Here is a 255,791-nt window from a genome sequence, read left to right as displayed (position 1 = left end):
GCTCATTTGTTTGGTTTCTGTCCCAAATCAAAACATAGCAAGAGCATCATCTCAATGAAATTGTCATCTCTTTGTGAAATATTTAATTTTTATATCCTGGCATGATGTGTAGGAATAAATTCTGAATGATATCCCAAAGCTGGAAGAGTGGGATAGGCACATTCTTGAACTACAGAGCACTGTGGCTTCACTGCTCTGTCTGGTACATATCTGATGTCTGGCATGTGGTGGATTAAAAGGATTAGCCAGTCAGGAATGGGGTACTTGGTACATTGTTCTCCTTTCAGCCATTCAAGTTGTGTTACATCTTGGAGGGAACTAAAATAGGAACATAGAGTGCAGATCCAAAGTACAGCTGAGTTCTTGCTCTCATCTGTGGCATCCCAGAAGGAATGTCAGATTCAGGTTGTCAAATATGTGGTCCCTGGCTACTTGGCTCCCTGTGCATGAAGCTGACTTGTACAATTTAGCAATCACCTACCTATAAACTCATCATGGGTAAGATCAGGGCTAAAAATTCCATGAAGGAATTTTAAAGACACACTTAATGAACCAGTTTTTTAATTTTATTTTTCCATCAGTCATCTAGGACAGTGGCGCCTAAACTGTGGATACCCAGATATTGTTCAGCTACAGCTCCCAGAATATCTTACCACTGAACATATTGGTTGGACACTGGACACTGAAGTCCAATAAAATATGGGGAAGAATGCCAAGTTCTGAACTGGTGCTCTAGGGCAGTGCTTCTCAAACTATCTGAAGTGGCTATTTGCTGCATTTTTCTTTCTTTCTTGGAAATTCACCAGAGGCCAATGGCACATGGACCAGCACAGGTCCATGGACTACCATTTTGAGTGGCATGACTCTATGGCATTCCACTCTCAAAGTTGTTCCAATGTATACTACTGTTTTTGTTATAACTCAGCTGCAACTTGCAAACAGACAGGGATTTGGATACAAACTGGAAAGGGTAAAAATTCAATAGCCTGTATAAAGATGTGGATCCATAATGTGGACCCCAAGGTGGATTCACAATGATCAAGAGTAGGGGTAGGCAACCTTTTTGACCCGGGGGCCGGGTTGCTGTCCCTCAGACAACTTGGGGGGGCCGAAGCCAAAAAAATCACTAATTTTTTTTTTTAAAATTAAATAAATAAATAAACCGGGACAAATGTAGGGCAAAAATTTAAAATGGAGGACACCTTTGTAATAAAAAAAATGGAGGACACGCAAAAAAAATCTGCTGATTTTTAAAAAATGTTAGTATAAATGCATGTTTCTGAGGCTTCTATAGACAATTGCCCCCCTTGCCCCCACTTGCTCCTCCTTGCCCCCCTTGCCTGCCGCTTGCCCCACGCCAGAGGCCCCGTGCACCTGCGCCGGAGGCCAGAGGCCCCGGTGGCAATCTGCGGCATTTTTCTTAGACTTGTACCAAGTACACACACCTTTATGTTCTTCTTTTTCCCTTTGAGAGTTCTTGTGGTGTTGGCAGCAAGTCAGTAAATCCTTAACTGAACGCACACTGGAGTCATAACTTCCCAGATGGGTCTTGGGGAAGCCATTTTTTCTTCACCTCATCTCTCCAGCTGCAAAAGGGCACCAGTAAAGTTTGGAGCACATTGATTTTACCTGGTAGAGAGTATACCTCACCTGAATACAACAGACTACCATTACACAAGCTGCATTAGAAACAACAACACAGTAGTCTAATTATATTCAAGGTTTTGGTTTGTTTGTTTTGAATAATACTTGACTAGTAAATAGCCTCCTCTGCCTGACATCAGCTTTAAAAACAGTGCCTTACCTCCCCGCTTGCTCTCAAGGCTTGGAATTAATTTCAGAGATGAGCCATACATTTGAGTGACACCACAATACTTTAAGATGCTTTAAGACAGATGCAGGATGATCCATCCCTAGTTTAAGACGGAGAGTAAGCATGTGACTTCATAAATGTCTTCTCAATGACAAATTTGTTTTCCAAATTTAAGACATGGATGGAACCTTTCTCAGATATCCATTATCTTTGGTTCCATAGTTTTCCTTCAGATGGATCAGGATACCTGACCTCCAAAGTGAGGTGTCAGAAATCTAAGGAAGGATGAAAACCTTTCTGAAAATGTAAGCAACCTCCCACTTCTGAGGAATTCAGTTCTGCCTCTTGCTGAGCTGTAACTCAATACATTACTAGTGGTGGGCATCATATGAAAGAGATGTGGCTGAGTGCCCCATATCCCTGAACACTTCAAATAATATGGGCATCTCTTAGATGGTACCCAATGCTATGGAAATCCCATCCTATAATGAGACCTCTGTAAAGCCATCTCAATAGTTATAAATACTAGAGTTTGTCTGAATGAAAGGTTAAATAGGTGGCAGAATCATGGATGTGCATGTGAGTACCACTTTTGTTCTCATTCTCTTGCACTCAGTGAAGTTGAACTGTAGTAAGTTCAGGACAGAGAAAAGAGTGAACATCTTCATCACTACAACTTTCACGTTTCCTTAATTTCTGTCTGCCTTTTTAGAATCCTTAGACTGTAAATTCAGAGGAAAAAGCAAAAGAAGGAGAATAAAAGATGGAGTAAATAATGTTTACTGCTAACCTCTTAAAGTAAGCTGCCTGGGGTTTCATATTGGAGGAATGGTGGATATAAATTTTTTAAAATTGAATCAAATTGAATTAAAAGAACAAATAAACACACGTCTGTTTTTTGTAGAAGAGCAATCCTAAATATTGATGGAGGGGCTATTAGATTTTATGGACTTGTACTTTTGGTGGTAGAACTTTCACTCCAGGGATGGAGAAGGTCCATCATCATTTGTTTTATTGCACCAACTGAAAGTTGCCACTCTTGACTGCAGTGATGGTTTGGGGGGGGGGGTACAGCAAAGATGGAGGGAGGAATCTAGTATGACTGGCAAGGGATCATGGAGAGGCTTTGCCTCTCCACTTTGTTTCCTTTAAACTCTTAAAGAAGGACAAACATGAGTGCCAATCCTAGACCTGATGTGCTTAGTTTTCTTTCCATTTCTTTCTTCTATTTTAGACTCTTCAACTCACCTATCATATCATAAAAATTCATTATCTGCCTCTTGTAACATTTTTCAAAGAAGATATAGAAGGAGATGAAATTGGAGGCACTGCTGTTTCTGCCAGCCCCACTGTTCTTATGCTCTGATCCATCTTATTATTTCATTTTTATCAGATCAAAGTGGGTATTTTTAAAAGTACATTTGCCTCATGGAGCTCACGGGGGATCTGTTCCAGAGCCCCCCCCCCCCGTGAATTCAAAAATTCATGTATATTCAAGCTTCATAGGCTTCAATGGGGTGCATGCTCATTGAAGTTAATGGTGGTCGCCCCTCCACGGATTTTCAAGTCTGCAGATCTCAAGTCCGCAGACTTGGACAGGAGACTGTAGTTTATTGGGTAACTGGCTGCAAAGGCCAAGAAAGTAATTTGCTACCATTGATTTTACTAGAGAGGAGGAGGGTGTAAAGAAGTGCATGACTTAAAACTTGAAAAATTTATGTTAGGAATACCTCTCAGCGTGCCCTTTAAAAGCTATTGTAAAAATAACAAGAATATGTTATTCCTAAATAGGGATGGAAATAATATTTAAGCATATTTATAGAATGGTAGAAAACTTTTTTTTTTTTTTTTAATGTTGACAAATCCTGATGAGAAGAACCTGGCTGACAAGAATTTCTGCGGTTTGGGATTTATTCTGCGCAAAATTCACACATTGTTGTTTCTGCACAGAAAACAGCATTTTCTATGCAGGAAGCAGCATTTCTTCATGGGGAAAATGATATTTATACACAGGAATATTACTTCCTGCACAGAAAATTCTGTTTTCTGCATTTAAAAAGGTCACAATCGGGGGTTTATTTTATGCAAAATTCACACATGGTTGATTTGGCCATGAAACCCACTGGGTGATGTTGGGCAAGTCACACTCTCTCAGCCTCAGGGGAAGGCATTGGCAAACCTCCTCTAAACAACTATTGACAAGACAATAACTTGATAAGTCTGCCTTAGGGTCATTATAAGTTAGAAATGGCATGAAGGAAGACAACAAGAACAATGCCCGTTCCCCCCCCCCCAATCAATAATGTTTTATAAAGTCAATTAAAATATCTGAATTCTTTTTAATAAGTTGTAAGCTGTCTTGAGTCTCATCACTGGGAAAAAGTGGGACATAAATAAATAAAATCATCATCATCACCATCAGCCTGGTAAATTAAATATGTAATAGTGTACAGCAAAATTTAATTAATAAATATCTGTCCAGTATAGATAGTAGGGTCTACTCTCCTGGTATCTGAATGCAGTGTATTCAGGTTTCCATATTATTTGCAAGGACATTGCTTCTACAGGTTTCACCATAATTCCACTGTATCTCTCAGTGAGGCAATAATGTTAAGTGAGGCATTCTATAAAACTCAGTTGAAGATCTGATCCTATGGGATATATTCTATAACTCTTGCTCAGCCATAATTCCTGTTCCTCATATAATATTGATGTGACCAGGAGTAAACAGCTGAATAAGGCTGTGTGGTTTATTGCTAAAGTATCTGACAGAGTAACATGATAGATCAAGGCTTCACTCTAATCCTCCTGTTGTAAATAATGTGCTTGCTTTGTTCTTTTGCAGCTTGGAAAAGTAAAACTTAACTTTTCTTGTTGCCCTGCTATCTTTACTGCATTATGTCTAAGAGAATTTTGGCTACAATCTCTTTCGCACTCTCTTTCTCACATAAGCCAATGTGGTATAGTGGTTTGAGTCCAGGAGAAATTGGTTAGAAAGTTTGCTTGTCCATAGAAACCTACTGGATGACCTCAGGCAAGCCACACTCTCTCAGCCTCAGAGAGTGGCAAAGGCAAAAAAAAAAAAAAAAAAACCACCTTCTGAACAAATCTTGTGACTGTCTTCCCTTCGGTTTAATTGGAATACATCCAGCTATCCTATGTAGAAACACAGTCCTGTACAGTGAGAGTTTAGCAGCTGCCCGACTTTGCTCAACTCAAACTGGGGAAGTGCTCCATTTCGCTTCTTCATAAGTATTGGATGGGCAGCAAGGAAGCCTGCAAATGACTCCATCTTTTTTTAATAGTAGAAAACAGACGGGGCCAGGTGCAGAACTTCCCTGTCTGTGGAAAAGTCAGCATCATCAGCACTTGGCTAGCGACTGGCTATTTGCCATCTCATGCATAGCAGCAGTAGACTCCATGCTCGCTTTGTGCTGTGGCATGCAGAAAGTGACCTCTGAGCCACACGTAAGAGGCCCTTGCATTTAATTACAAAGAAAGCTTATCTTCAAGGCCAATAATAAATCTTTGCTGTTTTGAACTATAGTTCCCACACCCCAGCCAGCAGCCCCCTTAACAATGCTGGCTGGAGGATTCTGGGAAGTATAGTTTAAAAGGGTAACCTTCCCAAGCTCTAGCCTTGAACCTCTCCACATTTTCAGATACTGAGAAACATTTTAAAACATAGTAATATTATGGATTATTTGGGGCACTGATATTAGGAGGAAGATTAAGTGATGCTATTCGGAAAATCTCCAGTCTAAAATTATTACAGGTTGAATTTCCCTTATCTGGAATTCTAAAATCCAAACTGCTGCCAAAAACAAAACAAAAACGCCAAAAAACAAAACTTGTTTCATGGGTGTCTGAGACAGTGCCACCTTTACTCTCATGAACAAAATTATTAAAAATATTAGATAAAATTACCTTCAGGCTATTCAGTATAAGAAATATCAATAAATTTTTGTGTTTAGCCTTGGGTCCCATCTCCCTATGTATGTATATGCAAAATACAGCTATTCCAAAATCCAACACACATAGACCCTCAAAAACAAAAAACAAAAACAAAATCCCAAGCACTTGTAGTCCCAAGCACTTCAGATAATGTAGACTCAATCTGTATTCGGTTCCATTAGCAGCATGGTATCCAGCAGTCCATATTTCTCTTTGCTTTTTTTAAAAAATTAAATTTTGCTATATTACAACATAAAGTTACAAACAAACAACTATCTGTATCTTCATAAACAGTTCACGATTTATGATAGTTCAGTTTTCAAAAATAAATAAACAAGTATACTTCCCATGTATAACATTCATCTTGTGCTTTTATTACTGCCCTGTATACTGTTTCCTTATAAATTTAATATTTCTAGATAACTCCTGTATATTTGTCTCTTTATTAATTTACACCTCCCTATCCTTTTCATAGTTAGGTAATACTTGTTTATAAATTTATATTGCTGCCTATGTTATTTTATATCTCTTTCCAGCATTTACCACAAAAAATCTTTAATGCCTCCCATTCCTTTTCGATTTTTTCCTCATCCTTTCCATGAATAATGTTTGTTAGCCTATCCATTTCCATCATGTCATAAAGTTTTAATAACCACTCATCGGTCGATGGAATCTCATTTGATTTCCAATACTGTGCCAGAAGCAACCTTCCAGCTGTTGTCATATAGAGAATTTTGCACCAATGAAGGCCTTCAATTTTCTTTGGGATTTTATTTGTCATATTTAAAAGATAGAGTTCAGGAATTTTTTCAAGGCTTATACCAAGGATTTTAGATATTAATAGGTGGATTTGATTCCACCTATTAATAACTTTTCTTTATTATTTCTTTATCCTTGGGTATGCCCACCAAACATGTAACCAGGTTCCTTTTGCTTTCAAACATTTCCAGTACTGATTACTCTTTCCTTTATGGATTGTGGCAATCTTTGCTAGAGTCAGATGCCACCGGAATTCCATTTTTTTGACGTGTTCATGGAGATTTTGAAAAGCTGTAAACTTTAATGATTTTTCCCTGGCATTCTGCCAGCTTTCCAGATCAATTGTTCTGCCAAAATCTCTAGCCCATTGAATCATGGAGTCCTTTACAACTTCCCATTCCACCTTTCTTTGTAACAAAATTTTATATAATTTAGATGTTAATTTCTTTTTTCCTTTTAGAAGTATATTATCCAATTCCGTATTCTCCGAGAATGTTTCTCTTTGCTTTTTGCAGGCTGAATCTAATTTGTGCAACACTGTAAAGAATGTGAGAATTTTACAATCCAAATTGGTGTAATAAATATTCCCGATCCAGTTTTAGCCACTTACAGCAATATTCACATCAAAACACGTGTACTGTTGCTTCCTACTAGTTAGGTTCATGTCACAATGGATGCATGTGCAGTTTCAGAAGCCTTGGCTCTCTTGATAAATCTGGAGGAAATTCTATAACAGTACCAGAATACGGTAAAGTCAGATGCATAGGTAATCTTGGTTCTTACTGCATTTTTATCTCACTTGCCCACTAAAATATTGCACCGAAGGCAGCTAAGTTTTTAAAATATCACAAAATAGTGAACTAAGTACTACTCTTACAAGGGAAAGTTCCGATTTATTCACTTATTTTGCAATGATTTCATTTATTTTGCAGAGAGTTCAAACATAATCATTACTCAATCCTTGTTTTTTGCATTCTTCCCACCCAATGGATCAAAATGGCTACCTGATTTTTTTTTCATCTTTTAGGTGAAAGGATTCATACCTTCAAACTGTTCTACAGCATCATCTACTCAGCTCATTTGTCAAGCCACTTACTTCTCAGTCCGCTTACATTTGAGTCAAGTGCTGAATAGTGCTTCTAGCAAACAAATGGGCTTACAAGGCTTTCAAGCATGGGGACAAAGACAATATTTGTCCCATTTTGATCAAATACAAGTCCTATTTAATTGTGAATACATTGGGCCCTATAGAAAACACTTTTGAGAAACTGGTCTCTGCATGGCATAACCAGTAAACAAACAGCAAGCAGACTCTAAAATGTTAATCCAATAACATCAAAAATCCACCAAATGGTGATACCTTTATTGAGCCTACCAAAATGCACAATATACATGTTGCAAGTTTTCAAAGCTCCGAAAGATGTTAAAAACCAAACAGGAGGGGGAAAATGAAGAAGTTAGTCATAGGCCTGCATTATTTTTTCTTAGTTCAGATGATATGGAGGGGTATCTCTTGTAGGCTGGCACCTCCTCCTTCTATAGCAACTGAGAGATTCTCAAAGTCCAGGAAATTTAACATTCATTTGCAACACAAAAAGAACTTCCTTTGCAATCCAATATTTCTCCAACTTTTGTGAGCCCACAGACCCCTTTATTAGGCAGAGGACGCTGAATTTCTCAAGAAGCCTTCATGCGTTTGCATCAGGAAAACTAGATGGTCTTAAGGTAAATCTCATTTTAGGGGGGGAAATGTTTTACCTTTGTGGGAGGAAGAAACCTCAAATAGTAAGGTCCCAGTTCACTGGCTTTCTTTAGGAGTCCCGTTGCTGCTATAATGTGGTATCTTGGTTAAGCACAAGACTAACCACTTACACTGAATGAATGTAGAAGCATTATTCAAAGTACAGCTGCTAGGGAAAGTGTTTGAAGTCTGGGTGATTATTTTAGTAATATTTTTTATTTATAATTGATTTTCTTTAAAGCTAGAAAAAACATAGCTGAGCTGAAAAGAAAATATGGGAAAAGAGGGTGTAAATATTTCTTGTTTCAAGTGCAGAAGGCAAATGTCACATTTACTCTTGTTGCCTCCGTCATCTTCAACTGGATTCTTCCCAGTTGTGAAGAATCCCAAAAGGGTTGTAAAGGATTTCCTCACTGTTTATGCAGTGATCATATATGGCTGTTACATCACATATCATATTTATTTGTATCCCGCTCTTTTCCCAGACCTGGGATTCAGAGCAACTCACAACATTAAAAGAGACAGTATTTCTAAGAACAGCTGTTGCTTATTAGGCACCACAAATGTTTATAACAACCGTTTAGTGAGTAAGTGATAATTATGTTCTTATAAAGTACTGTCAGTCTTCCCATATCCATAGGAGTTCCCAGTGTAACACTTTCACATGACAGAAAGGTGTCCATATCTTTATAACAGCACTAATAGAATTAGGATTAAATAGCTGTTAGGATTCACTGAATGATATGCAATAGGATGCTATCCCTATTATTTCCTAGTGATTTTATTTTACAAAACAGTGGCCTGTTACAGACAGCCAAAATAAAGCTGCTTCGAGTCACAGTGGAGGTATGGTGTTTCAATGATGCATGCATCCTAAGAGTCCAGAGGTCACACCAAAGCCACACTCCAGCCCTAAAGATTGGAACGTGGCTTTGGTGTGGCTTCTGGACTCTTAAGACGTATGCATCATTGAAACACCATACCTCCACTGTGATTCAAAGCAGCTTTATTTTGGCTGTCTGTAACAGGCCAGTATTTCCACCTAATATCAGAAGTCCAGCCATATAGTGGTAAACACCGGCACAACAACTCCCTTGATATATTGCAGCACGATGGTGCCTACTTTGATAGAAATTAGATTTGTTTTTAATTTCTTGAAGGTTGTGTTGACTTCCATCTCCTCCAGGTTGTTTTGTTTTGTTTTAAGAGAGGGCGTGTATGTTTGTGTAATCATTTTGTTTTCAGCCCAGGGACTATGAGTGAACCCAGAATTCTAAACAAAATGTTTTCATTATAAAGAATACAACAGCTGAGGAAGATAGAAGACCACAGCCAGGCTTGAATCTACTGTGACCTTCCTCTCTCCCCTTTTGTTCATATGCCTTGAACCTTTTTTTGTTTTGTTTGTTTGTTTGCTAGAGAATTATCTGTAAAGCAATAATACCAACTAGGGTTACCAGAGTGCAAACTGGAGAGTGTTTGTCTACTTTTGATGGCTATGTAGGAAAGAGAATTTCAGCCAATATTGTTTGTTCTTTGGTTGTGTCACAAGCAACAGGGGCTAAAATCCTTACCTCTTCACAACCATTAAAGGTACAAGAGGCCTCTCCAGTTTTCAATCTAGCATCCCTAGACTACCAACAGAGTATTGGGACAGAGAAAAATGTCAAAGAAAGCCATGTAACGTTGTTGTTATTGCAGAGCTACTTTTCTCCATCATCTGTTGTGTGCATGCGACAAAGATTTCCAGCCATTGACCAACTATTATGCACAGTCTCATATTTGGGCTATTTCTAAACACAATTAGGTATCTTTGAATGAAATTTGTCTAGCATGAAGCCATCCCTCCAATTTTATTAAGGGAAAAAATAAAATTTCCAGCTATATGGCAGGTCACCAAAGAAGGACCAACATTCAAAGACAAAGCATCTCCTGGTTTGCCATTGTGTATAAAAGCCCCAGACAATGCTGTTTACAGGGAGCAAAAGAACCATGGGCTGTTTTCACAGGACTGAGCATAATATTTAATTTTCTTTAAAACAGTCTGCAGATTTTGTAAAACATTATAGTGAATTGAATACCACTGTAGCTCCGCCTTCTCCCATACTCTGTTATACAATCAAATGATTATTATTTATAGCAAGTGTCACTCACTGTGCAAGCCCAGACAGCTGCTGTAACTGTTCACACAAAAGGTTTCCATATCCAAGCGCTTAACTGCATCATCAACAAGCCACCTGCTGTAATGCCCATTACGCAGCATATTAGTTTTATCTCGTGAGCTCATCCCACATTTACTAGGAAGTGTGACCTCTGTTTTGATCTCAATATAAAAAGGTCCCGAATACCACAACATCTAAAGTCTTATTCTAACTGGCAAAGTATATCCTTTGTTGTTGTTGTTGTTGTTGTTAAATGCCTTCAAGTTGATACCAACTCATGGTGACCTTGTGGATGAGACAATTCCAAGCCTCCCTGTCCTCCACCGTTCTGCTTAGGTCCTGTAAAGTCATACTCGTGATCTCTTTAATAGGATCCATCCAACTCGCATGTGGTTTTCCTCCCTTTCTACATCCTGCCACCATTCCTAGCATTATTGTCTTTTCCACCGAGACATACTTCCCATGATGTGGCCAAAGTACAACAACCTCAACTTTATCATCTTGGCTTCCAGAGAGATTTCAGGCTTGGTCTGTTCTAAGATCCATTTGTGCGGCTTTTTGGATGTCCACAGTATCCTCAGCACTATTCTCCAGAACTACATATCAAATGAATTTATTTTCTTCTTATCTGCTTTCTTAACTGTCCAGCAATCAAATCTATACAAACTAATAGCAAATACAATGGCTTGGACGATTCTAAGGCTAGTGCTCAGTTGTGTATCTTTATTCTTTAGAATTTTTTCTCATTCTTTCATAGCTGCCCTCCCCATTCCTAGTCTTTTGATTTCCTGACTGCTGTCTCTGTTCTGATCAATGTTTTATCCAAGGTATAGGCACTCTTTTACTATTTTGATTTCCTCATTGTCATTGAATTTGTGTAGCTCCTCCATGGTCATTATTTTTGTTTTTATCAGTAAGCCTGCCTTTTCACTTTCTTCTTGATTGTCCTTAGTAGCTGTTCCAGGTCTTTTCTGCTAGTAGTATGTTGCCGTCTATTTTAGATTGTTGATATTTCTTCCTCATATTTTCACTCCTCCTTCTTTTGTCTCCAAGCCTGCTCTTTCTACAATATTTTCTGCATACAACTGGAAGCAAGTGTGAAAGGATGCAGCTTTTGCCAAGTGGGAACTACTCCGTTTCTCCATATTCTGTTCTAACTGTAGCTTCTTGTTAAAGCCACACAAAATGAGCACACTCATCCTACTACAGCTAAAACTGGTGATAACAAAAACCCCATTAGAAGCCAAATAATTTATTTCCAACAGGATGTACTCAACTAGCTGGACTGGTGCTGCTACTTTAACCTTTGACTCCTATGATGTCATTAGCTTTGGATCATAAAGAAATTGAAACATTTCCAATAAGTTCCCTTTAGAAATACCATCTTACAAAAACTGACAGTGAATCATCAGTCTCATTTGAATTTGTAAACAAGATATGTAAATTTGGCTTGGCAGTCAGCTCAATGTGGTTTGGACCTATATCAAGTGTTTGTTTAGGTTCTTTTGTTTTTAATGTTAAATATTTATAACATCCACTTTTAAAATCATTCAATCATAACAGTTACACAATCCTACAATATATACCCTGCCCTAATAGCATAAAAAACATGACATATAAAATACACATCGATTTCCTACCTAACAGTTCTTGGTTGTACTTGTGATTGGCTGTCTCTTCTTTTTTATTTTTATGTTCTTCTACAATTACTTATATTTTCTTCTTCTATCCTCTATTTGTAATCTCAATCGGTTTTATAAAACACTCCTAACACAAATAGTTAATCTGGGCGGGATACAAACCGCCATATAGTACGTATAGGATACGTACTAGGGTTAGGAAGGGGCGGTGCTTCCGCACCCCCCTAACCCTAGTACGTATCCTATACGTACAAGATGGCGGCGCCCCTTCTACATGGGCGCCTCCATCTTTACGTACTGGACGCATAGCGTCCAGACGTGTCGCGGCGCCTATGACATCGCGAGTCCGCGCCAGGCGCCTCGCGACGTCATAGAGGCGCCGCAAAAAGAAGCTCCGAAATGGAGCTTCTTTTTTGCTCCGCGCGGAAGCCGTGCGGTTTGGCTGCTGCAGCTCCCGCGCGGAGCAAACGGCGGCGGCGGGGAAGCGCCGCACAGCGGCGGTTTGTATCCCGCCCTGGAAACCCTGCGACTGCTAGATTTCCCCCCACCTTTCAGTCAAGTATTTTGTCAAAATGTTCCAATCCTTTTTAAAATTTCCAATGATCCTTCTTTCATCAGAAAGAATAAGTGAATTAGAGGACATAAATGTCTAAAACTTCTGAGTTTTGAGCATATGGTTAGATGAAATTGGGAGCTGCATCATACAGATTTAAACTGTTGGTCCATCTAATCTAGTACTATCATCCCAGCCAGCAGCAGGGCCCAGTTTTGTTTTGTTTTTGTCCTATTTAATCTCACTCACTGGATATGCCAGTACAAAAAATTAGACTCATGTTTGAAGTTTTATTCTTTTACAATTTCTCCTCTTTCTAATTTCAGTTTCCTAAACACATGATTAATGCAGCTTCAGAACTAAATACATCCAATTGTGGGTTTTTGAAAGTGATTACAAGGCATGTAAAAAAAAATCCCTTTGAGACATGTTCAGTCAGACAGTTATTTCCACTGTAGGCTGACTACCTTTACCAGATCAGCAAACTAATTTTGAAGTAGTATCTGCAACTTCAACCATTCCTCAAGAGTCAGCATCAGGTGTATGATCCTTACTCAAGACTGCTGACACAGTTATTTCTTCTTGTATGATTTATTCCCAAATACATTTTATCAAGTTTTATACATCGAAGGCGGGTTATAGACCGCCCATTTGGAGCGGGCTGCACCCGCCCCTTTCCTTGCTGTATCGGGGCCTCAATATGCAGAGCGGCAGCCACTGAGGCCCTGATCCGCGGCTTTTCAGGCTACGGAGAAGCGGCAAAACGCTTCAAGCCCCAAGGACACCCCGTGGCGGCGGGGAGGGGAAGAAAGGGGCCACTTGGCCCCTTTCTCCCTTGCTTCGCTGGGCGCAGCCGTCTGAAAGCTGCGCCTAGCGAAGCAAAGCGGCGCCGCAAACCAGGAAGGAGCTCCGAAACGGAGCTCCTTCCTGGTTCGTGCAAAGGGCGCCCTAGGCGCCCTGGTGTGGAGCGAGGACGTCACGTCTGCGCCGCCCTGTGTAGAGGTGGCACGGCCGTGATGTCCTCATGACGGCGGCCGTCTGGAACAGCCGCCGTCATTTTTTACGCACAGAACATGTATTAGGGTTAGGGAGGTGCGGAACCCGCCGAAATAATTTGCCATTTTTGTCTTACTCCTTATTATTGCTTTATTTCACCCTTTCCCAAACTGATAAATTCTAGAAAATCTTTACAGCAAGCATATGCTACTATGGCCTGCAAAAGTGATCACATTATGTTCTATGGCTACTTAACACATTTTTGTAGTCTTGAGTGTGTCAAGTCTTCAGAATAGGACCAGTGTGTGCTACATTTGATTTGTATCACATATTGTAAACAACAATTTTATAGAATAAACAGAACAGAACACTGCCCTTAGTATCTTTGTAATAATCTGTTTATTTACAAATGTACAGATTGAATAAGCATTACATAGGCACAGAAGCAAAGTGCAGGCAGGGCTAGTAAAAAAAAAATTAATGCTAAAGTCATTTCCTCCACCAGCCAACATATAAAAACTGCTCATTTTCACTTTCAGATATATTTTCTCGAACAGTTTTAGGTCCATACCATTCTATAAGTTGACATGAACCAAGGTATATGCCAAGGGTGTTTTAGGAAAAACAACAACCTATAAATATTATCATTAAGTAAATACCTATGATTCACCTCAATGACATGCCCTATAGAAGGTTGTACAACACTATCCTCTCACTCTGCAGTCCAGCACTGAAAACTACCTGTTGCTTATACTTCATCTTATTATACACAACTACACTTAGAGAGCAGTGCACTTTTCCTTGCACCTGAGTGTGTGTGCATGAAGCTCCTCTTCATCCATTAGTTCTATGGGCACTCGTTTTACCAAGTAAACTTTGCCTGTAGAGCTAGAGTGACACCTAAAGTCCTCCAGCCACACTTCTAGGGAAGGGTAGTAACAAGGCAGTTTTAAATTAATGCACATAACGTAGTTTTTCTGAACAAAGGCTACTTTGGACAAAAATACACACATAGCATGAGAAGGTTTCTGCTTCCAATGCAACTACAAATGACTGATCAGTAACTTCACAGCCTTGTCCCCAAACAGGAGTGAATAAATGAAGGTTCTGTGTTAAATTTCCTCCCTAATCCCACCAAGAGAGTCAGTTTGATAAGCAGGAGGTAGGTTATCTCCCCACTGTTGCCTCATTCCAATCTGAAGTACCTAAAGCTGTGAAAAAAATATTTTTCAGTTGTCAAGAGTTGAGGGTCATCCAGCAAATCTAATTTAGGTACCACTTCTGTATTTCTAAGTGTTTTGTTTCTCTGAAGCTCTTGAAACCCTTTCTCTGATTACTTATATTGTTCTCACACCGCTCAACATATTTCCTTTAACATGTCCACCCACAAATTGCAAAGGGGAGCTAGTGCTAACATTGATCCTAGCTAAATGGCCAAGAAGCAATACTTCTAGTATGATGGGGGTTGGCAACTGAGGGTTCTCAACTCCCATCTGGCTGTGCTTGCTAGGAATGATGGGAATTGTAATTTAAAAACATCTGGAGGACCACATGTTGCCCATTTCAGTAATAGGAGAATCAGTTGTCAAACCCTTTTAAAAAGAGGTTCAATGCAGAGCAAAATCTGATCTTGTTCAGGATCTCTGTCATTACTCTCACAAAGACATGGCATTTGTTAAAGTATAGAGTGTTTAAATTTTGAAATATGATATATTGCAAAAGTATATGCATTTTAATTATGTCTTGTGTAGTTTTATTCTGTTCTGCCAAGAAACATGGTTTTCAACATATTTTCAAGAAAGTATTTATTTTAGTACACCAGCAAAAATTTTAAAAAATCTTACCCACAGAACCACATAGCTAGGTGTAAGCAACTTTAGACTTGGTCTGCTCCACCCCACCGTCAGTCTTGTTCATGCTATGGCAGACTGTTTATTAAATTAAGGGGAGTTTCAAGAAGAGTTGAGATACCACACTGGGAAAGAGGTAAATTGTTCACAGATAAGTACAATTTTTGTTGGGACCACATATGGCCTTCACATTCAACTAATTCTTTGTATTCCAGCTTATAAACGTAATTGCTCCTCTTATTCTCAAACACTGATACACCAGTTTATTGGCACCACTGATACCGTGCATGCATTTGATAAATTACTTTCAAAAATATTTATAGGGGATGCAATAGAAACTAACCTCCCTATAGTGCTACAATCCCAGTTTGCTCATCCATCAGATTCCAAGTTGACAACTGTTAAATGCATTCTAATTTCAAGGGATTTTGATCCAATTACCATCATTTTTTAGCTTAAGACCAAGTTGTACTTAATGATCTTTTAAAAACTTAGCAACTTAGATTTTCCTCTTTATTGGGTACAAATTATAGACTTGCTTCTGAATATCCAGAAAGATGGATGGTAAGCAGTGTTATTTCATAGTGTCCTGTTTTCAAAAGAATCACAACCCTGTTAACACAAGCTGCATTGTAATATACTACAGCAACTTTTCAAATTACTGCCCACTTACAACATCTGCTACACAAAGGTAAGGAAACATAATAGATTCATATATTTCAAAGCCTGAATTTTTTTAGAATTTTACCCACCCCTATTGCACTTACAGTTCATGTGGACTGAAAAGTCTTTCCACAAACCAGAGAACCAATGTGTGAGCATCATACAGTGAGTTCAGACTTCTGTTTCTTTGGGATATAACCCACCCCAAATAATAGAGCAAACTACTGACATACCAGAGAATTTCAGAAGCAGTTTGCTACAGTGATCTGTTACTGATGGGGTTATTTAAATTTTAATCTTTTACCTCCTATAAAGAAACAAATGGATTTGATCCATATGAAATTAGCAGAACTTGAGTCCAACTCAAAACCACATTAATTTCAGTGGAACTGTATCAAACCAGCTTAGCCTGGATCCCACAATTCTGAACATTTTTGTTGATCATGAATATACATCCTGACTCAAGTTTCTAATTAGTATGCTTTTGCAAGATATTGTGTGTGTGTGTGTGTGTGTGCGCGCGCGATTTATTGTCTTTAAAATTACATTCTACCATATTGTTAAAATGAGAATGTCTGGGTATAAATACAGGAGGCAGAACATTTTTTCTAGCTATATTGCGTGTTTTAGATTTTTACTCTACTGACACAATTAAAATGTTAGCTTTTAAAGATGTATATCTGTTAGTACTATTTCTCACAGTCCATTTCAATGGACTTATTCTCTCCCTTATCTTGTCCCTACACACTCCCAAATTTTGTCAACACACAAATGAACTGGAGGCACGGGTTGGGCTGGGGGGGGGGGGGGACAGGGGAAGGCAATTGTTCTCCTAATGGAAGCTGTTTTATTAATCGACAGATAGCACTGGATACAGCCCACGTTTAACAGGAGTAAAGCAGATACTGCAATATCGCTCTTTGCAGATCTCAGTGTCTGGAGTACTGGCAAAGTCAGTGATATTTACTGCTTCCCTGTACAGATGTTAATGGACTTTAGCATGACATATAAATATACAAAATGTAGAGAACACATATAGGAAAATTTTTGTACATCTGGAACACATCTAAGTTTCAATACTGGAAAGTCAATACCTGTGCCACTGATTTTCTTTTTTGATTTGCTGAAATAAAGTCAATGTTTTCAACTCGAGTCAGACTGGAATAATAAAATGTAAAAGTTAAATTCCTCCCCTTTCTTTTTCATCCCACACATTATTTATTAAACAGTCACAAGTAATTTCACTTTAAAATTAAAGTCAGCTGAAGTATTTTAACTCCACCTCAGAGGAAGCATTGGGAAGCCATGTTCTAACTTTTAATTGTTTTCTTTCCATAGGAGGAGGCTTTAGTGTGCTTAGTAGCAAAGGAAGTAAACTTCAGTTTTGGTTTTATAAATACACATGAGCCATTAATTCACAGCTGTCAAGATAAGGAAACATCCAGCACTTTTGTGCAATGTCTGTGTAGAGTAAGAATCATCTGATCTTTAGTCTTGACATCATCCATTCAAGTCCTTGGCACAATCTGTAAAATAAATATTTAAATTAAGAAAATATAATTTTATTACCTATATTACATGTGCAACACTTCAACTCTTGTGCATTCAAATATCACCTCAACAGCTCCTTTACATAAATCACAATCCCTTAGTCTCGGATCCTTTAAGTAAAGTATGAAGAAAATACTGAACTACCTGCAAGGCTTATGGAAATAAAAGCACAACACAGAAGATACATAATGACACATCTGGTTCTCTGCAGCAAGTAAAAAGTAAACAGGGAAGCTTTAGAATCTGAAGAGGTTTTTTTAAAATTAATTCCATGGATATGCAAAAAAGAATTAGCACATGTATGCCAAGCAACCCACATAAAATGTGTTCTGAGGGCTAGTACAGGTTAAGCCTCCCTTATCTAAAATGATTGGGAACAGAAGCATTTTGATTTCAGATTTTTCCAGATTTTGGAATATTTGAATATACATATCTTGCAGATGAGACCCATGTCTAAACATGAAATTCATGTTTCATATATACCATTATACACTCAGTCAGAAAGTAATTTTATACATAATATTTTTAATAATTTTGTGCATGTAATCATGTTTGCATACACTAAACCATCAGAAAGCAAAGGTGTCATTATCTTAGCCATGTGAACAATTTTGGATTGTGGAGTATTCTGGATTTCAGAATTCTGGATAAGGGGCACTCAGCCTTTTTTCCCCAGATCTGTCTGCAATGTAACTTTATAATTATGTTAATTAAAAGATATGGAACCTCAAAATGGCAGATCCAGGAGCAGAATTTCAATTATACTACTAGAATCCCATAGCCAGCAGGACAAACTTTGGAATTAGAGTATCTACGAATCAAGAGTTACTTACCCTTCTCCAGTAAGAGCACAGCAAGCTTGGATGTGCCACTGGTGATCTTTAACTGAAGTTAGCTTCAGAAACTGAGAAATTTCAGCTACTGTCATGCAGTCTTTAACATCCTGTTTGTTAGCAAAAATGAGCAAACCAGCTTTCTTCAAGTCCTAAAGAATTAAAAATGGGAAATATATGCCATGGTCTGGCTTGTCTTCCTGTTATGAGACAAATGTATTTAATTTTTTGCTTTGCTTTATAATTCTAAGGATCGAGGGCAAATACGGTACTTAAAACAATTTAAAATTTTGTTAAGCACCTCTATTATGTAAGCTGAACATTGTAAAGCAGTGATGAGGATGGTATGATCCCCTGAAGCTGAACTGCTATGTTTTTTAACTAAAGCTTAACAGCTACAATTTTGCAAGCTATACAATAAAATTCTACAGTTACATTAGTTTCACAAACAACTGAATGATAGAGAATCTTTTGAGAATTTAAAAATCTTTCTAGGACCTTCAGAGAAGACATTCAGCAATCTCAAAGGCATTTATAAAATTTAAAATTCACAATCCAGAAAGAATTATTGCACAACAACAGAAATTGAAAACACACAGAACGTTATCTTCAAAGCAAAGATAACATTTTTTGAAACTTGGCTAACAATTCCCAACAAATACTCACCTCGTGTGCTAACATTTTATAAAGTTCTTCTTTAGTTACGGAAATTCTCTCTCTGTCTGTGCTATCCACAACAACTATCACAAACTAGAGGAAAAAGAATAACTATTAAATGATATATGGTCACATATCATGGAGAAAACACAGAGACTGGGAAATTTCCTTCAGGAAAGCTTCATTTTAAACACTGTTGGGTTGGCATCATTTCACAGTGTTAAATGTATTATATTACTAAATCAAAGTGAAAACTTTTCTAGTTACAGATATATCGACCACTAACAGCAGCGGCAGTGGTGGTATGGGTTGTCAGAAGGCAAAATCTTGCCCTAGTTCGTTATATATATATATGAAGCTGTACTACAATTCCCAGGATTCCCTAGCACTGAACCAGGGCAGTTAAAGCAGGTTTGAACTGGATTATTTCTGCAGGGTGTTCGTGTATGGCCCGGAGTTAGATAATCCTATCCTGGACAGGACTGCTATAGGGAAAGGTATGTAGCCTGAAGGTGTTCACCTGTCTCACTAGAGGCTTGAATAGTCTATGGTCATTGAGCAGCAAGCCAATTTTGCCAAAGGTAGTACAGGTTGAGTATCCCTTATTCAAAATGCTTCAGACCAGAAATGATTTGGATTTAGGAATATTTGCAGAACATTGGCCCGTTACAAACAGGCCTAAAAGTGCGCGCTCTGTGCGTGTTAGGGTTAGAAAGGGGCGTCCTTTCTGGACGCCCCCAACCCTAGCATGCACGGAGCGCACACAAAATGGCGGCGGCCGTTCCACACAGCTGCCGCCATTACGATTGTCATGCCACGCCAGGGCGCATAGTACGCCCCTTCCCCGGCCACAAAAGGAGCTCCGAAACGGAGCTCCTTTTGCCGTTTGCGTCACTGGGCGCAGCCTTCAAACGGCTGCGCCCAGCGATGCAGAGGAGAAAGGGGCCAAGTGGCCCCTTTCTCCTCCTCCCCGCCGCCGCGGGGTGTCCTTGGGGCTTGAAGCCCCAAGGACACCCCTTTCCAGGCTGCGGGGAAGGGGCCTTTTGCCGCTTCCCACAGCCTGGAAAGCAGCAGATTGGGGCCTCAGTGGCTGCCGCTCTAGCCACTGAGGTCCCGAACCGGCGGGGAAAGGGGCGGGTGCAGGCCGCCGCTTTTCGGCGGTCTGTAACCTTCCATAATGAGATATCTTGGAGATGGGTCCGAAGTCTAAACATGACATTTATTTGTTTCATATAAACCTTATACACACAGCCTGTAGGTATTTTATACATATTTTAAATGATTTTGCAAAAGAACCATCAGAAAGCAGAGATACTACCTCAGCCACCATGTGGACAATTTTGTATTTTGGAATTCTGGATAAGGGATATTCAACCTGTAATGATTTCATTTATGAAAAAAAGGCACCTGTCACTGTAAAACAAAACACAGCAGTGTAACATGCAACACAAAGTGGCAATTTGGCTAACATGGCTTCTAAATCTCCTGTAATAATCTGATACTTCACTAAGGGCATTAGACCACCAACAAAAACTCTTTCAGTTCTACTGATTTCAATCAGAAGGTTAAGAATGTGCTTCAAAATGCTTTAGTTAGATCATACCACTCTCATATGAGATCACCTATAACAACACTGTGTTGTTTTCTTCAAGATATCGGGCAACAGAAAACAAATTCTTACTTCTGTGTTTGTATAGTATGTATTCCATGAAGACCGAAGAGATTCTTGTCCTCCAATATCCCACATAAGAAAACGTGTATTATTTACTACAATTTCCTCTACATTGCTTCCTATAGTTGGGGAGGTATGAACGACTTCATTCATAGAACTGCAAAAGAAAAACCATAAGGATAATGCATTTCTGTCTCCCTCACCATTTACTGCAAGTATTAATTATAATCAACTATCTGGAAGCTGACAAAATAATCTGTTAACAATTTGTACCTAAAGTATTATTTTTAACAGTACAGTACAAAATATGACCTAGTGTATTCCTTCATACAAACACAACACTCCACCACAATTTGCTTTTACTATACACAAATGCTGGTATGTACCAGCTATATCTGGAAGTGTTAAGGCAGGAGTGGGAATCCCACAGTCCATCCATATCTGGGCTGGTTTTCTATGTGCAATGCTATCTACTACTACTTACTATCTGAAACATGGACCAGAAGAGAGCTGAACCACACAGCTCTGCTAATCACAAATTTAGGCTCTGATTAACACTAATACTACCAATCTCTGAAAGGATGTAAAGCTTACAGAAAATAAATTGCTTATGTTCACTAGTAATAATGGTATGGGATACCTGAATGGTAACATCTAATAATAGTAGACATATCAATATGTTCCCTTTGATTAAAAAAAGACTATATACTATGTGGCTAGTGGATTTAAATAGGAAGGAAAGAGGTTGCATAGTGTAGTAATAGCTAGGCTTGTATCATGGGCGTCAAGGAATTTTAAGCAGGCTTCGTTACATTTCTATTCAGCTTATGTACAGAACTTCATTCAGTGTCCAGATCTATTGGATATACCCCTATATAAGTCTAGAAGCTGACTGTGTATACAATAATTAAAGCCCAAGTTCTTAAAAGAAGACAGTAGCCATAATTTTAAAAAAACATGAAAAAACTGTGTACAATACTGTTCTCATCTGCCAATCATCTGGAAGCAATTTAAAAAAAACATAACAAAGTAAAGTCGAAGGCTTTCATGGCCGGCATCCATAGTTTTTTTGGGGTTTTCAGGCTATGTGGCCATGCTCTAGCAGATTTTCTTTCTGACATTTCGCCAGCATCTGTGGCTGGCTCTGAAGATGCCAGCCACAGATGCTGGCGAAACGTCAGAAAGAAACTCTGCTAGAGCATGGCCACATAGCCTGAAAAACTCACAAAAAACTAAACATAACAAACATCTAAAGGACACAGGTATGTAACAATATATTTTAATAGTAAAGGAACACAGTAGAGTATCTATACATTACTTTCTCTCCACCCCCCCATACTAGAATTTGGGGCATGTAATAGAGTTGATGGACAATAGCTGGAAAACATGACAAGGACATTATTAACAACAAGATGTAGTGATAATTTAGCATCAATCCTTTTTAAAATATTGATTAGAAACATGTTTTGAGAAAGAGACTATCAACAGCTAAGGGAAAATCCAGAGCTTGGGGGAATTCTAGAACTTGTAGACCAATAACTTTTCCAAGCTCTGGTAAATCCCATGCATCAAGGTCTATACTACTGAGTACCATCTGCTCATAGGACTGCCAGCATCTTCATGGCCTTCTGACAACACGCTGTAAGTATCCAAATATCCTCTAATTTATCAATCCAGCTATAGTTCAATACAACATTAGGTGCCAGCATGAGCAGACATGGTTGCGATGGCATACACAGCTCTGGAATAAGTCGTGTGAATGACACATGTACACCCAGGCATGTGGAAAGGTGTGAGGATGGAACAGCTTGCTAGAAAGAGCACCCCACCTACACACACACGCTCTTACTCTGCTTTTTGGCCAGAAGACGAAAGTCAAAAGATGAGTTCTGCCAGATCAAACAAGACTGGAATTCCCCTTTCGTCTCTTGTGCACTCCTATACACCCATTTCCTGGCTTCTTCAGGGCGAAAAGGAGTGGCTTTGACCACAATCACTCTGGGACTGCAGTGACCAGACAGCATGCTCCTGAAGCAACCTGTAGCTGTTGTCCCAAACAGGCCATCAGCAGGAGTGGATTAAATCTGCTCCTTTTGCCAACAGCTTCAGGCTGGAGTGGCTTTCGACCGCATTGGGGGCACGTGTCGTGTAAAGACCATGCTCCTGAAGCAGCCAAAAGCCGCTCTATTTGGTCCGTCCATTTTTGTCCTGAGGACTTCAGCTTTTGTCTAGGTGTTGTAAAGTCCATGAAGCATCATCGATCAAAATCAACGCCCTCTCACCTCCCAAATATCAAAACAAATTCTTTACTCCTCAGGTTCTGTTGAGGGGCAATCAAGCTTTTGTTTCCCACAGAAGGATGTAAATAGTACCCCAAAAAGTAACCTTTATGCCGCAGTCCCCCCTCCCACCCATGTATGGTGACTTTTGCCTTAAGGCCTCAGTCCGAGTCCTTTTGTTCCATTTTCCATCTGCCTCACAAAACCTGCATTCTCAAGCCTCACACCTTGAGTTGTCATACTTCCTGGCTTTTCATGGACCCTTTTCTTCAAGAGGTGGCTATTGCCTCATCCAGCCCTAAAACTCAGCTATCCCCTTTCACTTTTCTGTTTCAGTTAGCTGTGTATGTTCAGTATTTGAATTGATTTTCTTTGTGTGTGTGCTCTTTTATATTTCTTCTAATCATACCTAGGATCTCTATCAGTTACTAACTGTATATCTGGTGCTTAGTTCCTGCATGCATTGCCCCCTTTCACAAAGCCAAGCTAGATAGACCCCAAATTAATTAAAGGTAAATTGCTGCTGCCAGTGGAAGCTCTACAAGCCCCACACATTTAGGATAACACGTGAGCACTGCTGTGAGAAATAGAACAAGGTTCATGTAGTTAACTCTGATCCAGAAAAGCGATCCTAGGGCCCTGTTCACACTAGTGTACACTTACAATTGATAAAGAATGGTTGTTTTTCCTGCATTATCAAGTCCAACAATGATCACTTTGTGCTCTGGGGAGAAAAAAGAGGGCAAAGAAGGATTAAATAAACACTTGATCACATCACTTATTCTATGCATCATCATAAAGAAATAAGTCTATGCATAATAGTTTTAATTATTTTTGTTTTTACATTGTTTTTAACACACCTGTAGATACAGAAGAACGAAAAGGCAGAATATCAATACTTTTAAGTGTCATCTTATTTTACAGCAGGAGGTGACAATCTACACCCAAGGGCTGAATGCACTCTCATCTCCCCACATCTACCATGACAAAGGTGTGGGAAGGCTCTTTAAGATAAAGTGTTCGGAGCATGCACTCTGTTTTAAATGGCATTAAAACTTTCTATGAACCCTGTTTTAAAGGGGGAAAGTATGTGTATGGGGTGGTAGTTGCCACTGTAGTACCCAAATCAGGTATCCAGTGCCACAAAGTGAAGCCTTCCATGGGTTCAGGTAAGGAGCCAGACAGCCTTCTCCATTCCTTGAAAATGTCTACCCTGCTTTATAATTATCCCCCTGCTCTTTTCCAACTAATTTATTAATCATACAGAATAAACATTCAGCTTCCTCTCAAAGGTTTAAGTCAAAGAGGTTTTTTTTACACACACTAGAAGTACTTCCATCAGATAGGACTGGGTTCCTCAAAAAGGGAAACAAAAAGAAGTCTACCGAGTAAGCATCACATGAGGAAAGTGCTTCACCTCTCCCCCATCTGGTATTTAGAGCTGTTAAATGTAAATCATCCACTTCAGAAAGAGAATGGCATCTTTTCACATTATATCATTATTTGGTCTGATGTCACTTTGGATAAGCTATAAAACTAAAAATTTAGTAAATTCTAAAAATGCTCACCAAGTTTGAGATGGGCGTCCCATTGACAAAGCATCAAGATAAAAAGTGAAGCACAAATGGGATTTAAGCATTTTTGTGAGTTTAGCAGCAAAGTGCACAGAATCAGGACCATCACTTCTTTCCTGTCTTCTGGTTGTAAATAACCAAATTCTTCAGGTAAACAAAGGCAATAATAAATTTTAAAGAAACAACTGGGCAAATAAGCTAACCAGTCTATTACGATGAATTTCACATGGATGACTATCTGCCAGATGAACAAAAGTTGTGTGTAAGTGCGTTCAGGACAGTAAACTTCTGGCTGTTCCCTTGAAGCCAACACTGAAGGAGTCAGAGAAGTTTGTGGATGTGACAGTAGTGTCCCAGTTTTAAAAGGACAATTCCTCTGCAATCACAGAGAATGAAGATTGCATGGAAGATAACTCTGAGAAAGAGAGGAATTGTGGAACCTATCCTCAGATACCAAAAAAAAATAAAAAAAAAAATCCTCTGGTTGTTATGGTGGGAAGTCCCAGTGGAATCATTAGAAACACAGACAGTGGATTTGCAGTGGCATGGCAAATTACCTGTCTGGCATGAAAGTTGCAGATAGCATGCTTCATCTAGAATCTAGATAGTCTTGTGTTGGGGTAGAATTAATATTTATGTTGCTTGAATAACATTAGGAAATGCAGGTGTAAGGTCTTGGAATCCAAAATTAGTTTGCTAGGTTGGCAGTTCAAAACAGCATTATCTTACTTGCCAACATTATTTCACAAATTCTACACATAGAGACAGGTAGATATGCAACGTTTATGCATGAGATGAAGGTATAGAAGAAGGGCATGTTAGGCACTGCAGAGTATTTTGGGACAAGCTGAACCTGTACAAAAGCAATGGGCTTCTTCTATCGCACTTGAATGAGAATGGTACGAAACTGCTAGTACTTAACATTAAAAAATTTTTAACTCAACAATGGGGAGACATGAAAGGCACACTGAGAAGCATCTACTCTGAGTTAAATTACACCGGCTGTTTTCAACCTTTGGGTCATGACCCCTTCGGGAATCAAACCACGGAGGTCACCTAAGACCATCAGAAAACACATATTTCTGTTAAAGGGTCATGGCATTAGGAAGGTTGAGAACCACTTAGTTACACAGTTAGAGTAAAGGTGATAATGCTCCCAACTGCAAAAACAGGGATGGGATGGACATAGGCCATGTAAAATGGAAACAAGTGATTATGATATCCAGTCAAACAAGTTTACAGGCCATAATGAAAAATATACATGTTGGAGTGATCAAGAGCTAGATATTTATCACTACCCTACAAAACCATATCTTTCAACAGCTGGTCACAGAACCAGCCAGAAGAGAGGAAAGGCAACCTTGAATTTAATTGATTCTGTCCACTGAAAACAGTGGTTGTAGTACAGATTTACTTTATATATAAGTGGAAAATTGACAAGAGTGACAAACAGTCACATTTGACTTCAAAAGAGAAAATGTGTCTGAAGAGAGATAACTGGTAAAATGAACGTTAAAAAGAAAATACAAGAGGCTCACATTTGAGAGTTATTCAAAACCATAACAACAGAAACTCATACCAAATCCATGAGGTTACCAGCATCAAAAAGTTATTAAAGAAAATCCTCCATAAAATACAAGTCTTGCCTAAACAAGGCCGGGGGGGGGGGGGGGGGCTTCCACAAAATAGATGAAACAGACAGTAAGACATAGAAACATTATTTTGAAGCGAGTATTTCTAGTAACACCAAGGTTATTAGAAATAACATTTAACAAATACCCATACATTATATGAGGGAAACTAGGGCAGGGAGCTACTAAGACCTCTGGATAACAATGGATTTAAACAAGTACAAAATGAGGTGAGATAAGAAAATATGGGCATATGAAGAGAAGCTCGATGAATTCTCTCCATAAGTCTTGTATGGTAAATTCTCATGGCTTTTTGTGAAATAATTTTGAAGAACTAAGGCAAACAGTGACAAGAAGAGATAAAGTTCTGTAGTTTACTAGTAAACTGAAAACAAACAAACCAACTAATCTAGATGGTGTCTTTGAATTCTTAAAGAACCTCATCTGAGAGTTCTTTAAAAAAAACATGTGATCTTCCTAAGAAAAATATGTAACATGCCCCTCAAATCAGTTCATGTACCAGAAGAACAAAAAAGAGTGCTCAATTGTAACATCGATTTTTTTTAAGGGAGGGGATCCAGCAAATTATATGCTGGTTGTTGCAGATATATTAAACCGGTGGAAATGATTAAAGATTTGGATGAACTTCAATGAGGATTAGAAAAAGTAATGGAAAATAAGACCAGAACTGCTACCTCTAATGCCAGAGGCATTGTACCCATTGCTGAAGAACATGAGGACAAGTTGTTATTACCCTCAAGTCTTACTTGGGGGCTTCCCTTAGGCGTTTGATTAGAAACTGTGAGAAGTGTATGACTGTCCAACCTAGTTATTTCGTCTGATCCAGTATATCCCTTTTTATATTCTTAGCAAAGACAGAAATGTTCTTACCAGCAACAAAACATAACTTCTTTAGAAGCACATAATTTGTTGGCTATGTGTTTTGATTCTGTAACAGGAATTCATGATTGGTCTCTACAAAATGAGCTGCAAAAGGTGTCCAGCTCACATGTTCTCTCTTCCCACTTTTTAAAGGCCATTAAAATAGACTGCCTTCCCGAGGCTGAGACATGTGGCTTTGCCAAGGTCACTCAATGTGTTTCATGGCCAAGCCATGAATCGAACCCTGGTCTCCAGAGTCATAGTCCAACAATCAAACCACTACGCCACCCTGGTTCTCAGGTGGCTCATACTTCCTCATGAGATCTGAACGTAAAGAATTATCATTTGTTAGGTTACTTAGTCTGGATCAAACCATGATTTCAAACCGTGGCCTGTGATCTCTGACAATGAATTCATGAGGAAGTGTGTTCACCTGAAAGCTTCAAATTTCTTTTTTAATTGTCTTCAAGAAGAGAGAAGGGAGAACATGTGAGCTGGAGAAGTGTTGCAGTTCAAGCTGTAGAGACCATTCATGAATTCCTATTACAAAATCAAAATACATAGCCAACCAACTATTCAATTCAAACAATAGCATGCTGTATAACTATCCTTCAGATAGTAAATACACAAATGTATATACTACGAATATTTATACAACAGGGGTCCTTTGTTACAACAAGCTTCCCCATCTGTATTAAATGTCTTTCTACACAATTTCTTTGTGGAGGGTTCAGTCAGTACTTCCAGTCACTTTAGCTAATGTAACATCCCTACAGCCTATTAAGACTTGAATGGATTCTGCCACAGATGAAGTGGCAAACAGGCACTGCAATTCACTGATAATGAATGTAAATCTGCAAAATCTTGCAAAATGAAACGATGTCTTTTTGTGGAGATATTACCTTCTGAATTTCTAGTTATGGGCTAGATATCAAGTCAGGAGTGGCACCTGCATACAAAGACTAATTTAAAATGTGGCACGTAATATTTTATGACCCTGGCTTCTTTCTTGTAGCACTGGATTTCTTACACTATGTTACTCTGGAATGGGCTGATTGAATTTAAATTCTACTTCAAATGTGGGGGTTTTTGTACCCTTCTGTATACTTTCACACTTGGATAACAACCTTTATGACAGTTCCAGGAATTAGGCCTGTTAAATTACTGGATGAGGGTGAAGAAAACTGCAATTTCATTCAGACAAGACAGAGGTGCTCTTGATACACCAAGAGGCAAATAATGGAATAAAGTACCAGCCTTTATTGGACGGGGTTACACTCCCCCTGAGCACATAAGTTTACAGCTCTGGTGTATTCCTGAAGCCAAGTCCCTCAGACTGGAGGCCCATGTTTCAATGCTGGCCAATAATGTGTTGTACAGTTAAAACTAATGTGTCAATTAATGGAGATTTTGGACACATGCTTTGATTACCTCTCATTTGGATTATGTGGCTTGAGCATTGGTATGACTCTGGAGAGCAGGGTTCGACCCCCCCCCCCCCCCCCCGTTTGGCCTTGAAAACCCACTGGGTGACCTTGGGCAAATCACAGCCTAAGAGGATGGCAATGGCAAACCCATTCTGAAGAAACTTGCCAAGAAAAGCTTATGATAGGGTCACCTTAGGGTTGCCATAAATACACACACACAACACTCTATGTGGGGTTGCCTTTGGAAACTTCAGTGGATTCACAATGTTGATTAGAGACCAGGTCTATTTACAGGGAACATGCAACTTCCTGGTTGTAACTGCTTCACTAGCTACAGATTCATTTCCGAGTTCAATCCAAAGTGGACATTATAACCTATAAAGCCATACACATCATGGGTCCAAATTACCTGAAAGATCCTATTTCCCTATGTGAGTCTGCCCAATTTTCAAGATCCCTGAGGAAGGACTTTCTCTTGGTTCCATCACTGCCACAGGTACATCTGGTGAGGACATGAAAGGAGCTTCTTGGTAACTGCTCCCAGGATGCGGAACCCCGTCCCATATGAGGCTTAATCTGGATCCCTGTCTGGTCTCCTTCCACTGGAGACCTCCAAAGACCTCCTTAGTTAGGTAGGCTTTTGGCCATTAACTGGTTGTTGCAGAAGTGTCCTGCGATGGTGCATTTGTGTGCTGTACTTTTATTTTAATTGCAACATTTTAAATACTTCAAAAATTGTAAATTATTGATATTATTAACAAGATAGTTTATTTACTTGCTTAAATTTTTCTATTATAATTGTTTTTCAGCTGTCACTTATTTTAATCTATGTTGTGACCTGCCTTAGATCCCATGTTGGAATAAAACGAAAAGGAAGAAAATAAGGGGGGGGGGGGGACGACTAAGCAGGAGTTGGTAATAGCTCAATATCTCCAACAGAAGAGCTTAAGTAATATAACACAGCTCTGTATACAGAAGGGGGCCAGCCACCAGTACTGGTTATCTGGCACAAACTTGGTCATATTAAATTGACTGGAATAGAGCAGGGATGGCTGGAGACTAGCTAGCTAAGCTAGCTAGAATAGCTACATCCAAGAATCATGGATTGGCCAAGAATTACCTTATGCCTCAGATAGCAATTTCACAAGTTCCAGAGAGGTTTGATTCAACCCGAGAACGATTTTTTAAACTTTTAGTTTATTAAGAATTTAACAATTAAATAAATTGTTAAGTTCACTTTTTATCCTGTCAACAGCACAGTAAATGTGTATGAGTATAAAACATGCACAGAACAACTATCGTGTTATATTAAAATACAACTGTGCTATCACCTTGCCTACAGAAAATGTACCACAGCCCAATGGGACAGTAGCTACATTTCTTTCAAATTATCAGTTATTTCCAGAAGGAATGAAATAATAGCTCAGTTTCTGATTTAGTGTGCTTTACCAGCAAGCCCTAATATAAGCCTGAGAATGTTTTTGGGATGGGACATGCATGGGAAGTCATGGGAATCCTGTTTGGGTCTTATGTCTTCACAAGTGGACTTATGTCTGTAGGAATTAGAACTGTGCAGATATGTAGCGTCTTATCCAATAGATGGCTATTGTTATGTTACTGCATAGCAGAGCCAGCAAATTGTCCGATATGCATCACCAATGTGCACCTTTCCACTTTTAAAATACTGGTGCTCCCAATGTACATAACATCTACTTTTAAAATACCAGCAATGTACATCAGTGCCTGATGAATCAGGCACTCCTGCCAGTGTCCTGTTATGCATCTTTGCAGTTCAGTAAAGGGATTTCTTAGTGACTCTGCTACATAGCTATATATGTAAAGTTATGTAATGTAACAGATCATATAGGATTCTGGTAGTCATTTTAAAAAAAATAAAAACAGTAATGCAAAAAAGTCAACATGACTGTTAAACAAGAAATGTGTTTACTATAACAAGAAGCTAGCTACCCAAATATGACTTACTCTTTTGAAGTTGATCTTAATTACCCTCCAGTAGATCTCGACTCATGGCTGCCCTGTGGATGAGACATTTCCAAGTCTCCCTATCCTCCACTACTTTCCTTAATTGTTGCAGGTTCATACTTGTAGCCTCCTTAATAGAGTCCATCTATCGAGCATGTGGTCTTCCTTTCTCTTTCCTTCCACCTTTCCTACCATTATGGTCTTTTCTAATGAGCCGTGTCTTCTCGTGATGTGGCCAAAGTATGACAGTCTCAGTTTAGTCACCTTGGCTTCCAGGGAGCTCTCAGGCCTAATCTGTTCTAGGACCCATTTGTTTGTCTTTTTGGCTGTCCACAGTATCCTCAATACTCTTCTCCAGTACCATAGTTCAAATGAATTTATTTTCTTTTTATCCATTTTCTTAATTGTCCAAGTCTTGCATCCATACATGGCAATGGGGAATACAATTGCCTGTACAATTCTGACTTTCGTGCTTAGTTGTATGTCTTTGCTCTTGAGGACCTTTTCTAGTTCTTAAAGTAAAATTATTTTAACAGTGGCTCATTGGGATACTGAATGCCTGATGACCAGAATTTGTTCACTATGTGTCTGAGTCACAATAGATTCAACTGACCTCCTACAGCCTCAGTACAAGATGTTTTGCTGTCTATGCACTAGTCTACAGACATAAAATGAACTTGTATCTGCTCATCCTCTCCACACAGTCAATGATAGCTTAGATCCAGTTACATATTTTCTATTATTGATGAAGCAGAAACAAGAGAGTTAGCTCTTTAGCTTCCAAGACTGGTTTCACGTGACATTTGCTCAAATAGTGGAACTCAAACTCTTAAAGAGCTAAGTATGACAAGCCTTTTTCTGAGAACATTAAGCATGAAACACAGGGCTGAAAAAACACCAGTAGAAACCTCAGCAGCTCCTGCCACTAAAAGATTCAACTACCTTGGAGAGTGGTGGAGTTGCCTTCTTTGGAGGTCTTTAAACAGAGACTGGATGGCCACCTGTCAGGGATGCTTTGATTATGAGTTCCTGTATGGCAGAGGTTGGACTCGATGGTCCTTGTGGTCTCTTCCAACTCTATGATTCTATTATTCTATACCTGAGACCCCTCTTGCCCAATCCTGCAGATTACTGATCTTGTCAAAAAATTTCCATATACTCTGCAGGTATCTTTAATCAGATTCTGAAAAGACATTCTAGGCTTGACAAGTTCTGAAGCTAGGACAGATTACTACAAGACCACACAATCAATGCAAGAAAAAGGCATGCTATTTGGCTTTTTAAAAAAATCAAAATGCTCACTTCTCATTTCTAAGCAATACTGAGGCTATGAGTTCATACGTTAACTACCATACTATACACTTATGTCCAACCTAATCAGTCCCATTTATCTCTCACTAGTAGGACACAGGCCCTCAGTTGATCATTTGGTTTGCCCTCTTTCAAATTCACAAAATCCCCGAGGTGCAGGGACAAGAACGGTATGGCATTTTCCCACTGTAGTTGTTCTACCGATTTGCACAGAGGCATTATAAAACTGAATTTTACTTTCAATTTCTTTTCCAGTTATGCCCAGCATGGAGTTTTTCTTCACAGTGGCACTTTGGGTCAGTGTTCTAATCATGCTATCCAACACAACCACAGTCACTACCTCCTCAGATCCTATGAGCACACACATGAAGTTGGGATTTTATTTATTTCATTTTGCTCCAGTATGTATGACTTTATGCTTGCTTACTGTACTGCATTTGACATTTGAACACACGTTCTGCCAGTCTGGAGAGATTGTTTTGGAGCTCTTTGTAATCCACTTCTGTTTGAACTATCCAAAGTAATTAGGGTGTTGTTAACAACCTTGCCAATACACTGACCACCCTAAACTGCACATCATTTACACAATACACTGATTCCAATACAGAGTCAAGGAGGACACCACTCCATTTATCTCCATGTTTTTTATGCTCTGCTCCCTGTACTTTAACCAATTTCACCAAACACGTATACTATTACTGCTAGGTCTAACCAGGAATTTTGGGTGAGTGACTTTGTTTACTTGAACATTCAAATCAACTTTGACAGTGTCTACTTGGCTACTTCTACAGCTTAGTGATACTTTTCACTTTCAATAGCTCTGGATACTTCCTGCCCAGGGCTACAACACTACATTACTACTTGACAGCCAAAATAATAAAGATGATGAAGCATCACGTTAAGACAATACATTACAAGCATTCAACACATCCTTTATCATACTCTCTGTATGATTAAGCCAATACTATCTCCAATCACCTAGTGAGTTCAGAGTACAGCAGGCACATGCTCAATGACATAGTCACCCTTGGCAGAAATTATCTTCCCTGCTTTACCCATACAGTTGGGACCTCCTTATCCATGGATTCCTTATCCACAGAGTCAAGCATCCACAGCTTAAAAATATTAAAAAAAAACATGAATTCCAAAAATCAACCCTTAATTTTGCCATTTTATATGAGGGACACTATTTTACTTCCATCATATGGGTGGGTTTTTAGGTAATAAGGCTTTTATGATATTAATCGTTAGTTGGTATTTTAATGTATTTTAATGTTTTAATGTTGTAAGCTGCCTCGACCCAATTAGAGAGGTGGGATATAAATAAATTTATTATTATTATTATTATTATTTTAAAGGAACTTGGGCATCCATGGATTTTGGTATCACAGGGGATACCTAGCAGATAATAAGGGCCCAGTGTCCTCCTACCTCTTTCTCTTTTACAGTCAGAACCCAAAGAATGAATGAAATTTTCCCAGTGTTCAAAGTGCCTTAAACAACAAAGTGCTCCCACCCATGCATGCACCAACCCCCCACACATCCAGCCCTGCTGAGCCTGATCTCAAAACTGTATGGCATTCCCTTGGGTCACAACCCCTTATTCCCACAGAATCCCATCCCTTTATTTCTTTGGAAACAGACCAAGAATTTGCACTGAAGGCAGGAGAAGAAGAGACCACTGACCTCAGCTAGTAGCTCAGTAGCTGCACTGCAGAATCAGTGCAGTTTGACACCTCTTTAACTGCCATGGTTCAATGTGATGGAATTCTGTGGTTTGTAGTTTTGTGAGATAACTCTGCTAGAGACCTCTGGTGCCGCAACAAACTACAAATCCCAGGATTCCACAATGCTGTATTTTACCTTAAGACCACCTAAAGTTTTCCTGATCCAAAACCATGAAGGCTTCTTGAGAAATTCAGTGTCCTCTGCCTAACAAAAGGGCCTGTGGCCTCACAAAGGATAGAGACAGGCTGGATTTCAAAGCAAGTATCCTTTTTTGTTGCAAATGGTTGTTAAACTTCTTGGGCTTTGAGAATCTCCCAGTTGCTACATGGCCAGAAGGAGAAGGTGACAGCCTGCAAGAGATATCCCTCCATACCATCTGAACTAAGGAGGAAAAAAACCTGTGAAATGCAGGCCTAAAACTAACATCTTTAATTTTTTCCCTCCTGTATGGTTTTTAACACCTTGCCTGATGATGAAGCCAGTGGAGCTTGGAAGGTTTGCAACATGCATACTGTGCAACATGTATATTGGTCAATAAAGGTTATCACTGTTTGGTGGATTTCTGATGTTATTTGATTCCCAATGCTATAGTAGATTTTCTCAAAATAAACACAGGTGCTGCAGTCTCCCTGGCCTCATTTTTCAACTCCAAGAGGTAAGCCCAATAATAACAATAACTCCTAAAAAGAGGCTAGGTATGTCCTGGCAGGGCCACTGAGTCCCACTTTGGGAGAAAGGTGGCATATAAATCCCCCAAATAAATAAACAAATACATAAAATAAAACAAAACTGAGGGCAGGGCAGTCTGCCTCCTGCTGCAATCTGGATCTCCCTAGTCAAAGCATCGCAAGAGCTACCACAGTGTGCAAATGAATCGCTGTGTATGAAGCCCTAAGGCTGCCCCTGCACTGCAGAATCAATGCAGTTTTTATGTGCCATGGCTCAATGCTACGGGATTCTGGGAACTGTAGTTTTGTGAGGTGTTCAGCCTTCTCTGGCAGAGAGCTCTGGTGCCACAACAGACTACAGCTCCCAGGATCCCACAGCATTGAATCAGGCCAGCTAAAGTGGCGTTTTGATGCTGTAGCAGTTTTACTTCCTTTTTTTAAAGTTGCACTGTGTTTTTAGACTGCCAGCCACTTTGAATCCCAATTTTGGAGGAAAAGCAGAGTGCGATATAAATACAGTTAATTCTGCAGTGTGGGTGCAGCCCCAGAACCAAGGGCAAAGCCACAAGGCTGGCTTATAATACTGGGACTAACAGGAGGGCAGTCTGAATTAATAACCAACAGACAGACAGTCCTTGAGGGAGATACTCCTCCCCTACTTCGAGATGACTTGAACCATACCTGGCGTATCCTGCAATACATAGAGCCTTCCTCAAAAGATGGGGAAGGCGGTCTCCATCCAGGGTGGCCAGGTATATCCAGAGGCACCTGGTAAAGGAGGACATCCCAGGGAAAATGTAGGCCGCCTGGCAACGTAGGGGTGCTAAAAACACTCATATGTAAATCTATGCTCAAAATTATTATTCTTTAGCCTATTTATAATACCCCTGTCTTCAGCCGCAAAGGCTGTCTGAGCAGCTTACAAACTCTGGGCTGGAGGTAGGAATAAGGAGTAAGAAAATACACCCGTTACTCCTGTGATTGCCTTGTAGATGCAGACACCTTCCTTACCATTACATTGCAAGTCTGGGGGAGGGCTGGGAGGCAAAGGAGACCCTTGCACCCGCCAGCCTGGCTCTTCCCCGGGGAAAGGCGCAATGGGGCTAGTGGCATGAAGACAACATGTCTTACTCCACCGTCGGACAAGGAGCGAGCCCCAAAATGGATCACCACCAGGGTCATAGGATCACAGAAGATTCCCCAGCCCTGCTACAAAATGGAGGAGCCTTTGGGGGGCTCCTCCTGGGCAGAAGGCAGGGCAGGTCCTGCAAAGGGAGTCTCCATAGGCACTATTATATCTGCTAGATATGTTTCCTTGGCTGCTGCTGCTGCTCCTCCTCACCCTGGTGGTTAAAGAGCCGCCATATCCGGGTGAAGAGGATTCCCATGCTCCCGGGCGGCGGAAGCTCCGGCTCCGGCTCCTGCCCGGCAGCCCCACCACCACCGCCGTCGCCGTCGCCGCCGCGCTCCTCCTCGTCTTCCCCGCTCTTCCGCCCGGGCTTAGCCCAGGCGGTGTAGGCCCCGAGCCTCCGTGGTAGTAGTAGCGATGACGGCGGTCGCCCTCGGCAACGGCCCCGCCGCGCCCCCCGACTCCGGCCGATTCCTCCTCCTCCTCCTCCTCCTCGCGGACATCGCCCTCGAAGCAACTTCTCTCTCTCTCTCTCTATGGGTTTGTTTTTTAAAATAGGCCTCTTCCTCTCACGCTTCGCTTTTGTGGAAATTGGACCCTTCGAGGACACCGTCCGGACAGGTCAGCGAAGCCTCCGCCGCCACCGCAGCCATTTTCATGCGGTGCGCGCGCCTCCCTCTCCTCCTCCCCCGCCTCTCCGCAGTTTCGCCAACTCGAGTCTCGAGCCCTCTCCTTCCCACTGAGGAAGAGCAGGTGCAACGCTGGCACGGAGGGCGGGGCCTCCCGCGTCATTAGCATAACCCTCCCCCTCCGCCCTCACGAGCTCAGCTCGCGCACGTGACTCAGCCTGGCGTTTTGATTGGATGGAAAGTGTTCCTGGGTAGAAATTTATGATGAGACCGCCTTTCTAGTAGTGGCTGAGGCTCCCTTGCCTGGGAGATGTGTGACTATGTCTATACACACGTTTACACACACACACACACACACACACACACACACACACACACACACACACACACACAGCATGGTTATCAACTCCATATATATATATATATATATATATATATATATATATATCCTTCATGTTTATATACTCTAAGTGTTATATACACACACACACACACATATATATATATATATATATATACAGTACATGCATTTCATACGCGCGCGCGCGCACTTGACGTTTTGAGTCGGGTCTCATGATCTCCGAGCTATTTCCACATGCAAATGCGCACAGCCTCCAACCGCCCTGTGCCCTCATACACATACCCTGGAGGTAATTTTATAAACAATGTTTATTCACAGCTTTGCGCATGAAGCGAGGTGTGTGCTCACCGAAGTATCAGAAAACAAAGACGCCACTAACTCAGCCACTTTTGGGTTTTGGAATATTTTGGGTTCCAGAAATGTGGAGAAGGTGTCCCTGTCTCAGCCACCCATGTGGACCATTTGGGATACTGGATGATTCAAGAAGAATGGTGCCAAAGGAAAGCTGTCCCTACTTGGTTTTGCACCTTCATTTTGAATCACCCACTGATAAGAAACTCAGTCTGCATAGTCAGCCCTCCCTATCCATGGACTCTTGTGCCATTTTAAGGATTTCTGCTAGTTTATGAAATCTTACGGCCAAAACACACTGCAGAAATAAATAATCCAGTTTGAGGCTGCTTTAACTGCCCTGGCTCAATGCTAAGGAATTCTGGGAACTGTAGTTTTTTGAGAGACAGCCTTCTTGACTGTAAGAGAGAGCTGGTGCCACAGTAAACTACAATTCCCAGGATTCCCTAGCACTGAGCCAGGGCAGTTAAAGCAGTCTCAAACTGGATTATTATTTCTGCACTGTGCTTAGGCCCTTACTGGGCGTTGGTGGTTGTTTATTTAAAGGGTTCATTTTTTGGTTGCTGGGGCAGAAAGGAACTTTCTGAAGGAACTGCTTTTGCCACTTTCAAAGTAGTTAGCTCCTCTTTTAATTAATGTCTTTCCAGATTTAAAAACATTAAATTAAATTTTAAAAAAATATCTTGTTTTGCTTCTTTGTGGTGTTTTGTGCCTTCAAGTCGTTTCCGACTTATGGCAGCCCTAAGGAGATCCTATCATGGGGTTTTCTTGGCAAGCTTCTCCTGTCATTGTCATCTTCCCAGGCTGGGAGAGTGTGACTTGCCCAAGGGAGTGGTTTTCAACCTTTGGCCTGCCACATGTTTTAGACTTCAGTTCCCAGAAGCCCCAACTGCTCTGGCCAATGGTCAGGCATTCTGGGAACTGAAGACCAAAATTACCCAGAGAGCCAAAGCCTGGGAATCGGTGCTTTAATAGGTTTTCTCTTGGGAGGAGAAAGACAGAATTAAAATGGGAAGCACTGGAAAGCTGCACATTGAAGATGACAGTGCCTTCCTCTCCGGTAAACTTTCACAGATTAGGTAGCATAATCACACAGACAAGGCCTCATCTGAAAGCAACTACAATCTCCATAAACAGCAACCAAATGGCCAGTGGCACCTTAAAAAGGCTAGTTCAATTAGGAGGACCCAGGCCATACACAAGAGTGTGGTGTAGTGGTTTGAGTGTTGGACTATGACTCTGGAGACCAGGGCCTGAATCCTGGATCAGCCATGGAAACCCACTGGGTGACCCTAGGCAAGTCACACTCTCATAGCCTCAGAGGATGGCAAAGGCAACCCCTACTCTGAACAAATTGACTTGAAGGCACATAAGAACGAAAAGGCAAAAGCTTATCCCCGGAGTCCGTCTGACTGACCCACATTTTGTGGACTCCAGGCACAGTTGTATCCATTCCTAAATTACATTCAGGATTAAAAAGAGAGAACCAAAGGTGAAACTCAAACAGGCTTTCAAAAATAGTAAATGAATTCAAAACCACCTCCTTCCTGTGAAAAACTGAAAATTGAAAGTTGGCAAAGATATGGGGTGGTGCAATCTGCTACTAGTGTAAAAATTGGCTTCCCTTCACAGTACTGTATTCTGTTCCTACAGTCATAAAAGCATAGAGCTCCCAAGCACTCTGGCCAATGGTCAGATAGCAGTCATGTCTTCCATATAGCTGCCTCCGTACTGCAGAAGTAATCTAGGCTGACACCACTTTAACTGCCATGGCTCAATTCTAGGATTTGTAGTTTTGTGAAATATTTAGCCTTCTCTTTCAGAGAGCTCTGGTGCCACAATAAACTACAAATCCCAGGATTTCATAGGATGGAGCTATGGAAGTTATTTCTGCAGTGCAGGTGTAGCCTATGTCTGGGTACAGAACCACCTATAGCTGGAAAGGAAAACTAATGGTTGTCACAGTCAAATTGCTCTTTCAGTCTGTTGGCTCCAGTCCTACCGCATGGGATTATTACCAGTCACAACCAACCCATGTGTGCCACCCTGAGCTCCTAAGGGGATGAACAAGATACTACTGTTGTAATGTGAAAACTGTCAGTGTAAATTTTCTGCAGAGAACTCCATGTGTCATCAGCTGTCAATCAAAGATGACAGAAGGTAACAATCAGATGGCTGTCATCCTAATCCTAGACACATTTATTTGAAGCTAAGTTAGTATAGACTGACATTCATCATATTTTCCATGAGAATTACCCCAAAACATATTGTTTGTTGCAATGTAGTAGTTAATGGAGAGCCAGCATGACATAGTGGGGGAGACCATGGGCAATAAGTCACACTCTCTCAGGGGAAGGCAGTGGCCAACCTCTTCTGAACAAACAACAACAACAACAACAAAAAACACCCATGCCAAAACAAACCCCATGATAGGTTCACCTTAGGGTTGCCATAACCTGGAAACAACATGAAGGCACATAAAGAAGAAAAAGCTGTAAATGGCTCTTCCCTCCTTGTCACTTACTGATTAAGGCCAGGTTTGGTGGGCACCAAAGAAAAGGAGAAAATCTCTCATCTTCCTGATAGTAAAAATCTAATAATAATAAATTTCAGAGGATGGCAGTGGCAACCCTCCTGAAGAAATGTGGCAAGAAAACCCATATTAGGGTTGCCGTAAGTCAGAAACAACTTAAAGGCACAAAACACAACACCAATAATAAATTAGGGGGGTAAAAGTTTTCTACCCGTTCATGTCACTTAAAATTTAGCCTTATTCCGCTTCATGGTAGAATAGGCCTTGTTCTGTTCCCAGTGTACTGAATACAGGGAAAAGTAGAGATGAAACACATAATATATTGTCTCACACTATTTGGAAATGAGAATCATTGCTCCCAGGAGCAGTTTCTGATGTTTTCTTATAACCTTTTGCTTTTTCTCCTGCCGTTTTGGAATGTCATCTTATATATTGTCCTGCGGTTCATAATAAAAGATCTCTTTTAAAAATCTATTGGGGCCAGGGTGACCAGATGTCCTCCTTTTCCAAGACATGTCCTACATTTCAACCTTCTATCCAGGAAAAATTCCAAAATGTCTTCCATTCTGAGCATGAATTAATATTTATATGAGCGTTGTTAACTTTTATTTTGGCGCATCCTACATTTTTCTTTCATGTCCTATATTTTGCATGAGAAAAAGACCTAAGACTATCTTCTACCACTGTGCTTCAAGCAGCAGCCTTAGAAACTGCACATTATTTTTAAGAGAGGAACGTAAGGAAATCTGTAAAACAACAACACAGTGTCAGGTTTGTAAATGTTTTTGTTTAACAGAACAAAGGTGCATCCTCCACCCAGAAAAGCTTGTAATTCACTCTCCCTAACAGTAGCACAAAAAGCAGAGATGCAGGATGCTTTCAGATGGATGGCTCTTGGCACTACCAGTCAAAAGGTTTACTGCAGCTGTTCTGTCTTTCTATTGCTAGTGGGGTTTCTTTGCAGGGAGGAGGAGGAAGAGAATGGTAGAAAACCATGGGAAGATTACAGATGAAAGGTTAAATCTTCTGTAATCTAAATAACCCCCCCACACACACACACACACACAAAATAAATGTGAATGTAGTAGAGTGATCATATAATAAAAGCCTTGTCTTGATGCCCTGGTAGTTTATAGAGACCTACTGTCATTTTTGTCTTGATATTGACTACCAGCATGGCACAGTGGTTTGAGTGTTGGACTATGAGTCTGGAGACCAGGGTTCAATTCCCAGCTTGGTCATGTAACCCACTTGGGCAAGTCACATGCTCTCAGCCTCAGGGGAAGGCAGTGGCAAGCCTCTTCTGAACAAATCTTGCCAAGAAAACCACATGGTAGAGTTGCCATAAATCTTATGGCCTTAGGGTTGCCATAAGTCAGAAATGACTTGAAGGCCCACACGAAAAACCCACTGCCCAGCTCAGTCCCTGGGACAGTTTTGCTTACTGTTCAGACAGCTTTTCCATAAGTAATTAGTATCAGGTTTCGCCAGATTGCAGCTTTCCCCTTCCCAGATTTTCACTTGACAGGAGAAGCTGTGCCCAAGGGAACTTTCTCATCTGCATTACCATGAGTCACACATTAGTTTCATTATTTCAGTTTCCAAGGGCAAAGTCATGTTAGCATCATACCAGGTAAAAAGCTCCTACTGAGACCAATGAAAAGATGCCATGTAGCTGTTTTCCCTTCCTTCAGTGGTTTTTCTCTAGTAAGAAAAGATGCAGAAGAGGTGGGAAAATATGGGAAGATTATACAGATATATATGAGGCAAAGTGCTTGTGCAATAACCACTGAAATAACCAAAACGCCCCACGCTCCATCATGTTCCATAGATCTTCCACTTTAAGCCTAGCAGGGCTTTACATGATCCTTCACAAACAATCTGAAGAGACTAAGTATCAAGACTTTCCCCCCTTCCTACACAATTAATTGCAGAGCTAGAAAGGCAAGGTTATGGATGAATCCCATGAGATGCTCCTCACTGATCAGTGGGAGGATGGTACTCTTAGTTCCAGGGCATCAGATTGCTCTTCTTATGGATGGCTTCAGCATGTGATTAGATCTGGTACTGTTAAAAGTTACTTTCCAAGCTCTGAAGTGGGACATACTTGTTGGAAGTGCACCTAGCTGAATAAAAAGAAATATTTTAGTTCAGAAACTGTAACACTCATTCAAAGTTTGTCTTTTTATCGCTTACCCTTGCAGTAGTAGTCTGTCTTGGGCACCAGACATCTGACAGAATCTGCCTGTCCCTGAGCATGCTGAGATTTTATTTCTTCACAAAATGGAGAGGGAAACCTGTATAGACAACAAATATACATACACAGTGTACTGCAACAGAGGCTTTGGCGCCTTCTGGTTTGACTCCTATTATTTCTTCCATGTACACTAGACCACTAGGTCAAGGAGATTTATCTAAATGTTGACCGACATTCAGCAACTGATTCAGTGGGTCTGCTCTATTTGGGACTAACCAACACTGTTCAGGCCAATAGGTAATGATAAATTTGGGGTATTTTCTTCTCGCTTTAAAGGCATCATTACCCTTCCAACAGTCAACGCAACACAACAGTCATGAAAACACAGAGTCTAGAATTTTTGTTTCATTTATTATAGAAAACCATTGGTAATGCAGTTTTAATTTAATACATCTAAATTCCATAAAACAAATCCATAGAAATTAGGTACTGTAAGCATGCGGTCTGCATTTTCTTCTGTTAGATGTTTTGGGCTCACAAAAATAACAACACTTTTGTTTTCCTTGAAAGCCACTAAAAGCAGAGAGATAGCAAAACATGCAACACTGTACACATTTGCATAGTATAGTTTTACCCAGCATGCCTGTAGAATGCTACACATACGGTATCTATAGAAGTAAAAAGAGGAAGGGGCAAATCGGCAAAAAGAAAACAACTAAAGAGAAAATGCCCATTGTTTTGGTTTCACACAGGCAATCATGCCCAAAATGGGTCCCGCTGATGGGATAGTCACCATGTTCAGAGAAGTAAGTTGGAAATAAACTTGGGGCAATGGTGAGAGATTTGGTAGCACACCAGTTTGTGGACTTTCCTTGAGCTCTCAGTTCACATCTTGGATTAGTCACATCACATTATTTTGCAGCAACCGGATCCCCATTCCGATGGTTTGTGTATGGAATTGGGGTGCAGTTTCAAATCTAATTCCTCTTCCTGTTGAAGCACAGTTTTAAATCTAATTCCAATAGGGCCAGGCAGTTTAATGGTCTACAATTTCCCCCAACCCTGACAATGGCCATGCTGTCTGATGCTCATCCCAGTTGTATTTGGGGGGAAATGGCAGGCATTGGGTTGTGTACCTGATTAAATAGCCATGGTCCACATCTGACTGCATCATGCACCATGACAACTCACTCCTCCCAAAGGAATACACTTGGCCCTCTACTTTCAGGACTGAGCTACTTTTACCTGGGAGTTCCTACAAGTTTGGCACATGCAGCAATTTTTGCACTTCAAAAGCAATACAGTTTTTATACCAGTGCAATAATCCAATTAGCCATTTTAGCAAAGATGGCTAACTTTGAGATATAGATGTACTAAAGATTGGGTCACATCCCGATTCCCAAAATCCAAAATATTTCAAATACCAATTTTTTTTTATCAGTGGCTGAGATAGTGAAACCTTTGCTTCTTGGTGGTTCACTGCATACAAACTTTGTTTCATGCACAAAATTATTTAAAATATTGTATAAAATTTCCTTCATGCTATGTCTCTGAAGTGTATATAAATGTTATGTTCAGACTTGGGCCCTAGCTCCAAAATATCTCATTATGGATGTATATGCGAATACACATAAAAATCCGAAATCCCAAACACTTCTGGTCCCAAGTATTATGAATAAGGTAAACTCAACCTTATTTCCAGAGGGGGGGAGGGGAACAGTGTAGAATTGAAGAGCTCCCTTGTAATTTGAAATTTGATAGAACATGGGGAGAAGTAAGAAAGAGAATGTATATTTGAAAAATTAACTTACACTAGAGTCTATGGGAAACACTTTCACAGCAAATCAAGTTTCAGGTAGAAATTGCGCTCTTCTGAAATGAACTGAGGAAGAAATCTCATGCAGCAAATTAATGTGATGGAAAATGCAGTATGTCCATTTCTGATATGATTATTTAACATTTTTCAAATAATGCCAAATCTAACAATCAGATTGTAAATTTGTGCTATTGCAAATGTGCTTTTCCCTTGCTGTTTCATATTAGTGGCAAAATATATTATTTTCTGTTTTGTACTATACAATATAGTATTTTCCTACATGGTTTGGTTTTTCTAGTGCTGATGCAGAATACAATAAAGGGCTATTTTGGCAATGGGTTGTTGTTCTTAAAAATAGCTTTCAGCAAGTGTTAAATAAGGCATGTAATACATACTTGTGAAATCTCCATGGACAGAGCCCAAGACTATTTACTATTGGGTGTAACATTTACTCAAAAATAGTTAGCTTTAATGGAACCTTTTCTAAGAGCAAATCTTTAGTAGGGGGCAGAAGATCCCTTGATCCAGCCTCCAAAACATTGCAATTAGGGGACCCATTGCTAAGAATTTATAGTGGAACGTGTGCTTTTTAAAAAGGCACATCTACTAAATAGTACTGGTTTAATGCAAATGATATTCATGGTAATAATCTTCTCCACTACAGTTGCAAAAACAATAGTTAATAAATGCATTGCATAAACAATTATAAATTCATCTGTATAAGGTTTTTCTCCCCCCCCCCCCCCCCCACAGCTTCTAAAATATTTCCTTTGGAACAAAGGAACTGATGTAAAGAGAACATTTTTTTCAATACTAGTTATCTGAAAAATATTTCACAAATTAGAAAAAATAGTGTGTTAGTTATTCATAACTACATATATTTCACCCTAAACAAAGATTACAGCCCTTTGCTCAAATTCATTTATCAGGTATTTTCTCTATTCACTGCTACAGTGACATGCTATATTGGACCAAGACCATCACCCCAAGTTAATTTTTGTTCATTGTTTGCTCTTAACATATAACCTTTCCTTTTGATAATCAATTAAACCATGTTTCCTTGAGGAAACCCAATACTATCTAAGTTATTATGGAATGGTTGCTTGGATGACGGTTGCTGAAATGAAATCCCCACAAGATGGAGGTGCTGGTATGGGAACTGGCATTCATCCTGTCCTGGAAGTGGTTGCACTCTCTCAAAAAGGCAAGTTTGTAATGTGGGAACACTACTTGCCAAGAAAGCCCTGTGATAGGTTTGCCGCAGGTTCAACAGAAGTCAGAAATAACTTAAAGGCACACACACACACACACACACACACACACACACACTTAACCCTATACCATCCCTAGATTTCCATCTGATGGTGGTGGTGAGGAGTGTGTTTGCACAATTCTGTTTCATGTGCCAGCTACAACCTTTCCTAAATCATGCTTTTATCACACCATGACTTACCTATTGGAATTCACTCTATGTAGACCTGTCTTTGAAGAGCATCCAAAAGCTTCACTTGTTGTAAAATGCAGCAGCTAGGCTACTTACAGTACTAGATCATATTTCTCCACTATGTAAAGACTGCCCTAGTTGCCAGCTGTTTCCTGAGCTCAGTCCAAGGCCCCAAATGGTTTAGAGGCTGCTTCTGCACTGCGGGAATAATCCAGTGTGACACCACTTTAACTGCTCGGCTCTTATGCAGCAACAAACTACACTTTCCATAATTCCATATCCTTTGAGTTATGGCAGTTAAAGTGGTGTCAAATTGGATTACTCCTGCAATGTGGATACAGCCAGAGACTCCTTGCCCAAGACACTCCTGAACATACCTAGCCCCCCAGATCTACTGGAGAGATCGTCCTAAACATACTGTTGCCTGCATAAGGATGACTGAGAACTTTCCTTAGGACTTTATCACACAGGAGGCAAGTGTTCTCCTCCTGTCATTAAATCAGCATTAAATCCTGTAAATATTGTGCAATAACGGGATGATTTTCACACAATGTCGCCATTATCATGCCATTATCCCATGAATAAAGCAGCAAAATCATGATTAATCCATGAATAAAGTGGCAAAATCATGCCGCTTTTTATTCATGGCAGCCAGGCTTGTGTCAGGAACATCCAGAAGGGACCATATCACTCCGGTTTTGAGGTCCCTCCACTGGCTGCCTATTGGTTTCTGGGCCCAGTACAAGGTGTTGGTTATTACCTTTAAAGCCCTAAGTGGCTTGGGTCCAAGCTATCTCAGAGACCGCCTCTTCCCCTACAATCCTCCCCGCGCCCTCCGGTCCTCTGAGAGGAACTTGTTGCAGCCTCAAAAATTGAGGCTTGCGGCGACCTCCCGGAGGGCTTTTTCTGTTGTCGCCCCCAGGCTCTGGAACGACCTGCCGGACGAGATCCGTCAATTAACATCTTTGGACAGCTTCAAAAAGGCTGTCAAGACAGATCTCTTCAGGTAGGCCTTCCCAGATTGAAATATCCCGGCCTCAGGATCTCAGGATTTCACCCCCTCCTCAGTAATGTCTCCATAGCCCCCTTTTCTTTAGAACTGAAGTTGCAGTGGTTTATTGGTTGGTATTATTTTGTTATTTATTGTTATTTTAACTAGTTATTGTGGTTTTAAATTAGATATGTTGTTTAATAACTTTTTAAGGGGGGAGGGAAATATATTGTTTTTATGCTGTATGTTATTTTAATGTTGTAAACCGCCCGGATTGGTTCACCACAGGGCGGTATATAAATAAAAATTTATTATTATTATTATTATTATTATATTATTATTCACGGGATTTTTTCCATGAATAAAACGTGTGATTTTGCTGCTTTATTCATGGGATAATGGCAGGATAATGGTGACATCACACGATGTTGTGTGACAATCATCCTATTATTGTGCAATATTGATGAGATTTAATGGCGATTTAATGACAAGAGGAGGATGCTTGCATCCCATGTGATAAAGTTCTTAGAATCATTGACATGTACTCCCTTCAATGTTATATCAGTCCCCACTCATGCTGGGCTTTGTACATCTGTTAAAGTACAACATTTCAATTTGACCTTTAAAATCATTTTGGAAGCGTTGTCATTTTACAGTTTCTAATATGATATTTTAAATTATTTGGGTTGGTTTTAAGCTTTTATAATTTGGTCTTAAATGCCATGTTGTTGCGTTTTGGTATGGATTCAAACCACCTTTCACTTGCTAAGATAGGCTTCCAGCTTTATATTCAGTTCTCAATGTATAGAATATATTATGAATATATTTGACAAGTGAACTGCCACCAGGACCATGCTCTACAAAGGCCCAACATATGGATAAGATGGGTTTCATTTAGTTTTTTGTTTTAAAAAAAGAGCAAATGGATTAAGATAGTAGTTGACATTTGAACCATAATGAAACAACAATTCAGCAAATAATATATGCTGTTTGCTTTTAATAGCCCAGTCTAAAAATCTGTTAAGGGATATAAGGGATGTTCAGTTAGTAATACACCTAGGAATACATCCCATTAAACTGAATAGGATGTGCATTTGCGTAAACTTGCCCTGTCAATACTTCTGCTCTAAATCAGTGAGATTGACCCATGGTGACTTGGACCAAGAATTCTAGGTGAGCAAAAGTCTGTTGGCAGCCATAGCAGACTATCTATATTCAGCAGTAGGAAAATCCAGTTTCCTCACTTGGGGCTGTCTTTTGGGAGTAAAGTCAATAGATTGAGGACTGAGGAGTGATATGGTTTTATTTCAAATAATCTGGTGTTAAATGGGTTATGGATGAAGCAGCACAGTTGTAGCAGAGCAACATTATTAAATACTTCAAGATTTAAAGTGTATCAGAAAGATTTTGATTTAGCTAAATTTTAAGTTTTCAGGACTGCTTCAAATCTTAGCCAACACAGAAATTATGGTGAAAAATCTCTGCAGCAAAAGACAGAGGCAATAATCTCCAAGACAATAGTCCTCCTTTGTTTCTAAGTATGGAGTACTAAGTACTTTGGTCATATCACGAGAAGGCATGACTCATTAGAGGAGACAATAATGTGAGGAAAAGTGGAAGGTAGTAGAAAGAGAAGAAGGATGGATGGATAGATTCAGTCAGGGAGACCATGGGCCATAACATGCAAGATTTGAGCAGACTGTTGAGGATTGGCAGTCTTAGAGATGTCTCATTCACAGAGTCACCATGAGTCAAGGTTGACTCAAAGGCAGTTAACAACAACTAATGGTGAACCAAGATAATGATACATCCTGTAGTCACATCTTTTATATTGGTAGGTAGGGCAGGAAAAATGCAACAAATGTAGGTAACATGCAATATAAGTAATCATTCTTTTGCTAATAATTCTCACCATGTTTTATCGGGAAATGTCCTAAGTGATTACAGCACACTTGTTTAAGAATCCCTCTTGGATAAATACTGCTGATTTGAAGGAGCTTAATTGATATAAACTAGAAAGTACATGTCAGAAACTGGCTAAATACATTGTGTGAGGAGGTAGATAGTTTTAATGGGATGGGAACAGGACATTCAGTAAGGTGCAGTTCGCTACTGAGAACAAGAATTGCAGGTGATAACGCTCTGTCCATCTCAAGACCCAAGGGACATATTTCATTAAGGATTTTAAAGCAGAAAAACATTCAGCTCAAGAGAGTGAAACTGAGAAGGTGTTAGAGGTTAACTTATTTCCATGAGGAGTGTTTTTAAAGATTCATTTCTTATCATTTTAATAATGCACATGGATGTAAAACATTATCAAATTTTTAAGTGGACACACCATGAGAACATTCTTAAGTGAACAAGTTGCAAAAGAAACTAATGATCAGATCTGCAAATACAATTTGGCAAAGCAATCAGTGTAGAGGGAAGCAATCCATGTAAGAAAGTAGAGATTTGTTTACCCATTCAGATTTTAGTGCATTATCCCTGTTGGAGATAAAGAAGGCACCAGTACAGTTCTGACTGCTTTGTAAAACTGGGTGGAGAAGTATCCTACTAAGGCGGTCATACAAGTTTTTCATTAAATAAATCAAAGCCATCCCTCACATGCCGTAAAATGGAAACAAACACATTTTTAAATATTATGAAACAGCTGTGTCTTATACCTACTGGGTATAAGAGGCAGCATAATAGTATTGTAATAAGGATTTGTAGTAAATCCTTATTTAATACAATTAAATCCTGAAACCCTTATTTTAGTCTAATCCTATGCAAGTTTATGTGGAAGTAAGTTTTAAGGTCAACTTGGTTTATTCTGAAGGGATGTATGCATAGGATTTAGTCATAACCTTATTTATTCAGCTTTGTTTGACTTTACGGAAAACAAATACACAAGAAAAGTTGGGGTGGTTGGATATTGTTGTGCAGCGAGAGTGAGCAACTGTGGCATTCCAGGTGTTGCTTGACCAAAAGCAACAACCTCATGTTTGATAATTTGAGTAGGACTGCTGGGAGTATGAGATATTCACTACCTTGTTGTACGAGGACTAGTGTAGACTGTTAAGTGCACTAGCTGAGTAATTTATATATGTGTGTGTGTGTGTGTGTGTGTGTGTACATTTCTGAGGCAGAGATGGCCTTTACATGATCTCACAGTATTACATAGTTTGAACTACATATCCTAGTATCATAGCAATATATATCTGCCTCTCAGTTGCTGGGGAGTGCAAGACAGAGAGTGCAGTTGTGCTCATGTCCTGCTGATAGGCTTCCTGAAGGCAACTGGCTGGCCATTGTGTGAACAAAATGTTAGACTAGGATTGCATCAACACTGCAGAATTAATGCAGTCTGACACTACTTTAACTGTCATGGCTCCATGCTATAGAATTCTGGGATTTGTAGTTGTGTGAGATGTTTAGCCTTCTCTGTCAGAGAGAACTCTGAAGACAGAACAGACTACAAATTCCAAAATTCCATAGCATGCAACCATGGCAGATTAAGGTAGTGTCAAACTGCGGCAGTCTAAATAAACTTTTGCTATGATCTTATGGTTTTAGGGATCCAGTTCACCATGGAGAGAAAACATGGAGAGGTTGCTCCATGTTTACATGGAGTGATGTTTCCCGCCTCACTTCGATCTAGTTCCTCCAAGGAAAGAGAAAGAGGCACTACACCAACTCATTACATGGAATGGGAGTTCAATAGAGGTATCTCCTTATCCTCAGCTTGCACACACAAACAACATTCTAAACTCAGTGGCCAAATGGAAGGGCCAGCCAAAGGCATGAGAGGTGAAATTTTTCTGCACTAGAGTAAACTCATTGTAAACTTTTCTTTGATGGTGTTCCTCCCTGTTGTGAATGGAAATAAGGAAAGCCATTGCAGTGTTTATTCCTCTGAGTGTAGGGGAACAATCAGTTGGAAGGTCCAGCAAGTAAAATCAAAGAATCTGCCAACATTTCTATAACTTCTTACTCAATAAAAGAGTATGTTCTCAACACTAGTAAGCAAAGGTAATTTTCCCATTTGACACTACACTGCATTTCCTCAATAAGGATAATTTCCTTTCTACTAGATTGTAGGAGGATGCAGAAAAAGAAAAGAAAAAAAGATATAAAAAGGATTATATTCTTTCCGAAATGTTAAACGCTCAATCTTGTTTACTAGGGCAAACACGTTAAGTGCCATCGCACCATAAAATGATCATATATTCAAACAGTTAAATGCTGTGGTCAATAATGCCACCAAAGAACAAAGATCAAGAGCATTATAGTCTAGATTTATAGATTTCTGTGCATTCTTGGCAATTAATACTTTAATGTGAACATAAAATGAACTTGTAAAACTTACAAGAAATGCTTTTCCTAATGCCTTCTCTTTCATGCAGATGACATAAAAAGTAAACTGCTCCACTGGGCTATAGCATAAAATAGAAGTAGACATGGGAGATCATGCTCAAAGGTCCAGCAGTCATTCAGGCCAAACACACTGAAGCTGCAAGGCAGTCTGCACTTGGTGTGTCCCAATTAAAAAATGTAACTAACTTATGGAATTAACTACCCTGGGATCTGCAGGAGCAGCCACCAGTTTAGATGCCTGTTTAAGGAAATTAGACATATTACTAGAATACAGTTTGAAAAAGGGCTCTGAGCCTTGCTAAGGAAATAGAACATTCCTGTTCACACTCTGTGTTTAAAGCAAACCCTATAGATAACAAGATCACCTTCATCTCCTATTTTGGTGGTTGTGAAAGCACTAAACTGTTTTTTAAAAAGAGAATCCTTTTGGCTGAATTAGCTTGCCCGGACCCAGCAGGGCAATTCCGATGCTTTTATCAGAACTTGGAACAGTTACTTTTTGGGACTACAACTCATGGCCAGTGTGCACAAACAGTGGGAAGGTTGTGGAAGTTGTAATCCCCCAAAAGCAGTATTTCTAAGCTCTAGATTTTATAATGGAAACTAAAAATTCTATTTGCAGCCTCAGAGTGACCTTGTGCAGCAATTCTTTTTCTGAACTGCACTGATTATCAGGTGCCTTCAATTTCTGGTAAAGTATACTGGCCAACATGTCTTGGAAAGAAAATAAAAGATTCAAAATTAAATACAAACATTTCAAAATCTAGTTTTGGCATTTCAAATTGGCCGTCTTTTCTTTCACAAACAATAAATCTTTGAATTGTAACTATAACTAAGTGGATTCAGTGGTTTCATAGTAAATTCTGAAGTGTAGGCACTCTTCATGAGAATTCCCATAACTATATCCACATAGACATGTCCCTTCTAAGACTATACAACAACAACAAAAATGAACTTCATCCATGGTTGACTTTTTAGCTTTGACCCCACAGGAAAGAAGAAACACCTCTCCAAGTACTCAGTGGATGCCTATTTTATTTTGGAAAAAGTCCCATGTGTTTTAGACTATATATATTTCAACTGCCTTCTTTGGGGGCGACATGGACAAGTCTCTTTTCTATTTAACAAATGGAGAAATTGAATTTCTCAGCTTCAGAATTTTTTGCTTTTAGATTTCTTATCATCATTCAAATATATATAGGCTGAAACATGTCGGTTTTTTTCGAAAATAAAGCAGTCATCCACTGAGACCTTGGAGACATGGCTCTTTTTTCTGTGGATTATATTGGGTACTCTCCAGTTTTTGTTGTTGTTTCTCCTTTTGCATTGACATCAATCCCATTATCCAGTCTCTCTCCACTCCCATCACCAACCAAACCTGGGTTGCTTAATATTTGGTCACAAAATTGGGGATAACTCAAAATTTCATTGTTTTGTGATATTCTGGTTGCCTGACTGTACCGTTGGATCTTGCATTCAAAAAACAAACAAATCTTAGTCATGGAGAGGAAATGAGATGTTGTGAAGGATACTCTGACATGCTTAATGTTTTGGGATTAAGGAAAAACAACAGGATTGCAGAAGACAGTGATGAAGGGACATGGCTCCTCATGTGGCTCAGAAGGGTACACATTCCTAGAGCTCCAGAGGGACTCAGCACAGCTTTCAATTTCCATTACTGTGAAGGAGGAAAAAATTGAGGATACGGTATAGATTACGTAACAGAAAATCTACAAGAATTCATCCTAGATAACAAGAAAATTGAAATAGTAAATGAGTTCCCATACCTGGGATCAAACATGTACAGAAAGCTGTTTCTTAGTTTGTATAAACTGTCCAGATATTTATTTATTTGATGTTCTGAAGCCAATAGAAGTTCTGTCTGCACAGGACAAATAAACCAGCCTCCCCTGTCCCCTCTGTAGGGAGTCTGGATGACACAGGGTCCAATCCCTGAGTTTGGCATGAACAGCCCAGATGATTTTAAGGCTATTCAACATCATACTCATGGTATAACAGTCTTAATACAGATTTTAAAAACTCACCAGTTGCTCCGGATCTTGCCTGAAGATCTGGAGCCCTCCATGCTGACACTGGGTGACTGTTCACATGCATGCCCCATTGTGCTGTCCAGCATGGCCATGGGTTGCTTCACTCTAAGGTCAGGATTCGGTGCCCAGCCATGTCAGTGAGGCTGGGCGCCTCGTTCTGACCTCAGAAGTGACTGACTTGCTGCAGCAGTGGCCTTGATGGGTGGCAGAGCAGGAGATTTGTGCAAACATTTGCCTGGCATTGGAACATGGGCCACAGTAACAGGGGGAGGTTGGGGCATGGGCCAGGATATTTTTGCTTGCCTCCGGAGTATCCTGGCCAATGCAGACAACACCAGAGACACCAAGCAACATTATGCAGGCAAGACCAAAGGACCTTCTCTAAGTAGGGAATGTCTGAGATGGAGAGACAATGATTGGTCTTCCATTTGAAGAATTCCTTGTGTAGGAAGGAGGCATATCTGGTAGGAAGGGCAAGGCAAAGCACCATGAGTGGTGAGAGCACATGCCACTGCTGCTTCTCAGAGGATGTTCAGGACCCTGAGTATCTCATTCCCTCTAAGTCAGTTTTGATGGTTTTGGACAGTATCACCAGTGTATCAGAACAGATTGCAATGAAAAAGGGTGTCTAAACACATGAAGACACCCTCAAGAAAATTGTCAATTGCTGTTAGATTTATTAGGCATTGGGGCAAATGACTAATAATGTCAAAAAGGAGAAAAAACATTTTGACATAATGTCAAAAGGGAGGAAAAACATTTTTTTCCTGTGAAAAATAATTTTTTAAAAGAAAACAGAAAACAATGCATTTTGGAAAAAATGAAGTTTTCTGAGCAAAAGTGATTTTTGTACAAATGGGGTTTTTGGCTGAATAAAAGTTGACAAAAAGTTGTGGAGGCTGCAGTGAGTAAGAGGAACACAAAATCTTTAGCTGTTGGACTATATGATATTGATAATTTATCTAAGTATTCCACCACTTTTAAAACACACCAGTTGTCCTGGTAAAAGGAATTATTCACTTTTGAGTTTCCTCAGGGATCACACAGCTGCTTTGTTTTTTGTTTTTTATCCCCTGACAACATATCATTATGAAGAGTATTTTTCAGAGAAAAGCACACTTTTTTGTAGCATGCAAGGATTAGCAAACAGAACTTCAGTCAATTATTTCATCCCCATCTGCTGTAAAAAACAAAAAACAAAAGGTGACAGCACTCTTCCTGCTGCACCAGACCATGGGTTTTCTTTAAACCTTTTTGAGAAATATAATGGTTTTCTGGGTGTAGCATACAATCCATATTGACATTCACCCCACATTTTCAATAGGTCTCCCCCTCCAACTGATATCTTGTGAGAAACAGAATGTGTGGGAAATGGTTCCATGTCACTGAGGTGTAGATTTTTATGCATGGATACCATATTTGAAGAAAGCTAGGATATTCAATGAAATTAAATAAACACATAAATAAAAATAAATAGCACCATTTATAATATTTCTTATCTGTGTGGGTACTTCCCTTTGTGCAAGATGGAACAGATAATGGGTCAGTCCTGAAGTGAGACTGTCTAAGAAACAATCTCACAACTAAAACTCACAAAATGTCTTCCATACTTAAATTGCACAAATATCATACAAGAATACCCCTGAGTTAAAAGCTGATGAACAGAGCTGAAATGCAGAAGTTGGGCTGTTTTCAATTCAATTAATTTATTATGGCAAATAGCCAGGATAAGAAGTTGGTCTGTTCAGTCCAGCAAACATGACAAGAATATGACTGAATGAAAACAGAAAGGGTCCAGTCCAGATAATCACAACTGGCTTAATAAGCTGAGATATGCACAAACCTTCTATCCTTATATGAATCTGGTTTAAGGCCTGGTTATAATAGTTTCCCATTTTGAATGAAATGGAAAACTTAAGTTAATTGGAGACTTGTGGGTTTAATTGCTGAACACCACAAATGGAGGAGAAGGTGCTGTGTGTACAGGCAAAAGTGTAATACATATCTTTGTTTATTAAGCTGATATACAATTGTCCACAGATGATTATTCTTGAAAATGCTGTTTTTCTACTTGTTAGGACTGGGGTAGTTTGAAAGTGCCGATGCAAAGAGTCATGTTTAAAAAGGTCAGACTATAGTCTACAATGATAAATTCTTAAAGCAACAACTTTAATTTATGCATACTGGATAGAAGGCATGCTAATGTAAGACATAAGTCAGATTGCAAGAAAAGTGCCATTTAAAAATAAATATTTTAAAAGATGTAAAGGGCAGGGGGAAGCATTCATTAGATATAAGGCAGCAAAATATGCAAAGTATTGAAATCACCAGTTCCATAATTTCATAGTAAACATTACAGGCACAAATCCTAGGGTTAGCAGCAGGCCTGTTGAAGAGGATCGTTTGATGAGGAAAACTTTTGTTTTCCTACAGGTTAGGCCCATACAAATCTATGCTTATTTCCAGAAGACAACAGAGACACCATCAGTAAACATGTATTTCCCAAAGGGCTTCTCCAGATAATCTTTTCTTTTAATGCTGTAAATGCATGGCTACTCATTTGTTGCAGGGAATCCAGACACTCTTTCTTAACAAAACATTTCCATTGTAAACATAGCTCATTTCCCCAGTACCTTGACAGCTGTTATTTTGTTGTAGAGGAAAATGAGATTTTTTTGACCAGTTACATCAATTACAGTAGTGAATGCAGTGTAGAATATTATGGCATGACAAAGCTTCTGTTGTATTTCATCATATCATGTCAATGGTGATGGGAAACTTTCCCCTTTTCCAAATCCACATAATTTCCAAGATCATAAAAAAATTAATTGTATAGTTTATTTTAAAACAAGGGATGAATCCAAGTCCCTGCAGCCTCAGCCAGCAGCCAAAGACAAGGAACGATAGGAACTGCAATCCCACAACATCTGGAGGGCAACATCCTACTGTAAACCGCCCTGATCTTTGGAAGGTGCGGTATAAAAATAAAAATTTTATTTTATTATTTATTGATTGATTCCCATCCCCATTTTAGATGCTCTGAGCTCAAGGTACTTATTTGCATGCTTATTCAGAAATATTTACCATTGTGTTCAGTGGGTTTACTGCCTAGATGCAACTTAAATTTCTCTTAACAAGTAGATAATGTGAGCAAACCTTATTTCAATGAGGAAAGAGGAGTTAAAACCTAATCTGTTCAGAATCAGGTTTCCTGGACTAAGTTGAAACAGTTTAAAATGTACTCCAATCCTTCTCGTCTTGTTTCTGGCTGCTATTGAAAATCCACTCCTAGCCCCATTCCTAAAACTGCTGTGAATGCATTAAGAGTAATGAAACTTGGCAGCCAACTTTGTTCCCCAGGTGTGCGTTTGTGCAGAAGTACTGCCCTCCATTATGAGGTTATGAGGTTCGGTTCATGTCCTGAGAGTAATGGCCAGATATTGCAATGTGCTGTTTTCAGACTTCTGTTTTTACACAGGGTGACTTGGATGATGTGTGCTTTGAATTTCAGATGTCTAACTCATATGGAACAATGCTAATAAATTTAAAAGCCTAATGCATATGTAAGTCAGGCCCAAACATCCTTTAAATATTATGCATGAACAAAAATGAAGCTAGCATTAGGAAAGTATTTTGTGTTTGTATTAATTTTACTTCCTGATGCATAAAAGTGTTCCCTTGGTCAAATCCCCAAACCCACAACACAACACATGCACAGTGGCTTGATACCACTTTAACTGTCACTAATATTACTTTAATGCCTATGGAATCCTTGTAGTATGGTGAGTTACTTAGAATTCTCTTTGCTAGGGAGCTTCTGCTGTAAGTCACTGAAATGATTATTGGCACCAGAAAGCTGTAAGAAAGACCAATGACAGTTAAAGCAATATCAAACTGTACAGTATGGATACACTACAGGTCTGGCTTACTCTATGATAAAATGGAGTGCTCTGCTAAACTGAACATCATGACATAACTTTTTATGATTAAGTATACTGTATATACTCAACTGTAAGTCAACCTCATGTATAAGTTAAGGGCAGGTTTTGGGGCCAAAATTATGGATTTTGATATGATCCATGGATAGGTCAAGGGTAAAACTTAAGGGCATGTAGCAAAGGATCTAAAGGCTGAAGCAAAGGAAAACAATGTCAAAGAGCTTAGAAAATTCCAGCAGGCATAACTGTTTGTGCTCACACTAAAGGCTGGATGGATGAGAGAGTATAGTGGGGTTAGTGCTTCCAGAACACATAGAACTCTTGCCTTTCACCAGGGTCCTTTAAAAAAAGTTAAAATACAGTACACTCATCCCTCCACATTTGCAGCTTTGACTTTTGTAGATTTGATTATTCATGGATTTTATTAATGTTCTGTCTAGGAATATCTAGGTCCCCCCAGCACAACTCTTATGGTCAACCTTAACCAAAACTCACACTGAAGAATGTAGAGATTCCTAGAGAGAACACTCCAGTAGGCATTTGTAGCTCCTCCAGTGCAATTCTGTGGTCAGTGTCTGGCAGATGTTGACCAGAGTTGCACTGGAGGATCTAGAGATCCCTCAAGAGGTGTTCTCTCAGGTAAAAACATAGGGGATTATCATAGGGAGGCCTACTGTGGTTAAAACGCTGGTAAAACATCCCAGAAGCACAAAGATATGATAGCCAGTCGTGCTTCTGAAGCATCACTGAAGCATCCCCTCCCCTCTCCTCTCCCGTCAGCAAAGCGTTCATGAAGCAGCCATTTCTTCAATAAGGGGAACTTCCATTATGAAGAAATGGCTGCTCCGCGAACGCTTTACTGACTGGAGAGGAGAGGGGACGCTTCAGAAATGCAACCGGCTATCACACGTTCGTGCTTCTGGAGCATTTTACCACGGTAAGCTCGGGTGTGATAATCCCCATAGTGTTTTTGTTATTTATCGTTTTCCCAGTTCATGGAGGTCCTGTGCCCTTAACCCCAGCGAATGTGGAGGGATGAGTGTGCTTACATTAAACCATGGATAAGTCAACTCAGGTTTTTTCGGTCAATTTTTTTGACTAACATTTCTAGACTTATACAGGAGTATATACAGTAAATAAGCTTTTAGTCAACCCAAGTAAAGCGTCAATAAAGCGTTCACGGAGCAGCCATTTCTTCATAATGGAAGTTCCCGTTATTGAAGAAATGGTTGCTCCATGGGCCAGAATACTCCAGGAACAACTTGGAGTATTCTGGCCCCAAATGTCCTGCCCCGATGTCCCCATTACCTTGGGCACTCCATTGCAATACTGGGAAGCTGTCTGCACATGCATCCCAGTGTGCTGGCCAGCACTGCTAGACAGCACAGCGGGACACATTGTAAACAGTGCTGTAAATAGCATCCTAGCATCACAATGGAGGGCTCTGGATCTTCTAGGAAGATCCAGAGCAAAAGTTGAGTTTTATGGGTTTTCTTTTATAAGAAAAAGTTTTAAAGGGAGAAGGGGCACACCTCCAATTTGGTACTGACTGTCCAGACACCGTCCAGACAGTTCACACCAGAACTGGGGACTGGCCCTTGCATCATCCAGACTGCTCACTGGGGAAGGAGGATGTTTTATTTGGCCTGTGTGGACAATCCCCTAGCAACTTGGACTACATTGGGTTTTTGATGCCTGGAAGTCCATTTAAGATTTGGAAATGCACGTCTAGTTCCCCCTATTGATCAGGAGAGTTGTAAAAATTTGTCCCTTTCATACTTTTCCACTAATCAGTATGTCTAGCCATGTGTTTGAGCCAAATTTCAGGTCTTCCAGTATATATGCCAAGTCTCCCGTCATCCAGTATATACACCAAGTCTCCCATCTTTAGAAGGAAGAATTTAAAACATTCCATTCAGAAATGTTAAAACATAATATCCAGCATGTACATTATTTATTTAGTTACCCCTGAAGCACTATCTCTACTGAGAAAGAAATGATTTCAGTTTAGTCCAACAAAAATAACTTTGTACTAAGATAAAGTTGCCCAGTTTTGACAAATTTGTTGATACAGCCCTTCTTACTATGAGTGAGTATATTGTATTTTTTTTCCTGCAGCAATGCCCGTTTCTTCACAGACCTCTTCAGCACTACAGTAAACATCTCTTTTTCTTAAAAAAGAAAAAAAGAGCTGTGTGTGTGTGTGTGTGTGTGCGGGGGGGGGGGGGGGTTGAACAATTATCTCTTCAAGCAACGCCCCTGGGATGGAAATAGGATTACTTGAATTACACTGAGGTTTTCACCAGTACAATGTTCAAAATAAAATCCTTTCTTTAAATTGCCTGGAAAAGCCCTAAAGGTTTCGCAAAATCATTACTGCTTTTTCCAACTGTTATTTTTTTAATTGTTAAAAAAAAGTATCTGGGAACATTATCCTTGCCTAATTAAAAATATGAAAGCATGCAATGTGATTCTATGTTGTTCAGACACTCATAGATTGACAATCCTTTGCCAGCCAAGTAGCTCTGAAGTGTGCTCAGATGGGTGCAGCTAGGGAGATCCTGCCCTGGGCGGGTTTCTTTTTTTTCCCTCTCCATTTTATTGAGGGCAGGTTTCCTCATTCACATCTGTGGAGAAAGCACCTGTGTTCATACACAGAAAAAGGGACATTCCTCACACAAGTAGGACATCCCTCCATATGCATCTAGATCAGAGCAGCAAACCATAACACATGTCCCTTAGGCATACCGCTTTGGATGGAATGCATTAAATATTTCTGCTATCATGTGAGTGGCAATGCATTCAGACTAGGAAAAAAAATACTTATTTTATAGCACAATAGAATGGTTTATCATGCTGCGGAAACTGCATGGAAGAGCGAGCACTCACACTTGGGAGGGCATCCTTGTTAAAACACCTTTCTTGTTGTGCCTCAGCTGGCCATAATATCTCCCTGCCAAGGCCTCCAAGCAGTGCTTTTTTTTCTTCTTCTGCACATTTGTGCTGCCAATGTCTTTTGAGAAATTACGGTGTAATAATTTCTTAACTCTTTGGTCAGAGTGATGATTATACAATACATAATTTCTGGAGATATTAATGCACAGGTTGAAGCCCTAGTATGAACACATCTCTCTTTCTCTACTTTTTGTTTTGAACTTCTCTGTAATGTGTACAAGATCAATTGCCCTTTTGACAAGCTAGAACCTTAAGATAAGCATGAAGGTGGCACCTGGTATGGATTACTCATAATGCACAGCATTGTTAGTCAAAGACAGAACAATCTGAGTCACAAACATTTGTCAATCTATTTGAAGTAGAATCTTCCAGCTAAGGCAAAAGCCATGAACGAGGGTCTTCAAAACCCATTCACAACTGGATGGAGGCTAAAAAGGTTTATAGGCTGCTCCTATACTCCAGCTCCTGCATATCTGTGAGAAAGTATAAGAAGGGCTCTACTCATGTACAAGTGTACATGCAAATCAGGGATCTGGAATCCAGAGAACATTCATGCACAAAGTTGTATGCACATGCAGCAGGGATAGGCAACTCTGGCTCTCCAGGAGTTTAGAAACTGCAGCTCCTATCAGCCTGTGCAACCTGTGCTGGGAGATGTTGGGAGTTGCAAGCCAACAACCTCTGGAGTGAGGGGAACCCAGTTGCCCATTCATCTTCTGCTGAACAAATGAAAGTTGGGGAGCAGAGTTAGCAGGTATGATCCCATTTGCCCTCTTCACATGTTTTCAGGGAAGAAAAGCTGAGTTCACTTCCACCATACTTTAAGGTATCAGGTCTGTCTCTGCTCCTAGATTCTTTCAAGTTGCTTTATGTTTTCATTAGCAAATGCACAAACTGTTAACACAATACAATTTTGCTGCAACATATATGCTGGGGGGAAAACAACAATCCCTCGTTGGTATTTAAACTGGAAAGTGTTCCAACTGTTCCATTCATTCATTTTTGGCACTACTGACAGCTTACATTTGGTTAGTTTGAAATAAATACATTAAAATTATTTATTTTAACCATATCTATATCTATATATAAATTCACCTTCCAGTAAACAAATACTCTAGCTTTTATTTTATTTTTTGCTTATAATGATTCTGTAATTTTCTTATTCTTCATTTTAATTTTTTTAACTGACTGCAACATGCTCTCAGGTTGACTTTCCAGTCAATTTCACCCAAATTCCAACAGGAATTGGTTTATAAATTGGTTCCAACTGGAACTGGTCATTTGGAATTTCCAGTGTAGGAAATTATTTTATATGCACCTCGACAGGCATCCTAAGTTACAAATCAATGTGTCTAATAATGTCTAATGCAGAGAAAAGATACTGTTTGAAAATTAAACTCTACACTGGAAAGAAAACACACCTACATGACTGGGCAAACTCATTTCTTCCTAAACATAAAGGGTATGAGCTATATGTTTTGCCCCTTTTGTAGCACTGAATGGCAGCAGCCTGTAAGCACAGTAACACCATGCTACACCTGCCAAATCAAGATGATTAGTTTGGCCTAGCTATGTTATGACAAGTTGGCAACTAATGAGTACCATTTCCCCCCTCCCCAGGTTCTTGTATTCAAAGCCTATGTCGGGAATCATGGCTATATCCTCCAGGGGACCCTCGGTTTCTATGGGGCTTGTATGAGTCCTGGTATGAATCAGAGTACTCTTCTTCCACAAGTGGGTAGTGGTCTCGGCTGTGTTGGGAACTGGAAGACAAGCGGTTCCTGCTCTTCCGAGCCCTTTCATTGTGGTAGTTTTCATCAGAGGTCATTAAACTTCGTCGTTCAATTGGAGAGTTCTCAGTAGAATGGTTGCTATGCCTCATACGTTGGCTCTAAAAATAGCAAATAATTCAAGCATTAAAAGGACGGGGAGGAAAACAATTTCATTTCACTCCTTTTGAATTAGTTGTGATCTTGTTCTGAGGGTCTTCAGAATCCATTAGTTTCTGTGATTCATTTAAAAAAAACATTTGATTGCTATTTGCTGGCTAGAATTCCTTCGGGGACTTATGGCTTTGTAAGTGGACTTAGGTCTGTGGGAATCAGAATTGGCCAGTTTTGTAACATCTGTATCCAGTCAGCGGCTGCTTTTACATTACTATGTAGTGGAGCTGGCAAAGTGACCAGTGCACATTGGGACCAATGCACAACAGGACCAAAGCACATTGGTCCAAATATGCATTGATTTCATTGTGTATTGGGACACCAGCTAGCCAGTGCAATGTGCAGGGGCACTCTGGTTAGTGTTGTGTTACGCATCTTCACAATTCACTAACAGGCTTTCTTAGTATCTCTGTCACATAGCTAAGTATACATAAAGGTATGTAACACAGACTGTGATAGAGGATTCCGGCCATTATACTTGGGCACACAGTCTGGTTTCAAACGTGATTTGAGAAAACAATAAAATGTGATGCCTTTTCATGTTACATTATTTAAAAATTTGTGGCAGCAGAAGATTTAGGATACATTGCCTAGTTGAACATTTAGTTAGTTCAGGGGTTCAGAATAAGACCTCCTGAAAATGGGGCTCTTAAAATATTCTATTGCTGACAATTCTAATTGTTTTTCTCCTATCATATTCAGAAATATCTAGTTATATAAGAAATTGCTGTTAAAGAATAACTTCAAACAATAGGGTCAAACCAGGGGGCACTTAAATGTACACGATTATGCTCATTTGACAGGCAGGATAGTTTTGACGTTTACACTGAAGGTGTCAAAATTGTAGTTGTATATTAGATGAAGTAACCTGCAAAATCTGTGAGCAAGTTACAAATTGTTCCTTTAAGGGAATTTGATACATAGGAACAGAAAGCATTACAGTACTGAATCTTCTTTCACTGAAGAGATAATTAGCCTGAGCAATCTATTCTATTAATTATTTCTGAGCCCTTCAGATGAGACCCAGAGTGTCAGCTCAGATGTCTGAAACGGAGTGGGATCTTAAATTTTTGAAGTGAGGCCTTTATCTATGTGTCTTACTAGTAATACTGTCAAAACAGGATTCAATGAGTGGTCACTCTACAAGGTCAAAGTTTGAAACTTCTTAGCTTGAGTTCTCATCAAGCTGCATGAAAACAACCTTTGTGAGCCAGAGAAAGCCTAATTTTCATCATTTGTGACAAAAGATTAGCCATGATGGAAATATGAGGAGGGCAATTCCATTTATATATATAAACTTGTCTAAATGAATTTGTTCTGCCCCCATCTTTTCAGTTTTGCATTGGGTTAAAGATCAAGAGAAGGAGTTTGCTAACAAAAGCAAGCTGCGACATGAACATTTTCACATATAAACAAGAATGTGCCCACAGAACTCAAAATGGTTGCTTGCACAGTCAACCAGTCACTAAGCCAAAACAATACCATGTGACAAAGCTGGCCTAACAAAATCAAACATACATTTGAAATGTAAATACTCACTTCTGCATACATGCAGTGAAGAAAAAGCAAGAGAGCACTTTAATCGTGAATAAGAGTATTAAGGAAAAAGGTGACCTCCCATATATATATATATTTCTTTTCAATAGCATTTAGGTTTCTGGGCATGTTACGAATTTGCTTGATTACAGCTGACATACAGTGGAAAGTGTACACATGTCAAACATCACACAAATGTGCCAAGATTTTTAGTGAAATTGGCCTCTGTGCACTCTTGATCTTGCACTTACAGACATACAGAACTCGTACTGAAAAAGACATTTTCCCCCAAACTTAATAAAACACGTACTTCTTATTAAGGACTATTTACATGCCACGTTTGAAGTTTCAAAGGCCAGCCGTTTTTGAGCTATCCCTGTGGAAAAAAATGGTCAGAATCTTTTTATAAAGGGAATAATAATTTATTCATCATTTTAAAAAATCAAAACAGATGAAGGAATTTTGTCAAAGTCTTAATCTGGGGACAAATGAAGCAAACTGGAGGTAAAGATGAATTAGCACAATAATATAACCCTTGTGAACTGGTCAGTATGTGGAAGATCTATGAAGATGTGATTGTGGCTACTTCCTCAATCTATGCACAATATGATCGATATTTTAAGTGTATCATACTAAAACCACTCAGAAAATTAAGATCCACTGAACTGGCTACGTTTCATTTTCCAGATGACTAAAGTGGGTTCTTACATGTGTGTACATTATTTGTTAGCTGCAGCATCATGAGGAATGAGTCATCCTAGATTAATCAACACATGGATTTTCCATATTTCTTAAACACTGTACTTTTCAATGGAAACAGCTTGCATACGCAAGCAGAAAGTGTACTTAAGTGTTGAGACATCAATCCTTCAATTACATGGGAATGAATGTCATAAACTCAGTGAGACTAACTTCTGATGGACACGCATATGATTGAACATTCAGTTTTGAACCAATTGTAACCGTTCTGGGTTCCTTCCCCTCCCTGACATTTGCTACTAAAGCAAATATTTAGTCACTTAGTCACTAATATTTTCCAACAGGTATCCTGCAGACAAACACTAGCAAAAAGCTGTATGGGGTTTAATGGAGTAAGTATATGGGGAATTCCCATACTGTTCAATATGCAGGAATGCCTTATATTAACTAAGGAAAATGGCTTCAGGCGTAAAAGAAAATGGGACAGCTGTTAGGCATACAGATTTGTGTACGTGCGCTGGATCCGGTGTTTACATGGGAGGGAGAAAAAGAGACAGTGAGAGAGCAACAGAGACAGACATTTCTTTTATCTATATCATAGATCTGAGCTGCATCAGTGTCAAAACTTTGGAGCCATACCTGTAATCCAGAGATTGCAGTAGGGTAAGGGGATAGTGCAGTGGAGCCTAGGTTTCGTCCAAGCAAAGGTGTCATGGGTGTGCTACTGGTAGTGTGTGTGGCACGCCAGTAAGCCTCAAGGTATTCTGCCAAGTGTTCACAAGCATCTTCAAGTTGATTTTCATCCAGAATAACATCAAACATTTCCTGCTCAAAACAAAGCATTAGGTTAAACTTTAGAATGGAAAACAGCTAGACAACAGAGGATGTAATCCAGTCTCCTGTCTCTTCCCTAACATTCTGTGTATTCACAGCAGAACAAAAATGGCTGGGTATAGCTTCTGAAGGGGAGTTTGTTAGTCTGTGGCAGTACAATGAAAAGTCTTGTAGCACCTTAGAAATTCAGTGTGGGCATTCCTGAATTATACTGTAACCCACTTCATCAGAAGCATCAAGAATTACCCAGAATTTCAAGTGTGTGTGTGTGTGTGTGTGTGTGTGTGTACACACACGCATACACATAGCATGGAACTGAAGCCAAATTTGTTGTTTTGAAAAAAACATCTGAAAAGAAATTTGATTGCACTTGCAAAGATTAAACACAGTGGCAGCATACATACTTTAGTGATATGTGCACAAGCAAAAGGAAGTTTGAGCAATTTACCACACTTCAACACAATCCTCTGCCTCCTTGTGTTGTAGCACAGTCACAATTGGTATATATGAATCAGGAATTTTAGTTAAAAAGAAACTGTTAAGCACCTCAGGACTGGGGGTGGTTTGTTTAGCAATGATCCTGAGTTTATTTTAAACCGCAACTCCTGGTTTTCACACAAAAAGCCAGGAAATCTACTAAAGTAAAACATGTTCTATTCCTCCTGCTGCCACACAGGAATAGGAGAGTGCATGTGTTCCATTCTGCGTATGTCTGTAACACTAAATGCTAGTTTAATGTCCTATGAAAACCTTCCCTTTATGGAGCAACATGATAACCATATAGAAGTTGAGGACAGGTTTGGGAACCAAAATTATGGCTTTTGATCTAACCCATGAATAAGTTGAGGATAAAACTTAGGGGCATGTAACAAAGAATGTAAAGATCAAAGCAAAGGAAAGTAATGCCACAGTACAAAATTCAAGCAGGCACAACTGTGCTCACCCTAAAGGCTTGAGGATGGGGCAAATGGGGGTTGTGTAATGTGTGTGGGGGAGGGGGAGGCAACCAGGCTTGGGCAGGGCTAAGAAAAGGCACATATGCCAGAAAGGATGTAAAGTCAAGAGTTCAGTACTCTCTCTTTTTTAAAGGAACCATCTCTTTCTTTGAGTAGTGGCAAAGGGCAAGAGCTCAGCCCACCCTGGGAGAACCTAAAAGAAGCACTGACCCCCTCTACTCTCTTGGTGCTCCTTTGAGGGGAGTCACCAAAGAGGCAGTGCTGCTGGCTGCTATTTTCCTGCCCAGGTATTCAAAAAGTCCAGAAATGTTGCCGCAGCAAAGAGAGTAGAGGGACTCAATGCTTCTTTTAGGTTCTCCCAGGATAGACTAAGCTCTTGTCTTTTGCCATTCTAATCAGAGAAGGGGATGGTTCCTTTTTATATATAAGAGTTAATACTGTACCTAGAAGTGACACCGCTAATCTTAAGGCATCAGTTAAAGTGAGGCCAAAGATACCCTTCCACTAGCAGTGGAAAGGCAATTTTTCACGTAAGCAAAAGTGTTGCATGCAACAAGTGATCCCCAAATCCACACAAATTCTTCCATATATGCAAACTGTTGCTGAAAATTACAGTCGGCCGTTCTTATACATGGATTTTTTATACATGGATTCAAGCATACACGGTTTGAAAATGTTCAAAAAATGTATAAATTTCAAATATCAAACCATGATTTTCCATTTTTTGTAAGGGACACCATTTTGCTATGTCATTATATTTAATGGGACTTGAGCATAAACAGATTTTGTTATCCACAGGGGATCTTGGAACCAAACCCCAGCGTATAACAAGGGTCCACTGTATTCAAGAATCTAGGGACTGCTGGGTTTATAAGTTAAATCTGCCGTATCTCTTATTCATCATGCTTTTCATACTTTACTGCAAATCCACATGCATTCCACTAGCATGTGGGCAAAAATTCATTTTTTAAATACTTTCCATTCACAGTGCTTTAGGTTCACACTAAAGAAACTAATTCGTGCATCTGATGGCGATAGTGATGGTGTAGAAGATTACTTTGTTGCCATGTGCCTTCAAGTTGTTTCTAAATTATGGTTTCTAAATTATGGTGACCCTAAGGGGATGGTATGATGGGGTTTTCTTAGCAAAATTTGTTCGTAAGAGGTGCCATTGCCTTCATCTCAGGCTGAGAGAGTATGACTTGCAAGGTCGGTGTGTGTACATGGTTGAGCGCAGATTCAAACCCTGGTCTCTAGAGCCATAGTCATAGTCCAAGCCATTATACCATGCTGGCTCATATGATTGCTATCTTTATTTATATACTGCCTTTCCCCTAAAACTGGAAGTCATGGTGGCAGTTTACTGAGAAGTAAGCCCCACTGGTATTTCCTGATAAGTGTGCAAATGATACAAGGTTAGTGTTTAGTGAAATAATAGTGTATGGTAAAGCCACAGTCTACAAGGATTAATAGGATATGGATCACAGAGCCACTAATTATGTTGGGTATGCATGGATGAACAGCAGTTTGTTCACAGTTTTTATGGTAACATGAATTTAAACTCAGTAGAAGAACCTGCTCCTCCCAGAAACAGACATCCCTTCCCATTTTTATACTACTACTACTACTACTACTAATAATAATAATAATAATAATTTGTTTTATTTATATACCGCTATTCCAAAGATCATAGCGGTGAACAGCAAGTAAGCTAATTAGCAAGTAAGCTAATTATGACAACCTTTTAATAAAAACTGAAAGCCAGAAACAAAGAGTGTAATGATTCTCTGTGAGATAGTTCAGAGGGAATTAAGGCCACTGGAACATTTATCTTAAAATAAAGTTTGGCATCCCTTTTGCTATGCAGAGCAGAAAGAATTTGGCAGCAGAGTGACCAGATGTCCTCCTTTCCCCAGACATGTCCTACATTTCAACCTTCTGTCCAGGAGGAATCCCAAATGTCCTCCATTTTGAGCACGACAGAGAAGCCTGAATTTATATTTAATATGAGTGTTTGTTTAGTTTTTTATTTGGTCATGTCCTCCATTTTTCTTGAATGTCCTACATTACAGCAGTGCCCTGTCCTCCTTTGTGGTTAGGATATCTGGTCACCCTATTCAGGAGTGTTTCATAAGTGTATTTTAATCACCTTCATTCATGATGCTTTGTGAACTTAAAAGCTAGTGCTTAACAAATTCATGCAGTGACAGCTGATCTTAGCACAAGTTTCTGTGGCGAGTGTGAAAAATGCATGAGAATTTGAAACTGACCAAGAAAGATATTGTTAATCATTAATATTCTTAGCAAAAGTGTGTTTAAGAGTTTAGGTTTACCAGGGAATTCAGTCTCTCCAAGATTCAGCCCAGTTCAGATCCACCCCAATATCAGAATCACATGAAGAAGGGTGTCCATGCTATTCCCCTTTCATCACATTCCCATTGGTTTCATTGTCCTCCATGCAGGACAGGGGTAAATCTTGCCACAAAGAGTCTGGTCTATCCATTTAAGGTTTCTGCACAAGTGAGAACCCTAAAACCCAGAGTTCTAAGTTGGATAGGGAGCCTACAAAAGCAAAGCATAATTTTTGTACTAGAAGGTGAGATCTTCAACTGGGGATCTTTTTTCCCCGTACTCCTATCATGCATGGAGGAAAATGGGGCCAGTGAAAATTAGCATGATTCTGCTCTCCCCATTACAAGCTTAATATCTGGCTCAAGAAATTGTGGTGCATGAGGCAAAGGATGAGACTGTGCCAGGCTTAGCTAAGAGGGTGCAGGAAAGGCTGAGGGACACAGACCACTCTTTTGGAGACAATTCCCACTCTGTAAAATTGCCAGAAGTTTCAGAAGTTATACTTGGAGAGCTGGCACTCTTATTCTTTAGCATCTGTCACCAATGATGGCTGTCTTACTCTGTCTAATATTAGGGCTGGTCCTGGTTGATGTTAGCATTCAGTCTAGAAATGTGAATATGTGCTGATACCCAATTAAAACCATAATGCAAAATGCTTCCACAATATGAAAAAGTCATCATAGAGCAGGAGTAGGGAACTGGGGCCTTTCAGATGCTAGACCGACAAGTCTCCTCACTCCTAGTTGTCAAAGGCAGTAATGGCTACTGAAGCTGCAGTCCAAAAACATCTAGCTGCAGAGGTGTGTGTCAAGAACATGTGATAGTAATCTTCCCACTGGGAGATCCTTACTTTTAATAATATGGACAGAACCAGTAAAAATGAAGAGGAAAAAAAAATTAGATGCTGATTTGTTATTGCTGTTGAGTGCCTTCAAGTAGTTTCTGACCTATGCCATCTCTGAGGCGAACCTTTCATAGGGTTTTCTTGGCAAGATTTGTTCAGAGGAGGTTTGCCACTGCCTTTCCCTGAGGTTGAGAGCATGTGACTTGCCGAGGATCACCCAGTGGATTTTATGGCCAAGCTGGGAATCAAACCCATAATCCAACACTCAAACCACTATGCTATGTTGGCTCTCCTAGATACTGGTGGAACAACATCATTACCAGATAAAAAGTGAACCTAGAAGGAACCATTTTGGGTCAAGAAACATGTATCACCTTTTGAGTTTCTGCATAAGAATTCTGTTCAAATACTCAGCATAACATTTTTATCAAAGCAGAACAGGATACAAATGAGACTTGGAATTTGGTTATCCTAACAAATCAATGCAAATCGACCTGGCCAGCCAAACTGGATCCTCACTGGATCTTATAGTTTGACCCTATGCAGAGTAAAGCATGCTCAAGCCCAAACATCAAACTTTCAGTGAACAGAAACTGATATATAAGTTTACAGCAGCTCTGAGAAACATGCAGCTCCCCAGAAGTTGCTGAAATGCAGCTCCTAGCAACTCCCCACTGGCAATGCTGACGAGGGCTGCTGGGACTTGTAGCCCAACAACATATGTTTCCTACCCCAGCTTTGAGAGAAGTAGGGAGAAACCAGGGTGAATGTAGTTTTGTTAATGTCCACATTAGAGGCAAAAATGGAATCTAGCACCAATGGTCCTTATCACATGGAGGGTTTTGCAGTTATTAGTTTGCTGAGGCACTAGAGCTCTCGGGCAGAGAAGGCTCAATGTCTCATGACACTACAGTTCCCAGAATTCCATAGCACTGAGCCAGGACAGTTAAAGTGGAGTGAAACTGGATTATTTTCCCAGTGCGGATGCAACCTAAGAGAAGGCAACTGTTACAAAGAGAAGGAGAGTGGATTGGATTCAGGGAGGAGGTACTTTAGGGAGTATGGAGAATAAGGGCAACTGGATCATTTCTGCACTCCTCCAAAATGGGTTTCCTTCAGATCCAAAGGATTTACTTACAAGTAAACCTGCAGCTTCTACACTGATTATTTTGCAGTGAAATGTATTATTATTATTATTATTATTATTATTATTATGGAAATATTATTATTATTATTATTATTATGGAAATATTATTATTATTATTATTAATTTTATTTCACTGCAAAATAATAATAATAATAATAATAATAATAATAATAATAATAATTTTGCCAGTGATACATTTGGATGAAGCAGAGGGCATTTAGAGATAGGTGACACATTTGGATGAAGCAGAGGGCATGTAGGGATAGGTGACATTCCCTATCATTCACGTGAGGCTAGCACGTGAAACTGGAACCAGGAAGTGGCCCCCTTTTTCACCCTGGAAGTGTAAAGGTTCAGGATGCATTCAGAGCCCCACTGAGCATGCACAAGGGTCCCAATTCGAATCATTGAATCTGCATGGTATGTACCGGTTTGATAATTTAATGTGTACTCACTCCGCTATGACTCAGGAATCACAATTTCGTTCTTCACATGTGATAATTCATCACGTGAATTGCCTTGGATTCGAATCGACTCTGCTTCCCCTTCACATTGGATTGGCTCTGGATTGGAGTTCCAGTCTCACGTGTGATAAAGACCAATGTTAAGTGAGAGTTAAAACAAGTGTTGCTGTTTATCAGCAGGGTTAACTTGGTTACTGGGAACTTCCAGAGGGTTGCAAGCCCAGTATTTGAGCACTTTTATCTGTATTAACTTCACAACTGAAGCTGGGTGTCCATGCCAAAATGTCTGATATTTTGCATAAAATGTTTTTTTATAAAAGGAGTTAAAATATGTTATTATATACATGGAATATTTTTGAAAATATTTTAATGTAAAATCTTTTATATTTTTGTACAAAATATTGTAAACTGGATACATGAATTGGTGGTCATTTTTTGCTGAAAGGGCTACAGAATTTGGATATTATTTCAGGCTTCTTGGAGGAAGTAGCTGTGCATGTTCATGTGTTGCTCTTCTTTATTACAATAATTTGTAATATCCAACTTTGCTCTTTAATATCAAACTGTGTTTTGAAAGGCAGCAGAGATGGCTAAGAGTTGCATCTTACAGTGCTGCATGGCAGATATTTCAGATCATCTTTTTGGTCCTGCTACAAAATGGGGAAAAGGACAAAATAAGAAAATGACAATTTACATAAGTATGACTTCCAAAAGAAGGTAGTGTTGATGCTACAAGCATAGAAGGGTCTGCCACTGTGTTCAAGTTGTTTCAGACTTATGGCAACCCAAACCTATAACAGAGTTTTCTTGGCTAGATTAGTTCAGAGGGGCATTGTTATTGTCTTCCTCTGACACTTACTTACTTTCTATCTTCATTGTAGTTACAACTGAGTATTATTTGGATAGCTGGCGCTGGGTTTTTCTTTCCCTTTGCTGCAACAAATACACATCTGTGGAAAATTTCTTACTGTGACAGTAACATAAAACACTTGGACTCTCATAACCTGAGAGCCCTTTTATTCTCCCAGTGCACATTCCTTTGGTGCTGTGATGGAGAAAGGAACTCTAGACCTTGTCATTATTGTAACCTTAAACATCTTAGTGCATCACCACTCCAAACATCAAAAGGAGGTGGAAAAATGAGCACTTCTCTTTGTGAGACACTTGACCTATTTTCTGACACATTCAAGGCTTGACAACCGCCATTTTTACACCAGTCAGTAAAGGGAGTGCCCTGGCATGAAAGGGGTGTTATGTCAATATGACAGCTTCTGCTAATGTATGAATCCATGTGAGGAATGCACACACACACACTCTGCTCAGAATGAACATCTTTCCCAGGCTTGCACTTACCGGTGGACACTGTGCAAGTTTATCTGCTGCAACCAACTGGACATTTAAGTGTTTGCTTTGTGACTTTCCTCTTGACTTGATCAGTCTCTGCAAGACCTAAAAGGAGGAGAATGCAAACATGATGGTGAGATTATTTCCAGACTTGAGGCAGATCATGCTTTGCAGAGTAAACTAAAGTAGGCTTTGGCGCAGCTTCCAGACTCATAGGATGCATGCATCATTTAAACAGCATACCTCCCAAGTGACCTGAAGCAGCTTTATTTTGGCCTGTCTGTACAGGCCCTTAGTGTGCCAGTTAGCTGTTATTCAGTATGGATTTGGATCAGGGATTCAGGGATTCTCCTTCATACTGCACCTCATCCTATTCAGAAAGTTCTCTTGACACTGGGTATAGCATTTTAGGCAGTTAGAAGGGCTGTTATAGGAAAGAGAGGGCAATTAATTCCCCTTCTGTTTGCTTTTTTCCCCCTGCATGAGCCTAATCTGTATCCCACCTTTGGCATCTTCCTGAAATCAAGTTCTCAATGTTATTGCTCTATTATGCTCGTTAGAAGTCAAAGTAAGCATTCCAAGACCTCTGTCCTTGGGAACTTTACACTAGTGACACTGGACCTTGACAAAGGCTTGGCTAGAGCTGTGCTTACATTTACTGATACGGAATTTTAATTTTTACCAAGATAAATACTTCAAGTGCTAGACAGAACACCACAGTGGAACACAGCAGCCTGATGAAGGGCAAGCAAGATATTGCATAAGGTAAAAGTTGTAGTGACAAAAGGATGGTGTAAATGCTTATCTTAAGTGAAAAGTAAAGAGCTTTATGGAGAACAAAGAATACTCTTCCAGGTACTAAAAATAATACAGTGGAAAGCTCAAAGATGAATGAAACATTTTAGATGAGTTTGTGTATGAGTCAAAGTTAGGCTGAAATCCGATTGTCCCTTGGATTTTATTTTATACATATATATTGAAAGATGAACTTTTTAAAAAGTAATACTCAAAAAAAAAAAAAAAAGAAAAGGACAAAAGATGGAAGAGAAACTTCTGCTCTTGTCATTGTTAAGTACAAAATTTGTTATTACAGTGCATTCAATGTGGCTTTCTAAGAGATCTCAGTATGATGACAAGGATCTTAAAGTTAATGTGCGAAGCATCATGGCTCCATCTTGATTTGTAATCTCTTTCGCACATTCTAAACTGCTCCCAAATCTGTGGAAAGCTTTTCTCTGCAGTGGGTTTATATACAGTTTCAAGTACTTTTACAGTCTTTCATTCTACCAGTAACATTAGTTTGTTTATTTTTGACTGGACATTGTAAGACCTTTTTGGACTTTCCAGAAGTCTTATATTCTGTCTCCTTGTATAGAAGCTTGAAAGCCTCAGATAATTTGTATTTTTGTAGGTTATTTTAAAAAATGAAATTGACTTCACTGAGAATTGTTCTAATTGTATTTTGGATATATTACAGATTTTGCATACTATCTGCTTGGAAAGCTTGACATACTGCAGAAATGCTGTTGATTTCTGAAGTTCACAGGTTTGGTATTCAGCTAGACATCTATTATGTTTGCTCTTCCCTAAAATCTGTAGACCTCATATTAAAATGTAATTTACCCAGAATAAAATTAATAAGAATTTTAGAGATCTATACCATGTTTGTTCTCAACAATTCTTTTGCTTTACCTTTTATATTAGGAACATTTGACTTTTTCAGTTTTGTACCTCACTTAAATCTTCATCCCACTGTTGTCTGTGGTGTTTTCCCCCTTTTGAGATTTTAGCCATCTGCTTGTCACCATATTTAAGTTTGAAAATTCGACTCAGCTAATAAATTCATAAGGTAGGTATTCACCTTCTTTTTAAGGACAGGAGGCTGAGCAGCACAGCAGCAATCTGTTGCCACTCTTGCTTTTATCTCTTTTTAAAATCCTAAGCACTGCCTCTGTGGAATAAAACCAGTAAGATCTTTAGCATCCTATCATCAACCAACCTTCTCAGGTCTTGCAGACTCATAGCTGTTGCTTTGATTGAGCCTATCCATCTGGAAGGCAGTCTTCCACTTTTGCTACTGCCTTCTATCCTACCAAGCATTATTGTCTTTACTAGTGAGTCATGCCTTCTCATGATGTGTCTAAAGTACAACAGTCTCAGTTTAGTCATCTTGGCTTCTAGGGGCAGTTCAAGCCTTATTTGTGATGGTCTAGGAAAGTTAAGTCTTTAAGAGCAAACCATAGTTTTTAATCTATAAAGCACAGGGTGTTTTTCTTTGAAATTCTTTGGTTGCACTATTATCCAATGCGTGTTTGAAATATGATCCCTAGTGCCTCTTCCTTTTCTGAATCCAGCATAAACATCTTGCCTTTTTTGCTTCAAATATGGTAAAAGTAAGTCTTTGTGGTAGAATTTTGAGCATCAAGTATGCTTGCATGGAAGATTAATGCAATGGTCCTGTGGTTACTGCAATCTCTGGTGTCCTCTCTCTTGAGGACTGGAATATATATTGAGCATTTCCAATCTGTGGGCCATTGTTTTATTTTCCATTTCCTATGTAGTTCCCTTTTATCTTCCCTTTTCCCTCTTTTTTCTGTTTCTTTTCTTTGGAATCATACTTTTAAAATCTCATTTAAAAAAATATTCAATGCATATTTTTCTCCTTCTCCTCTCTCTCTGTTAAGGGTACATTTTAAACATTTACAGATTTTGATTAGCTCATTATAGGTTTCTTACGTGAGTTCGAAATTAGCATTTGAAAGGTGGGCAGAATTGGATGTTCTGCAGTACTTTTCAACATGCTATAATTTCATTCCATTGTCAAGGCATCCCCTCAACCCAGGGGAGGAAAGAGAGCGAGAAAATGAACTTTCTTAGTTGTCATAACATTCCTTCCCTTGTTAGGCCACCATCTTTGAAGTACCAATTCTTTTGTTACAGCAGAACAGGTACCTGGCACAATGATTAAACCAGAGGAATGTTTGATAACATCAAGGCAGGTTAAGTACCAATAAATATGCAAACAATGTGTTGAAATTAAACCAAACACTTTCAAGATGACAGATTTAGTTGAGTAAAACTGTTGTCTGATTCAATGACTATACATCAGATTGGAGTTTCACAATTGAAAGTCCTGACTTTTTTTAAAAAAATTTACAGCTATGGTATGTGAGTGAGACAAATGGATTTGGATCAGACTGCAGAGACGTGGAAGGATCTGAGCATTTACCTCAAAGCTGAGTCCCTATCTAAACATCTTCTCTCCCCCAAGTTTTTAGGGCTGCCATAATGACTTAAAGGCATACAACAACAACAACAACAACAACAACAGAGAGAAGAACAAAGTAAGGACCAATAATCCACTCCTTAGTGTATCATGTCAGAATCTTAACTGAGTTCAGTGGGACTTACTTTCAAGTAACTGTACAGAATCACAGCCATAAGCTTAAGTATGCATCTAAGGAATTAGGCTTAAGTCTACGAAAGCTCATGCTACCAGCTTATTTCTTTCCATTAGTCTCAAATGTGCTACAAGATCTCTTTGCATGCTGATATTTCGGACTAATATGGCAATGTCTTTTAATAAGCTTAAGTATGTAGGTTTTCTGTTTCATGGGGAACAAACACTTTTGTGGGAAGACAAGATTTCAGAGAAGGGGTAGTGGCAACAAGTTACACTCCCTGTGACTTGGCCTTGATCTATGCTGTTCCCCCCCTGACTGCCCATAGTTGCTGTTTAAAAAAATAAAATAAAAAATAAAATAAAAAAGTAGCAGCAATTCACAGAACAACCTCATCCTTGCATCCATGCAGAAACCTATTATTTTATACATTTTTCTCCTGCTGTGAAATATTGAGAGTTTTCAATAATTTTTAGCATTTGGGGATAAGGAAGTAAAAATTTAATTTGTACAAAAATGTTTATGCATGGAAAACGCTTGGCTTTTTTCACAAATCCCTCCCCTCAGCTGTTAAATATGATTTTAGCAAAATGTGAAAAATCCTACAGGGTTAACCATGTTGAAACATCTTTCTTGTCAAGGATGATAAAATCAGTGAATATGATTTACATCCTACTGTGAAGTATTTTTTCATATTACGAGTTTAAATCAAGAAAATTACTGTGTTACAACAAACATACTGCAACAGTAGTCAGGAAATCACTATCTTTTGGAATCAATTCTTGTTAACTGCTGTGTGTGTGTGTGTGTGTGTGTGTGTGTATAAAAATACATGTTTTCTATCTGAAGCTGAGAAATAACAGCTTGCCTACAAATAATACCTCGAATTCATTAACTAAGGAAAATTAGGTGTAGAAATTATCAGTTCATAATACATTCCCTTTACTATCCTATAAGAGCAAGCTTAAAGCTTAACTTGATATGAACTGGTGGGAAATATTGCCTACTTGTAAATCATCTAGTATTCCCACATAGAGAATCCTATTTCACAGTATGGTGTTAGAAACCAGACAAGGCTAGAGATGAGCAGAGACAGAAGGCTATACTGGAAGAAACCACAATAACGGGAAGTTGGAGCTAGCACCCACCTTTAGAACTTCCTCACCAGCTTTCTGAGAGAAGTCTAGAACATGAAAGCATCTCCACTCTTTACTAATGTCTTTACTCTGAGATTATTCTGCCTTATTCCTGGTCAGGACCAGAAAACTAGATCCTAGATCACATAGAGAGTACAAATGATAAGAGTACGCCTCTAGTAGGGACCCTTGATTACTTGTACTTAGAATCAGAAAGATAAGAGACAGACAGATATTACCTTTGGAGATGATACTTTAACATGGACAATAATTGGAGCTAAGGATGTCTTAATAAGTTGTGCTGGATGATTGATTGTATCTGCATCTAGAACAACCAGTTGTAAGGATCGTGCCAATTCAAAAATTCGTTCTATCTCACTTTGCACTTCCGCTGCAAAAGGAAAAGCCAGAGATTATGATCGTGATATCCTAGAATAAACCAGAATCGTTACACTGTACATTCAAAATCTGCAGTGTCTTACCATTATACAAAAAGACCCTCCACGTCTCTTCCAACTCTATGATTCCAAACCCAAAATATTCCAAATTCCAAAATTGTCCACATGGGTGGCTGAGATAGTGACACCTTAGCTTTCTGATGGTTCAGTGTACACAAACTTTGTTTCACAAACAAAATTATTAAAAAATATTGTGTATAAAATTACCTTCAGGGTAAGATATCTCATTATGTATACGCAAATATTCCAAAATCCAAAAAACTCCAAAATCCAAAACACGTCTGGTCTGAAGTATTTCAGATAAGGGAGATTCAATCTGTATCATGTCCAGTTTGTTTTGTAGTTTCTCGTGCTGATTCTCATTATGCACTAATGCTTACATAATAAGTATGGAATATTGTTTACTAACACAAGATAGTCAACAATATGTTCTTATCCCCATATATATGACTTCAGATGATTTTTTAAAAATGGTAGGCAGTTTAGACAAGGCTTGTGGTGCACCATAGAACCGCTGGGAGAGATCATCCGGAGACACAGGACGCGGTGTTATCAGTATGCTGATGACACCCAAATATGTTTCTCTGTGTCCCCGACTGATGCAGTAACTAGGGATCGCATCTCTCCTCTAAATGTCTGCTTGGAGTCAGTAATGGGCTGGATGAGGGAAAACAAACTCAGTGTGAATCCAGAGAAAACAGAAGTACTGGCGATAGGTTCCCCGGGTCTGGGTGGTGAGATTTGCCATCCGGTCCTGAACGGGGTCACGCTCCCCTTGAAGGACTCGGTCCACAGCTTGGGAGTGCCCCTGGACTCGTCGCTCCAGCTGACATCTCAGGTGGATGTGACGGTCAGGAGCGCTTGTTATCAGCTTCGGCTGATACGCCAGCTGCGTCCCTACCTGGTCCAGAGAGACCTTGAAACTGTGGTATATGCTCTGGTAACCTCTCGATTGGATTTCTGTAATGCGCTCTACATGGGGCAACCCTTGTGCCAAACCCGGAAGCTACAGTTAGTGCAGAATATGGCAGCGAGACTGGTCGCTGGTTGTTCCAGGTCTGACCATATAACACCCATCTTGAAAGATCTTCATTGGCTGCCTATTTGCTTCCGGGCTCAATACAAGGTGTTGGTAATGTCCTATGAAGCCCTAAATGGCTTGGGCCCAGGGTACTTGGAGGACCGCCTCTCCCCATATAATCCGCCCCGCACACTCAGATCAACAGGGATGAAATTGTTGAAGGTCCCAGTGACACGCTATGCGAGGACCTCACAGAGGGCATTCTCTATCGTGGCCCCAAGATCTTGGAATAGTCTCCCAGATGAGCTTCGCTCCACCACATCCTTAGCTCTTTTTAAAAAGAATCTGAAGACGTATTTCTTTTCCCAAGCCTTCCCACCGTGAAAATCTTCTCTTACCCCTTTTCATTGATGACCCCGGACTGTATATATCGATTTCCCCTTCCATCTGGCCCTTTTGTCGTTAGTATTACTATGTTGTTTTTAATGCTGTTTTTAATTGATTTTATTGGAATGTTTTTATAGATGACTGTTCGTCACTTTGATCAAAGTTTTGGAAAAGCGGGTTACAAATAAACTATATTATTATTATTATTATTATTATTATTATTATTATTATTATTATTATAAGTCCCATAGGCAGTTTTAGGCCTCATTGTACAATCATCAACTTCCATTAGGGAGAAAATCCATGTTTTCTCATCCTTGGCAACACAAAGAATGAGAAGAAAAGGGCCTGCCTTTTGCACACCAAGATATCTTGTGGAGATTCTTGCAGGAGGAACACAGAAACATGTTTTGTTCAGAGGAGGGGAAAACAAGACAAGATAATATACTGACAGCCTTAGGGAAATATTGGGTGAGAGATCTATAAAGGAGAACCCTGAGGCAGAGATAATTTTGAGATCTTAGGGCAAATCCATGCCTTTGTGTCTCAAGTTGACAGTCATCAACCATCAGCATACAAGAATTTACTTGGGACATATGTCATAGCTCCTCTGATGAAACTAAGTGGGCCTAGAAATATCACACATTTCCCCTTGAGGTCCACAATGAAAGAAAGATCTTGAAAGGATTTAATCTCTTACCTAAACTGGACCTGGTGTTTGACCGCTCAATTATTGCCCTCTTGCTTGGATTATTTAGAACAGACCTCTTAGCAAGGGAAATGTCAGCTGTCACTCTAGTTATTGATATCCTATAAGAAAAACATAGGAATAGAGCACAAGAACCTCAGTCAGGACTTTTGTGTGAAAATTTGTGCTGGATCACCACTTACATCATTGCTATCTAAAGGAACCATGGAAGTTTATCAATTAATACATTTTTGTGGCAAACAAGTGTAGCAAAATGCCTATTAACAACTTCTGTGACAAGAAATCTGTATGGAAGAAAAAGAAGAAAACCAATAGCCTTCTATTAATCAAAAACAATAGTCAGCCTGTGACACCAGCAGACAAGATTAGCAGCAAACCAGAAATACTGTATTGTTTTTTATTCTTCCACAATGTATCTACTCTGTGTAATCCTAGACACCATTACTTGCCTGTATATTCTATTAAAATAATCAGAAATAAGATCCATCTAAATTTTTAGATTCTAAATTTCTTGGCTTGAGATGCTGGTCCATAGACCAATACAGTAAGGACACTATCAAATCAGTAGTTTCACATGTTCTTTGTTAACTGTTGTGCATTCTGTTGCAACCTTTGAGTTGCCAGCATCAGAAATTTCCCTCATTCCAAGCAAGCAAAATCTTCCTCAAGAGTGACTGATCTGTTCTTTGCAAATGAGGAAGGTGAGAAAGAGTGCTCAAGCCTGAGGTTTGCCGTGACTTGTCTCTAATTGTGTTAGCATTCCATTGTAGGCCAATACTGCAGAAGAGTTTTAGCAGGACCAAAACTGCTTCATGTTTTCAGAACCCAGCTGCTTCATTATCCCCCCCCCCCCCCCGTTTATGCTTCTTGTGTTGGCTCAGCCATAGCACCTCAAAAGCTTTCCTCTCCTGTGAACTGTGATCATGTTCCAAGTTTCAGGGTGTTGTGTGTTGTTGTTTTTTAGCAGTCCAATACTACTCATGTGGGGAAATACTTGGGAGCACGAGGGTCCTCAGTTTGTCAGAAGCACTATTCTGTAGAAGAGAAAGATGAATTCAGATGCACTTAGGATGGTGTCTCACGTCTTCTTTTGTGCCTAAAAGTTATAGCTGATACTTTTTGGTTTTTGATGCGCCACAGTATCTTCCACATATGATACAAAAATATACTCTACAAAGGATTTATTCATAGCAACCCTTGACTTGCCATTGACAGTTGCCATGGTTTCCTATAAGAAAACAATGACGTCCAGTTACCATAGTCATATGCTGTACTGAAAGACATCTGACAGCAGCAGTGACAGAACACCTGCTCTGTGTTCCACATTTAACATAAATGTTTGCTTTGAAAGTCATGCAACAAGCTGCAGGGAAATAAGATTATTATATAGGAAGGTCTCTTTCCCCTGATCTGCTACTGAGCAAAGAGGCTAAAATAGCCTCTCTTGGACACAGGGCTTTCCAGACACTCTCTCTTCCAGGTACTCTGCACAAGTGACACTGCTAGTATAATCTTATTTGACTGGCATTTGAATAAGGTAAGACAAAGGGTCAGACTGCCACCAATGCTAACCTGTTACCATGCAGCTGGGCTGGAGCTTTCCTTCATCATATCTCCATTGATAGAACCACTAATTCTCCATTGGTAGACAAGACTTTATTGCTGTTGTTGTTGTTATTGTTGTGTGCCTTCAAGTCGTTTCTAAGATGAAGTTATCACAGGGTTTTCTGGGCCAGAGAAAGTGTGATTCACCCAAGATCACCCAGTGAGTTTCTATAGTCTAGTAGGGAATTAACACCCTAAACTCCAGAGTTATAGTCCAATGCTCAAACAACTGCACCATGCTGGCTCTAGTGTTCTTCAAATATAATAGACTTGTTATCTCAAAATTAAGGTGTGACCAGGACAGTACCAAATTTTGTTCTCCAGGCTTCATTCAGAAGAAAAGAGCACATATTATTTCCATTTGTCCTATCTTACAGGGAGCAAGTGACAGGAAATACAGACTATAATATGGGGAAACAGTTACAGAAGTCAAGCCAGATCAGATCATACAAGCTAGGAAGGCCATCAGAGGTTCAAAAGACACTGCAGAAATAATCCAGTTTGAGACTGCCTTAACTGCCCTGGCTCAGTGCTAGGGAATCCTAGGAACTGTAGTTTATTGTGGCGCCAGAGCTCTCTGACAGAGAAGGCTATCAAAGTGGATTATTTCTGCAGTGTGTTTTGGATCAGAGATTAAGGGAATGGAGTAGCAAAGGCTCAACCAAGAAAGCAGCAATTTCATGAAAATCAAAGCCAAAAGTAAAGAGAAAAATATATATCGATTAAGCAATTTCAGGGGTCAAGAATCCAAATAAATCCAAGCATACAGGAAGAATTAATCCTTGAGTATAATAAGAACTCTCGCCATCTGATAGGAGATTCGTAGTTGCCTGCCCTTGAGATGGTAGGTGTTTCATTGCTCAGTGTTTCTCATTTAAGCCTCTGCAAGAAGTGTTGATTCTTTTGCTTTCCTTGTTGATGCTTTGCAAAGAATAGCTGTTTCTTCTCAGGGAACTTCAATTCAAATGGAGGGAGGCATCTTCCTGAAGCTCCTCATCAGCTGTATCTGCCATTGGCTGCCCTGATACCAGAAGGGAGCCATCATCTAGAGCCAGAGACTTTTCTAAGTATGACTCCTCTGTTAGATTTCTTGGGTTCCATAGGATGATATAGCAGATATCCAAGTGCTCAGAGGACATCACATACATTGTTTTAAGAGGTCCTTACAACTGTATAAGGAATGTATTATTCTCAACCCCACATTAGAGTAAAGGAAGAGTCTGAAATAAAGTAGAAGTGTCTTATGTATGCATTCTATGTGAATTCACAGTTGAGATAATATTTTAAAGAGAGAGGCACCCTACCATAGCATATCTATTAATGTACAGATTTCTCGTGAAGAAATTTAGTCTAAGTAGCCCTGGTGGCACAGTGGTTAAATGCCTGTACTGTAGCCATTCACTCATAAACCACAAGGTTGTGAGTTCAGTACCAGCCAGGAGCTCAGGGACGACTCGGCATCCTTCTGAGGTCACTAAAATGAATACCCAGCTTGTTGGAGGCAGTTAGCTTACACACATTGTAAACGGCTTAGCGAGTGCTTAAGTGCACTGATAAGTGGTATAGAAATGTACTTGCTATTGCTATTGCTAAGGGCTACATGCCATTGTTAGAACCAGAGTACACCCATTGAATTAATGAAATTTATGTATCGGTTTATCAAGCCAATTTATATAAGTATTGGCTTATCCCATTGATTTAATAAGTCTGTTCTAGTAATGTTAACAATTAGATATACCAATTTTGGAAATATGCTTTTTAAAATCTGAAAATTCTCTTTACAAATTTGACACCATTTTAGTGCCATTGTTCTAAATAAAAGGGGGAGGTAGCACATAAATATTTACATATACAAATGAAGCAACAAAAATCTGTAGAGCAGAATGCTTTCACTTCAAGACTGCAGCCATGCCCTCTTCCAGGCCACTCTGTTCCATTCACCTCATCCCTTCTCCTCCATAGTTAGTTGTCATTTTCTGCCCAATGAGCAGGTTAAGTCCACACTGGGGTGTTTTTAATTTCATTTATTTATTTAAAAAGTTTATTTCTTCAAAGCTGGAGTTTCTCCAAGCCCGCTGATATGTCCCACTTGTGGAAGATGGTGTCGCTTTGGTGACATAAACAGCCACATGAAGTCTGAATTTGTTATTAGTATATATAGAATAAGACCCTTCTAAAATGGTTACAGCTGAGCACACATCAATTACAGTGCATCTTGGCTTCAGGGGGAAGTATATGTTTTCTGTTTGCTTGGCTGGCTGTATATTCAGTGCTTGGATGTACAGTATTTTGAAGCAAATCAAGGTCAGTTTTTATTTTCTGGGCACAGTCTTTTCAAACTACAGTTTTATTCCTCACTACTAAACACATACTGGCTGCACTCAGCATTATATTCTGCACACTGTTTAAATTTTCTCTATTCCTAATAGGTTCTCAAGTGCCAGACTGCAATTAGGTTTATTTTGAGTTTCACATCCAGTTCTATAACTACATCAAATATAACAAGAATGCCTTTGCAGTTTGATAATAATATCTGAAGGGTTATGGTTTCCCAACAGTGTCTTCTCCATTGTTTTTCAAGTAAATGCAAGAATTAATGTTCCTTTTCCTAGCACTACACACCCGAGGAAGTGGTGCTCTAATTCTTAAGTGTGAGCCCCCCCCAACACACACATGGTTGTATATGAAATGTTAATAACAGGCACACACATTGACAGAGGCAAGCAGAGGTATGTAATTCACTTTCTGGTTACCACAGATGAGTGACAGCTGCAGGTTGGAGGTAGGGTGGCTGTCATGATGCAGCTCAGGCTTCCTTCCTACTATGGCTGCTGAAGCAGTACCCTTTCCCTCACTAAGCCATGGTTACACATATGGCTGTCTCATCCTGATTGCCAATTCTTTTAAACTTTGGCTGTAATCCTGTTGGTGACATATGCGTGCTTAACTCAGGGTGATGCATGCATATGTTTGGTTTTGGACATTGTACAAGGAACTGTTCATTAGCTCTTCATGCAACATTTAAAGCCTCCCCAACCCCTTGAGTCCCAACTATTGTTGGTGCTCCTGAGTAAATGTAAGAGGAGGGGAGGTTGAGCACAGCAGAAGCACTTTTAATAGGGGTACTGAAAAAGAAAGGCCACTGGGAACTGCTTCATAGTCAAACAAGTAATGGGATCACAGTTGGGACCAGACTTTGCAGTGGGTTCATAGGTATTAAAACATCTTTTATTTTCTTTAGAAATAACTTATTCTACTTGATCCCATTCAGAACTGAGAGGATATATGAACTCAAGCTATCATCTTTGCCTGATGAAGAAGCCAGTGAAGCTTGCAACATGTATTTTTTCCATTTGGTTGACCTATGAAGGTATCAATATTGTGTAGATTTTGGATGTTGTCATTTTCATGAACGTTAATAAAGCTTTGCTGACTCATCTTTTTATCACCATATACTACTCAGAGAGAAAGAAGGGAATGAGATAAAGATTTCATCACATCTTTGATTCTGGCAATCTACTCAAAGCTAGATACATACAGAAGATAAGATACTGTATGTGCCTCTTTTCCAAAGGACAACAACTTCCTTCTTCTTTTTTACCCAACCTAGTCTTCTTTTAGTTACCATCTTTATGTCTGGGAATAAAGGGCTGAAATATGAGGGGTTAATAGCTTTCTTTCTCACTATCATAAGACGAAATGGATAAGAATTAGAAAACAGGGACTCTCTCAGTGGAGATGAGTATGGAATATTTGTCTGATGAAAAAAACTGAGGAGAATATGAAAAAAAAAAAACCCTAAGGCTTTGCTGAAAAGTGGCTTCCCGTTATTGTATATGCTAAGGCCCACTTGCAAAAGCTTTTATTCTCCCCCCCCTTTCATAGTATCACATTTTATGGAAATATGTTTTGTATGATGTTTAGAAATTATACTTACAGGTAAGGTTTGTTTTAAACTGTTTTTAATTAATATACTGATTTATCATTTTCTATCTTCTTAGACAGGTGACTTCCTTCCATCGTTGTTATTTATTGACATTTTAATACATTTTTAAAAATCACCTAACTAGTCAGAATACTGAGCTATCTAGCAAAAATGAATATTTAGAAAAGAGAACACTTGCGTAAACAGCAAATAACAAACAGATGATGTGTCTGGAAAAAAGTGCTGATTTGCAGACCAGCAGTTAGAGCAATGGAGCAAGATCAAACCTACATTAAGTGTGGAAGTATCAGGGCATGAAAATCACCCTTCTTACAAAAAGAGCAAGCAATTCCACAAGAAGCAGGAGTTCCCAGGCTAGTAAACCCAGAAACAAATTTCCATATATCTACATTGCTGAATCTTCCATGGCCAAAGGTCAGAGTAGTGATTAGTTAAGTAAGGAAGCCAGATACCAGACCACCCAATGAGGCAACATTCCTGCTAAAAGCTTTATTGCTGTGTGGGATGTCCATTTCCCTCATGCACCTCTGTTCCACACTGTTGCATCTTCTTGGGCTGGCCTCTTCTATCCAACCACTTCTGCAACCACAGTACAACTGGGGATAGTACACAGAATTCTCTACTAGTCCATTATCTCTGTGACTTTAGTGACACAGTCTCTGTTTTGAACATTTATTTTGCACTATTTCAAATGCCATCAAAGAACAGCATGAAAGACACACTGGTTGGCAGGTCCAAAAGCAATGTGAAATTAGTGGCAAGATAAAAAAAACACCAGCTTATCACACAGGAAGCTGCCTTATATCAAGTCTGACTATTTGCCATCTACTCCAGAACTGGGAATCATGTGGCCTTCCAAATGCTGAACTGAAATTCCCAGCATGCCTCACCACGGCTATCCTGACTGACTCTGCTGAGACATGCTATCCAAAAGCATCTGGAGGACCATACAATTCCCACCCCAATCTAGTCCAATATTTAATCTGATTGACAGTGTCTCTCCAATGTCACAGGCAAAGACCTATAGTATTATCACCTGCATACAGCATAACAGCATTAAGATGTATGGATGGGAATAATTAGCTTCATGACAACTATTATTTTGGCAGATATTTTTTTCCATGGTTTTTAATAGCAACCTGCAGCACAGAAACTGAACATACATATAAAAAGTCATTTTTCAGACCTTTGATTATGTGTTGTATGACAATGATTCCTCTGAGTCAGACTTTGAGTATTTCTCAAGGAAAAAATAACTAGATTCCCTCTATATCCACTTTCAGCTTTGATTCATCACAGCTAAACATTCAATTCTGCTGTTAGATCCCTGCAGCTATTCAAAGTAATGCAGCAAGTTACAGTACAAAAATAACTGAGATGGTTTCATTTCAGTGTTAACTGATAGAATATATTGGCAGCTAGAGACCAGTATTGAAAGAGTAGGGAAGGGGTAATACAAGGGACCACACCTCTGGGGCTTTTCTAGGAACAATGCTGTAGTGGAGGGACAATGAGATAAGAACCAAGATAACCGAGGAACCTCATTGCTTGGGGGCAAATGAATGAAGTGATAACAAGGTTTCCATACTTCTTTCCTTTTCTTTGGTGGAATGTTTGTTTGTTTATAAATAAGTGAAGTAATACCTCTTTCACACTATGGTTTTATAAATGGCAAGATTTCTTTGAAAGATTGTTTGTGTTTTTAATTAAAAGCCAAAGACTGCATTTCATCTAACTGGGGATCTTTCATTAAAGTTCAGTGCCATACATTAGTGGAGCATACCTCACGTAATTGTGCAAAGGGTAGCAGTTAAACCCTGCTATAGATGAAATGTTATCAGTGGAGGCTTTCATCTACTTCTTAGCATTGTTGTGATGTTCTGCATTTACCATTATACCGAATATGGACAGAATTGAGGCTTGCTGGATTTACTTTGGTGCTGAGGTACAGCAACAGGGGCCATTTACAAAACAGAAATTGAGGCAGGTGGGCATATGCTAAGAATTAAGGAATTAAGGAATGGAGCCCTGGTGGCGCAGTGGTTAAATGCCTGTACTGCAGCCATTCACTCAAAACCACAAGGTTGCGAGTTCAAGACCAGCAAAAGGGCCCAAGCTCGACTCAGGCTTGCATCCTTCCGAGGTCGCTAAAATGAGTACCCAGACTGTTGGGGGCAAATTAGTTTACTTGCTAATTAGCTTACTTGCTGTTCACCGCTATGATCTTTGGAATAGCGGTATATAAATAAAAATTTAAAAAATAGGTGACTCTGAGCAAGGGCTGAGCCCAGGAGCTTTTGATTAATACAAAAATTCAATTTACAAGTCTTTCCAAGCAAAAGATTTCTGTTGGCTTCCCTACAAATTTCCAGTTGCAACCTAAGGGGATGAGTTTGTGAGTCATTGACATTATTGGACAACTAGGAACCAGAAACCCTTGCCAATCTACTGCAAATCACCCCATATTTACCATTAGGTCCTGCTCTTATTTCCACTCACTCCTGTACTATATCACTGACTGGTACAAACACTGCAGTCCATTCAGAGAGACGTTCCAGGATAGAATCATTAATACAGAAAGGAAAGTGGGATGGGGGAGGGACATCAAAAAGAAGAGTATTCCTCACCTCCCATCAAACCTGTGCTTCAGGAAGTCAAACAGGGCTTTCTGCATCATGTCTGTCACCTTGCAGGGATGCGGAAGATGGAGAAAAGAAGATTGACAACAGAAAGAAAGAAGCCCAAGGTAAGAAAAGAAGTGGAAAGTGAGGGCATTGAGAACAATCAATGCTCTTTACATTTCAATCAAGGTGCGTGCAACATCAGTTAAGATATTCTTTCTAGCTATGGAGGTGGAATAAAATAGGTTGCAATACACATTTTTATGTCTTCTGACTCAGCCTTACACTTTCAAAAAAAGGTCACTAAATGTCACATGCTCTCCTTACCTCTTTTGTACATAAATGCTTCCTGTTGCTTGCCAAATTATTCTGCCAATACTCAATTTCATTCCTGTCCCACTCTAGCATCTGTCAGAAACTTAACAGATGTAGGAGGGACTCCACCCTCCACCCCTACAGTGAAGGATCTTGTTTCATTCACATTTAAACACCAGAAGGGGAAAAGCTTGAGGTGAAAACTTTAATACTTTATTTTTACAACATTCATACAATGCTATATGCTATCTGACACTTCTCAGCCACATATTTAATTCCTTCTCTGAGTCCTCTGGGTTATTTGGAAATGTCAGCCTTATTGATAAGAAAGATCTCTATATTATATAGTTTATCATACAGATCAAGGTAGAGAGAGATTGAAAAAGTAGAGTGGGGATTAACAGATATGCTACTGCTAAAATGATCAGCCTTGCAACACATGGATGGCCCTGATGCAGCCGCACAACATCTCACCCTTGGATAATGGATGTGAGGCAGAGAATAAAACTTTGGTGTTGGGGGAACAGCCATGCTGCAATTCAACAAACACTTTTAAAAATGTTTTTGTACCCTCAAGATATAAATCTTAGTAGACAAAAAGAAAAAAGAGCAATGTGTGAAGGTATACTGTACAGAGTTGAGACAAGGGTTTAAAGCAACGTGGGAAGTGTTTATGTTCAATGTATTGTCTGACACTATTGAAAGTGCAATAATTAATTATTAACTATGATAAGAAGAGTTCTGATGTATTCAAGCTTTTGTGTTTTATGTTTTTATGTTTTTAATAATAAAAAAAGAAATAACTATAAAAAAACATTTTTGGCATTGCAGGAGTATGTTCCTGAGGGAACATAAAGCTTGAAGCAAAGCTCTTGTTTTGTCTCATCTATACCTTCCATAGAAAAACAAAAATCCCCCCAGAAAGACACAAGGTATTTTTGGTGACTTGTATTTCATTCTTGATCTGTGCATTTTCCTATGAGGCAGAACTATGAGCAAAACATAAAGTTCCCATCCCATATTTCCTTTGTTAAGTTAATGTAGAAAGTGATATTTAGAGGGGAGAACTGCGAATACACCCACTATATAAGCCAATGTCAATTTGGACCAATACCTTCACAGATAACCCTAGCTTCCTTCTTACCATTATAATTAAAAACAACACCTTTAGCATTTGCTAGTGCACAAGAGGGCCATAAGGCATTTGTCTTCTATCCCCATCTTCCTTCTCCCTCTTTCATGACACTTTCCCTACTTTGTTGTTGATGTTGATAAATGCACATATTTACATTTATTTTGTGCAGAGCAAAAGGCACAGATACATTTAGTTTAAAAACAAGCTATGCTTTGACCATTGGTGAAAGTCAGATCTCATTTAAATAGTCTTTCCCCCTGTTTTCAACAAACACTTCCAACATGCTTTTGGCCTTTAGATCTGCATAAAATGTGATTCACATATCATTTAGCTAAATCAGTTTGCATTGTACAATGTTCTGTTAATTGAAGGGGCTTTCCAAAAAATGAATTTATAGCACTACAAACCTTTTTATTACTACTGATTCATTTGTAAGGAATCCAAATTCCTACTTACTGCTGAGCTGCACATCTCTTTCATGGCTTACCATGTTACTTTGAAAATTCCATTCTTTCTACTCCTGACAATGCCTTAAGAAAGCAAATACTCTCCCCTCTGCCCTGTGTTGAGTTCTGCACTCAACTAATCACCGTTGGATATTCTTTAAATGACAAATAAGAGACATTACACCCTTCACCCCCAGGACATTGTCTTGTGGTAAATTTCTTGCTTTGGAAGGAAAAGTATGTGTCCTTTGAAACATAAACATTCCCTGCATCTAGTGTGGATGAGCACATCTTTACCAAGAGGGGTTTTTTTTCAAAAAAGAAAAGGGGAGAGAAGCTAAATCTAATACAATTCCACGTAAAGCAGACGTACTGAACCAATGGGAACTTGATAAGTCAGCACTTATGTTTCACTGATTCAGTCGATCTATTCTGCTTAGAACTAACTATTGGATTTAGGTGAAAGATTCCAAACTCAACAAAGCAGTTCAATCCGTCAACATCTATTATACAATGGATGGATACTGGGTTGTTTGCCTGTAAGTAGGAGCATTCCAGAAACCCAGACACACTGTCTGGGTTAAGCGCTTAAGGCAAATACTAGCTGCTATAATCAAATCATGGAAGGGTGTGAATTTGCTTCAAATATTTTGAAAGGAGGGTGGAAATCCCTTTTCAGTACTAACTAACAGGACTGCTTACCTCATAGCCTTTTAATGAGGGGCCAACCAGTACAACAGGCCTCATTGATGGTACTACATCATATGGAGGCACATGTTCCGTCTGAAAGAAAGGACAACATGTCCAGTAAGCGCCTGCTCACAAACAGAAACAGCATGCAATTAATAGGAAAAGAGAGAATGGAGTTTTGTATACTTACTACTTTCTGTTTCTGCTTTGCTGAAAAAATCAAAATAATTAAATATTACTTTGTTTAATTGCACAGCAGTCATACAAGCCCAAATGAAACATGCTCAGTGCTTAATCTCACAACAACCAAAATAATTTCAACACAAATTTTGAATCTGAGCATCCCTAACTTGCTCCTGAAGGAGTGTTGCTGTTTTGATGAGTGCTCAATGAATGCTCTCATGATCAAGATCTCACTTTTCAAACACATATCCCAACAAATTTTCACAAATATCATAACATCCTCAGCATTCATTTAGAACCAAATGGTTCTTCTCCTCCTGAACAATGGTGCTCTTTATATTTTCTCACATGCAGCCATGATAAACTCCCATGTATTGATGGGCAAATCTATCTCCCATGTAGCAATATAAAAACGTGCCAGTCTTCCTTTCACCTTCATTCAAATATTTTAAATATCATGTGCCTTCTGTTTTGAAAAAAAAGGGAATGATAGTAAAGGTTTATCAAAATCAAACTGAAATTAAATTCTCTCCCATTTGCACTAGCTATATTCATGAGGAGGACCATATTTTATCAGCATGAAATACAACTGTTAAACATAAAGAGCCTCTCAGAAAAAAAGTAGGCAGCAAAAACAGCCAGCACGGATTGCTGTAAGTCAGAAATGACTTGAAGGCAAAACACAACTCTAATTCAGCACTACCATATTTGAATGCAGAAGTTCAAGTCTAGATTTATAATAATTTAGCACTCAAAGCTCTGTGCTTCAATGACAATTCTTCAATTTCTGTTTCTCCCAAATTTAATATTTTTTTACACCTCAAGTCTGAAAATGAAGGAATTTGCAGATCTGGATCAAATTCTTACCAAAAACATACTAAAACAAAATTCTCAGCCATTCTGGCAGAAGGCCTAAACGGTAACCACCCCCTCTGTGTCTGATGCACTGGAAAATGCTGCCCACAGAAGTTCATGTCAAATAATATTTGTTTGGCTTGTAGCCAACTACATGTCTGCCTGTCTAGGTATTATTTAGAAGTTAGTGAAAACACTGTCATTGTCATAAACCAACCAGCACCATTTCCTTCCACCAATGATTTCACACAGGGCTTCTGTGAGAATGCATCAAGGGATCAAGATGTGCTGTACCCAACATAGAAAGGAAAAATAGCTGCCATAGTTCCATGTTCAGATAGCCTTGTAAACTTGCATTTGGATAGCAGAAAGACAACTCTTTGGAAATGAGTGAGGACAGAGAGGATGTATATAGAACATGGGCTTCAGTTATCATAAAGATAATTACCCTAGCCTAGCATCAGGATCCCTTTTGCTCCAAACTGCCATTGATTCCTTGCTCATGCAGTCTTTTTCAGCATAAAAGATATATTGGACAAAGTGCTAGAGCAGGCTAAAACGTGTATTCTTCCCAGTGTTGCTGGACTGCAAATCCATTCAGCTAATTGCCAAAGGTGAGAAATGCTGGAAAGTGCAGCCTTAGAACATCTAGATTCCAATCCTTGTACTAGAGAAATGACAACAAAAATTCCAACACATAAAGCTAGTCTGTACCAGCATCTTTAAGACGGAGAGAAAGACATGCTTTCACACACTTTAGTCTACTTTCTCAGATGCTTCACTCCACATAGCTGATGTTGTAGACCCAGACCCAGCTTCTGATACAAATGTCTTTCTCTCAGTCTCAAGGGTGAAACAAAAATGCAGTTCACACATGTACAAATCAATTATGGCTAAGCTTCTATATAACACTAACACTAGATGCAACTTTATTCCCAATGTGCTTGATACATAATTTTCAAGGAAAAAATAATTATATTTACTGCTAGAAAACAGTGGCCCAAATTCAACTGTTAATCCATCAGGAGTAGACTCACAAATCAATTGTCCAGTCAATATTTATGTAAATCTCATTGATTCAATGGGTCCTTCTCTAACCAACTAAGCTAGTAAGACTTGCTCAAAACCCTTCATAGTTAGCAGTAGATTCAAAAATGAATTTAATTAGTTGTTTTCTTCTGTCTTTTCACATGAACTGCACTGATGCCCCACTACGCTAAATAGAACCTCATAACCTGAAGTGTGCAATAGATTTATGTCTTACCTCATAGTTCAAAATTACTTTTAGAATATAATTTATTTCCTTCAAGGGAAATTACTACTCACCAGTGGAAGTGGGAGTAGCTCGAAATGTACCAGACACCATTTCTCCAAGGCTTGAAGAAGAATTCCCACTCGATTTCCTATGTTGTATAGAATCCCCATTTTAGAAATTTGGAGGAACTAGAGAATGAAGCTCAACAGACCTTCAACAACATTTCAGTTTGACTGAAGGAACACAGACACCAAAAATATCTATCCATTAGTTCTTTAAGGATAAAAGGTCCACCAGGATAAAAATGCATAATCGCCAGTATCTTGGAGAGACTATGGAGAAATTCACAAGATGTGAGATTCAGTAGATTCACTATAATAAAATATCTACACAGCACAAAAGACCAAGTATGCTTCTCGGGTACATTTATGCTGAAGAAATAATATACAGGTAGTTTGACACCACTTTAACTGCCATGGCTCCCTCCTACAAAATCCTGGGATTTGTAGTTTGGTGAGGCATCAGCACTCTTTGACAGAAAAAGATGAAGACCTTATAAAACTACAAAACCAGGATTCCATAGGATGGAGTTACAGCACTTAAAGTGGTGTCAAACTGCATTATTTTTGCAATGCAGATGCACCCTTGTATTCTCCAAAGCACTTCACTATAGCCCCAGAGTCTAACCAATGACTGATTAGGAGTGCTAAAACAGATCATAATTCTGTTTGCTTCCAGTTATTCAGGCACACACACCTCTGGAAAGACAAACAGATCAATTTATTTTGTTATTCTTCAAACGAGCATCAACATAGAATTTCTGTTTTTGGTAATTTTCCTCCCTACTCTTCAAAGCTATTTACATGGGCTTACAATATTAAGTCTGATCCTGGTAATCCCAAACTAAATTCCAACCTGGAAGTGGAAGAGAATTCTGTGGGAGGGACTATGTTCTGGTCATTTCTTGGCTCTCCATCTACTAGTGCTTCTATTTAAGTAGAGATTTTGTGATTAATTGATGGTACCAAAGGGTTTTTTAATGGGAGGGGCATCTGTAACTTACACTTTTATTCTTATGTTTACAATCCTTTTATGCTATTTTAAATTGTGTTTAATAGGATAGTTTATTTAACTGTTTTAAAAACATCTCCTTCATCAGTGGCATTTTAAAACTGTGTTTTATTTTAATCTGTTTTGTAAGCTGCCTAGGATCCCATGTCAGGAGAAAGGAAGGCTATTAATTAATTAAATGCTGACAATTTTATTCGAGTGGGAATGGATTTCTTTCCCCACTTATATGTACCAGATCTGTTTGCAAAACACTGGGTTGTACAGTCAGCTCTCTGTATCCACAGATTCTTTATCCACGGATTCAAGCATCCACAACTTGAAAGTATTTTTTTAAATATAAAAATTCCAAAGAGCAAACCTTGATATTGCCATTTTATATAAGGGACACCATTTTGATATGCCATTATATTTAATGACACTTTAGAATCCACAGATTTTGGTATCCACGGGGTTGGGTGACTCCTGAAATCAAACTCCAGCAGATACTGGATACTGAGAGCCCACTGTATTGTTTGGGTTTTTATGCTGTCAGGTTTGTACAGAAGAGAAATCTAACATGGTTTTCTCTACTGTAGGAAAAATAAGAGGCACCTGGAACACTGTATGTTGAATCCACCAAGAATTGATTACTAGAATGAGAAAATGTTCCCCAAAGTCTGGTTTTCAGGGTCAAGACTCCTCTAGACTTCCCTTTTCTTGACAAAAAAAAATTAAAATAAAATAATTGGTGTGTGTGTGTGTGTGTGTGAGTGAGAGAGAGAGAGAGAGAGAGAGAGAGAGAGAGAGAGAGATTGCTCTGTTTGAAATCTGAACTTGTCATTGACTGTGTTGCCCAGGGCTTTTAGGAACTGCAGCCCAACAATGTCTAGATAGCTACATGATTTCCACTCCTGGACTACATGTTTCCTGAGTGCCTGCATAGAGTTCAGATCCCTATAAAAAGACCAGGCAGAAGGTACTCAATTTATCATCCCGGTTTACATTTCTGCCTTTCACTAATTCCTCTCTAATTTCTGATGAGTCAGGAAAAACAGAAGTCACATTTTGAAAACTGCAGGTATCAAGCAACTAATTTTAAAAGGTGAAACCTACCAATAATTTAAAAGCCATACCAAAAATTGGTATGATAATACAAATATCCTCTCTTACCCGCCATGGAAACGCCCTCTCTTCTGCTCCTGCTGGATCCGAATGTTCTCCAGCCTCAGTGGGCTTGGTATGAAGCCAATCTCGCAGCCTTCTTTAACTAATCTTCCTATCCACCAGTCATTGTTATATTTCTGTAACAAAGAAGTCATTAATTTGAATCCTTCATTCTCACTTCCTCCCACTCAGTATGCATGTGCTTCCTACTGCTGCTTCCCTCCACTAAAAACATTAATCCATAAAAGTGATTTGTCTGTTCCTTATACAAATCCTACAATGCTTTAAATCAAGTTTGAGGAATCTGTAGTGCTTGCAGTGTTTTCGGACTATGCCTCCAGAAGGCCAAGCCACAATGGCAAATGATCAGGAATGATGGGAGTGCTTCCATTTGAAGGTCCACAGGCTCGCCACTTTTGCTTCAAATCTACCATCCACCAAGCATAACAGGAAGGGGGCAAAAGCTAAAATGGGGTAATTTCTAAGATGGTGAATAGAAGGAATTAGTTGAAGTGTGATTTCATATTTCTACATTTAACACTAATCCTACAGTCTCAGAGCAAAGATTCACTGATGTGTTAGATTTCCATATACAGTGAGGATTTCACACAATGCCAACTTCCAATCAATCAAAATGAAATTCTCATCCACGTTGCGGTATTACTGTTCTGTCAAGAAGGTACCATTTCTTCTTCTTGATCAAGAGCTTGAATGAGTTCCTAATACACACTTATCAAAGGCATGTAAGGATGTGTACAGATGGATATCATTTTTTAACTATGAGTCTATTGTAGCAGTGCAGTCACCACATTCTGGGAACCTGGGCCATATCCTCCCCAAGATCAGATTCAGAATGAACCTGTTTTTCTGGTTTGCAGCAAAGAATAAATCTGCAGAGTAACCATTGGCTGCCCTTGTTTCAGTCACGAAACCAGCACATCCCACTTCCTGTTTTAATTTTTTTTAAAAAATATACAGAATTCCAGATAGACATTTGAACAAACACATGGACTTAACACAGAAACAAACCAACCATAAGCAATCTCACAGTGGACAGCCTACAAGAAGCACTGTCACAAAAGAGAAAATGTTCTGTCCAAAAGGTGTATGCATATTATTACAGATACAACTGCAGTGTGTGGGTGAGGGAACAATACTCAGCCAGTAGAAGAGTCCCCCTACACTATTTTCTGTCCATGAGACAAGTTCCATAGTCTTTCCTTACCATCACCTCCAATTCCTTGCTCTCCAACCCCATGGTCAATCTTATACTGTTTTTGTCCCTTCTTTCTCATTTTCTCTTTATGCAAAAATGTAGACACAAGAAGAATATAGAAAGGAAATAATTAACATGACAGAAGGGTAACTTTTTTCTCATGATACTTTCTCAGACAAAGGAAATGCATGAAGATGATAGACTGGAAGAGACAGGGCAAATCAGATACTATGAAAGACTGAAAGTTACGACCATCAGTGATGGAAGAAAAAAAAAGAAACTCAAAACCATTTCAGAGGTCTATTAGCAAAGCTTTGGAAATTGCTGTTTGGTATAGTACAGTGGCCAGGATCCTCCAGCCAAGTGGACGAGGGGATACTATGAGATATAGTCCAAGAAAAACAATTGTTCCAACTCTGTCCAACACTTAGGACTGGACTGAAGCTGCTATTTATGGATAAAATTCATACATTCATTAATGGGTAGAGTGGGTGTTTATGAAGGTGTTTAATGACATCTGTCAAGTGGGCTATTATATTGCTTTAAAAAAAACCAAGCAAAAATGCCTATCCTCTTTGCAAAGTTGATTTACAAAGATACTGCAATGCACAGCAAGGTCACTTGTATTACAAAGCAGCTTCCATATGTTCTTCCAGGCCTGTCTGAATATTCAGTGTAGGTGGATCAAGAACATGTGGCTTCTACTGGTTGCTAAGCCAGAAATGTTTATGCATTGCCAATAATTGTTGTCACTTAATCTGTTAAAAGTGCATAATACATAGGCCAACTGGTGACAGATGAGACAGCTGGAACGTGAAGTCATCCATTCTAGCTGACATTTTTGTTTGTTGCCAGAATGACCTTGCCTAAGGCTCAAACTAGATGTGAAAGTTAGTTGACTGCTTCTTCCCCCTAAGGTTTTCTGATTATTTATATCTTTTAAAATCTGTTTGAGTCAGTTGTGAGTATAAGCCATGGTACAAGCAGCAAGGTGTAGTGGCAGCATTGGACTAGGACTCTGGGGACCAGGATTTGAATCCTGGCTCCCTCATGGAAACTCACTGGGTGACCTTGGGCAAGTCACAGTCTCTCAGCTTCAGAGGAAGGCAAAGGCAAACCCCCTTTCTGAACAAATCTTGTCAAGAAAACCCTGTGATAGGTTTGCCATAAGTTGGAAACAACGTGAAGGCACATGACAATAGCAGGCAGTTGCTTACTCACTTTTCCATCTATACCAGCTGCTATTAAACGCAAGGAGACAAGGGGGCACATGCCCAACATGAGCTTTCCAAGCTCTAGGTAGGAGTTCTGAGTCTCTCTCTTTCCAAGCCTTTCACATTTTGTTTGGGCTTATATATTACTCTGATTTGCCTGGGGACAAAACTAAGGTTGGGTATCAAGCTGCTGCAGCACAACTAATATCCTATTAAAAACAACCATGTATATACAGGAAGGATGGGTAACTTGTGATCCTCTGAATGCAGCCTTCTGGACAGCAACTCCCATCAACCATAGCCAACACTGCTAATGTTAGAGAATGAGGGAGCTGCAGTTCAACATCATAGGGCCACAATCCTAATACAGTGTTTATAATACAGGCCACTGAGAACAACTCATAAGAACAGTCTCGGCTTTAGTGAAAAGTTACAGCTCTCTTTAATGGTGTCACAGGAGACTCTGGGGAGAGGGGAGAGATAAGGCATTAAAACACCCCTTCTGAACAATGCCCATATCCCACACTAATTTCTGATTTCCTCTGATTATTTGAAGAAAAAGAACTTTCTGCAAACAACTATAACTGAGTTATAAACTAAAGATTAACATATGGTTGCACTACTACACATCTATACTCAAAAACAACAGGACATGCAACAGATTCAGGACTGAAATGTTAATATGAAACATGTCATTTCTCTTTCAGAACTCTTAACACATGGAACAGAGTGAGTTTGTCCTATTCCATGACAAGAAGCTGAAAATAAGAATTTCTGGTTCTATTTGTATAGTACTCACTACTCACAGTATATACTCAACCTAAGTAGGTGTGTAGTCAATCAGACTGGAACTACCATCCTTTTGCACACAGGAGTGAGAATTCCTAGCAATATGCCGGCAATGTTTTTTGGATTACAAATGCCAGATGACCCTCCCATAGGCCAGAAGAGCTGCTAGGAGCTTAGTAAAAGAAAAATAAATCCAAATAGAGAAGCTGGGCATGCGGATGATAAGGCCAGGGCTAGCATGTATGGACTCCTCGCACTTACAAGTATTCCTATACCATATTCAGACATACTGCCAGCACTGAGTAGTGAAAGTCCACGGATGCCATTCAACTAAGCCATGTTCATCATGCTACAGTATTTCCTGCAATTCAACCTGTTTCAGGCCATGAAAGTCATACAGCGCAAGGGTCCACTCTGTTCTACAGTTTAACACAAGGGTGGACAACTTGTAGTCCTTCAAATGTCATTGTATGGCAACTCACTTCAGCCTTAGCCAGAACTGCTAAAGTTGAGGGGTGGCAAGAGCTGCAATCCAGCAACACTCCTGGTTTAAGGGCGGTAGATTTTTAAGATGCACTTCTAACAAGTATGGATGAGTTTAAAGCCCACTGGGTAACAGTATTACTTTAAAAAACTAGAATGCACTTTTTTTTCAAACCTCAATCAGGAAGAATGTTGGTCTCTTATCTAATAACATGCTCCGTACAACACTGGTTGCTTTGAAGCTTCTATTTCATAGTGCACACAGCTCAAAACTAACTGTTCAGGATCAAGCTATCAACAGATAAGAAGAATAATTACATTATGTAGTTACCTCTTTAATGTGTAGAAAATCCTTAGCATCAAAAGAAATAGCTGTGCTTGGTACAGGAACATCTTCATCCAGAGCTCCACAGTAGCTGACATTAGTCTTCACAGCAAATGCTACAGGCTTTGACTGGGAACAGAAATGTGCTTTGGTTACTACATAGGATCTGGTGTGGGCAACAAGCCATCATGTCAAGCAGATGGAATAAGAGAAAGGGAGGGTATGTGGATACAAGGAGTCATCTAGTCACAAGGCATAGGTGACAGTAGAAAATGGTGGCTCGTATGTTAACACGATGGCAAATCTGCTTCATGTTTTTACCTATTTTGCTGCTTGAGTATTAGGACTCAAATCAGGGTAAATTCATCAACCCACAGATACTGATGCCATCAGCTGCCACTGACAGGCAATAATTCTGCGAATCAGAATATTCTATTGCTCATTTTTTTCCTGTTTGTTGAAAAGTTTGCAAAGAAGGTCTCTCTTCTCAGGCTTCGGTGAGTTTACATAGCAGGGAGAGCTAATACTAAGCACTGTAATGCTCATTTCTGAGTAAAGATGTGTAAGAACTGGCAGTAAGGTGTTTGATGATACCTTAACTGTGTTTGCCTATTTTTAACCCTTCACATCTCAGTACAATTGAATAGAAGTTCTGTGAAATTGTGCAAAACTCCCTACTTTCTTTTAAAGGTAGCAGAGGTGAAACTGACACGTAGCCAAGGGAGTCCTTCTGTTCTTGAAAGGTAGGTGTGGAAGAGATGCACCAGGAAAATGGAACTGGACAAAAATCTCCTCCTCCTTCATCTGAGAATACCTCTACTTGATCAAAGACCCTTTAAGGAATGGATAGTCCTTTCATGCATTGATTGCAGTCCAATCTAATCTGTTCAAGATTAGGAATCACCAAATGCTACTGCCCACAGCCCTTCCTCTGACAAGGTATGGTGCACCATCTATATCTCATCAAGAAGGTGTTGCAAAGAAAAAGGCAAAGGGGGAAAGGAGTCATCACAATTGGGGATTTGAGGCAAACTGTGCTTTCTGTCATTGATTTCAAAGCTTCAGCATCCCTCTCAGCATCTAGCAATCCCGAGCAATGCTTTTGCAGCCTGGTATCTGCCTCCACTTCATTTGTCCTGAGTTTCCAGGGAAACTCTTTCTCTTCCCAGGGAGAGAATTTACTATTTTTGTTATATTTCTTGAGAGCTTTAGTACCACTCCCATAAGGAGATATGGTGGTATAGCTCTGTGAAATGATACACTGGGGCATCCTGAAGACATAGTAAGAATATGTTATATATGTGTATATTTACTATCACAACCAAGATGACCACAAGTAAACAAAAATGTGCTACTTTTTGAGGTTTAAAGAAGTCAGGAGAGGGGCTGGACAGGGGGAATGGCAACATTAACTGGTTTAGCACAAACTGTCCATCTATATGAACCCACAGTCTGAAATCCAGTCAGATTAATCAAGAAGAAGGCAACTATTTCAGTTGCAAAATTACTTAGATTAGAACCCAACACAGATTGAAACAATTTCTCCATCTCCCTAAGTCTACTGTCACCACCATACAAATTAATTAGAAGATCACTCAGAAACTGGGTTTTTCTTCCCTCTAGGACCTACAAAGCAACCAAACACCTGTTCCTACCAATTTTTTAAAAATAAGTTAGGTTAAAATACCTAAGCAATGGCAAAGCCTTCAGGAGTAAAGTTTTTTTTCTCTCTTTAAATTTCTTATCACATTTTGGCATCTGATATCTTCCTTAGGGGAACATTACAGATGTTGCAAACTCAATCTGAAAAATAGCTTATCAAAGGGGGAAAACTGTGCCTCTTTGCCTTTTTTTCCTGCTGTGTGGTACAGATTTTCTGGTTGCAGGCCAATTTTAAATAGGTCTTAAGAAAGTTTTTTCAAAAGTGATAATCTAAGCAAAAATATGTTTTAGTAATTTTTCAGGTGAATGTTAATAATATATCTTCCCTCATACCTTTTGCAGTAATACTTAATTAAAAATGATAATTGGCTTGTGCTATATTTTTTCAAGTCCAAGATAGGTTTAAAAACATCCTCCAAAAATCAGGTTGATCCTCCAGAATGTAGATAAATTCTACCCATCTTCAAATAATGATTTCACTTTTAAATATATGGACATTGAAGGATTTCCTTTTTCTTTGTTACCTTACCACTTCTTCTCAGATGCCTAGCCACACTCCAGGGAAAGACTGGCCCAGGACACGATACTCAAACTTTGTTTCATGCACAAAATGATTAAAAATATAGTGTATAAAATTATCTCCAGGCTATGTGCAAAAGGTGTACACAAAACATAAATGAATTTCATGTTTAGACTTGGGTCTTATCTCCAGGATATCTCATTATGTATTTGTTAATAGTCCAAAATCTGAAAAACTCCAAAATCCAAAACACTTGTGGCCCTAAGCATTTTGGCTAAGGGAGACTCAATTTGTATGTGAAAATTCTATTACCAGAAGCATTATTGAGAACAAAATATGGCTTTTTGTTTTGACCACAAGTGTGTGTGCATGTCAGCATGCCTGTGTGTGCATGCATGGGGATGGTATGTAAAGACAGAGAGAGACTGGGCCCAACCTTAGCCAGAATAGGATGCCCCTAGATCAATTTCTAGTGCCGGTTTAAAAAATTTCTCCAGAAAACGGTCAATCCTACCACTGAAAATCCCCCAACAGCAGCACAATTACCATCTCTATTACTGGAAAGAGAAGCTGCATCCAGAAATTTTATAGTTATTCCATCTTTTCCTGATTAATGGGGTTTTTTTTAATAATAAGGAAAAAGACAGAAGAAGGTGGAAAAACTGATGGGAAAGCCAGGGTATCTGGACTCTGCCCTGCAATCCCCAAATTCCCACAGAAACCTCTGTATTTAAGGTAGGGATAGGCAACTGCATGGGGGGTCAACAGCCAATTTCGCACCCCCAGATCACCCATGAGCTCCCCCACAGCAAACTGAAATACCTCCTGTTTTCTTCTCTCTTACCTCTCAAAATGATCACACAAAATGACACCATACCACTTCTTCTGTTCATTTTGAGAGGGATTGCAGAGGAAAGCAGAGATATTTGGGGGTTATATGGGGTTTTGGGGTGCTTATGGAGTTGAAGTGGGGGTATTTTCATGAGCTGTTGGGGGGTTCTGCATGGATTGGGTGCAAAAATTGACTGGAACTTGTGCCATTTAAAAAAAATGGGGGGAGACCTTGCTGGGTCACATTGCGCCCATCCCTCATTTACAGGATGAGGTGAATGCAGAATAAAAGTCTCACCCAGAAGCACCCAAAGAGACAAAGAAAAAAAGAAAAAAAGAGGGGTACCTTAGCTCTTTCAAGCTGGATAGCTGCTTGCTGTTCTCTTTCCTGGCGGATTGCTTCCCTATCCTCTTCCAGAGAGACATCAGAATCTGATGGTCTGCTTGTGTATGAATCTGCTGATCCCTAGAAAGAAAAGGACATTATTAACAAAAATGATGGATGGAGCACAGAGGGAAGCCAAATATGCAGGGTGGCAGTGTGAGGGAAATCCAGTCATGGATTTATTGATTTATTTATTCAATCAAATTTCATCTGTATTATTTTGACAAAGATGTGCATGTTCAGAATGGACTTCCTTCCTACAGCAACGAGATACATTTTTAGGGCTGTCTTCCTTCTCTGTTACGGAAACAAACGCAAATACAGAAAATTAACTTTCTGTCAAAAATGGCAGATCTTTTTATTGTATTGTCCTTTTATATATACATTATATGCAAAGCTAGTAGCCTAGACACTGAGCAGCAACTTATTACAAGACTGAAATCTTGTTAGATACTTCAGAGTATGGACCATCTCTCCTCTGAAAGGCTACACAGTGTCAAATTTAATAGGAGCAAAATACACTTCAATAAAATCCACTTCTCCAAGTAAATTACATTATTTTCACATGCAGCACAGTCATAAGTACTCTGTGGGCTTTACTTCCTCATGTATTAGGTATTCCACGCTTAGATGTGAATAGTAAATGTGATGTGAAGGCCCTGAAAATTAAGTCCTATAGCAGCTTCAGTCCAAAACATTGGTGAGGAGTAGCAACCTCCTGCCATATCAGTCTGCTAACACTCAAAGATATGACAGAGAGGTCATTCTATCCTGCTCCCATCAGGTAGACCATAGGAAGGGCCTCTCAATGGTTACATCTAAACCATGAGATTTCCTATCCTTTGATAATGTTTCATTGCTTGGTGAAATCCTTCTTGTTTAAGAATCTCTGCACCTGAGCCTGGCTTCTTCAAATGGTGAGATCTTTAGCGAAAGGCTTTCTTCTCAGGCTGCATCTGCACTGCAGAAAAAATGCAGTTTGACATCACTTTAACTAATATGGCTCAATGATATGGAATTCTGGGATTTGTAGTTTTGTGAGACAGTCAGCCTTCTCTACAACAAACTACAAATCCATAGAATGGAGCCATGTCAGTTAAAACGGTGTCAAACTGCATTATTTCTGCAGTGCAGGTGTTGCCTGGGTCTGGCATCTCTCCTACATAAGTAGCCGCCAAGTCAACCCAACATCACACAGAATTACATTCAATGGCTGCCAAGAGCTCTCTAGAATTTCAAATAGGAGTAATTCCTAGCTCTATCTGCATGCGACACATCTACTCAAACAATGAAAAAAATACCACATCTGCCACTAAGGGCATCATATTGGGCAACTGGAGGGACATCACAATACTTCCCTGCACCATAGAGTGCTGCCATGGTGTAGGACAGAACATGTCCTTTCTTTCCAGGAAGGAAGAGGATTTAGGAGGAGTTCCATGGTGTGGTTTGATGGTGGCAAATGGAGGGCAGCATGTGAACTTTAAGCTGTCTGTTGGTCACCCTTATATACAGATATCATAGTCCGTATCTACTAGAATCATGCCATCACTCCAGAACTGATGTACTGGCGATGTTGAGAGGCAAGTAGGATGGCAACAATTTTTATTCTTACTGCCTAAACTAAGAGAAGACCATCTTGGTGTCATATAATCAAGCTCCTAACAAGGAATTTCCGAGGACAGAATAGATTTGCACATGAACAACAGAGCTCTAGAATAGTGAATATAGGTCCGAATGGGTTCTTGCGATAACAGCTGATCCATTAATGTCTGCAAAACACTTTGAAGATATAAAGGCCTATAAAAATGCCAGATATTATTGCTACTATTTTACTGGCTACCTACACTCAATGACAGCCACAAGAAAAATTACAACCTGGAGACAATAAATCAAAGGGCATAATAAACATGTATAATATATAGCGCAAAATATATGGCTTTGTTCCTAGCTTTTGTTATACTATGTACACAGAAATGCATGAGACGGAGAATGAATATTTTGAAGATCCCTTTAGGGTCCCTGCTCTGCCTTGACTCACTTATTCACATGAGATTTTAAGAAGAGAGTGTAGAGATGCACATTCAGCAGTGGGTCAAGCGATTGTGTCTTTTTACTTCAGCCTTTTCCTTTGAGAAAGGGAGCTTTCTAGACAACAGAATGGCATCATCTTATTCTATGTCCTTATTCGCACAGACATTGCTAAATTGCTGGAGGCACTTCGGCTGCTCCTTCTCTTTCCAGGAATAGGCAGGCTCTGCAATCACATTGCATTCAAAAAAGTCTGCTGGTTTGTGGAAGGTAAATCCAAGGCTGGTTTAACACAAACAAACACACAGCCCAGGGAGTTGAAGCAGCTGCTTTCTGGAATTACATCCCACTTCCCTCTATGATCTTTAGGAGAGCCAACATGGTGTAATTGTTTGAGTATTGGACTATGACTCTGGAAACCAGGGTTCAAATTCCCACACATCCATAAAAACCCACTAGGGATGTAATTGGAAGGTCAATGCAGTGTGATCCCGGGTGCAATCACATTTTTTGCATGAGAGATTATAACATGTAATCGAAGGCAATGCTAAGCCATTTTGAACCCAATCCAGGGTCAACTGAGAGATGTATTGAATTGCATTCAATTCGAATTTGGCAGGTATGGAACGTATGTCTTGGTCGCCCTTAGACTGCCTTCGAATCAGACTACAATTTCCAAGCTCTTTTGCTGGCTGCAATTTTCTCTCATGTGCTCCCTGGCTGCTCCCTCTGGGACTAAAGGGGCGGGAAAAGTTAAGGCAATTGTGCTGCCCGGGGGTTGGGGGGATGTTCTGGCCTCCCCCAAAAGTTAAAAGACCGGCACCAAAGTCCGCCTTTCCTCCCTCTGGTTGTGGGGGGCTTTTCTCTCAGCCTTTCAAAGTTCCTCTCGGAGTTCTGTAGCTGTTTTGGGGATGAAGCAGCTTTCCCCACACACACACTGCCCTCCTCCCTCCTCCTCTCAGCCCTTCCAGCTCTTTCGCTTTGCAAACTCATCCTCTCCAACTGGAGGGAAGGGATTGGCCAGGGCTCTCTCTTGCGACCCTGTCACAGGGTTTTCTTGGCAGGTTTAGTCAGATGGGGTTTGCCATTGCCATTTTCTGAGGAGGCTGAGAGAGTGTGATTTGCACCAGGCCACCCAGTGGGATTCGATCCCTGCTTTCTAGAGTCAAAGTTCAATGTTCAAACCAAATACAAGGTTGCTTTGGACTGATTTTGAATTGGTGAATTGCCTAAATAACGTGAAATAAGGGGTAATGAATGAACAAACAACATGAATTGCCTAAATAACATGAAATAAAGGGTAATGAATGAACAAATAATGTGAAACAAGGCAAAACCATGGAACTGGAGGCAAGCCCCGCCGAAAGTGTAAAAAGGTCACAATCCAGTTCTGCCCTCACTGCGCATATACAGGGATGCTAATTTGAATTCTAGACTACGAAGGGTCTAGAAATAATTTCTTTTGCATTCGCACTACTTTGGCTTTGGGATGGGCACTGTGTTCTTCTGTGGTGTGATAAGCATCCATGTACTTGTGTTCATTTCCAAATGGCCCCACTTTCTTTTTGTTTGAAACTGATAGACATTCATCCCGTGTCATAACGTCCTAGTTGACCTTGGGCAAATCACACTCTCTCAGCCTCAAAGAAGTGCAAAGGCAAACCCTGCTCTGAACAAATCTTGCCAAGAAAACGCCATGATATATTTATCTTAGAGTGACTTTAAGTCAGAAATAACCTGAAGACATACACAACAACAATCCTAAGGATTCCAAAAGGAGGAGGGGGAAAGCTTCTCCTTGAAAAGCCAATGCCAACCCATCTTCATACACAGAATTTATGAATTAAGGCATAATATAAGTCCATGTTTTTCATGACATACCCAGCATCCAGCATCTCATTATGGCACATGCTGTACAGCATACTCTGCCCCTCTGGCCAGCAAATGATGGCATAGAACTATTTGGAGTCATAGACTGATGATATTCTTGATGCAAGGAGGAAAAAAAATCTGGCCCACGTTTAAACACAGCCTTTTCTTGCAGTCCACTGCCATCACAAGTGTTCATTTTGTCAAACAGACATTTCACAGCTCTTCCTATAATATTGCCAACTCTCAAAATACACAATCTAGTTTTTCCTCTTGCTGTGCTTCGTCTCACCATCTGGGGAGAACTAGTTTGAAAGTGTGGCACTATCTTAGACAGACTGTGCAGAACGCTATACCCTGGGTACGTAGGGACAAGGCAACACTCATGGCTGCAATGCAGAAACTGGAACCTTCCTCCCCCACACAACCCATTTTATTCAAATGGTAAAAACAATGTACTTTAGGATGCAGCAGGTCTATCACTAACATTACCTACCATTGTAAATATGGCTTTAATAGAACAAAGGCATTCTTATGAATGCATGATATATCAATACAGCAATACTCCATGCACTAATAATAATATATTTTTGTTCATGAGATAGAAATATCTGTGTAGATTTGTTAATAATGTAAAGCAGGCATTTCCATCTTCAGATTTTAATTTTAGCATCAGCATGAGGATCACTGTCATTACCATACCATCTTGTTGGTATCAAAATGTTAAGATCTTTCCAATAATTTATGCAAGGACCCAGAAACTATTTTTAAGGTGTATGTGTGTGTGTGGGGGGGGGGGGGTCAACATTAGCTGTTTAATTCTGCCTATTTTCAGTGGGAGGACAAATTACTTTTCTGCTCTGTTATCAATGGAATATCCTTAAATATGTCCAAAATGTACACGTAGAAATCCCTTCCATGTGTTGCACTGTAACTTACTCCCACATAAGAAGACATAGGACATTCATGGAAGGACTCAATGACAATTGGTGTCTTAATGTTTATTAGTGCTTATTTAGTGCATTTCTGGTTGATAATGCCTGAGGAGGCTCAACTGCATAGGAGTCTTGGTTGTCCAATTCAGCCAGATCATTTGCAGGGAGCTCAGTCCTCAGCCTAGTCTTGGGAGAGTCTTGAACCACCCCCTGCCCCCCCCATCCCCCCATTCCCAAGTCCATGAGGGAATGCATTACATAAGATGTGTGATACTCCTTAATAGTGCTTTAAAATGTTTCATTGAGTGTACTTCATTCTAAAATCTTTGGATATAGGATAAGATAGAAATATATTTACAAAAATATATAAACAAAATGGTTCTACAAAGGCAACAGCTGTGCCGCAGAGATCAGAAAGGCAGCATTTCTGAGCTGCTGTGTCAGATGCTCATCTAGAACACGGTGTCAGCTCCATTACAAACCTGCAGGGAAGAGAGGAGACAAAGTCTTCTTTACCAGTGCAATGTATCTGATTCCTATCTTTTTGTGCAATCTTGCTCATTCATCCAGATAGCCATGAAGTATGTAGTTCAGGAAAACTCAAATTTGTGGCATTACATCAAAGTAAGTGCTGCTCTCAATGGCAGCTGGTAGCTCTCATGTCTGTGGAGTGATGAATTTACTCCAGATTTTATTCCAAACATTAAAAGAGCTATCCAAGGTTTTGAAAAGCAGATTCATAGTCCCAATGGTATGGAAGCCATCAGAAGTCATCCATTTGTTGTTGTTTTCTTTAAACACATATTGTTTCACTTCTTTTAAGAAATGGTCATTGACCGAGTTCCATTTTCACCTGATTAAATGAGCCCAACAAAGTAACTTTTCTGAGCTCTGACCTAACATCTCTAAAACTTGATTCGCAGAGCTAAGGGGTCCTTCTCCATGCATCTAGACATACCAGGACTGGGGGTCCCCTAAGGTATTTTGAATGGATGTCTACACATTGGATGCCAGATGTCACAGTACTCCTTCCCCTAAAATGAACGTTTTCTCCTATCATGAATATCTGAAACAGGATTGTGTTATCATCTGTATGCTTCCAAAGTACCCGTGTTAGTCTCTTGCAGCATAAAAAGGAGAAAGGAAGCGGGAGGAAAAAAGAAAATGAGCAAGTACTTTTAAGACACCTTTAACACTAATTGGTTTTTATTTTTGCTTGAGCTTTCATGGATATAAACCCACTTCGTTGGATGCAGTACCAGCTCAGTACTGCATCCAAAAGACAGGTTTATATCCACAAAAGCTCATGCAAAAATAAAAACCGATTAGTGTTAAAGGTGCTGCCACATTTCTTTTCATCTGCATGCTGATCATCAGTCAAAATAAATATTAAAGAGTTCAGCTGCATAGAAAATATTACAGATTTAGACGTAGAATTTTCTCCTCAGCTCAACTGTAGAACTAGAAACAAACCTCACTGAATTTAAGGCAGAGCTGGAAAACTTTGTTAAGATTATCCAGGTATCCTGTTTGTCAGTTACGATGTTATAAGCTCGCTGTTTTATATTAGCATTTACGATCATGGTATCACCAGCTTTAAGGCTGAGCTGAAAACCATATTGTTTAGGGAAGTGTTCTCAGGGAATTTGTGATTGTCATCTGGCTGTCTGATAATATTTGATGTGATGTGATTTGTTTTTATATTTGATGTTTTTAATTTGTTTTTCTTTTCTATATGGTAATTTTATCTATTCCTCTTTTTAATTGTTATTATCTTAGAATGTACGCCTTGGGCAGGCTTTTATATACTCTTTAAGTTTACCGACTTTGTACAGCGCTGTGTATAATTACAGCGCTTTAGAAATAAAGTTTAATAATAATAATAATAATAATAATAATAATAATAATAACATTGCCACAATCATAAATGCCCCTAAAACCCACCTTAAAAGCCAGTCAGCCATCCTGGGTAATGGAGTTGTTGCACTGGTAAGTAGGGTGCACTGGATGACATGACCAGCCCCCCTTTCACCAGTGAGCAACAGTGTGATGAGCAGAAGCAAGGACCCCATGGAGTCTTGTCAGAAGTATTCATCATACCATTACTCACTGGTGGGACAGAGCTGGTCATGTTATCCTGCAGCACCCCACTAACAAGCAACACAGACCTCCATCATTCAGAATGGCTGTCTGACTTTTAGGGTGCGTACTGTGCGTTTCAAGAATTGGAATAGGAAAGTAAGCATAGCTACAATATCATAGCTACATCTCTAATACAGTATCTTGGCCATTGTTTTTTATTCTGATGTGGAAAACAGCCAACCAAATGTACAGGTCACATCTGCATTTGGCTGGCAACACAGCACTGTCATACCTGAAGTGGGAATTGTGATACTGGACTCAGATGCTCTAAGGTCTCACTTTCCCATACACACAAACACATACACAAAGCAAAGGCCAAATGGAGTCAACAGTGATGATAGTTCTTCCTTGGAGCATCACATTTCCATGAAAAAAAAAATCAGCAGGATAGTAGGCTTGTGCCCTTTGACAAAATCATCTCGGATTTTGTCACACTCATGTTATAAGTGCCTTCTGTCTCAACTGGCTAGCATGATGTCTTTATCAGCTAGCATTTGTGCTCAGCAGAAATGTACTGAACAGAACTCATAAAAGGGTGGAGGTCTTTTTAACTACAACTCCCAGAACCTCCAGCCAACATAGCTAAACAGAATTATAATATAGAGGCTTTAAAAAACATCTGGTGTCTTATAACTTCCAGAACTAGTAGAATAAAGCATATCATGGTCTCTAGCTACAGCCCAAAAGAGTTTTCCCAGTTCACTAAAATCTTATTTAATCTTAACAGTATTGCTCTATAGGCTACATGTCATTACTCAATCACCTACATAATCAATTTTCTGTTACACCACAGATGCTAAGTGGTCACTTTAAAATTGCTGTACCCAGCAATTCCATGAAGGCTGCAAAATCTAAGTTCTGCATACACCTATCTTGCTCCAGTAATAACTGGCCCAGGGCTAGCACAGATGCTTCAGTTGTTACTAATGCCAAGGTTTTTACTAATGCAAAGATGCCAAAGAGTATTAGAAGTCACTCTTTGGTGGGTCTAAAAATGCCCTTCTAGAAGAATAATGAAAATAGATCATGACTTTAGTGCTAAAAGATTCACTAGCAAACATTTACATTATCACAGAAGTTAAAAATTTCTAGGATACCACACAATTATAGACAGAAAGATGTCTATTATTAGCATCCGATGTCAACTACTGAAGTAGGCTTATTTCATGAGAACATCCGGGGGTGGGGGCGGGGGAGAAAGAGATCAGGAAAAAAAATATTTCTATTGAAATGTTTTCATTCATGATTAAATTGGGCACTTAAGTGCTTTCATTGCATGTACAGCTGGCTAATTCTTCCAGCTGTCACTTGACAAGACAAGAATTTTAAAACTGCTACCAAAGAAGGGACTGAGGAATGAAACACTGTACTTTTAAAAATCCACAGAGACTCCACTATCAGAACAGGCTGCAGGTTAAGTATCCCTTATCTGGAATTCCGAAATCTGAAGTACTCCAAAATCCAAAACTTTCTGAGCTACAACTCAAGTATTATAGAACGTACCTGTACTGTATCTGCAAAGCTGGCGAGAGATGTGAAGATCTGTGAAATGGTGGGAATACATGCCTCCTGACATTTCTGAGCTCTTCAGTCTCCCTCCCGCCTCATTATGTCTCGTTATGTCTATGCAAATACAGCTATTCCAAAATCCTAAAAAAAAATCTGAAATATGGAACATTTCTGGTCCCAAGCATTTTCACTAAGAGATACTCAACTGGTAACCTTATGTACAGTCAGCCTTCCGGATCTTTCAATTCTGCATCCACGGATTCAACCATCCATGACTTGAAAATACACACACACAGAGTATAAATCCTCAAGAGCAAACTTTGATTTTTCCATTGTATATAAGGGACACAGTTTTACTACACCATTGAGCATCCACAGATTTTGGTATCCAGGGGGATCCTGGAACCAAAGCCTGGTGGATACCAAGGGCTCGCTGTCCATCTCAGTACTAGAGAGGAAAATAGAAACTGCAGTCTGAGTGGTGAAACAAGATTGTAAAGTGTTGAATTTTCTAAGGGACCCTTTGAGCTCCCTTTCAGATGGCACCATGTCTGGCCCAGCACTTAACATCCACAGCCACACAAAGACTCAAAGACATCTGTCATCTGGCACATGCAGGAAGGTGTTTACTTCAGTCTTCCAGCCCCTTATCCATATCCATTGTATACTTTCCATTTTATGAAAGGACAGGGTGGGATGTTCACTCACACAATACTGTGCTGAAAAGACACTCAGAGGTGGTGAGCATCTCACCTCACACCAAATTTGGAAACACTCAGATCCCTCTGATTACTTCCCGATCCACAGGTATTACATCACTGTAAAAGGCCATTTTATCATACTAGAAAATAACATAATCAGTGTGACTTCTTGTTCCAGTTTCAGGCCAAAGCAGGTGCCATGGTGCCTTCACCTCACACTGGAGAATGTCACCAGACACTGTGCAGCTGGCTCAAGTACACACAGACCAAGAGACTGACATACTTTTATTGCTCAAACGCTTCACTTTCACGTGGTTGAGATTACACAGACCATGTCACGGCCATTTCAGATAAACTTATTCTCTCCTGGGCCAAGACTGACTCAAACTGCTTATTCTTTCACCCGTGTTGTTTGTTATCTCTGCAAACCACAGGAGAAAAACTCAGAAATAGTAACTCTGACAGAACAATACCTAAGACAGCTGTGCTACATGTTTGTGGTGTTAATTTCCTCTCTTTCCCATCATTCTTAAGTAAAAATGCAAGATAGATGGATAGATGGACGGACGGACGGACAGACAGACAGACAGATAGATTTATAGTGGTACACTATTAATGCTCTATTAAATGCAACGTGATGTAGAAGGCAGGCAAAAGCAGAAAAGTTTTATTCAGTATCATGGTTGCCCAAACAAGTTCTGAAGGACAACTCAACAACACAGAAATAATTTATTTACTTATTTTATTTTATTTTATTTATTTCCAGGATTTATATCCTGCCTTCCTCAAACAATGGGATTCAAGGCAGTTGTCATTTGTTAGTAACAACAACCAACTGAAACTCTCAGGGAAGCCATTCTATTATTTGGGTTAGTTAGTTAGTTACTTCCCACTTTTCCCCAGTCTGGGACTCAATGTGGGTTCCAGCAATTAAAACATAGCTAAAAATTCACAGCATACAACAGTTAAAAAATAATTTAACTTAAAACCAAGTCAAACCAAAACTATTAAAAACAACAAATAAAAATCCAGCAGGTTCAATTCCCCTAAAAATATTAATTCTCAGAGGCCTGCTGGAATTAAAAGGTACCCAGAATCTCAGGTGTTTGTAATAGTCAGCAGAGATGGGGAGTGTATGGCCTTCCAAGTATTGTTGGACTGCAACTCCCATCATCACTTAACACTGGCTATGTTGGTGAGGGCTCATGGGAGTTGCATTCCAAATATATAAAGTCATATAACTTGTTGCAGAACCTGTCCCACAGCCATTTTTTGTTGTGTACCTTCAAGTTCTTTCTGATTTATGGCAACTTTAAGGCAAGCCTACTATGGGGTTTGCTTGGCAAGATTTGTTCAGAGAGGTTTTATTTTTGCTTTCCTCTGAGGCTGAGAGAGTGTGACTTGTCACCAAGGTCACTCAGTGGGTTTGACGGCTGAGCTGGGAATCAAACCTTGGTCTCCAGAGTTGTAGTCTAATGCCCAAACCACTCCACCATGCTGGGTCCCCGCAGCCTCACTGCTTGGGAATTACTTTTTCAAAGAAACAAATATGGTCCATTAAGCTGGCTTTTGCCCAATGCACAGGAATGTTCCCTTCCACTCTTCCTCTACAACTAGGATGATCTCATCCTCCTTTTTCAATCTCTCAGACCTCATAACCGTTATCATATGTCTTTCTTCTCAGCCTTTCATCACATTCTCATAGGCATTAAGTTGGGGAGGGATATCTTTCCACTCCATGCATTAGTGAAAAGACCTTCACCCCTCCTCTTCCACAATGAAAAACTCATTTAGAAACACAAACAACTCATCTGGCATCCAGAATGCAGTTTATCAGTCAGTCTATCCTGATCAAAAAGGGGGTAGAGAGTAGGCATTTTAGCCACAGAGCAAACTCTTCACCAAAAAAATTATTTTTTATTCAAATAATGTGCAAATTTATTTGAAATAATAATAATAATTCAGTTACAAGGGTGCACATAACTGAGGAGTTTGGGGGTAATTTCTTTCACTGCATTCATCCTCCCAACATGGCAGTTTACAGTGTCATCTGCTATGTAAATAATCATCATAACAAATTAGATTATGTGATTTGAGTTGCTCTCTTAATGATTCAGGCCTTAACATTTACAGTTGGGAGCATATGTCAGCCTCTTCACAAAAGTGCAGAAGAAGGAGAGAATGAAAGTAAGGCTATATTAATCCTACTCAGAAGCTAGTGCCACAAAGTCGTCCCCATCCCAGCCATCCTACAGCAGCCATTCCACCAGGCTGGGAAATCTCACAAAACTTTGTGTCCGACTTTTTCTTTTCCCTCCTTGTTTTCCTGTCCTTTTATGTTATGTCTTTTTACATTGTATGTTTGAGGACAAAGGCTATCATACCTAGAAGGTAAGGTGAGAGCTTTTCCAGTTGGAATATAAATGCTGCAAGTGAATGAATACCTGCAGAACTATCTAACCGTTTAAACTCAGGAATCAGAAAGGAAGAGATGAAGTGATTAATGCTACCTATACCATGAATGCTTGGCTGAAATTAAACCTCACTAAACACTGAGACTTATTTCAAAGTAAAAATGCACCAAATTGCACTAAACAGGATGATATGCAATCATATCCATTTCTTAACTGGACATCAACTAGTGGTGGAACAAATTTCCTCACCTGTCTTCCAATCTGCTCTGGAGGGAACCATTTGAAGTTGTGCTGGAGGCTACACTGGGAAAGCGGAAGAAGGGGAATTTTCATCATGCAAGCAGAAACCCACCCATGTCACTTTGAATAGTAAACTGCTAATTCTCGCCATGACTAAGGCCTCATCTGCACTGCAGAAATAATGCAGATGGAACTTTAAGTGCTATAATTCCATCATATGGAACCCTAGGATTTGTAGTTTTGTGAGATATGTAGCATTCTCAGTCTGGTGCCACCAGGGCTGGCACTAGGTATTTAGCCATCCTAGGCGAGAAATATTTTGGAACTCCCTGTTGCCCCTCATAATTATTTTCACTCCTTGATATCCACTCAGCCCCAGAGAGGGAGGGAGAGATGGTGGGTGGGAGGCATCCTTCTTCTCCTCTGCCTCAGGATCCCATCCTCCTCCTCTTCTTCACCATCTCCTCCTCCCGATCCCCTCATCCTCATCCTACTCAGGGTCCCATCTTCCTCCTCCCAATCACCTCCTCATGATCCCATAGCCCTCATCCTACTCAAGATCCCATCTTCCTCATCCTCATCCTAAGGCCCCATTCTCCTCTTCTACGTCACAGTCCCATCATCCTCATCCTCATGATCCCACCATCCCCCTCATCTTCTGCAGGGTCCTCTCCTCTTCCTCCCCCTCCCCCTCATGGTCCCACCCTCCCCATCCGCAAGATCCCATCCTCCTCCTCATCATCTTCTGCATGTTCCCCTCCTCTTCCTACTCCTCCTCACCCTGATTCCATCATCCTAATCCTGCTCAAGGTACCACCATCATCATATCAAGGTACCACCATCATCGTCGTCATCATATCATCTTCCTCAAGATCCCATCCTCCTCCTCCTCCTCACCCCAACCTCATCATCCTTGCCGTCCTCAAGATCCCATCCTCCCCATCCTCATCTTCTGCATGGTCCCCTCTTCTTCCTCTTCTTCCTCTTCCTCCCGATCCCATCACGCTCCTCCTCATCCCACTCGAGGTTTCACCCTCCTCTTCCACCTCAGGATCCCATCCTCCTCATCCTCAAGATCCCATCCTCCTCCTCCTTCTCCTCCTCCTCATCTTTTGCATGGCCCCCTCTTCTTCCTCTTCCCCCTTCTCCTCACCCTGATCCCATCATCCTCATGCTCCAGAAGATCCCATCATCAACATCATCATCCCATCTTCCTCAAGATCCCCTCCTCCTCCTCTCCCTTCTCATCTTTTGCATCATCTCATCTTCCTCAGGATCCCATCATACTCATCCTCCATGAGATCCAATCATTATTATCATCATCATCACCACCACCACCACCACCACCATCATCTCATCTTCCTCATCACCATGCCCTCTTCCTCAGAATCCCCTCCTCCTCCTCCTCCAGATTCTATTATCCCCATCTTCAAGATGCCCTCCACCTCCTTCTCCTCCTCCTCCTGATGGTTGCCCCTTTCTCTCCTCCCTTCCCAGAGGCTGAGTCTGGGGCAATCCTGGGTTCTGTTCTTTCTTTCCCCCTTTCCTTCCCTGGGTCTTTCTATGTGAAGAAGGTGCCCCCCTTGCCCTCCAACCCCAAGGCCCTCCTTGGCAGGCAGAGAGAGGGGGAGAGCTCGGAAGCAGTCCCAGTGCTTGATCTTGCCACTGTACTGGGAGCTGGAGGAGAGCCACTGCTCGTCCTCCATGAAATTGCCAGGGCTCTTCTCGGTGCCCTCCTTGCTGGCCCAGCTCTCCCCTTTGGCCCAGGCCCCCAGCGCCAGCACCAGCACCAGCAGCATCCTCCAACAGCCCAGGGCATCCATCGCGCTCTTGTTCTTCCTGCTTTCTGCTCTTGGCTTCTCAGACTTGGGGATAGATGCCTGGTTCCTGCCTCCCTCCCTTGCTTCCTTCAGGGCTGGATCCCCATGGGAAAGTGAGCCTTCGAAGCCGCCACGGCGCCCCTAAATTTTGGCGCCCTAGGCAGCTGCCTAATTTGCCTATATGAATGAGCCGGCCTTGGGTGCCACAACAAACTACAAATCCCAGGATTCCATAGGATGGTACTATGGTAGTTAAAGTGGTGTAAAATTGCATTATTTCTTCAGTGCTTAGGAGGCTACAGAGTGCAATACTGAAAAGTACCAACTGCACATTTGTGGTCAAGGATTTTAAGAAATTGAAAAACATACTCATATCAAGAAAAATCAAAGGAAGAAAAGGAAATACATTAAACTAATGATAAAGCAGCAATAATGACAGCAGAATCCCTCATCCTACAATGTAGAGAGGAAAAATCAGAAAGAGACCATGAGGCCTAAATGTTAAGAGTCATCTTGAAGAAAACAGTTTGCTTAGGCATAGAAAATGTTATGAGCTCCTAGTGGTTTAAGTTAAGTTAGACATGCACAAAACATTCTGAGCCATGTTCCAAAACATTTTGACATGTTCTGCTAGTATGATTAACAGCCAGAACACCAAAATAAAATACAAAGAAGAAGTGTGGTGTACATTGCAAATAGTGCTTCTCCTTATTGGTAAATTGATATGACTACCATAGGCTTTTGTTGCTAAACTACTGCCATTGTGTGCTTTTGTGAGAATTTTCTGTAAAGTTGGTTTAATTGTCTGTTCAAGATGGATTTCTAAGTTACCAAACAAGAATTTGCTCAGTTTGTGTGTTGTGTGCCTTCAAGTCATTTCCTACTTATGGCAAGCCTAAGGTAACCCTGTCATAGGGTTTTCTTGGCAAGATTTGTATGGAGGAGGTTTGCCTTTGTCTCTGCTTGCCCTGAAACTGAGAGCATGTGATTTGCCTAAAGTTACCCAATGGGTTTCATGGCTGAGCGGGGAATTGAAGTCACCAATGACTTTAAATAAGTTGCTGAGTTCACCTATTACGAACCTTAAAGGATTGTATGGATCCAACAAAGAAATCCAGCAACAAACAGTAAAAACTTTCTTTATTAGACAAATTGCCTACAGCAAGAAGAAAGCTGGATAATCAACATGTTGCCCCCTTCAACTCTTTTGCGAAATGCAAATCTATAGCATGCTCTGTGCTGTCTAAAAATATACCAAGACTCCGTCAATTAGTTCTGTTGCCTGTTTTTCAGAAGAAATGTAACATTTAGAAACAAGAAAGAAGAGGAAGCAGAAATTTGGCTCTGGAACAGTGAATAAGAAGTCCTCAAATGGCCTTCAAAATACTATCTCACAAGTCTTTTGAGGTGAGTAGTGAATCTACAGGAACATGGTATAAAGCTGAGGAAGAAAAATAAGTCTGTGAAACTGTGAAGAAGAGAGTGAGGAGCTGCCAACAAAGGGAAAATAAAGAAGTTGGGAGAACAAAAGGTAGATCTTTGACCAATAACCAACATTATTGCTATAGGGGAAGAGAGCAAGACGACATCAAAAATCTTGAGAGCATAACAAAAGGGAATAAGAGCTTCATTGTTAGAAGAGTCACTGTTTCAGGATATAGGATTTAGGATTATCCTGAACAAGAATGATTATTTGGTCTGGTGTTGTGTACTACTCTGCCATACCTATACTGACAGCGGCAGCAGGAAGAAAAAGGCCACAGGCACTGTGTCCATGAAGGAAAGTAAAGGTAATGTAGAAAAGTCTTCTAAGAGCTGGAAGATTTTGTCTGCCTTCCCTCAGCATCACTGAGACCAGGTAAAAGGTCCACATCCAATCAGGGTGACCAGATGTCATAATCGCAAAGGAGGACAAGGCACCATAAAATGTAGGGTGTTTGAGAAAAATGTAGGCCATGCCATAATGAAAGCTAGAAACTCTAATATACCTATAATTTCATGCTTCTTAGTCATGCTTCCAAAAAGCCCATTGTGGAATTCCTGCTGGACAGAAGGTTGAAATGTAGGACAGGTCCTGGAAAAGGAGGACCTCTGGTCACCCTGCCTCCAGTGTACTGTGCCAAACAAGATTCTAGGCACAGTCTTCTTCTATGACTGACAAAATTCCCTAACAATAGCTAGTACAGATATGCAAAAAGTTAACATTGGCGGTTTTATTCCCTTTCATCCTCTTTTTGTACTGTTCAGCTGAATCTGTGCAAGTTTCAAGTCTACTGAATAAGAGATAGAAAGATTTACACATATGCCTGCCAGCTGCTTAAAAATCTCCTCCCACTTTTATATAATATTAATACATATATATATCATATAATAAACAGTATACTGTTCTTGTCTCATGAATCTTATATTGCAATAGTTGGGGATTTTTTTTAAATGGAAGGTGTGCATCAAACCAGGGTTGGGATCCTTCCATTTTCTGCCCCCCCCCCCCCCCCCACACGTCACAATTTATCATGTCTGAGAATGCCAAACCATTTGTAGTTTCTTAAGGCTTCAGCCTTTGCTAAGGAAACAAAAATACTGAATATCAAAAATGTCAAAGCCAAGCCTGTTAGGGTCTAGCTTTAAATTAGCTGAGTAGCAGAAATGTTCTCTTGTCTAACTATGCTTCCCTAAGAACTGAGACTGACACAAAAATGACGAACACGTAAATAATAATAATAATAATAATAATAATAATAAATAGTTACTTCTAGATGCTGGATCACAATTAGATATGATGTTTTTAAGATGCTATTTTATTTGGTACTGTATTTTACTCTGTATTGTAATGAATATTTCATGTTGTGAACCGCTTTGATCACCCTGGAAAGGCGGTATATAAATAAAGTTTTTATTATATTTTATTTATTATTATATTTCCCAGCTCTCCCTGTGGATCAAGGCAGGATTACATCCAGTAAAAAATACAAATACAAAATACAATCAATAAAATACCAGTTTGCATAGGGATCATAGCGACATAACAATCATAGTCAAGGAAGTGGAGCTTTTCATTTAATGAGACTCTTATACAAAATCGGGTGGGTAAGCTCGCCAGAAGCTTAAGTGCCTTTTTTTAAAGCATCCAAGGTGGCAATAAGATGGAACTCTTCCACAATTTGGGAGCGGCGGCGGTAAAAGCTTGTAGTTTAAAAGAAAAGTTTACTAATGGCTTTTATATAGAAGCTATATCCTAATCTAGTAAGTGAATAGTTCAGGTAAAAGAAATATTTATCTCACCATTTTCCAAATAAAGTTGAGAGAGCAAGAAGATGGAAACACAACAACTCAGTTGAAAATATTTTGAGAGAAAGTGTCATTTATACCCAAAGGTGAGTGACCTAAGTCACATGGTTAGTTTGAATGAAATAGAGGGGAGGGGAAGAATTTACATGCAGGAATTCCCTATCTATCTAAGGAGGGGGAAAGAGAATGCAAAAATCTTCCAACAAGTAGAAGGAAGGGACCACAAGCAAGATGGATGGACTCAATCAGGGGAGTCACAGGCTGCCTATTAGTTTCTGGGCACAGTACAAAGTGTTGGTAATGACCTATAAAGCCCTTCATGGCTTGCGGCCAACCTATTTGTGGGATCACCTATTTCTGTATAATCCATCGTGTGCACTGAGTTCCTCTGGGAAAATTTACTACAGCCAATAAAGACCAGGCTGGCTGCGGTTGCCCAGAGGGCCTTCTCATGATCTGCCGCTCCCAAACTGTGGAATGGCTTGTCAGAAGAGATCCGGAATATCGACAATCTTGCTGACTTTAAAAAGGCTGTCAAGACGGATCTCTTCTGATAAGCCTCCCCGATTGACTTTCCTGATTAACTTACTTGGCCCCATTAATATGGATCCTCATGAATAACACCCAGGACTCCCATTGACTTCTGTTATTTTATCATTGGATATTGTTTAGCATTCTAACTGTTAATTTGATATTTTAAGTGTTGTATTGGAGGGAGGGATAATGGGCTTTATTGGATATTTTATTGTATTCTGTATTGTTTTTTATTCTTATTGGAAGCTGCCTCAATCCAACCGGTGGGGCAGGATATAAATAAAATTTTATTATTTATTATTTATTATGTTCTTTCAAAGAGATCCAAATTGGTGGCCATCACTATTTCAGTTTCACAGTTTGACTGCGTCCTGTGCATTTAATCCTGTTGCCAGGATTAAGTGATTCAGTGATGCTTTCAATTCACATATAAGATTGTTTTTGGAGCTAGACACATTTGTGGTTTTAGTGTCACATACAGACACACAAAGTCAAATACAGTAAGCTGCTTTGCTAAGTTCTGTTGACCATTACCTTGCAATGCAGAGTACATTAGGGAACATAAGCTTGACTTTGATTTCACATTAAGTTTCTCTGTTACAAGAAATGTCTTTAAAATTGACTGCTTTTAATAGGGATAATCACTGAGAAGCAATAAACATGGGACCACATGATGCCATCTTTATAGAGCAACTCTTCAGACAGAATGGCACTTTAATGAGTTGCTAAATTTCCAGAAGAGACAAATACATAATTAAACAGATACATTTAGAAAGAACTTTGTGTTTTCCACATTAACAAGAAACTAAAACAGAAGACTAAAAAAAACTGGAACCAAATGTGGCAAGGAGCAAAACAGCCCTTGATTCTTACTGCCATTTGGTTTAAAAAAAAAAAAAGATGCTCTATATGCATTATGGGATCCGTCTCTTTCCATGGCCTCTTTGCAGGTATGTTTAGTCACTAAGAGTGCCAAGTATACAAGTGCACTATGAATCTTCCAGTGTCTAGGGCTTCTTTTTAAAAGCAGTGGGCAGATATTTAGTTAAGTACATCCATTATGTTCCACGTGTTTGTTTGTTTGTTTGTTTTTAAAAAAAAGCATGCAAGACAGCTAACAAAAATTCTTTGATGAGTGAATTAAAAGAAAAAATATTTTAAAAGACTACTTTAACTTGTTTTGAAAAGTTCTTAAAGAGTATTTATTTTGTTTTTATGTATTCTCTGTATTTTCTGCATTGGTTTAGATATTTTATTGGGAGGTGATATATAAATACTTTAGAAGATTAGATAGATAGATAGATAGATAGATAGATAGATAGATAGATAGATAGACAGGAGGAAATGAAGCAGACAGAAGCACTGGTCAGTAGACTAACCATGTCAGAGAGACAGGCAGATAAACAGATAATAAAAATGGCTATAAAACATAACTGAAAACACATTGATCAAACAAAGATAACAACTACCAACACCTAATCCACTAAAAACACCATCCAAATGTTATGAATAGAAGAGTGAACAGATTCAAGTGTTTTGATGAACTGAAGAGCTGGTATTTTCAGTAATTTGATGATAGAAATATACACAAAATATTCTGCAGAGTATAAAATCCACCAGAGAAGGCAACTGTCACGCAGCGCTAAAAAAAGAAGAAGAAGAAACAAAGCAGCATCAGAAGCCAACAATTCAGATTGATTTTGTCCATCTCTGGCCCTCCTCACACTAATTACAAATTTTCTCATTCTCAGGGGGAGAAAACCACAGCTTCCTTGAAGTCAAAGCTTGTTTCTTTATCAAGTTTGGTTCTCTAATTGAACCACCAATGAATTCTGTCACATACAGACATAAGTCCGGCATGGTTCATATTCAAGTTCCTTCAGATGAAACTGCCCTCCTCTCCATCCTACTACCCTCACAGGTATATCTGGTGGGAACACAGGAGAGGGCCTTCTTGGCAGCTGTTCCCAGGCTCTGGAACTCCTTTTCTAGAGGGGCAAGACCTGCACCCTCTCTATAGTGTCTTTCCGGTAGCAGGAAAATGCTTTTGTTTGTTTGTTTGTTTCAAGAGGGTGTTAGGAAATGACTGCTCACAATACCTTTTAATTCTCTGTTGCATTGTTTGTTTCTTTTTTTTTTAATGAATATGCTTTTAAATTGCTTTGAATTCTATTGATGGATTAATTACACTTTAACTTTTATTCCTTTTTGGTGATGCTAGCTTTTATCTGCATCTGTTTTAACTTTTGTAAGTAGCCTTGTGTCTGGTGGAAAAGGCAGGATAGGAATAAAGAAAACAATGAAGAGGAGGAGGAAATGGGAGGAGGAGAAGGAATAAATAATATGCAAACATGTTATATACACAAAACTAGTTACATAACCATTGGCAATGCAATTTTAGGCTGCATCAATAGAAGTATAGTGTCTAGATCAAGGGAAGTAATAGTGCCACTCTGTTTTGCTTTGGTCAGGCCCCACCTGGAATATTGTGTCCAGTTCTGGCCACCACAATTTAAAAAGGATGTTGAGAAACTGGAACATGTCCAAAGGAGGGCAACTAAAATGGTGAAGGGTCTGGAAACTATGTCCTATGAGGGAACAACTTAGGGAGCTGGACATGTTTAGCCTGGAGAAGTGAAGGTTAAGAGGTGATATGATAGCCCTGTTTAAATATTTCAAGGGATGTCTTATTGAGGAGGGAGCAAGCTTGTTTTCTGCTGCCCCAGAGAACAGGACCTGGAACAATGAATGCAAGCTCCAGGAAAAGAGATTGCACCTAAACATTTGGAAGAACTTCCCGACAGTAAGAACTGTTCGACAGTGGAACACACTCCCTTGGAGTGTGGTGGGGTCTGCTTCTTTGGAGGTCTTTAAACAGCAGCTGGATGGCCATCTTTTGGATGTGCTTTGATTGAGAGTTCCTGCATGGCAGAGGGGTTGGACTGGATGGCCCTTGTGGTCTCTTCCAATTCTATGATTCTATGATTTATGCTGAACTGTGATTTCAAAATTCAATGCTTGCAAATTTGTTCTTTCTATATGTTTGGTAATTTTAATAAGGCAGTTCATTAACCTAGAAATCTGCAAATTACTAGGTAACAGGCAATGTTTTCCTTGTCCTATAAATTGTCCTATTTATACAAAATAGAACAATTATTCAAAGATTCCTTTTCATCACCTCATTACTCCCCACCCACATCCGATTTTATACATTTTCTAAACTGCATCTTATTTCAAGGGCCTTCATTCAGATAGTGTACATTAGAATCTTTGAGGTAAACTTGCTAAAAATATTCCCAATCGCTATTCATAAAACTGGTTGAAGTTAGTATAATACTCCTTCAACTTTAGCTGTACTATAGTGAATACATTCACACTTCAGAAATTTAAAGGGAGCTGGTGAAGGGAGCACTGGTAGGTGAAGGAAGCAGCAAGAAACACTGGTAGGTGAAGTAACCATGTCTTGCTTCCCTAAACTCCTTTCATTCCCAACAAGCTGCATTTGTTTTACAAATCGTCATTTTGAGTTAAATCATCTCTCACTCTGCCCAACAGCCACCAGACAGATTCTCAGGGTATTCAAAAGCACTGGCTTTCTGACCCATGTATTGCAGCAAAATAAAAATGCTCTCATGTACCTGCATCTTAAGAGAGACACATCAGCACTGTTGAATCTTCCTGACCACTTCAGATGATAGACAAGGACACTTGGACCACCAGGTTGTTTAGGACTGTGTGATACTGCATGCGTTGTGTCATAGTTTGTGCTTTTGGATTCCAGTGTAATACAATAAGGAAGGTAATAGGTGTGTATGTAGACTGAGTGACAGGTGTAGAGTATTTGATGGAGAGTTTGCAGCCAGAGGGAGTGTCTACTTGAAGGGAAGGAGAGGAGGTGATCGACGGGGAGTTATTTGGGGTTAAAAAACAAACAAACAGGAACTACAGGTTGAAGAAAACAGATGTAAGGATAAGGACTAAGTTCTGCAGAGAGTGGGTGAGATTTGTGGAAGGAGAAAGAGGATGAGTGAGGGAAGATGGTTTTTAATTTAAGACTGACAGCACAATATGGGGGGCCCTTGGTATCCACTGGGGTTTGGTTCCAGGACCCCCCCTCCCCCCATGGATAAAAAAATCCATTGATGCTCAAGACACACTAAATACAATGGCATAGTAAAATGGTATCTCTCATATAAAATAGCAAAACCAAGGTTTGCTTTTTGGAATTTATATATATTTTTGAATTATTTCAAGCCATAGATGCTTGAATCCATGGATAAACAATCCATGGATATGTAGAATCAACTGTATTAATGAAAAGGGATCATAGAGGTGGAAAGGAACATAAGGGCCACAAGATGCTTGCAGAAATACACAAGAGATGATCATCTGAATTCTGTTTAAAGAACTCCAAAGAAGGAGATTCTACTATTCTCAAATACAGTATTTTAACCATAATGTGTTTGTGTGCTGGAAGGTTATAAGGATTAAATAGTATCTATCACCATAAACTGTATTTAGCAAAATTATACTTGTTATTAATCATATCCATACCTATTGGCTGGTGACTATTACCAGAGTTATAGTGAAGTAGAGTCTAAATGCCTAAAAGTGTAGCCCTTGTACAATGACAAGAGCAAGAATAGATCCAGTGAAGATCCTAATGGGAGCAATGCCTTGGAAGAGTGTGGGAAGGCAGTGGTGTTGCCGCTGTGTGGGGCAAGGAAACACCCAAGGTAGGATAATCCCATTCAAGGTTGGATCCCCTCAATTTCAACTCAAAAGAGCATTGACCAATAGTAATGGATTATGGGAGTAGTACTCCAAAACATCTAAAGGGCCAAAAATTCCCCATCTCAATAAACCTTGAGAAACACACACACAAAAAGCCCAAAAATACATGCAAAAAATGTGCATGCAAAAATGTTTACTGCTTTTCTCTCTGTTGCTCATCACCATATGGGTAGTGAGTGAAAAGGGTCAGATTTCCACTTATGTTAGAGGGACAAACCCTAACAAGCAACAACTGCAAGAGGGTGCTTACTTTCCAAGTGACAGAAGAGAAAGAGAAAAAACACACAGCCCCAATCACTAGTGATTCAGACAGGAGGCCATAAGGGAAGTGGCCTCTGGCTTCTGCCATCAGACAAGAGATTTCTAGGACCATAGCAAGGTTGCTCCCTCTGCCTCAACATCACAGCAAGCTAAGGGGGAGACCAACCTGGCCTCATCCATCCTCCAGAAAAGAATATCTACAGAGAACTTGCTGCCCACTGCTTACCAGAAAAGAATGCTTTTTTTTCCTCCAGCTGGCAATTGGGTTGGCACTGCAGAAACAAGAAGGAAAGAGGTTGCTGGCCCTATCCATCAGCCAAAGGCCAAAGGCCACTAGTAAGCCATTCAAGAAGGAATACCAAGTGCTATTCAAGAAAGGGAAGAGGCACCTGGTCTAAACAGCATTTAAATGCCCACTTATCATCACTTTATTTGGGTCTTGGAGAAATGATCCACTCTTCCTTTTCTCATAAATCTTTTCTTTTAAAATTGTTAACCTGATAAGACCTGTGTCTCTTTTTTTATTGATAAATAAATAGTTTTTAAAATACTGCATCCGATGAAATGAACTGTGGTTCAGAAATATTTACCCAAAAATAAAACTTCTTAGTCTTTAAAATGGCCTATGGTTTTGCAACAAGAGACTTAAAATGTATACAGCACACCCTTAGAAATTTTGCCCCAAAGTGAGTTGTTATGGAAGACTAAAATAATCATCTGTACAAAAATACAGTGGCTAAAGAAATCAATACACAAGTCTGCATTTTGTTCCTTGATATTGTACATAGTTGATATGAAGCAGTCTAGACTGTAATGGGCAAAACTGTTAGCATCAATGTACTGTGACTGTGGGGTAAAAGGTGACAATAAAGAAGCCTCAAATAACATTTCACTAAAACAGTGCAAAACATGTTGCCAGTGACATCTGACATTCTGCTAGAATCTACTGCTGCAAGTAATTGGTAAGCAGGTGGCAAATGGGTTTGCTGCTTAAAAGGGGCAGATTCACACTGTAGATTTTTAAATGGTTTAATAGCTGTTCCATCCCTGCAAACAACATCAGAAATGTAGTTCTGTGTATCAGATGAAGGCCCTTTCTCCAAATGTTCAGCAAACCTCAACAAACTATAATTTCTAGAATTCTGAGGAGTGCAGATACAACGGTTTAAACCTGTAACACATTTGGCAGTGCAAGTCTAATCCTTCAGGTTTCACACACACACACTCAAACACATACTTCTCCTCCTTATTAATACATTTTGAGCAATTCCTGAAATAGCATTAGTAAGAGAAAAATATTAAATGTACCTAATATAGTTTATATCATAAGGTTCTATATTGAGTAAAACTGTTTTAGATTACAACAGAGATTTCCTTGCCTGTTGAATATATATACTCATACCACCACTTTTCCTTGACACAAAAGATATTTCACTATTCTTCAAAAGGAAGATGATTCATCAGTCCTAAATATTTGAATTGGGTACTTCAGTTCCATTATTTTCTTCATGAGATATAGTAAAGTGAACATTTGACACACATTATGCCAAAAATGACCACTCCATACAACCAGTGCTCATTCATGTTACTTGATCTCACATTCATGAACTTCCCAGACTGTTTCTTTAGCTGCATCCACACTGCAGAAATAATCGACCACTTTAACTGCCTTGGCCCAAGGTTATGGAATTCTGGGAATTGTAGTTTTCTGAGGCATTTAGCCTTCTCTGTCAAAGAGCTCTGCTGCCACAAGAAACCACAATTCCTAAAATTCCACAGCCTTGAGCCAGGACATTTAAAGTGATGTCAACCTGGATTATTTCTGCAGTGCTGATCCAGCCTGAACCATGTGCAGGAAGATTACATGTTTCTCATGTCCATATAATCCCATTGCTTCCTTTGCCTCTTTAGGTTCTCCCTTCAATTCACCTGTTGGCCTTAGGCCCAGAATCTTTGGTTACTGTTGACTAACAACACCTCTTACGACATCATAGGAACTAAGCCTATGGCTTGGAAGCAAGGATGGCTGATTTAAACCAGGTCATGGTTTAAATCAAGAGACTTTAAAAAACAAAAACAAAAAAACCCACTTTTTAAAAAAAATTCAGAATCTGGCTGGAGTGTCCCTTATCCAAAATGCTTGAGATCATATGTGTTTTGGATTTTGGAGTTTTTCAGATTTTGGAATATCTGCATATACATATACTGTACATATACTTGCATTTCTTCTACACATATTTCATTTGTTATTGTTAACTGTTGTCAAATCAACTTTGACACATGACAACCCTATGAATGAGATACCTCCAACTCAGCCTGTCATCAGCTGCCCTGCTCAGATCTTTCAGACGCACAGCTGTAGGTTCCTAGATTGAATCTGTCCATCTGGAATGTGGTTTTTCCTCTTTTCTTGCTACCTTTCCGTTAATATATTTTCTAGTGAATCCTGTCTTCTCATGATATGGCTAAAATACAACAGTGTCAGTTTAGTCATCTTGGCTTCTAGGGATAGATCAGGCATTATTTGCCCCAGTACCCATTTGTTTATCTTTTTAGCATTCGGTGGTATCCATAAAACTCTTCTCCAGCACCACATTTCAAATTAATTGATTTTCTTCCTACCAGCTTTCTTCACTGTCACACTTTCACAACCATATATAGGAAAGGCAAATATGATGGCATGGACAATTAGTATTTAATGATAGTATTCACTGAATACTAATTGTCCATTTGGTATTCAACGATATATCTTTGCACTTCATGATCTTGTCTATCCCTCGTTGCTGCCCTTCCAAGTCTTAGACTTCTGATTTCTTGGCTGCAGTTTCCATTTTAATTAATGAATGAGCCAAGGTATGGAAAATCTTGGACTATTTCAATGTCTTCATCACCTGCTTGTTGTTGTACAATTAATCTATGGTCATTCCCCCCCCCCCTAACATTCAACTGTAAACCTTTTGCACGTTCTTCTTTGACTTTTTTTTGTAAGTGTTCAGGTCTCTGCTATTTTCTCTTCATAAGATGTACCCAACTTTCCCTTATATACTATTTTTAATGCAGTTTTAAAGCTTGGAACTATGTCACAAAATTCAGAGAAATGCAGAATCCAAAGGATAATGATGTCCGGAATATTACAGGAACAGCAAAATAGGTCAGTTTGCTATAAAATACAAACTAAATGAAACTCTTCCCCATTCCTGGAAGTCAGGTTTCATCATCACAAAATTCCCGAAAGAAAACTAGAAAACTGGAAAGTTTTTAGGTTAACAGGTGTTGCTTTATTGGCCAATGAATTATTTTCTGTCATAATAAAACCTGATGCAAGCAGTTTCTCACAAGAGCTGGAAAAGAAAATTACACCAAGCTGTTAAAAAGCAATGCAACCACTTCCTTCACTTTTACTGGATGGCACCCAAATCCTAACTACTTCACTTGGAAACAGATGCCAGATTTCAGTGAAGCTTACCTCCAGGTATGGATGTTACATTTGGCCTGCCTTGATCCTTATATTTTCTCAGTACAGATTAATGAGGACAGACAGGTGTACCGTACCACAGAAATTGGTCAGGCTGTCCATGCATGACGTGGTGCTGTGTAATGAGTATGACCTCTGTCACAAGGTAAATAGATTCTAGAGTTTTGTCAGTATCCCAGCCAAACACTAATAGGTGATTAGTGACATTGATAGGGTTAATATATATAGTAGGCCTGTGATGGTGAACCTATGGCACGCAGGCCAAAGAGGGCACACGATGCCATCTGGCTCAGCACCCAGCAGAAAGAAGGTGGTACAGGCACGTGCACCTGTTCCTTCTCCTCCCAGACCTTTCCTGGCTTCAAGGTGCCTCTCCGGAGGCACCTGGAGGCTGGGAAAGGCACCGGGGGAGAAGGAGGAACAGATATATGCCTGTTTCTTCTTCTCCCAGACTTTTCCAGGCCTCCAGCTGTCTCTCCGGAGACAGCTGAAGGACAGGAAAGGCATGGGGGGAGAAGGTGGAACAGACACATGTACCTGCTCCTTCTCATCCTAGACCTTTCCCGGCCTCCAGGTGCCTCTCCAGAGACAGCTGAAAGACAGGAAAGGCATGGGGCGGGGATGATAAGTCCCACCCTGGAAGTCCTGCCCCCAGAGGCCAGAAGTCCCACTCCAGCACCGGGTAACACCCAGTGCCAGAATAACTTTTAGTTGGGACATTTGGCTCCAAAAAGATTTGTCATCACTGCAGTAGGCTAGGCCCTCTGTAAAGTTGGTTCAATTCTGGTTAGTTTCCAGGCACAATTCAAAGCTCTGATCATGACTTATGAAGCCCTATACAGCTTAGGTCCAGACTATCTGAAAGACATTATCTCCCCATACAAATCTGATAACTATGATCTTCAAAGGAGGGCTTTATCTCAGTCCCGTCACCATCACAGGCTCCCCTGGTGAAGACACAAGAGAGGGCCTTCTCAATGGCTGCTCCTAACCTCTGGAACTCCTTTCTTCAAGAGGATAGGCTGGCCCCCTCCTAGCTTTCCTTCCAGCAGCTGGCAAAGACATTTTTGTTTAAGCAAGTGTTTAGCTGTTAAGCAGGAGAGGTTATTCGTTTTTAACCTTTGTATGGTTTTAAAATGATTTTATGGTATTTAATGTGGGGTTTTTAATTGTTTTTAATTTTTTATTGTGACTAGTTTTAATTTGCTCTTTTGGGAGCCACCTTGGATCTTGGGGAAAAGGTGGCACATAAAGGAGGTAAATAAAAAATAAATACATAAAATAGTATCCATAGATACTGCATCCATGGATTTCACCATCTACGGCTTGATTGATATATATATATATATATATATATATATATATATATATATATATTAAATCCCAAAAAGCAAACCTTGATTTTGCCATTTTATGAAAGGGACACAATTTTACTACACCACTATATATAATGGGACTTGACCATCCACTGGTTTTGATATCCCCAAGGAGCCCTGGAACCAAACCCCAGCAGATATCAAGGGCCCACTGTATTTAGTAATCCTTGATAGATTATTTCACTTCAATTTGGGAAATGAAAAAAGAAAATGGATTGGCATCTTAGAACAGTGCGTAAACCTTCCTGCAACCAACCTGTGCATACAGTTCTCACAGCCATTAGGACAGGAGATGGGTCACACCTGAACACTTGGATCTCCTTTGTTTGTTTCTGCACTATACAGGCCTTGGATTTTCCATTGGTCTCACCTGAGGTCAGAGAGGGCTGTTCAGTCCAGCTCAGGTCAGCCATGGATTTGTCTGGGTAAAATTAGTTGTTTAGGGGCTTACTTCTGCCACCTACTGTAAGAGGGTGCTGGAACCCATCAGCCAAAGAGCTGGAATACTTTCTCCACTTTAGATCTGCTGTATCAGTATCACCAATAAAGCTTATCTTACAACTTTAGGGTCTGGGTTTTAATCTAAAGTTTGTAGTTTGTAGTGATTTGTTTGTAATGGTGAGTCTTGATTTTAAAAGATCTACCTAGTGTCCTGAATCTTATCTTCTAAATAGGTTCTGAAATTAAATAGCTTCTTGAAGTCCAAACAAAAACCCAGATCTGATTTACTGTCTCCTTCTGATATCAAGACAGCAGCCACCATTGATCCAGTTATGGATCCAATAGTAACTCCCATCTAAAACTGTTTGCACTCATACACACAGAGAGATATTTATCATATCTGATTGCTTCTTCTATGAGATTTTTTAAATGGAAGGACTTTACTGGAGCTGAGGTTCTCTGTGGTTACCCCACAGCACTCATGCAGCCAGTGCTGCTGAGTTTCATTTCCAGTGAACAAACACAAGCCGCCACTACAATCATTTTTGTCCCACTCCTCAGCCAAAAGAACTGTTAAAGCAACTTAGCTAAAATCAATTTTTTTTATTTCCAGTTCTCAAAAAGAATTGAACAAAATCAGGATAGAGAGGAAAGAAAGCAAGAAATATTTCAGGAGGGCTAGGGGAACAGTCCTGCTTCCTGCGTCATCTTTCTCAGATACATTCTGCTAGAATGGCTACCAGTAGTGACAAGTTGGGAGAGACTTTAGTGAAGTTTTATGACTCAATGCATTATTTTTTAAAATGGTGCTTAGAACTTCCTGGCCACTGAGTGTGACTTCCAGACAGCAGAACTTTGACAAATTTCTAGTTGGAAATGAAACCAGCAAAGCCTGTAATATACCAAGTATTTCTACCACAATGGTCACTGTCCGCATCTGGTGTTTTAGAACAATCAATAGCACACAGAAAATAATTGATCTAAATGTTAATTGAGAAACTAAACTAACTAAATTGACAGCCAAGTTAGAAAGCTATCAGCACTGCCACCCATATACGTTAAAACAAAGACTTTTAAGTTTCCTGGCAAAAGATTACATTACATTACTACATTTATACCCTGCCTTTTCTCCAAGAAACACCAAAATTGTACACATGGTCCTCCTGTCTCTTACTATTTCCAAACAACCATCTGCAGTAAGTTACACTGAGAGAAAGGTACTAGCCTGTATCACTTTGCAAGCATCATGGGTGAGCGATGATCCGAACCTCAGTCTCTGCAATGTTATTCTAACTTTGTTGTTATTTTGAAATGGAGCTTTACGATCAGAACAGTGAAAGAAATAAATGACTGAGGGATCAGAGCACTGGACACTTGATCTTGTTGAGGACACACCAAAGAAACCACAGCTCAGTGGTAGAGCACATATTCCAGCTCCACTTCCACGTTCAATACCAACCATTTCCAGTTTTGAAAGGATCATTTAGTAGGGGATGAGAAAGCTTTCTCTGTGTGAGACTTGGACAGCAGCTGCCAGACATAGTAGATAAATGAATCTTCTTTGAAGATTTTCAGACCAGCATTTTACCACTGGTGAAATGCTGCTAAAACATTTGGGAAGCACGCATGTCTGAAAGCCTGACACGCTTCCTAAATGTCAAAGAATTGTCGGCTCCCCTCCAGTGTCCCTGAGTTGTTCAGGGAGCAGCAATTTCCTATGAATGCAAATTTCCATTCATAGGAAATTGCTGCTCCCTGAACAATTCTGGGACACTGGAGGGGAGCCGACGATTCCCTGATGTTTCGGAAGTGCATCAGGCTTTCAGACACACACACACTTCCTAAACATTTTAGCAGTGTTTTACCAGTGCTTACACGCTTACAAGCAGCTGGTCAGAAAATCTTCAATACTAGACTAGACAGACTAGATAGATCCATAGCCTGGATCCAATTTGTTAAGGTTTTTTTCTCCAAAAGAATGGCTTTATACCCAGTTTGAAGAGGCTAAGGTCACTTCCTGATCCCTTCCCATTTTATAAAAGGTGTGACCACATGTGGATGTGGAGAGTGGATCAAGTGGGAAGAAACAGGCTGGTTAACATCAAGGGCCTCATTGCTGAGAGGCAGAAGAGGGGAAGGGCTAACTTGGGTGTTGCACTATTGAGATTTTGACTATTCCCCACAAGTAGGCTGATAGTGTTTAATTACTAGCACACCTTCTCCACCACTCAGCCCCTCATGTCTTACAAGGTACACTAATGATAGGTTCTGTTCCTTGCCAAAGGCTGACGTGTAGAGAGCAATAGTGGCATTGCTAAGATGATAGTTGTGGTGTCACCCCACTAAAGGTGTCACTCAGTGTGGCCCACAGCCTGCATGCCCCCTAGTGACACCTCTGCCACAAGGCCATCACAGGCTTCTGAGTCACTTCTCAACCAGTTACTTGGTTCCTGCTCTCAGGGTGACCAGGTGGCAAAGGGAACAGCAACTGAGATTGGTTGTTTTGAATGTGCTGTAGAACAGTAGATCTAGTATCAAGAAATACGTGGGGTGTAGAGGAAAGGGGGAGCAGTAGTGCAAAAAAGTTTGGGGACCACTGATTTAATAGCAATTTTTGGAAGTATAGATTTTGATGTTTTAAATATTATATATTACAGAAAATTACTGACATTGTACAAGAACAGGTTTTCTCCACTCTTTGCTACCCACCATTGCCCTTGCCTCTAGGTTTTCTTGACGATCAATTCACACTGGCTGCCTCCACCCAATTTTTGGCAATTCTGCCACACACAGAAATTCTCATGATACATTCGAGGCTTTTATCTTCTGAGGAGGCTTTTGGGTGGACAAGTGGATTCTCTGGAGGAGGGGTGAGTAAGCCCCTTTGTGTGTGTGAGTAGGCCTCTGCTCATAAGTGTGGATTCAATATATTGTGTTTTGTGATTTAAAATTTAATAAAATATTAATGATACATTATTTGGAACCTATGCCAAAACATGGTTTAATACAATGTGCATGAAAAGGAAGATGCAGGAAACCCTGGATTTGTGCTTTCTCTGTCCTGTTCCAATGATGCCAGGAGGATGGCTTTGGCAGCTTTTATTCTGTTGTGCTGAAACTGGCATGCTGTGACATTTCGACCAGGGATTGTGGTTTGACCCTAACCACAGTCAGTTTCAATAAGCCAGCTCCATAAATCAGAATTTGAATTAAGCAAGTTATGGTAGAAGGAAGAAAGGGAAGCAAGGGAGACTAGACTTGTCACATCTCCTTTGCACTTATGCATGAAATTATTGTTTAGGGTGATGTGAGCACTTGGCCCTTGTTAATAAAATGTCAGTAGCTGTTGATGGTACATTTTACTGCTTTTTTTAAAATAGATACTTGGTACACAATGAGATGCTTGATACACAAATGGCAGATAAAAGTCTAATCTAATGACTGCCTTTACTAGAAACCAACCATGCAATTTTTGGAGAACACAAAAAACACTGTAGCTTTGCCAGAATTAAACAGACATGAATCTGGTCAGGACTTGGAGCTCTATACAATGGAAGCTCCACTAAACAGGAGAATATGCATATTGTATGTTTTAAAGGTTTTACAGACCCATTCTGACCAAATGTAAGAGCAGGGGTCTCTTTTTAATACATTAATTAATTAATATTTTAAATAGAAATGTAAACATTGTGGCAAAGTACTGATCAAGCTGTATCAGTTTCCAAATGAATCATACACAATTGGCCTAAAAGCACAATTTAAAAATTCAGAACTCTCATGAGTTTTAGGGAAAATTTTACAAAGACAAGTCAGGGAATTACAAATGTTATATATATTTATGTATAAAAGCTGCCATTTCCCAAAACAAAACTAGTTAAGGAATTTTTCATCAACAGTATATGTTTACAATCAAGGCTGGTCTTTTATCATGACATGGAAAAGTGCAATTAGTCCAAACTTTTTGCCATTCTTCAACACATAAGGGCTTGAAAGCCAGTTGAAAAGTCACGTGTTTTTGCTTCTCTTTCACCTGGAAGATGCTGTCATAATTCTGTCCAAAGATGGTTAAACAGTTATGTTAGGAGTGTGGGTACCAAACAAATGGAAAGAAGTGACAACTTCAGGACCTTGATTAAGGCTGCTTCTACACTGCAAAAATTAATGCAGTTTGACATTACTTTAACTGCCATGGCTCAATGCTGTGGAATTCTGGGATATGTGGTTTTGTTAGATATTCAACCTTCTCTGGCAGAGAGCTTTGCTGCCACAACAAACTACAAATCACAAGGTACCATAGGATGGGGTCATGACAAAAAGTGGTATCAAATTGTATTAATTCTGCAGTATGGCAGTAAACCCTAGTCTTATTTCTGAAGGTAAACCATGGTAGATCCTGATTAGGAACTCCCCATATTTTTATTGTTATTTTAATTTTAACTTTTAATTTTAATTTTAATTGTTCTTGTTATTTTAATTTTTTTTTTATTTTAAATGTTGCATATACTGTATACTCCAATATTGACATAATGTAATTGCTTTAAGGTAACCAAGACTTACAGTGATGTAAATAATAGTGTTTGTAGTAGTTCCTTTGAAAATCAGGCCCAGAAAATAAAATACGCAAAAAGAGAACACTTGCCTACCATAATTTAGTATGCATATGAAAGTGTTAGAGCCAGCATGATGTAGCTATTTGGCTGTTGGACGAGGTCCTTGGAAGGCCAGGGTTTGAATCCCCACATCATGAAAGCTGTTGTGTAAGTAGAAGAATATTCTTTGATTTACCTATTCTTTCACAACCATCAAGTACAAGTGTAAGCATTCCAACCTATGGATGAAGAACATTTTTCATATGGGAAGTCACCTTGGCATCTAATACCAAACCCAGAGAGCTTATCCAATCATTTGAGCAAGTTTGCAAACCATAAGTTGTACTATGGTTTTGAGTAATTATTACAGCCCCTGCTTTGGTTTCAAAGGCCACTTGCACCATAGAGAGCAGAACCAATGTACAAATCTGCAAAACTGAATACCAAGAGGGAAGGAAATATAAGCAAACATAGAGCTATAAACCATGGCTTACAAACTGAAATCATAGTTTAGGTTCTAAATTATGGTTAGCCCAAATCAAGATGTACTGTGATGTTTTAACTGAATCCTCACAATTATTTACCTGCTCTAGCACGTAAGATGCATATTGATGCTTCAGTAGAGCTTAAAGATGAATTAAGAATACAGCTTGGCTGTTTCTTTTTTAAAACAAACAGAAAATATATCAAACTAGCTTAGAACATAGTGAGAACCTCTTAACATCTTAGCATGCATCTAATCCAACAGCAGCAGCTAAATGTGTTTAAATAAATTGGATGGCCTGAACAACTATCCAGTCATTAGCAAAATATTATCTCAGTCTTTTCCATGCTATTTTGAAACAGAAATACAAACAGTACCTAGAATCTTGGAGCATGAATACATATTGTGGCTCTGAAACAATCCACCTACTTTCACAGTAGGAATGGTTTGAATAGTACACACTTTGTAATCCTTTACTAAGGGAACCTGGTGGGCAGCCAAGTTCTGTTTGTTACACAGAAGACTGCTGCTTTCAGCAGGGAAGAGTTATATTTAGGCAGGAATGACTTGAGAGAGGGTTTGATTTTGGGGCTGAGGTTTTTGTTTTATTTTGGGGGCTTTTGGTCTGATTTGCAGACATCTAGTGTAGGGTCTCTTTGAGGACCTCATAGAAGTATCAGAGTCAAAAAGCTCTCATATTCGGTTTAAGCATGCCTAATCCAGAAATCCGAAAACCTCCCAAAACTGAAATGTTTTGCCATCAGACACCTGCTTCTGCCTTGGAGAAGGCAGCTGTGGCCTCTTCCTCCATCTCTCAAATCCTCAGTCCTTTCCCCAGTCTCACATCTCACACACAATGCAAGTAGTGAACGAACAAGATGCAAGCGGGGAGAAAGACACAAGGCTGGAGAGAGACAAATGAGCAGGAGCATCACAGCTACTGCCTCAAAGGCAGAAGCAAACGGCTGACAGCAAAAAGTCACAAGGCTGCAGAAAGACTGAAGATCTGTGAAATGGTGGGAATCCAAGCACAGTGCTTGGTGCGAATCCACACCTCCTGCCATTTCACATATCCTTGCATCTCTCTCCAGCCTCACGTCTCTCTCCAGCCTTGCAAATACAATGCAAGTACATAATATGCTACTTGTGTATTCAAACCCCCCCCCCCCCCCGGAAAAAATCCCAACTCCAAAATGGTCTCAAGCATTTCAGATAAGTGATACTCAACCTGTACAAATTACTGCTGCAGCCACAGCAGACAAGACTATACCGAATGTATTACTGTGTGGTTTTAAAAGGCAATAAACATGTTGTATATCCTAAGGAAAATTGTTCACTAATATTGGATCATGTTGACTTTCTAACCAGCCCCCACTTGTTTTCACCAACAAATTCCTCCTCCCCCCTCATACATGTCTTCAGGAGTGTATGTTGGGGATGGGAGAGAGACAGTGGAATTTATCACATCACAGCCTGTAACGTTCCCATTGAGTTCCGAAACTGTTATGAGCAGAAACAGTTTGGGAACGGGAATTATCGCATTGGATAAGTTATAACGGGATGATAACGTTACGGCAATGCATTTTACCGCACAGTACCTCCCTTTTTTTCTGAGTACGTTCTCATAACGTTCCGCTATTGCACATGCGTATTTAATTTGGAGGGGAGTAATACAATGATGTCATCACTCTATCGTCTTTTTGACCTGCAAATCCTGTTTTTATAAAGCTGTTTTTTATTATAAAATAAAAGTTTATATTTCCCTGGTAGTTTTGTCTGTTGCATTTTTTATTTCAATGCACTGCATAGTACACACATATGTATAAACATATGTATTAACACACACACACCTGTCTATAAACAAAAAGATATATGTGTGTATGTAAACATAAACAAAAAACAAACAAAAACATGTATGTGTGCATGTGTGTATATATATTCATTAAAAAAACAAGTAAACATTTTTTTAAATGTGATGTGGGGAAAAACCTTTTCTGCTTTAAGGAAAATCATTCCTGTATGTTCACATGGCGCCGCGTCATACCCAGAAGAGCAATAGGCTTTTTGGATGCTCTAGGACTGCAGAGCAGAAAATTGTCTCTAACTTTTCATGTAACGGTATCATAACGTTCCATCTGTCTGAGAACTGTTTTTCATTGTTTTCACCCTGGAACGCTTTTAGAACACTTTGGGCTTGGAATGGGAACTCAATGGGAACCATATTGTGCGGTAAACTTCACTACGTTCTGTTCTCATTCCGTTCCCAGAACGTTATCATAACGCTGTGCAGTAAACTTCAATGATTTTTCTCAATTGTTCTGTACGGTGCACAGGAGAGACTTCAATGCAGAAGACATAAAAAGACTAAGTAAAGGGAGAGAAAATCACTTGTACTGCTGACTGCATAAAAGAAGAAAACAGGAGTGGTCCCCCCCCCCCCCAGACTGTAGCACAACTTAAGAAAACCTGTCCTTCTATCTTTTTCTACACTTTTAAAGGTGTAAGAAGAGTCAAGGCAGAGGAAAGAATATCACCTATGTTTGAAGACTGTTAGAAAACAACAGGGAAGACCTCTGCTGCATATCCCTTTTTCAAAACACAAAGCCTTAACGCACACGGCTGGCTGGAACAGTACAAAAGGGGATAGGAAGGGAATGGAATGAGTGAGGGATGCATTTTACCGCACACAGAACGCTGCCACCGCCACAACTCCCCATTCTGTTCCCCATCCGTTCCCCATCCATTCCCCATCCGTATCAGAGGAGGAGATTTTTGAAAACGGTTCAGAACAGTTCTCAAAAATCTCCTCCTCTGGGGCGGATAGGGAACAGAACGGGGACTTCCTGTGTTCAGTAAAATGCATCCCTCACTCATTCCATTCCCTTCCCGGCCCCTTTTATATTGTTCCAGAAGCCCTATGTGATAAGACTAACAAAGTAAATCACCGTTTCATGCCCAGAAGAACTATTTTCATTCTTGCATGCTTGCATTCAAGTGATCTTGGTGTGCTTTGCCAAAGTAGGATGGCATGTGTCTGGGTGACACCAGATAACCACACATTTTACAGGTAATGGGCACATTTCTCATTCAGTGGCTTGCTGAAAGCACCCATGCTGGCTACATATGCTCATTGCTATTTCTTGGATGGGGTCTTCTGGAAAGCATGGAAAATTGAGATGGCAGGGGGGAGAGAGAAAAATTTCAGCTGGTGGCTCCAAAGGGCATGGCTGATCTTGTCTTTAGGTTTCAGTACTGGTAAATGAATAGGACTAGTGCTGTAGTGGCACATGAAATGGACAATAATCTAGAATGAAGAAGAAAATCCCATCTCCCCAGTCTCTTATCAACAGGAGCACTTGACTCATCCAATCTTTCTATTCTATGAATATGTTGTGGACTAACACATACACAGGTTGAGTCTCCTTTATCCGAAATGCGTAAGTATTTTGGACTTTGGAGCTTTTTGGATTTTGGAATATTTGCACATATGTAATGAGATATCTTAGAGATGGGACCCAATGAAATTCATTTATATTTTTAATATGCCTTGTGAAAAAAATAAATGAATTTCATTGGGTCCCATCTCCAAGATATCTAATTATAAATATTAAAATATTTCAAAATAAAAAACCCTCCAAAATCAAATGCATTTATGTTTTGTATACACCTTGTAAGGGGACACGATGGCTCAGTGGTTAAGATGCCAACTCTGACAATCACAAGGTTGGAAGTTCAAGACCCAGACACTTCATGATGGAGTGAGCTCCTGTCACTAGTCCCACCTTCTGCCAACCTAGCAGTTTGAAAGCATGTAAAAGTGCAAGTAGACAAATAGGTACCACTTCAATGGGAAGGTAACAATATTCTGTGCAGTCATGCTGGATGCATGATTACAGAGTCGTCTTTGACAACGCTGGCTCTTCGGCTTAGTAATGGAGAAGAGCACTGCCTCCTACAGTCAGACAAGACTAGACAAACTTGTCAAAGGGGAAACCTTTACCTATACACCTTGTACACATAGCCTGGAGATAATTTTATATACAGTATTTTTAATAATTTTGTGTATGAAACTAAGCTTGTATACAGAGTCAGAGAGCAAAGGTATAACTATCTAAGCCACACATGTGGACACTTTTGGATTTTGGAGTATTGTGGATTTTGGAATTCTGGATAAAGCAGACTGAACCTGTAACAGGGATCAGTTAACCAAGCATTTCCTTGTCCCTCTCCCATTTATTTATTATATCCTTTGCCCAAAAGACAATGTCCAAAGTGGCTTACAACATACAAACGAACAGCGGTGAATGAAACAGTTACAAAAACAAAAACCCAACACAACAGGAACACCTCTGAATAACCATAGTATCAAGAGATAAAAACGTAATAAAAATATCAGCCAATCCATACAGTTTTGAATAAAGCAATACCACCAGACTGACTTGATGAAAAGGAAACATAGAATAAATGAGGAAGGAGAATAAATCCTCATAGCTTAGAAGTGTTAGGGAACAGAGAGTGGGGTCATGTTAGTTGCCAGATCACAACACCATGAAAGATTTTCCCCTTCATGTTTTTCTCTCTCAGCTTTTTCCTTTTTGGGGAAGAAAGAGTCTACATACTTCACACCTCATTGAGACTAGTGATGGCTTGGTGTAAAGAGGGAAACAATGAAACATAGAGGCTGGTTCAGCAGTGCCAGTCAGCAGGGAAGGGAGCTTGTTCTTAAATCTAAAACGACTTGATAACTGCAGTTTGAAAAATGCAGCCAATTAAAACCACAGTAAGAAGCAAATACACAATAACTCCTATATACACTGCAGTCAAACTTCCTTAAAACCCTGCCAGTTGCTTGTCGTGAAAATAAATAGCAAGAAACATGCTGAGGATGTAACAACAAGGACAAAGAGTCTTAGCAAAAAAGGGTTGCCTAAGGATGATCGAGTTTGGCACTGCCGAATACAAAAACTATTATTTAAAAGATTACTTTTTCCCTTCATAGGATTTTTTGACATAATATGTCTTGGGTGTGCATGCATCTGTCTGGGAATAAGAAAAAGAGAACTTGAGACAGTACCAAGATGTTGAAGAATAACTAGTCTCTGAATTCTGAAAGGATGGTAAATTCAGATTTCACCTTGATTCAGCAAATTTTTAAAATCTGCATGTAAAGAAAATGTAACATCACTGCTGGACTATTTCTGAACTTCAAAATTTGCTAAACTTCAGGCACACTGAAATGTAATCAATTAACACAAAATTAAGTGCCTCTTGTATTCATACTAGAACACATTAGAAACTAATTAACATAAAGTTACAGAAAAAGAGTTTAAATTCAGCCACAAATGCTCTTTAAGAAGATCAAAATAGGGTTGCTGCCTCCTGCAGAGATGACACAGATGTACCAGTCTGCATACCTAAATATAAATTGTATTCACATTTTAAATTTAATGCCATGGACCCAAAGAATCACTAGTAGAGTTTTCATTGCCTTTTGCTAGGCACTAGTCCTCTTGTCCCGCTATGTTAATTAACTTAACAAAGATCACCAATGGGTAAGAAGTTTCAAGAAATGTGATTCCTGTAAATGTGGTTTTATTTTGGAGAGCCACATGACACTGTTCTCATCCCAAAAATATTTCCTAGGAGCTCCCAAAATTACCAGTGATTTTTTTCCTTCCCATTCCCCAGCCAGTAAATTAATCTAGTATTTTCCAAATGTCTCAGATCATGTAAAGATGGCCAGTAAAATAAGGCCATTATTTCTAGGACACAGGTTCCACAGAGATCAAGTAAGGCAAAGAGGAATATTAGTTCTTTTAAAAAAATTGATCCTAATGCTTAACCTAAGGCAATACTGGTAAAGTACTGTAGCACTCTGATTGTAACTCTTGGATAATAAAAGTAAAAAGGGCCCAGTGGAAACTGGCGAAAATCAATTTCTGAAATGCATGAGATAGGATATGGCACGTGATCAATGGGAGAAGGATGGTTTCAGAGGAAGAGAAAACCAGGATATTTCAAGAGAGGACTAGATGTAAGGTCAAGAATATGCTGGTACAATCAGAACAAAAAGAACTGGAAAACAGTCAACACTTTGAGACATTCTAGTTGAGGTCTCAAATTAGGACTATTGGGTTAATGCTAATTACTGTTGCTGTGAATGGTAAACTGACACATACTAGCCTTTTTGTATTTTTGTGGAAAATTTGCTCCAATATTTATAATGCCCCCCTCTATATTAACATGTGAGAGTGCACACAGATACACTCATTTGCCCAAAGACGACGGAACTTATTATTTCATTTTATTTGATTTATATAAAATAAATAAAATAAAATAAAATAAAAAGTTTATTTATATACCGCCCTTCATACATCAGGGCGGTTAACAACATATATCAAAATACAATAAAAACATTCCACTAAAACCAACAATTACACAATATGCTGCCTTTCTCCTGGTATGAGACCCAAGACAATTTAAAACAAGACAAAGCTAAAAAAAATCCTGATGATATATATACCACAATTAAAGAAGTTGTCATGTTAAAACTCCACTAATTTTAAAAGGTATAACATCCCACTGGGTGATCTTGGGCAAGTCATACTCTCTCAGCCTCAAGGCAAGGGAATGGCAAACCTCTTCTGAACAGATCTTACCAAGAAAACCCTATGATAGGTTCACTTAGGGTCGCCATAAGTCAAAAACAACTCGAAGGCACAAGATCCTGTCTAGGCTTGGAAGCTAAGCAGGGTTAGCCCTGGTCAGTACTTGGATAGCAGACTGCCAGTGCATGCCAGGTGCTGTTGGCTATACAGTATTTCAGAGGAAGGAACTGGCAAAACCAATTCTGAGTGTTCCTTGCCTAAGAAAACTCTTATGAAATTCTTGGGATCACCTTAAGTCAACAGGCAACTTGAAGACAGACATACATACAGACAGACAGACAGATGGATTGTTGTAGTTGTGACCAAAAGTAGGATTTAAAGCCTACAAATCTGTTTAGGCTAAACATATGTTGCATGACTCTACTTCCCTTCCTGCCTGCTTACTGCAGCCACTTGCAACCCATCAAATCTGCTCTGAAAGTACACCAACCCTACAATGTTTTTTTTTTTGGGGGGTGGGGCTCTGTGGAAGAGGGGATGTGATCCACCAGTGATGTCCATTCCTCTGGCAGAACACTAATCACAACAATTCTTAGCAATGTACAGAATGTTCAAACTGGCTTTAGAAATATCAATACTGGTTCTCCACTGACAGTTTCACTCCACATCAATGGATATCAACTGAAATGAGAGGTCTTTACTTGAGAATAGTTGATAAGAAGAAAAAGAACTCTCTCTCTAATGAGGTTTTAATTAGAAGTCTTGCTATCAAACTTCCTAACTTTCACAATTACAACAATTATAATTAATGTTAACTAATATATATCACTAAGTAGTAAGGGGAAAATTGGTTGCAGTTGTGGTTATTTGACTTTCACTTATGGAAACCATATGCACAAGAGACTTCCAAGTCACCCTGTCATCAACTCAGGTCTTGCAGATTCAGGGCTGTCACTTTCTTGATTGAGTGTATCCATCTATAATGCAGTCTTCCTCTTTTCCTAGTGCCTTCTAACTTAACAAGCATTACTGTCTTTTCTAGTGAGCCAAGAGAAAAATTGGTACGTAGGAATTAGAATGCAAAGCAATTATCTCCAGGAAGGTTCCTGCAATTTTGTCAAAGAAAAAAGAACAAGCCCTTCATATAAGAATCTTTGAAAAGGCAAGAAATATTTGCAACCACATATCCTTATGTGTTGAGAACTTGGTTTAGAGTACATTGAACAGATGAGCCAAGAGTCAAGAATGTATCTAATACAGATATGATTGCTTTACACAGAATAAATAAATAAATAATAAATAAAACTTTTATTTATATCCCGCTTTTCTGTTACAAGACAATCAAAGCGGCTCACAACATATTAAAAGCCACATTTACAAAATTATGCCCCAAATTCCCCCACTTAAAACAGGATTAAACATGTACAATTAAAATATCTATTAAAAACAGACACACACACACAAAATACGAGGACAGAGTGGTTGGCTAATACATGATGTGGGGGGGGGGCAGTCATTCTGTGGCCGGGCACTTTTATTCAGGAAAGGCCTGCCGGAAGAGATCTGTCTTGACAGCTTTTTTAAAGCTGTCTAAGCTGGCAATTTGACAGATCTCGTCCGGCAGGCCGTTCCATAGTTTGGGAGCAATTGCAGAGAAGGCCCTCTGGGAGGTAGCAGTTAGTCTGGTTTTTAAAGGCTGCAACAGATTCCTCCCAGAGGACCTGAGGGTGCGGGGCGGATTATATGGAAGCAGGCGATCCCTCAAACAGGTTGGACCCAAGCCGTGTAGGGCTTTAAAGGTTATAACCAACACCTTGTACTGTGCCCAGAAACTAATAGGCAGCCAGTGAAGAGATTTTAAGATGGATGTAATTCGGTCACTCCTAGTTTTTCCGGCGACCAGCCTGGCTGCCATATTTTGCACTAGTTGAAGTTTCCGCACTAGGCACAAGGGTAGCCCCATATAGAGCACATTACAGAAATCAAGTCGTGAGGTTACCAGTGAATGTGCAACAGTTTCTAGGTCCTTTACTTCCAGGAAAGGGTGCAGCTGGCATATCAGCCAGAGCTGATAGCAGGCACTCCTGATTGTCGCATTCACCTGATTTCTCATGTGAAGCGATGGGTCTAGGAGCACCCTCAGACTGCGAACACAGTCCTTTGTGGAGAGTGTGACCCCATCTAGGACTGGAGGTTGCAACTCTATACCTTGTTTGGGGGCCCCTACTGTAAGTACCTCCGTTTTGTCTGGATACAGCTTGATTTTGTTTTTCCTCATCCAGCCCATTACCGGGCTACACATTTGCACATCAAGGTTTCTTCACAGCGAGTATAAGAACCTTCCAACACAGAGAGCACACGCAACTCAGTGGGACTTCCTTGTGAGTAGGATCACGATGCACATCCTCCTTTTATGCTGAAACGTCACTGGTAAATATTAATTGACAGTACTAAAAATGAGAAGAGAGTCACTAAATTACACCATTTTTTCATTCTACTTCCAGATAATAAAATATTTGAAACAGTACCCACCCACCGCAAAAGCCATTTGGGCTGTTTTTGTAAGCCATCTCCAAAAAGAAGTAACTGTTAAGTATACTCCCAAAGAAACTTGATTTACTGGACAAAAACTGGCAAAAAATATTGGCGGAAGACACAGAAAGGTTAGGAGAGTTTACAAAGCACTGACTAGAATGATTTAAGTACATGGAAGTAGATTATCTCATTCTGTGTGAAAAAGGAAAGCTTTCTAACCAAGTTGCAACAGTTATCTTTTTAGGTGCAATTAAAATTTCAGGAAACATTTTCCCTATATCTTCAGCTCAAGTGAGCAACTGCAGAAGTCCAGGATCCAGGTTTTGGTATCTGAAACCATCCACGGGCTGCATTAGGCTGAAAAATCCTTCATATCTTCTTTTTGGCTGCCATACTACATCCCAATATTCATTCTTATGGTTGTCTACTAACCTTGGCTTTAGGCAACAACCTTGTCTTGCCCCGCAACAACCATCCTTAAAGCTGAACCTGTCACCTCATCTCCACACCCACAAAGTTTTGATTTCTGTGGACATTCTCACACACAGACTGCTATACACATCTGTTCCTGGGCTTTCCACTCCAACAAATGCATCCGAGGAAGTAGACTCATGTCTACGAAAGCTCATACTATCAAGTTCTCTCTTTCAGTCTCAAAGGTGCCACGAGATCCCTTTAAATCCTAAACTGAAAGGAATCAAAGCTTCCTGTTTGGGGGTATTTTTTTAGGTGTGTGTGTGTGTTTACATTTCAGGGCTTTGAAGGGCTGGGTCCTGCTGACCCCAAAAATGCAAAAGCCTCCAAGAACAGTAAAACACCTTTCCCAAAGAAAAAAGAAAAGAAAGAGGGAGGGAGGGAGAGAATTTGGTGTGGGGTGCACTGGAGAACATACCACAGAAAGGTTTTGGGGACCCATGTACCAGAGGTACTATGGAATACAAAGTAGTGACCTAAAGCCAATCCCCCTCCAATGACTTCACCATACTTAAATCTGCAGATGAAGCACTCTATGAATCTAAGTAGCTACCTAGAGACCTATTTCTACTGTACTGATTTCTACTGCCTTATAAGATTCCTATACAACTCCTGACTACCAGTTCCTACATGACTTCCAACATGGGGATTTTCTGTGCAAGACACCTGTCAATTTATAATGTCCCTGAATTTCATAGAGTTTTCTTGGGCAAGGAATACTGAGAGGTGGTTTTGCCAGATGCTTGCTCTGAAATACAGCGCACAGGACTACTCCAACTATGAATTAATATGTTAAATGAATGAATGAATAAATAAATGAATGAATGAATGAATGAATGAATGAATAAATAAATAAATAAATAAATAAATAAATAAATAAGGGGTTCAAAGACAAGTAAAAAAATTCACTCACACATGTTTGTTCATGCGACAATATTACAACAAATTCAATATAAATATTTACTTATTCTTTTTAAGTCAGCACATCACTTAAGGAGGTCAGTGCAGGTTAGGATGTGGAAGCTGATCTGGAACAGCAGACTAAACATCATGTAACTAATTTTCCGCCGTATAAGATGACTGGACGTATAAGATGACCCCCAACTTTCCCAGTTAAAATATAGAGTTTGGGATATACTCGCCATATAAGACTACCCCTCTTCCAACGCACACCAAATAATTTTTTTAAAAAACATCAGATTTGATTCCAATATGATAATTTTAATTCAAATGCTTATGACATGAAGTTATTTAGCAGGAAAACTTGTTGGATACAAAGCCTGCTTGGATTGTTCAGCTCTCCCTGCCTGCCCAGCCCTCCCTGTCTCCAAGATTCCAAGACTATCAGAGCAGTAGTGCAAACACGGCTCTTTTTTCTATACCCCGGGCATCCCGGATGCCTGCAGCTTGCTCCGCCCTTCACTTATACCTTCCCAGTGAGGCGCCCCTTCACCTCGTCATTGGGACTGTGTTAAGTCACTTCTTTCCACGAATCCTGGTGAGTGGATTTTCTTCTACCATACTTGTACAGTGCCATACAACATACGGCATACCATACTTGTACAGCTCTGTACCGCCGGGGATGAGGCCACGGCCGTTTTTGAGCTCCCCCCACCATATGCAGAGACCGTAGATTCTCCAACCCAACTTGGAAGTTTCAGCACCTGCCTATAAGACAACCGCTGACTTTTGAGAAGATTTTCCTGGGTTAAAAAGTAGTCTTATATGCCAGAAAATATAGTGTTTCATTATTCTGTAGTATGGACCCAGTAAGTTAAGTAATCACATATATAGTGACATTCAAAAGATTACCAGAGATATATATCACTCCTCTGGAACAAGCACAACAATATGAGATCTATTTGTTAAAGTTAATATTAAAAAATACCACCTTCATGGGTTTTGCTCACTGTTATCTGCTGCCTCAGAGGGTAAAACTAGGTCTGATGGTTTTTATGTTAGGTAGGTTTGTTAGGGTAAGGAGCCCTGGTGACACAGTGGTTAAATGCCAGTCCTACAGCCATAAGCTGGTGAGTCCAATCCCAGAGCTCCAAGTTTGACTTAGCCTTCCATCCTATCGTCGGTCAGTAAAATGAGTACCCAGCTTCCTGGGGGCAATTGGCTTACACATTGTAAACTGCTTAGGAAGTGCTACTTCACTAATAAATCATATAGAAATATAAAGTGCTAAAATACTAGATTTTGACTGACCATTGGAATGAATTTTTTAACAGTGGAAGCAGTTTGACAATGGAACCAATTGCCTAGAGAAGTGGTGGGGTTGATCTCTTTCTCTCAATGTATTCAAAAAGAAGTTAGACAGCTATATGTTGGGGATACTCTAGCTGGAGATCCTACATTGAGCAGGAGGTTGGTCTAAATGGTCCATAGGACCCCTTCCAGGTCTATAACCCTCAGCTTTTATACAAGCCAGGTTTCTATTAATCACCTAAAGCTACCATCAATCAACAAAATGTGTACTCTGCAAATGGAATTCTTTCATATAACAAGGGACTACAGGATGCTGATGGGGTCCTGCTGAAACTGATTTTCATGAAAATACACAAGGCAGTAGCTGATTCATTAATGATAATAGAATTTAAATCTCAATTTAATTTGTATGTATGGGTTACAAGACAATTCTAGCTGACAGCCCAAAAGGATGACAACTCATTCAAATGCCAATAACATTATGGGTCGAAGACAAATGAAGAAAGCATGCCCAATCATGTATAGAGAAAAAGGAACTCTACTACCACTCAGAAGTCAGGCTTTGGTGCTCTATACAGCACTCTGTCCAACTACTCTTTAGAACAAATGACCCCAATGAGAAGCAAGCGTGAAACTGAGCAAAAATTAAAAACAATTTGGGAACCCAAAAACAGAGTCAAATCGTCCTTGTTCCTCAAAAAAGCAAGAACTGTGCTCACACAAGGAAGATAGGAAACACCCCGAGATTGCAGCCTCAATGCACAAAATTTGGAGAAGAATTAAAATTACCCCAGGGGTCTGCTTCACACACTGAAGATGCTAAAGACTGGGATAGTGAAGATGTTCCTTGAAACATAGACATGATGAGCTACGCTCTTTTTTTCTGCTTGTGAATGCAAAGCATCCCTGCACAGATGCAGATCTGCAATGCACATCATGCCCTACTAATTAATTTTGGTAACACAGACAGCCCTCCGTATCTATGGATTCAGCATCCACAGATTCAACAAACCACAGTTTGATAATATTCACACACACACACACATTCCAAAAAACAAACCTTGACTTTGCCATTTTATATAATAGACATGAATTTACTATGTCACTGTATATAATGGGACTTGAGCATCCACAGATTTTGGTATCTATGGGGAATCCTGGAATGGTATCTATGGAGGGGGTGTCATAGAATCATAGAGTTGGAAGAGACCACAAGGACCATCAAGTCCAACCCCCTGCCATGCAGGAAATCTCAATCAAAGCACCCTCAACAGATGGCCATCCAGTCTCTGCCTAAAAACCTCCAAAGAAGGAGACTCCACCAATCTCCAAGGAAGTGTGCTCCACCCTCAAACAGCTCCCACTGTCAGGAGTTTCTTCCCAATACCAAGGTTGAATTTCCCCTCCTGCAGTTCGACTCCATTGTTCTGAGTCCCACCCTCCAGAGCAGCAAGCTTGCTCTATCCCCCCTATGACATCCCCTCAAACATTCCCTGGGGTCATGGTCCAAACCTCAGAAGATACTAAGGACCCACTATAACTATTTGCTACAGGTTTCTCTTTTTTCCATTTCCTTTCCTGGAAAGACTGAGAGGGTCCACGTTAGAGAGATTTACATGTGTGCTTTTAGATAGAAAAGGCACCACTGCTCTTCTCTGGGAGACATGTATTTGGACAATAAATGACCCATGCCTGCGCTAGGTAACCATAGAACAATATAGCCAGACCTACTTTTGGACAATAAAAATAGCTGTCTTCTTATTTTACCACAGTTGTTTATAAAATGTACAGTTCCCTCTTTCTGTCAAGGGAAGAGTCTTACTTATTTAATTATTAACAGTCACTTCTTTCATTTGCAGCTAAATGTGTAATAATCTGAAATAATAGGCTATGCCCTGGTGTATCCCTGTGCCTTTAACTAAATTACAACAGAAATTCATCAAAATCAGTCTACATGTTAAGAAACAACCCTTAATAAATGATCCACACTGAAGGAAAGGAGCAGGAAGAGTAGGCTATATAATTCCAACACTAAAAGTATAGGAATTCTCTCTTAGAACTTAGGTCCAAAACACACTGCAGATATAATCCAGTTTGAGACCGCTTTATAATCCAGGAAATGAGCAGGAAGAGTAGGCTATATAATTCCAACACGAAAAGTATAGGAATTCTCTTTTAGAACTTAAGTCCAAAACACACTGCAGATATAATCCAGTTTGAGACTGCTTTACCTGCCCTGGCTCAATGCTAGAGAATTATGGGAACTGTAGTTTTGTGACACATTTAGCATTCTCTGTCAGAGAGCTCTGATGCCACAATAAACTGCAATTTCCAGGATCCCCTAGCACTGAGCCTTGTTGCATTCCTCAACTGAATAACCTGGTGGATGTGTCACTACTAAAAAGCTTTTTCAGGTGAACCATTTCATAGTTTATTCTGAACAAAAACCTTTAAACTGAAATAGCTGATGCAAAACTGACACAAACACATACAAGCACACACATGAAGTTTACCAAAAATAGAAGGGCAATTCAAATACTCCCTACAAATAGACCTGTAGTCATCTAAAGAAGTGCTTCTTAATCTAATGTGGTAAAAATTTCTTCCACTGTGCCAGGGACAAGTACCATATTTGTACCATACTTTTATTGTACTCACATAGTTTCCTAGAAATGCACTGCCTTGCAGACAGGTATTGTCTAAAGATCACCATGTTGAGCAGCACTGTTCTAAAGTTACCATCATATTTTAAGAGATGGGTAGGTATTTATAAAAATATGCATGCTTCTTTGAAACAGTTACAGATGTAACAGCCCAGAGATGCTAAGAAATATGTATTTCTGATGGCAAACACTTATTCTAAAGTTTTACAACCCTAATCTAAGGGAGAGATATTATAGAGACCTCTTTTAAAAATATAAACTGCCCAAATTTTAGAGCTCTCACAAAGAACAAAGCAAGGATTCTAAATGACAAAGATGTCACTAGAAATCACAGGTAATCTCCAATGCAGAGATGAGGAACCTGTGGTTATCCAGTTGTTGGTCTCCAACCCCATCAGCTTCAGCCTGGCTGGCCAGCTGTTAGGGTGATGAGAGCAGAAGCTATCAAGTTTTGAACAGCCAGAGGTCCCCTATCTCAGCTTTAGGATACTCTGTCAAGCAAGACCTAGTAAGGGGGGGAGAACATACGAAGCTGGTGGAAGACAAAAACACGTATAAGGAAGGATGGGCAATCAGGAGAGCAAAGTATGTGAAACAAACTGCATCAGAATAACTGGGTTGTGGACAAACAGCAGTGTGGTAATGGTCCCTCTTCCCAGACAAATACTGGGTTTTTACTATAGTACTAGGTAGGAAAAGCAGTTTGGGGAAGATGTGAAGTGCTGCGATCCATAACCCAAAGCAAACATCACACGAGTCACAGAAATCAATTTGGCTAAATAAAGTAGCCTGAAAATTGATGTACCTCAAGATGGTGCAATATTTCTGTATCTCTGAGTTTGGAATTTTTACTAGTCCTGATAAATGAGGTTATATATGAAATAATCTTTAGAAGAAGCTGAATTCACTCCCTATGTACAAAATCCATACTTATTAGTGGAAGCAAAACTATAAAATTGGTGCAGTTGTTAGTGAGTTATGACAGATCCAGTGTCATAGCAATATTTGATCACAACAATAGTATAGTCAGTGATCAGAAGTCAGGAATAGGCCTCAACCCCCAGCAACAAATAACCAAGCTAGCAATGATTACTATAAGGCGGGGTGGAAGAAAACAGCTGCCACCCATCCTTCAGTCCATAGCTTTAAGTCAGAATTTCACATTATCTATTCATGATACAGATGTCCTTTACTTAAAAAAGCAACTTCTGTTTGTTGAATAAAGTTAATGCTGACAGAGTGATCATGAACTCTCAATCAGTTTAGCCTTAAGTGCAAAATGTCTGGGTCCGTACAGGACGGCATTAAACACATCTCCATGTTCTCTGGGAATTCAGTATCAGTGAGAAAACATCCAGCAGCTTAATATCATACAACCAAAATGTGTTTTTTGGAGATAGGGAAGAAAAACATCAACGGAACCTTAGATTACTTTACTCTGTCTGTGTTACATTTGTCACTACATTGCTTCTTATGAAGGCACATTCCACCGCTAAGTGCCCTTGCTTTTAGCAAGAGCTGTTCCTCCATCCACATGGTTTCCTGGACTATCTTTATTTATGGATTATGACACTGCAACAGAAGATAATTGTGTTTATGCACAACTTACAAAATGCAAAACATTAAAAAGAAAGGGAGGAAGCAAGCAAGGTTGTGCATAATTCATGTGCAAATGAAAAGGTGACTTGTAAGCCACAAAGACCCATGGAAAAGGGATGGGCAAAATAAGTCCCTCCAGATGCTGTTGGATTGCAATCCCCATCATCCCTCTCCATGAGCCATGATGACTGAGACTGATGGGATTTGTTGGCCATCTATGTCTGGAGAGCCACATCCTTTCTCAACCCTGCCATGGAGAGTGTAAAGGTAAATCTTTCCCACCCCCATGGCATCCATGCTGCCAAGAGACAGGAAACTCAGGGTCAGGGACCATGAGCAGCTTTTGTCTCCAACAATCCACACATCCACCCAAGAATGAATGGCATCCAATAAGGAAGACACCTGAGGACATCCCAAATTAAACCTTTATCGTACACCATGTGACATCTGGCATTAAGGAGTTAAAGCTGTGAGCTACCTACATAGCCCTGATCTTGCTTCAGGATCAGGCTAAGTCCTATAAAGGCCCTCCCTGCATCTTACCTTCCACCATCCTGGCCTTGGAAAGAGAGAAGGAGAGGAAAGCACAGTTTCACCATGTTTAGCCCCAGAGGAAGATTAAAGGCCCTCCCCCCATCTTAACTGCTACACCTTAGGCTTGGAATAGGGTTGCCATATCCCGCCGGGGGGCGGGACAATCCCGGTTTGGGAGGGGCCAACCCGGTCCCGGTCCGGTTTGGCGCCCAAACCGGGACGGCCCCGCCCACAGTGGCCACCTCAGGCCCCGCGGCGGCTCAAAGGCCTTGCTGAGGCCTGGGAAGGCTCTCCGCGGTTGGAGCTCCAGCCGCGGAGACGCTCCCTCCCGGGCCCCAGCGAGGCCTTCGAGGCGGCTCCGCGGTCGGAGCTCCGACCGCGGGGTCCTCCAAGGCCTCCGCAAGGCCAGGGAGGAGGAGGAGGCCACTTCCCACCGCGGCGATCGCCGCGATGAGGAGCGGCCCCTGCCTCTTTCCCGGCCTGGGAGCCTGCTGAGGCTTCCTCCCAGGCCGGGAGGAGGAGCAGGCCGCTTCCCCTTGCGGCGATCGCCGCGATGAGGAGCAGCCTCCGCCTCTTTCCCGGGCTGGGAGCCAGCCTAGGCTCCCTCCCAGGCCGGGAAGAGGAGGAGGAAGCCTGGCACCGCGGCGATCGCCGCGGTGCCAGGCTTCCCCTCGCCCTTCTCGGCCTGGGAGCCGGCCTAGGCTCCCTCCCAGGCCGGGAGGAGGAGGAGGAAGCCTGGCACCGCGGCGATCGCCGCGGTGCCAGGCTTCCCCTCGCCCTTCTCGGCCTGGGAGCCGGCCTAGGCTCCCTCCCAGGCCGGGAGGAGGAGGAGGAAGCCTGGCACCGCGGCGATCACCGCGATGCCAGGCTTCCCCTCGCCCTTCTCGGCCTGGGAGCCGGCCTAGGCTCCCTCCCAGGCCGGGAGGAGGAGGAGGAGGACAAGGTTTAAAAATCTAGGACTTTTTTTTTTAATTTCCTAGCCAGGAAATTTAAAAAAAAAATGTCCTACATTTTCAAACCTTGTCCTACATTTGTCCCGGTTTCGAGGTCCTCCATTATGGCAACCCTAGCTTGGAAGAACTGGCAGTATCTGCTGGACTTGATCCCCTTCTCTGCTGCCATTTCCTTCTCCTTTTGTGTCATGTCTTTTTTAGACTGTAAACCTGAGGGCAGGGAACTGTCAAAATTAAGTCAGCAAGCTGCTTGGAGAGCCTTTATGGCTGAAGAGTGGGATATAAATACTCTAAATGAATAAATTAAGAAATATGTACATATTCAACTATTTCTTATTCAGGAATTCCTTCAAATTCTAACTGCATGGATGAATGGAAGGAGGGAGGGAGGGACCAGGCCACACTTAATGGCCTGGCAGCCTCAGTCCTCTACAGTCCACTTGTTGGTGGTGGGGGCATCTATAAAGAGAAGGATGATGTTCTGCACATGCGTAGGCTCCCCTGTGTTGTGAAAGAGGCACCTGAGCAGGCCGAGAGCATGGGTGTACAGAGTGTGCTCCATGGGTGCATTCAGCCACTAGACCCCACTCTGCCAGTTGCACAAAGCCTTGCAACACCTCAAAAAATTTAAAATTAGCATATTTTCCAGACAATGTTTGTCTTAAAACCATGCAGAAAATCAGTCAAACACATAAAAACATAAAAATATCCCCCTTTCCCCCATAGTCCCTCTGGAAACATTGACAGGATTTGACTTCCAGCTGCCATCATGAAAAAGATTACAAAGGAAAACAGCATTGTTTTGACTTGCTGGGAGGGGGTGTTGCAACCTGTTTTCCACACCTGTTTTAGGGTGTGAGGGATTTTGAGTAACCTAGAATTGTTTTTTATGATGTAGCAACAAACTCAGTTGTCTAGCATTTTTAGTGTCCTGTCATTATATAGCCTGAAAATTAAATTCAGTATTAATGTAAGTAATTTCTCCAGCCATTATTAGATTTGGCATGAATCTTCATGAATGAGTGAAGAACTGAACCCAGAACTCTATCCACTGCATCACATTGACTCTCACAGCCAGGCAACAGGACTGAATAAGATCGATGTAATCTCTACCATGTGGCTTTTCACACTATGGTTTTCACACTATGATTTTCTTGTATTCAGCTTTCAACTTTCAGTGCACAAGCACTGACTAGCTTCTAACAGAATACAAAAACATGGTTTAATTGAGCTTAACTATGGGTGATCTGAACTGTTTAAGTATCTCTTGTTTTAAGAGACTCACTCATAAACCCTGGTGAGAGGTTTGAGAAGTTTTGCAAGCAGTAATCTATAGTAACTTTGAAGCAATTTCATTAACCATAGTTTATATTAACAATGTATAAACCATGCATCATGGTTTATTCCAACATTCCAGTCTGACAGCCTGCCTGACAACAAACAGGAAGGCAGATCAACTATTTTCAGTGTTGAAGAGTATCTTCCTATCACTTCCACAGAATTCCTCTTTCGCAGTCAGACTGCCTGGCAACATGCTCATTTCTCCACCTATCACTTCACTTTAAAATTCTTGACCAGCCTAATTCTGCAGCTGAACTATAAGGAAAAAAGAAAGAAAAGAAACTTAAGGGGGGGGGGGTCACTTGTTTTGGGATCTTTGTTGAGAGGAAATAGGACTAAGATGGTTGCATGTATAATGGAGAAATAAAAATAATCTTATCCCAGTGACGGTTGATCAGTCAAATTGAGGTGATGTGGAGAGAGACAACCCAATGTCTGCTTGTCAGCAATATAAAATGCCCTTATGGACAGGATATTAGTAGATCTCCAGAAGAAAGTGTGATTCTTCAAAGGAAAGGATTAATTTTTTTAAAAATATACCCAGCAGGGATTCTTGGTAACAATCTGTAAAAGCAGTAGAGTTATTTGAGCCATCCGATTTGTTCCATGGCTGAAGATTTGCAAGGCAGAAAGTGTTTGGATACTGAACCTCATTGATGACATGGCAGCACCAGACCAGTACTCAGGGGCTGCAGAGCATTTGAGGACAGCAGCCAGGCATTTCTAGGGGTCAGAAGAAACTAGACAAACCACTATATCCAGCATCACCTTATTCCTGCAGTGAGGACAAATTTTTATTCTTGTGCTGAGCAATACCTCCTGATTTATGGCTGAAAATATGCCTGGAAGTATCTAGAAGTGAACTTCAATTTTACACCTCTTTGGTGTCTTTTGAGTGATTCCCTTCCTTCACATAGAGCACTCTGGGGTGAGTGTGATGTTGGGGGTATTTACAAACTACACATTCTGCGTGTGTGTGTTTAAATATTTAAAAAAACACTCTGAGGGCTTGTAAGTAACTCAGGAGCTCATAAAGATGGATTTGGAGCTGCATGATATCCAGGAGGAATGCCTCTGCATTTTTTTAAATTAATGTATCCATACTTAAAACTCAGAGCTTGAAAAGGTTACTTCTTCCAGACTACTGCTTACAGAAACATCTCACCACTTTACCAAGTTAGCAAAAAGTAACTTTCTCATCCTCTGTTTAAAATTTAAACTTTCCATCAGCACTGTGTGCTTGGAACAGACTATCTATTGACAGTTCTTCCCATTGTAACTATGGTTAGCAGAAACAAGCAAACATCAAATCATTTATGAAGCTGCTGGAAACAGCTGAAATTAATGAGTTTGGAACCTGAATTACATACTAAAATACAATGGAAACAAAGGCTTTTGATGTCTTTGAAATTATACTGGAGGAAGTTGTGATTATTTGAGCCCAAAGAAGACTGAGATCATTCCTGTAAAACTACATTGTGCTGTATGTAGTATTACTGGCTCTATTGAGATGTATTGGTATGCAGAACCGGTGACAATTCAGACTTATCATTCAATAGTGTACTGGTGCTAAACCAACCAGCAACTAACAAGAAAACAATGCAAAACCAAAGTAGATTCTAAAATCAAAGCAGTAAGTTTCCTGTTCCTGGTTAGTTAGGGGAAGGTCAAATCAGGATTCAGATCCAAATGTAACAGGATGCTTTTGCTTCCATATTAATTTCTAGTTAGTGAGAGTTGGACAGTTAAGAAAGAAGATAGAAAGAAAATCAATTCATTTGAGATGTGACACTGGGCAGGAGTGCTGAAGATCCCATGGACATCTAAAAAGACAAACAAATGGGTCCTAGAGCAGATCAAGCCATAATTTCCCCTGGAAGGCAACAAAGCTGAGGCTGGCATACTTTGGACACATCATGAGAAAGCATGAGCCACTGGGGGAAAAAAAATAAAGCTAGGAAAGGTGGAGGGAAGTAGAAAAAGAGGAAGGCTGCATGTTAGATGGATGGACTCTATTAAAGTGATCATGAGTATGAGTTTGCCGGAGTTGGGCAGAGCAGTGGAGGACAGAGGACCTTGGAGATATCTCATCAAAAGGGTTACCATGGGTCCAGATTGACGTGAAGGCAGTTAACAAAAACAAAAATAGTTGTTCTACTGGTAGGAAAAACCAAGTATAGCAGACAGCATACACCATCACCTGCTCATGGATAATAAGCCAAATTCTTTAGAGCAGTGATTCCCAAACTTTGGTCCTCAAGATGTTTTGAACTTCAGCTCCCAGAAACCCCAGACAGCTTAGCCAGTCTGGAATTCTGGCAGCTGACGTCCAAAGCATCTGGAGGACCAAAGTTTGGGAACCACTGCTTTAGAGTTTATCATTATTGTACAAACAAGGCCATTTTCTTGGTCTTGTTTTGCCTGGTGGCACAGATTCCAGCTCTGATGTCTAGAGAAGTAGAGTAGGAAATGTACGCATCTCAATAGGCAGGCTAATCCTGCATATGTTTACACAAAAATACATTATCTCTTAGTTTCACAGGAACTCAGTTTCACAGGAACTCTCTCAAGCAAATGTGCAACATGAGCACTGCTTCAAAACTGTAGTGTAATCTTAACAGGGCTTTTAAAAGTTATATTTTGGTGATGGTGGCAGGGCAATTGTGGGAGTTGTTGTCAAAAAAACAAAAACAAAACTCCAAGCTCTGGATCATAAGCATATTTATTTTGTTGTTGTTGTTGTGTGCCTCTGAGCTTTTTTTTTTTTTTTTTTTTAAACTTATGGTGGCCCTAAGGTGAATCTATCATGGGGTTTTCTTGGCAAGTTTCATTAGAGGAGGTTTGCCATTGCCTTCCTCTGAGGCTGAAAGAGTGTGGCCACCGAGTGGGCTTTTGTGCTCAAGTGGAGAATTGAACCCTGATCTCCAGAGCTATCGTCCAATGCTCAAACTCTTACACCACACTGCCTTTATATTTATTCAAGTATTTTCACTAAATTTTTCATTGCAGTGAAATGTAAACTCTAGTTAAGCATGTTTAGGATGGCAACCACCACTTGTTTTAATACATTCTACAAAAACTCACCAAAAGGAGTTTGCACCCTTCTGAGCTCACTCCAAAAGCCAATCAGACAGCAACCACATTGCCATGACTGGCCTATTCAAAAAGTAATTCTGCTCACATACAACACTCTTGTCCAGTGAAATATATGTACATGTATATTTATATCTAATATCAGAAATCTGAAGATGTCTAGTGAACAGCACCAGCAGCAAACTTCAGCTACTATACAAATACAGTGCGCCTTGCGTCATACGCTGGAAGCCGTGCCAGAAGAAGCGGTGCCGTGCGCTGGAAAAAGTAATTATCAACTTTAATGCTAACAGCAGGAGAATGAGGCAATTCTAAAATAAATATTTGGAAACACAGCAACCAAATAAAATTCTATGGTACTCGCTAAAAAGGACAGAATGCAAAATATTTTTATTTTAGCTGGGCACAGTCTATTCCTAATATTTAAACCCGCATTCAGAAACTACTGAGACAGCTGAGAATTCATATCATCATACTAATATTGTAGGATCCACAAATTTCTATGACCTTAAACTGAACTCAAGGGAAAGGTTCCAGATGGCAGACCAGCATGATCACAGAGTTTCTTCTGCTTTCTCCTTCTCATGCATCCAGTGACACTCTTGGCAAGCAAAAAACACAAGCACAGTTTGAGGCCAGGAGGAATTTACTGAGAAAGTCATGTATGTCTGGGGCCTGGCAGTCTTGTTTGCTTGCGAATCTGAGCCTCACACTACATACCTCTCTTTCCCCAGCATTCAGTTGTTTCTTAATTCTGCATGCCATCTAAAAATCCTACCATGTAAGAGAAGCATGCCAGTATCTGCACCACACCAGTATCCAGAGTGAGAGGAAGGGGAAGAACAATGCACCAAGCACTACCACTCTAGAAGGCAGCATCTTCCTGCCTGCCCAAAGGACTGGGTTTAACAGCACAAGATAAAACACTTACATGAACTGACAAGAACAAATCTTGCACATTGTGAGAAGAAGTGAGGAAAGTCATTTCACAAATCTAAGTGCAGTTTTAAAATTAGCACGTCTGTAAAAAGAAAGAAAGAAAGAAAGAAAGAAAGAAAGAAAGATGGGAGGGAATGTGTATGATGGTCTGAGACACAAATGTGCTAGTGCTTCAGAGTGAACTGTGTGCCACGCTCCTGTACACAGAGCATCAGTCCTGGTATAGACTAATTTGAAAAATAGACATTTAACAGAATCAGGGTGAAAATGCTTGTGCTAGCATAGGCAAATGAATCTCTTGTATTCCTCAGGGTCTTCATGGGGAAAGAGCAGAGCTGAGCCTCCTAATGTTACTGGATTGCAACTCCCATCAACTCACCATGGGCTATGCTAGCTAGGTCACATGGGAGTTGCAGTCCATAAAATCAAAAGCTCCCAAACCTTGAGGAAGCTGTGTATCTGTTTGATGAGGTTGTCTGCAACACCACACATAATGCCTATGAAAATCCATCTGTGGTGAGCTCTATCTAACCTGTGCAGCAAAGATTTTCAGGAAAGATCTATCTGATGAACAGCCACATCCTGAAAGACTTTAACTACCATTTCCACTTCATTTTACTGTCAGATAGGAAGAAAGTGACCACAAAGGCTAGTGGTACTATTCTTCGTGTGTCTGCTCAAGAATGCAGGTTGGCAGACAAAATGACAAATAGGATGTTCCCACTAGGTGAAACCCCGCGTTCTGAATCGAATCCAAGGAGTGGCCTTCCTATTAGGATCCGATTTAAACATAGAACGGTTCTAGAGCAACTCGCAATCGTCCCCACTACAAATCGAATCGTAGAGCAGTATAAAATTTTGAATCGAGTTTTCATCATTTAACGCGCGTTAAAAAAGATGTAGGGTCTGACCTTCGTTTTTCCCTTGATTCGAGTTAGGAACCGGAGCATTTAAATAGGAACGACAGCCTTTGAAATCGGGTTAGCTGGATGGGCGGAGCGGAGTGCGATGGGGCTGGCCTTGGGGGAGTTGCCCTTTCTGTCCCCATCCGTCGTGGCTGTCGCCATTTTTGCTTCCCTCACCACTTTGTCCCCTCTGTGTGGGGAGAGCCCATTTCTAACGGAGGAGAGGCAGGAAGGCAAGCCTCCTCTCGAAGAGGCATTCCCTGCCCGCTTGGGCTCTGATCTCGCCCAGGCAGGGAAGGGAAGGCTCCTCGCGAGGAGGCATCTGATCTCTCCCAGGCAGGGAAGGGCTCTGATCAATGGGGGGGGGGATAGAGCCTTTCTCCCTCTCTTTCTCAAACGGAATCTGCCTTCTCCTCCAACCCTGAAAAGAGAATCTTTGGGAAGAGTGCTCCCTCCCTGCTTTTCCAGCAGCCTCCTTCATTGATCTCTGTGTTCTCTGAAGGGATTCTCCCTGGCTGTCTGGGAGACATCAAGAGGGGATGCTGTCCTGCAAAACCCATCCCCATAGTTTCTCTGGAAACAGCTTGGGCTCCTCAAATTCGCTTTGCCAGAAGCCTCTCCCATTGATCTCTGGGCTCTCTGAAGGGATTCTCCCTGGCTGTCTGGGAGACATCAAGAGGGGATGCTGTCCTGCAAAACCTATCCCCATAGTTTCTCTGGAAACAGCTTGGGCTCCTCAAATTCGCTTTGCCAGAAGCCTCTCCCATTGATCTCTGGGCTCTCTGAAGGGATTCTCCCTGGCTGTCTGGGAGACATCAAGAGGGGATGCTGTCCTGCAAAACCCATCCCCATAGTTTCTCTGGAAACAGCTTGGGCTCCTCAAATTCGCTTTGCCAGAAGCCTCTCCCATTGATCTCTGGGCTCTCTGAAGGGATTCTCCCTGGCTGTCTGGGAGACATCAAGAGGGGATGCTGTCCTGCAAAACCCATCCCCATAGTTTCTCTGGAAACAGCTTGGGCTCCTCAAATTCGCTTTGCCAGAAGCCTCTCCCATTGATCTCTGGGCTCTCTGAAGGGATTCTCCCTGGCTGTCTGGGAGACATCAAGAGGGGATGCTGTCCTGCAAAACCTATCCCCATAGTTTCTCTGGAAACAGCTTGGGCTCCTCAAATTCGCTTTGCCAGAAGCCTCTCCCATTGATCTCTGGGCTCTCTGAAGGGATTCTCCCTGGCTGTCTGGGAGACATCAAGAGGGGATGCTGTCCTGCAAAACCCATCCCCATAGTTTCTCTGGAAACAGCTTGGGCTCCTCAAATTCGCTTTGCCAGAAGCCTCTCCCATTGATCTCTGGGCTCTCTGAAGGGATTCTCCCTGGCTGTCTGGGAGACATGAAGAGGGGATGCTGTCCTGCAAAACCCATCCCCATAGTTTCTCTGGAAACAGCATGGGCTCCTCAAATTCGCTTTGCCAGAAGCTCTCCCATTGATCTCTGGGCTCTCTGAAGGGATTCTCCCTGGCTGTCTTGGGAAATGAAATGGAAACGATGCCAAAATTTAAATCGCTTCCAAATATTCCGGATTAACGTTACATCATTCTGACGTACTATTGATTGACAGCCCCAAATAAGGCATGGAGGAGAAGAATCGATTTATTTAAACACCGATTTCATGCCAAGTAGGAACGCTTGCAGGTAAAAACTTCGATTTAAATAACCAGATGGGAACGAAGAATAACGCGTTTCGGAACGCGAGATAACCCCAGGGTTATTTTGAATCGGTTTTATTAAAAACGTTGTATTTTAAATCGTTTCAAATATTAAGTGGGAACAACCCCCAAGTGACATATGGGAAAAAGTTCTGCTCCTTCTGCATTCTACTGGGCAACAGTTCATCACTTGAAAGTTGCATTGTTTGATGAATAGGGTCACTACAATATTTACACACATTGAAATGCTAACATTATTAGAACACGAGACAAGAAAGGGAAATAAGAAAGAGATTTGGGGGTCAACCCAGTATTAGGAAATCCATAGACTAAATGTAGGCAACTGCCAGAGGTTAGTGAACCTCACTGGACACACAAGCAGAACCCCAGGAGGGAAAATGTGATTTTGTGCACCCAAATGATTGCCTATGCCACCTATGAGATGGGGAGGGCAATTTCACTATGTGTAGAACCCTACCCAATCCATTTTAGACCTAGCAAAGAACTTTTTTTCCCCTCAACTGAAAGTGACCAAGAAGTTAACTCCTGAGATATTTTCTGTTGATAAAGAAGGTGATTCCTGGACCTAAAATGGCTCAGGGGATCTTCCCCCAAAACATGCCAAAGTGGCCATCCATATGTCCTGGAGAGCATTTGGGGGAGTGGGGGATTTGGGTGGTACATGTGGTCCACCAATCACATTTCCCTCACCTCTGTCACAAAAAAAGATTAAAAGTTACAAACACTACCATCTGCTTCCCCATGATTATTCACACCAAGCAGTTTTGCTTTGGGGCATCAGATCCTGTCTGATCTTGGAAGCTAAGCAGGATCAGCACTGGTTAGTACTTGAATGGGAGACCACCAACAAATTCCAGCTGCTTCAGGCTATATTTTAGATGAAGGGACTGGCCAAACCACTTTTCACTATTCCTTGCCTAAGAAAACCCTATGCAGCCATCTTGAAAGCACACACACACATTGTTAGGCCCCAGTCTATGACTGGAGTCACTCAGTAAGTCTTCCCCAAACTCATCAAGGCCATGCTGAGTAGTGTAGTCTATGACATCACCAGGGCACCAAGCTGGAGAAAGCTGCCCTACATTCAAAGTTCTTTGTAAAGAACTTTTGGGAATAGTTCAGGGATTACAATTCCCAAATACATTTTTCTGGCCCCCAGATTTGTAATCCAAAAACAACACAGGTATACACTAATAGTTCCTTTTTCTAAAATCCCAGATTAAAACATTGCAACAAATTGGTTCTTTCGCGTTTGTTTTACCTGCTAACAGGAAGAGAACTGTGAACAGGTACCATGTGCCAGTATATTGCTCTTTTATAATAAGCCAGGATAAATCAGAAATCCTGGCTTATTATTATGCAGTAATGTGGTTAATGTGAAACCATGGTTTATATGACTGACTGAACCCAAGCCTGCTACAAATCATGGTCTGTTCAACACAACCACCACTACCAAACCCACCATTTCACATTTTGCATTTGTGGGTTACTGTTATAGTTATCAGATAACCAGAGTGGAACCACCAGTCCACCATAAGCAGCTGCTCTAAAATGGAACCAAGAGTAAACGTACAAAGCCGAGTCATGACACATGAGCTACAAAAACAGGCAAACAGCAAAAAAACATGGACTTGCATACTGTATACTTAGAAGCCCAAATTATAATATGGAGATTTATCTATACATACGACAAACCATGCTCCGTATAACAAGTATCTCCCACTCATCATTACATATGTATTTATTTCCTCTATTTATATAGCTTTCACAGTAGCACAAGTTACTTGGGCAGCTCACAAAATGATTAAATGATTAAACAACTTTTAAAACCACAACAGAGTTTAAACAGGTAAAGAAATATACCCTTGAATGCACCTATAGGACATCAGTCTGCATTTGAAGTTTAAACATCTGTCTGATGCCTTCATCTGGGCTTTTATTTAATCAGGGACCAGGGACAGAGATGCATAATATCTTGTAAGGTAATGCCCTCTGAAATAAAGAGCTGGAAGATACTGACTTTAGTTGTTGACTTGAATTTAAGCAACCGTCTAAAATACTAGCCATATTGTCTGGGGGATTTTAGAGGGTAGCCCTCCCCCCCAAAAAAAAATCTGATTGATCAGGTTTGAAATTAGCTCTTAGTCATTTGATTATTTTTAATTGCTCATACCTTGAAAAAGGTGTTTCAGATTTCATTGGCTAGAATCCTGTTTGTTTGGCCCAATTAGAGTAGACCCAATGAATATAAATACCCTTGATTCAGTGGATCTACTCCATTCAGTAATAAGAATACGACTGAGGCCAATATGTTAACTCAAGACTTGTGTGAAAGAGGGGGAAATGACCAAAAATGTACATCATTCTTTGAATGACAATAGATTATTTGCTGACTCTGCTTATGCAGTTGTGCCAAGTGAAGCATGTCGAAAAGCAAAATTCACACATGCATAAGAGCTATTCCATATATGCAGCATCAAGTAAATGATCTGTAGTTGTGAAACTGCTACTATGCAAGCTTTCATATAATCCAACATCACATTATATAATAATAATAATAATAATAATAATAATAATAATAATAATAATAATATAATTAATATCCTGCCTCTTCCTGTATTGGATCGATGTATCCATGCTTCTCACTGAAGGCAGTTTATACATTCATCTTACATTGTCCTAGCATGTGAGACTCTAGCCTAACTTTAAACCAAGATGGCATTTTCTGGAAGATTCTTCCTTTAGGAATATGAACTGATCTGGTTAGGACAATGATGAGAGATTGTAAATAGGAAATGTGTGTAGCTTTTTGACCCTTCAGAACCAGTTCTGGGGGTGCTACCAAGCTCTCCTGATACATTTTAGGGGTGAACAAGATGCAAATTATATGAGGTCACTGAAGTTGATCTAAACTAGCATACCAGCCACAGCACAGGTAACATACCCAAGATTTCATCCATAGTCTGTACATCACATAAAATATGAATATATGGAATACTTCATTAAGAAACTAAGAATTTTTAAAATCATGTTGTAAGAAGGTAGCCTAGACAAATTGACCCATTTCATTGATTAAGTATAGCAGTTACTCGTAACTTTATATATATATATATATATATATATATATATATATACACACACACATACACATACACATAAATTGTTAAACAAACACAAGCAAAAGATTAAATGCTGAGACCTCAAAATAGTAACTAAATAAGATGGCCTCATCCTTTTAAAAAATAAGACAGTACAGTAATCATCTTGGAAAAGAGGATGAGCTCTGATAAAAACTAGTATCTCTTCCAAGGGCTGCATCAGTTATTCAGCTAATACAGGCCCACTGAACCACTCGCTAAATGGTATGTCAACAATCATGTGAACCCACTGATTTAAGGGGTTCTCTCTAGTAGGAACTATTTCAACTACTTCAGGGATCATTCTACGTAAGTATACAGTTGAGATTCAGATGGAAATAATTGGCAAGGCAAAGTCTGGGAAAACATGAAGATTACCAGGAGACATCACTTGTGGAGTGCAGACCATACTGGGTGACACAATGCGATGGTACACATGGTGGGACTGGCATGGATGCTACACAAGCAAGGCAGGGTGTTGCCACCCTTTCTCACTCGCATCATTGCCCACTAGCAGCAGCTTGGCTGGGCAGTGGCCAATTGGCTGGGGGGCAGGCACCAAGGCGAGGCAAGGGAGGCACAGAAGGGCAGTCTGCCACCAGTGCCCCTGCAGCCCTTTCCGGGCACCCATACCGAGCAGCACCATCCACAGTTATGCCATTGCAGACTACTCTTTCAGTTAGAGCACCAGCTTAGTGTAGAGGTTTGAATGTTGGACTAGGACAAAGGTGAACCAGGATTCAAATTCCCACTTGGCCATGGAAACCCACTAGATGGCTGTGAGCAAGCCACATGCTCTCAGCTTCAGAAGAAGGCAAATGCTCTCTGAATAAATCCTGCCATGAACACATAGTGATAGAGTCACCTTAGGGTTGACCTAAGTCAGAAATGACTTGAAGACACCCAACAACAACAACTATTTCAATTTCTTTAAAATCCTCATAAACTAGTAGCTCAAGTTGGGTCTTGAACTGAACTTGATAGGCCTGGGGTTTCCAAGTCCTAGTACAGTAACACACCCCAGTACTTTAAGTCTTGATCCGTTCTGGTGCAGTCCTTTTACAAAGTGCTTGTCGCACCAACAGCATGGGATCTTTTGCTACAGAACTGCCTATTACAGGCAAGAGAGCAACTGCAGCACACCTCCTTAAGTTCCATACGTTCATCTCCAGCAGAGCATTTGGGTTGAGCTGCTTGGATTCCTCTCAACCAGAATTGTTCACAGTATCTTCATTAATGCAGGCATAGTCAGGGCGAGACATTCTGAATAACAGTTTGTACTTTCCAGAGTGCCTGCTTCCCCACAAGAGCTTTCTTTTCTGAGCTCCCCTCCACCACACCCCCACAGATCACCACTGACAAGAAGCCTCAACTTTCACTTAATCCGAGGTTACACATTTTTCTGCATTATGATTAATCATTTCAGTCATGAGGGATGTTATTGTTTATTCCCCACCTCCAGCTTGAGGTGAATGGGGAACACTTAATTTCAGAGAGGAACATTTTATTTCTGCCATGTCCTCAGTTGCTTTTTTAAAAAAAATTGAAGGGAAAGAACAGATTTAGCTAGCTTTAACAGGGTTACTCCAATACATTTTGTTGTCTGAAGTGATGGGAAAGCAACCTCCGTTCTTTTGACATAATAGAGACCAACAAGTTTGGCAGTTCAGTCTTCTTGCAATATGGGTGACTGGATAATATCCCCCACTGCCCCTGAGGGCAGCCAGACAGCAGAGGGGGTACAAAGCAGGCAGTGTGGCCACACTGGGCAACAAGAACCAATGCTCAGACTCTGTAGAGGCATACCTCAGTTAATATAGCCTCAGATAAAGATGCTCCTTTTCACAGTCATATGCTTGCCCTATGCACAGCTCTTCTTCCTTATCCTCTGTCTAGCTGAAAAGGTTTTTTTAGCAGCATCACCATTGGGAGGGTGAAAAAACACAGAAATTCAGTACTGCATCATTGTGGTATGTCTGCAGAAAATAATGCAATAAAGCTTGAGCTAGGAAAGAGTGGGATGTGTGCCTGGCTACAACAGGCAAGGAAATGGCAGCGGTCTCCAAAATCCCTTACTGAGCATGCATGGAAACAAAACAGAGATGAAAAAGGAGAACAAATAAGCTTGTCTCACCTGCTCCCCTCGGTATGTTATTAAAAAAAAGTATACATCGATAAAATTTGGCCACAGAAATAGAAATCATAAGAAAAGTGGAGGCTGGTGGAAGAATATAGCATTCCTGGATGCATTCGGGAAGAAGCCTTTAAGTGGTCTGTAGATGGTTCAAAAAATTTTTGCTTACCTATGCAAGACCTACCTGAGCTGGTTGTTTAATTTTACACATGCACATTGCTATTCTTTGAATAAAATGTTTGCCAAAACTAACTGAAGTGTTCTTATTTTAGGTGGTGGAGGAATCTAGCCTTGGTGGTGCAGTGGTTAAATGCCAGTACTACAGCCACAAGGTTGTGAGTTCAATCCCAGGCAAGACTCCAAGATCCACTGTGGGCTGCTAAAATGAATACCCAGCTTGTTGGGGGCAATAAGCTTATATATTGTAAACCGCTTAGGGAGTGCTTAAGTGCACTGATAAGCGGTATAGAAATGTACTTGCTAGTGCTATTGCTATCCCTCTTCTTTCAATGTTATTTCTGCCTGTGGTGTCAAATTTTCTGCTAAAGAAGTCATAGCCAGGAACACATCTACTTTGCTAACAGTGGCATTCATGTATGAGGCAGGTTGCTATAATGAAAATAGATAACATGTACCAATTTCAAACATTCTGCTTTCAATCTGGGGCTTTTTTTAAACGTCTTCTCTTTCCCTTCTTTGCCCCATTTTTAAGCACCTGTCTCCTAAACATTGCTATCAAAAATAGTGCACTCTTGCACAGTTGTGGTGTACACTAAGAACTCACAAGCCTCAAGGAAATAAATACATTCATTACCTATAAAATTCAAATTTTATTAATACATTTCATTCAGCAGCACAAAAGAATGGCAATTGTGCCATGTCACAGCATCCAACAGCTGTCCATGACACAGGTGTGAACCAACACTCTGCACAATAGTTACAATCACCATAAAAATTCAATATTCTTGAGGCTACAAAAAGGAGATAAAAGTGGGATATCCCATCAGTAGAAGCTGAGACATGAGGGAATGAGTCCAGTTTGTACATAACCAATGGGCAGATCCTCTGTCCTATGGTTAATGGCATTTTGTGTTTCAACTGTTTTACTACTGCTTCCAACTAGTACACTCAACAAACATAATTGATAAGTCATTTTGCCTTCTGTACTTGATGTGGGAAAACGAGATGGAAAGAGGAGACATAGATCTTATGGTATCCAGAGAGGTAATATATTGAGCAGTGCACAGATGTCCAGGAATTTCACTTACTGGGCTGTGCTATGAAGCAGGCTGGGCATCTTCACTTACGGATTCAACATATTCAGCACTGAATTTATATTTCAAGTTTTATAGCCACCTGCTAAGGCAATATAATTCCAGCGAAATCAACCCAGGATGAAAAATTATTCATGGTTGGGTTATTTTTAAGGGAAGTTTTGAACATGGTTGTAAAGCTTAGGTTGCATGAAAAAGGATACTTGGCATGACATCACAGTTCAAGAAAATACACAATGTAAAAAATTACCTGCAGAATGCAGAAATATCAGCTTGGGGGAAAACAAAACAAACACAAGTCTACAAAACTAGTCTCAAGAGTCACTAAAGAATATTTGGCATCCACCTTCGACCACTCCAATCCTTCCTCCCCAGGACAGAAATCATAGGTTGTTTCATTTTTAGTACTTTGCTTCCAAATTACATTGACTATGAAGCTTTACCACATGATTGAACATATAGATATGTTACTCCATACACTTAGAGCCCAGGGAGAATCCCAGTGGAAGACAGGAACAAAGGCTAATCTGGCAGGCTGTACACACACACACAAACACACACATAAACACACAATCTTATCCATTCTCCAGTCCATCACTGACCATATACGTCTGCACTGACGCATACACTATTTTATGTTATAATCTGTGTATGTTATGCTTTAGCTACACAACCTTATGTAACACATTCCAGTTTAATACAGAACAGTGTGTAGATTGTTGTGTCAATCTAAGCAGCCCCCAGTTCCCATGGTGTTCCTTTCAATATTGCCCCTTAAATATAAAAAAAAATTAAAAAAATATAGAGGGAAATAAAATGCAACAAGAAAGTGCCTATGGTATAGCAAGAGCCATATAGTTTTTAAATCTCTGAGGATGATTCTTCTCCATCCATATTCAAATAGCTTTAGACTGACAGGGGCAGAGGATTCCTAGTGATCAATTCTGGCAAAATATAAATGGCTTCTGTTAGTAGTGTGGTTGTCCTGACTTGCAAGTGTACAGGTCTATTAAGGGATAACAAAGTATAAATATTTTTTTTAGAAAAAGACAGGATCAGCGCCACCATTATACATCAGCCTCCGTAACCAGCATGTTGAAAGCATACATACTGCCATGGTGATGCTGTAGGAAAAAGCATTACAGCAACCACTTGTACTGTTTCCTTGTTTAAGGAAATCAAATGCATCTGCACTGATCCTTTACCCAGGCAGCATCTTATACACCACAAACACACACACACACACACACACAGCCCAAGAACTTCCACCACTACAAAACAAAAAAACAAACAAAAAAACATGAAGTCCAACATTATGTGCATCTCCCTATTCCCCTTCCCTTTCCCTTTCAGGTGATGAACACAATAATGTTTGACAGCAATCATCTCCAAAGCATTTATGCACCCTGCCATGAGAACAGAAGTACACTTGTGCAGTCAGAAAATGACAACACACAAACAGCTTCCCAGTTGTTTTCAGAAACACCACTACTGTTCTTTGTCTTTTTCTTTCTTAAATAACCACTGGACAAGGAATTATATAATGCAGATTAATTCAGGTGTCTCCTCCTCCTCCACCACCACCACCTCCAGACTCTATCCATCACATCGCCAAGCAGTCCACAAAACAAATAACACCCAGTCTTTCCTTTGGTGTTCTGAGGAAGGAGGAAAGACAACCAGCCAAAGGATGGGATGTGCAACCACCAGCAGCACAACCAACACTTACCGCCTCAGAGTCTTCAAATCCATGCAGGTACAAATTGTCATACATGGAGGTCTGATAATCCAAAGCACCCCTTCCTCAAGGCAAAAAGTGAAATGCCTATAAAAGCCACAGCTGGGTTTTAAAAGGGGAGAAAGAAAAAAAGCAGGCAAAGGCCTAGATGGAAGCCACTCAGCCGCCTTGCACAAGAGATCAGATAGATCAGAGATAGATCTCCTGTGGACTTCTTTCCCCCTGCCAAGATGCTCTTCATTCACATCATAGGAGGGGAAGGTGATCCCTAGAGGCAAGGCAGAGCTGGCATTTTATCTGCCTCCCAAGTGCTGAGCTTGAAAGCAAAGCCCGTTTCCCCCAAGCAAGGACTGATGACAGAGCCAGGAAAGAGACCAGCGATTGGCTGGACTGCTGTGGCTCAGTCAGCTCCCAAAGCCTTCTCTTTGATAGTGGATGACGAACAGGAGGGCTTGTGCATTTGTAACAAGCATGTCCCCGAAGAATCCTTCAACCAGTAAAGAGGAAGAATCGGAATAAGAAGAATGGCCAAAAAAGAGAGAGGGGGGAGTGGGCTGGGGGTGGGTATCCGGACAGATTTGACCCCCCCCCCAAAAAAAATGCACCCTGCAAAGGGGGGGGGGGAGAAATAGGTGTCTTCCAACATCAAAATGCCAAACATCTGCACCTTAAGGGAAACGGCAACTTTAAAATCCGAAGAGATTGGCTGATGGATTTTATACAGGGTGACAGGAGCCAGAAGATTAAATGAAAGCATTGAAGGGGAAGGTGTTTGCATTAGCTTCCCTGAATCAGACTCTTTCCTCTGCTTAAGGAAGAAATTTGGAGGTAGGAGGGAGAGAGATGGAGAGGAAAGAGTTCACTTCCTTTCTCTGTCTTGTTTCTCTGGTTGCTTTGGATTTTCTGTGCAGTATTTCCATTCAGAAGCCCCTTCCAGGGGAGGCATTTAGAGATTATAAACTATGCTGTTTCAGAGAGAACCATAGGGAAATTGTGCATTTATCTGTGAAGGAGGCAAAGTTTATTTATCTTTCAGGAAAAATGCAAAGCAAGCCTGGCTAAATAGGTCAGGATATGCCCCCAAACAGCATGTGTCTCCCTGCAGCCTCAGCCCTCCTCCTGCCCACCTGTTTCTCTCTTCACACAAGGTACTGTATTAAGACTGGATTCATCAGTGAAATGTATATTCTCATTATATGTGAACTAGGAAGTCCAAACAAGCCAGCTTTGGGATCCATCTGTAAAGTGGGCTTTCAACCCTGTCTTGTTTGTAAGAGCTTAACCAAATTTATGTGGCTTGAAAGCTGGACTATGACTCTGGAGAACAGGGTTCGAATCCTCGCTTAGGCAGGAAACCCCACTGGATGACCTTGGGGAAGCCACTTACTCTCAGTTTCAGAGGATGCCAATGGCAACCCACCCTCTGAAGAAAATTGCCAAGAAAACCCCATGACAAAGTTGCTTTAGGGTCATCTTTAAGGCACACAACAACAACAACAACAACAACAACAAACACCATGGAAAGGGATATTTAAATGCTGGTATCTGCTTTCTTTTCCTGTTCAGGCAAATTGTTTAATTTTTTAATATATATATAGAGAGAGATGTATGTATTTTAATATTTTGTATTGTTTTTAGATTGTATTGTTTTATACTTGTTCGCTGCCTTGAGTCCCAATATTGGGAGAAAGGTGGGACATTGCTTTTGCAATTTTGTGCTAGTTGGAAAAGTCTTTTGCTTGATTTTAACTGTTGTAAGATGTTGTAAGATTTTGTATTTTCTGTATTTTAATTTTGTTGTATATTGATTGTATTGTGTTTTTGGCTGTTGTGACCCGCCTTGATCCCAGGAAAGGCGGGCTAAAAATAAAGCTTTTATTATTATTTATAAGAAAATAATAGGAGAGCCAAAGCAGGAGCAAGCAGATGGCATGTGTCCACATGCCGCTCATACAGTGATCACAATACAGGTGGACTCCTTCATAAAGGCATCCACACTGCCACCTGATTACTGTACATGCAAATGCAGCTAAGTCCACTGCACCAGCCCAAAATCTAAAACTCTATCCTCTCCTGCACATCAGAATAATCACCAGAATAATGCCTTGTCCCTCAGAACCAAAGCGAGTAACCATAATCAGTTACACATTTTGCAGGTAGTAGAATAATTCAAGAACTCAGTAAAGGATGAAAGTTTCACCAAGTAAATTTTGTTCATAATTTTAATACTACACATACAAAGTCAGAATACAACAAACTGTATTCAAGATTTGGGAAGATTGGCTTCGGACAGGCAAGAACCACAATGGGCCACCATTTTCCTTTTGCTCACTAAGTAGAGAAACACTACGGACCTTCCACAAGACTTTTGCCACTTTCATTGATCTTAAGTCTGCATATGAATTCATCTTTAGGGAAAGGATTTGCATTTTCTGAAATTTTAACTGAAAAAAGAGTTTGTTTGTTTTTTACATGAGCTATTTATTTAACTAGTGCAAATAGACCCAAGACATCTTAGCTCTCTTATTTCAGTAACTGAATAGGATTTGGAAAGAAGGTCTCTCTGCACTGATGAGGTTTGATTTATATTGAAGCAATTCATTCCCTTGTTGTATAGCTGATGAACTGCATCCTTGTATTGGCAGGTATTAAGATAGCAACGCAGACAACACAGTATTGTTAATAAGGTATAGGTGCTGTAAGTCCTTAACATATTGTCAGAATGAACTAGCAGATTATCAACTATAGTAAAACAAATGTTTTTTTCCCCCTCAAAGTGTTAGGAAAGGCAAATGGGCATTCTAGAGAAGTGAAAAAGAATTTTTCTATTAACTATACTTTGTATATTTTCCTATTTCAGAAGACAGAATTGTTTTTTTACTGGAGCTTATTGGCTGAGGCTTTTATTTTTGGAGAATATTTCTAATTTGTTATATGTAATAAGTGAAAAAGATTTTTTTATTATTATTAATGGTCCTTTGTATATTTTCCTAAGACTACAAAGTGGTGATATCCAATGCCTAACACCTTCAATTTTTTTCCTCCTGTTTGGTTTGTAACAACTTGCCTGATGAAGAAGCCAGTGAAGCTTTGAAAGCTTGCAACATGTATCTTGTGCATTTTGGTTGGCCAATAGAGGTATCACTGTTTGGTGGATTTTTGTTTGAATTTGCTAAATGGCCAACACAGCTACTCCCTGAATGTTTCCTTGGCAAGAAGTTCAGCATTAAAAATGGATCTCTCTCTCTCTCTCTCCCTCTCCCTACAGAAAAGAGGAATTAATGTGAGCTGAAAGATGTTCACTCAAAACTTTTAAAAGATACTTTAAAACCTTCTACAGAAGAAACACAAGAGTGATGGGAGCAAATGGTTATTATGCCTTGGATACAATTCTGTTACTCGAATCAATATAGCCTTCCTTGCCATTTCTGAAAATAGTTATTGCTACAAAAAAATCTTTAACTGATTAATCACTGTAGTTCAGAAAGATAAAGACATAGTATATAAAAATATAAATAGACATTTTGGCCGCTATTATTATTATTATTATTATTATTATTATTATTATTATTATATTATTATTATTATTATTATTATTATAGTTTATTTATATAGCGCTGTAAGTTTACATGGCGCTTTACATTATAAGCAACCAAAACACAGATAAATAGCTGCCGATGGCATACAATCTAAAAGTAGAAAGCAGGAAATAATAAAATTAACAACATATCTATACAATACTTATAAAACAATAGATTATAAAATAATACACATTAAAACACATTATCAGCCGTCAAAATCCAGTTGTGAGTTGGAAAGCATCCCTAAAGTACAGGTCTATCTGAGTAACTAAAAATGCAACCCCTTTTATTTGGGCAGCCTTTAGAAATGTTTAAAGTCATGTTTTAATGGTAATTTTGCTCTGTTCCACTAATGTCTATAAAGCAAATCAACTGAAATTATTATTTTAGGAGACCAGCTTTTGTGTTACATTGACTATTAACATTTTGATTGGTGTTAAAATAAATTACAGTGAAAAATTAAAAGTTTTGTGGGGATTTAGTGTTATGGTAAATACTATCTGATATATGACTAACAAGCAGTAATGACTAACATCATTTAACAAGTTCAGGTGAAAATGCAAGTTTACAAGCAGGGGGGAAAAGCAGCCATGCTGTTCTTGCACAGAGTCCTGTGTTTTGCTTCTGCTGGAGAAATCAACAGAGATGAGATTTAGCCTCCAAATTACATATTGTCTCTGGTTACAATCATACTGCTGGTCAAAGGGCAACAGAGGGCTTAAGAAGTAATGCAAACATTGTTCCTTCAGGGAGGTCTCCAAATATACTGTATACAACAAAATACAAAATCCACAGAACACTCATACCTTTCCTGGGCAACTAAACTACATAAAAGCTTTCAAAGCTTCACTGGCTTCTTCATCAGACAAAGATATTAAAAATCATACAGGGAAAGACTCTAAAGTTCTTCCCACTTTCCCCCTTCATCCCAAGACTACTTCGGTTGCTGCAAACTCAGTTCACATTCCAAAAGTAGTTTGCACTCAGTTAATTCAGCAGAGGAGAGAGGAAAGAAGTCTTGTCCTTTCCAGTAGGCTCAGGTAAAAGTAAATTGCTGCAGCCTTTCCTAGCTTGTCTGTTCTTCCTCTTTAATAATCTCCTCTTTAATACCATTTTGACTATACTCTGTTATTGTTGTGTGCCTTCAAGTTATTTCTGACCTCATAGAATCATAGAGTTGGAAGAGGCTGCAAGAGCCATCCAGTCCAACCCCCTGCCATGCAGGAACTCTCACTCAAAGCATACCCAACAGATGGCCATCCAGCCTCTAAGACCTACAAAGAGGGAGATTCCACCACTCTCTGACGTAGTTTGTTGATTGTCGAACAGCCCTTACGGTCAGGAAGTTCCTCCTAATGCTTAGGTGGAATCTTTTTTGCTGGAGTTTGCACCCATTGCTCTGGGTCCTAGTCTCTGGAGCAGCAGAAAACAAGCTTGCTCCATCCAGAACATGACATCCCTGCGAATACTTAAGCAGGGCTATCATATCACCTCTTAACCTTCGCTTCTCCAGGCTAAACATCCCCAGCTTCATAAGTCATTCCTCATAGGGCATGGTTTCCAGACCGTTCTCCATTTTAGTCGCCCTCCTTTGGACACGACTTATGGTGACCCTTAGGCGAACCTATTCTATATGGGGGGGTTTTTTGCCAAGATTTGTTCAGATGAGATTTGCTATTGCTTTCCCCTGAGCCTGAGAGCATGTGACTTGCCCAAGGTCACCCAGTAGGTTTCAGGATCAAGCAGTACTTGAACCCTGGTCTCCAGAGCTATTATCTAATTCTCAAACTACTATGTTATGCTGACACAGTGTTTGGCTACAGATGTTGCTTGGCTACAGATGTCCTGGTTTTTCATCTGTGAAAATATTTAAAGTATGGATTTCTGCATTATTTCTGGTTATGTGGCAATTTGGATGTCCAGAATATTAACATTCTCACCCTTATCTTTTCAGACAGATGTGCTTTCTTTTTCAGAACTCAAAACATTCACCATTACCTAGTAATGTGAATAATCTTAATATGTACATGTATATGTATATTTCCAGGAAAAAGTAGGATGGGTAAATGAGGGTCCAAAACACCCTGCAGAAATAATCCAGTTTGAGACTGTAGTTTTGTGAGACATTTAGCTGTTTCCATTGGAGAGCTCTGGTACCACAATAAACTACAATTCCCAGGATTCCCTAGCACAGAGCCAGGGCAATTAAAGTGCTCTCAAACTGGATTATTTCTGCAGGGTGTTTTGGACTGAGGAAGCAAAAGTAAACAGAAGTGGAACACCCTCATTCGGAGTTTGGTGAAATCTCCTTTTTTGGAGGTTTTTAAACAGAGGCAGGATGGCCACCTGTCAGATGTACTTGGATTGTGAGTTCCTGCATGGCAGGAGATTGGACTGGATGGCTCTTGAAGTATCTTCCAACTCTATGACTCTAGGATTCTAAAAGCAAACCTGTTTGTTATGCACATGACAAATCAGAGGCATTCTCTTCTTCATGGACATTAACAAGTACATTGTCTTATACTATCAAATTATAATATAATATAATGTATTGCAATTGTTTTTTGATGTTAGGTTGGTTTTGACTTAAGGCAAACCTAGGAATGGGAGGTTTCCAAGAGACCTGGCCATCCACAGCTCTGCTTGGGTCTTGCAAATTCAAGGCCGTGGCTTCCTTGACTGAGTCAATCTGCCTGTGATCTTTCTCTTTTCTTTATTAAAAACAGTGCTTTGTAACAGCCTGTTTGGTCCTTTCATGTTAGCAGTGGATACTAGTGAATGCAAGGCGCCATCCAAACTGACACTATGGCTCTTTAGCAAAAAAGACAAACATTGAGTGGTCCTGGAGAGTGAATTATTTGGTCATTGTCCTTTAAAAATGATTCCCCTATCCAGGTTAAAACAAAAGCATACTAGCAGTGTGGTTGGAGAAAAAGTGTTGTGTTTTTTGCAAAACTGAAGCAGATTTTAAGAAGTGGTGGTGTTGTTGTTGTACTCTTACAGTATCTCCCATCAAGTCTAGCCAGCATACTCAATGTGTGGGATGGGGAAACATGCAGTTAAACAACATCTGGGGATCCCCACATGTTTAAATTGTGTTTACCTGTTGCTGTATTTATATAAACAATCCATAACAGAAATCCTCTGGGCAGTTCACAAACCAGAACATTAAATACAGTACAAAACAACAGAAACAACTGAAAACACAAAAATCTGTTTGATCCTGACACACATTAAATACACATCAAAAATGCTGATCTACCCAACAAGAAAATTAAGAGGTCATCATTGAATAATTTGTGGGGAGGGGATATTGGGCTATTTTTCATGTGGACTATTTTGTCCTTAGGTAATTTTAAATCCAAATTAAAGACGACTCTGTTTATGGAAGCATTTCAGATCACAGTCTGATTTTTTGGACAGTTCATAATTTGTGTGTATTGCTTCCTGTTGTTTATAGTTTGAGCTATTTTAATGCATAAATTGTTTATTTTAAAAATTATATCCTTTGTGATTTTAGATTGCACACCATAGGCAGGTATTACATGTTGATATAAACTGCTGTTTTTGATATTTATGTAAAGAGCTGTGAAAAATTTACAGCGCTATATAAATAATAACAATAATAATAATAATCCTATTCAAAGATTATGCACATGTTTGTATTTGTATATGTAGACACGAAGGGGAAGAGGCCATAGCTCTGTGGCAGAAGACATCTGTCGGCACAAGATCTCAGGTTTCAATTTATGGTATCTCCAGGAAGGGCTGCGAAGGACCCCCACCAAAAACCCTGGAGATATACTGCCAGTCAGTGTCAACAATACTGGACTATAAGGCCTAACAGTCTGGATCAAGACAGCTTTTTTTCCTAAGACAGCTGCCATCCATCTTCCATCCCCTTTGGTCTAGTTCTTTTTATCATAAGGATCATGGTGAGTCAAACCCAAGGTCTGTTTGAACCATTGTCCTGCTTCTCACAGCAGTCAAACTGATCAATCCAGGAATGTCACACATAGGCAAAGAAGGCAGTAGTCCATTCCCATCATTGGCTCCTTTCTCCACCATTGAATATTCAAGAGATATACTGTCCTTGAATCTGGATACTTCATTTATATGGTGTAGCTAAAGGCTAACAGAATAACTATAGAACAACTAGACTATTAAGCCACCAAATATTATGTAGAAACCTACAGTAAAGCAGGCTACAATCCATGGCAACAGATTTCAATATCTCCACCATAGTACCAGGGTTTTTTTAAATTGTACCTCACCATGGTATTTTTAGCCGTCCACACGGTACACACACACACACACACTTTTGCCTGTATTGTGATTACTTACTTGTTTGTATTATAGAATAATATGCTGCCAAAAGGTTCCCCAGTTAGTTTATGAACAACATAATTAAGATAAAAAGAGTGCATCAGACATACAGACAAGAAGCCAGTAATTATAACTGAGAAGCCAGACCAACATTTTTAAAATACAAAAAAGTTTAAATAAAGTTAATGTTTTAGGATTACAAAGCTAACAAGGTGAGCACCAGGTGAAGTTCTCAGCATACGAAATTCCCTTGAGAAGTTGTGTAATGCTGAAAAAAATCATCCCTTCTGGTTCAGCACCTGCCACCACCCTATGAAGAGAGTGTATGCAGAGGAGACTTTTTGTCAATAAGCCTACCAAGAGAAGTAATAGTGCTACTGTATTCTGCTTTGGTCAGGCCCCACCTGGAATATTGTGTCCTATTCTGGGCACCACAATTCAAAAAGGACATTGAGAAACTGGAGTGTGTCCAAAGGAGGGCGACTAAAATGGTGAAGGGTCTAGAAACCATTTCCTATGAGGAACAACTTAGGGAGCTGGGGATGTTTAGCCTGGAGAAGAGAAAGTTAAGAGGTGATATGATAGCCCTGTTTAAATATTTGAAAGGATGTCATATTGAGGAAGGAACAAGCTTGTTTTATGCTGCTCCAGAGAACGGGACCCGGAACAATGGATGCAAGCTCCAAGAAAAGGGATTCGACCTCAACATTAGGAGGAACGTCCTGACAGTAAGGGCTCTTTGACAGTGGAACACACTCCCTTGGAGTGTAGTAGAATCTCCTTCCTTGGAGGTCTTTAAGCAGAGGCTGGATGGCCATCTTTCAGGTATGCTTTGACTGAGAGTTCCTGCATGGCAGTGGGTTGGACTGGATGGCCCTTGCAGTCTCTTCCAACTCTATGATTTTATAATTCTATGATTCTATGATTCTACCACACTTACTCATTGGTGTGACAATAAGTATCCTTCCAGGCTATTGGTGCAACATTAAAATATGTTCCAGCTCCACCCACTCCACACATTAGTCTTTATACCCATAGCTTGGAACACAGAGACATCAAGAAATGCTTAACCCAACCTCCTCTGAGCCGTGCCCATCCTATTGCCAGGAGGAGAAGTCCTAGCCAAAATGGATGATGGTGGTGATAATAATAAGTTGTTGTTGTTGTTGTTATCCCACCTCTCTCTATGGATTGAGGCGGGTTACAAGGAAATAAAAGATATATAACATAGCAAATCAAAATTACGCAACCCCCACCCTCCCTATGGGATGCTATTACCACAGGTGCATGCTTTCACGCACACACCTTGTTTAGACACCAAATAGCAGCAGTGACCTTCCTGTCACTTCTAGTGCTGTAAAACAGGCAATTGCAACCTGAAGAGTGGAAAATGGAACATTCACTCCTGAAAATAACAATAAGGCAAAAGAATAGTGTTACTTTTGCCTTCTGTTTAGTTTCTGGTTAATTTAGCTGCTCCTGCTGGTAAAAGAAACCAAATATGCGCAATGGAGAGACATGCACTAGCACACAACTTACAAATTATAATTGAGGATTCTGCAGAATCCCAGTTTACTGTTATGTGCAAATATGACAGCACCAGTATCATTAGTTACCACTTGCCAGTCAAAAGCCGTACAACTCAGAAACATGAAGTGTTTGAAATGGCCACTCTGTTTGACTTCAAATTGAGAACTCTGCTTTCTGGAACAGGAATCTACATTACTTTATTGAAGCTTTGAGTGGCTGATACTGAGCCTGCTAATATCAGAAGAAATAGCCAAGGCTTTCCTGGAGCTCAGGCAATACCTGACATTACATTTCACCAGCGGAAAAATTACAGACCTCAGTGTCCCGCTAATGGCTGCCCAACCAGTAGCAGAACAAGCAGAACAAGAGCAAGCAACTCCTAGACAGATGAAGTCAAAATGTGCTAATCAATCACCTGTGGAAGAGATAATGCAATGCATTATGTAAGCACAATGAGGGTGTTAAATTGCTATTATTCAAGAATGAAAATTGAATTTTCTTCAAATGGTAAAAGCCTCATGCTAGCAGAATCATAGAATCATAGTGTTGGAAGAGACCATGAAGGTCATCCAGTCCAACCCCTGACATGCAAGAATACACAAAGCACCCCCAACAAATAGCCATCCAGCCTCCATTTAAATACCTCATTTCAAGAAGGATATTGATAGAATATCAACATGGATTTAAAAAAAGTGTTCACCACTTAATGACTGCACTTCATTCTGGAGAGACGTCATAGTGGTGTGGGTTTCCATCTTGGGCCTGGTGTTGGTCAACATCTTTGTAAATGGCTTCGATGGTGGAAAAGAAAGCATGTGTATCAAATTTGGAGATGAGACTAATTGGAAGGTACAGCTAATACTTCAGACGACACAAATGGCCTTCCAAATGACTTTAACAGATTGGAGAGCTTCTCCAAAACTAGCAAAATGAATTTCAACAGTGATAAATTAGATACTGCATTTAGACAGGGGGAAAATGAAATGTACAAACATAGACTGAGTGACACTTGCCTTGACAACAGTAGACACAAAAAAGTTCTAAAGATTTCAATAGAAAGTGAAACATCAGGAAACAATGTAATGCAACAGCTTAAAAAACCAATGCAATTCTAGCCTGAGCCCTGGTGGTGCAGTGGTTAAATGCCTATACTGCAGCCACAAGGTTGCGAGTTTGATCCCAGGCAGGGCTCCAACTTCCACTCAGCCTTGCATCCTTCTGTAGGTTGCTAAAATGAATACCCAGCTTGTTGGGAGTAATTGGCTTACGCACTGTAAACTGCTTAGGGAGTGCTTAAGGATACCACTGATAAGTGGTATAGAAATGTGCTTGCTATTGCTATTGTATGAGAAGCAATACAGTGTCCAGACTGAAGGAAGCACAGTGGGTCTTTGGTATCCTTCTGGGGTTTTGGTTCCACAGCCTCCCTCCTCCAATGGATACCAATACCTGTGGTTGATGAAGTCCTATTATAGCCAATGGCTTAGTAAAACTGTGCCTCTTATATCAAATGGCAAAATCAAGGATTTTATTTATTTATTTTGGTATTTTCAAGCTGTGGTAGGGCCAGCTTAGCATCACCATAAATTGGAAAAAACTTGAAGGTATACACAACAAAATCAATGGCTTGTTTCAAAGATTATGCAGGAAAATTCAGTTGAACGCTGAATACACTTCATAAGAAATTACAGGCATCCTGGCTTTCTGGCATACACAGCTGGCCCTCCTCATTCACAGATTTAACATTTGTAGATTTGATTATTCATGAGTCCGTCCAGAGTGGGCGGGAAGAAGGGATGAAAGTGAACTAGAGAGAAAGAAAGAGAAAGTGGGCTCTGGGCACAGGAGAAAGAGGGAGGGAGGATAGACAGGTAGGCAAAAGAAGAGACAAAGAAGGAGGGAGGGCAAAGAAAGAGGCAAGGAAGTTTAGCAGACACAGAGAAAGAGGGAAGGAGGGGCAAGGAAAGAGCAAGGGACAGCCTGGGACCATGGAAACACTCCTCATCTCCTCTCCCTGTCCTCAAGAGGAAGATGCCATAGATATTCACATTTTTCCACGTTTGTTGGGGAACTGCATCCCTAACCTCCGTTAATGTGTAGGGCCAACTGTACTGTATTTTGCATTATAGGTACAGGATCCTCACAAGTCACCTGGTTCAAGCAAAGTGGCAATCAAATCACAACAACCAGACAGGGATTGAGGCCAAAATGATGGATTGCCTCATGAAACATGGTGCCCATTTCCTTTTTCCCACCTTGGCCATGAAACCCACTGGGTGACCTTGGGCAAAACACATCCTCTCAGTCTCAGGGGAAGGCAAGAAAACCCTGTGATTGTTTTGCCTTAGGTTCCCCATGAGTCAGAAATAACTTGAAGGCATCCACAACAAAATAGTATATCTTTTGCACCTCGCTCTAGTTGGTGATTTCCAGACTTTCACACTTGCAGTAAAAAAAAAAAAAAAAAAAAAGCCTACGGTAAATAGATCCTTTAAGTCTGAAATCTGCCCACCCTGATCTAAAAAGCACAATAACACCCTATTCAATCTCAGAAAAGCATGTGCAGACAGGTGCATTAACGTTTGACTCCTACTTTATGACAATGGACTGTTTTCCTTTTGGATTCTGTGGATAATTATTTTCCCAGTTAGTCCACCTCAGCTTGCTCCACTGCCTGTATCATATTCTGTAACTGTCATTGCAGGGACTGATTGCTTCATGCCCCTAACTTTCAGGTATGATGTCAGACAGACCTTGCATCCCCCAGCAAGCTGGCTTTTTAATGGATTTGCTACAGCAGAACAGCAGGGGGAGATCACACCCTAATGATTGAGATAATCTCATTAGAGTGGGCTGAAAGGAAGAATTCCAGATAAAGTTCAGAAAGAACATTATAAAGGGATATTTGCACACAAATATTACAAATTCAAGATGCTTTCTGAGGGATCCATCATTTATCTTTGAGTTAATTTTTGTTCTTGAATCTTACATTACAGTCTCTGCAGCTTGTGCAATAGCCTGTTACTGTGGTGCTGTACATTTGGAATCACTCTTGAGATATATCATTTGCCATCTGCTTAGAAAGCAACCTAAATAATTGCCCACCTACATCTGCCTCTCAAAAGTTTTTTTACAAAAGCACAAAAGAAGCCCCCAAAAGAAGATGCTGGACCCCTGGCAAACTGCAGTTAAATTACTCTGGAGTGCCAACCTTTTCTTCCAAACCCTCACCTACTAACATCAGTGCTTAGGAGGGCTGCTAAACCCTTTGCTTACTTGTCCGCTGACTTGCCCACCCACTCTTTCTTTCTCTTCTTCCTTCTCCCATCTCAGTCTCCTCCTTTCTTGATGAAGAAGGGGGAAAGGGGGAGGATGAGGCATTTTTTCCACAAACGACCATAAAGGCAGGCTTCTAGGATCATGGCACTATCTCGAGGGCTGGTGTTGGGATGTTCCTTCCCCCATATTTCCTACTTGCTCCCTTCTTCTGATCTCTCTTCCATGATAATCCTTCAGACACTCAACATGTCACTTCAGGAGGCGTGCATACCATAAAGGGTGGTAAGTCTGACTACATGTAAGAGCAGCATAGTGGTGAAGAAATCTCTGTATCTTCTTTGCCCCTTTCTTTGTGGAGAAGGCAGTTACAAAGTTTAAGATCTTGAATTGGGGGTAAAGGAGCAGTTGAGGTGGCGGAAGAGGAGTTGTGAGGGAGGTGTAGTTGGCTCAGCTAAGGTGTGAGATGTGAAGGGTTTTTTTTAGTGGTGTCACAGTTTGAACAGAGGGTTTGGAATAAAGTTTAGTGCATCTCCCTTTTATTGCCTGAGGTCCTTGTTTTAGGTGTCCTGCTATTTCCCTGGAAAGGAAGGGAAGAGAGAGGAGAGGAAGGGGAGGGAAGGCTGAGCATGCGCATGGCCATTTAATCCACTCCAGCTGCAAACTTGCAGGAAGAAGCAGGAGGAGAGTCTTCCCTCCCCCTTCTGCACCTCAGAGAGAAAGTTTAGCAGATGGTGTGATTGTTAATGGTTCAGTATTCAGGCATTATTATTATTACTATTATTACTATTACTATTATTATTATTATTATTATTATTATTATTTTAAATCTTGAGTTAAGTCTTGGGAGTCTGAAGCAACAAAAGATATTTAAATAGGGACCCTGGTGTTTTTTTAAAAAGCAAGTTAAGAACCACTGGTCTACAGGGGGGATGCCTGCTCCACTCTTAATATGACATCCCTTCAAATCCTTAAACAGGGCTATCATGTCACCTCTTAACCTTCTCTTCTCCAGGCTAAACATACCCAGCTCCCTAAGTCTCTCTTCATATGGCATAGTTTCCAGACCCTACACCATTTTGGTCACTCTCCTCTGGACACACTCCAGCTTGTCAATATCCCTCTTGATGCCCAGAACTGGACACAGTGTTCCAGGTGAGGTCTGACCAAAGGAACTTCCATCAGTCTATATGTAGAAAGATCTTGCAGCACTTTTGAGACTAACTGAAAGAAATTGGCAGCATGAGCTTTTGTAGACTTAAGTCTACTTCCTCAGATGCATTTGGCAGATGCATTTGCATCTAAACACTGAACTCTTATTAATGCAAGACAGAATTGCATTTGCTTTTTTAGCTGCCTCATCACACCATCACACTCTCTGTGACAGCCCCTCAGGTATTCATAGAATCATAGAGTTGGAAGAGACTGCAAGGGCCATCCAGTCCAACCCTTGGCATGCAGGAAATGCGATCATGTTACCCCTTAGTCTTCTTGTCACCAAAGTGAACAAGCCCAGCTCCTTCAACCTTTCCTTATATATTTCATTCCCCTTATCTATTCATCACCCTTGTTTCCCTTCCGCTCCAACTTTATGTCCTTCTTAAAATGAGATGCCCAGAACTGAACACAGTACTCCAGATGAGAACTATTACTTCCCTTGTCTTGGAAACTACAGTTCTATTAATGCATATTATTATTTGCCTCTGCTGCAGCATCATACTGCTGGACCATGTTCAATTGATGATCAACAATAATCCCAAATTCCTTTTCTCACATACTACTGCTAATGCCTTTCTTTAATGGAAAAGGGAGGATCAGAAATGGAGAGGATGAGCTATTTGTGAGGGGAAGTGCTTTCCTCCTTGTCCCATCTTTGGCAAGACTTGTAAATGCAACTTAAACAGCCACCAAGGAATTAGATGGAGGAGCTCTCATCCAGCCTAATCTCAGCTCTCTGATCTATTACTGGTTTGCTAAATACTCACTTAGTACTGATTCCCAAAGCAAAAACATGAATTTTGGGAGTAGGGCTGGGGGTGTGGGAAGGAACAAAGGAAGGAAGCTGCATGGAAATATTCAACCATACATAGTTGCATATTTCAGTAGATCTCAGTTCCACAGGCCTATACTTATGTTTTTACAAAGACATTTATAAAAAGCTCCATTATATTTTATGGAAGCTAGAATGGTACCCTCAGAAGATTTGATGCCTTTTATCATTGGAGGAGGTGGAACAGCCTCCTGTTCCATCTCCTCCACCATCCCATCTTTCTGTACACACACACACACACACACACACACACACACACACACCTCTTGTTACAGTCTGTGTTCCATGGATGATTCAGATTTTGTCAGCCTTGTACGAGTTCACCTGAAAAATCCAGTGGGCTGGAGGTGGCAAATGTGTGGGTGGGAAAAGAGTGGGAGAAGGCTGGAGACAAGGTTCTAAATACATGAACATGGCTGGCATGAAAAACAAACTCAACTGAACTTATTTCCAGTCTTATTATAAGAAGCCCTGTTTCAATCAGCTCAAGCCATGCAGCAGAATTATGCTTCATTTTCACAAATTAGGTTGCTTTAAAAATGGTCAGTTCACAATTTCCTTGAATCAGTCACTCCTCCTAGGATAGGCTGGAAAGCCCAAAGTTTTCTTTCTTTCCTCTTTATTTAATGGTGGTGGTGATGGTATTGGTTTTTATCATACTTCCTAGCTGGCATAATATCCAAGTCAACGGCCTGAATTCTACTGGTAATCTCAAGTAGAGTAAACCAGTTAAATCAGTGAGATTTCCATAAGTGTTGATTCATCAATCAATGAATACTTTAATTGGGACCACCAAAAGCATGGCCCACTTTAACTGGGTCTATGCTTCAAGCAAAGACTTAGGGGGCGTTCCCACTTGGCAGATAAAATGGATTATATTGGAGCGATTCTGATTCGGATTATGTTCCGGGAATAATTCGAATTTTTCCCATCGTTTCCATTACCAAAAGGGGCAAATTACCTCGATTCATTTAAACATTGTTTTTGTTCCCATTTATTTTAAATCGCTTTATTTTAAAGCGGATTAACTTGCTCCCCGTTCCCATTTGTGTCCACAAGCTGTCAATCAAGTGCGTAGGCTTCAGACGTCACAAATCTTGGGGGGTTTTGGGGGGCAGCCAATGAAAATTGACTGCATCCAAGGCTCTTCTGTTGTGTCTCCCCAGACTAGAAGGAGGCTTGGCAAATCGGATCAAGGAGGAGAAGGCAGCGGGCTTCATTAATGGGGAGAGAATCTTTGGGGAAGAGAGAAGATAAGGCTCGATTCTCCCCCCCCCCCCCTCAGAGCCCTGGGTGTCCAGGCTCTCCATTCCCCAAAATCGCTTTGCCTCCCCCATTGCTCCTTGGGCTGTTTGGAGGGCGATCAAGCAGGGATGTCCTGCAATGCCCATCCCATAGTTCCTCTGGAATGAGCCTCCTTTCCCAAAATTGCTTTGCCTCCCCCACTGCTCTATGGGCTGTCTGAGGGGTGATCAAGCAGGGATGTCCTGCAAAGCCCATCTGCTGCTCAGGCGCTCAGGCAGAGGTCAAAAAAGAAAAAAGAATAGTTTAAATTGGTGTTCAATGGCTCTCCTCACACATCGGTCTATGAATGAGGAGCAGAGGGGATGTTGCAATCCACCGGGGGAAAGTCTATGCGAATTGAAGAAAATGGTGCTGGCGATGCAGAAAGAGAACAAAGAGGGTGACACCCCCAAGCCAGCCCCTTGAGTGCTGCTCCTCCCATCTCCAGGTTCCCGAATCAGACACCCTTTCGTTCCCATTCGGATACAGCGAATCGTACCCCGCTTTCAAAAATAACTCGCGTTATAAACTACTATTTTTTTAAACCGAATTATAGGCTGATAATCCGGTTTAAATATTTTAATTTGATTCTAATTCGAGATGCCGTGGGAACGAATGAGGGGTAATGGAGATTAAATTTGAGCTTCAGTGGGAACGATGCACCCTAAATTTGGATCATGACCCACTTTATAGGTAAGTGGAAACGACCCCTTAGCTAGCTGTGCACTGCTCAGACTGCACACTCTTCTCTTCCTGCTGCCTCCCATCCTACCAAGCATCATTGTCTCTTCCAGTGAGTCATATCTTCTAATGTTTATATCCAAAGTACAATAGTATCAGTTTAGTTATCTTGGCCTCTAGGAGAGTTCAGGCATGATTTGCTCTAAGACTCATTTATTTGTCTTTAGTTTTATTTATTTGAATTTCCACAGTATCCATAGAATCCTTCTCCAGCAACACATTCCCAATAGGCTGATTTTCTGATTTTTTATGAGCTTTCTTCACTGTCCAACTTTTACAAGCATACATAAAAATGGGAAATGCAATGTCATGGGTAAGCCTAATATCAATGTCCAATGATAAATCTTTACACTTGAAGAATCTTTTCTAGTTCCTTGATAGCTGCCATTCTAAGTCCTAGTTGTCTTCTACTGATTTCTTGACTGCAGTCTTCATTCTGATTAATGACTGAGCTGAGATATAGAAAATCTCGAACTATTTCAGTATCTTCATCCCCTACTTTAAAGATATGTAAATCTTCCCAAAACCCAAGGGGCCAGAGCCTATCTGATCTTGGAAGCTGAGCAGGTTCAACACTGGTTGGTACTTGGATGAGAGACCATCAACCCATACCAAGTACCAGGCTATATTTTAGAGGAAAAAGTTGTCAAAACAGCTGTGACAGTGACGTGGCACTGCCCAAAACCCTCCTGATTTTCCTTTTTAAAACCCTTTTACTCCTTTGTCACCTTGTGACATAGCTGCCACTAATCCTTGATGAAGACCTACTTTCCCCTGAAACTACTCAAGGGGACTTAATACCAAAATATTTTCCTCAATGTTGGTAGCGTGTAACTGTATCTTTGAAAGCACTCCAAACAATCATTTATTGAAACAACGTTATAAGTTTATTTGCAGGTTAACTTAAATACAGTATCACTTGTGTGTGATGTTGTTCACAGTTGATACGTTATTGGTATACTTTGTTACACTGATTTACATTTGTGGTTTCTTTTCCTTATACTTGTTTGTTACAGTACCCCAAAACCATTCAAAATCTTTATTACACTCTCATTTCTTACACCTTTATTAAGTGCTTGTGCTTCACTTTTCACTTTTCTCCTCAGAAACTAAAATTTCACTTCTCCCAGGACACTCTTAGTCCTCTCTTGGGTGCTTTTTAAAACTTTTAACTGCCTTTCTCTGTAGTATCACCTAGCCTCTCAGGTTCTTCAACCCCCTCAGGTTGTACTAAAACAGCAACTCTCACTTTGTGTTCTGTCCCTATCCAAGTCCCTAACCAACCAACTGACAACAACAACAACAACAACAACAACAACAACCTCTAACCCAGTGCTTCTCAATTATTTTCTGTCATGCCCCCCCTAGGAAGAAGAAAACATTTCGCGCCCCCCGCATGACTGTAAATAATGTAGTATCATTTGTCTATAAAATTGTTATAAGTACACCTCTGCATAACAGAGCCTCGCGCCCCCCCTGGGGGGCCCGCCCCACTATTTGAGAAAGGCTGCTCTAACCTCTCTCCTGCCCTATTAAACTGATGGGGTCACCATATGTTGAGAGGTGACTTGAGGGCACATACATACGGACGGACACCCATGCACATGCACAAATTATCTGTGACCATTATCTTAATGGTCAACTATAGCTCTGCCTTTGCACTTTCTTCCTTCATTTTCTTCAATAGTTGTTCCAAGTTTTTGCTATAATGTGCTGGTAGCATGGTGTCAGCTCCACGTCTTAAACTGCTGATGTTCCTTTCTCCAATTTTCACACTTCCTTCCTCCAAGTCTAATCCATCTTTACATTTGATGTGTTCCATTTCCAATGTAAGTTTGCAATGTGATCCCTAGTGCCTCTTCCTTTTCTGAATCCAGCTTGGACATCTGTCATTTCTTGCTCCATATATGGTCAAAGTTTTTATTATACAATGTTAAGCATCATTTTAATTTCATGGGAGATTAATGCAGTGGTGCAATGGTAACTGCAATCCCTGGTGTCCCCTTACTTGGGGACTGGAAATTATATTCAGCATTTCTAATCTGTGGGTGGTTATTTTGTTTTCTGTAGTTGTTAGCCAGTTTTAGTTAGAATTTGAGTGGATTCTGTCTCTGATGCTTGAAACAAATAGTTGGTATGTCATATGTTCCTAGCAATTTATTCCTCTTAAGTGCTTTGAGTGCAGATTCCACTTCACTTTCTAAAACTGTAGCTTCAAATGGTTCTTCCATGAATGAATTTGTCATCCTTTCATCTCTTTTATATGGATCCTCAGAGCATTCCCCCACAAACACACTTTATTCTACTTCTTTTGTTGTCATCTTCTATTTCTCTGCATTGCTTATTATAGTGCAGGTTGAGTATCCCTTATCCAAAATACTCAGTAACAGAAGTGTTTTGGATTTCAGTTTTGTTTTGGGGTTGTTTTTTTTAGTTACCTGTATTTGCACATACATACATAATGAGATATTTTTGAGATGAGGCCCAAGTCTAAATACCAAGTCCATATATGCTTCATCTTATATACATAGCGTGAAAGTAATTATATACAATATTTTAATAATTTTGTGCATGAAACAAAGTTTATGTACACTGACTCACCAGAAAGCAAAGATGTCACTATCTCAGCCACTCATGAAAAACATTTTGGTTTTTGGAGTATTTTGGACTTTGAACTTCCAGTTAAGGGACTCTCAAGCTGTTGTTTTCTTTGTCCCTACGTACAAGTTGCTGAACAAATACATTCAGGATTCTAATCCTGTTTGTGTCTTCTTTCACTTTTGCTTTTAATCTGTCCACTGCTTGAAGAATTTTTATCTCTCATCCAAAGAGACTCTTCTTTCGTTTTGTCTGCAGATAGTGTGTTTTTGCATTCCTCCTTGACAATGTCCCTGGCTTCAGTCCACAGTTATTCTGGTTCCCAGTTAATTAGGAGTAATACTGCAAATCTATTTTTACACGGTCTTTAAATTCTACAGGGATGTGTCTTCAGGTTGTATTTTGGCACAATGGTTGATTGAATGTTCCTCTTTAGCTTTAATAATTTTTTGATATTAGGACTTCATGCTCTGTGCCACAATCTGCTCCTGGTTTTGTTTTTATAGAGAGAATGGAGCCTCTCCATCTGCTGTTTTCATTTATGTAGTCTATTTGATTTCTATGTTGGTCATCAGGGGACATCCAGAATCGTTCAGTTTCTTTCACTTCTGCCTCTGTTGTTGAAGCATAAACTTGGATTATGGTTATACAGATGGATTTTCACTGATGTTTTAATGATATCATTTGGCCAGATTTTGCATTATACCCTTTGACTGCTTTTGCGACATCTCACTATTAATGCCACCCAATTCCTTCTTAGGTTTTCATTTGCTAAATAAAACACTTCAGGGAAAGTAGTGGCAAACTTCCTTTGAACAAATCTTGCCAAGAAAACCCCATGATTGGTTCACCTGAGGGTCACCATAAATTGGAAATGACATAAAGGCACACAACAACAACAACAACAACAACAACAACAACAACAACATATACACACTGTCCCCAGGTGTACACCCCTTGATGCTCCCTACAATTCATGACAAGTTTAACACGACAGTCACCTTGATTATACACACAGTGTAAATAGAAAAAAATATTAGCATTGTGGTCACAGAGGAATACAGACAGTGGCGTGGTACAGAGCGCCAAAAAGAGGCACCAGGGAGGTGCCTCTCCTTGCTCCACAGCAGCGCTGCAGCAATCAAATTGTGTGATGCTGCTGCGCAGCAATAAAGGAGCACTCAGAAGCGGCTTCTTTTTGCAGCGCAGTTGCACCACCGCAAACCACCAGAGACAGCACGATGGAGTTGCAGCTACGCAACGCTGTTTGGTTGCTGCGCTGCTGCGACATCATAGCTGTGCATGCCATATGGATGGTGCTGCGCAGCTGCGACATCCTCGTCATGTGCTAGGGTTGCGGTGTGTGTGCACGCGCTGCCCCGAGGCAACCTTAGCACGTTGCCATGACACCGCAAAGGGCCCGTCAGTCCAGGGCCAGTGATAATTATATTAAGACTTAAAATGCATGTAAAGCAATTATAATGATAAAGTACTGTTGGTTAACATCCTAGCATTAATCAGTTAATTAAAATGAGTAACAGTGACTTTTAAAACCCTTAATCTCAATACAAGCCATAAATCAGTGGTGGGAATCATATGGCCTTCTAAGTGTTCAACTACCATCCCTAGCATTCCTTCCCATTGGCTTTGCTGGCTAACGTGGATGGAAGTTGTAGTGTAACCATACCTGGAGGACTGCACTATTCCACCCGTGCTATAGCTAATAGAAATGAATTCAATTTCACACTAGATCTTTCATGTTGGATCCTTCTGTGGGAGCTGCATTGTTTGAGAACAGCACAGAATGTTGTGTCCTCCAACTGGTTCCTGAATATTGTCAATTCTGATGTCCTGTTTTTCTCCATTTATTCTTCTGCACAAAGCAGCTTTCTCCAATGAAATGTCTTTCAGCTCTTCTGGACTGCAATTTTCATTAGTCCAGAAAAAGAGCACCCTGCAGGATGCATGCAGCCCCTGAACACCATTTTTGAGGTCCCCGAAGCCTCCCTTCCCTGATAACATGTGAATTCCCTCACCTCAGCCATATTAGTTTTACACTGATGGTTTTGGGGTGACTTTTCACTGTGAAAGAGCTCACCATGTATAAACAATCACCTACAAATGTGTTGGTTCACATTTCTCATTCTCCCCCAGAATTCCCCCGTGCACTAAAATCCCTGACAAAATCAGCCAAAAGCAATGACCAAAAGTGATGTGACATCATTTGTAGTGTGCACAGATGTGCTGTGGATCCTACTGAAACCTTTCAAGTGTCTCTTTATCTGTGGTTCCCAGTGACAGATATAATCTGTGACAGATAGATAAATATTTATTATAGTCACAGACCAACAAATTAATAACATAAACATAATAAGAATAAGAATATAATCTATGTATCCCAGAGAGAGCAGAAGCTTCAAGAAAAAATAGCTGAGGAAATGTTGCCCTGGGGCAGTGGTCTCCAAACTGTGCTCTTTAAGAGATTTTGGACTTCAGCTCCCAGAATCCCAGAATATTGGCCAACATGGCTGAGGCTTCTGAGAGCTGAAGTCCAAAAGCTCTTAAAGGGCAGTTTGGGAACCACTGCTCTAAGGTGGTGTTCCCACAGAGGAAAAGAATGCTCCTGCCCTGTTTCCTCATTGGTTAGTTTAGATGACATACAGGACCAAAACAGACAAAACATGGGCCCAAACCATGCTCTAGAGAGATTCTCCAGATTAAAATTTTGCTCCACATCAGGGTGGAAACTCCAGAGAATCCCTTGAGTGTGTGGAATGCACACCAGTGCAGGGACAAGAGAGAGGAGCATCAGCAGACAAGCAAGCCACTGACCTAGTCCCGCCTGGAGCTTCCAACTTCCTGCCTCAGGACTTTCACTGTATAGTTTCTCTGGCACCATTCCTTTTATAGATGTACAAAGTGATCACACAAGGGCACACTAGCACAATAGTAACATCAGTTCAGGGCACTGATGCTCAACAGGATGGCCTCTGCCCCCATGAGTGGTAGGAAAAGAGGGAGAGGGATCTCCTGAGGAGTGGCTGGACAGTGCTGCTAGTATCAGCCTTTAGTGAGTGCTGGTTGTGCAGAGAGTGTGTCCTTCTGGCAGATCCAGAAGCCCCAACAGTAAGCTAGGTTTCTCTGTAAGTGCAGCCCTGGTCAGCCATAAAAATGTTGCCATAATGTATTCACCCCAGAACTGAAACAATTTTCTGACAATCTCATGTCAATTTAAATCTCAATTTAAAGGAGATTACTTGCAGAAGCTTATTTCCAAACTAAATTCAACAGGCTGGATAGTTCCTTTACGGTTTGGACTAGAACGTGGAACAGATTCATTGCCATACTAACATGGGACACACCAGCTGCCACTGGTCTGAGGTTCATGCAGACACTGGAGGAAACTATTGCCAGTAGTAAGGTAATCTACTATGGCCGGTTACAAACCGGCAGTTTCGTGTGTGACGAGCACGCACTAGGGTTACAAAAGAGCGGTGCTTCCGCACCGCCCTAACCCTAGTGCATGCCCGTCACGCACTAAACGGCGGCGGCCCTTCCATATGGCTGCCGCCGTGAGGACGTCACGGCTGCGCCGCCTCTAGATGGGGCTGTGCGGATGTGACGTCCTCAATCTGCGGCAGGGCGCCTAGGGCGCCCTTTCCGCAGACCAGGAAGGAGCTCCGTTTCGAAGCTCCTTCCTGGTCCACGGTGCCGCTTTGCTTCACTGGGCGCAGCCTTCAGACGGCTGCGCCCAGCGAAGCAAGGGAGAAAGGGGCCATTTCTCCCCCTCCCCGCCGCCGCGGGGTGTCCTTGGGGCTTGAAGCCCCAAGGACACCCCTTTTCAGGCTGCAGGGAAGCGGCGTTTTGCTGCTTCCCCGCAGCCCAAAAAGCGGCGGATCGGGGCCTCAGCGGCTGCCGGTGTAGCCACTGAAGCCCCGATACTCCGGGGAAAGGAGCGGGTCCAGACCGCCCCAAAAGGGCAGTCTATAACCCGCCAATGTAAGTCTTCTAGGGGTAAAACTATACCATTGGTGGCCTGCATACTAATATTTGGTAGTAACTGGAACTTATATAAATTGAGTAACCATTATTCAAAATGCTTGGGACCAGGAATATTTTGGATTTTTGGTTTCCCCCCCCCCATATTTTAGAATATTTACATATAAGTATAAACAGGAAATTCATTTATGCTTCATATATATCTTATACACATAGCCTGAAGGTAATTTTATAGAAAGCATTTTCAATAATTTTGTGCATGAAACAAAGTTTGTGTACACTGAATCATCAAAGAGCAAGTGTCACTATCTCAGCCACCCATAGGGACATGAATTCCAGAATTCCAGATAAGGAATCCCATTTCCCACTGAATACTAGAAATATACAAGCAGAGTTTCAGAAACAGTACGTGGATATAGCATGAAGCTCTCCTTATGAAAAGGGGGGGGGGGAGGAGAGAACTGGTTATTACAAGATACCTGCATGGCTTTTAATTCCAAATTCACAGAGATGTTTATAACTACTGCTGTCACTCAAAAGTAATTCTCATGCCCGGCAGAATGAATCATGGTATTTCAAGCAGAGGTTCACCAGCTCACTACCACAACTGGGGTGGCCACCTCTTCTCCTCCCCACAGTCACACTGGCCAACCTCACCACTAGCCAGGTTGAGGTCTCACTCTGAAAACACCTCGGAGCAAAGAATCAAAATGGGGTGAGTACTCAAGAGAGTCTCACCAGCACTTGATGTGGCTCTTTGTATAGCATACCCAGTGATTCACCCTGAGAGATGCTGAGAAATTGGTTTCAGCACCGCTCATGTTTTGGAGGGCTACAGGATGTGCTGGAGTGGAGTGGAAAGAGTGCTACCATGGCTCACCAGGGCAAAATATCTCAATGTGTCGTGGTCCCTCGCTCCTCAACAAGAAATCATGGAGATGGAGGTAGGAGGCTGTGTGTGACCTCCCATCTCACCAAGTAGGGTATTTGGAGCAATTTCTGCCACTGTTGGACTAAGATGGTTCTTTTGATTTGGCTGGTGGGATATGTACAAATACAACAACTCAGTGTAATTGGTATTCTTAAACACAATGTTGTGGAGTATATTATTCTCAAACCATAAGAACAAGGATTCCATATCACTCTTCCAAAAATAAGACTGTCTCTGGTATCACTGTGTTCCCACAACACAGTCTAAATTTGGGGCAAAATATGAAATCTAACAATAAAAACAAAAAGCAGTCTTATTCTTGGTCTGCACTCCAAAAAAGACACACACACCCCAATCCCACAAAATAATCATAAAATAACTGTAAGGAGAAATGATGCCTTCAAGCAATGTCTTAAAACAATTGAGACTACACCCACAAGCTACTCTTCCAGCCCTGTCACCTGGCTCATGTTGCAACAACTCCATACAAATCACTGAAGTACAGCAGGCAGGGATAGAATTTAATAACTTTGTCTTTAAGTGGCATCTAAAAATAGTCTTGACTTACCAGTCATAACCTGGGATTTCTGCTTTTAACAGGCACTTCTCCTTTTTAATTATATTGCTCTTAAATATAGAAAACAGGTCTGAAGACCTAATTCAGTGTGGAAAGTTAGGAGGCTTCTGTGGTATATAAGGGCAGAGTTTGGAATATTATATATTAAAAAACTTAAATTAATTTTTCATTTAAAAACAATTTTATTTTTTTTAAAAAAAGTATAACCATCCCACTCGCACAACTGTATAGGTATGCTGGATGCCTAAGGCCTTAATAATAGTCTGTACCACATCCAAAGAAGTGGGTTTATATCCACAAAAGCCCACGCTAAAATAAAAACCAGTCTTCAAGATGCTGCCACATTCCTTTTTATTTTTATTTTCCCTCCCTTCCTCCAGCAAGAGGTTACCTCTTTGAAAAATAAAAATTAGTTACACTTATAGTTCCATACTGTCTGTCTGTCTGTCTATATCTCCTTTCAGTTGTTGGTGTTATTGACCAGAATTCTGTTGTGAATATATATATATCCGGAGGGGTTTGTATCTCTCCATTTTGTCCACTGGCGTTCTCTGTGCAGCAGCATGCAAGATCAGGGTGTGTTGTGTGTGTATACAGAGCTCTTTACATGCTAAGCCCACATCTGTCCTCAGCAATGGATGGGATAAGGGTGAACAAATTAAAGCTTAATCTAAACAAAATGTAGGTATTCCTGTTCAGCTGAATGGCAGATCACAGAATAGAGGTCCTCCGGACAGTGGCAGCACTAAAGTTGATGTCACCCTAGTGCAGTAACTCATTCTGTCACTCCCAAGCTGCCTGGAATCCTCAGCCACGCCAGTGGTCCTACTGGAGTAGATCAGGTTGCTGTGGAAAAAGAAATGCTTTGGTCTACTTGCTGCTTACAACTGGTGAAGCAGGGAATCTGATGGGACTGTCTGTGTCCCAGGCCGTTTCAATCTAGCTGCCTTGTTTGTAATTCCCAAAGGGGTCCAGGCATTGTTCGACAAAGGGAGCAGTCTCCAAGTTTTTGGTTTTTTGTGGGTTTTTCAGGCTATGTGGCCATGTTCTAGAAGAGTCTCTTCCTGACATTTTGCCAGCCACAGACCCATGGATGTCAGCCATGAAAGCCTTCGACTTCACTCCAAGTTTTTGCTGAAGCATACAGACAGCATCCTGGCCACCCTCCTTATGCCTCCAGACTGGTGGGCCAGGTTCTCCCTAGGACCTTCAGTTTCCAGGAGTCCCAATCTACCCATGGAGAGATGCAGCAGTACTCACTGGAAGGCAGTACCTTCCCACAAGTACACCAGAAGACACCTCCCCAAGAAGGTGTAATCCAGTGCAGTATGCATACCTCACACACCTCTAGAAATGCCCCTGCCTCTAGAAGGGACAATTCACCCTTTTAAAAAACCTTTGCAGTAGAAGGATTGTCTGATGAATCTAAAGGTGTCAAGGGCCACGGGCCACAGAAACTGCCTCAGAGGTCACATACAGTTGCCTATACCTCCCTTAACAGAATATTTGATAAAGCCTGCCTGAGGTCCTTTTGGAACCTTGGAGTAGAGGGGTCTTGAGTCGAAAAATGCCCCAGCTTCCACTTGAGAAATAGTGCATGACATCTGTAGTCAGTCCAAGTTTCAAGGATAAAACCATGAACTTCTTACATTACAGTAGCTTTCCACATTTCTATTATGAATGTGGGTTACCATGGTGATCAGTAGAATCCTGCAATGATTTTTGTTTCGTTATAATTACTGCATAATTTTGGGCTGACAGCTGAAAGCACATTGTTTCTACCACAAACAGTCCGGAGTCAACAATAAGTACTGAAAGCATCTTAAGAAACTGACTACATTTTACAGGGCAAAACCAAAAGAAGGTTAAGTATACAGCAAAAAAGATATAGTATATGTACACCTCAAACAGCTACTTTTGTTCTTTGTCTTTGCCTGTCTCAAAGCCGTAATACATTTATCAATCCCGGATGGAAATTATTATTTCTTGGGGTCGCCTAGGGACATTGGAGGCTAAGGTTCTCAGGTCAGAACCTGAAAACCTGAAAGGGGGATTTCAATGGCAGTTGATGGTTTCCATGCCACTAGCATGGTGAATGTGCTCTGGTTTTCAGATGGAATTTAAAGAGTTATCCAAGGCACAACCTATTTAGAAGCTAGGGTTAAACACTTTGGGTACTGCTTTTAAAGTTCAGACTACAACCCAGACCACATTCACCACCCCAATGACATGGAAGCTCCCAGCTCTTTTTGGTGGTGGGTAAGATTAAAAGGTCTGATAAGTTTAACCAGAAAATGGCTTACTGTATGTTCTGCCACATGAAAGATTAAACCACCACTTAAACAGATGTCAGGCATTTATTAGAAAGAAAGAAAAAAGAAAGAGAGGGAAGGAGAGAGGAGAAAGGAAAGGAAATGAAAAGCCTAAGTTGCTGGGGAAATTGATACCTTAAAGGCACCAGATCCCATCTAATCTTAAGAGTTTGGAAGCGCTGGCTTTTAATAAGAGCATTGTCACACTATACTGTTCTAGCACTGTTATTCCATTTTAAGTGTTATGACTGCCTCCTGTGAAATCCTGGGATTTGCAGTTTAGGGAGAAGCATTTAGAATTCTCAGCCAGAGAGCTCTTAGACCTCACTAAATATCAAAACCCAGAATTCCACAGGATGCAGCCATAGCAATTAAAGTGGAATAATAATGCTATAACAGTGTAATGTGATATTGACCTAAGCGTCACCTCTCCACTATCTGAAAGTGACTGGCACAGCTTCCCAGAACCTGAGCCAGGTTGACTGCTTCTCAAGGTAGACTCCTCTGGGATTTGCTGCATTTGGAGAGATGCAAGCAAGTCTCTCTGGAGTGATGGTGAGGTTGGTGGCTGTTGGATTCACTACCCCTTGTGCTCTGCCACCTGTGAGGCAGGCAATGCCCTCTCCCAAATGGGAGAGATACTAGAGAAGTGAACAGAACTATGCATGGTGAACCTGTACATGACAACAGAACTGTAGATGATGGATCATTCTTGAATGCTAAAACAGCAGCTTTATTTGGGAAAGGGAAGCAAACCAAGTTGTAACTTACTTTAAAAAAATAATAATACTGCTCTTCCTTGAAGGTAGTATGTAAGATTCCACGACATGTATCCTTACAACCCTGTGAGGTAGCTTAGGGTAAGAGGTTGTGACTGTCTCCAATTCTTGAACACAGCTATTAAGTGAGATATTTTTAAACTGCTGCAGAGCATTCAAGAGCTCTGGGCAAAGTAGTCCATTCTTGTTTATAGCAATGACTTTGAACTTGTCACTCTCCTGTGTTGGTAAGGGGGAGGAAGGGCAAAAGATTCAGACTTCGCTGACAATAAATCTGGTTTAGACATTTCACGTCTGACAGCATATTATTTTCTCTGCTCCAAGTATACTGTTATGTATTTCCTGCTATTGTTATTCTCAAGACAAATACTGCCATGCAAGAGACAGTTACATATCACAAGATGAGTTTCTGGACAAAAATCCTAATAAAGTTGCTTTTTAAAGGAACTAAAACTCCTTGCTCTTAGAATTAAAAACCAAAATTATTTTACTTGTCATTGTAAGACATTTCACTATTAACTGTATAAGCTGGTGGAAGTCTGCAAAGACATCAAGAATTTCCAAAAGGAACACATGGTTGTATAGTGCATCACTGAGGTGGGATAACATTTCCATGTGTGGTTAATCTTTACAGCATATCAACTGCTACTGGAAAGCTGGCAAGATGATTTTTTAAAAAGGAACACAGATAGAGGGGGGTATGGAAAGCAATATAGTGTGTCCTACAGAATAGTATTTGTCACAGAGGTGGAAACCATTCTTGTTGATGTCAACAGTGTTTATTCCTCAGGGGTAATCTGACTGTTGTGTGCTTTCAAGTCATTTATGATTTATAGGGGCCTTCTTTTAGGATTTTCTTGGAAAAATTTATTCCCAAGAGGTTTGCTATTGCCTTCTTCTGAGCCTCAAGGAATGTGACATGCCCAATGTCTACCTGTGGGTTCTCATAGCTGAATGGGGATTTGAACTCTGGTCCAATGCTCAAATTGTTACTGGTTCTCTGGTTAAGCCACCCTTTTTCTCTGTGTTTCTTCCACCCTGGTGTGTGTGTGTGTGGATCCCTCTTTGCCAGGTGTCTGAACAGGCTGTTCACAAAGGGTTTTTGACATGAGACCAAAGGCTGCATGACTACAGGCTACTGACTATAAGCTGCCATGAGGACACATGGTTGCCATGAAGACACAAGTTGACCACCTAAGCTGCATGTCCTCTGGAAGATGAGGATTTCTATGTTCAGTCATTCTGAGTCCATTATAAAAATGTTCCATGCACTCTACTTGGGTTGTATGACACAATGTCTCCTAAATGATTATTAAGCTGTCACAGGAAAATACCTTCCACAGCAATAGGTAGCTGGTAACCAGAAGCAAATTATTTTGGCACTAGTAAACAGAATATAACTCATTCAAAACTTGGAAGGTTAACCCAATTAGAGCATCATCTAGCTAACATGGAGTCCATATAAGTTACTTCTAGTATAAGTGACTATATTCAGAACCTAGCACACCAGACCATTACCACTGAGCTCCACACTTCAGCTGCTTCAGGCCATCAAGAGGCGCCAGGAGATAAAGATGGATCTGCGTAACTGCACCATGTACTCGGTTACACAAAAACAACATACACTTGCTTGAGGAGCCAGTTGCATAACTCTCCACAGCACACACTGCCAGCGTTGCACATTTTTTCATGCTGAGAAAGCTGGGCATCAGTGCCAAAAATTCAGTTAAAAATTGTTCTCAGAAGTATTGTGCATAGTGGGAAGCCTTTTCAAGTGTTTGCATGTTTCAGGAATTTTTTAAACTTTGCATTACAGAGAAAAGTGAAGGTACTCAAAACAAATCCTGCTCACCAAAAAGGCATCAAATTTTACCGGTGCCTTGACTCTCACATCACATAGGAATCATTTCCCACCCTGTAGAACATAAAACCAGGGACAATTTCCAGGAACATGAGGCTTGTCTACTGCCAAACCCTATTTCCTGTAAGATATGAGGAGTGGTGGAAATTAAAGATAACAACAGGGAATTAAAGGTAACAGCAAGAATGCCCCAGTGCACTACTCTCCCTCTGAGTTGAAGGGAACAGTGGTGTGCAAAGCCAGTCACCATTGATCAAGCTCTTGCTGAAAATGTTCATCCTCTTCCTGACATGATGGAAAGGACAAAAAGTGAAGCTGGATTCCCAACTGAAGCGCTGGCTTCAACAGCACCACCAGAAGCTTCAGCCAGGGAACCAATGAAATCAGAGCATGGCCATGCCTCCAACTTTATTCAGGATATGGAGGAAGGAGAATCCATCCCACCATTCAAATATGCCCCTTCATCCCATTATCTGTGAGATTTTTCATGCTGTGCATGCTTTCAGCATAGCTTCCACACTGTCTGTGATCTTTCAGTCCTGGTCATCTTCAGCTGCAGGTTAGAGAGGGCACTGTTACCAGGGTCAGCTGTTCTCAGGGTAAATCATGACTATAAACTAGAAAAAGGGTGAATATAAAATGTATGGTTCTATTTTATACAAGAATGGTCACATGTAGAAGAGCTCACATTTCAAACTAAATATTTTAAGCTGCTGTAACTCAAACAATTCTGTTTCTGATTTTTCTAGAATGTGGCCAGATTGTTCTCTTCATCATGTTGACTGTACATGATAGGACAAATCTGGTCAGCCACAGAGGACCGTTTCCATACTGAAGGCTCCAGGTGCATCTCCAGTCTTCAAGGAGGACTGGGAGAAATTATCATCTGATATGGTGAAAAGCTGCTGCAAACCAATGCAGACACTACTGGCTAGAAGCACCAATGGTTGAACCAGGTATGAGCCCTATGTTGCAGTCTTGATTTTATAACGAATAGAATTTTGAGGTGTAGGAAGTTGGAGGGGGATCAGCTGTGACTCCCACAGCTTCACAATTTATTAATCTGTTTAAGACTTTAATGTACTTGTGATGTGTTAGTGAACAATGACTAATGTTCTGAATCTCCTTCTTTTTTCGGAAAGCCATTACTAATCTCATAGATCCAGCTTTCCTAACATGTGCAGGCTAACAATGACACACAAGTCCTCATCTTATGCCTGTTTGGTTGTGACTAAAAAGTATTAATATCATCATCGTCATCTATCAGCAATAGTAGTCTTTTTTGCTGAAGATGCTAGACCATGAGCCAAGAGCAATGTCACTTTATTAAATGACCATATGGTCATTTACTATATTGTCATAACACCCTATCAAGGGGGGGAAATGACTTCCACATGGTGGTAGTAGATTTAGCTGCCACAATCTGCCTCTACTCTAGCTCCTTATTTCATATTTGAAAGTAAAAAAGGAATACATACTCAACTTTATGACTAGATGCACATAAATGAAAATGGGGGAAATGCACAAGGGATTTATTTTATGGTGGATGTATTAATTTGAAGGCCTACTTTTGTAGTCTAAAATATATCTGTTATTTGTTAATGTCAATTTGCAAGGATCTGTGCAAACAAAGCTTGGAAAAGTAACCCTTCCAAGGTGTCGGACAAGTCACAGTGCAACAAAGGACACATTGAAAATACTGTGGGGTTTATCAGACAGGGTTTCTGCAGCAGAGATCTGGGGCTTCTGCAGATTGGGCAATTCACATTGACGTGTTATCCAGAATGTATTTCCATACCTGGCTGATTTCAATGGGAGCCCCATTCGTGGGGCTTCCGCAGGACCTCCGAAACGGCTCCTCATTTTGGCACGTTTTGGCCAGTTCACTAAAGGGGATTGACGCGATTCGCATTGGGGCTCTGTACGATCTCACTGCAAATTGGTCTGGTGTGGAATCCCAATTTGCTTGTTCTCCTGAACACCATCGCAAAGACCCCCGGGTTGCAAATCTCCCATGATGTCCTGCTGCAATTTGCCCCATCTGCTTCCGGTGGCCCTTTTCACTTTCAGGGCAACTGCCGGGGCTGGGGAGCGATCATGGTTCCATTGGGACTCTCTCTCCCCTTCCCTCTTCTTCCTCGCTGCAACTTCGGCAGAGGAGCCTGGGCAGCGAACGCTTTCTCCCTCCCTGCCTCTCTCTCTCTTTCTCTCTCACACACACACATACACACACACACATATTTCAGCCATATCTATATCTACAACTATCCTCCTGTGATTCTCATCTATTTCATATATATATATATAGACACACACACACACACTCATACATACACACATACACACACACACAAAGGGGGGTGGGGGAAGGTGCCTGATGGGAGCTCCGTTCATGCCCTGCCCTGCCTTTGGCCTGAAGTGAACTGACCCTTTTCCTCCTGCTTATGTCCTCTTCAGAGGAGCTTTGCCATTGCCTTCCACTGAGGCTGAGAGAGAGTGACTTGTCAGTTCCAACTAAAGTAGACCCATGGAATCAATTGGGAATAAAAGGGAAATGCAGCGCAGGCATATAACACTAATAATAATAATAATAATAATAATAAAGGCTCTTAAGTTCCAGGAGGTGACATTTGCAGCACTCATTGGGGCATCCCCCTCCTTTTTTTAGAGCCAAGGCCAGAATGAGCAGATTCTGTCAGATTAAAAATCTCTGGTGTGTGTGTGTGTTCGTGTTGTGGTCATTTGGGTCAGTGCAGGTTATGATCTGCCCTTGGCCCCATGTTAAATCCCAAAGTGCAAGCTAGTGTCATCTCTGTATCCTGTATCCCACTCCCTTGCCACCCCAGAATGCCTCATACACAGGTAATAATAATAATTATTATTATTCCTCACCTCGGAATGCCAGAAAAGGATGCATTTTTTTTCTTTCCCTGGGCTCCCCCCCCCCCCCGATTTCCTTAGAGACATTAGCAAAAACTGTATCAATTTGACAATATGCCAAATTGGACAGAGAAACATTTTTAACATTCAGATTGCAACATTCCTTCGGATTGCAACATTCCTTCGGATTGCATTGCAGCAATTCATTCGAAAGGAAAACAAGGTTTTTGGCAGAGTACTCTCCCTGCAAAGGGCTCCTTTCAGCAAGGAAGCCATGAAATGGAAGGGAAAGTGAACAAGCAGCTAACCACATTCTATCTAAATATAGATCTACCCATTGCAAAAAATATGTGCATTGACAGAAAAATAATTTAAAAAAAAACCAAAGGGAAAGTTCCCTGCTGGAGACCAGAGCCTTGCCTTGCTCTGCCCCCCTGACCTGCCCTGAATTGACCCCATCCGTCACCCCCTTTTTGCCTCCTGTCACCCTTTTGCCTCCTGTCAGATTCCCCCTTTTTGCATTCTTCCTTCGGCTCTTTCCTCTCCTCCTCCTCCTTCTTGGATGAAGGAGAGGGAATGCTCGGACCTCTATCCCTCCCTGGATTTGCCCTGATCATGATAAGAGAAGGCAACTGCTACAAAGGGAAGGAGAGAACTCCCAGAACTCCATAGCACTGAGCCAGGACAGTTAAACTGGAGTTAAACTGGATTATCTCCCCAGTGTGGATGCAACCTAAGAGAAGGCAACTGAATGACAGGAGGATGGGGCTCTGACACGGAAGATCCTTTGAATTTCACTGCCAGGGATGGGAAACTAGAAGGGAGAAAGAAAAAAGGGGAAGCTGTCATTGACGTGAGGCTAACATTCACATGAAAGCGGAGGCAGGCTCCCTTCTTGACCTCAGAAGTGCAAAGGTTCAGGATGCCTTCAGGGCCCCACTGGGCATGCGCAAGGGTCCCAATTCAGATCATTGGAATCCCCATGTTATGCACCATGTGGAAATACAATTTGCACCCAGTCCGCTTTGCCTGAATCCACACACGCGACTTCCTTCGATTCGATTCCCCATCAGTCCGGAAGGGTAACGTAACAGCAACCAGGTATGAAAATACAGGCTCGTTATCACGACAATGCGAATTGCCCAATCTGCAGAAGCCCCTGATCTGAGCTGCAGAGACCTTTGTCTGATAAACGCCTGTAGTAGAACTGACCTTTAGAACTTACTCTGCATTGTAAAGCATCATCATTGACCTGTGCTCACCATGCTTCTGGGACAATTTTGTCTTTCACTCACTGAGTGAGTAGATTGGATCTCCTTGAAAAAACTGCTAAGTTGCAAGTACAGCACACCCTTCCCTTATGCGAGGTCTTTTCCGCCCCCCCCCCCACGTATGAGAAAAAAAGTGTATGCTCAAGCCCCATTAAAAGTAATGGGGCTTGTGCATGTGACACACCTTATTACTTCTTCCGGGATGCGAGAGGAGTTTTTCCGGCGCAGCTTCCAACATATGCTGGAAACCGCATATGGCGCACATGTGTATAACACGGGCGTGCTGTACATGGATATAATTCAGTTCAAATTCTAAAACAAGTCAATTCCTGGAACAGAACAAAATTAGAACCCATTGTAGTGAGGAACACAACATGAGAAGCAAATTTCCCCATCAAGACCTACATAACATGTCACCTCAAGTTCCAAGTAGCAAGAGAAGATGTTAATAGTGTCATACCTGGTATACTCAAGGTAAAGTGGTACAGTTCTGGTAAGTAATATTTTCCCTTCCTAAACATCTATGACAGGGTGAATGGCTTTCAGAGGCCAGCAGGTTATATTGCCCCAGCCCAGAGACACTGGGCTTCCAGATGCCCACCTAGGCTTTTGTCATGTTTTTAGCCCATCCAGGATCATTTTGGGGTCAGCAGAGGCCTTGTTTAGAAAAGGAAATGACCCAGTTCAGGTTCACTTCCATTTTTTTTAAAAGGCTCTCCTGAAGAAAAATGTGACTAAATTTCTCCCCACGTCTCCAAAGGGAATTTATATGAGGCTAAAAATTATTTTTAAAAAACTTTGAATTAGGGGAGAGAGACACAATATTCTGACTACAAACTGCACTTTACCCACCTCTCATCTAAGAAATAAGGCCCAATGATATTGCATACCAATGTACAATACCTAAGGAATTATGGTGCTTGTATTTTGGCAAATTACTAAAAATTCTATTCAAGCTCTCTGGTGCCACCTTCCCACTCACAGAATTATTGCCCTCAAAGTTGCCAGGGACTGTGACACCAGTTCAAGTCTATTGGCAGGTGTGCCCTGAATAAGACAGTCTGAACCAAGACTGATCAAAGCAACAAGGGGTGGAGAGTTTCTCTCATGCTTAACATTATCTTTCATTAAAACCCCAATTAAAATGTCTGCATGGATAAATGAATAGTCAAGCTAGGATCTGAAAAAAGGAATGCTGAATAAGCAGTAATTATTCCTCACAGAAATAGATAAAAGAAAAGAAAACCATGGCTGTACAACATTCAAAGGAAAAGGTTATGCAAAGTATATTTCACAATTAGTCCCAGAGAGGGCACTGTCCAAGACAGACAAAGACTAAGATTTATTATCTCTTTGCAAAGAATGGGCTTTGCAGGCAATGTGAATACCTAGGGATTTTTCTCTTCTCAGATGCAACCCTACCCTGATAAGATAAATTGCTTTTATTAAAAGATAAAACAGGACTTTGGGAGAGATTAAAAAACTAAAACAACAACCAAGCTGACATTCTGAGCTTGCAGTTTGGCAGTTCTAGTTGCATGCTGCAAATCATTTGTGTCGGCACTAACTGTACTGAAAAGAAGCTTTTATTGTTCCCTCAGACATACACCATAGAAACCTTCTAAGTTTAGCCAAAGCCACTGCACTTCATTTGCTAATTCTAGAGATATAAATCAAAAAGACAAGGTTTGCCATAATTTTGGAAGATGGCACTGGATTCTTATCTGTTTAGCAAAGGGAAACATCTGGAAGCAATACCAAATGTCATAAAGAGCATTCTCTTCACTGATATGTGAAAGATACAAGTTAGGCAAGTTATTTTGGCACATGACACAGGAAATCCCATATATACAGCTCCCCATTTCTGACAGTAAACATGTAACATCATATTAAATAACTAGCAATCTGCTGCCCTTTCACAATAACTGCTACCAGAGATGGTCACCTCACACTGCCTAACTGTAGGTAGGACCCATTCCATTTATATTTTTCACACGTATATATTGCACTACTATTTTCAAAGGGTATGTACATTTACACATGGATTGAGAAACAGACCACATGGGTTACACATCCAAGACAGCATTCTTAGCTGAAGCCCCAGACTTCTTCCCAATCCTGAAAATTTAGAGGTGGGAGTGGGTTATCCCAGCAGTTGTATGGCAATCTCTCTCTGCTTTCCATCTCAGGAGTGAGCACGTTTAGCAGGGAAATTATTTGCTCAGTGCTCTTCTAAAGAACGGGGAGCTGCCTGTGTCACCATTGCTACCGGAGAAGCAAACTGTGCAATGTTTCAATTCTCACTCATGAACAGAGCAATAACAAGAGGTTAGTGAAGGGGAGGGGAAGTTTTCTTGCAAAATCCATTTTATCTTAATCAGTTAAAAAAAACCGCTGGACCCACAATCTGGAGTTTTAGAAAGCATGGAGTCATTGTACACCTTGAGCACACTGTGACCCACATTTCACCAGTGTGGGCATCCCAAACTATTTTTTCAGTACTGGAGGACAGCTGTGGCAATATGCACAATAATATATTTTTAAAAGAAAAAAAGAAACATGTCTTTGGGCATATTAAGATGTGCTTTTTCATCACTGAGGCACTTCACATAGCCTGAACTTCAAGTCTGGTTTGGGGAGAAAGGGGATTATCAGACATAAAGGTACAATTTCTACACATGGTTGAGCCCTGGCTTCTCTCCATATCTCTAGGGGAGTTGGGGGTGGAGGGGAGAGAAAACAAACTCATTTTGCTTTTCTGCTCCAAAGTGTAATCAGAGTGACTCACAATAAAAAATAACAGAAATGGGTAATGAAATACAATACCATAAAAACCAACAGTTAGAACATCAAAGAGGTCAAATTAGAAGGCCACATACTGTAATAAAATTGCCTCAAGGTAGCTCAGGCAACTGCAAATACACTTGCCAGTCAAATCACAAATTCCTTTCCTGCACACTCAACACAGTTCCTGAAATCCATTAAGGGCTGCATTCCTCCCAGATGGAAAATGAGCAAAAATCAAACATCCTGATGTCAAGGGACAGAGCTGGTGGCAAAGATGCTAATTTTTCAGCAATGGGAGGTCTGAATGGGACCAGAGGTAGCTCATGGGCCACATGAAATCACCACCCATTAGGCCAATGAGTGTGTGATCCATAGCAGAAAAGAAAATCTAGATGAAATTTTATATATGTGGAAGAGTTTCTGCAACCTCTAAAGAGGCAATGAGAAGGCAGAAATCTCAGGAAAATTTCCACTCTCTTTGTTTTGTTTTGTTTTATAACTAATTTTATTCTACACAAAAAATAAAACAGAAAACAAATCAACAAATAAAAAAACCCATGACCAAACCAAATCTTCATTCATAATCAGAAGGATGGCCCACTCTGTTTCTTTCTTTTTTAAAAAAAAAAAAAAAAAAGAGGGAATCAAAGATTAGAATCAGGAATCATTACCATTCATATTATATGGTACAATTAAATAATAATAATAAATAAAACTGTAATTTATATCCCGCTTTTTGTTACCACAATCAAAGTGGCGTACAACCTTTAAAAAAATACAATATATACAATTCCCCCTTAAAAAAGGATTAAACAATTCTATGCATTAAAATTACAAATGATAAAATCTAAAAACAGTACGATAATAAAATAACGGTGGGCACAGTCTTCGCTTGTATATGTCTGTGGGGGGAGCGTTATATGGCCGGGTTCTATTCCAGGAAGGCCTGCCGGAAGAGATCCATCTTGACAGCTTTCTTGAAGCTCTCTAGGTTGGCAATTTGATGGATCTCGTCCGGCAGGCCATTCCATATAGTGGGAGCGATCACGGAAAAAGTCCTCTGGGAGGTTGCCGTCAATCTGGTCTTTGTGGACTGCAACAAATTCCTCCCAGAGGATCTGAGGGTACGGGGTGGATTGTACAAAAGGAGGCGATCCCTTAAGTAGGTTGGGCCCAAGCCATGGAGGACTTTAAAGGTAATGACCAACACCTTGTTCTGTGCCCGGAAACGAATAGGCAGCCAGTGGAGTGATTTGGTCACTCCTAGTGATTCCTGTAATCAATCTGGCTGCCATATTCTGCACCAGTTGAAGTTTCCAGACTAGGCACAAGGGTAGCCCCATGTAGAGCGCATTGCAAAAATCAAGTCTTGAGGTTACCAGTGCATGTACTGCAGTTTCTAGGTCACCCTGTTCCAGGAAAGGGCGCAGCTGACGTATCAGCCGGAGCTGATAACAGGCACTCTTGACCGTTGCATTATCAAGTCTTAAGAGTTTATATGTGTTATATTTACTGCTTCCTTACTTTTTTTATATACACGGTGTACTGATTTATTTTTCCAGATTTTCAAATGGTGTTTAGGAGGACAATGTAAAGGATGTTCCATAGTAATGAAAGGAAATGTGTGTATTGCCAGCCAGTCCATTTTCTATTTTTGCTGACATCTGCCTTTCTAAAATTAACCTTGTTATTTTAAATATAACAGCACCAGAGTCTGGAAAGTTTTTAAAAGGATCCCATTACCTTTGAAAAATAACAATTTTTGCATTCCTTGCTGCTAACCATGGCTTTTATGTTACTTTCTGTTACTTTTTTTAAGTGAAGAAATCTAAGATTAGAAAGAGAATGGGATAAAGCCTGAAAAAATCTCAGTCAAAAATGGGTAAATATGCCCATAAAAAGTAACTCTGGAAGGTAACTATCAGTTGTCACTCACCACACCAGTAAAGTAATTTCATCCTTCACTGTTATATTTTTTTCTGTATGTACCGTCATTGGATCCTCATTATCCAAAACAAAAACAAAATAACACACTACAGGCAACTGAGATATTTGTTGGCTCCAAGCTGAACAATGGGATTGAAAAGAATGCTCCAAAGGATTTGGCCCATAATAAATTATTTCTCTTTGTCAATCCACTCGTTCCTTCTTCATAAAACTGAATGGTCCTCTCAGAGTGTCAACCTCGGAATGCCCAAACCACATAGGTCACATCTAACTTCCAAATTAACCCATGGGTAAAAAGAGTATGAAAGTAAAAGTATGAAAAGGGGAGGGGGGGAGAAATGACAGAAGAAGTCTGACAAAATCAGACTACGCATGCCCAAGGAGACTTACTCCTATTTAATATATTCTCCAGGCAGAACAAACTATTCCAACATAAAAGATGTGATGGGATTTCTCCTTGCTGTAGTCAGGGCTGAAATTCTTCAATGATGGAAAACCTTTAGTGAACTTACCCCACATAATTGGTAAAACAGAATTAGAACAATAGTTCTATGTATAAAACCAACAACTAAATTAAAATATGTGAAGGGAGAGAGACATATGGGTAATTTTTAAAATACTTGATTCTCTATCCCACACCCTTCAGTTCAGACTTTGAACTGCCACTGGGTTACTGTAATCAAATGAACATTTAACACATGCATTACTGTACTTCAGTACTGAAAAGCAAACTTATTTGGAAGTCAAACCACAAATTAACTGATTCCTTCGTGCTTCAAAGTAACAGCCCCCCACCTTGTGGTTTAGCATCAGAACTGCAATAGCTTCCCAGAATGAACTCATATTCAAGAGTAGCCATGTTGAACAGTTTGCCATACCGGCTTCAGTCTGAACAAACACAAAACAAGCTTGTCTCCCTGTTGGTGGTACACAATGTCACAGTCTTCACCCTGCTAAGACCAAGGTAAGTCCCCGCTTTTCAAGGAGGACTACATTGCCTTTTGGGAAAGCATTCTATACAGAGTGGGACATTATTTGGCAGATATTGTCATCTTTAAAACAGAAAGGCACAAAATAATTAACAGGCAAATCATTGGGGTTTTTTTTTCTTGTTTTCTCTACAGCAACCAAGTGGATGAAAAATTACAGGAGATACCTCTTACAATTTTTAAAATTATCTTTGCCTTTTGTTTAAATAAGTGGGACTCAAGGTAGGCAATAATAAAACATTTATCTGAAGATGCCAGCCACAGATGCAGGTGAAACACCAGGAATAAACTCTTCTAGAACATGGCCACATAGCCCGAAAAACCCACAAAAAACTATGGATGACGGTCATGAAAGCCTTCGACTTGACATTTTTTAAAAAGATTAAAACAAAAACACAACTGAAAAGAAATCAAGTTTGGTTTTTAAAGGCACAATTCCCCTGAATTAAGATCCCCTTTTACTGCAGCCCAGATTAACTGCCAAAGGCCTGGATAAATAGAAAGTTATTTGCCCACCATTGGAAAGACAGCAGGAAGGGACCTTGTTACTGAAAACAATATAGTAATAGAGTGTTTTAATATGGAGAGATTTTTTTAATGCAGTAATTCCCAAACCCTGTTCCTTCAGGTGCTTCTGCACCCAGAAGCCTCAGCCTCATATTTTATTGATGTCCGTAGCTGTATGTATCTTACTAATGTTCATAGTATGTATGTATTTTATGTATTCATATGAATTTGGGAATATGGTCATTTAATCTGGTTATTAACCACAACAGAACAATTGATTGCTTGATTGGACTCAGCCATCTTGACCAATGGTCTTGGATTCTGGGAGCTGAAGTCCAAAACACTTGGAAGGGCAGAGTTTGTGAATCAGTGTTTTATTGCCTTTAGATTAACTTCAACTGTGTTTGCTGATGGAACAAGTTGTCCTCCCTCTCCCTGCTGAAGGATCCCCCATCTGCTGAGGTTTGAAGGTTGGGGAATCCTGCAAAACAGATCAAGAAGGTACATGGGGAAGATGTGGGCAACACTAGATGAACCACGTTACTTCCATAGTCCTTGCGATCATACCTGAGGTTGCTACAACATTTACATTTTATACGCAGCAAAAGGAAGGCTGAGAAAGCCTAGCAATTTATGGCTGATGTAGAATCTGAAACAGCTCTTCTGAGATCCATGGCATCTTGATCACAATAACTTAAGTACATATACTTCAGATAACAAACACTGTCTGAAAAGTCAAGATGTTACTAATTTTGATAGCAGGTTATCAATTTAAAATTATTCTTCAGAAAGCTGTTCCAGAGTTAGCAGTTGCCCAATTGGCAAAACTAAAATAAATGTTAAGTGTTCTCTTTACACCACTCTGATCTTCATTTCTGAAACTACAGATCTCCTTCCTTTCCTGAAAGATCATTGTAGCCCCTTCTCCCTCTCCAGTAGCTGAATTGTGCTATTACAATGCTGTTAAAGAGATAGAAAAAAATCTGTCTGCTGACATTAAAGTATTTCACAATTGCTCCTATAAAAGCCAAAAATATGTGCCTCTCCTACTCAGATGCAAAATGAGGAGCACTGTGCGAAAGGTTACAATATAAATAGTTCCTTCCTATGTCATGCAGCATTTCATGTTTTTAACTGCAGTCATACATCCAAGGGCTGTGTTGTATTTAGCAGATTGGCCCCAACTGTTTTAAAATTGCCTCACAACCATTCTTTACAAAATGTTTATGCATCACCTTATCACAGGAGGGGAGATAAGAGGGCTGAGCTGCCCACTTGTTCAACTCTGCATATATGGTGTCCATATGTCCTGCTTTTCAAGGGAATAATCCACACTTTAGAGGTTGTCAGAGTTAGTTGAGGTTATGAGCAAGTCTACTTAGCATCTAAGAATTACTTGTAAATTTGTATCTATGCATATGAATGAGCATGTGCTTATTGTTTGCAAACTTGTGTCCTGTATTTGGTGATGCATAAAAGGCCATGGAATGAGTATTCAACAATTTCCTGATTAGGGTTGAAATTTGGAGCTCCCAGTCCTTCAGTAACATTTGAGGGAAGAAAATTAGCCCCTGGAAAGTTTCTGCGACCTTTTGGGAATTTTTGTTGTTGTTGTTCTTGGCACAACAAAACCTGCACAGTTTTTGAACAATGCATTTTTAGAAATTGTGCAACATTCCAAGAGAGGTAAAGCTTACATTATTTGTAAGTGCACTTGAGAAAACTTCAGAAAATACATACATACATACATACATACATAGACAGAAAGATATTAAAGTGTTGCCCCTGTGCATGTGTATATGCAGTGTTTGTCTGTTCTGTGAACCACTTACTATTTCTTGCACTTTCAGGGCTGTAGGTCCTACTCCTGTTTTAATGTTGTACAAAATTTAAAACTGTGCACCATGACTTTTTTGCTTTTCTCTCTGTCTTTTTGGAAAACTCCATAGCTTTTGAAGCTGGGCATCATTCTGTTTTGTGCTTCCCTGTGCCTTTTAGGAGAGAAAAAGCATTTAAAGATGTACAACATTTAAAACTAGGCAACATTCCCCCCTCCCCGCAAATCTTTTCAGAAAGCTCTGTAGCTTTTAGGAGAAACTATTCTGCTTCCAGAAAACTGCCGCATTTGGGGTAGCTCTCCAGCTTTCTTCAGAAAATTGTGCAGTTTAACATCTCTCAGGAATGGAAAAATCTAGACTTACTATTCCTACAATGCTTATACCATCCAATCTACCAATGAGAACCAATGTACATACTCCACATTCTGTATATATTAGGAATTCAGCTACAAGACCCCTATGCATAATATTTTTAGGCACACCTTCTTCAATGTGCTTTTCCTAATCTTTGGACTGAATAGTTATACATGCATGCATACGTATACATGGACACATACACACACAAAATGTGTCTTGCCTGCTGCTTGTACCAAACTAATACAGCTAAGTGTGCCCACGTCCCCTCCCAGCCTCATTGTATTCTATGGAATACACAATTAACAAAATATATGTAGTGTTCTTGGCATAGGAAAAAAGTAGAAGTGCTCTTGGCATAAGAAAAAAATAGAAGTAGCCTCTGGTTTGCATTAAGATGTTACTTAAGGATAAAATTACAGTATAACACAAAAGTAAAACACGGTTATGAAGAGTCTCACAATAAAGGCTAAAATCAGGTTACAAAAAGTTCTATTTTTTGCATATTGGAGCACTCCTTTTGAAAATGCGTACTTTCAGAATGTATAAAAGTCCCATTAAATGTAATGACATAGCAAAATGGTGTCCCTTATAAAAAATGGAATATCAAGATTGAAATTTATACTTTTTTGAACATTTTCAAACCATGGATGCTTGAATCTCTGTGTAAAAAATTCATGTATAAGAAGGGCCGACTGTAGATCTTAGCAGATCTTCTTTCCAACAAGCTCAAGTAAAAGTGAATCTCTCACACGCACCCAAACAGCAGTGTTTGTGTATGGTTGTGTACCTTCAAGTCATTTCTGACTTATGGTGACTCTAAGGCAAACCTATCATGGGGTCAACTATGAGGGGGATAGATTTTGAGTAAATTCATCCATGGGGAAAAGCATCTCCTTTCCTCCTCCTAGGTAATCAGAACTGCCACTTCCAAAGGCAACTTTCCATTAAAATGTACATCTGGCCATTACTGCAAGTGTTTCCACGAACTTGAATAAACTGGCTTAGGATCTGGCAGCCGGTGTCTCTTGGCAGATCAAATTGGAGAGCAACATTTTCTAGGTATTAAAAAAAAATCCAGAACAGAATGTTCAGAGAGCATTGACCAAGTAGCATATGGGAGAACTAAAAATATAGGTAGAGCAAAAAAAGGAAAGAGCCATCTGAGCAAATGTATGTGCCACTGAAATCTAGGGCATGATTCATTAAAAGACAGAGGGAGGGAGGGAAGGAGGGAAAAAGTGGGGGAGGGAGGAGAAAGAAAGAAAGAAAGAAAGAAAGAAAGAAAGAAAGAAAGAAAGAAAGAATTAGCATTTTCTTGGGGATTCATGCATAATTTATATAGAACAAATTTCTCCACACTGGTTCTGCATAAATTACTGTGGTTTGCAATTCATCATACTCCTATTTCCTCCACATGTAAGTGTTACCTCTCATTTCAGGAGCTGGCAAGATCAGACAAGAATGGAATCTGATCAAGAGAACAGCTGGAGCATTTCTATGGGAATCGCTGCACTGGTTCCAGAGGTTACAGCCCGCACAGCAGGGGCAAGAGTGGCACCTTTGTGGTCAGACAACATTATGGGGCAATTTTTCTAAATCTCATAGGTACTGGGGAGGAGGCAAAGAGGAAGACATTCACTTTCACATCCTCAGCTGGTATCTCAAGAGGAGAAGCTGATTCCATGGAGCCTGCACAGCTACTTGGAGATGAGGCAAAGTTCAAGAGGTTGACAAAAGTACTGCAGAGGAAACATAAACCATTCACTGTATAACTATCTGCCTGCTTAGCTAATGAAACATGCGACAGTGCCACTTAAAACAGGGCTAGGGAATATGTGTCCTATGCTTTTCAAACCTTTCCCTCCTCAGAAGAGCCAAGCAGTTAGCACATCAAATGCCTGGTGTTTGTGAGAAGACCGCAAGCACAGAAGGAGGCAGGGGTGTAGCGATGAGGGGAACGACAAAAGGAGGTTGTTGTATCCCCGATAAGAATTCTGCCCCCTCCAAAGGACATTTTCCCCCAGTCTCTAAATTTGTAGCACTGTATTGTAAGCCTGAGGGCAGGGAACTGTACAATTAAAAAGATTGTATGTACAGCGCGGTGTAAATTTACAGCGCCTTATAAATAAAGGTTAATAATAATAATAATACTTAAAACTTCAGTTGAACATTTAAAAATGTTTAGCTAAAAAAAAAAGGGGGGGGGGACAGGCAAAGTAATCAAAGGAACACAGACACAGCAACTATAAGTGTTCTAGGTGTAAACAATTTTCAGTGTGTCCCTCTCTGCAAAGCTAGAAGTTTGGAGGCTGATAGGAAATTTCATGGGGGGAGTAGAATTTTAATTTGAGGAGGGATGCCTTCAGTCACCTTCCTCATAACTATACCCATGGTGGGAGGGCAATAGCCTTTCCTGCTGCTTGTTGTTGTTAACTGCCCTAGAGTTGGCCCAGACATATGGCAACCCTGTGGGTGAGATATTAGACCCCTTGTCCTCAGCCTCTCTGCTCAGGTCCTGCACACCCAGGACCATGTCCTCCCTGGTCCAGTTTAACCAACTAGCATGTGGGCTTCCTCTCTTTCCATTACCTTCCACCTTTCCTAGCCTTTTTCTAACAATTCACTTTTTCTCATGATGGGGCCAAAGTACAATAGCCTCAATTTAGGCATCCTGGCTTCCAGGGGTTGTTTGGGCTTGATCTGTTCTAGCACCCATTTGTTTGTCTTCTTGGCCATCCAAGGTACCCTCAGCACTCTTCTCCAGCACCACATCTCAAATTAGTTGATCTTCTTTCTATCAGCTTTTTTCACTGTCCAGCTCTCACATCCATACATGGTGATGGAAAATACAATGGCTTGGACTATCCTCACTTTAGAGTTCAGAGTTATGTTTTTACACTTTATGATCTTGTCCAGTTCTTTCATAGCTGCCCTTCCCAATCCTACGCCTGTTACAGACTGCCAAAATAAAGCTGCTTCGGGTCTCTTTGGAGGTATGCTGTTTAAATGATACATGGGTCCTAAGAGTCCGGAGGTCACGCCAAAGCCACACTCCATTCTTAAGCACTGGAGTGCAGCTTTGGTGCAGCTTCTGGATTCTTAGGATGTATGCATCATTTAAACAGCATACCTCCAAAGAGACCCAAAGCAGCTTTATTTTGGCAGTCTGTAACAGGCCATAGTCTTCTTCTTATTTCTTGACTGCAGTTGCCATTCTGATCAATAATTGATCTAAGGTATGGGAACTCATTTCAATGCTCTCACTATTTAGGGTGAACTCTTGTACATCTTTTGTGGTTATTATTTTCATTTTCTTAATGTTCAATAGTAAGCCTACCATTGCACTTCTTGCCTTGATCTTCAGTAATTGCTCCAGGTCTTTGTTGGTTTCTGCTAGTAGTATTGTGCTGACTGCATATCTTAGGCTGTTAATGGTCCTTCCTCTAATCTTCACTCCTCCTGCCTCTGAGTCTAAGCCTGATCTGAGTATGATATTTTCTACATACAGGTTGAATAAATAGGGCTCTAGTATGTAGCCTGACTCCTTTGCCATTTGGGAACCATTCTGTTTCTCAGTTCATATTCAGTTCTGATAGCTGCCTCTTGTCCTGATTATAGGTTACAAATCAGAACAATCAAATGTAGTGGCACTCCCATTTCTTTGAGAGAATGCATAGCCTTTCATGATCTGTGCAGTCAAAGGCTTTGCTGTAGTCAATAAAACACAAGTAGACTTTATTTTGGAATTCTCAGGTGCGCTCCATTATCCATTGTATCTTTGCAATGTGATCCCTAGTGCCTCTTCCCTTCCTGAATCCAGCTTGCACCTCTGGAATTTCTCTATGTATGGTAGGACCATTTGCTGCAGAATTTTGGAACATTACTTTGCTTGCATGGGGAATCAGAACAATGGTTCTGTAGCTGCTGCAATATTTTGTGTCTCCCTTTTTTGTGTATAGTAATGTATATTGATTGCATTCAGTCTTTGGGCCACTGCTTTGTTTTTGATATCTGTTGGCAAATTTTAGTTAGAACTGAGACTGATTCGGCCTCTGTGGCTTGTAGTAGTTCTATTGGTTTGTCATCGGTTTCTGCCGATTTATCCTTCTCAATTGCTTTGAGTACAGCTTTCACTTTGATTTCCAAAATTTTGGGTTCATCTTCATATGTTTCTTCTGCTCATGTGTCACTCATCCTTTCACATTTTTATATAATTTATCTATGCAATGTTTCCATCTTTTTTTTAATTTCAGTATGTTCATATATTATGTTCCTCTTCTGATTGTAGACCATCCCCACCCTTGGTATTATAAAAGAAAGATTACTTGCCTTTTCCCTCTAAGCTATGCATCCCTAAATACAGGTTGAGTATCCCTTATCTGAAATTCAAAAATCTGCAATACCCCAAAATCCAAAATGGTCCACATGGGTCGCTGAGGTAGTGAAGCCACCTTTGCTTTCTGGTGGCTTCTGATATTTGTTTCATGCACAAAATTATTTTAAATGTTTATAAGGTATATGTATAACCAATCTCATGTTTAGACTTGGGTCCCATCTCCAAGATATCTCATATTCCCGGAATAAACTACTCAGCCACGAATAACACTTCCCTATTTATCAAACTCTGCCCATGGTTATTGTTTGGATTTTAAAATGTTAGTTTTAGTTTTATACTGTTTTATCTTGTTTTAAGGGAGGTACTGTGTATATATGGATATATATTTAGTCTGTTGTATGCCACTTTGATTGCTTGGCAAAAAGCAGGATAAAAATAAAAATTTTATTTATTATTTTTATTATGTGTATGTAAATGTTTCAAAATCCAAACAAATCTGAAATCTAAAACACTTCTGGTCCCAAACATTTTGGATAAGGAGAACTCAAGCTGTATTATCTTTCCAGTCCTCTGATATCATAGTAGCTCCATTTCTAGCTAGAGCTTATTCTTTTGGAGGTGCAGAAAATTCTATTGGCTCTAATTAGGGCAGGATCCCACCTTCTCTACTCAAAACTTTTCTTTAAAAAAAAGGTCAAGAAGGATTATAACTATTTTTCTTTTTCCTGAGCCTAGAAAAGCTAAAGCAACCACAGACTCTCCTGTTGGCAGTAAAGATAAAAATCAGAAATAAAAATTGAACACATAAGCAGGGCATTCTGCATCTCAAAGGATTAATGACTGTATGGAAGGTTAATGCCCCTCAGACCATTAACCACACCAAGTAATAAATCTCCAGGTAATGCCTCATGCCAAGGTTGTTCTCATCATTCTGAGATGAAAAGGGCAAATTATATATACATTTATCATGGGTGATCAGTTTCAATTGGTAGGTACATGCCATTTGTGAAGAATTAATGCCCTATGCATTAGCCAGTCAATTGAATGATTTCTTAACAGTCCATTTGACCTATAATAAGTTGAACAATAAGAAAAAATAAGCAATTTGAAGATTTGTATATTCTCCATCAGCTTCCATTCTTCCCACTAAGTCATAATAATTAATTATATTCACACATGGCATGCCATCAAAGTCAACACCTCAGAGTTTTTGAAGTTGGGGGGAGGCAAATCTTGTGCCTTATTTTGTCTACAGTCTGCATTCTTTAATTAATATATACAGTGAATTCTCATCCAATATGAAGGAATTTGCTTTAGGGTTACTTATTGAACTTAGTGGTAGAATTCAAGATATAGCCATGTTAGGCTGTAGAAACAGTATATTAAGAGATCATTTCTCTTACTGAACTACAACTCAAGCTAAAGAAAATATAAAATGGGAAAAGAGAAATAGAAAGAAGAGGAGAAGAAACAGATAAATATTATTTCTACAATTTTATATTCTACCTTTCCTCCAAAAAGAAGACATGACATCAAACATAATGCACTTTGTCCTGTCTCTATTCTCTGGGCAATTCTGTGAAATAGGTTAGTCTGAAAAAGAATGACTGGTTTAAAGTCACCCAAGGATAGGGCTGCCAAATCTGGGTAGTATGATATGCATATTATGTAAATATGTATGGTATGCAATGAAATGCATTGTGCAACTTTTCATAATATGCAAATTAATCACATTAATTGCTGTACTGTTTTTCTGCCACTGTGTTTTGTCCTTGACATCATTCATATAATAAGAGTTATCTGAGGAGACAATATACCTTAACAGTTAAGAGTGCCAGTTTTAGCAGAGGGGGACCTAAATTCAAATTCCTGCTTGATCAGAGTTAACAGCAGGGGTGGGAAACAATCCAAGATCCAGGGTGAGAGACATGCTTAATATTTAGATTCAACACAAAAATAAATATACACACACATATAAATATATACATATATAAGAAGCTAGTAGAAATAGAATCAAGAGTTTAAACTTTAGATTGGCCTCTAGAATAGAACGGCAGAAATGGTTTTTAAAATACTGTATACACACATCCTGAAAAAGTCTTTTTGGACTCCAGGGCCCAGCTGGATGAAAAGGTGGTTATCTTTTGAATTCCACACAAACTTTGTAGAGAAGGTACAACACTAATTAGATGGATACAGTCATCTTTTGGCAGAAAGAAGTTCTGCAACTGGCAGAAGAAGCTTTTGAGGAAATCGTAGCTAACAAGCTAGAAGATAGCTAATGCAAACATGAAAGGGAGGATGAACAGTTAATAATGAGACTTTGGGTTGAAGTCACAGTTCAAGCTTCAGTTAATTGCACAGGTTTCACTTTTGCTGAAAATTATGACAAAGGTATACCCTAAAAGCAGGTTTATAAATAAGAAAAGTGGGGTTTTGGGGGGACATGTAAACAGAGGTGGAGATAATGTATTCATTTTAGGCATTCAATATTAGTTGTACACTTTGATGATTTCAACCAATAAAGTCACAGGGCAGGGGAAATACTGCCAGGAAAAGAGATTAAAAACTTGCTGTGTCAAGTTTGGAGGGGTGTGCCTACTTGCTTAAGACACCCCTTCACTTGTTTTGTCCTGATTCATTTGATTTGGTACTTTGGTACTTAGGAAACTGTATCTCATGCACGGGTTGCACTATTCTCTCATTATTCAACGACAGATGACTTCCCTCACCATGCTTTTTACAGCTCTGCTCCAAATTTTTAAAATACCTTTTTTTAAACCATCCCCAGCACTGAATCTTCGTAGACTGTTCCGGGATCATGGAAAGCAACTCTGCCAAGGCAAGACCTCTTTCAAACCAGGACGTAATGAGGAAATCACTTCCAGTTTTGTTTTTGTTTTTTTGGGGGGGGGGAACCTGTCTAGGTCTAAAGCAGCAGTAGAGAAGGACAAAATTACTTTACTTTAAAATTAGCTACTCCCTCACCCCATAAAGGGTGTTGCGTGGGGCACTGTGAATTTACAAAAAAATTAATCAATTTTGGTGGAGCACTGCAAGCTTCAGGACCTCAAAATGGCCTTCTGGAGCTGCATGTAGCCCATTAGCCAAAGTTTCCTAACCTATGTCTTGCGCAATTTCTTTGGATCAGTTGCTACCTCTCAGTCAAACCTTGTGGGATGCATATGCTGTTGCAGTACAGATGAAAAAGAGGAAGAAGAAGAAAAGAAGATATTTGTCATGTAAACAAGTTTCTGCTATTTCATTTTAGTTTATTGCCATCAGGTGTTTTTGTTTATTGGTTTGGTTTGGTCTTGTACTGGTGGCAAAACCCATACTACAGGAAGGCATGCAAGGCAGTGATGAGTTGTAATGTGATTTGTAGGGGGAAATGTAAAATAAAATGAGGGGAAATAGAAGGAATCACAGAATATTACAATCACAGAGTTCAAAGAGACTGCAAGAACCATCTAGTGCAGTGGTTCCCAAACTTTGGCCCTCCAGATGTTTTGGATTTCAGCTCCCAGAATCCCTGACCGCTGTCCAAGCTGGCTCAGGCTTTTGGGAGTTGCAGTCCAAAACATCTGGAAGAGAAAAGTTTGGTAATCACTGATCTAGTCCAATCTCCTACCATGCAAGAGTATACAACTAAAGCACTCCTGAGCAACTGGCATACAGCCTCTGTCAGAAGATCTTCAAAGAAGTGACCCCCATCCCCTGAGACAATCTTTTCCATCACTGAACAATTCTTACAGTAAATACCCCCCCCCCCGAATATTTCAGTAGTATCTCTTTTCTAGTGATTTGAACCCACTGGTTCTAGTCTCTGAGCAGCAGAAAACAAGCTGGCTCCTTCTTCTACATAACATCCCTTTCCAGTATTTAAAGATGGCTATCATGTCACATCTCAGTCTTCTCTTTGCTGAACAAACACGACTCCCCGAGTCATTCCCTATAAAGGCTTGGTTTTCAAACCTTTGACCATCTTTTGTCACACATTCCAGCTTGCCAATCACAGAGGGGGGAAAATATGGTGCTGTTTCTTTCAAAGATAAAGTGATAAAAATCCTGCCTCACTTAAGCATTGGCATTCTGTACTTTAGTTACAGAGAGTTAACAGTTGCTGTGCATGCGGCTATTTCCTCCACTGATATGGAGGGGATCCCAGCAAAAAATAAAAAATAAAAATGAGTATGTACTCAAATATAGATGTGCATCTCCGGAGTGATACAACTTTTTTTTTCTCTTTCAGATACACAACCCCAAAAGCAGTGCTTAACCTGCAATACTTTCTTTATTAGGGTATCATAAACAGCTGTGTCTGCTTGCAAGTACATATTTTAATTTGGGCCTTGGGGCTGAAAAATCTGTCAACCCTTATTCTTCCTAAAGACCAAACACTGAGCATGCAGCAAGATACTGTTCAACTGCTTACCATAGAAGTCCATCATACCAAGTGATTTCTAAATTTATTTCAGATTTGGCTTTCCATTTCTAAGCACAACCACAATATTGACAAGTGTTTCCAAAATATATTAGCAGGATGTGTAGTCATCCTGTAGCACTTTAAGAAAATATTTGCATGAGTATCTCACAGAAAGAGGTTTGCTTTTTGCAATTTGACTTTTATTGATTTTTAACACTAACAATCTAATAAACAATCAAAATGAAAATGATATACATTCAAAAAATACATACAAGCAATAAAGGAAAGGAGGAGGAGGAGGAGCGGAAAGACATATAACTAAAACACAGTAGGGCTCTCACCCCCTCAATCTTAATAGTAATGAAAAGAAAAATAAAAAGACAGAAAAATACATTATTCTATCATCACAGGTCTGACTAATTAATACTATTAGAATTACTATAATAGCTGTCAAAGATTATTGCACTGTTAGATTTTGTATTGCTCAAAAAGTCCATAAATGGTTTCCAAGCTTTCAAAAAATCTTCAATTGATGGAAACAGATTTCTTATAAACAGCACTGCCTTTCAACTTCCCAAGCACTTTGCACAATAACTATGTACCACAACATAAAATGTTTCAATAGCTCAGTAAGACTTTATATTACTTAATACTTTAAAACCCTGAGTATAATTTATCATTAAAAGTGAGGTATAGGGAGGAAAAATGCAACCTCCTGTCCCCAAAAGGCTACATTTTGAAGCTCTTGGTACGTTTTCTATAAATCATACAGATGAAGTCTCTGGAAATCACAAAGTAATTCATTTATAATTTCTTTAGTTTTTAATATTTTATACTGCCTTTCTGTAAAACCACATAGGCATTATTTAACCAATTTTTAAAAACAATAAAAACCCAACATAACAGTAAAAAAAATCCATGATTAATAACACCAATAAAAAGTTCGAGTTAAAACTAATTTTGCCAAGCTCTCCTCTATCAGAGCTCTACTGCAGACAGGATGATGACTATATTCTGTCCCAGTAATCAGTAACTGGGTTTATTTCTTCATTTCTCACTGTTTTCAGTTTGGCATCCTTCTTGTTGCCCCACCAGTATGCATGGTTGCAATATTTCTAATAAAACTCATTTGCCTTGTGACCACTAGGTGGTTCAATATAAACATATTTTACAATCAGGAGACAGACAGTTCTCTAGGAAAAGAGAGGTCCTGAGTATCTTAGGCTTAAAAGTTCTGGACTTCTCCAACACCTTGCATTGTGCCCAAAAAAACCAGCTGCCACCCTTTAGACCATATCCCTTGTCCTGTACTTGTAAACTACTAAAACAGATTAATTCCAGTTCCACAAAAAACATCTGTTTTAAGAGACAGTGGGAAGGAAACTACTATCTATTGACTTGGTTTACATGTGTCAGCTGTCATTAGTATTCAGAGTTTAATTCGTTTAATGGTGAATATCAGGAATAAACAGAGATACATGTGGCCTTATAATGAGCCCATAACTGCTCCAGCTTGCCCAGTATTGTTTTCTTTTAACTTGTAATATTTCTATGAGTTGCTTCTTAGCTTGTGTCTGGAAACCCATTTCTTAACAACGATTCAAGGAACTGATTCTGGGATTTCTGAATGTTCTACATGTGCTGTGTTACTGAACTATGTCACCATCTACCAAATGTTGTGGTATGGGTGGGCAAGAACTTTTAACTTCAGAAAGTCAGGATTCCAAATCTTGAAAGTCGGAAAATAGCTTCAACATAAAAGGCCCCTTCTCTTACATTTGTCTGAAACAGGCTGGCCAGAGGATCTGAACTTGTTCTATAGAGGTTTCATTCATTTCATTTCTCCCAAGACTGTCTTTCCTCCAAAACCAACAGAAAAGGAACCAGCAAGATCATCACCAATCACTAATCAGATAACAGCAGGGATTCCTTTCTGTATCAAATAAAACAAATTATTATTAAATTATCACTTCAATCAGAGGAGAGAGTAGCATGTGACTTTTCCACAGGGCTCCAGGTTGACTCAGCCTTCCATACTTTCGCAGGTCAATAAAATGAGCACCCAGCTTGTTGGGGGCAATTGGCTAACACACTGTAAACTGCTTAGAGAGTGCTTAGTTCACTATGAAGTGGTATAGAAATGCAGAGTGCTACTGCTATTGCTATTCCTTGCACTGGACCACTTTTTGCAGGGAGTGTCAACTGAACCCTGACCATGGAATTGAACCTGAAAATGCCAGCTGAAAGGACTTTGCTTCTTGTCCCCTTCTTCTTTACATAAGGATGAAGTAGGAGGAGAAAGTTCTTGTTAGCACATTAGATGGATATGATGTTGAAGAATGTGGCAATGCCTCCTAATATTATCTGACCTACAAAGGGTCCAGAATGGGGGTAGAAATCAGAGACACAGCCATGTTAATCTGGAATATCAGTACACAAAGGGATCTTCTAGCAGCTTTGAGACCAAATGTGCAGGAGAACATTGTAGCATAAGCTTTCGTACGCTTGGTCTATTTTCATGCATCTGAGGAAGTAGACCAAATGTATGAAAGCTTATGTTACAACTTGGTGGATTTTGGATGTTATTGGACTTTGCTATATGGCCATAGCTTCTACACTGCTAGTCTCAAAGGTGCTACAAGATCCCTTTGCAAAGAATCCAGAAGAGAGGATCCTCCCATCACCAAAGTTCCTCCTCCTTGCTCCAGGTCAAGGGTGAGAATCATGTGGACCACTGGCTGCATGTGACTCCCAAAGCTCATTTTTGTGGCCCCTAGAGTTCCCCAAAGCCAAAATATTTTAATTAAATCAAGGTTGTTGTTGTTGTTGTTGTTTTAAAAGAGAGAATTGTACCACTAGGAGTTGTGACTGTCCTATAAAACAAGATGCCAAGCTCTATACCTTGTTCCAGTAAGAAAGCCATGTGTCATCATTCCTCCAATTGAAAGCGCCCTTGTTTTAAAATTGTATGTGACCTTCCTCTTACTCTCTGTTTCACATAGATGGGCTGGTGTGGCCCATGGAGGGTCCTAAGGGCAGGAAAAGTGGCCACCAGAACTGAAGAGGCTGCTTAGTCCCAGGCCTAACAGTGCTACACTGAGGAATGGGGAAGAGTGTGTGTATCTATTCATGCTCATCAGGATTTATATTCAAAACCACACCCAGATCACCCACATTTGGAAAAACCTTAATTTCTAAATCAAAATCAGGACAAACCAATAAATACATTCTGCAAACGATGTGACTAATAAGAACTGAGTTTATTATAGGGAGGGGGAGAAAAAGACCATTACATACCATTTTTGTTTAAAAGGAGAAAAATGTTGAATCATGGAAATCAAAATAACTATGTCCCACACACGGTTTTTCATATATACGTTGGTTATGCTATTAATATCCAAACTTCCCCCCTGCAGTTTAGGCTATTTAAAAAAAAGAAACCTTGTCTCCATGGAAACAGTAAGTCAGGCAACACGTCTGCTAGGGAAATATACATTTTGTGTCAATTGCGGACTCCTGTGGATCTTCAAAAGATTCCTTCTTCAAAGGTGACTATTAAAACCTGTGGGGTGGGAAAGGAGCTCACCAACTAACAAAAATTCAATTGGATTTTGTGCTCATTGTACATTGTATTTGTTGTACTGGAGAAAGAGAAGGTGCCATACATGAAAATGGTATAGTTTTAGATATATGATATATGAAATGTATTATATATGAATATATGTACAGTGTATGTATGTATGTATGTATGTGTATATTCCTGCTTGGCCATGAAACCCACTGGGTGATTGTGGGCAAATCACATGCTCTCAGCCTCAGGGGGACTTAATGGGACTTGAGCATCCATGGATGGTATCCACAGGGGGTCCTGGATCCAAATTTTAGCAGATACCAAGGGCCCACTGGCATGGGGAAGGCAATGGCAAACCTCCTCTGAACAAATCTTGCCCAGAAAACCCCATGATAGGTTTTCTCTTATGGTCACCGTAAGTCGGAAATGACTGAAAGGCACACAACAACCAATAAGTATACATATATATTAACTACACTACATTATATGGCCTGAATATCCTAAAAGTCCCCGATCCCATCTGATCATGGAAGCCAAGCAGTGTACTAACCTGACCTGGTTAGTACTTGGGTGGGAGATGAATATCAGGTGCTGTAGGCTATATTTCAGCAGAAGGAAGTGGCACCACAGCTGAGTATTCCTTGCCTAAGAAAACCCTATGAAATTCATGGTTTCACCGTAAGTCAATAGGCGGCTTGAAGGCACACAAACACACATACACACACATGAATGTTTTATCTGAGCAGAAAGTTTCAGGAGATACTTGGCCCATGGTCTGGGTAGAATTAGTGTGACAGACATACATTCTATCAAGTGCAGTGCCACATCATACGTAATTGCCCAACTTCTGCTGGCCCATGGCTTCAGATTGACCATCCCTGTTAAAGCAGGCATAACAATAGTTTGCCACATAAAAGGTTCGCCTTTACATCATTCAGCTTGATTTGCTGAAGATGTCAAAACACCTACAGAATACCTCAGCAGGCTTGCTGCTCACAAATATTTATTGTGGGTTTTCTATTTCCTTCTGCATTCCTTGGTTTTATGAGAAGTTTTAATCATATTTTATTGCTCATTGCCTCAGGCTGCTGGTAGGCAGCGGGTACAATATATACATTTAATAAAACGAATGAATAAATTATCTTGAGTAGGCTTCCTTAGTGCCCCTTTCATATATTCACATACATTTAAACTCTATAATGTATCTATCCTTTTTTACCTCTCTTCGACTTTCTGATCATGATAATACACACAAATATACATTAAACATAAATTTGTGTTTTGTGCCCATTTTTTCCCCTTTGCTTTTACTGTTTCTTTTGTTCCTTTTGGGTTGCAGCTTTTTAGATTGCAGGCCTAGTGGGAAACAGTGTGTGTGTTTTTACAAATGATTTTTTGTAGTGCGATAAATTTATTTTGCTTTGTCTATTAAATAGATCAGAAAGTGCTATAAATAAAAAAGAAAAAAATGAAGATTAGGTGGCATAGGCTACTGCCACACTGCAGAATTAATGCTGTTTGGGATTGGTTTAACTATCATGGCTCCATCCAATGGGATCATGAAATTTGTAATTTGCTGTGGCACTACAGCTCTGACAGAGAAGACTAAAGAGCTCGCAAAACTACGAATCCCAGAATTCCATGGTATTGAGCCATGGAAGTTAAAGAGGTATCAGCAGTGTACATGCAGCCATCATTTATGCATCCTATTATCACATAGTCTAACATGTAAGGCTGGAAACACAAGGTTACTCCATTATCCTTTACTTTTATTTACCTTAAAGCCACACTCACTATAGATCTCTTCCTGCATTGACTAAGTGAAGCAGTTTGACATATACAAAAAAGCATGAGGGCCACAATATTTGTTTCATTTCTCCAAACTCATACAACTCCTTGACCCCCAATCTAATTTGGTGTACACATGCTAGGTATGGTTTGTATGAGTACAAACTTTTACATGCATGGCGCCACACAACTGGAAAACCTACATGATAATGATTCTAGCTGGCACTGAAGTCTACTTATGTGGGTTGATCTATATAGATAGATCCCATGAATGTTGTTATAAAGGCAGGTAATGTCAGGGGTGGGGCATTACAACAGCTCCACTACTCCTTCACAATCATGGAAGCTTTTCACTGAAATTAACATTAGAACCCCTGAAATAACAGAGCTGCAGATAAAACTCATGTCTCTTTGTGAGAAAACCTCTCTTCAGGGCAGTTCCTTAGAATCCTCCCTTTGAGTTGCTTGCCACCCACCTCAACCTTTTTGCCACAAGAGCCTTGTCTGGATCCCATTCAACTGCTTAAGGACGGTAATCCTGGACCATTGATTTGGCAAGTAGTGTGTGTTTGTGTAGATTCCATGGTAGCAAGTGACTATGATCTGTCTGTAGAGATCTCAAAACACACATTCAGTCAGCTACCAAAACAGAAAAGGGTTTTATTTACACAGGAAGGCTATCTTTGTATCTTTAGACCGGCTTCAGACATCACCACAAAATAATAAATTTACAAGGTAATGTTCTATTCCCTTAATGTTATAAAGTTGGCCCTTCATAACCATGAAATCTGCGCCCACTGATTCAACCATGCATATCTTGAAAATATTTTTAGAACAATTTCCAAAAAGAAAACTCTGATTTTGCTATTTTATTTAAGAGACACCATTTTACTACTTGAGCAGGCACAGATTTTGTTATCCATGGCATGAGGGGTGTTCCAGGAACCAAATCCAAGCAGATACCAAGGGCTCACTGCAATTCAAACTGCTGCATAACTTAAATCTTTATTTTTCCAGCTCTCCTTATTCCTTATCTACCTTTCTTTCTCCAACTTTCCTTATTTCCCAACTTACTCTCCCTAAATTTTCCCATTCCCTACACAATTCTCTCTCCAAATTTCTTCACTCCCTATCTATCTAATTCCCTCTCTCACTATCTCCCACTCTTCAGTTGGAGCCTTTCTGAACATTAAACAACCTTTGGATTTGGATCTGCTCAAACAGTGAGGCACAAAAAGATATACATGTGTCTCTGGAACTACTTTTACGTCTAATAGAGAGGGCACAAGAAGACTGTTTCACTAGTGTTGTCACTCATGTTCCCCTCGGTTCAGGGGTAGTAAGCTTTCAACCTTTATTCAAATCAAAACACCTCTCCTATTTTCCCAGCCCACTGCTATTAAAAATAATCAGCAAACAGAACTACTCTCACCCTACCTAGAGTGGAAAACAAAATAAAACCCTGAGGGTTACACTAATTTCCAACAGAAATGCTTTAACACAGATTATATCCCTTCAGAGTACACCAGCTGGTCTCATACATTGAAGTTTATCGCACAGGCCCCTGGAACAGAGCTTGTGCGTTACAAAAGGGGCCGGGATGGGGCTGGAACAAGTGGGGGACGCATTTTACCGCACACCAAAGTCCCCATTCCATTCTGTTCCCTTCTGTTCCGTCTCCCATCCATCCTACAGGAGGCGATTTTTGAGAACTGTTCAGCAAGCGTTCTGAAAAACTGCCTCCTGGGGGACAGAATGGAAGGGAACAGAATGGAATGGGGACTTTTGTGTGCGGTAAAATGCATCCCCCATTCGTTCTGCACTCGTCCCCGGCCCCTTTCGTTCTGTCCCCAATTCGTCGCGGTGCGATATCTGTTATATGGATGGAAGTTATCACAAGGATTGGACACTCATAAGATGATGACTGGGAGGTGGGAGAAAAGCTTTGGAAAGGCAGGCTTGGCCACCATTATCATCTCTGTCCTACAAAGCACAGCTAGAGGGAGATGCTGGGCATAACTTTGGATGCAATTTCTGTTTGAATGGGCAATAACCAGGTCCAACTGGCTCCTTCTTAGCCTCTGGTTTTATTTAAACCCTTAAAAGCTTTACAGTCTATGAAGTGTACCTTTTGTCCAGTGTGCCTGCTTTCACCAAACAATAATAGAAATGTCTAGTGGCGAACTCTGTTGTTAGTTTTGCCTGACAATATTTTTATTCGTTTCAGCTGGTAGAGATGTTCTTTTGACCGTTTCCATAAAAAGCTCTTCATTCCATCCTCCTCATTCCTTTTTCACCCCAAATTACATAACAGTGAGCAAAGAGCAAAGATACAATGGTCTTGCCTCTAGTGTGTGCATCTCTGTAAAGCAATCTCTGTAGCACCTCATGGGTTATTTCAGTTAAATCTACCAGTACTTCCTGCAATAAAGCAGGTGTTGGATATTGTAAAGCTTTGCTCAACAATAGTTATATAGCATTCATTTTACAAAACTAATTTGATTTGGCAATTAGTTGTATTTTTAGTCACAGATATTCCACTAATGTAGATCAGCAAACATATGAAATATATCCTATCTTCCAGCAACGTGCATCCAGTGTCTAAAAATGAGATACAATTAAGGCATTCACGGAGTTATATGCAGGCTTTCGGGTGACCTACATACTCCTCTGTGCTAGAACGCTGATAATTGACTTTTGTCCCTTGTGAAGAATGATGAATCTAATTGAACAGCACCTGTCAGATAAAATTCATATAGCTGATCATACAAATCCACCCAGGAGCCATTTGAAACAAGAAATTCTACAGATTAGATCAGGGGCGGGGGGGGGGGGGGGGGCTTTACATGCATGTCATATACCACAGCACTGAGCTATCATAATTCCATTTCAGATACTTACAGTGCCAAGCACGAGGACTTTAAATGTTCATTGATTATTAAATAAAAAGAGAACTATTTATCTTGATTTCTTTTTTAAATGAATCACAATTTACTGCAGAACAATTTATAATCTAAGTTTACCCAAAGCTTGGAAAGATTAATTTTTGTACTACAACTCCCACTGGTTATGCTGGCTGGGAGATCCTGGGAACTGTAGACCAAGAGGTGGACCAAGACGTGACATGATTACTATGTTTAAATTATTTTAAGGGATGTCATAATGAGGATGGCACAAGCTTTTTCTTCTGCTGCTCCAGAAACTAGAACATGGAGCAACAGATGCAAACCCCAGGAAGAGAGATTCCACATCAATATTAGGAAGAACTTCCTGATAGTAAATACTGTTTAAACACACGGTCTTGGGAGGGTGGTGGAGTCTCCTTTTTTAGGTTTATAAACAGAGGCTGGGTAGCCATCTCTCAGGAGTTCTTTGGTTGTGTTTTCCTGTATGGCAGGGCGTTGACTGGATGGCCCTTAGTTGCTTCCAACTCTATGATTCTATGATTTTAAGCTTTACATGGATTTTTTAATTCTGGATCTCTGATGTTTGACAAACATATTAAAGTTTTCTACATAACATGAGGAGCCACGGACAAAAATGGTTTGTTGTTTTGGAGATCAAGCCTATGAGCTTATGTATGTAGTGATCCTATGTCCACTTACCTAGGAGTAAGCCTCAATGAACACAAATGGACTTAGGCTGCTGCCACACTGCAAAATTAATGCAGTCTGACACCGCTTTAACTACCATGGCTCAATGCTATGAAATTCTGGGATTTGTAGTTTTCTGAGCCATTTGGCCTTCTCTGTTGGAGTGTTCTGGCACCACAGGAAACTACAAATCCCAGAATTTCATAGGATGGAGCCATAATAATTAAAGCGATGTCAAAGTTCATCATTTCTGCAGTGTGGCAGCAGCCTTAGCCATCGAAGAGGGCATGGATGCATCTAGCTGAATCTCTTTAGCTCCAGATTAAGAGCACCAACTTTCTCAAACCCCTCAAAATCTGTGGCCATTGAAGCAGAGTAGAAAGTAGAATGGGGGGGAGAGAAGTGAAAAGAGGGGGAAAATGGGGGAAGGAGGGAAACTTTTCACTTAATTATCCAACTGTCTAGCATAGTGTGAGCAATAAGCACACTAAGAAGAAAGTGTAATTCATCCTAGATAATAATACAAATTAGATAATCTAAAAGACAACACACAAACACACATCACCCTAAAAATTCCACATAGAACAACAGGTGGGGTAGAAGACACTAGCATTCAGGCCTTTAGGACCTGACACTGAATCACAGAACCACAGAATTGAAAGAGACCAAAAGGGCCATCCAGTCCAACCCCCTCGCCATGCAGCAAGAACACAGAATCAAAGCACTCCTGACAAATGGACACCCAGCCTCTGTTTAAAAGGTTCCAAAGAAGGAGATTGGAGAAAAAAAGGTTAAGAAGTGACCCAACAGCCACGCTTAAATATTTGTAAGGATGTCATATTGAGGAAGGAGCAAGCATGTTTTCTGCTGCTCCAGACAGTAAGACATGGAGCAATTGTTCAAACTACAGGAAAAGAGATTTCACCTAAACATTAAGAGAAACTTCCTGACAGTAAAAGCTATTCAACAGTGGAACACATTGCCTCAGAGAGTAGTGGAGTCTCCTTCTTTGGAGGTTTTCAAACAGAGGCTGGATGGTGATCAGTCAGGAGTGCTTTGTGTCTTCCTGCATAGCAAGCTGTTTGACTGGATGGCCCTTGAAGTCTCTTCCAACTCTTATGAATCTCTAAGGCAGCATGTTCCATGCTAAGATAACGTTGAGATAGAACCTTTACTGCCTGAAGCCCTCCTGCTGTATTAAGCAAACTAAAAAGCACTTCTTTAATATAGGAACACTTTCCACTCTTCCATTCCAAGCAAGACCTTGCCATTTACTTCCTTCTAAAACTTACCAAGGAGTAGAATAAACCCATCAACCCAGAGAGTCAAAATAGTCAGCACATGCCCATGGGATGCATTTTTTCTAATCCTAACCCTTCTTCTGTTTTACTGAACTGATTCTAAAATCCTAATAATAATTAATTTGTCGAAGTGTAGAATTATTTGAAGGGCTGATCCAGGGGTTGGCAACCTACGGCCCGCGGGCCGGATCCGGCCCGGCAAGGCTTCGGGACCGGCCCCAGCCCGGTCCTGCCACCAATTGCCGCCCCCGCCGCAGCTTGGGCACTGCTCCGGGCGCCTGCAGGGGCCTCGCTGCCGTCCTCCTCCTCCACCGCGCATGGCCGCGCAGAGGAGCCAGAGGAAGAGGAGGGCAGCGAAGTCTGGGGCGGAGGAGGCGAAGGTGGAGGCGGCACCTCCTGTACGCGGCCGTGCCACCTTCCCTGCCTCCCCGCGGCCTCCAGCTTCCCTCTCGGCCTCCGTGGAGGGCAGCCTCCGCGGAGGCCAAGAAGGAGCACGCGGGGCCGCCGGCTTCCCTCTCGGCCTCTGTGGAGCGCTTGGGGCCGGGAAAGAGGGGAGGCCTCCAGCGCTGGCGCCCCTCCTTGCTCTTTCCCAGCCTCTGACGGGGCCTGGGCCCCTCAGGGGCCAGGAAAGAGGGGAGGCCTCCAGCTCTGGCACCCTCTGCCAGCTCTTTCCCGGCCTCTGACGGGGCCTGGGCCCCTCCGGGGCCAGGAAAGAGGGGAGAATGCCAGCGCTGGCGCCCCCCGCCTGCTCTTTCCTGGCCTCTGACGGGGCCTGGGGCCCTGTCAGGGGCTGGGAAAGAGAGGGAGGCCTCCAGCGCTGGCGGCCCCGCCAGCTTTTTTGCCGGCCTCTGACAGGGCCTGGGCCCCGTCAGGGGCTGGGAAAGAGGGGGAGGCCTCCAGCGCTGACAGCTCCCGCCGGCACTTTTGCCGGCCTCTGACGGGGCCTGGGGCCCCATTAGGGGCCAGGAAAGAGGGGGAGGCCTCCAGCGCTGGCCCGCCCCCGGAGGGTGGAAGCTTTGGCCCCCCAGTTATCTGAGGGACAGCAACCCGGCCCCCGGCTCAAAAAGGTTGCCTACCCCTGGGCTGATCTATGGAGTACGGCCACGTTGCTAAATTAATAATTTAACAAATCGATTAATGAATTGTTCCAGGCTGATTGCATTTCACTTTATTTATGCCTCTTAACTACCTGAGGTCTGCAAATTATTAATATTCACTGGTTATCAGTGTATGGATTTTAGCCTCCTGTCTCTTGGAGACACACTTTAGATTTCAGTGTTCATCAGCCTTTGTTTCTAGTAAGATGGGGGCACTTAGTTCTCAAGCAAGTAAACTTTCATAGAGTTTCCACAAGTTTACAGAAGATCAAATGAAATGTGTTCATCTCACAATTGATCCCAGGCAGATATAGTTCTGCATTTATAAAGTCATGCAGGTAATATGATCAAGGCTTCCTATTATTATTTGCAGTCAGTGACAGGTGGAGGACAATGTGTTTTACATGCTAGTTTGTCCTCTAAAAGCAACCCTAGAGAGAAATTCTTAGCACCCTTATTGGCAAATGAAAGCAGGAATTCTCTTGTAGATTCGGTTCAATTTCTTTTGAGTGCTATCAGTGACTATGTAACACATAAAGTGCCCTTTTTGCCTTGGCTGCAAAAAAACATTAAAAAGAGAGAGGTAAATAAAATTGCTACAAATTGCCATGGAGACTCAAAGTATTAAACTTATTTTCATGGTAAAAGTTTACCAATAACTGGAAAGGTTTGTATCTTTATATTAGCAATAACTTCGATCACAACATGTTAAATTATGCAATGTCATTTGTACTCTTGTACTTTTTGCCTTAAATATTTTGTGTATTTTTAAAAGCTTTTTGTCATGGCCTTTGGCTATCTACTTCAGGAAATCTACTTCAGGAAAACACTGGGTTACACAATGGGAAATTAAGTTAATTTGCATAACTAAACCAGTCCTATTCAGGATCACTTTAAAATCATGAATGCTATATACATCTTTATTGGAACAGAAAAGTACTACAGCCAAGCTATTTGTAGTGATTATCAATATTGGTGGAGTAAGGACAGGTGCAGGAGCAAGGAAAAAATGCAATTATAGTTGGCCCTTCACATCCACAGATTCTGCATCCATGGATTCAACCATTCATGACTTTAAAATAGTTTTTAAAAAATCCAAAACGCAAATCTTGATTTTGCCATTTTATATAAGGACCACCATCTTGAATATAATGGGACTTAAACATCCAAGGATTCTAGTATCCACAGAGGGCTCCTGCAACCAAACTCCAGAAAATACCAAGGGTCCACTGTAGCTTAAGATCAACGTACTGGTCAGCTCCCTTTCAAAGAACAATGTATTTACAATGTATTCAACATGTCATTGAATCAATGGAACTTACTAAGCATTAACTTAAGTTTCCATGAGTGTATTCTGCTTGCAACTAACAACTGCATTTAGGCCACAGAAACCATCTCTAGCATTAGGTTTCAGCCAAGCATCAGAGACATTAGCTCCTATAAATCCATCATAAACAACAATTTGTGTGTATGTTTTAACCTGGTTATAATTGTTTCTCATTAATTGCTTTTTAACTTTTGCTTTTTATGGATTTTTAACAATGTTTTTAATTGTTATAAACTGCTTTGCGTCCCAATCTGAGTTATAAATAAATTAACAATAACAACAGGAAGAATCACAGGACTGACTATAATTCTCCGATCAGGACAAGTGCATCTATAAGACAGCCTCACGCCAACTGCCAGCTTTCCTTCTGATCCCGTGCCAGATACTGACACTACAATTACACTCAACTGCAGTACAAAGCATATGAGTCAACTGTGCATCACAGCATGTCTAATGCAAAAAAAAAAAAAAAAAAAACCCCAAAACCCTTTGGATTTGTGTTAATGCAGAACTGCCTCTAAGGACATCCTCCAAGCAAACTGGAAGACGTGTACCAAATTACCATGGGAACACACAGGGCTCCAGAATAGTCCTGTCCAGTCCTGACACTTGCAAAACAACAAATACCACCAACTGTGATTGTTAAACCACCATGTGCTGAGATGTCTGTGCTGTAAGAGCTCCATCATGAATCTACTGAAAGGTGTCATACCTCTTTACATACAAACTCCATGTCCCTGCTTTCATTTGTGTGGTTAGGTTATTTTAAATCCTGGATGTCTTATCCTCCTCCCACTTTAGACAGCCATGTGTGTTCTTTTAGTTGCAACGCATGCAAACAATATTTCTCTCCCTCCACCACTCCACTTTTTACAACTACTTGTGCATTACTGATATGTGGGAGCAAAAACAGCAACCCAAAACTAATAAAAATAATAAAACACACTGAAGACATGCAGGCTTGTATTTTAAATTTGTGTAAATCATAATGTTACCCAAAGAAAGGCGGGGTAACTCCACCAACAGTATCAGCATCTTTAAAGGTTTGGGGAATTGCTTAGCTCAAGGATGCTTTGGAAAAGGCTGGATAACTTGAGGACTGATTCCACTTGTGTATACCAGTACTTATGTGACAGAACTATAGGCTCGAGGTGAATAAATAAGGTTTTACTGTGAAATTAACACACACACACATGGGAATGTGGAAATTGGATAGCAGTGTTTGAGGGATTTGAAGAGGGCAATATTTGCCTGTCCGAAGAGTAGACAACAAAAAGCAAAAGTGGTTCAGACTGGGGGTCTCAAAGTGACACAGCTCATACACGGAGTGCAGATGGAGGACTAACTGTATATGGACTATGTGCACAAAGAAGATAGGTTCTGGAACGAGTATTTATCCCTGATGATTCTGGGAGTGTGCTGGATGATCTCTAGCAATGTAACAAAGACCTCATGGCTTTCCCAGGAATTGACAATGGGATTCTGGACTGGCTAATAGTTTTAACTTTAGGGTAACAAAAACAGTGATTGGATGTGGACAACCCCAGGGCGGATGAACGGGGAAGCTGGCCAAAAACACAGTAGTAGGTAGTTAGAAAGAGCTGACTTACTCCTTTGGCACAGTGAGACTTCTTTTGTCTGTTGGTATGAGATGAAATGTAAAAGAGCTCAGAGTCAGGAAGTAGTCAGCACACCCTTTTAGTTTTTATTACCAGGTTCATGCACATGCCCTCAGGTAGGGTTGCCATAAGTGAGGACCTCCAAACCGGGACAAATGTAGGACAAATGCAGGACAACATTTTCAAATGTAGGACACATTTTTAAAAAATGGAGGACACGCAAAAAAATTGAGGCTTTTTTAGAAATGTTAATATAAATCCATGTTTCTTAGGCATGATCAAAATGGAGGACATTTTGACATTATTCGTAGACAGATCACGGAAATGTACTTCCCTTTCTGGCCACCCCCCCTCCCCATTCCAAACAGCACATTTGAGCATTGAACATGGCTTTATTTTAACATTGCCTCTTGCATATTTCAGAGGCTTATTCCACAACCAAACCCTTTGGTCAAGGGACTTTGGTTTTTCTTCATTTTGACTTGTTTTGTCTGTATTCCTCCCCACTAAATAAAGGAGACATGAAATGGAGTTAATGGGTACAAGTTGTTAAACAAAAAAGTCTTGTGAGACTCTGTAGGCAAGAGGTGCACCATGTTAAGAACTGCATTAAGCACACTTAGGCTGCTGCCACACTGCTTTCACTCTCATCACTCCATCCTATGGAATCCTGGGATTTGTAGTTTGTTGTGGTGCCAAGGCTGGGCTTTGAAATCTCAGGCATAAGAGATACAAAAGGCTTGGGCTGCATCTACACTGGAGAAATAATCTGGCTTGAGACCACTTTAACTGTCTTGGCTGAATGCTATGGAATTCTGGGAATGGTGGTTTGTTCCAGCACCACAGCAGAATGGCAGTTAACCCCTTGGAAAGCTCTCTGACCAAGGTGACCAATGCCCTCACCCCAAAATGTAGGGCACCCAAGCAAAAAAATGTAAATAAAAGCTAAAAACACCCATGTAATTATAAATCCATGCTTCTTAGCCATGATCCAAATGGAGGACATTTTGAAATTTGACAGAAGAGGACATGTACTGGAAAAGGAGGAGGATGCCTGGTCACCTTGTCTCTGGTCCAAAATACACTGCAGAAATAAAACAATGCTGGACTGAAATGCCCAGAGTTCCTCACCAAAGCTGCATCCACACTGAGGAAATAATCCAGTTTGAGAGTGACTTAACTGTCCTGGGTTAGTGCTGGAGAATGCTGGGAATTGTAGTACATTGTGGCCCCAGAGCTATCTCTGACAGGGAGTCCCATAACCCTCCAAACGTAGTTGAACTGCAGTGCCCAGAATGCCTCCCCAGGTGCATCCACACTGAGGAAATGGTCCAGTTTGAGACTGCTCAGTGCTGGGGAATCCTGGGAATTGTAGTCTATTGTGGCCTCAGAGCCATCACTGACAGAGAAGTCTCAATGTCTCCCAAACACTCGCATTCCCAGGATTCCCTAGCACTGAGTTAAAGCAGTCTCAAAGTGGGTTATTATTCCTGCAGTGTGTGTGAGAGATATAAAAGCTAGGGACTGGATTCATCTGGAGGATCTCTGTGTCCAAAACACACTGCTTGGACTGCCAGGGCTCAGTGCTATGGAATCCTGGGAATTGTAGTTTATTGTGGCACCAGAGCTCTCTGACAGAGAAGGCCAAATGCCTCACAGACCCCAGAATTCCAGAGCATTGAGCTTTGGCAGTTAAAGGGGTCTCAAAGTGCAGAGGGGGGGGGGGGGGAGAGAAAAGCCAGGGAGTGTGAATGAGCTCTGAGAGGAGGAGGAGGAGGAGGAGGAGGAGGAGGGAGGGAGCCAAGGGAAGTGGCCAGGACCACCAGAGGAGCCCCTGCTTTTCCTCATCATCACAGCCTTCTCACTGCTGGCAAGAGGCTCTGCCCCCAGCCAGGCAACGCCTCCATTCAGTCTCCTTTTGTCAAAAGAGCTCTGGTGCCACAAGAAACTACAATTCCCAGAATCCCATAGCACTGAGCCATGGATGTTTAAGGGGGGGGGTCAAACTATTTCTGCAGCCTTTGCTACCCCAAAGCCTTCTATTATTTACCAGCAACTTGCAAGGCAAAATCTCTTCCTTCCAAGCCCTTGAAAACCAACCCAAGGGGAGGGGGGCTGATTGCTTCTTTCCCATTGGTCAGCTTTGGGAGAAATTTGCATATTACAAGGAAAGGTGTTTAGGGCCTCAAAAACGACCCTGTGATAAAGAATTACAACAATACTGAGTGGTATACATTTAAAAGATGAGGCATTTAGACTCCCAGGGAAACAGGAACGATTGATGGCCTTTTTTTCTTTGCTAACTGTAACCTGAAAGTAATGCCTTTTGCAGGGTATATATACCAAGTGGGCTGGCAATAGCTCTGAGTGGCAGATGTCTTGAAGACCTGCTCTCTAGGCTTAAGGCAGGCAGGGAGGTGGTGGGGAGGGTGGCACACAGCCATGGGGAGGGAGGGGTGGAGCTGCCTCCAGGGCCTTGCTGGGGGGGGAGGTCCTGGGGAGGGGCCAAACCAGGGCGGGACTGTGTGGCCCCGCCCCAAACTGGGAAAGTCCCGCCCCAGGTGGGATATGGCAAGCCTACCCTCAGGTCATAATGACCTCTTAAGAACATGCCAGATACAAAATATGAAAACATGGTAGACCCAAAATAAAGTGCAGGGTGTGCTAACAATAGTCTCTCCCAAGACAACTAAACTAAGAGTGTGTTGTACTTTGGACATAATCATGAGAAGACATGACCCATTAAAACACATAATACTGCCTTCTAATCTTAACCAGAAGGTAGTAGGCAAAGAGAAAGACCAGACCACATGTGGATACATTCAATCAAGGAAGCCACAGCCTGAATTTGCAAGACCTAAGTAACAGGATGACTTGGATGTCTCTCATTCATAGGGTTGCCAGAGGTTGAAGTCACCTTGGTAGCAATTAACAACAAAATGAGCGATTATTTCTGGTAGAAAAAGGCAAAATATTTTTAAAGTAGAAATAAAAAAAATAAGCATGATGGGCTGGTCATCTCCTGACAGTTTGTTGTTGCTTTTAAAAAAAAGATACTGTGGTAGGTTGCAACAGACCTAGTGGGCCCCAGCATGCTCATACCAGTCCAGATATTGATGTCTGATCTATTTGCTAATTCCCACCCCCCCTTTCCCCTGCATCTTACTTCCAAGGGGCAATTTTGGGACAGTGGGACAGTGGCTGACGTGAAGGGCTGGAAAGACCATCCACAACTGCATCACTGCAGGCTGGGGTCCCACAGTGTACTGCACATTGAATGAACAAGTTCAGAACCAAACTCTTGGGATGTTGCCCTCTGGATACCTTCAAAGACACCATGTTGGAAGCACAGCAGGAGAAAGCAGATAAACAAAGGTGCACTTCTTTTAAGTGAATTTGTGTTTACTTTTAAAGTGTTTCAATTAGCTTTCCTTTCATGATGTCCCTACTTTTTTCCAACTATCTTGTTTTTCATTATGAACTCCTTCTTCCACTAGAAAGTCAAAAGTTCAGGTTTGTATAGTATTCCCCCCACTCACCCATTACTATTCTGGCAGGCATGTGCACAAAGCTGAAATTGTATTTATTTAGCAACTTGAAAGTACTGAGCATTGATTGTGCCAAATCTGATACCAGTGCAGAAGCATCCACTGTGTCAGCACAGTTCTGAGATTAGTTTTGGTTACTGAATTTGCTTGCCTCTGCTGTTGGCAAACCATTGTCTTGAGACACAAAAATAGCATTATCTTGAGAGGAAATATAAACGCAGGCAACTGAGCTCAGGTTAAAGCCTATGGTGACCCCAAGAATTTAATAAGGTTTTCTTAGGAAGAGGTAGTTTACCAGTCCTTTCCTCTGAATTGTTGCCTATACAACCTGGTATTCTTTACTGGTCGCTCATCCAAATACTACCCAGAGCTGACCTTGCTTGGCTTCCAAGAACAGACGGCATCTAGTGCCTTTAGAGTATTTAGGCTTTGTACAAAGTCAATTGGGTAATAAATAAATAAATATTAGTTATTATTTTTGTTGTTATTTCTAGTGAGGAGCCTTTAATTCTGGCTGCATCATCAAGGTCATGAGAGGAACAATAAAAATTCATACAGTCATAGAATCATAAAGTTGGAAGAGACCTCAAGAGCCATCCTGTCCAACCCCTTGCCATGCAGGAATACACCCTCAACAAATGGCCATCCAGGCTCTGTTTAAAAACCTCCAAAAAGGAGTCCCCACTACATTCTGTAGGGGCATATTCCATTGCCAAAAGAGCTCTTACTATCAGGAAGTTCTTCCTAACGTTAAGGTGGAATCTCTTTTCTTGTAGTTTGAATCCATTGCTCTGGGTCCTATTCTCTGGGCAAACTTGCTCCATCCTCAATTTGACATCCCTTCAAACATTTAAACAGGGCTATCATATTACCTCTTAACTGTTCCCAGGCTAAACATACCCAGTTTCCTAAGTCTCTCCTCATAGGGCATGGCTTCCAGACTCTTCATCATTTTGGTCGCCCTCCTCTGGACATATTCCAACTTGTCAACATCCTTTTTGAACTATGGTGAGGCTTGACCAAAGCAGAATAAAGTGATACTATTACTTCCTTCGGTCTAGAAACTATACTTCTCTTGATGCATGCTAGAACTGCATTAGCTTCTTTGGCTGCTACATCACACTACTGACTCATGTTCAACTTGTGGTCTCCTAGGGTTCCTAGATCCCTTTCACATGTACTGTCGTCATGCTGACCAAAGATATCTTAGTCAGCTAATGAAATGGAGTTAATGGATCAGTTCAGTCTGAGTATATAATAAACATACTGAGCATATAATAAATATATAATAAATAGTTTCAAAGTTAAAAACCTGTAACAGCAATTGCCCAGGAGCTACCCTCTCAGAAGAGGCATCTTGATTTGCATGAGGGAATGCCTCATTTAAAATGATGTTTTCAATCTTATGGATGTTTAATTGTAGAGACATATTTTTGTGAAATATGTGACCTGTAACATCAAAACATGCAAGTTTTAAGATAGTTAACAGCAGGCTGTGTTATCGCTATCATAAGTCAACCTAGTACCTGCTTTTATACTTTTTCAGTCCCAGGTCATTTTAAACATTAGTTGAACCCACATGGTTTTTCTCCATTAGTGTATTTTCACGGAAGCTCCTTTAATTAGGCCATTTTTAACCCTCTTGCTGTTGTGAAAGCAGCCATTATAAATAAAATAAAACACAGAGGAGGTGCAGAATTATCTTCCTATGGCAAGGATGAGGAGAAGGTAGCTCGATAATGACTGTGTATGTCAGCAGGATTTCTGATTCCCAATTATTTAACAATAAATAGCAGCAACAAAATGTCTCTCCTTGCCCCCTTCCCAGCACTCATATTACTAAAATTTAGTGAAAGCATGGAAGTAGCTAGGAATGTGTTTCCATGTGGAAGGACCAAGAACCCTGTTCATGGACTTCAAATCCTTTTAACTCTTTGGCTGCATCTACACTGGAGAGATAACCCGACTTGGCATCGCTTTAAATGCCCTGGCTCAAGGCTATGGAATTCTGGAGTTGGAGTTTGTTGTGGGTCCAGAGCGGAGCAGAGCCAACTCCCAGAATTCCATAGCCTTGAGCCAGGGCAGTTAAAGCAGTGCCAAACCAGGTTATCTCTCCAGTGTGGATGCAGCCCTAGTGTGACTTTTGCGTCAGGTTTTGATTGGCTTTAGTGGATACAAGTAGATCGAAGTAAAGTTGCATTCTGTCCAGTCTAGTTTGACACTATGGAAATGCTATGGTTTCTCAAAAAATGGTTAGTGAGAGATAAACCATGTTCCATGTGGTTGCATCTCACCATACATATTTTAAATTATATTCATAAAATAATTACAGCCTTAGCTCCTGTTTTACCTAATCAAGCAGGCTTTTTGCAACTTGACTGGCTTCTGACATAGGGGACAGTACATGGTTTCCTTTTATCTGGTGTGTTTTTAAATTATCTTAAACTGATGTTAAGTCAGTTGTTGTTTTTAACAGAATGTGTTTAATTGTGTTTTAATATTATAATTGGTTGTGGATTTAATGGTATCAAACGTCAGTTCTATGGTGAGCCACACTGACCCCAATATAACGAGAAAAGTCAGACGTAAGTAAATAAATAATTGAAATAAAACTAAGTAAAAAGAATGAAAAGAAAAACTTGCCCAGTAAGATGTTTTAATTGAAGCAGAAAATTTAAGTACAGTAATGAATCAACAATAAAGTGAGAAAACCAGAATCAGACCTTTAGAAGTTACTTACTGATAATAACAACAAATGGTTTCTATTTACTGTACTTTCAAATATTACTTTTTAAGGGCATTTTCTCAAGTTTTATACCATCAATCCTATTTTTCCCCACCATGTCTCAACTCCCCTCTCACCAAAACCCCAGTGGAAAGCAATAGCAACATTTAACATGGTGTGTTAAATTGTCAACACTGCACTGAATAATGGCAGCCAATTATTTTTCCAAACACTGTAACAATGAACAGGAATGACTTTGGCCCGTTACAGACGGGCTAAAAAGTACGCGCGGAGCACGTACTAGGGATAAGATGGGGCGGTGCTTCTGCACCGCCCTAACCCTAGTGCGTGCTCTGCGCGCACAAAATGGTGGCAGCCGTTCCACACGGCCGCTGCCATCAATACGTGACGACCGCGCCGCCTCCAAACGAGGCAGTGCGGTTGTGACGTAATGGGGTTGCGGCAGGGCGCCTAGGGTGCCCTTTCCACGACCCCGGAAGGAGCTCCGTTTCGGAGCTCCTTCCTGGTTTGGTCCGCTGGGTACAGCCTTCAGATGGCTGCGCCCAGCGGACCAAAGGAGAAAGGGCCCCTTTCTCCTTCTACCCGCCACCGCGGGGTATCCTTGGGGCTTGAAGCCCCAAGGACACCCCTTTCGAGGCTGTGGGGAAGGGGCCTTTTGCCACTTCCCCGCAGCCCAGAAAGCGGCGGATCGGGGCCTCAGCGGCTGCCGCTCTGACCGCTGAGGCCCCGATCCGGTGGGGAAAGGTGCACCTACAGGCCGCCCCAAAGAGGCGGTCTGTAACGTGCCTTACTTTTACAAGGTAACTTTCCAAGTTTTGCCCATAACTCACAGACACAGACATACCTGACACACCTAGAGAAACAGATAATTTTAAACTATGCAAGAGAGCTGCAAACCCCTCAGCTGGTGAGATGAAAATGATAACTTTATGAATAATTTTCTATGTTCTTAGAACAAGAGATTGCCAGCAAGACAGTCTGACTCTGAGTACCAGACTGTCTCCCCAAACTTTTCATGCATTATCAGGCTCCGCTGAGATTTCACGGAGAGGAGCTCACCAGGGAGGGAACACATGGGAAGCTGAGCAATCGTAACATAGAGAGAGAAAACGTTTGAAGCACACATCTATTTAGATGTGACAGGCACACGGCAGGGGCCTAACCCAGCAAACACACAGAATCCTGGAGCTGTAAAACCTGATCTGTCCAACTGGCAAGAGTCCTTAGATCTGGACTAGATGGGGGTGACAGATGGTTCACCAGCTAGAACTGGTAAACAACACCCACAGCTCAAATTCTGAAGCTTTTTAGTGTTAAGCTCAAATGGAAGCTGAACTTCCCTTCTGCAAATGTTTTTAAAGAATCCAAGTGTTCTGGCAAGATAAATCCCATTGTCTAGATAAATATGCACCCAACTACACTCCCATCCCCATCCCAAGAGGTGGACTGAGTACAATGTATGTGGAGCTAAAAACCAGTGTTAGGAAAACAAATAGAATAGCTCTGTGAATAGAGAGAAAAGACTCAAACTGGAGCAAAAATGCTCCCAGGGAATGACATTGTATATTAGAAAGTGTGAATGACACACAGTAAGGGAGCACAACAGGTATGTTCAGTAAGAGGGTTTTCAACTTTACCTCATATTTAATTCACTGCCAAACAACAAACTGTAGCAAATACTTGTACTGACAATACCAAACTATATGCAAAAGGTAGGCCCATATAGTACTCATAACAACTTTTGAGTCCTAGGTTTTGCAAAGCCACGAGTGATCCTGTCCTTTAGGAAGGAACAGAACTGATGTAACAGCTAAAAGGAACTCCAAGTACAAAAGATTACTATTACTAGACTTAATAACATAGGCAAATCTGGAACCAGGGACAAACTGCATTCCTTTTCTACCAGCAGAGATGGGGAAGCTTTGGTTTTCCAGGGTTTTGGCTTACAACTTCCATCAGCTCCACCCAGCATGACCAGTGGTAAGGGACTGTGGAAACCACAGTCCAAAGCCAGCATACCTCAAAGCCAGAGGCAAAGTTTCTCCATATGTGCCTTATTATAGCCTATAAACAGCAAGCCATGCTACATGTTTGTTTACTCCATTAGAAAGAAGCACAAACCATGGGGGAGGGGAACCATCTATTCCTTGTCATTCATATTCTATTGTTTTCTGCTTTTCTCTTGAAGAGGTCAGCTTTCTTGCTAGAAAACAGAACCAAATAAGTGCATACTTAAACAACTGTGACTTGGTTTCATTAAGGCATTAGACATGCCATGGACCTGTCCTGTACAAATTAGTCATGGCTTGCTGACTCGTATTTCTACTGCAACGCAGGTGCTGAACCAAATGTCCATCTATGGGCCAAACAAATATTCAGCACAGCTAGTATCCTTCCAAAATACTCCAGAAAGATTTTCCTCCCAGAATCTGCCACTACAACTTGTTCAGTTACAATTGTCTTCACAGCAAAAATATTCTGCCCAATATTCAGTCCCAACAATAATCAACATTAAATCTTTTCCGCAGCAGGTGTGAACGCAAAGCCTTCTATGCTGCCATAAGGAGCCATGTATGTTCTTACACCCTTCAATACTAACAACACATATATTTGGGATTTGGAGCTCACCTTCTACCTGGTCAAGGCAACAGTAACTCTTCTAATGGAACTACCCTCCAAATAAACTAGGGAGTCAAAAAACCCTTATGACCTTTATCCTTCCACTCAATTCACCTCTTTCAGTCTCTCAATAACTCCCTTGAACATCTGAGAAAATCAGATATTGGTTTCAATCAAGATTGCCAGGTAACTGAACAAGACTTTAAAACGGTTCTCATCAGTTAAGAGGTCTGATGGCTTGCAATGTAGCAAGAGTGAGGAACCTGTGATCCTCCATATATTTCTGAACTACAATACTACAATATCCACCAGCCACAGAAAGCACAGCTTTTGTTCCCTGGTAGTGGGCATTACAGATGCTTTGTGTTATTTTAATTTTGCTAATTTTGTTGAAAGTAAAATCTTTTAGGTCATGCATTATGACCTAAATAGAATAAATAATAATAGTAATAATAACAATAATAATAATAATAATAATAATAGCAGAAAAAAGAAAAAGAAAGAAAAATCTAAAACTGTTAGAAAATGGCTGGAAATTAGGGTGAAATGCCCTCAAAATGCTAAAAGAATGCATTTTACTGCCTCAAATAAAAAAAAGATATATTGTTATACTGGGAGGAAAAAAATTACAATATTGCATCATTGTATTATTTGCAAAAGGGACATTATTATGTCTGCATTACTCCCCCTTCCCCAACAATGCATTACAGGTAATATTGTTGTTTGTAGTGTCACTTCCAAGCTTTACTTATCTGCAAAACCAACACTCTTCTATATGGGCTGAAATTTTATTCATTTCATTTATTTTTGATGCAACCATTCCCATATTAAGTTTCATGCTCTTTCTTCCTTTCTCTATTTCACCATAGAGAGAGCTCTATTAAAAACAAGATAGATAAAAACACATAGGGGGAGCTATGTTGAAAACAAGAACCATCCAGCTTAACACTGTGGAAGGAAACTGCCTATAAAGCACCTGAATGCCATCACAAAGTGTAAGCTGAACTGACTGTGCATCCCTTGTAATCTACTGGTCCAGTGTGGTTGATCAGTGCAACCAGTATTCTGAACTCAGTACAGTACAGTAAACTGCAGCTGTTCACAATTATGAATCTAAAGTTTTCTTCAAATGCAATCCCACCTTATTTCAGAACACTCCACATAAATGCCAGCAAAGCACTGCTGTTCTAAAACGCAGTAAAGGGGGTACACAACAGTTTTAAAAAGAAGGGTGAAATAACTCACAAAGTTTTCTTTTTTTTAATTGCTTCTAATAATAAATTACATTTCACTGCAGAGCAGTCAGGGAAAGAGGGGGGACACTATACTGTAAATATAAACTTTACCTTGAATAAGGAAAAGGGTAGAAAACAATATGAAACTAAAAATAAAGAAGAATAAAAGTGTGTAAAAACGTAGCGTTTTGCCCTCTATCCTAAACAGTCGCTTCTAAATATTCCATTAAGGCAGAATTGTCCCAGTGCACCCTTTGCTGTGAAAACAGGTTTCTCTACCTAGAGAAAGCTGGGGTTGGCACCCTGAATAAAGCAGCTACATTGAGTGTGTGTATGTGTACACACAGTTAAGAAGCATTAACTGCAGGTAACAACCTGTGACTCTCCAGATGTTTTTGGTCTACAGCATTTCTCATCTCTCAGCACGGGCTATATTGCTAAGTGTTGTAATCTTCTAAGTAAGATCGGTTTGGTTTTGCTGGCCAAGACTGGTGGGAATTTTGATCCAATAGCATCTGGATGTCCAGCTTGTTTAGAAGGTGATCAACACACTGTGTATTAGAAGTGCTCTCCTCACTACCACATGGCAAGAAATGGTGATGACCACCACGTGGACTAGGCAGGTGAAGAGTAATAACAGAATTACAGCCCACAGCTTATTTGCACTTCTTGGTCTAAAGAATTACATCATGGGATTCAATGCCATTTCCTCATTCTGGATCTGACTCAAGACATCAACAAGTAAACATCATATGATTTTCTATCAAAACACCTCTCCCACCACAAAATAACAACCCCAAACTTAGACACAGCATTCATCACATGTGATATAACATGCAGCCCTCCAGATGCTATTGGACTTAAATTCCCATCAGTCTTGGCCAGCAAAACCAATGGTGAGGCACACTGCACTTCATCAACAACTATGGGCCCCACATCTTCTACTATATGAGCCTGAAAGAGATGAAAGAAAATGTAATGCTTAAAAAATCTCCAGCTATGTAAAAATGGCAGACATATCTACAGCATCCTGCATATAATGACACTAAGGTTGCCCACCAATGGCACTACCTTTCCGTGATGCTGGAATCGCATACTGCTGTAAGGCAAGAAGCTATGCTGCTGCTGGTACAGTCTTCCATATCAAACAGGCTTTTGCTTTTTTGCAGACTAAATATGTTGAATGGCTACTGGGCAACAGCAGTAGTGGAGGGTGATACTGGCAAATGATCTCTCAGAGAGAATGGAAGTGGCAGCATAGCTAACACTCATTAGTACTATACAGAGGGGGGCACCAGTAAACCTCCTTTTGAAGGTTTCTTACCATGAAAACTCTGATGAAACAACCCAAAATGAAACCAGAGAAGATGCCCAAAGATGAAACTCCCAAGTCAGATGGTACTCAACAAGCTACCGGCGTAGAGCAGAGAACAACTATAAATGGCACTGTGGCTAATGATGCAACTGGATTCAAGGTGAAAGGATGTTCAACTGTTGATGTGCACAGAGGAGAAAGAGAGGTCCAACACTGCACAAAACATATTACAGGAACATGGAATGTACGAAACATGGATCAGTGGAAGCTAGACATAACATTACAATACTTGGGGTGAATGAGCTAAAGTGGACAGGAATAGGACATTTTGACTCAGAAACACAGTGTTTCATTCAGGAAATGAAAATCTAAGAAGAAATAGCATTAATAGCAAGTAGAGATGTAGCAAAAGCAGTCAAAGGATATAATGCAAAGTCTGACTGAACTGAGTCAATAAGACTTCAGGAAAGCCCCATCAATGTAACCTTAATTCAAGTTCATCCCAACTACAGAGGCTAGAAGTGGAAGAAACTGAAAGGTTCTAGGCTGGAGTCCAGGAGGAAATTAAACACATCAAAACAAAGGACTTCCTGTTAAATTTTAGGCAATTTGAATGTAAAAATAGGAAAAATGATCCGGTACTTACATCTTCTACTGCCAGTTACAGTTTTCCTACAGAAAATTTGGTCTAAGATCAAGAAATGAAGTAGGAGACTGGCTGATCGGATTTTGCAAGGCCAACAGTTTGTTAATTGTGAACACGTTGTTTAGGTAACCAAAAAACTGTATACATGGACATCACCTGATGGTCAATACAGCAATCAGATAGACTCCATAGCTAGAAAAAGAATATGGAGAAGCTCCATTCTTTCTGTAAAAACAAGACCAAAAGCAGATTGTGGCACAGACCATTAACTACAAAAATTAGAATAAAGCTAAAGAAAAACACTAAATCAACCACCATGCTGAAAAACAACCTGAAGAACATCCTGATAGAATATGAAGTGGAAAATAGATTATCACTATTAAGCCCAATTGACAGGAACTCTGGGCTGAAGCCAGAGACATTGCCAGGCAGGAATGCAAAAAGACATTGTAGCCAAAGAGAAAGAGATAAGCTTCAGTGGATGACAGATGAAACTCTTAAAAGAGTTAAGGACAGTCAATAAGCAAAAGTAAAAGATGACAGAAATATAGTCAGAACCCTGAATGCAACTTGTGCACAAGCACAAGGAGAACTACGATAATAATCAATGCAGAGAAACAGAAGGTAACAACAAAAAACAAAGAACAAGAGACATCTTCCACAAGGTCTAAGAAATCAAAGGGAAATTCAAGCCAAGACAGAGGATGTTATATGACTTGCAGGGGAACAAAAATAAAAAGACCATGGCCCGTTCCACACAGGCCAAAAGTATGCGCCAAGCACGTATAAGGGTTAGAAAGGGGCGTCCTTTTTGTACATGGGCACCGCCATCTTGACGTCACAGACGTCTAGCATCCACACGTCGTGTGGCAGAAGTGACGCCGTGAGTGCGTGACTAGCGACTTGCAGCGCCACTTCCGGGGCGCAAAAAGAAGCTGCTTTTTGCGGTTTCTTTTTGTTGTGTCCAGGAATCACGCGGTTTGCCCACTGCGGTTCCCGGACGCAGCAACCAGCGGCGCCGGCAGAGCGCCGTTTTTGGGCACTCTGTAACACGCCCATGAAAACAATACACTGAAAAACTATTTTTAAAAGATGAAAGTATAACAGATTCATTCAAGAAAGAGCCACATGAAAACGAACCTCCAATTTTAGAAAGTGAAGTGGAAGCTGCATTCAACCCATTTGGGAAAAAATGAATCACCAGGAACATATGGCATATCAAAAGAGCTGATTTAAGCTACAGAGGCTGAATCTACTCTTTTTCTAACTAAAATCTGTCAACAAATATGGAAAACAAAAGAATGGCCCACAAATTGGAAATACTCAATATACATTCCAGTTCCCAAGAAAGGATTAACTAGCAATTGCAGTAAAATATTTGTGATCTTAATTGATGGGGGGTTTATGCATACCGATGAAATCATTGATGTTCAAAGTATTTAAGGCATATGCTCCATAAGCAATCTTTGGAGCAAGCTACATGCATATGAAGATAAAAGAAAGTCCACACAACATAGTATTCTCATAGATCCCTGGCTAGGGGTCTGGCAGAACACACATAGGTCTCCTTGGGACAGAAGTGCTCTTCTGTCAAGAACCCAAATGATAGGCAGGTCATGGGGCTTGCCTAGGTGCAGGTGGCTAGCTATAGAAAAAGAAAGCCAGTCCCATGAATGAACAGCCAAAAGCCACTAGTGCTATCCAAGGGGTGAACTTTGCTTGTGGCCTCTATGGAATGGCCTGTGGGATTACACCTGTGAAAGTCTAGGATCATGAAGAACAAAGAAAGACAGAGAAGGTGCATGTATAGCTGAAGTGTACTATCCTCAGTTGTATACAGGAGACTGAAGAAACTATGAGCATACTTTTTCCTTCAGAACTGCAGCACAATATTGTGTGTGCTGGCTGTTTGTTCTACTCGGTGCACCTTCATTATCGTTTTACAAAGCAAAATTGCTCATCAGTATCTGGCCAGCAGCAGTGAAAGTTGGAGGGCTAGGCCTTTGCCAACAGTTTGCCTGCATGTATGTAAGACTGTTCAGACAAGACGCAGTATTTACATATTGCAGAAATTACATGTCATTCCCGTTTACCTGTGTGAAGCACTATGTCTTAGAACCCCTAGCTGGTGGAATAAAGTAGGGTTAGCTGGTTATGCTTGGAGCCCCAGGGATATAGGTGTTTCTTCGGTAGAACGTGGAAATGTTATGTTTTAGGATTACAGCTCCCAAAATCTTCCAGCCATCATAGCCAAGGGGAGCAGTTGTCTAAAAAAGTAACTTGCCCAAGCTCTGCTCTTAGGTTTCTAGGAAAAGAAGCGCATTCAAGTGCCTAGTAGTCTCTCAGAGGTAGGCTATTTTAGGCAAAATGCCCTTTCTCCATAGTTCTCATCACCGTCATTTCCCCTTGTGAGTTCTAATTGTGCATAACATGAGGTCACAGAGACAGAGCCCTGTCAACTAAGTGATATCTCCCAATGCAGGGTTTATATATATAGGTGATGGTGTGCTGTGTGACTGGGTGTTGAATTACACTCATCCCTCCACATTTGCTGGTGTTAGGGGCACAGGACCCCCGTGAATGTGGGAAAACCGCAAATAACAAAAACACTATGTTTTAACCTAAAAGAACACCTCTCTTGGAATCTCGTCCTCTGGTGCAACTCTGTGGTCAACGTCTGCCAGACATTGACCACAGAATTACACTGGAGGAACTACAAAAGACCTAGTGGAGTGTTTTCTCTAAGTCTTTCAGTGTAACATTTGTTTAAAGTTGACCATAGAGTTGTGCTGGAGGATCTAGATATTCCTAGAGAGAACATATTAATAAAATCCATGAATAATAAAATCTGCAAAAGTCAAAACCGCAAATGTGGAGGGATGAGTGTATACCACACCCATGATTCATTATGGCAATGTAAGTGAAGTAGCTGCCAATGTGAAGACAGCTTTTTATTATCATTTCCCTGCCTTCTCCACAGCAATTAATGGAAGAGCAATTTCTTGCAACATGTCCAGGGCCCATGTAAATCTCTAACAGCTCAACCAGGGAGGGAATGAATGTGAGGTGTGGATAAGTATAGAATATATTTTGTGCTGCTCTTTTCCTATTCACAACACTGCTCTGTTTTGGCTCTTCTGCTGGTAAAGATATCCTGGTGGAACAGAAATTCAGGTAGAAGAGTTCAACACATTTTACTGGAATGATTTGGGGGCACCTCTCAAATTCTGTCAAATGCTTTAACCCCTCAACAGGCAGATCTACAAAGCACAGAACATTAATTTACAGAGCGGTAAATTGATACATATTAATGTGAATAGGACATAAATTTGGGGGTGAGATTAGTTGGGTAGAAGATTACTTCTGCTGTAAAATACCTAAAGGAGATTGGGGGTATTTTACAATTGACTAGTCAGCTATATGATGGGGGAATTATAAATGATCTGTAGATCAAACTCACAACAAGTTCATTACAATTTGACTGGTCAACTTTTGACAAGCCTCACTAAAGACTTCTAGAATGAATGTAGACTACAATCCTATACATAGTAAGCTGGGAATAACCAGTATTAAACTCTGCTGGCTTTATAGCAATAGCAGCTTCATTTATATACAGCTTCATACCACTCTAAGCAGTCTCTAAGCAGTTTACAATGTGTAAGCTAATTGCTACGTGGATATTTCAAAACAACTGCACTGTTAAACTTCTTAAATTTGACTGAGTCAAACATATTACAGCAAATCCATGTAAGCATGCATGTTAGGCCTCAGGAAATTTATAAAATAAACACATGCAAGTTCACAAACCTCTACAATGTGAAATCCTAACATTTCTTTACATTCCTGAGAGCTAGTGCAATACACCAGATTAGCCATGGTATAGAAGAGCCATATTTATCTTTCCAAACTGTGGTTGCCTCCCAAAGATCAACGACTTTAGACGCTCTGAACAGATTAGGGATGTTCACTAGAACATTTACTTTTTTCTCCGATCTACAGATGTATCACAAGCTTCCTCAGAAAGGTCCCTCCATTTCAAAAGAGCTTGCCACACAATACTGGGGAGCAGCTGTTTGAAAAAGCCAGGACCAGCACTCCCTATGGCACACGGCATTACTCAGAGTTCTTTTTAATCCATGCATGAAGACAAAGAGTTCCAAGGCAAGCACCCACTCATTTTTGTTACACAGGAAGGTTCTCCAAGACATTTGTGGAACACAAGACAGAAACAAAGAACTTTACTGCATATGTGAGTCTAAATATAATGAGCAGAGCGTCACAGAAGTGAGTTGACGGGATATGACCTAGTTCAGCTCAGGACATCTAACCCATTATATTACTATATGCAAGAGAAGAATACAAGGAGACAGCCCCTAAACACTAGCGGAGAGAACTGCTGGCCTGAAGCAAATGGGGTATCTTACATACTGGAAAGTGTTAAGAGACAAGATCCTATAAGGTTTCCAATATAAGAGAAAAGATGCTGCAACTTTTCCTATACAAAGTCGTGGTCTAATTTCTAGTTCACCCCCTGGGCTTTTGTTGTCCACTCACACATCTGATTTATATCTTGGCTGTAACAGGCATAAAATCCAACTCCTTTTACCTAATGCTCTTTGAGCATCTTAAACCCTTTCCTTCCTTCATTTCCCTAAGCCTAGGAAAACTTACATTTCAATGCAAAAATTTCCAGACTGAGAATTATTAGGTCAAGGTGGCATCCAGTGCAGGTGTCTTGAGCAGAATGTATGACCAACTCATCCATCCCATTCCAGGATTAAACTCCACCAGCAAAACAAGACGTCATCATTATTTTGTAGCTATTGCTCCCAATGCATCCATTTAATCAACATATTTCAAAGTCAGTCATGAACAGCACATTTAAAAAAAAAAAGGCTCCCTTCACCTGCACATAAACTTCTGGGATGCTGCCTCTTGTGATATGGACTGCCTTCCAGCTGGCTGTAGTTATTTATGAACAGAGAGAGGTCTGCTATATTTACTCAGAATCACTCAATGGAGCTTTGAAAGCTTGCATGACATATTTCGTGGGTTGTTTTTTTTTTAATTGGCCCAATATCGCTATCATTGTTTCATGGATTTTGTTGTATTTTGCTGCACGGCCAACACAACTATCCCAAATATATTCCCTGGATTTCAAGACACCAAATTTAGCTACAACTGGGGAATCTTAAACAAGAGGGAGCTAATGGACCGGGTCTTAACTCTTTGAGGTTTCTACCACCAACATAGGTAAAACTCTTTCACTGGGACTACATTTGGCATGTTTTACTTATACAGAACCTAAAGGATTTTTCAGATGTAACTGTACTGAAGCTTGAGAAATTTAGGCCCCATTCGAACTCGCCCATTTGCTCTGTATAGAACTGGGCAGATTCAGTTGCCCCCATACCGAATCTCCCCGGGTAGAAGTTCTCACTACCCTTTACCTTGATCAATTCAATTTGCACCTCTGAAGTTCACATTTGCAGTACCGCTTTAAAATGGAGCCTCCTTTGTTGTCAATCAAATTCACTTCCGCTTTCGTCAAAGGTGACATATCCTACAATCGTTGGCCAACGGAAATGGTTCTTTCCCCCTTCCTTTTTTTAAAAAACTGGTGGCAGTGTGCGCATATTTTGTCAACTTGTCAGATTTAAAAACCTCCAGGTGTGTGTGTGTGTTGTGTGTATTTGGGTCATTACAGATTATGGCAACCCTAAAACGACCCCATCCTGGGGTTTTCTTGGCAAGATTGGTTCCGAGGAGATTTGCCATTGCCTTTCCCCTGAGGCTGAGAGAGTGTGACTCCCCCAAAGTCATGGGTTTCCACAGCCCTCCCTCTGAATGCCAGCCTCTAGCTTCGCTTCCAGCCCAGCATTTCCTCCTCTATGGAACCTCTTCCCTTCCCCAATGCCACCTCTGAAGCCCTTGCTCCCCTCCCCGATGCCATTCTCTTACCTTCCCTTCCAGCCAAAAGCATGCACATAATCCGTCACAATAATAATAATAATAATAATAATACCACACGCTTTCCGTCCGACTGCCACCCCAGAATGCCATTTCTCCTTACATACACGTAGGTTGCAAAAGCATTTACCAAATTTAAAAGGAAATACACACACACACACACACAAATTTTTTTTAAAAAAATGCCACTTGCAAAGTGAGGTGCTGTGCCGGCAGCAAGCAAACGAAAGGGAAATGTAGCACAAGCAGACATATTCTATCAATATGTATCAACCTGTAGAACAAGCATTCGCATAATCTGTCAAAAATAAAATTACAAAAAGAGAGAGAGAGAGAAAGCTGCCTGCGAGAGGAGAGGCATGTTCCGCCCTCTGCCCTCCCTCTGACCTAAATCCCTCCCCTGAATTTGACCTGATCATGACCAGGGCCAAGTTCACATTTGCCGGCAGCAGAGAAGAAACGGGTTTTCCTAAAAGACATGGGAAATAATCCACTTTTGGAAAAAAAGTTCTAACAGGGATTTGCCCTGGACTGGGTGTGCGAGACCCTAATTCTGATGTGTTTAAACCGGTGCCAATGGGAACTTCCAACTTTTAATCTGGGTTATAATTCAGTACAAAAGGTAGTCTGAATGGCCCCTTAGTGTTCTCTGACTAGGAAACGGGCCCGTCGCCTCCCATACGACAGGGCCAACTCTTGGATCTCAAGAAGAATTACACTTCTGTTGCTAATGGCTCTTTTTCATACCCCGGACATCCCGGACGCCTACAGCTTGCTCTGCCCTTCAGTTACATATGTGGCGACTGCAGATTCTCCAGTCCAGCTCGGAAGTTTCAGCACCTGCCCTATAAGATGACACCCAGCGTAGAAGACGACCCCCAACTTTTGAGAAGATTTTCCTGGGTTAAAAAGTAGTCGTATACGCCAGAAAATACAGTACCTGGATTTTATCACTCTTTGTTTCTCAGTCCCCCACAGGGCAAACGAGGGGAGTAGCCTCTACCTGCATTGACATTGCTCCAGACTATATTAAATGACAACAAATATAGCATCTTAAAACCAAATGTAGGCCTGTTAAAAAGGTGTTAAAATCATACAGGGGAGAAAAAATTATTTTTAACACCTTTGCCTGATAAAGAAGCCAGGGGAACTTTGAAAGCTTGTGACATGTATTTTGTGGTTTTTTAGATGGCCCAATAAAGGTATAATTGCTTTGTAGATGTTTGGATTTTGTCATCTTTCTTTTGAGTTTACCATAGATTATGGAGCCAGTTACTCACACAATGAGTATCTAGGATGAACACAAATCAATTTAGGACAAAGTCTCAAACTTTTGAGGAGGGGGCATTTTTTAAAAATTTTTTTGCAGATCCCTCCACCCAACTCCACCTTGTACTACTTGTCCAAGGCTCTGTTTGGCTTGTGTGCAAAGAACTACAGGAGTCACCTCACATCCCGGCCACTGAATGCAAACTAGCAATTTACACACACAGAAAGCCCTTTCCTGAATTATCTGAACTAAAAATGCCTTCAGTCCCTGAGGTGGCCAAAAAATAAATAAATGTGGGTACAGCTTCAAGCCCCAGAGGTGACCATATGAATTTGCTTTAGATCTGACCGACTTTCCCTCAACCAGTATGCCAATTCTAAACTGGGCAACAATACCTCATCCACCTCATCTCTGCTTGCACCAGGATTTAAACACACCTTTCTTTCCATGCAAGCCCTCCCTTATTCTTCTCATGAGTACAACTCTTAACATCCCGGTCCAACGGTGCCTAAAAGAAATGCTTGCAGAAGCTGGGCAGACATGCAGCCTCCACCCGAGGAACACAAGGAGGGTGCGTGGGTGGCTGTGAGTGTCTTTGCCTACCTAGTCACCCAAAGTTGGCAGAAAACACCCACATGCGCACACACCCCTTGCCGATTGAACTCTGAGCTCTCCACTTTGGATTCTTCTTTCAGAAAAACAGCATTTTTTTGAAAAGAAAGATGCCTAATCAGGGGAGAATCCAGCCAAAACCTCCTCCATCTCCTCCTGGTCCTTTGGAGCAGAGAAATGCCAATGACACTGTGAGGGAAACCACAATCCAATGCACCTTGGAAACCTGAACAGAGCCTTATTTTGCATCCACATTGCAGAAATAACCCATAGTGACACTATTTTAAACTTCCATGGCTCAGGTCAGGTGCTATGGAATCCTGGGAATTGTAGTTCCATGAGACATTGGGCCTACTCTGTCAGAGAGTTTTGGTGCCAGAGCAAACCACAATCCCCAGGATTTCCACAGCATGGAACCAGGGGTGCTAAAGCGGTGTTTTAATTAATAATTTAATTCCCTTTTAACTGTCATTTTTGTATGACTTTCCATGTACTTTTTTTCTAGACTGTAAACTACTCTGACTCCCAATTTTAAGGGGAAAGCGAGATACTAAATAAATAAATAATAAATAAATAAATAAACTGGATTATTTCTATTGTGTGGATGATGCAGAACTGAGCTGGCCTTATTTAATCATCATCATCATCTGCACTATTTCTGTAGTGTGGATGCAGAATCAAGTTGGCCTTATTTAATAATAATAATCTAGATTATTTCTGCAGTATGGATGCTGAATCCAGTTGGCACTGGCTTGACCTTATTTAATAATAATAACAACAACAACAACAATTTGGATTATTTCTATAATGTGGATGCAGATCTGGGTTGGCACTACGCCTTATTTAATAATAACAATAACAGTAACAATAGCAACAATAACAATAATTGGATTATTTCTACAATGTAGATGATGCAGAACCAGGCTGGCCTTATTTAATCATAATCATCACCATTGTCTAGATAATTTATTCAGTGTGGATGCAAAACCGGGTTGGCACTGGGTTGGCCTTATTTAATCATCATCATCATCATCTGGATTATTTCTATAGTGTGGATGCAGAACTGGGTTGGCACCAGGTTGGCCTTGTTTAACAATAACAACAACAACAACAATAACAATCTGGATTATTTCTACAATGTGGAGGATGCAGGACCAGGTTGGCCTTACTCCTTCCCTTCTTCCCCTCTTACCTGCCGGAGGATGAAGCTGGTGGAAGTTGTGCTGCCATCTGAGCGCTTCAGGCGGCTCCGCCGGGTGGCTGTCCCTCGGCTCCCCTGAAAAAAAGCATCACCCCCATCATCATCATCATCATCATCATCATCATCATCATCATCATCACCCCATCAGCAGCAGCAGCAGCAAAGAGCCAGGCATTGAGAGGGCAATGGGGAGGTGGAAGGAAGGGAAAGGGGTGAGAGAAGGGGGGGCAACTGAGACCCCTCCTTCCAAAGGGAGAGACTGAGGGTGTCAAGGTGACCAGAGGAGAGTAGGGGATCCTCCTTTCCCAGGACCTGCCCTCCATTCCCACCTTCTCTCTCCAGGAGGGATTTCAAAAGGTCCTCCATTCTGAGCATCTGTAAGGAGCATGCATTCACATTTCTATGAGTGGAGAGTGACCAGACACGTCCTCCATTCCAGCCTTCTCTGCCCAGAAAGGGTTCCAAAAGGTCCTCCAATCCCTAAGAAGCATGCATTTACATTTCTATGAGTGCAGGGTGACATGACCCCTCCTCCATTCCACCCTTCCCTGCCCAGAAAGGATTCCAAGAAAGCTCCTCCATTCTGAGCATCACTGAGAAGCATGGCTTTCCATTCCTGCGAGTGGAGGGTAAACCAGGCCCGCCCTCCTTTTCCCGGACAGGTCCTCTATTCCCACCCTTCACTCTCCAGGACGCAAGGGTTGCAAAAGGTCCTCCTCCCTTTTTGAGCACCACCACATTTTCACATTTCTGGGAGTCTTTTAAGGAGGACCACACAAAAAATAGAGGACCCTCGGGGGGGGGGGGAGAGAGGAAGGAGGACACTCCCAAATTGAAATAAGAACAAGAAACCTCTAATAAACAATAATAATAATAATAACAACCCCACTCCCAGAGAGGTACATGCATGCTCAAAATGGAGGAGGACTGGGGATGCCTGCTCCAAGGGAGGAGGACCACTGCCTCTGGGGGGCTACCTGGAAGATGGGGTCTGCCAGCCCGTTCTTGCCGTAGGAAGAAGAGGAGGAGGAAGGGTGCTTGGACATGGCTGGGGCTCCCAAGCTCTCGCTCTCTCCTGTCTCCTCCTGCCACTGCTGCTGCTGCTGCTGCTGCTGCTCCGCTTGGGCTCCGAAGCCGCCCGCCTCTGCCTGGGAAGGAGGAGGAGGAGGAGGCGGCAGCAGCAGCCTTAAAGCGCCCGCCTCCCCCTCTGCAAGGAAGCTTCCCTAGACCTAAGTCCACTTCCTCAGGTGCATTTGGAGATAATGATAAGAGAAGAGAGGTCTTGTAGCCCCTTGGAGAGTCACTGCAAGAAAGGAGTTGGCAGCATGAGCTTTCCCAGACATAAGTCTACTTCCTCAGATGGATTTGGATATTATAGTAATAA

The 255,791-nt window shown here is 40.5% G+C and overlaps 2 protein-coding genes across 11 annotated transcripts; both read right to left on the bottom strand.

The window, feature by feature from the left end:
* Positions 1 to 13,998: 13,998 nt before the first annotated feature.
* On the bottom strand, positions 13,999 to 36,206 carry ARL5A (ARF like GTPase 5A). Of its 8 annotated transcripts, XR_016280873.1 has the most exons (9): positions 35,670 to 36,205; positions 24,692 to 24,841; positions 23,787 to 23,847; positions 20,854 to 21,001; positions 19,182 to 19,265; positions 18,516 to 18,667; positions 17,414 to 17,657; positions 17,226 to 17,289; positions 13,999 to 16,057 (listed from the first exon to the last, which is right to left on the bottom strand). XR_016280873.1 is itself a non-coding variant. In XM_089520030.1 (7 exons), the coding sequence occupies exons 4-7, from the start codon at positions 20,995 to 20,997 to the stop codon at positions 17,609 to 17,611; spliced, it is 429 nt and encodes a 142-aa protein (XP_089376156.1). In that variant the 5' UTR covers positions 20,998 to 21,001; positions 23,787 to 23,847; positions 29,047 to 29,139; positions 35,670 to 36,205; the 3' UTR covers positions 13,999 to 17,608. The 8 variants fall into 8 exon arrangements, 5 of the variants coding, with proteins under 5 accessions (XP_089376156.1, XP_089376154.1, XP_089376155.1 ...); XR_016280872.1 differs by having other exon boundaries at positions 17,226 to 17,657; XR_016280871.1 differs by having other exon boundaries at positions 13,999 to 17,289.
* A 17,671-nt stretch (positions 36,207 to 53,877) lies between these two features.
* On the bottom strand, positions 53,878 to 255,476 carry CACNB4 (calcium voltage-gated channel auxiliary subunit beta 4). Of its 3 annotated transcripts, XR_016280870.1 has the most exons (15): positions 255,385 to 255,476; positions 254,399 to 254,482; positions 100,964 to 101,083; positions 97,611 to 97,733; positions 93,584 to 93,714; positions 91,435 to 91,511; positions 89,261 to 89,280; positions 89,083 to 89,163; positions 86,491 to 86,549; positions 78,304 to 78,413; positions 75,977 to 76,128; positions 71,210 to 71,305; positions 63,899 to 64,084; positions 62,871 to 62,936; positions 60,962 to 60,972 (listed from the first exon to the last, which is right to left on the bottom strand). XR_016280870.1 is itself a non-coding variant. In XM_089520026.1 (14 exons), exons 1-14 carry the CDS (start codon positions 255,451 to 255,453, stop codon positions 60,712 to 60,714), a joined length of 1,569 nt encoding a protein of 522 aa, XP_089376152.1. In that variant the 5' UTR covers positions 255,454 to 255,476; the 3' UTR covers positions 53,878 to 60,711. The 3 variants fall into 3 exon arrangements, 2 of the variants coding, with proteins under 2 accessions (XP_089376152.1, XP_089376153.1); XM_089520026.1 differs by lacking the exon at positions 62,871 to 62,936 and having other exon boundaries at positions 53,878 to 60,972; XM_089520027.1 differs by lacking the exons at positions 62,871 to 62,936; positions 254,399 to 254,482; positions 255,385 to 255,476 and adding an exon at positions 167,758 to 168,116 and having other exon boundaries at positions 53,878 to 60,972.
* Between the last annotated feature and the right edge of the window lie 315 nt (positions 255,477 to 255,791).

This window comes from Sceloporus occidentalis, unplaced genomic scaffold (assembly GCF_023333645.1).
Source record: "Sceloporus occidentalis isolate IW3139 unplaced genomic scaffold, rSceOcc1.0.p SCAF_4, whole genome shotgun sequence".
NCBI classification, from domain to species: Eukaryota; Metazoa; Chordata; class Lepidosauria; order Squamata; family Phrynosomatidae; genus Sceloporus; species Sceloporus occidentalis.
The sequence above is the reverse complement of the archived record's forward strand: the minus strand, read 5'-3'. Positions and strand labels throughout refer to the sequence as shown.

Excerpts from the sequence above, each read along its gene's own strand:
- ARL5A (XM_089520028.1), bottom strand. The coding sequence starts at position 35,715 with ATGGGAATCCTCTTCACCCGGATATGGCGGCTCTTTAACCACCAGG. Across the intron at positions 24,842-35,669 it reads GCGGCTCTTTAACCACCAGG|AATTTGGTTATTTACAACCA; the intron begins GTGAGGAGGAGC and ends GTTTACCTGAAG. Across the intron at positions 19,266-20,853 it reads CATACTATACAAACACAGAA|TTTGTGATAGTTGTTGTGGA; the intron begins GTAAGAATTTGT and ends TTTTTCCTCTAG.
- CACNB4 (XM_089520026.1), bottom strand. The coding sequence starts at position 255,453 with ATGTCCAAGCACCCTTCCTCCTCCTCTTCTTCCTACGGCAAGAACGGG. Across the intron at positions 93,715-97,610 it reads ATTTTCTACACATTAAAGAG|AAATATAACAATGACTGGTG; the intron begins GTAACTACATAA and ends TCTTTGTTACAG. Across the intron at positions 89,281-91,434 it reads AGCTACTCCCACTTCCACTG|CAAAGCAGAAACAGAAAGTA; the intron begins GTGAGTAGTAAT and ends TGATTTTTTCAG.